This window comes from Oncorhynchus gorbuscha, linkage group LG26, assembly GCF_021184085.1.
Source record: "Oncorhynchus gorbuscha isolate QuinsamMale2020 ecotype Even-year linkage group LG26, OgorEven_v1.0, whole genome shotgun sequence".
NCBI lineage: Eukaryota > Metazoa > Chordata > Actinopteri > Salmoniformes > Salmonidae > Oncorhynchus > Oncorhynchus gorbuscha.
In genome coordinates, this window is record NC_060198.1 from 28,043,349 (window position 1) to 28,314,417 (window position 271,069).

A 271,069-nucleotide genomic window follows, 5' to 3' on the forward strand; every position below is an offset into this window, starting at 1 on the left:
CATTGATGTGTCTTTGAATTGAAGGAGTGTGAACTAGGATAGAGTGTGCATGTTTGTGTGTGTGTGTGTGTTCTTCCTTCCTGTAAACTTAAATGAGGGCAGAGGCATACATCCTGCGGCTGCCTCATCCGTCTTACACCAGTCAATCTGCCAGTCAGCCAGCCAGCTAGTCAGCCAGTCAGCCAGCCAGCCAGCGGGTCAGTCTATACTCATTGACCAGAAACTACTTCTCAATGTGAATTATTTATACACAGCTGATTCTTCTAGAACACAGTAGTTCAGATGCTGGGCTAGAGAGAGAGAGAGAGAGAGAGAGAGAGAGAGAGAGAGAGAGAGAGAGAGAGAGAGAGAGAGAGAGAGAGAGAGAGAGAGAGAGAGAGAGAGAGAGAGAGAGAGAGAGAGAGAGAGAGAGAGAGGGAGAGCAGTAGAGAGTGAGAGAGCAGTAGAGAGAGAGAGAACAGTATAGAGCGAGAGAGCAGTAGAGAGAGAGAGAACAGTAGAGAGAGAGAACAGTAGAGAGAGAGAACAGTAGAGAGAGAGAGAACAGTATAGAGCGAGAGAGCGGTAGAGAGAGAGAGAACAGTAGAGAGAGAGAACAGTAGAGAGAGAGAACAGTAGAGAGAGAGAGAACAGTATAGAGCGAGAGAGCAGTAGAGAGAGAGAGAGAACAGTAGAGAGAGAGAACAGTAGAGAGAGAGAACAGTAGAGTGAGAGAGAACAGTATAGAGCGAGAGAGCAGTAGAGAGAGAGAGAGAACAGTAGAGAGAGAGAGAGAGAGAGCAGTAGAGAGAGAGAGAGAACAGTAGAGAGAGAGAGAGAGAGAACAGTAGAGAGAGAGAGAACAGTAGAGAGAGAGAGAGAGAGAGAGAACAGTAGAGAGAGAGAACAGTAGAGAGAGAGAGAGAGAGAGAACAGTAGAGAGAGAGAACAGTAGAGAGAGAGAGAACAGTAGAGAGAGAGAGAGAGAGAGCAGTAGAGAGAGAGAGAGAACAGTAGAGAGAGAGAGAGAGAGAACAGTAGAGAGAGAGAACAGTAGAGAGAGAGAGCAGTAGAGAGAGAGAGAGCAGTAGAGAGAGAGAGAACAGTAGAGAGAGAGAGCAGTAGAGAGAGAGAGAGCAGTAGAGAGAGAGAGAACAGTAGAGAGAGAGAGCAGTAGAGAGAGAGAGAGCAGTAGAGAGAGAGAGAACAGTAGAGAGAGAGAACAGTAGAGAGAGAGAACAGTAGAGAGAGAGAACAGTAGAGAGAGAGAACAGTAGAGAGCGAGAGAGCAGTAGAGAGAGAGAACAGTAGAGAGAGAGAACAGTATAGAGCGAGAGAGCAGTAGAGAGAGAGAGAGAACAGTAGAGAGAGAGAGAGAACAGTATAGAGCGAGAGAGCAGTAGAGAGAGAGAGAGAACAGTAGAGAGAGAGAGAACAGTATAGAGCGAGAGAGCAGTAGAGAGAGAGAGAACAGTAGAGAGAGAGAACAGTAGAGAGAGAGAGAACAGTAGAGAGAGAGAACAGTAGAGAGAGAGAGAACAGTAGAGAGAGAGAACAGTAGAGAGAGAGAACAGTAGAGAGAGAGAGAACAGTAGAGAGAGAGAACAGTAGAGAGAGAGAGAACAGTAGAGAGAGAGAACAGTAGAGAGAGAGAAATGTTGGTGGAATGAACACATTGGGGAGGAAAATAAAGAACAATGGGGTGGATGGAAAGATCGAGGAAAGGTGAGAAGACGAGACCGAGGTGAGGGATACTACTGATGAGAAAAATAAGTCAAGAAGGAAGGCAAGAGGTCGGGGGTGAGGTAGTCTCTCTCTCTCTCTCTCTCTCTCTCTCTCTCTCTCTCTCTCTCTCTCTCTCTCTCTCTCTCTCTCACTCACTCTGATTCATGCATTATGCATCTTCAGAAATAATTCAGAATAAGTCCTGCTTTTAAAAGTCCTGCTCCAAGCATTCCAGCCAGGCTGTCTCACTTTAATGTTCAAATCCCTTTGGCTCCCAAGACTCAAACAGGGAGAGAATAAAAGAGAAAGATCCACAGAAAAGGAAATGGAAAAGCAGTTGCTGCATTGTTTTCCATTTGACCATCATGCCACTAACAATTCAATCACACCCTGGATGATTACCATGGAAGTTGCTCGTAGCTTCCTGTGACAGGAAGTGAGCCGAAGTTGTGCTGTCTCCCTTCCCCCCACCCTCCCCCTTTGTGAACCACAGACATATGAAGGGATAGCCATCCATACACCCCCCCCCCCCTTAACCCTGATCCCTCGAGGCCCTTTCCAGGAGACGCCAGATGATTTTAGATTGTATCCATCACAGCTGATGAAAGGCCCTTTGACTGCTGGGTAATCTGACTGTGCAGGTCCCACAGGGTTTTTGTCCTGGAGGTTGAAGTTTATAGGAAGTTCTTTTTGTTGTACATGTATGACCCGGCCACATCTTGTATTTAAGACATTTGACCACAGACGTTAAGACCCTCTTACCTCATTCAGGCATGGTGAGAATTATTATGTATCAGTACAGGAAATCAACTCTGGGAACTCTGACACCAGATGAGGCTGAATAATCCCCAAAAGTGTCATTTGTTTTTTTAGTGAAGTGAGCTGAGACTCCCCACGGCAGGGGGTCTGAGGGCATTCCTCCCAGAGCATAACCACCACACTTTTTGTTTCTCTTACACATCACTTCCTGTGCTCACTCACATGACCTCTGTGGAGGGAGGAAATGAAACTCGTTCCTTAAACACCCTCCGTGTCAACACTCTTTACTTATCAATCAGAGCAGGGCTGTGGTTTTATGTCCCGTCCTACAGCGACTGTGTCTGTGCCCTTTCTGCCTGGACTGAACCTTCCACTGGCGCCCCTAATTACTGGAGTTGATACAGAGATTCATTTGTATGAATAGACTAGTACCATGGTAATTTGTGCCATTTTGCATCCTAATTATCTGATGAAAGATGTTTCCCGGGGAGAACGTCAAACCCGTGAATAAATATTCACATTTCTGACCTGTAGGAGAGACTGAGGTTTATTGAGCTGGGATGATGATATATGAACCTAACAGAAGGGCTCATTTTAAAAAGTACCTCTGTCATGGTTTTTCTATTCCTGTTAAAACATGTTAATCACGTGACCTGTCCCACATGCATCCTATGCATACTGCTGACTGGCATTGTGCTTTGTTTCGTCGTTCATTTCCATTCCCCGTGTTATTGCAGAGTGCAGGAATCGCATTGGGCACTGAGGACATCTAGTGGTCACAGGGTAGAACGAGAGGACGGATCCCATCTACTCCATTGAAAAAGCGGTTCATTTCAGTCCTGTGCAGCGAGGCTATACATAGCTGCTGGTGGGTGCCAGACTTGCAACTCTCCCAGAGCCTTTTATCTTGAGTATATACAATCCAATGTCCAGTAAGATATGGCTGTGAATATCTTATAATACTATATTTATGTAGTATACCTTATTATACTACAGTATATAATATTCTACTGTAATAACCCCACACATTCACCCTCTGATTCAGAGGGGTTGGGTTAAATGCGGAAGACACATTTCAGTTGAATGCATTCAGTTATACAACTGACTAGGTATCCCCTTTCCCTTTCTTTTCCCTCAATGCTCTAACCATTTCCTTTGCTGGAAAAAAAAACCTGACACATCTCGCCTTACTGCTGTGTTACATTGAATTTTATTCTCTGTCCAACGCTTAAAGCTATTAAAGCCATTGTTTTGAATATTGAACAGTTACCAAGCAACCACGTGCAGTTTCGTATCCAAGCAACAGTCGCTCTCTGACCTCCAGACATGTCCGATGTTTTAAACATGGAAAACAATTAATTAGAATATAGTAAATGTGATTGAGTTATTTGTTGAGAAGGCAAACAGTGGGTCTTGGATCTGTCTGTTCCATAGGAAATTGACAATCATAATATATTTTATAGTAATCAATGGGGTCATAGTCGATTGCAGTTCATGCATTAGGTTAATTACATTGTCTAATCACTTTTCCATGTCCCCTTGGCCCTGAGTGACAGGTGAGAAAAGCCCCTCTGGCATTAAAGGGACAGTACATACCAGTCCAGTACTGTGTCTCAGAGACTATTTGTGTTCCTGCCACAAGATGGCAGATGTGAGTTGCCACTGGACAAGCGATCACATAAACCAATGTTATAGCGGTACTATGATGCCCACACCCAGTCCGAAGGCTGTTGAAAGGCTAGTCAGGGTTTGGGTCTATTCCTTTTCAATTCAGAAAGTACTCTAAATTCAATGCTTCAATGCTCAATGAGAAGAAATTAGAATTGGAATTTGAGTTTACATTCTGAATTGACTCTATTGAAATGGTCTCATGTACAGTATCGGTAAGGTGCAGTTCAGACTGACATGGAATGTGAACAAACAAACCATTACATTTATTCAGTCACAACTTATTTTTCATTATACATGTTAGGGTTGAAATTACTTATAAAACTTTTTTTTTTTCAATTGCAGTTTTCCTTGCAACACATCCAAAGTGCTAAAACCAAACCACAAATGTGGAACTAACACAGAACAGAACACAGCCTCATATACAGCTTCCCGAGTACATAGACTAACTTTTTTTAAAGGAAACATCACAAGAATTCCCATGTAGCTTTTACTCTTCAAAAAATATCAGTAAAATCAAGAAATACAAAGAAGAAATACAAGCTGTTTTGAAAAATGAAAGAAACAAAGATGGGAAAAGACTAAATAATGTCGGCAGGACAAACACAAAAGCAACATTCTTCTGATTCCTGTTTGCAATATGGCTCTTTTCAGATACTTCAGATGAAACCTAAGGGGTTTGCAGTGGCTGCCATGTTCTACGGACAACCTCCTCAGGTCATGCAAGGGGGTTTACATTCAGAGGGGCGTGCCACAGACGTACAGTATACAACCTCCTCAGGTCATGCAATGGGGTTACATTCAGAGGGGCGTGCCACAGACGTACAGTATACTGTAATAAAATAGAATTACGGTACAGAAAATAAATTAATATATGCTGTATATAGATAGCAGAGGAGGCTGGTGGGAGGAGCTATAGGAGGACGGGCTCACTGTAATGGCTGTAATGGAATCAACTGGAACTGTATCAAACACATCGAACATATGGAAACCACATGTTTGACTCTGTTGCATTTATTCCATTCCAGCCATTACAATGAGCCCATCCTCCCATATCTCCTCCCACCAGCCTCCACTAATAGACAGAGACTCTATTGGTCTTTTTTCCATTTTATGATACATCAAACAAGCATAGAGCTTCATTCCTGAGTGGGCAGAGCTTATGAGTAGAGGCAATGGGTTGTGTGTGTGTGTGTGTGTGTGTGTGTGTGTGTGTGTGTGTGTGTGTGTGTGTGTGTGTGTGTGTGTGTGTGTGTGTGTGTGTGTGTGTGTGTGTGTGTGTGTGTGTGTGTGTGTGTGTGTGTGTGTGTGTGTGTGTGTGTGTGTGTGTGTGTGTGTGTGTGTGTGTGTGTAATATGACTGTGGGGGTTGTGTGGGGCTATTGCCCAATGGTTCAGAAGTGTGTGTGTGTTTGTGTATGTGCGGTGGGGGGTGAACAGAGTAGCCACGGCAACAGGTGGATCTATCGTTACATGCTTTGTTAAACTGCGGTAGCTAAGGTGTACTATGGCAGACTAATCCTGCTGGGAGTATATGGAGAAAGACCCACTACAACATATTGGCTGAAAGACAGGGAGTGAGCCAGTGCTAAAATATCCCAAACTTTATGGTAGCAACGGCCTTCATGCTCAGGACTGATGAGTCAAGTGTTCAAGCGCTTCGTATTGTCTGCACACTTAGCTATATATCTGTACCTCAGGTTGTCAGTTGATGTTTTATGTTATATCACACAGAGACAGACATGCACATGCAGACTTAGTAACAGTGACCAGTAATAACAGCAAACAGGAGACAAGCTTACAGACAGAGATAGACAGAGAGAGAAAAAACAGACAGACAGACAGACAGACAGACAGACAGACAGACAGACAGACAGACAGACAGACAGACAGACAGACAGACAGACAGACAGACAGACAGACAGACAGACAGACAGACAGACAGACAGACAGACAGACAGACAGACAGACAGACAGACAGACAGGAGTACCATCAGGGCTGGCTCCAAGCATAAGCGACATAAGCGGTCGCTTAGGGCCCGGGTCAGTTTTTTTTGGAACTCAGTTGGGGTCTAAATGTCTGTTGAAAGTTAGAAGATGAAGGTTCGAAATGTGGTTGTGAATCAGCAGGTTTTTCTCCTGTTTTGTCAGTGACAGTCACTTCGCCATGTCAGCTAACAGCTGACTAGTCTAGCTAACTAGTCTAGCTAGTCACACTCACTCAGATATTATTAACATGACATAAGTAATGGCAAAATGTGTAGAATTACAGGGAATTTGCTTTAAAACTGCAAAAATGTATCTCCACCCCATGGCAAAACTGGTAGCATTGCAGGGAATTAGCTTTAAAACTCCAAAACATGTATCTCTGCCCCATGGTAAAATGAGTAGAATTGCATGAAATGTGTTTTGTTTTTTTAAACTCCGCCCCATGGAAAATGTGTAGAACTGCAGAAAACTTGCTTTAAATGGCAAAAATGTATCTCTGCCCCATGGTAAAACTGGTATCTCTGCCCCATGGTAAAACTGGTATCTCTGCCCCATGGTAAAACTGGTATCTCGGCCCCATGGTAAAATGAGTAGAATTAGATCTCCACTAGTTATCTCAGGCTATGGATTGAGTAGTTAGTGTACTTCAGCAGATGAACAATACTAAGCCAATAAGGACCCAGTATAGAGGCTCTTCATCCATCAGACCTAGTAATGGACTTTCCTACAGATCTCCCAACTAAACCCCGACCTCCACACACACCCCCGTGGCCTCAGCTCCTCTACACACATCCCAACAGCTCCCCAAATAGATTGTCAACACTAGACGTCACAACCAATAACAAGACATGACCAAATGAGCTGTTTTTAAACACCAGGCAGACAGACAGAGTGGTAATGAGAGGTAGTGTTAATGGCACATGCATCATTTACAGGGGTAAGGAGGTAGATAGACGACTCATCTTTTTATCTGTGCCATTAAAGTGTCTGTGTGACAAGCATGGGCAGCACCGTTGAGGTACTACAGTAGTAAATGTCATTCTTCTCCATTGGCTGATTGCTCCCAACTCGTAGGAATCCCCACCCAGTTGACAACTTTCAATTGGTGGAAGAGCTCAATGGCAATGGCCATGTTAAAATGGGTTATATTAATGATGAGTCCTCTATCTATCTCTATGGGCTGTCCAGAGACCTGCCTGGCCATGCTGGATACATGCTTGTATTTACATTACATCTGTGTGCAAATACAGGAAATTAATATATCCTTGTGAGTGAAGAGGGAGTCCAAATTCCCCAAGTTTCAGCTGGAGCTGATGTACACTGCTCAAAAAAATAAAGGGAACACTTAAACAACACAATGTAACTCCAAGTCAATCACACTTCTGTGAAATCAAACTGTCCACTTAGGAAGCAACACTGATTGACAATAAATTCCACATGCTGTTGTGCAAATGGAATAGACAACAGGTGGAAATTATAGGCAATTAGCAAGACACCCCCAATAAAGGAGTGGTTCTGCACGTGGTGACCACAGACCTCTTCTCAGTTCCTATGCTTCCTGGCTGATGTTTCGGTCACTTTTGAATCCTGGCGGTGCTTTCACTCTAGTGGTATTATGAGACGGAGTCTACAACCTACACAAGTGACTCAGGTAGTGCAGCTCATCCAGGATGGCACATCAATGCGAGCTGTGGCAAGAAGGTTTGCTGTGTCGGTCAGCGTAGTGTCCAGCGCATGGAGGCGCTACCAGGAGACAGGCCAGTACATCAGGAGGCGTGGATGAGGCCGTAGGAGGGCAACAACCCAGCAGCAGGACCGCTACCTCCGCCTTTGTTCAAGGAGGAGCTGGAGGAGCACTGCCAGAGCCTTGCAAAATGACCTCCAGCAGGCCACAAATGGGCATGTGTCTGCTTAAACGGTCAGAAACAGACTCCATGAGGGTGGTATGAGGGCCCGACGTCCACAGGTGGGGGTTGTGCAGGACGTTTGGCATTTGCCAGAGAACACCAAGATTGGCAAATTCGCCACTGGCTCCCTGTGCTCTTCACAGATGAAAGCAGGTTCACACTGAGCACGTGACAGACGTGACAGAGTCTTGAGACAACGTGGAGAACGTTCTGCTGCCTGCAACATCCTCCAGCATGACCGGTTTAGCGGTGGGTCAGTCATGGTGTGGGGTGGCATTTCTTTGGGGGGCCGCACAGCCCTCCATGTGCGCGCCAGAGATAGCCTGACTGCCATTAGGTACCGAGATGAGATCCTCAGACCCCTTGTGAGACCATATGCTGGTGCGGTTGGCCCTGGGTTCCTCCTAATGCAAGACATTGCTAGACCTCATGTGACTGGAGTGTGTCAGCAGTTCCTGCAAGAGGAAGGCATTGATGCTATGGACCGGCCCGCCCGTTCCCCAGACCTGAATCCAATTGAGCATATCTGCGACATCATGTCTCGTTCCATCCACCAACGTGGCGTTGCACCACAGACTGTCCAGGAGTTAGTCTAGGTCTGGGAGGAGATCCCTCAGGAGACCATCCGCCACCTCATCAGGAGCATGCCCAGGCGTTGTAGGGAGGTCATACAGGCACGTGGAGGCCACACACACTACTGAACCTCATTTTGACTCATTTTGGATCAGCCTATAGTGTGGTTTTTCACTCCAAATCCAGACCTCCATGGGTTGATAAATTTGATTTCCATTGATCATTTTTGGGTGATTTTGTTGTCAGCACATTCAACATTCAACATTCATTCAGATCTAGGATGTGTTATTTTAGTGTTCCCTTTATTTTTTTGAGCAGTGTATATTATGCAACCGTGTGTGTGTGTGTGTGTGTGTGTGTGCGTGTGCGTGCGTGTGTGTGTGACATAGATACTCAGTGTGCTCTGAGAATGAAATGAGAGCCATTCTGCTTGGAGTTTAGTGTGTAAAGATTCAGAATTATTAGAGTACTGATTGAAACTTCCCGTAGCAACAAATCCAATGATATTGTCAATAACAACAACAAATTATTCATTGAAGTCTTTCTCTTATTTGGCAGAGGGCGGATTCAATAAACAACAAACTTTGTTGATAAACCATTTACAATAATAAAATAACTAAACAAAAATAAAAACAGTACAACTGTTTAAATGACTTCATACCGGTTGTGGAGAGTGTTCTTCATATATCTTTGTTAGAATTATGACCAAATTAAAATACATTGCGTGATTTGATTTTTTTTTCATACAATACTGTAACATTGTGTGTTGTTTTTGCATTTCTACCAAGTCTGTTTTACAGATACGCACGGAGACAAACTGAAATCAGGTCACTGACGTGCAGCTTGCATGCTGAGGGGAAAAAACAAAAAAACAATCACAACCATTATTAACATGTCACATTATAGCTGAAACAGAACAGGAGGAAAGGAATGGAATTAAACCATCAGAAATGTCAAAAGGTGCGACACACACACCTCACAACACAGGAACCAGTTAGTAACACAGGGTATCAGACATACACACCTCACAACACAGGGTTCTTTTGTTGGTGTCAGGGGTTAGAGGTTGAGGGTCACGACTGCTGGCCGCTCCATTGGTTCTCCATCGGTCGCCGCAGCAGCTCCTCAACGTGTCGCGCCACGTCCATGGTGTCATCCAGGTCAAAGTCACCGTCAGCATCTAACATGGAGTCACTCCTGCCACAACACAGGGACCAGTTAGTAACACAGGGTATCAGACACACACACCTCACAACACAGGGACCAGTTAGTAACACAGGGTATCAGACACACACACCTCACAACACAGGGACCAGTTAGTAACACAGGGTATCAGACACACACACCTCACAACACAGGGACCAGTTAGTAACACAGGGTATCAGACACACACACCTCACAACACAGGGACCAGTTAGTAACACAGGGTATCAGACACACACACCTCACAACACAGGAACCAGTTAGTAACACAGGGTATCAGACACACACACCTCACAACACAGGGACCAGTTAGTAACACAGGGTATCAGACACACACAACTCACAACACAGGGACCAGTTAGTAACACAGGGTATCAGACACACACACCTCACAACACAGGGACCAGTTAGTAACACAGGGTATCAGACACACACACCTCACAACACAGGAACCAGTTAGTAACACAGGGTATCAGACACACACACCTCACAACACAGGGACCAGTTAGTAACACAGGGTTAGTAACACAGGGTATCAGACACACACAACTCACAACACAGGGACCAGTTAGTAACACAGGGTATCAGACACACACACCTCACACACAGGAACACTCACAACACAGGAACCAGTTAGTAACACAGGGTATCAGACACACACACCTCACAACACAGGGACCAGTTAGTAACACAGGGTATCAGACACACACCTCACAACACAGGGACCAGTTAGTAACACAGGGTATCAGACACAGTTAGTAACACAGGGTATCAGACACGCACACCTCACAACACAGGGACCAGTTAGTAACACAGGGTATCAGACACACACACCTCACAACACAGGAACCAGTTAGTAACACAGGGTATCAGACATACACACTTCACAACACAGGGACCAGTTAGTAACACAGGGTATCAGACACACACACTTCACAACACAGGAACCAGTTAGTAACACAGGGTATCAGACATACATACTTCACAACACAGGGACCAGTTAGTAACACAGGGTATCAGACACACACCTCACAACACAGGGACCAGTTAGTAACACAGGGTATCAGACACACACCTCACAACACAGGAACCAGTTGGTAACACAGGGTATCAGACACACACCTCACAACACAGGGACCAGTTAGTAACACAGGGTATCAGACACACACCTCACAACACAGGGACCAGTTAGTAACACAGGGTATCAGACACACACCTCACAACACAGGGACCAGTTAGTAACACAGGGTATCAGACACACACCTCACAACACAGGAACCAGTTAGTAACACAGGGTATCAGACACACACCTCACAACACAGGAACCAGTTAGTAACACAGGGTATCAGACACACACCTCACAACACAGGGACCAGTTAGTAACACAGGGTATCAGACACACACCTCACAACACAGGAACCAGTTAGTAACACAGGGTATCAGACACACACCTCACAACACAGGGACCAGTTAGTAGCACAGGCCATCAGACACACACCTCACAACACAGGGACCAGTTAGTAGCACAGGCCACACACACCTCACAACACAGGAACCAGTTCGTAACACAGGACACACACACCTCACAACACAGGGACCAGTTAGTAGCACAGGCCATCAGACACACACACCTCACATTCCCACATGCACGCACACATATGTAATCTCCTCACATAGGCTGGTATATGCCGTAGTTTGGAGGGTGACTGACAACAGGGGAGGCTCCGTGATCCATGTAGGTGGGGTTTGCTGCTGGGTCAGGATTGGTCGTGGTGAACCTGCAGGTTCAGACAAACAGACAGACACCACGAGCACGAGTCAGAGAACGTCAATCCGACTGCAAGCTTTGTCGGTTACCACGGCAACCTTCATCACCATCCCTTCACCACCACCACCCCCTCCTCCTGCTCCTCCTGCTCCTCCTCTGCTTCATGAATTACCAGTCCCTTTGAGCAGCAGGATCAGGTTAGGCAGGGTGCTGGGCAGCAGCCCCTGGAGTCCTCCCATTGAGAGGCCCACAGCCCCATGGTAACAATAGGGACCCTGCAAACTCATTACCCAGACTGACATTACTAAGTGCAGTGATGAGAGGGACAGAGGCGCCCTCAGGCCCGCGGATGCTGGGCTCTAATTGGTTCCTCCATCTGGAGTGAAGACCTAATGGTTGATCTGCATTCAGGCCACATTGTTAGGTGATTAAATCAGCCCTATCGCCACAGAGAGCGAGAAGGAGAGAGAGAGAGATCGAGACTTACTCTGGTACCACTTGTTTGATCTGCGGTTTCACGTATCCATCCACTGCTTTGGCTGTAAGAGAGAAAGGCAAGGGAAGGAGAGACAGGGAGAATCGCTATATTCAGACTGCAGATACGGTCCACATTCACAGGTTCCTCAGTGTGGCTGTTATAAGCCTCTATCTGACCACATTGCAACAGATATAGAGAATAGACACTACAGTATAATTATATGTCACCATGTATTTGTATAGGGATGAATAGAGGTAAGGTACATACACAGGGGCGGCGTGTAGTATTTGGAGAAGACCTCATCCTTGGGTCTGTCTGGGTAGAGGAACAGGAGGTGGTTGAGGTCACTGATGCGGTCAGCCAGAGAGCGGATGGAGAAGTCTTTGGTTGTGTAGGGCATGAGGTTCCACACCATCCTCTCCCCTGGAAACATAGACACACGTGTTATAGTTTCACTTGGCTATTTTTACAGACCTTTCTCCGGCAAAGATGAATGTGTTGACTAATTGAATAACTGACAAAATCATGAATTGATTGATCGCTTGATTGGTTGGTTGTCAGGACCTGGTTTGTTGGGATTCTCAGCCACCCAGGCGATAGTGATCCCTCCGATCTCAGAGTCGCTGAAGCGGAGCAGGAAGGTCCCGTTGGGTTTGGACATCAACATGTCCTGGGCCTGCTGCTTGTTCACAAATCCCAGGATCGCCCTGTACATAGAGAACGGAGGAAGGAAGAGAGAGAGAGAGAGAGAGAGAGAGAGAGAGAGAGAGAGAGAGAGAGAGAGAGAGAGAGAGAGAGAGAGAGAGAGAAGGGGAGAGACAGCAAGAGGGAGATACGGAGAGAGGGAAAATGTATAGAGAATATGGAGGAGGGCATAAGGAGGACATGAGGAGGACAGAAGGAGGACAGGAGGAAAACATAAGGAGGACATGAGGAGGACAGGAGGAGAACATAAGGAGGACAGGAGGAGAACATGAGGAGAACATGAGGAGGACAGGAGGATAAGATAAGGAGGACAGAAGGAGGACAGGAGGAAAACATAAGGAGGACAGGAGGAGAACATAGGGAGGACAGGAGGAGAACATGAGGAGGACATGAGGAGGACAGAAGAAGGACAGGAGGAGAACATAAGGAGGACATGAGGAGGACAGGAGGAGAACATAAGGAGGACATGAGGAGAACATGAGGAGGACCGAAGGAGGACAGGAGGAGGACAGGAGGGGGACATAAGGAGAACATGAGGAGAACATAAGGAGGACATGAGGAGGACAGGAGGAGAACATAAGGAGAACATGAGGAGGACAGAAGGAGGACAGGAGGGGGACATAAGGAGAACATGAGGAGGACATGAGGAGGACAGAAGAAGGACAGGAGGAGAACATAAGGAGGACATGAGGAGGACAGGAGGAGAACATAAGGAGGACATGAGGAGGACAGAAGGAGGACAGGAGGAGAACATAAGGAGGACATGAGGAGGACCGAAGGAGGACAGGAGGAGGACAGGAGGGGGACATAAGGAGAACATGAGGAGAACATAAGGAGGACATGAGGAGGACAGGAGGAGAACATAAGGAGAACATGAGGAGGACAGAAGGAGGACAGGAGGGGGACATAAGGAGAACATGAGGAGAACATAAGGAGGACATGAGGAGGACAGGAGGAGAACATAAGGAGAACATGAGGAGGACAGAAGGAGGACAGGAGGGGGACATAAGGAGGACATGAGGAGGACAGGAGGAGAACATAAGGAGAACATGAGGGGGACAGAAGGAGGACAGGAGGAGGACAGGAGGGGGACATAAGAAGAACATGAGGAGAACAGAAGGAGGACAGGAGGAGGACATGAGGAGGACCGAAGGAGGACAGGAGGAGGACAGGAGGGGGACATAAGGAGAACATGAGGAGGACAGAAGGAGGACAGGAGGGGGACATGAGGAGGACAGAAGGAGGACAGGAGGGGGACATAAGGAGGACATGAGGAGGACAGGAGGAGAACATAAGGAGAACATGAGGGGGACAGAAGGAGGACAGGAGGAGAACATAAGGAGAACATGAGGGGGACAGAAGGAGAGACATGAGGGGGAGGAGGAGGACAGGACAGGAGGGGGACATAAGAAGAACATGAGGAGAACAGAAGGAGACAGGAGGAGGACATGAGGAGGACCGAAGGAGGACAGGAGGAGGACAGGAGGGGGACATAAGGAGAACATGAGGAGAACATAAGGAGGACATGAGGAGGACAGGAGGAGAACATAAGGAGAACATGAGGAGGACAGAAGGAGGACAGGAGGAGGACAGGAAGAGAACATAAGGAGAACATGAGGAGGACAGAAGGAGGACAGGAGGGGGACATAAGGAGAACATGAGGAGAACATAAGGAGGACATGAGGAGGACAGGAGGAGAACATAAGGAGAACATGAGGAGGACAGAAGGAGGACAGGAGGGGGACATAAGGAGGACATGAGGAGGACAGGAGGAGAACATAAGGAGAACATGAGGGGGACAGAAGGAGGACAGGAGGAGGACAGGAGGGGGACATAAGAAGAACATGAGGAGAATAGAAGGAGGACATGAGGAGGACAGGAGGAGGACATGAGGAGGACAGAAGGAGGACAGGAGGGGGACATAAGGAGGACATGAGGAGGACAGGAGGAGAACATAAGGAGAACATGAGGAGGACAGAAGGAGGACAGCAGGGGGACATAAGGACAGAGATAGACAAAGATACATTGTTACATACATTGTCATGCCTCCCCCTGCCCCTACAATAATTGTATCCTTTTGACCCATTACATGTAGGGATAAATATCTCTGTGGTTGCTATGGTAAAGCCGTGTCCATTGTGGGGAGGGCCTTTTGGTAGAGGCTCGCTGAGATTAAAAAAGCAATCAAAATGTGAGGCTGTAACAGCAGGGGGGCTTAAGAGGAAAAAACACCAAGTGCATTCTATCAAGAAGACTCACTAAAGAAAGCACATTACAGCTGCCATTCAAACGACAACAAAACGAGGCCTTTAGTTTAGTTAGAGTCATTTTCTCTGTCCATTTCCCTGTCTACTTGGGCAGTGTGTGCACCTGCAGGCATCTCATGTTACACTAACACACAATCCAAGTCAAACCTCATTTCCACAGGTTATTCTGGAGTAGAGGTTCTAGGAATTTAGACATTCAAAAAAGTATTCTTACCCATCATTCCAGTGTGGTTTGAGATGTTTTTTTGTGAGTTCCATGACCCCATCAAACCACTGCCAGAACGTGAAATTCCTGCCAGGCAGACTCTCCTGCAGGTTAGAGGGATTGGGACATTGGGTTTGATACAGTCGATAAACCATTTGTTGTTTACTTCCCCTCACACATACAGAGTAGAGTAGAGTAGAGTAGAGTAGAGTAGAGTAGAGTAGAGTAGAGTAGAGTAGAGTAGAGTAGAGTAGAGTAGAGTAGAGTAGCAATTACAATAGACAGTCAGTCACTGAGAGATATTTCCCAGAGTTCAGCTGACCCCCTTACATCCATCCATCCAGTTCAGATCAGTTCAGACTGTTGCAGCAATGCAGAGTCCACAGGGTTATTGTGTTTGTGGGGAGAGAGAGTTTATAAGTATGCGTGTGTGTGCGTGTGTGTGCGTGTGTGTGCGTGTGTGTGCGTGTGTGTGTGCTGTGCTGTTGTGTGCGTGTGCATACACGTGTGTATCAGTGAGTGAGTTGCATGTTCATGTTCCTGTCTCTAGGCCCTCTCTCTCTCTCTCTCTCTAATGAGGCTGATGCTCTAAGGTGAATGAGGTCTGAATGTGAGTGTGCTCTCTGTCATCAGTGGCTGGTTAGAGGGAGCCAATGAGGACTGGGGCGGAATTAGTCCTTCCTGTCTGGACAAACAGGCCCATTAACCAGACCTGAGGACCTCACAGCCAGCCAACTAGAGCTCATCAGATTAAATAGCACCCTATTCCCTACCTAGTGCACTACCTTTGACCAGGGCCCAGTGAACTATGTAGGGAATATGGTACCATTAAGGACACACCTTAGAGAGAAACACATTAGAGACTCGCTCAGCCCAAGGAGAGCAGATTCAAATGTATTTTTTATTTAACCAGGCAAGTCAGTTTAGAACAAATTGACGGCCTTGGAACAGTGGGTTAACTGCCTTGTTCAGGGGCAGAACGACACATTTCTACCTTGTCAGCTCGGGGATTCCATCTAGCAACCTTTCTGTTACTGGCCCAACGCTCTAACCACTAGACTACCTGTCGCCCCCAATGCAGATATAGGGGAATCATTACTCTGAACAGGGGAAGGAACACCATCGAGGTAAACGGTGTCTGCAGTGGCACATACTCACATCTAAATGAAATATACACCAGCCAGGTATGGTAAAAACAATAGGTTGCCTCTGAGTATCAAAGAGATGATATCACCCCTCTACAACAACTTGTTCCTAATGCAGAGGTCAGGTCTTATAGTCCACTGGTCAGTAGTCATGGTCTGTGTCCCACATGGCACCCTACTCACTACAAAGTGCACTGCTTTTGATCAGTGCCCATAGGGTTCTTGTCAAAAGATGGGCCCTGGTCAAAAGTAGTGCACCACATAGGAAACATGGTGCCATTTGAGGCCCACCCTGGTCTTACCCTGTTGAACTGGGACCAGGTCATGGTCATGCCGCGGTAGTCGTCAGGGTTGATGCTGGAGCTACTGAATGCTTTCTGGGCCAGGAAGACCAGGTTCTCCTCTGAGAGGCCACGGTTACTCTGCACCTCCGCCTTGTACTTCATGTTGAGGGCCTCACACAGCTGGGGCCACAGCACCTTATCAGGCACTATGAAGGGCACCCGACCCTGGGGAGGAGGAGTGGAGAGATGGTTAAGGCCCCTAAACCAGGGCAACGTAAAGTGTTAAAGACATCATCACACACGCACATACACACAACATGATGATCACACTGAACTTACGGGTTCGGCAAAAGCGTTGTCCCACAGCACTGTTGCCGTGGCGTTATTGTCTTGGCTACCGTGGACGATCACCACCACAGGAAGTGATAACGTCTGAGGGGAGAGAGAGAGAGAGAGAGAGAGAGAGAGAGAGAGAGAGAGAGAGAGAGAGAGAGAGAGAGAGAGAGAGAGAGAGGGAAGGAAGGAAGGAAGGAAGGAAGGAAGGAAGGAAGGAAGGAAGGAAGGAAGGAAGGAAGGAAGGAAGGAAGGAAGGAAGGAAGGAAGGAAGGAAGGAAGGAAGGAAGGAAGGAAGGAAGGAAGGAAGGAAGGAAGGAAGGAAGGAAGGAAGGAAGGAAGGAAGGAAGGAAGGAAGGAAGGAAAAGTTCAGGGGTCATTACAAACACAATGATGTATATGTGTATCAAATACAGTATATATAAGGCAACTCATGTAAAACATGTTTTTTAACCTACCGTTTAGCACTTTCTGTTCCAACCAAAAAATCCATATAATTCAGAGAAATACATGAACAAATGTGTTAAGGGACTAGGGGAGCATATATGTTCCCTGTAGCATTGACAATGTGAAGGTCATTTTTCTTGTGTGACATAGCTTTGACAATGATTACTACTTCTAATACGGTCACTGAAGGAGCAGGGTAAGGAACATGGTGCATTGACGGAGCCACCCTCTGCGCGTCGACGACAACTGGATGCGTCTGGTGTTCAGGGGGAAAGGAAAGAGAGCCTGTGACGTGACTTCCTCTTTTGGACGTTAACACAGGCGACACTCCGTCTTAGCTCCTCCTCCACATTTACCGGATTGGTTGAACAGTGGAGAAGAGAACCTCCCCCGACAGTTTTTTCTTCTCGTCAGGACCAGAAAGAAAGAAAGGCTGCTGAGGCGCTATAGGTTAGACTAGAGTCAACAGCTCACCTTGGGCTAGTCCACCACTCTGCTCATCCCTTCCTGTGTGTGCTCTATTGATAAGAGTTGGCAAAACAGCACAAACAGATCTGGGACCAGGTTATCAGTTCTTACCTTCACCTGAAAGACCAGCTCATTACCCCCGACGCTGAACTGAGACTCAAACAGAATGGTAAACTTCTCCTCTGTCACAGACTCCGCCCCTCGCCGGTCCGAGCGCTTGATCCTCTTCAAAGACTACATGAGAGAGGAGGCGGGGTCAGAGAGGAGGATCATGAGAGGACAGCAGCACAGCACACAAACATCTTCTAGACTATTCACTTTGAGGAGCAGTTCTCTGATCAAACACACACATACATGATTCCCTTTCATTTCAGCAGATTTGAGTGGATACTTCGGAATTTTGGCAATGAGGCCCTTTGTCTACTTCCGCAGAGTCAGAGGAAGTCATGGGTACCATCTTTATGTCCCTGTGTCCAGTATGTAGCAAGTTAGGGGTAGTTTCGCAAGCCATTGCATATTCACTAGCATTCTGCCTTTAACTTCCTTTCTTCTGGAAATAGAGACATAAAAATGGTATCCACAAGTGCATTGCCAAAATCCCGAAGTATCCATTTAAGCCCGAGTTTACATGTAAATGATTCATGGAGGACCCTAGGGAACTCAAAACAGCATGTGGGCTGAGTAACATGCGATCTGTATGAGTATGAACACAGAATGAGAATGCAGAATCTCCAAAAGCCTCTTGGATTCCAGTTTAGCTGGGGTTTGTCTCTGAAGAGAATCTTCTCTAGGTGTGGTATTACAGTCTGAGACTCCCTGGTCCCGTCCATCCTCACCATGTTCCTGAAGTTGGCGCTGAGTGTTCCTGTGGCCTGGTGGTACTCCATCACACAGTTGTTGTTAAGGATCTCTCCACTGCTGTCACTGGGGGAGGGGGAAGGAAGATGGAGGAGGAAGAGGAGAGGTAGATGCTTCAGCAGATGTATTAATCATAGAGTCATGAAACCTCCACAGAACATGAAGGGGAATGACTCATTTCAATTTAGGTGAGACAAGTTTTTTTCAGGATGCCAATGCTGACAATCTTGCAAAATGCTACCCAAATTTAGGCTAACACGGCTATTCTTTTAGTACTAGGAAGGAAAATGTATAGACAAACTACTTTAGGGTTCTATTAGGTGTGTAGAACGTGGGATGTGGATGTCTAAATGTGGAATCTCCACTTGCTCCATAGATTCCACTGTGACAGTAGATATCAGTGATGAGGGGGCTCTATGCTGTGACTTACTTCCTGGTGTTCTCATTCTTGAGCAAGGCCTTCGCCTGCTGTTCACTGATGATGGTGGCCTTGACCTGCGGGGGGTTCATGTGCACATTGAGCTTTCCACCCACTAGGAGGCGCACTGTGGCGGCAAACTTGGTCTGGGTCTTCAGCACCTGGGGAGGCTGCTTCTCTATGATAAAGGTGCTAGAGAGAGAGAGAGAGAGAGAGAGAGAGAGAGAGAGAGAGAGAGAGAGAGAGAGAGAGAGAGAGAGACAGAGAGACAGAGAGACAGAGAGACAGAGAGACAGAGAGACAGAGAGTGAGAAAAAACAGACAGACAGACAGACAGACAGACAGACAGACAGACAGACAGACAGACAGACAGACAGACAGACAGACAGACAGACAGACAGACAGACAGACAGACAGACAGACAGACAGACAGACAGACAGACAGACAGACAGACAGACAGACAGACAGACAGACAGACAGACAGACAGACTAGAGTCAGAGGAAAGTGTAGAGGGTTGCTTTAAAGGGATAATGCAACATTTTAGCTTGAACTCATGTATACTATTTGCATGTCTTTGCATGCAGTTTGAAGGAAGATGCTGGAGCAAAGTCTACAGGAACAACTAGCTTGCTAGTTAGCAATGGCCCCAGAAACTTCAACTTCCTTTAAACTGCACACAGAGTCATACAGATGGTTTCCATGAGTTCACCTGACTCTTGGTTAGTAGAAAAAGGGCTTGATTGAAAACATTTAGCACTATCTCTTTAACTGACAGATCACCACAGGGATCATCACACACTGCTGCCTATTACGTCTATTTGACCTGCTTTTGAAAGTTACACAGTACGCAAGCTGTCAGCTCTCGATGCTCCCACACGTAAACACACACAGACAGACAAACGCTACACACAGGCAGCATGATGCTCATTCATTCAGGCAGCTAGGGCTTTTTAGTAGGGTACGCTGTTTGTGTTTTAGGCTTGGCTAACCATACTCAATATTCTCATCTCTGTGAGCAGGCAGTGATGAGATACCCTCCCTCCCTCCCTAGCCTCCCTCCCAGGCGCCTGCTAGAGGTTTAGGGGGAACAGTAGAGAGGATGTGGGTGTGGTTTCACTGGAGAGCAGGAAAGAGCGAATTAAGAGGAGAGGAAACACCAGTGCGGTAGTATGGACTTTAAAATAATTGTTTTTACGCTCTCAATGCCTCCCTGTCTGCGGCCTAACGGACATTGTTCTGACAATGACACAGCTTCTCAGTGCATTATGGGTCTCTGTGGGGACCACAGCTGGAATGGGGAGAGAGCAGAGGGTTCTGGGAGCACTCAGAAGACTTCCTGATCCAGTCAGTGAGGCTGGCGGACTGATACGGGCTGACAGACAGTGTCCCCAGGGCTACAACACTCTACCATGGAACTCAAGCTAACTTTCGGAGCCTGTTAGCCTTCCTCCCCACCTCACCATCATTGTAGACTCTAACATCTCTAGTATCAAACACTATTTTTGTCTCTTTAGCTCTCGAATCGACCCTCTTTCTTTCACTTTATATCTTTGAAACTCTGTTCACTCCTCCTCTTCCTCATACTTTATCTTCATCTCCTTTTCTACACCGTTCACTCTCCCTCCTGTTTTCTTTTTCCTCTCGGATCGATAGCAGGCCTCCCACTCTCCTCCCCCCATCTCTCCCTCCTTGTAGCGTTGAGGGTAAATGCAGGCTGACTGGGTTGTGTTTGTGTGTTCATTGACAGGTTCAGCAAGGGTTGAGAGCAGAGCTGGGCTGGACTGCTGGAGGAACTATCAGCAGCTTGCTCCCCCTGCCTCGGAACAACCCAGCTTGGGCTCAGCACAGAGTCAAAACACACACACACACGATTTGCTGCTCCACAGAGTCACATAACCAGGCTCCCATGATGTGCGATGCTGAGTCATTTCTAATGTAATTCTGGTAATAAATGTAATCTCACACTCTATTGGCCACATAAGGAGTCAGGGGTTATGTCAGTAGGATAGGGTTTGTATAAGGGTTCACACTGAGTGTAGTATATGGTAAGTAGCACAGTTCAGTTGTTCTCCATTTAGTCCCATCACACAGAGGAGATGGAGGGGGGGGATAAACATGACTGTAGAGTAGCATACACACTGAAGATAAGTGTGTCTATAAGAAGCTCACATTTAAACACACCCACTTTCCAGCTCAAGGCCACTCGCACACAGTCCAACACACTACAACCTATTCTCACTATACCTTGCACTTTGATACTGAACAATAACAACAACTTTACACACACACACGCACACTTGCACACGCACACACACACCTGGTGACCAGTGCTGAGATGATGTCTGTGATGGTGCTGTTGAGGTCGTTCAGTAGCTCCTCGATGGGCCCGGGGATGGGAAGCTGTTGTCTCAGGTGTTCTGCTCTCCTGATCTGCTGCCTGTTCTGCCAGATCGTCTCTGCCAACTTCTCACACCTGAATAATACACACACACACACACACACACACACACACACACACACACACACACACACACACACACACACACACACACACACACACACACACACACACACACACACACACACACACACACACACACACAGACGCACACACACACACAGACACACACACACACACAGACGCACACACACACACAGACGCACACACACACACAGACGCACACACACACACACACACACACACACACACACACACACACACACACACACACACACACACACACACACACACACACACACACACACACACATACACACACACACACACAGACACACACACACACAACACACATTATAATAAGGTTCTCAAAATGGGCAAATTAAGATCACTCAACTCAAAGTTCAGACTCTTACAAGCTCAGACAACCAGACAGAATATAGTCTAGTTCAAAATATACAGTTTAAGACAAGGTAATAATTCCATGCTGGAGCACAAATAAACACATTCATTGGACCGTTGCTGATTCTATAGCATCGGAAACGTGACCAGAGTTCGGAAAATCAAGTAATAAAGTGGTGGTAGATCATGAGAAAATGTTTAGATGAATAGAATGACAGGAAAACAGTCATTCCATGTGTTTGCTGAGTAGTTTGCTGAAATTCACAACGATTGTGTTTATTTTCCGCTTTGATGGCAAACTTTCTGTACTGCTAACATTCACATGTTCATATTCATATGTTTCTTGTTTGTCTATCTTATTTATGTCTTTGTCTACGTGTGTATATATGTTTACAACAAGCAAAGGGAAGATATCAGACTAGGGGCATATTGGGGAATAATAACATATTGCATGGAATACATTTGTACTGTCGTGAAGCCGTCTCTAGAGTAATGCAAAGTGTCTTTCATGATCATGTGAAACGTCAATTGCTATGGAAATGCTGGGATGTGTTTTCAATGATGTTGCAGGTAATTATGATGCAACTATGACGGTGATACGATATGGATTACAATTATCATCATGAATATTAAGGCTATACGCACTACATGTTACACACATAGATCCTCAACCATGCAAATTGGCGGAGTTATTCTTTATTTGGATAGCAAACATTATAGCCTTGCTCTTATACAGACATCATACACACTCTCACTAAATCACATCCAATATCATACACATCAACCTACTCAGATTTACTACACATAATATCATGTCTCAATTTTCTAACATTTGTGGCATTGGCTCACAGGCAAGGGAACAAAACAAATATTGCAGGAACCTATTTCTTGAATTCTAAATATCAGACATTTCAAAGCTCTAATTTTGACCGTCATATTACCTCTGATGGCAGTAACTTTACAAGCACTAATTATGGTCAATTCTGACTGAGAAGAGTATCTAGTTATGGTAAGGGGTGAAATGAGTATAGCCAGTTATTATTGTAATGGTTTGGCAGATTATAAAGAAGATCAGTCTTTACGTGGCTAAAAGAAAAGGAATATAACATATATTGTTTACAGGAAACTCACTCTACATCCTTAGATGAAGTTGCGTGGAAAAAGGAACGGGTTGGTGAAATAATCTTCTGTCATGGACAAAGGAACTCAAAGGGTGTGATGATATTAAGTAACAAAAATGTCGATCTGAATGTGCAAACAGTCAGGAATGATTCACAAGGAATGTGGATCCTTTTGAATATGAAAGTGGACGAAAAAGAGATTTGGCTCATGAATCTATATGGTCCAAATCAGGATGATCCACACTTCTTCAAAAACATTTATACCAATTTATTGAACTTACAGGCATCAAATGATCAAATCATAATGGTAGGATATTAGAACACAATGCTAAGTACCTTAATGGACTGTATAGGAAATCACTATACAAACTATCAACACTATGCCCTTAAGGAAATCACACATATTATGGAGACATTAGAAATAGTGGCTATTTGGAGACTAAAAAACCCCGACGTAGTGAGATATACATGGAAGAGACTTAATCAAACTATTCGTCCTGACTACTTTCTTGTCTCTTTCTCTCTTGCATCAAAGGTTAAAAAAGTTTTAATAGGAGACAGAATGCGATCGATTCATCATCTAATTGGCCTTCAAATAACTCTTATAGAATTTCTACTTGGATGGGATTATTGGAAATGTAATCGAAGTTTACTGGAGGGCAACTCATTTTTAACAAAATAATTTATAACTGAATTCTTCCAATAAAATAGAAGTTCAGCAAATCCCCTTATTGTTTGGGATACCTTTAAATGTACCTTCAGAGGTCATTCAATTCAATATTCATCAATAATAAAAAGGCAGTTTCTGGCTAAAGAGACAAGACTAACAAGGGAAATCCATGAACTAATTGTACAGGTAGATAACAATACAAACGATACTACAGAGATACAAAATAAGTTAGAGGAAAAACAAAAAGAACTTGAGGAACTTATTCAAGAACTATCTAATGTATCAATTACAAAAATAAAGCAAACTGGATGGAATATGGAGAAAAATGCACAAAACTATTCCTGAATCTCCAATACAGGAACACTAACAAAAATAATTTCCAGAAACTTGTTCCTGAAGACGGAGTCATTTATGATTTTCCAAATTATATTTTAAAAGAGAATATTTTAGGCAGATGTTCTCTTTTCCGTCTCATCCTCTCCCACTGAATGAAGATTACGGTAAGGAATTCTTTCCAAATAATAAAAAAATGGAAAATTAACAAATGTACAGAAAAATCAGTGCGAAGGCCAATTTACAGAGGAAGAACTATTTTAGGCTATTAAAATCCTTTCAGTCTGGAAAAACCCCAGGGCTTGAAGGCATACCGGTAGAGGTATATCAATACTTTTTTGATATATTAAAAGCTCCATTGTTAGATTGATTTAACTACTCAGATAGAAATAGCCATCTGTCAGGTACTCAGCAGTAAGGTCTGATTTCTCTATCATTAAAACAAGACCCAGATGGCAAATATCAAGATCCAGTCTATCTAAAAAACTGGAGGCCCCTTACACTTCAATGTTGTGATGCAAAAATACTAGCGAAATGCATAGCACTTAAATTTAAAGGGTTTTACCAGGTATTGTTCATCCTGATCAGGCAGTTTTTTTTACATGGGTGAAACATTGGAAATAATATATGACAACTACTAGAAATAGGCCAGGCCAGGCCTGGTCTTTATAGCAGATTTTGAAAAGGCATTTGATAAAGTAAGACTGGATTTTATTTATAAATGTATTTATCAATTCTGGTGATTCTCTTATAAAATGGGTAAAAGTAATGTATAGCAACCCCAGGTGTAAAATAGTAATTAACAGCTACTTCTCAGAGAGTTTTGAATTTTCAAGAGGAGTTAAACAAGGGTGTCCGCTGTCACCATATCTATTCGTGATGGTCATCAAAAATGTTAGCTATTAAAATCAGATCCAATAACAACATTAGAGGATTAGAAATCCAAGGCTTAAAAACAAAGGTGTCCATGTATGCCGATGACTCAAGTTTTATATTAAGTCCACAAGCTAGATCCCTGCAATGTCTCCTTGAAGATCTAGATAACTTTCCTGTACACTCTGGATTAAAACATATTTATGATAAGTGTACAATATTATATATTGGATCTTTAAAAATACAACTTTTACATTACCCTGCAGTTTACCTATCACATGGGCTGATGGTGAAGTAGACATACTCGGTATTCATATCACAAAATATATAAATAAGCTCTCCACAATGAATTTCAATAGATAACGTGTAAAAATAGACAAGATCCTGCAACCATGGAGAGGTAAATACCTGTCTATCGATTGAAGAATTGCTCTGATTAACTTCTTATTCATATCTCAGTTTTCCCACTTACTTATGGCGCTGCCTACTCCTGATGATGAGTTTTTCAAATCATATGAGCAAAAAATATTTTGCTTTATCTGGGATGCTAAACCAGACAAAATAAAGCATGTCTATCTATATAATGAATATGAATTGGGTGGGTTGAGATTAATAAATATAAAAGCACTAAAACACTCTCAAAAAGCTTCACTTATTCAAAAGTTTTACTTGAACACTAAATGGTTCTCAAGTAGATTACTAAGAAAAGCTCATCCATTGTTAAAAATGGCCGTGTTGCCTTTGTGCAGATTGCCTTTTCGATTAATTGAAAATTATACTTTTTTCAAAGTATCTCTCTTTTTCAAACAGGCATTGTAGAGCTGGCTACAATTTCAATTTCATCCCCCTGAAAAAATAAAAAAATATTACAACAAATATTATGGCTGAACTCAAATGTGCTGCTTGATAAAATATCTGTAGATGTTTGAAAATAGTATTTTGATCTTAAATGATTTTGTAAATTGGAATGGTGGAGTTATGTCAACTCACAGATCATTGTACCTGTACATAGCCCATCTGTAAATAGCCCATCCAACTACCTCATCCACATATTGTTATTTCTTTTTTTGCTCCTTTGCACCCCAGTATCTTTACTTGCGCATGCATCTTCTGCACATACACCACTCCAGTGTGTAACTGCTAAATTGTAATTACTTCGCCACTACGGCCTATTTATTGCCTTACCTCCCTAATCTTACCTCATTTGAACACAGTGTTTCTTTTCTATTGTGTTATTGACCGTATGATTGTTTATTCCATGTGTAACTCTGTGTTGTTGTTTGTGTCACACTGCTTTGCTTCATCTTGGCCAGGTCGCAGTTGTAAATGAGAACTTGTTCTCAACTGGCCTACCTGGTTAAATAAAGGTGAAAAAAAATGAAAAAAAAATGTCCTTCATGGAGTAATCAGAATTGTACGGGAAGGTCTGCTTAATCCAAGAGTACAACCAATTGATTACAGCATTACCTCAAAGTGGAGGAGGAAGGTGGTGTCATGCCCTGACCACAGAGAGCCTTTTATTCTCTATTTTGGTTAGTTCGGGGGGTGACTAGAGGAGGTGTTCCTATCTAGGTTGTTTTGTTTCTATGTTGGCCTGGTATGGTTCCCAATCAGAGGCAGCTGTGTATCATTGTCTCTGATTGGGGATCATATTTAGGCAGCCATTTTCCCACTCTGTTTTGTGGGATCTTGTTTTTGTGTTGTTGCTTGTGAGCACTTCATTTTCGTCATGTTTTGTTCATTCTTTATTGTTGTTTTTGCGCGTTTCATTGAATAAACATGTGGAATCCATATGACACTGTGCTTTGGTCTTAGTATGCTTACGACGATAGTGACAGGTGGCAGCGGGAGGAGGTAGGGAACTTGTCTGTCTGCCCAATATAAAGGATCAAAGGTGGTGGAGCAAATAGCATAAATAGTCAAGTATACCAGTTTCATTTGAGGACCAGAATGTTGACAACTATGCAATACAGATTGCAAAATAGTTGGGAAGAGATTTTTGATGTATCGATTCCATGATACAGGGTGTATGAGTTGTTATATAAAATGACTCAAGATTCAAGACTCTGTGCTTTTCAGCTACATTTATTATATAGAATTCTTGCCACCAACAAAATGTTGAATATTTGGGGCATAAAATCATTGACGCTCTGCAGATTTTGTTGTGAGGATACAGAATGGGGGGGGGCAGGGTAGCCTAGTGGTTAGAGCGTTGGACTAGTAACCGAAAGGTTGCAAGTTCGAATCCCCGAGCTGACAAGGTACAAATCTGTCGTGCTGCCCCTGAACAGGCAGTTAACCCACTGTTCCTAGGCCGTCATTGAAAATAAGAATTTGTTCTTAACTGACTTGCCTAGTAAAATAAAGGTTAAAAAAAAAAAAATCAATAGACCATTTATTTTGGTATTGCCCTCAGGTTGTCATGTTTGTCATTTATTATCATGTCTTGTCCCTGTGCTCCCCATTCTATTCGTTTCCCTCTGCTGGTCTTATTTGGTTCTTTCCCTCTTTCTATCCCTCTCTCTCCCCCTCCCTCTCTCACTCTCTCGCTCTCTCTTCTCTCTATCGTTCCGTTCCTGCTCCCAGCTGTTCCTATTCCCCTAATCATCATTTAGTCTTCCCACACCTGTTCCCGATCCTTTCCCCTGATTAGAGTCCCTATTTATTCCTTTGTGTTCCGTTCCTGTCCCGTCGGTTCCTTGTTTAGTATTCACCATGCTGTGATTGCGTATCGCCCTGTCCTGTCGTGTTTTTGCTGTGATTGTGTATCGCCCTGTCCTGTCGTGTTTTTTGCCTTCATCAGATGCTGCGTGTGAGCAGGTGTCTCTGTCAACTACGGCCTGCGCCTACCCGAAGCGACCTGCAGTCTGTGGCCGCTTCTCCTGTTATTCCCCTCTACAGACTAGAGGATTTCTGTTATTCCCTGTTTGGACTTGAATAAACTCTGTTTCTGTTAAGTCGCTTTTGGGTCCTGTTTCACCTGCATGACAGAAGGAACCGACCAAGGAATGGACGCGACCAAGGAATGGACCCAGCGACTTCAGACGCTCGTTACACTGCCGTCGAGATCCAAGGAGCCATGCTCGGCAGACACGAGCAGGAATTGTCTGCTGCTCGCCATGCCGTGGAGAACCTGGCCGCTCAGGTTTCCGACCTCTCTGGACAGTTCCAGAGTCTACGTCTCGTGCCACCTGTTACTTCCTGGCCTGTCGAGCCTCCAGAACCTAGGGTTAATAACCCACCTTGCTACTCCGGGCAGCCCACTGAGTGCCGCTCCTTTCTCACGCAGTGTGAGATTGTGTTCTCTCTCCAACCCAACACATACTCTAGAGAGAGAGCTCGGGTTGCTTACGTCATTTCACTCCTTACTGGCCGGGCTCGAGAATGGGGCACAGCTATCTGGGAGGCAAGGGCTGATTGCTCTAACAAGTTCCAGAACTTTAAAGAGGAGATGATTCGGGTTTTTGACCGTTCAGTTTTTGGTGGGGAGGCTTCTAGGGCCCTGGCTTCCTTATGCCAAGGTGAACGGTCCATAACGGATTATTCTATTGAGTTTCGCACTCTTGCTGCCTCTAGTGAGTGGAACGAGCCGGCGCTGCTCGCTCGTTTTCTGGAGGGACTCCACGCAGTGGTTAAGGATGAGATTCTCTCCCGGGAGGTTCCTTCAGATGTGGACTCTTTGATTGCTCTCGCCATCCGCATAGAACGACGGGTAGATCTTCGTCACCGGGCTCGTGGAAGAGAGCTCGCATCAACGGTGTTTCCCTGCTCCGCATCGCAACCATCTCCCTCCTCTGGCTTCGAGACTGAGCCCATGCAGCTGGGAGGGATTCGCATCTCGACTAAGGAGAGGGAACGGAGGATCACCAACCGCCTGTGCCTCTATTGCGGAGTTGCTGGACATTTTGTTAATTCATGTCCAGTAAAAGCCAGAGCTCATCTGTAAGCGGAGGGCTACAGGTGAGCGCAACGACTCAAGTCTCTCCATCAAAATCCTGTACTACTTTGTCGGTCCATCTACGCTGGACCGGTTCGGGTGCTACATGTAGTGCCTTGATAGACTCTGGGGCTGAGGGTTGTTTCATGGACGAAGCATGGGTTCGGAAACATGACATTCCTTTCAGAGAGTTAGAAAAGCCTACGCCCATGTTCGCCTTAGATGGTAGTCATCTTCCCAGTATCAGATTTGAGACACTACCTTTAACCCTCACAGTATCTGGTAACCACAGTGAGACTATTTCTTTTTTGATTTTCCGTTCACCGTTTACACCTGTTGTTTTGGGTCATCCCTGGCTAGTATGTCATAATCCTTCTATTAATTGGTCTAGTAATTCTATCCTATCCTGGAACGTTTCTTGTCATGTGAAGTGTTTAATGTCTGCCATCCCTCCCGTTTCTTCTGTCCCTACTTCTCAGGAGGAACCTGGCGATTTGACAGGAGTGCCGGAGGAATATCATGATCTGCGCACGGTCTTCAGTCGGTCCCGAGCCAACTCCCTTCCTCCTCACCGGTCGTATGATTGTAGTATTGATCTCCTTCCGGGGACCACTCCTCCTCGAGGTAGACTATACTCTCTGTCGGCTCCCGAACGTAAGGCTCTCGAGGATTATTTGTCTGTGTCTCTTGACGCCGGTACCATAGTGCCTTCTTCTTCTCCGGCCGGGGCGGGGTTCTTTTTGTTAAGAAGAAGGACGGTACTCTGCGCCCCTGCGTGGATTATCGAGGGCTGAATGACATAACGGTTAAGAATCGTTATCCGCTTCCCCTTATGTCATCAGCCTTCGAGATTCTGCAGGGAGCCAGGTGCTTTACTAAGTTGGACCTTCGTAACGCTTACCATCTCGTGCGCATCAGAGAGGGGGACGAGTGGAAAACGGCGTTTAACACTCCGTTAGGGCATTTTGAGTACCGGGTTCTGCCGTTCGGTCTCGCCAATGCGCCAGCTGTTTTTCAGGCATTAGTTAATGATGTTCTGAGAGACATGCTGAACATTTTTGTTTTTGTCTATCTTGACGATATCCTGATTTTTTCTCCGTCACTCGAGATTCATGTTCAGCACGTTCGACGTGTTCTACAGCGCCTTTTAGAGAATTGTCTCTACGTAAAGGCTGAGAAGTGCTCTTTTCATGTCTCCTCCGTTACTTTTCTCGGTTCCGTTATTTCCGCTGAAGGCATTCAGATGGATTCCGCTAAGGTCCAAGCTGTCAGTGATTGGCCCGTTCCAAGGTCACGTGTCGAGTTGCAGCGCTTTTTAGGTTTCGCTAATTTCTATCGGCGTTTCATTCGTAATTTCGGTCAAGTTGCTGCCCCTCTCACAGCTCTTACTTCTGTCAAGACGTGTTTTAAGTGGTCCGGTTCCGCCCAGGAGCTTTTGATCTTCTAAAAGAACGTTTACGTCCGCTCCTATCCTCGTTACTCCTGACGTCACTAGACAATTCATTGTCGAGGTTGACGCTTCAGAGGTAGGCGTGGGAGCCATTCTATCCCAGCGCTTCCAGTCTGACGATAAGGTTCATCCTTGCGCTTATTTTTCTCATCGCCTGTCGCCATCTGAGCGCAACTATGATGTGGGTAACCGTGAACTGCTCGCCATCCGCTTAGCCCTAGGCGAATGGCGACAGTGGTTGGGGGGCGACCGTTCCTTTTGTCGTTTGGACAGACCATAAGAACCTTGAGTACATCCGTTCTGCCAAACGACTTAATGCCCGTCAAGCTCGTTGGGCGTTGTTTTTCGCTCGTTTCGAGTTTGTGATTTCTTACCGTCCGGGTAGCAAGAACACCAAGCCTGATGCCTTATCCCGTCTGTTTAGTTCTTCTGTGGCTTCTACTGATCCCGAGGGGATTCTTCCTTATGGGCGTGTTGTCGGGTTAACAGTCTGGGGAATTGAAAGACAGGTTAAGCAAGCACTCACGCACACTGCGTCGCCGCGCGCTTGTCCTAGTAACCTCCTTTTCGTTCCTGTTTCCACTCGTCTGGCTGTTCTTCAGTGGGCTCACTCTGCCAAGTTAGCTGGTCATCCCGGTGTTCGAGGCACTCTTGCGTCTATTCGCCAGCGCTTTTGGTGGCCGACTCAGGAGCGTGACACGCGCCGTTTCGTGGCTGCTTGTTCGGACTGCGCGCAGACTAAGTCGGGTAACTCTCCTCCTGCCGGTCGTCTCAGACCGCTCCCCATTCCTTCTCGACCATGGTCTCACATTGCCTTAGACTTCATTACCGGTCTGCCTTTGTCTGCGGGGAAGACTGTGATTCTGACGGTTGTCGATAGGTTCTCTAAGGCGGCACATTTCATTCCCCTCGCTAAACTTCCTTCCGCTAAGGAGACGGCACAAATCATTATTGAGAATGTATTCAGAATTCATGGCCTCCCGTTAGACGCCGTTTCAGACAGAGGCCCGCAATTCACGTCACAGTTTTGGAGGGAGTTCTGTCGTTTGATTGGTGCGTCCGTCAGTCTCTCTTCCGGGTTTCATCCCCAGTCTAACGGTCAAGCAGAGAGGGCCAATCAGACGATTGGTCGCATACTACGCAGCCTTTCTTTCAGAAACCCTGCGTCTTGGGCAGAACAGCTCCCCTGGGCAGAATACGCTCACAATTCGCTTCCTTCGTCTGCTACCGGGTTATCTCCGTTTCAGAGTAGTCTGGGTTACCAGCCTCCTCTGTTCTCATCCCAGCTTGCCGAGTCCAGCGTTCCCTCCGCTCAAGCGTTTGTCCAACGTTGTGAGCGCACCTGGAGGAGGGTGAGGTCTGCACTTTGCCGTTACAGGGCACAGACGGTGAGAGCCGCCAATAAACGCAGGATTAAGAGTCCAAGGTATTGTTGCGGCCAGAGAGTGTGGCTTTCCACTCGCAACCTTCCTCTTACGACAGCTTCTCGTAAGTTGACTCCGCGGTTCATTGGTCCGTTCCGTGTCTCCCAGGTCGTCAATCCTGTCGCTGTGCGACTGCTTCTTCCGCGACATCTTCGTCGCGTCCATCCTGTCTTCCATGTCTCCTGTGTTAAGCCCTTTCTTCGCACCCCCGTTCGTCTTCCCTCCCCCCTCCCGTCCTTGTCGAGCGCACCTATTTACAAGGTACATAAGATCATGGACATGCGTTCTCGGGGACGGGGTCACCAATACTTAGTGGATTGGGAGGGTTACGGTCCTGAGGAGAGGAGTTGGGTTCCGTCTCGGGACGTGCTGGACCGTTCACTCATCGATGATTTCCTCCGTTGCCGCCAGGATTCCTCCTCGAGTGCGCCAGGAGGCGCTCGGTGAGTGGGGGGTACTGTCATGTTTGTCATTTATTATCATGTCTTGTCCCTGTGCTCCCCATTCTATTCGTTTCCCTCTGCTGGTCTTATTTGGTTCTTTCCCTCTTTCTATCCCTCTCTCTCCCCCTCCCTCTCTCACTCTCTCGCTCTCTCTTCTCTCTATCGTTCCGTTCCTGCTCCCAGCTGTTCCTATTCCCCTAATCATCATTTAGTCTTCCCACACCTGTTCCCGATCCTTTCCCCTGATTAGAGTCCCTATTTATTCCTTTGTGTTCCGTTCCTGTCCCGTCGGTTCCTTGTTTAGTATTCACCATGCTGTGATTGCGTATCGCCCTGTCCTGTCGTGTTTTTGCTGTGATTGTGTATCGCCCTGTCCTGTCGTGTTTTTTGCCTTCATCAGATGCTGCGTGTGAGCAGGTGTCTCTGTCAACTACGGCCTGCGCCTACCCGAAGCGACCTGCAGTCTGTGGCCGCTTCTCCTGTTATTCCCCTCTACAGACTAGAGGATTTCTGTTATTCCCTGTTTGGACTTGAATAAACTCTGTTTCTGTTAAGTCGCTTTTGGGTCCTGTTTCACCTGCATGACACAGGTAGCCTGTTTCTGGTCTCAGGTTCAGGAATGGCTGAAAATGCATAGCATTAATCTAAAATTGACCTTAGAAATAGTACTGTTAGGAGATCTGGAGAGACCGGGTCAGTCAATTACTAATACTCTTAGTAAAACTATTTATCTTCAACTCGCAATCTGTGGATTCTATTCGATTAGATAGATTGAAATTGTACGTTAAACATCACAGGGTAGTTGAAATATATATGTTCCATAGAATTCCTAAGAGGGTGGCCAGAAGAGATAGGTGGGATGGGCTGAGGGAAGCTGAGGGTTGGGATGTGGAATCAGAGACAAATGGGAGTGGAGTTGCTGTGCAGGAGATAGAATGATGGGCAAAGATAAAAGTCAAAAATAAAGTCAAAATAAAACAGAATAAAAAGTATGTTTGAATGACACTGAGGGGCAGTGTTTTTACAGCTAATGCCGGTTTGCCTGAGGCTGATGCCGTGCAGGTGTTTGTACACATGCATATACACACACTCTCATTCAAATACACACACATACATGTAATAGTGCCAGACATGCACACAAACATATACAGTTGGCATTGCTGTTCTGGTTTTAGTTGTCCTTGATGTCCTTTGTTTTTGTTTTTTCTTGCATTGATGTTTGTTTTCTTTTGTCTTTTTCTTTTTTCTCTTTAGTTAATTGTCTTGGTTGTTGGTGCATTGGGGGGTTCTTGGGGGTGGGGAACTGTTTTTTATTTATTTTTATTCTTGGGGGGGGGGCTGTGGGAAGGGTTTTGGATGGTTGATGTACAGCTATTGGGGAACTGTGGGGGGGGATCTTGGAGGGTTCAGATTCATGTTTTTTGGCCTGGTGGGAGATCTGTCGACATGCCCTTGAGCAGGGCATTGACCCTGGATGCTTCTGTGTGTCGTTCTGAATGGGAATCTGTTGGATGACTGGTATGATGTAGTTGTTGAGCGGCTTCACTGCAAGTATATTGTATGTTTTGGATATTCAATTAATATATATATATATATATATAAATAAATAAAAACATTCACTTCCAGTAATTTTTGCTCGCATTGCTAGTCCCATTGTTTAGAATTCTTCCCCATTGTTGCAAAAAGTTATGGGATATTAGAATCCCGTTGTCTTAACCTTTGTCATCTTCAACCTAGACGACAGTCATCTTCCCAACTACACCCCATATAAACCCAGCAGTATCCAATAGTCAGCTTGTTAACTGGGTGGCCCCTGCCCTTTGATCAATCCTAGACATATGTGATCTCTGTTAGGGGTAGAGGGTGATAGAGGGGGTCTCACCAGGACTGCAGGATGTCCAGCCCCCCCTCCGGAGGACCCCCGTTTCCGGCCAACTGTTGCCTTCTCTTCCAGTGGATCAGCTCGTCATCCAGGATGATGGTCTGCTGCTTCCTCAGCAGCTGCAGGCTCTTCTGGTGCTTCTCTGCCAGGTCCTAGGCACACGCACACACACACGCACGCATGCACACACACACGCACACAGGCACGCACACACACACACACACACACACACACACACACACACACACACACACACACACACACACACACACACACACACACACACACACACACACACACACACACACACACACACACACACACACACACCGATAAGAAGGTGCCAATATACATTCCCAGATTTTATACCCTGAAGGCATGAGATCCCTCCAGAGTTCTGAGCCTACATTTCCTCTCCTGTCTTCATCACCTTAAAAAATGACTTACAGTTTGTAATCATGTAGTGTCAAATCAAATCAAACTGTATTTGTCACATGCGCGAAATACAACCTTACAGTGAAATGCTTACTTGCAAGCCCTTAACCAACAATGCCGTTTTAAGAATATACCAGTGATCTGTGAGCTGCTCTAACAGCTGGTGCTTAAAGTTAGTGAGGGAGATATGAGTCTCCAGCTTCAGTGATTTTTTTCAGTTCGTTTCAGTCATTGGCAGCAGAGAACTGGAAGGAAAGGTGGCCAAAGGAAGAATTGGCTTTGGGGGTGACCAGTGAAATATACCTGCTGGAGCGCGTGCTACGGGTGGGTGCTGCTATGGTGACCAGTGAGCTAAGATAAGGCGGGGCTTTACCTAGCAGAGACTTGTAGATAACCTGGAGCCAGTGGGTTTGGCGATGAGTATGAAGCAAGGGCTAGCCAACGAGAAGTACAGGTTGCAGTGGTGGGTAGTATATGGGGCTTTGGTGACAAAACGGATGGCACTGTGATAGACTGCATACAATTTGTTGAGGTCGAGGATCGGTAGGATGGTCAGTTGTACGAGGGTATGTTTGGCAGCATGAGTGAAGAATGCTCTGTTGTGAAATAGAAAGCCAATTCGAGATTACATGTTTGGATTGGAGATGCTTAATATGAGTCTGGAGGAGAGTTTACAGTCTAAACAGACACCTATGTATTTGTAGTTGTCCACACATATAAGTCAGATCCGTCCAGAGTAGTGATGCTGGACGGGCAGGCAGGTGCGGGCATGCATTTAGTTTAACTTTAATTTAAGAGCAGTTGGAGGCCACGGAAGGAGAGTTGTATGGCATTGACGTCTGGAGGTTAGTTAATACAGTGTCCAAAGAAGGGCCAGAATGATGTCGTCTGCGTAGACATTGATGTATACAGAAAAGAGAGTCGGCCCGAGAATTGAACCCTGTGGCACCGCCATAGAGACTGCCAGATGTCTGGACAACAGGCCCTCCGATTTGACACACTGAACGCTATCAGAGAAGTAGTTGGTGAACCAGGCGAGGCAATCATTTGAAAAACCAAAGCTGTTGAGTCTGCCGATGAGATTGTGGTGATTGACAGGGTCGAAAGCCTTGGCCAGGTCGATGAATACGGCTGCACAGTAATGTCTCTTATTGATAGCGGGTATGATATCTTTTAGGACCTTGAGCGTGGCTGAGGTGCACCCATGACAAGCTCTGAAACCAGATTTCGTAGCGGAGAAGGTACGGTGGGATTCGAAATGGTTGGTAATTTGTTTGTTAACTTGGCTTTCGAAGACCTTAGAAAGGCAGGGTAGGATAGATATAGGTCTGTAGCAGTTTGGGTTCAGTGTCTCCCACTTTGAAGAGGGGGATGACCGCGGCAGTTTTCAATCTTTGGGAATCTCAGACAATAAGAAACAGAGGTTGAACAGGTTAGTGATAGGGGTTGCAACAATTTCGGCAGATAAATTTAGAAAGAGAGGGTCCAGATTATCTAGCCCAGCTGATTTGTAGGGGTCCAGATTTTGCAGCTCTTTCAGAGCATCAGCTATCTGGACTTGGCTGAAGGAGAAATTGGGGAGGCTTGGGCGAGTTGCTGTGGGGAGTGGAGTGCTGTTGATTAGGGTAGGGTTAGTCAAGTGGAAAGCATGGCCAGCCGTAGAAAAATGCTTATTTAAATTCTCAATTATAGTGGGCAGCTGGGAGGAGGTGCTCTTATTCTCCATGGACTTTACAGTGTCCCAGAACCTTTTGGAGTTTGTGCTACAGGATGCAAATATCTGCTTGATAAAAGCTAGCCTTAGCTTTCCTAACTGCCTAAAAAGTTCCTAACTTTTCTCTTAATTTCATGGTATCCAATTGTTAGTAGCTACTATCTTGTCTCATCACTACAACTCCCGTACGGGCTCGGGAGTGAGAAAGGTTGAAAGTTATGCATCCTCCGATATACAACCCAACCAAGCCGCACTGCTTCTTAACACTGGACAACAGGCCCTCCGATTTGACACACTGAACGCTATCAACCAGGAAGCCAGCCGCACCAAAGTGTCAGAGGAAACACCGTGCCCTGCCCACCACAGGAGTCACTGGTGCGCGATGAGACAAGGATATCCCCAACGGCCTCCCTAATCCGGACGACGCTAGGCCAATTGTGTGTCTCCCCACAAATCTCCCGGTTGCGGCCTGTTATGACAGAGCCTGGGCGCGAACCCAGAGTCTCTGGTGGCACAGCTGGCACCCTTAACCACTGCGCCACATGGGAGTCCCCGGAAGGCACTTTTAAAGAATACCCAGGCATCCTCTACTGACGGGATAAGGTCAATATCCTTCCAGGATACCCGGGCCAGGTCGATTAGAAAGGCCTGCTCGCTGAAGTGTTTTAGGGAGCGTTTGACAGTGATGAGGGGTGGTCGTTTGACCGCAGATCCATTACGGATGCAAGCAATGAGGCAGTGATCACTGAGATCTTGGTTGAAAACAGCAGAGAGTAGCAGCAGCATAGAAGAGGGGTGAGGGGGCAATGCAAATAGTCTGGGTAGCCATTTGATTAGATGTTCAGTAGTCTTATGGCTTGGGGGTAGAAGCTGTTTAGAAGCCTCTTGGACCTAGATTTGGCACTCCGGTACCGCTTCCGTGCAGTAGCAGAGAGAACAGTCCATGACTAGGGTGGCTGGAGTCTTTGACAATTTTTAGGGCCTTCCTCTGACACCGCCTGGTATAGAGGTCCTGGATGGCAGGAAGCTTGACCCTGGTGATGTACTGGACAGTACGCACTACCCTCTGTAATGCCTTGCGGTCCGAGGGCGAGCACTTGCCATACCAGGCAATGATGCAACCCATGAGGATGCTCTCGGAGGTGCAGCTGTAAATCCTTTTGAGGATCTGAGGACCCATGCCAAATCTTTTTAGTCTCTTGAGGGGGAATAGGTTTTGTCGTGCCCTTTTCACGACTGTCTTGGTGTGCTTGGGCCATATTATTTGTTGGTGATGTGGACACCAAGGAACTTGAAGCTCTCAACCTGCTCTACTACAGCCCTGTCGATGAGAATGGGGACATGCTCGGCCCTCCTTTTCCTGTAGTCCACAATCATCTCCTTTGTCTTGATCATGTTGAGGGAGAGGCTGTTGTCCTTTTACCACACGGTCAGGTCTCCTATCTTCTCCCTATAGGCTGATGGCCTATAGACTGAGGGGCCACCGTGTTGAGGATCAGCGTGGCGGATGTGTTGTTACCTACTCTTACCACCTGGGGGCGGCCCATGAGGAAGTCCAGGATCCAGTTGCAGAGGGAGTTGTTTAGTCCCAGGGTCCTTAGCTTAGTGATGAGCTTTGAAGGCACTGTGGTGTTGAACGCTGAGCTGTAGTCAATGAATAGTATTCTCACATAGGTTTTACTTTTGTCCAGGTGTGAAAGGGCAGTGTGGAGTGCAATAGAGATTGCATCATCTGTGGATATGTTGGGGCGGTATGCAAATTGTAGTGGTTCTAGGGTTTCTGGGATAATGGTATTGATGTGAGCCATGACCAGCCTTTCAAAGCATTTCATGGCTACAGACGTGAGTGTTACTTTAGTGTTCTTGGGCACAAGGACTATGGTGGTCTGCTTGAAACATGTTGGTATTATAGACTCATACAGGGAGAGGTTGTAAATGTCAGTGAAGACACTTGCCAGTTGGTCAGCGCATGCTCAGAGTACACATCTTGGTAATCTGTCTGGCCCTGCGGCCTTGTGAATGTTGACCTGTTTAAAGGTCTCACTCACATCGGCTGTGGAGAGCGTGATCACACAGTTGTCCGGAACAGCTGATGCTCTCATGCATGTTTCATTGTTACTTGCCTCGAAGCGAGCATAGAAGCTATTTATCTCGTCTGGTAGGCTTGTGTCATTGGGCAGCTCTCGGCTGTACTTCTCTTTGTAGTCTGTAATAGTTTACAAGCCCTGCCACATAAGAAAGTCAGAGCTGGTGTAGTATGATCTTAGTCCTGTACTGATGCTTTGCCTGTTTGATGATTTGTCGGAGGGCATAGCGGGATTTCTTGTAAAAACGGCAGCTCTACCCTTTAGCGCAGTGCGAATGTTACCTGTTACCTGCTTCTGGTTGGGGTATGTACGTACAGTCACTGTGGGGACGACGTCATCAATGCACTTATTGATAAAGCCAGTGACTGATGTGGTGTACTCCTCAATGCCATCGGAAGAATCCAAGAACATACTCCAGTCTGTGCTAGGAAAATAGTCCTGTAGTTTAGCATCTGCTTCATCTGACCACTTTTTTATAGACCAAGTCACTGGTGCTTCCTGCTTTCATTTTTGCTTGTAAGCAGGAATCAGGAGGATAGAATTATGGTCAGATTTGCCAAACGGAGGGCAAGGGAGAGCTTTGTACACGTCTGGGCAAGGGAGAGCTGTGTGGAGTAAAGATGGTCTAGAGTTTTTTCCCTCTGGATTTAACATGCTGATAGAAATGAGGTAAAACTGACTTAAGTTTTCCTGCATTAAAGTCCCCGGCCACTAGGAGCGACACCTCTGGATGAGCATTTTCCTGTTTGCTTATGGAGGTATACAGCTCATTGAGTGCAGTTTCAGTGCCAGTATCGGTCTGTGGTGGTATGTAGACAGCTACGAAAAATATAGATGAAAACTCTCTAGGTAGATAGTGTGGTCAACAGCTAATCAAGAGATACCTCAGGCAAGCAAAACCTTGAGACTTCCTGAGATATTGTGCTTCAGCTGTTGTTTAAAAATATGCCCCCGCCCCGTGTCTTACCAGAGGCTGCTGTTTTATCCTCCCGATAGAGTGTATAACCTGCCAGCTGTATGTTATTAATGTTGTCGTTCAGCCATAACTCAGTGAAACATAAGATATTACAGTTTTTAATGTCCTGTTGGTAGGATATACAAGCTTTCAGTTCGTCCCATTTATTTTCCAGCAATTGAATGTTAGCTAACAGTACTGATGGCAAAGGCAGATAAGCCACTTGTCACCTGATCCTCACAAGATCCCCAATCTCTTTCCGCAAAATCGCAGTTTCTTTCTCCAGTGAATGACGGGGATGAGGGCCTGTTCGGGTGTTTGGAGTATATCCTTCCCGTCCATCTCATTAAAGAAAAATTATTCATCCAATTTGAGGTGAGTAATCGCTGTTCTGATGTCCAGAAGCTCTTTTCGGTCATAAGAGATGGTAGCAGCAACATTATGTACAAAATAAGTTATAAACAATGCTAAAAAAAAATAACAAAATAGCACGGTTGGATAAGAACCAATAAAACGGCAGCCATCCCTTCCGGCGCCTTCATTCCAGTGTGTACATTTGTGTATGCGTGTTTCAGTACATGTGTGTGTGTGTATGCTGTATAAAAAGTAGTGTACCAGTCTGTATTTCTGTAGTGTGTTGGCCTCCCGGGTGAGCCAGGCCTCCACGGTGGCTCTCTTGCTCAGTAATGTGGGCTCCCTCAGCTGTCTGTCAGCAGGGGGCAGTGTGGTCAGGCTGGTCAACTGGGCTGCATGTAGGCGAAGAGAGGGAGAGGGAGAGGGAGAGGGAGAGAGTGATTGAAGAAGGACAGGACAGGAGAGAGGGGGAGGTCAGCAAATCTCACATAAACACACCTGTCTTTTACTTTACAGACACACACACACACACACACACACACACACACACACACACACACACACACACACACACACACACACACACACACACACACACACACACACACACACACACACACACACACACACACACACACACACACACACACACACACACACACACTCACTCACTCACTCACCTACAAACCCACACGTCATTCTGCCCTAAAAAGGTGAGGTCTGCTGGGGTTGACCCAGGGTGTTGTGACTAGGAGGGGGACCAGGGCAAGGCTGACTCACCCTGGATGCGGAGGCTCTCCTGGTACTGGATGATGAAGTACTCCTGGTTGTGCTGGAGCTTTCTCAGGTCGTTCTCTGTGTCCTGGGTCAGCAGGCGCAGCTCCTCAAATGCCTGGTTGATCTGCTGGTACTTCTGGGACATGCTGTCCATCATCCCTCCCACTGGGGAGCTCGACTGCCAATCAGAGAGAGGAGAGAGAGGTGAGAGGGCTGGGCCGGTAAACAACGCTGGCTTTGAGATGATTTGCAGGAACTAGCTAGTGTGGTGTTGAGCATTTCATCATCGTTATATGGAGCAGAAAGACACACAAACTGACAGAACCTGAAATTGCCCTGTGCCTCTTTAACACAACCTCAATGACCCCTGCTTCTGTTATTCCACAGTAATCCCTAACAACCATAACCACCAGTGATCACCACTGACTGAACATGTGAGACCGTGCAGAGGGAAATGCATTTCCTTATCGTGGGCACACAGCCTATTGCTTGTTAAGGCTGGGGACGTGAGCAATGTGAAGACAGTCTGAGTAAACAGGTGGGAATGCAATCCTGTGATAGGAGAAGCCTGGCAGGACTGGAAATCAATTTAACACTGGGTTTATTGATATTCAGATGTTTTATGGACCACCGGCTTTATGGTTTTATAACCCTTGTTATAAAATATCACATTTCTTCACCTCCCCACCAGGCCTACAGCATTGCTGGTTAATGAGGAATTCAAAGTTTATCTTTCAGCGAGACATTTGAGCTGTGTCTGTGCAGGTTTTCTGACTAGGTGTGTGTGTGAAATGCTATGTGTGTGTGTGTGTGTGTGTGTGTGTGTGTGTGTGTGTGTGTGTGTGTGTGTGTGTGTGTGTGTGTGTGTGTGTGTGTGTGTGTGTGTGTGTGTGTGTGTGTGTGTGTGTGTGTGTGTGTGTGTGTGTGTGTACGCTGTGTGTATTTATGTTTTTATGTGGTTGTTAACAGGTTTACGTATGTCTGAGGGAAAATTGAGAGTACACAGCCTTTGATGTTGGCAGAGAGGCAGGAAAGCGACCCCCAATGGCTGGGATTTCCATAAGGTCATTGGCTGTGTTATGTTAAACATCTCTGTGTGGTGTTGATAGAGTTTGGATGTCTGCAAATGTTTATAAAGGGTATGTGGGTATTTACATATGTGTATGTGCGTGTGTGCGTGTGTGCGTGTGTGCGTGTGTGTGTGTGTGTGTGTGTGTGTGTGTGTGTGTGTGTGTGTGTGTGTGTGTGTGTGTGTGTGTGTGTGTGTGTGTGTGTGTGTGTGTGTGTGTGTGTGTGTGTGTGTGTGTGTGTGTGTGTGTGTGTGTGTGTGTGTGTGCATTTTGTGCATACGAGCTGCAGGTATCTGTTATATGCATACCTGTGAAACAAGCTTCCCAGGTAGGTGGGAGTAGGAATGGAAGTTGGAGAGAGTGCTTCATACTCACATTAGAGGCCTCTCGGACTAGCCTCTGCTCCGTGTACAGGATGTGTTTAATGCATCTCACCAGCTCCAGAGGGCAGCGGTCATACGTGCTCTGAAAGACAAGGACCACATGTGCTGTCGTGTTAGGCCTGTTAGCCGCGTTAGCCGCTGACTGGCAGTACGGCCGCGCACACAACACTGACCAATTTAGCCCGCCCCCGAGCCGCGGCATGCTAACGCTCTAAAGCCCACTTCCTGAGCCTAGCTAAACCCAATTAGACTAATGAGATCCTTCTCTCAAGTGCAGACGACTTGGTCTCACATCCACTGGCTACATTTCTCTTCCTTTCTCTATTTTTCTCTCTCTCTTTAAACTCCGGTCCTCAAGTAAACCCAAAAGTACACATTTTGTTGTAGCCCCAGACAAAAACACCTTATTCAACTCATTGAAGGCGCGATCATTAATTGACCAGTTGAATCAGATGTGCTTGTCCGGGGCTGTTGGGGATACTGGAGGACCAGAGTTGGGAAACACTGATCTAAATCCCTCTCTCTCTCACGCACGCACGCATACACACACCAAGGCACCATGCAGGGTTGAAAGTCCCGCATTGTTGGCCTACAGAATGTTGTGTTGACAAGATGCCTCCTACTCCCACCGTGGAAGGTGATAAGAGACAGCTTGTTCTTCTGAACCCTGTCCATAAGGGTGAAGACAAACACACTGAGATCGGTGAGTGAAGCACTCGATCATAAAAGGGAACACTGCCTGGTTACCGTAGCCCAGTGTTGTCCATCTTTTGTTTTTATTCATATAGACACACTGACCAGAGCCGGCTGTTCTCACACACTGTTTCATTTCTAAGTACTTTGGGTTGGGGTTTATGGATATGGGACTGTTGCCAATGAGGCTGTGATAACTAACATTTAGCTGAGTTTGGTATCAGTATAATTGAAATAATAATCTCCACGATTCAGCTGGTATAGTTGGCTGTAAGGTTATCATATCCTTGTGAGTTTATTGGGTTCATACTGGCTTTATTAACACTGTCCAGCTAGCTAGTTAGGTGTGGAGTTTTTTTTGTGAGGGCATTGGCTCTGTGCTCTGCACACGTACACTAGGTATGTGCGCATGGTATCTCTCACCTTCATACTGGTACTGCCCACCTGTCTCACCTTTCTCCAGTTAGCTTTGTGTGGAAATTCGTCTATACTGGTTCAATCTGTCTCACCTTGAGCTGGCTGGCGTAGTGTCCCAGTTTGATCTTGAGCAGGAAGCCGTCCTCTCCCACCTGATGCTCAGCCTTGTTCTGCAGCTCCTGGATCAGGCTGTCCAGCAGACGCTTGGCCTTAAACTCCTCCTGGGGGTTCTCCAGATCGATCACATCCCTGGCACAGAGACATATAGAATGTTTAGAGATATGCTGTATGTACACACATGCAGAACAGAGCAGACATTAATCGCCTATGCATTCCCTAACACACACCACCTTCACTCAAGCACCTATACTGGGACAGTGACTTTACACACTTGCCACTGAACATTGCTCTCAGGTTACTACACCTCCATGGTCCCTGCTACTACTGTGACTGTGATTGAACCAAATGTGAAGGTTACCGGGTGAGGCATGTCTCCCTGTCAGGTAGAGGGGTGTGCTTTGTGCTGCACTCACCAGAGTTGGCCCTCGAGCCACTGGGACAGGTAATGGCGCACCTCAATGGGGAAGTGCTGTCCATAGAGAGACTGCATCTGGTGCAGCGCATCCCCCTGGAGCTGCTGGGCCTGGATCCACACTGCCATCTTACACACCCTGGGTGGAGGCAAGAGGGGGTGAGAGAGAGAGAGAGGGAGAGAGAGAGAGAGAGAGAGAGAGAGAGAGAGAGAGAGAGAGAGAGAGAGAGAGAGAGAGAGAGAGAGAGAGAGAGAGAGAGAGAGAGAGAGAGAGAGAGAGAGAGAGAGATAGAGAGATGGGGAGAGAAGAGAGAGAGAGAGAGAGAGAGAGAGAGAGAGAGAGAGAGAGAGAGAGAGAGAGAGAGAGAGAGAGAGAGAGAGAGAGAGAGAGAGAAGGGGGGAAGAAGGGGGATTGGGGTGGAGCAGATTTGAAGAGAGAGTGAATAAAGAATAATGTGAGAGTAGGGTGAGCAGATTTGAAGTGACATGGAAAATGTACAGAAGGTTTTCAATCAAAGGAGGAGAACATCAGTTGGAGTTGACTAAAAGCGAAAGAAGCTGTGGGCGTATTCGACTGACATGGCCACAGAGCGGTTGGACTGGTTTTGTTTGACAGCTGTAGTTGGGCAGTTTGTTTCGCTCTGGAGGAGCTGAGGGTCTGAACGTTCTGCTCCGTGTTGAGTCAACAGCTGCATGAGGGAACAGATCTGGGTCAAATACACATGTCAAATACCTTCTTCGCTTGGAGCAAAGTCAGCAGACTTCCTTCACTTGGGGTTTGCATTATGTCATTGGTTCAATTGAACAAGACCAAGTAGCCTTAATTATGTGAAGCTCATATATTGGAACATATCGGACATATTTAGGTCAACAATAGACAATACAGGTCCCTTAGCTCTGAGAGAGAGAGTGTCAGTAATGTCTCTGTCTCTGTATGTCTTTGTATACAAGGACACAATGTAGAAGGGAAATTAAAGCTCTTTTCTACATACAAGTGTAGGATCTTAATTTAATCACTATTTTGTTGCTGAGAATTTGAGCTTCAGGATTTGACATAAATTCAAAAACCTGCACTAACACATGGTTATATTAACAGTATTGCACTTTTCATGTAACCTTATTTAGGCCAGGTAATATCCTAACCACTGATCAAGCAATATTGTGGACTAAACGTTCAAATCCTGTTGACGCAGACCTATTTTGCTGCAAAAATACTGGTCAAATTAAGATCCTACATTTGTACGACCAGGAGACGGAGAGAAAGAAACACAACAGAAAGAGTTAGGGGAAGACTTGGTGAGGGACAATAAATGGTTATTTTTAAACGAATGACATGGTACAGTATAGAACATGGCCTTCATCTGAGCAATGAGATAGAGAGAGAGAGAAAGAGAGAAAGAGAGAGAGAAAGAGATATAGAGAGAGATAGAGAGAGAGAGAGAGTTAGAGAGAGAAAGAAAGAGAAAGAGAGAAAGAAAGAGAGAGAGAGAGAGAGAGAGAGAAAGAAAGAGAGAGAGAAAGAAAGAGAGGCAGAGAGAGAGAGAGAGAGAGAAAGAAAGAAAGAAAGAAAGAAAGAGAGTTAGAGAGAAAGAGAGAAAGAGAGAGAGAGAGAGAGAGAGAGAGAGAGAGAGAGAGAGAGAGAGAGAGAGAGAGAGAAAAAAGAGAGAAGAGAGAGAGAGAGAGAGAGAGAGAGAGAGAGAGAGAGAGAGAGAGAGAGAGAGAGAAAGAAAGAAACAGAGAGAGAGAGAAAGAAAGAGAGAGAGAGAGTTAGAGAGAGAGAGAAAGAGAGAAAGAGAGAGAGAGAGAGAAAGAAAGAGAGAGAGTTAGAGAGAGAGAGAAAGAGAGAAAGAGAGAAAGAGAGAGAGAGAGAGAGAGAGAGAGAGAGAGAGAGAGAGAGAGAGAGAGAGAGAGAGAGAGAGAGAGAGCACCAGGTGGACAGAACACAGTGACTCTGTGACCTGGTGGGTGCCTCTGGGCATGACGCTAATATAATCAGCTTACGCTCACACTCAAAATCCACATCCCATTGGCTGCCATGCCGTGGCATGTCCTCCTCTCAACTTTAATCTTTAACCTTTTTCACTCATCCATCCCCCAATCCACTTACGGATACATCACCCACCATTCACTACAACGACAAGCCTTTTAACTGCTTTCAGTGTCTAAGTATTAAATCGGTATGTTGTGGTAAAGATGCAGGATCTAAATGTGATCACTCCTTTGTTGGAAATGTGGAAATGCAGATGAGCTTTGTGATTTACGATTATAAACGGTTATATTAACAGTATTGTACTTTTCATGCAACCTGCTTTTGGCCAGCTGATAGCCTAACCACCGATCAAGCAACATTATGGACTAAACATTCAAATCCTGTTGCTGCAGGATTATTTTGCTGCAACAATAAAGGTCAAATTAAGATCCTACACCTGTAAGGTTGCTAAAGAAAGAAAAAATGATTGTGAGAGCATGACAGATGGTTTAAATGCGTTCTGAGCTGGAGTGGCATAAGCTAGGAGGTGGATTTAAATGTAACAGAATGACCTCCCGTCAGTCATCTCCGTCAGTCATCAGCAGGTGGCTATGAGCAGACTACGAAGAGGAATCATACAGGAAGAGCTGTGAGAATGTTCTACAGTGCTGTACCAGTCTATCCTGACCTGCTCTATACTAGTGTAGGACTGCCAGTCTGTACCAACCCATGCCCGCAACCATACACCCCGACACATAAACCACACAATGACACACTACTGTACACGCACGCACACGCACGCACGCACGCACGCACGCACACACACACGCACACACACACACACACACACACACACACACACACACACACACACACACACACACACACACACACACACACACACACACACACACACACACACACACACACACACACACACACACACACACACACACGCTGTGAGAATGTTCTACAGTGCTGTACCAGTCTATCCTGACCTGCTCTATACTAGTGTAGGACTGCCAGTCTGTACCAACCCATGCCCGCAACCATACACCCCGACACATAAACCACACAATGACACACTACTGTACACACGCACACGCACGCACGCACGCACGCACGCACGCACGCACACACACACACACACACACACACACACACACACACACACACACACACACACACAGGAGCTGCTCTGTATCTGTGTCTGTGGTTGCTGGGAGTTGCCAGTAAGCAAACTCTGTCTAGCGGTGGGTTACTGACAGACAGACAGACTGACAGAATCCATCAGCCTCTGTGACCTTACCAGGCACCCGGGTTCCCACCATTAGCACCTTAGTTGTCAACTCCACCAGAGGGTTAAGATAATTCCCCTCGGTCTAATACTTACCACAACAGCCAAACACAGCGGCACAATGAGATCTGAGGGGAAGTGAAACTTGCTCCCTTTTGCTTTTTTCTTCTTCAGCATTCACACTTTATCATTGAAGTGAATCTTGAGACTCTTTTGTGAGCCACCCACTTATAACGACATTAACTGACACACAACCCCGGATCGCAGATACAGTGCCCATTGACCGTTGACCCAATGAGAGATCTACACAGTGTAAAAAACTGAACGGAGAAGGTCACACTGCTTACCTCGTCTTTAGGTCTTTGCTACCATGTAATAGCAGGATATTATGAAGAGGAGCACCTCAAACCTGAGAGAGAGGGAGAGAGAAAGAGGAAGTGAGTATAACCTTGCTTGCTACTGAGGAAGTCGTTTCTTTTTCAAAAGGACCACAACATTGACAAAATCTGATCACCAAAGCATTTCATGATGCTGTTCACTGGTGGAGAGCTCCCGCAAACCTTAGCACCTCTATGCTCTTTCAAAGCCTCTTATTTTAACCCCAATGTCATTTCAAAAATCAGAGTGGATAGCATACATATTAATTTTATTATGAATTTATAAAGGAGGATGGGAGCTTGTGAATTTAAAAAAATCCTTTTTAGATAAAACTATACTAAAAATAATAACGTCACCAAATAACTGATTAAAACATACTATTTTGCAATGAAGGTCTACAGTAGCCTCAACAGCATTCTTGTAGGGTAGCACCACGGTGTAGCCGGAGGACAGCTAGCTTCCGTCCTCCTCTGGGTACATTGACTTCAATACAAAACCTAGGAGGCACATGGCTTTCACCCCCTTCCATAGACTTACACAGTAATTATGACAACTTCCGGAGGGCGTCCTCCAACCTATCACAGCTCTTTCAGCATGAACTGACATGTTGTCGACCCAATCAAAGGATCAGAAAATGTATCTAGTACTGAAAGCACAATATACAGCTAGCTAGCACTGCAGGGCATAACATGTGGAGAGTGGTTGAATCAAAGAGAGAGACAGACAATAGCTGAACAGTTTTGAACAACTTAATTTCTTCCAAAATTTAGGAGAAGCAAGAGAGAGAGAAAGATTTCATCATTTCTTTCACTAAACTAGCTAACTACCTAGCGAGTTTAGCCTACTCAAACAGAGGGATGCTATGTTAGCTAGCTGGCTATGACTATCCAACACTGGAACTCTTCCAAGTCAAGGTAAGCTTTTGGTTTGACTAATTTATTGCCACCAGGGCCCGCCGGTGTAATTGCTTACTGACTGTACACTGTAACATTACTGCATGATTGTGGTTACTAACGCATTAGTTATATTAGTTATGTTACTTTAGCTAAAATGTTGACAAGAAGTTGTGTTGTGTAGAAGTTATGATATGGAAAGATTTCTTGGCCTGTTGATGTGTTGTGCATTGACATCCACAAGCATAGATGCGAGAAGGAATACAACGTGGCTGTTCTTTTTTTATTTAACCTTTATTTAACTAGGCAAGTCAGTTAAGAACAAATTATTATTTACAATGACGGCTACCCCGGCCAACCCCGGACGACGTTGGGCCAATTGTGCACCGCTTTATAGGACACCCAATCACAACCGGATATGATGCAGCCTGGATTCGAACCAGGTACTGCGGTGATGCCTCTTGCACTGAGATGCAGTGTCTCAGACGACTGCACCACTTGGGATCGCCACTTGAGCAGTGAATGTGAACCGTGTCGATTCTGATTCTTCGCCGATTCTGTTGAAAAACGTTTCTTAAACGGAAACGGGTATAAACATACCAGCATTTGTCCAATAAAAATTCTAATTAGCAACTTTTGGACTAATGATTACCCCCTATCAGCTAGATGCAGGCAAGAGTGTGCAAGGCTTTAATGAATGTGTCGCTGTCTGTCCATGTGTCACTGTGTGTCACCTCAACATTTTCTCTTGACCTGTGTGCACCTACGTTGTAATCCTTCATAGGCTTGGTTGTAGCAACCTTCATGATGGGTATAGGGAAAATTCAAGTATCATGTAGTAGACTAAACCTATCGCTGTTACATTGAACTGGGTGAATGGAATATACATGACAGTCATCCAATATGCTGTGATAGAAAGAAGGCCATGCTCATGAGAAATTAAAATCATTGTCTGTCATCAACGACACTGACAGCCACTGTCCCACACATATTGTCTATCTTGTCAAACACGTTGAATTCATATGCCACCAACAACAGTTAGTAGGCTAATGGTTCATATCAAGCTATCCTGCCCCACATATACCCAGAGACTACTGAGGGGCTGAGGGGTATGGGTAAGGAGGAGCCTGCTGAGGCGATAGGGTTAGGAAGAGCCTGCTGAGGGGTATGGGTTAGGAGGAGCCTGCTGAGGCGATAGGGTTAGGAAGAGCCTTCTGAGGGGTATGGGTTAGGAGGAGCCTGCTGAGGCGATAGGGTTAGGAAGAGCCTGCTGAGGGGTATGGGTTAGGAGGAGCCTGCTGAGGCGATAGGGTTAGGAAGAGCCTTCTGAGGGGTATGGGTAAGGAGGAGCCTGCTGAGGCGATAGGGTTAGGAAGAGCCTTCTGAGGCGATAGGGTTAGGAAGAGCCTTCTGAGGGGTATGGGTTAGGAGGAGCCTGCTGAGGCGATAGGGTTAGGAAGAGCTTTCTGAGGGGTATGGGTTAGGAGGAGCCTGCTGAGGCGATAGGGTTAGGAAGAGCCTTCTGAAGCGATAGGGTTAGGAAGAGCCTTCTGAGGGGTATGGGTTAGGAGGAGCCTGCTGAGGCGATAGGGTTAGGAAGAGCCTGCTGAAGCGATAGGGTTAGGAAGAGCCTTCTGAGGGGTATGGGTTAGGAGGAGCCTGCTGAGGCGATAGGGTTAGGAAGAGCCTGCTGAGGGGTATGGGTTAGGAGGAGCCTGCTGAGGCGATAGGGTTAGGAAGAGCCTTCTGAGGGGTATGGGTTAGGAGGAGCCTGCTGAGGCGATAGGGTTAGGAAGAGCCTTCTGAGGGGTATGGGTAAGGAGGAGCCTGCTGAGGCGATAGGGTTAGGAGGAGCCTGCTGAGGGGTATGGGTTAGGAAGAGCCTTCTGAGGGGTATGGGTTAGGAGGAGCCTGCTGAGGCGATAGGGTTAGGAAGAGCCTGATGAAGCGATAGGGTTAGGAAGAGCCTTCTGAGGGGTATGGGTTAGGAGGAGCCTGCTGAGGCGATAGGGTTAGGAAGAGCTTTCTGAGGGGTATGGGTTAGGAGGAGCCTGCTGAGGCGATAGGGTTAGGAAGAGCCTGCTGAAGCGATAGGGTTAGGAAGAGCCTTCTGAGGGGTATGGGTTAGGAGGAGCCTGCTGAGGCGATAGGGTTAGGAAGAGCCTGCTGAAGCGATAGGGTTAGGAAGAGCCTTCTGAGGGGTATGGGTTAGGAGGAGCCTGCTGAGGCGATAGGGTTAGGAAGAGCCTGCTGAGGGGTATGGGTTAGGAGGAGCCTGCTGAGGCGATAGGGTTAGGAAGAGCCTTCTGAGGGGTATGGGTTAGGAGGAGCCTGCTGAGGCGATAGGGTTAGGAAGAGCCTTCTGAGGGGTATGGGTAAGGAGGAGCCTGCTGAGGCGATAGGGTTAGGAGGAGCCTGCTGAGGGGTATGGGTTAGGAAGAGCCTTCTGAGGGGTATGGGTTAGGAGGAGCCTGCTGAGGCGATAGGGTTAGGAAGAGCCTGCTGAAGCGATAGGGTTAGGAGGAGCCTGCTGAGGGGTATGGGTTAGGAGGAGCCTGCTGAGGCGATAGGGTTAGGAAGAGCCTGCTGAAGCGATAGGGTTAGGAGGAGCCTGCTGAGGGGTATGGGTTAGGAGGAGCCTGCTGAGGCGATAGGGTTAGGAAGAGCCTGCTGAAGCGATAGGGTTAGGAGGAGCCTTCTGAGGGGTATGGGTTAGGAGGAGCCTGCTGAGGCGATAGGGTTAGGAAGAGCCTTCTGAGGGGTATGGGTTAGGAGGAGCCTGCTGAGGCGATAGGGTTAGGAGGAGCCTGCTGAAGCGATAGGGTTAGGAGGAGCCTTCTGAGGGGTATGGGTTAGGAGGAGCCTGCTGAGGCGATAGGGTTAGGAAGAGGCTGCTGAAGCGATAGCGTTAGGAGGAGCCTGCTGAAGCGATAGGGTTAGGAGGAGCCTGCTGAAGCGATAGGGTTAGGAGGAGCCTGCTGAGGGGTATGGGTTAGGAGGAGCCTGCTGAGGCGATAGGGTTAGGAGGAGCCTTCTGAGGGGTATGGGTTAGGAGGAGCCTGCTGAGGCGATAGGGTTAGGAGGAGCCTGCTGAGGGGTATGGGTTAGGAGGAGCCTGCTGAGGCGATAGGGTTAGGAGGAGCCTTCTGAGGGGTATGGGTTAGGAGGAGCCTGCTGAGGGGTATGGGTTAGGAGGAGCCTGCTGAGGGGTATGGGTTAGGAGGAGCCTGCTGAGGCGATAGGGTTAGGAGGAGCCTGCTGAGGGGTATGGGTTAGGAGGAGCCTGCTGAGGGGTATGGGTTAGGAGGAGCCTGCTGAGGGGTATGGGTTAGGAAGAACCTGCTGAGGGGTATGGGTTAGGAGGAGCCTGCTGAAGCGATAGGGTTAGGAGGAGCCTGCTGAGGGGTATGGGTTAGGAGGAGCCTGCTGAAGCGATAGGGTTAGGAGGAGCCTTCTGAGGGGTATGGGTTAGGAGGAGCCTTCTGAGGCGATAGGGTTAGGAAGAGCCTGCTGAAGCGATAGGGTTAGGAGGAGCCTTCTGAGGCGATAGGGTTAGGAAGAGCCTGCTGAAGCGATAGGGTTAGGAGGAGCCTGCTGAAGCGATAGGGTTAGGAGGAGCCTTCTGAGGCGATAGGGTTAGGAAGAGCCTGCTGAAGCGATAGGGTTAGGAGGAGCCTTCTGAGGGGTATGGGTTAGGAGGAGCCTTCTGAGGGGTATGGGTTAGGAGGAGCCTGCTGAAGCGATAGGGTTAGGAGGAGCCTTCTGAGGCGATAGGGTTAGGAAGAGCCTGCTGAAGCGATAGGGTTAGGAGGAGCCTGCTGAAGCGATAGGGTTAGGAAGAGCCTGCTGAAGCGATAGGGTTAGGAGGAGCCTTCTGAGGCGATAGGGTTAGGAAGAGCCTGCTGAAGCGATAGGGTTAGGAGGAGCCTGCTGAAGCGATAGGGTTAGGAGGAGCCTGCTGAGGGGTATGGGTTAGGAGGAGCCTGCTGAGGCGATAGGGTTAGGAGGAGCCTTCTGAGGGGTATGGGTTAGGAGGAGCCTGCTGAGGCGATAGGGTTAGGAAGAGCCTTCTGAGGGGTATGGGTTAGGAGGAGCCTGCTGAGGCGATAGGGTTAGGAAGAGCCTTCTGAGGGGTATGGGTTAGGAGGAGCCTGCTGAGGCGATAGGGTTAGGAAGAGCCTTCTGAGGGGTATGGGTTAGGAGGAGCCTGCTGAGGCGATAGGGTTAGGAAGAGCCTGCTGAAGCGATAGGGTTAGGAGGAGCCTTCTGAGGGGTATGGGTTAGGAAGAGCCTGCTGAAGCGATAGGGTTAGGAAGAGCCTGCTGAGGGGTATGGGTTAGGAGGAGCCTGCTGAGGCGATAGGGTTAGGAGGAGCCTTCTGAGGGGTATGGGTTAGGAGGAGCCTGCTGAGGCGATAGGGTTAGGAAGAGCCTTCTGAGGGGTATGGGTTAGGAGGAGCCTGCTGAGGCGATAGGGTTAGGAGGAGCCTGCTGAAGCGATAGGGTTAGGAAGAGCCTGCTGAAGCGATAGGGTTAGGAGGAGCCTGCTGAGGGGTATGGGTTAGGAGGAGCCTGCTGAGGCGATAGGGTTAGGAGGAGCCTGCTGAGGCGATAGGGTTAGGAAGAGCCTTCTGAGGGGTATGGGTTAGGAGGAGCCTGCTGAGGCGATAGGGTTAGGAAGAGCCTTCTGAGGGGTATGGGTTAGGAGGAGCCTGCTGAGGCGATAGGGTTAGGAAGAGCCTGCTGAAGCGATAGGGTTAGGAGGAGCCTTCTGAGGGGTATGGGTTAGGAAGAGCCTGCTGAAGCGATAGGGTTAGGAAGAGCCTGCTGAGGGGTATGGGTTAGGAGGAGCCTGCTGAGGCGATAGCGTTAGGAGGAGCCTTCTGAGGGGTATGGGTTAGGAGGAGCCTGCTGAGGCGATAGGGTTAGGAGGAGCCTGCTGAAGCGATAGGGTTAGGAAGAGCCTGCTGAAGCGATAGGGTTAGGAGGAGCCTGCTGAGGGGTATGGGTTAGGAGGAGCCTGCTGAGGCGATAGGGTTAGGAGGAGCCTGCTGAGGTGATAGGGTTAGGAGGAGCCTGGGGGGGCGATAGGGTTAGGAGGAGCCTGCTGAGGCGATAGGGTTAGGAGGAGCCTGCTGAGGGGTATGGGTTAGGAGGAGCCTGCTGAGGCGATAGGGTTAGGAGGAGCCTGCTGAGGTGATAGGGTTAGGAGGAGCCTGGGGGGGCGATAGGGTTAGGAGGAGCCTGCTGAGGCGATAGGGCCAGGAGGAGCCTGCTGAAGCGATAGGGTTAGGAGGAGCCTGCTGAGGGGTATGGGTTAGGAGGAGCCTGCTGAGGCATTAGGGATAGGAGAAGAGGAGCAGAGGGTCAGACCATGATTGATTAGGGAGACAACTCTTTCCTCTGGTTGGACCAGGAACAAGCAGAACATCAGGACACCACATGCTGTTGCTGTCCAGAGGCTCCAAACAAAACATTATTATTATCTTGATTTCTGTCTGGATCTCCTTCCACAGTCTCACACTCTCCCTCAAGTCTCCCTCCTTGTGTCTGCTCTCTAACTCCTCCTCTCTCTCCCTACAAATGGCAGCCTGATGATTTCACCAGTCGTCCTCCCACTGCCCCCATCTCCCCCAAACAGACACACAACAACTGAGTCCAACAACATCCCGAACTCGTCTAGAATCAGTCAAGGTCCTGTGTTTAGTGCCTGGCGGACGTGGTGCTGGAGGAAGGCTGCAAAAATACAGACAAACAGACATGTGACCACCATAACCTACACTGCCCCGTAACCTATTTCAGGCTCACTGCACTGACTCAGGCCTGCTGTGCTCTGTTGTGCACGTACTGCAGCCACACTGTGTCAGTCCACCACCTGTCAGTCCACCGCCTAAGTACCTTTCCTTTCTCCTGACCACAACACTACCCTGGCAGACTGTCTCATGACTCCAATTTAACCGGATAGAATGGAGGAGGAGAGAGAAAAAGAGAGTGAAGGACAGAAAGGGCAATACATCAGCCAAATGGTCAATGAGGCGTGAAACAAGCTACATCCGGGTTCTTCACCTGTGACACATGACCCATGTGTCAGTCGGGGGTAAGACAGAAGTGACACCAAGGGAACCTACGTCGTTGGTCTGTTCAACACACACATACAGTATATACGACGCCTATCATATATGAGCTCAAAACATGACATATTAAGGATGTCAAATGTACAGTGACTGTACCTTCACATTCTTTAGGTTCAATTAACCAGTCCAGGAGCCATAAATGAATAATGCTCAAATATGTACAAGACTGGAGGTCTTTCCATCAAGTTCATGTTGTTATGGTGCAACAAGCCACCTGGTCTCAGAGAAAGATGTATAATACTATATACATCCTCGAAGATGTATAATACGTTGTGTCATCCAATTGGTATGGTATTGTACGACCAGGTAAGACGTATGATACTATATGTCCACTAATTCGCATGATATTGTATGACAGCTATTCCATTCATAATATAACCTAACATAAAGTGACATATAGTAAATGGAATGTCACAGATTTGCGTATAAAATAATATGAATTGTCCTGAGACCACGTTGATCAAGAGCAACTATTAGCCTTTTACTGCAGTGGGCTAAATCAGGCTCACAGAGTTTCTTGGTAGTCTTAAACAAATCTACTTTGAAATAGAAGTATACACCTCACACACATGGTTATGAGCTTAAACAAAGAAGACACCTGTACCATGTCAGATAAAGAGTTGAAATGTATTAAATATTGAGTTTGCGTCCCAATAATACACTTTGTATGCAGCATCACAGAAGACTGAAATATAACAAAACAGTTTGACATAGAAACACCCATTTCTTTCCCCCAATAATGTTTATTAATTATGAAATTATGAAAAATACGAACAACATTCCAACCATGAGGCCACTAGAGGGTGATTTGGTCATTTGACTGCAGGACTCCGACAATAGGAAGCACTGATCATGGAGGTGAAATATAGCGTGATGATGATGCATCATAGGTCAACCAATGTGAACTCACTTAATGGCCCCGAAAAGACCTCCATCTAATCTCAAACAGTACAATATTATCCTCTGTTAGTCAAGAAAATACATTACTGTCTGACAGAATAGACACATTGAGAGATATTACTGATATCAGACAATGTGTCCAGTTAGCAAAGGCTGACCAACCCAGATGTTTATCTGCAGCACAGACACAGGGCCACATACACACACTTCCACAATCAACACGTACGCCCACAAACACACGCAGTAGCAGCCCTATGCTTTAGTCAAGTACAGGCCTCGGTTGTCTCATCTTTACCTTGGCCTTCCCTTCAAAGACCGCCAGACCGCAACCCTCATGTTTCATCTTTATTACTCCTAAAGATGAAAAAGACATCGGCTACTTCACCCAAATCATTCTCACGCACAGACACTCAGCCCAGTGCCATTCTGACTAGATTTATTATACACAGACCGCAGAAGAAATGGAAGTGGTCTGAGAAAAAAAGACACAAATATTTACAGAGACAAGCAGAGACAAATTGCATTTACAGGAAAACGCAATAATATTTTTGTAAGATTTTTTTATTTCACCTTTATATAACCAGGTAGGCCAGCTGAGAACAAGTTCTCATTTACAACTGCGACCTGGCCAAGATAAAGCAAAGCAGTGAGAAAAAAAACAACAACACAGAGTTACACATGGGATAAAAAAACGTACAGTCAATAACACAATAGAAAAATCTGTATACATTGTGAGCAAATTAAGTAAGGAGGTAAGGCAATAAATAGGCCAATAGTGGTGAAGTAATTACAATGTAGCAATTTACACTGGAGTGATACAGTGGGGCAAAAAAGTATTTAGTCAGCCACCAATTGTGCAAGTTCTCCCACTTAAAAAGATGAGAGAGGCCTGTAATTTTCATCATAGGTCCAATTAAACTATGACAGACAAAATGAGATAAAAAATCCAGAAAATAATAAATTCATTAAAAATCCTACAATGTGATTTTCTGGAAATGTTTTTTCTCATTTTGTCTGTCATAGTTGAGAAGTGTACCTATGATGAAAATTATAGGCCTCTCTCATCTTTTTAAGTTGGAGAACTTGCACAATTGGTGGCTGACTAAATACTTTTTTGCACACTATATGTGCAGATGAGGATGTTCAAGTAGAAATACTGGTGTACAAAAGAGCAGAAAAACAAAAACAAATACGGGGATGAGGTAGGTAGTTGGTTGGACGGGCTATTTACAGATGGACTGTGTACAGCTGCAGCGATCGGTAAGCTGCTCTGACAGCTGACGCTTAAAGTTATTGAGGGAGATATAAGTCTCCCAACTTCAGTGATTTTTGTCATTTGTTTCAGTCATTGGCAGCAGAGAACTAAAAGGAAAGGCAGCCAAAGGAGGTGTTGGCTTTGGGGATGACCAGTGAAATATACCTGCTGGAGCGCCTACTACGGGTGGGTGTTGCTGTGGTGACCAGTGAGCTGAGATAAGGCGGAGATGTACCTAGCAAAGACTTATAGATGACCTGGAGCCTGTGGGTTTGGCGATGAATATGAAGCGAGGGCCAGCCAACGAGAGTGTACAGGTCGCAGTGGTGTGTAGTATATGGTGCTTTGGTGACAAAACATGGCACTGTGACAGACTGCATCCAATTTGCTGAGTAGAGGGTTGGAGGCTATTTTGTAAATTACATCGCCAAAGTCAAGGATCGGTAGGATTTTACGAGGGTATGCTTGGCAGCATGAGTGAAGGAGGCTTTGTTGCGAAATAGGAAGCCGATTCTAGATTTAACGTTTGATTGGAGAAGGAGAGTTTACAGTTTATTGTTGTCCACATATTCAGAACCGTTCAGAGTAGTGATGCAAGTCAGGCGGGCAGCGATCGGTTGAAGAGCATGCATTTCGTTTTACTAGCATTTAAGAGCAGTTGGAGGCCACAAAGGAGTGTTGTATGGCATTGAAGCTCCTTTGGAGGTTTGTTAACACAGTGTCCAAAAAAGGGCCTCCACCCAGCCGGATGTGTTCCTTCACAACTAAGAGTCCCGCCAGCCTTGGTTGGGTTTGTGTGTTGTATTGTCAGTGTACTATATGGTAGAGCTGAGAGTAGGAACATAGAGAGTTTACTTTCATACTGTTCATTGTGTAAAACATGTCCAGGAACCAGACATTTGTACCTGAGAAAGACTTTGGATAGAAGCACCTTGGAGACATGGAGGGGGAAGGAAGTGCCCCCAGGTCCATGTCTGTCTCACAGCTCTTTGGCTTCCAGTTCCTATACGAGGAGATCATGTCCTTTCTGTTTGTGATATTCCAAGCTGTCCTCCCAGTGATTGCTACAGAGGAAATCAATTCACAGTAAATTAGGAAGTCAAGGCAGCTGGATTAGAAAAAAATATTTCCTGTTCAAAGCCAACAGAGAATGAGAACGGAGAGTAATCAGTCAGTCAGTCAGTCAGTCAGTCAGTCAGTCAGTCAGTCAGTCAGTCAGGGAGATGAAACATCTGTCCCTTACTTTACTACTTTACGAAACAGATGCAGAGACAAGGTGTTACAATACTGGCCCTATTTACTGTCAATTTGCTTAGTGACCCCCCACTCACACAGAGAATCATCTCCATTCATAACTAAATAGAACTCTGAGATAGAAAACTAAAAGACATGGTGGCTGATGGTCCAGTTGCTGCACAACAAAGCATATCCTCTCTTTCTTGTGTGGACTCTAAATCTACAGCATTTCACTGATAAACCAGCACCTGGTAATTCCTGCTGCTATTTTTAAATGCTAACAGCCAGTCAGCCAGCCAGACTGAGCTTTAAAAAAAATGGAATACAGAAAAAAAAAGAAAGCCAGGCTTCTCACTCAACTGCTACGTCTCAGATGGGTCAAAGTGCCTCTGGGGAGAAGAGGCGGGAAAAAGTCTCACTGAGAACAAGTGACCATCAGGGAGTCAGCAAAAGGCAGAAAACATCATGGGTATTTGACATACAACGGGATTACACACTTTCCTTTTCTTTGATGGCAGACACTGTGTGTCTTGAATCCTGTCAGTGAGAAAAGGAGAGGAAAGCACACAGTGCGAAGCATCAACCATCACTCTCCCGAGCTCAGTCTCAGTGACTCCACTGGAACCACTATGTCCCTGTGGTTCGTTATGTATGGCCCTCTACCACCACAGGTGATAGAACCGCAGTGGGTGGGCCTATTATCCTCTACAGTCTACAGCAGTGTGTTACTGTGTCTGTCTACAACCTTATAGTGATAGGATTATTAACAGAGAGAGAGTAAGTCTAGGCTACAATTAAGAGTCAGTCCTTAACCTTGAGGGGTCGCTCTACTCCACTCTCTCCACTGGACACTGTGTGTGTGTGCGTGTGTGTGTGTGTGTGTGTGTGTGTGTGTGTGTGTGTGTGTGTGTGTGTGTGTGTGTGTGTGTGTGTGTGTGTGTGTGTGTGTGTGTGTGTGTGTGTGTGTGTGTGTGTGTGTGTGTGTGTGTGTGTGTGTGTGTGTGTGTGTGTGTGTGTGTGTGTGCCCTTGTGCATCTCCAAATTGCGACTCCAGGATGTCGAACAAGATCTCCAGTAAATCTATTAATATCTCCAATCATGTTACACATTGTATAGAATGAAAGTGTTGGGGCTCTTTTTACAAGAAGTCTATGTCACCCACTCTTTCCTCTTAGGAGAAACAGCATTTCACTTACACAAGTACTTCCTGTTAGGTACTTATATGGCAAACTGCCGCACCACCAACCATGTGAAACTCACAGCTTGTTAGATTGTGATGACACCTACCACCCAACTAAAAAACACACAAATTAACCCATGGTGGACTTGTCATTATAACATATGTTGACAAAGAACATTATAAATTCAAGTGAGTCATGTGACTGCAAATAGAAGCACATTTACTCTACTACAGAAAGCAGAAGACACATCAATGATTTACCTCAAATATCCAGGTTCTCCAACCTAAATCAACTTTACTACAGTGCAAAAAATCCAAATGACAACTTCCCCATTAGCATATTTAACATGCAAACTGATTGCAGCATTACCTGACACTGACATTTAAGGTTATACAGAGACAGGGGAAATGCATGTGACAACTCAGCACTGTACAAAGGCCAGGTATAGGGAGAGAACAAGTTCTCATTTACAAATGCGACCTGTTCAAGATGAAGCAAAGCAGTGCGACACAAACAACACAGAGTTACACATGGGATAAACAAACGCACAGTCAATAACGCATTAGAAAGATCTATATAATGTGTGCAAATGTAGTAAGATTAGGGAGGTAAGGAAATAAATAGATGTGCAGAAGATGAATGTGGAAGTAGAGATACTGGGGTGCAAAGAAGCAAAAACATAAATAACAATATGGGGATGAGGTAGTTGGGTGGGCTGTGTACAGGTGCAATGATTGGTAAGCTGCTCTGACAGCTGATGCTTAAAGTTAGTGAGGGAGATATAAGACTCCAGCTTCAGTGATTTTTGCAATTCGTTCCAGTCATTGGCAGCAGAGAACTGGAAGGAAAGGTGGCCTTGGGGGACGACCAATGAAATATACCTGCTGGCTGCTGGTGGGTTCTGGTATGGTGACCAGTGAGCTGAGATAAGGTGGGGGCTTTACCTAGCAAAGACTTATAGATGACCTGGTGACAGTGGGTTTGGCGATGAATATGAAGCGAGGGCCAGCCAATGAGAGCATATAGGTCGCAGTGGTGGGTAGTATATGGGGCTTTGGTGAGAAAACAAATGGCACTGTGATAGACAACATCCAATTTGCTGATTAGAGTGTTGGATGCTATTTTGTAAATGACATCGCCGAAGTCAAGGATCGGTAGGATAGTCAGTTTTACGAGGGTATGTTTGGCAGCATGAGTAGATGCTTTGTTGCGAAATAGGAAGCCGATTCTAGATATAATTTGGACTCTGGAAGGAGAGTTTAAAGTCTAACGAGACACCTAAGGTATTTGTTGTGGTCCACATATTCTAAGTCAGAACCGTCCAGAGTAGTGATGCTAGTCGGGCGGGCGGGTGCGGTCAGCGATCTGTTGAAGAGCATGCATTTAATTTTACTTGCATTTAAGAGCCGTTGGAGGCCACGGAAGGAGTGTTGTATGGCATTGAAACTCATCTTGAGGTTTGTTAACACAATGTCCACAAAAGGGCCAGAAGTATACAGAATGGTGTCATCTGCATAGAGGTGGTTCAGAGAATCGCCAGCAGCAAGAGCGACATCATTGATGTATACAGAAAAGAGTCGGCCCAAGAATTGAACCCTGTGGCACCCCCATAGAGACTGCCAGAGGTCCGGTCAACAGGCCCTCCGATTTGACACACTGAACTCTATCTGAGAAGTAGTTGGTGAACCAGGCGACGCAGTCATTTGAGAAACCAAGGCTGTTGAGTCTGTCGATAAGAATGCAGTGATTGACAGAGTCGTAAGCCTTGGCCAGGTCGATGAAGATGGCTGCACAGTATTGTATTTTATCAATGGCGGTTATGATATCGTTTAGGACTTTCACGTGGCTGAGGTGCACCCATGACCAGCTCGGAATCCAGATTGCATAGCGGAGAAGGTACGCTGGGATTCAAAATGGTCTGGGATCTGTTTGTTAACTTGGCTTTAGAAGACTTTAGAAAGGCAGGTCAGGATAGATATAGGTCTTTAACAGTTTGGGTCTAGAGTGTCTCCCCCTTTGAAGAGATGGATGACCACGGCAGCTTTCCAATCTTTAGGGATCTCAGATGATAAGAAAGAGAGGTTGAACAGTCTAGTAATAAGGGTTCCAACAATTCCGGCAGATCATTTTAGAAAGAGAGGGTCCAGATTGTCTAGCCCAGCTGATTTGTAGGGGTCCAGATTTTGCAACTCTTTCAGAACATCAGTTATCTGGATTTGGGTGAAGGAGAAATGAGGGAGGCTTGGGCGAGTTGCTGTGGGGAGTGGAGGGCTGTTGATCGGGGTAGGTGTAGCCAGGTGGAAAGCATGGCCAGCCGTAGAAAAATGCTTATTGAAGTTTAAATTCTCAATAATTGTAGATTTATCAGTGGTGACAGTGTTTCCTAGCCTCAGTGAAGTGGGCAGCTGGGATTTGACTTTACACTGCATTTCTCCATTTCTCCATTTGACTTTACACTGTCCCTTTTTGGAGTTTGTGCTACAGGATGCAAATGTCTGTTTGAAAAAGCTAGCCTTTGCCTGTGTATATTGGTTCCTAACTTCCCTGAAAAGTTGCATATCGCGGGGGCTATTCGATGCTAATGCAGTACGCCACAGGATTTTTTTGTGCTGGTCAAGGGCAGTCAAGTCTGAAGTGAACCAAGGGCTATATCTGTTCTTAGTTCTACATTTTTTGAATGGGGCATGCTTATTTAAGATGGTGAGGAAAGCTCTTTTAAAGAATAACCAGGCATCCTCTACTGATGGAATCAGGTCAATATCCTTCCAGGATACCCAGGCCAGGCCTGCTTGCTGAAGTGTTTTAGGGAGCGTTTGACATGGATTTAGGGTTGTACCTGGTATGTTCCTTGATAATTTGTGTGAGATTGAGGAAACCTAGTTTAGGTTGTAGGACGGCCGGGGTGTTAAGCATATCCCAGTTTAGGTCACCTAACAGTACAAACCCTGAAGATAAATGGGGGGGGGGCAATTAATTCACATATGGTGTTCAGGGCACAGCTGGGGCCTGATGGGGGTCTATAACAAGCGGAAACAGTGAGATACTTATTTCTGGAAAGGTGGACTTTTAAAAGTTGAAGCTCAAACTGTTTGGGCACAGACCTGGATAGCATGACAGATCTCTGTGGTAGATTGCAACTCCACCCCCTTTGGCAGTTCTATCTTGGCAGAATATATTGTAGTTGGGGATGGACATTTCAGAATTTTTGGTGGCCTTCCTAAGCCAGGATTCAGACACGGCTAGGACATTAGGGTTGGCGTAGTGTGCTAAGGCAGTGAATTAAACAAACTTAGGGAGGAGGCTTCTGATGTGAACATGCATGAAACCAAGGCTTTTACAGTTACAGAAGTCAACAAATGATAGCACCTGGGGAATAGGAGTGGAACTGGGGGCTACAGGGCCTGGGTTAACCTCTACATCACCATAGGAACAGAAGAGGAGTAGGATAAGGATACGGCTAAAGGCTATAAGAACTGGTCGTCTAGTGTGTTGGAGATAAAGAATAAAAAGAGCAGATTTCTGGGCGTGGTAGAATAGATTCAGGGCATAATGTACAGACAATGGTATGGTAGGATGTGAGTACAGTGGAGGTAAACCTAGGCGTAGAGTGATGATGTGAGAAGTTTCGTCTCTGGAGGCACCAGTTAAGCCAGGTGAGGTCTCCGCATGTGTGTGGGGTGGGACAAAAGAGCTATCGAAGGCATGTTGAGAGGGACTGGGGGCTCTGCAGTGAAATAAAACAATAAGAACTAGCCGAGACAGCAGTAGACAAGGCATATTGACATAGAGAGAGGCATAAAGCAATCACAGGTGTTGATCAGGAGACCTAAGACAACAATGGGTAAATGGCGATGAATGGGCAGAGCGGGTCAGTTAGGTACATACAGGACCTGAGTTCGAGGCTGGGGCCGATAGGTAAACAAAATGAGGTACCTGTTATTGAACCAGTCCAGGTGGCATCAGCTGTGTAGCCAAGTGATCAAAGGGTCAAAAGAGCAGCAATATGGGGAACTCCTAAAGATAAATGGTATACAGATATCGGATCTTAATTTGACCAGTGTCTCACTGCAGGAAAATAATCCTGCAGCAACAGGAAATGTAAACTACTGTGTGGATTATAGATAATGGACATTTTTGTAGGATCTGATACATTTCAGTTAGGGAAAATCAAGTCTGTAATTTTATGTGGGAATTACAATCTTTATAAGCCTTTTTAAACCTTGAACACGCTTGTATTAAAATGTCCTGCAACAACAGGGTGATCACATTAATATCCTACACCTGTAGGGACTTACTGTTCTTATTGACTGACTGCATGGACTGACTGCACACACCACACAGGCTGGCAGGCTGTTAGGCAAATCTTCATGAACATCAAACAAGCAGTAGGACTGCGACAACACTGCCCTCCCTGCCTGCCTCTGCACTGCGGCTGGCTGTGTCAACCCCTTACCTCCCCCACCACTCACACACATACACTCTCTCTCTCTCTCTCTCTCTCTCTCTCTCTCTCTCTCTCTCTCTCTCTCTCTCTCTCTCTCTCTCTCTCTCTCTCTCTCTCTCTCTCTCTCTCTCTCTCTCTCTCTCTCTCTCTCTCTCTCTCTCTCTCTCTCTCTCTCTCTCTCTCTCTCTCTGTCTTCTCTCTCTCTTTTCTCTCTCTCTCTCTCTCTCTTCTCACTCTCTCAATTCAATTCTCTCCCTTTTCCCTCTCTCACAGTCTTTCTCACCTCGTCCACTCCCCCCACTCTCTTTCTCCTCCCCCACTCAATTAAATTCAAAGGGCTTTATTGGCATGAGAAACAAACTCAGCAAAAAAAGAAACGTCCTCTCACTGTCAACTGCGTTTATTTTCAGAAAACTTAACATGTGTAAATATTTGTATGAACATAAGATTCAACAACTGTGATTTACACTGAACAAGTTCCACAGACATGTGACTAACAGAAATGGAATAATGTGTCCCTCCACCTCCAAATCGATCCCGCTCCAGAGTACAGGCCTTAGTGTAACGCTCATTCCTTCGACGATAAACGTGACTCCGACCATCACCCCTGGTGAGACAAAACCGCGACTCGTCAGTCCTGTCTGGTCCAGCGACGGTGGGTTTGTGCCCAAAGGCAATGTTGTTGACGGTAATATCTGGTGAGGACCTTCCTTACAACAGACCTACAAGCCCTCAGTTCAGCCTCCCTCAGCCTATTGCGGACAGTCTGAGCACTTATGGAGGGATTGTGTGTTCCTGGTGTAACTCGGGCAGTTGTTGTTGCCATCCTGTACCTGTCCTGCAGCTGTGATGTTCGGATGTACCGATCCTGTGCAGGTGTTGTTACACGTGGCCTGTCACTGCAAGGACTATCTGCTGTCCATCCTGTCTCCCTGTAGCGCTGTCTTAGGCATCTCACAGTACAGACATTGCAATTTATTGTCCTGGCCACATCCGAAGTCCTCATGCCTCCTTGTGACCTTAATTGCCTACCGTCTGTAAAATGTTAGTGTCTTGACAACCGCTCCACAGATGCAGGTTCATGAATTGTTTATGGTTCATTGAACAAGCATGGGAAACAGTGTTTAAACCCTTTACAATGAAGATTTCTTTTTTTGCTGAGTTTATGTTTACATTGCCAAAGCAAGTGAAATAGATAATAAACAAAAAGTGAAATAAACAACAGAAAATGAACAGTAAACATTACACTCCAAAGGAATAGAGACATTACAAATGTCATATTTTGACTATATACCGTGTTGTAAACGATGTGAAAATAGTTTAAGTACAAAAGGGAAAATTAATAAATATAAATATGAGTTGTATTTACAATGGTGCTTGTTCTTCACTGCTTGCCCTTTTCTTGGGGCATCAGGTCCCAATAAATGCTACTGTGATGGCACACTTTAGTATTACACCTAATAAATATAGGAGTTTATCAAAATTGGATTTCTTTTCAAATTCTTTGTGGGTCTGTGTAATCTCTCTCTCTCCCTTACTCTCTCTCTCTCCCCCTCCACTCTCTCTCCGCAACTTTCACGGCACCATGGCTGGCTCTGTGCATAGTCACACTGTCAACCTGCCAAGGTTTATAAATAACTTCTGAAGTAACAGCTGAGTGTAAAATTAAGAGCTTAACCTACATCCAGCGTGTCCAGCCCACATAGCGGCATCTCTCTCTCTCCCCCTACCCAACCCAACCCCCAGATAGATCCAGACTAAGAGGGCATCTGTCTCTCTCCCCCTACCCAACCCAACCCCCAGATGGATTCAGACTAAGAGGGCATCTGTCTCTCTCCCCCTACCCAACCCAACCCCCAGATGGATTCAGACTAAGAGGGCATCTGTCTCTCTCCCCCTACCCAACCCAACCCCCAGATAGATCCAGACTAAGAGGGCATCTGTCTCTCTACCCAACCCAACCCCCCCCCTACCCAACCCAACCCCCAGATGGATTCAGACTAAGAGGGCATCTGTCTCTCTCCCCTACCCAACCCAACCCCCAGATGGATACAGACTAAGAGGGCATCTGTCTCTCCCCCTACCCAACCCAACCCCCAGATGGATACAGACTAAGAGGGCATCTGTCTCTCTCCCCTACCCAACCCAACCCCCAGATGGATCCAGACTAAGAGGGCATCTGTCTCTCTCCCCCTACCCAACCCAACCCCCAGATGGATCCAGACTAAGAGGGCATCTGTCTCTCTCCCCTACCCAACCCAACCCCAGATGGATCCAGACTAAGAGGGCATCTGTCTCTCTCCCCCTACCCAACCCAACCCCCAGATGGATCCAGACTAAGAGGGCATCTGTCTCTCTCCCCCTACCCAACCCAACCCCCAGATGGATACAGACTAAGAGGGGGGAGCCCTGCAGACCAAAGGGCACATTTTCAAACAGACGCAGCAGTTCCAGGTGAGTCTGTGATAGCCAGGACCCTGAGGAATGGGAGTGGGGGGCGGTAGCTTCATGATTTACAGGTGGGGTGTTAAGGGAGTGTCCCAGGCAGATATAGGCAACTGAGAAACCTTGGACTGTCAAGAGAGTGCAATGGTTAGGATATAACACCGTAGAAATGTTGTGTTGACCTCCACTGTAACCCCTCACATCATGTCATCACAGCAGACCACTCGGTCTAGTAGAGTCCTGCCTGGCTGGCTGCAAACATTAGGCATGGACAAAGTGCAGCTTGCTTGTCAACAAATCAACTTGCCAGTATAGGAAGCCAAACACAGAATGTGAAACTCCCATTAAAGACCAGACCAGCGAGGATGGATTCCAGCCAAGGCCGTCCAGCGGACTGGACAGAGAGACTAGCCTCCATAGAGACTGTGAACAGGCTCATGTCAGGGACACTGCATTGGACTTTACGGGTTGTATTGTGTTAGCTACAGTAGAAGATCCGATGATCATCTCTGCTGTACCCCAGAGGACAACACATGACTGGGTCTGTGAGGTGTCGACAGGGAAAGAGGAGGGAGGCGTCAGGAGACAGAGACAAAATAAGCCCTTTGTGCCTCCTAGTTCCAGCCCAGAGGGGTTGACACTACAGGCGTGACAGGAATAGCATGCTTCCATCAACCCAACCCTACCTCCCACCACCATATTTACTGTATACAGTAGACTCAACATGACACGGCTCATCGGTTCTCTACCAAGGTCATGTAGGTAATACTTTAGGTGGGTTCTGGCGATGGTTGTTCCTGGGGATAATGTGCATGTGTGTGCGTTCACACGTGCTCATCCCTCCATGTGCACATTTGCTTCCAGCTGTGGGTTGTGGGAGATTTAGATTTGAATGAATAATACGGGCAGAAAAATCCCCGCTGGGAGTCCAACATGTAGCAGGACATCACATCATGGTCTGGTCTCTCTGCCCTATGGTTTATCCCTCCTCTCCCAGCAGCACCACTGTCTGCCTGTCTGCCAATTCCTGTCTGCCAGTTCCTGTGTGTTCTTCACAGCCCCACTGCACAGCAGGACCGTCCACTAACACATCCACACAACACATCCTACGGGTAGGAACATCAATGTTGCTGCCGTGCTATGTTGTTGTCTTAGGTCTCTCTGTATGTAGTATTGTGGTGTCTCTCTTGTCGTGATGTGTGTTTTGTCCTGTATATTTCTTTTATTTAGTATTTTTAATCCCAGCCCCTGTCCCCCCAGGAGGCCTTTTGCCTCTTGGTAGGCCGTCATTGTAAATAAGAATGTGTTCTTAACTGACTTGCCTAGTTAAATAAAGGTCAAATAAAACCATTAAACAGTTGATGGCGATTGGCTACTGAATAATTGTTACATTTACATTTGTTTGTGTGTGTGTGTGTGTGTGTGTGTGTGTGTGTGTGTGTGTGTGTGTGTGTGTGTGTGTGTGTGTGTGTGTGTGTGTGTGTGTGTGTGTGTGTGTGTGTGTGTGTGTGTGTGTGTGTGTGTGTGTGTGTGTGTGTGTGTGTGTGTGTGTGTGTGTGTGTGTGTTTGTATACTGACTGCTGCCATTGACACTGGTAGTGTTGGCATAGGGTAGATGTTGTCTGCAGAGGACATTAGTATTCTAAACAGCTGGATAGATAGTGACATGACATCACTCATGTTTGTTTCTCTGACAAACTCCCTCCAGCAGGCCCAGGGCTGGGCCTTGAAGAACAATCTGGCAGCGTGTGTTCGCCAGCGGAGTGCAACAGGTTCACTTGAACATAACAACAGCTCTTCATAGCAACGTGTGTAACCATCAAATGACTTGTCACCATCTGATGGGGCAGTGGTAGTGGGAGTCTGAGTAAACCCATGTGCAGAGTTACACTGCCTTTTATAAGAGGGGCCACATTTTATTCCTTAGTTCCCCTTTTCATCTCAGAAGGTTATAACGTTTGGAGAAGGGGGGCCATAAACCAGTCATCCTGGAGGGCAAGGGCTTTGATCATGAGTTATCCAAGGGAGATGGATGGGGAGCTTCTAAGAGGACCCTCGTGAACCCCATGGCGGTTCACGAAGGGTCCGGATTGCAGGATGACTGGTTTATGCATCCCCATCCATCTAACCTTTGAGATGAAAAGGTCTCATGATCAAAGGCTGTGTCCCTCCATTGTTCCTGCTCCCAACAGCATAATGATTCTATCAGGCCCCGCCGTAAGGGCCCAGAGACAGGCCTTGGAACCGCCCAGATTGAATACACTTCGTTACTGAGATTCATTAGCGTGTCAACATGTGGCTGTCCCTCTTTACAGAGCACTGCCCTCTCTCCTGCTTTACTCAGCAGCCCTCACTATCCCTGCTCCCATCAGATGGTGACAAGTCATTTGATGGACACAGACACACAGACACACAGACACACAGACACACACACACACACACACACACACATGAAGAGCTGTTGTTATGTTCAGTATGAATAACAGACACAGACACAGACACAGACACAGACACACAGACCACCCTACCACTCTGTTCTTCACACAAGCCCAGCCCTGGGCACACACAGAGGTCACAAGACACAGACACAGACACAGTTAATGACAAACATGTGACCACGATGACCCTTTTAGCCATGCTCAGACCAATGTCCTCTGCAGACAGACAGACTGTGCCAACATAGCCTTAGTTCCACTATCACCAGTCTGTATACTTAGACATACCCCACACACACACACACACACACACACACACACACACACACACACACACACACACACACACACACACACACACAGACACAGACACAGACACAGACACAGACACAGACACAGACACAGACAGACACAGACACACAGACACAGACACAGACACACACAAACACACAGACACAGACACACACACACACACACACACAACACACACACACAACACACACACAGACACACACACACACACACACACACACACACACACACACACACACACACACACACACACACACACACACACACACACACACACACACACACACACACACACACACACACACAGTCTTGACCCATGGACAGATCCCATTGTATTGTTGTAAAATGGGGAAAATGATACCCCCCCCTCCCCTCCAACTGTGCTAGTCAGTACAGCCTTGGAAATGAGAACACTATGACCTGCTAGCTGTGATTATGGGGTGCAGAGAAAGGAGGAAAGACATAGGGACATTACGCACACTCACACACAGCAAACACACACAGAGTAGACAGGCTCTCACTGTGAATAAGCCTCATTTTGACTGACATTTTCACACAGCAGCCAGAGACTCAAAATGTGTGGTATTATTTGGATCCTGAGAACCAGGTAGGCCAGAGAGCACTCCGCCTCTTTCTTTACCCACACCCCCTTTTACATCCCCTCAGTGGGATACAGAGAGAAGAGGGTGTCTTGGATATTTTCACAAAAGGAAGAGCACACTTACAAAAGAAACACACGCCCTAAATGTCCACCATACTGCATGTCAATATTGATGACAGTCAAAACGAGACACTGTGAAATGCTCATGGGGTGTTACTTGTGTGTGTCAAAATGACTGCTATCTATTGTAGGCTACAGGACTGTCAGTCTATCTCGCTCCGCCTGAGAGTCTAGCAGCAATAATGTCCTCCTGCCTGGTTCTATAGGGAAAGGGGGGATACCTAGGCAGCTGTACAACTGAACGCATTCAACTGAAATGTGTCTTCCGCATTTAACCCAACCTGGGAATACTGAGTGGAGGGAAATGCCTGAGCGTTGCTCTATCTGGGAAATTGAGCTCCTTCTAAATAAGTTGGGCATTGTGGCTAAGCCCAAAGACCAACCCACACTGCGTGGAGGAGACGAGAGGAATATCAATCTGAGAAAAAGGTGGTTGCTTGGGTATTACTTTGATTAGTTAACTAAAAAGCATCTTAACCTCAGCACACATTCTTGACAACCCAACTTTCTGTTTCTGGTTCTACATTCGTTACTGACTGGGAAATAGATGTAAACAGCTAAACCTGGGCTGCCAATCCCAACCAGAAGTGAAGCCAGAACCCGACATAGCTCATTGGCAGCACTTCTATTTAAAAACCAAAAGGACCTATTTCTATACTGTAACTCGGTAGCGGGCGTAACGGGAGCGGCGCGCATACATGGCAATCGAAAGGCATTCTCTGACTACACAGATCCATGGACAGCCTCAGACTACGCGTCTCGACGCAACGCAGAGGCCTCAGCTCTCTAAAAGAATATAAGCCTCTGTGTGTGTGTGTGTGTGTGTGTGTGTGTGTGTGTGTGTGTGTGTGTGTGTGTGTGTGTGTGTGTGTGTGTGTGTGTGTGTGTGTGTGTGTGTGTGTGTGTGTGTGTGTGTGTGTGTGTGTGTGTGTGTGTGTGTGTGTGTGTGTGTGTGTGTGTGTGTGTGCCCTTCTCCTCCCCACCTCTTATAGAGCACCAGAGGCTGGAAAGCTGTTACTTCCATGTCAGTGGCTGGAACATTCGGAGACTGCAGAGTGATGGAAGGGGAGGGCAGGGCAACAAGTAGAAAGCAGAATCAATCAAAGCACACAGCTTCTAGCCTGTATGGGAAAAGACTGTGGCCGCATATATGGGTGATCAAACACAGTCCGCCATTGACAACTGCTCAATGCAGTCATGCTGATGTGGTGACCTGCTTGGGCTTCATTTACACAAGCAGCCCAATTCAGATATGTTGCCCAAAATCAGAATTGGGCTGCCTGTGTAAACGCAGCCATAATGGCAAGAATAATTCAGAATTGTGGATTGTCTTTGAGATGCAAGAACACAACACAGCATAAGAGCTAGTCATACACAGCTGTCGTAATAAATGTTGCTTCTGCAAGACTATGTTCTAGAAGAGGTATTCCTGTACCCCCAGGGGTACGCGCAATGTCGTTGGGGGTATGGCAAATAAAAATGGGATTCATATTTTTTTTAAATTAATATATACATTTTTCTTTTTTCTTCACATTTTCAAACAGTCCATTTATATATTGTTTTACCCCCCTCGCCTGAGTAGCCTCGTTTCACTGACAAAAATGAAATCACACCATCCAGTGTCCAGAGAAAAAGCAACACAATTGTCACGCCCTGACGCCCGGGGGTGTTCTAGTTCAATATTTCTATGTTGGTGTTTTGTATGGTTCCCAATTAGAGGCAGCTGGTAATCGTTGCCTCAAATTGGGGATCATATTTAGGTAGCCATTTTTCCCACCTGTGTTTGTGGGATATTGTTTTGTGTTTGTGCATGTGCACCACTACTTTCACGTTTCGTTGTCGGTTTATTGTTTGTGTTTAAAGTTTCACCGTAATAATCACGCTGCGCCTTGGTCCGTCTCTCCTCCTCACGATCGTGACAGAATATCCCACCAAGCAAGGACCAAGCAGCGTGTGATGGAGGTAAAGGAGTTTTGGACCTGGGAAGAAATGATGGGAGGTTGTGAGACCCTTCCTTGGAAGGAGACACCATGGAAGGTGGAAGGACAGAGAAGACGCCGGGGACCGCGGCCACAGAAACCACAAGATTTATTTGGGGGGAGGCACAAGGGGTGGTCGGCGGAGCAGCGGAGCGTGGAAGAACGGGTCATCAGTCCGGGGCCATCTGTGCCAGCGCCCCGTACTCACCTAGAAGAGCCAGAGACCGTCAGGGAGGAGATGGAGAAGTTGGGAGAGAGAGAGATGAGAGAAATGTGTGGTGTGCACGGCATCCGACCTGAAGAGCCTGTCAGCAGTCCGGTATGTCCTGTGCCAGCTCTCCGCACCCTTCCTGAAGTGCATGTCACCAGTCCGGTGCCACCTGTGCCGGCTCCACGCACCTGGCCTCCAGTGTGCCTCCCCAGTCTGGTACGTCCTGTGCCAGCTCCCCACACCCGTCCTGAAGTGCATGTCACCAGTCCGGTGCCACCTGTGCTGGCTCCAATCATCAGGCCTCAAGTGCGCCTTCCTCTGTGCCGGTGTCCAGTCCAGGCACGGTGTCCAGTCCCGCTACAAGGCCGGAGCCTTCCTCTGCGCCGGTGCCCAGTCCAGGCACAGTGTCCAGTCCAGCTCTTCCTCTGCGCCGGTGTCCAGTCCAGGCACGGTGTCCAGTCCCGCTCCATGGCAGGAGCCTTCCTCTGCGCCGATGCCCAGTCCAGACACGGTGTCCAGTCCCGCCCCAAGGCCGGAGCCTTCCTCTGCGCCGGTGCCCAGTCCAGGCACGGTGTCCAGTCCAGCTCTTCCTCCGCGCCGGTGTCCAGTCCAGGCACGATGTCCAGTCCCACTCCATGGCAGGAGCCTTCCTCTGCGCCGATGCCCAGTCCAGACACGGTGTCCAGTCCCGCTCCAAGGCCGGAGCCGTCCTTTGCGCTGATGCCCAGTCCAGGCATGGTGTCCAGTCCAGCTCCAAGGTCAGAGCCTTCCTCTGCGCCGGTGTCCAGTCTAGGCACGGTGTCCAGTCCCGCTCCATGGCAGGAGCCTTCCTCTGCGCCGATGCCCAATTCAGGCACGGCGGCCAGCCCAACTCCATGGCTGGAGCCTTCTTCTGTGCCGGTGCCCAGTCCAGGCACGGCGTTCAGCCCGGCGCCATGGCCGGAGCCTTTGTCTGCACCGGTGCCCAGTCCGGGCGCGGAGTCTAGCCCAGCTCCAAGGCCGGAGCCTTCCTCTGCACCGATGCCCAGTCCAGGCACGGCGTTCAGCCCGGCGCCATGGCCGGAGCCCTCTGCGCCGGTGCCCAGTCCGGGCACGGAGTCTAGCCCAGCTCCAAGGCCAGAGCCTTCCTCTGCACCGATGCCCAGTCCAGGCACGGCGTTCAGCCCGGCGCCATGGCCGGAGCCTTTCTCTGCACTGGTGCTCAGTCCAGGCACGGCGTCCAGCCCGGCGCCGTGGCCGGAGCCCTCTGTGCCGGTGCCCAGTCCGGGCGCGGAGTCTAGCCCAGCTCCAGGGCCGGAGCCTTCCTCTGCGCCGGTGCCCGGACCGGAGCCGCCACCGACACTAGTCACCCCCCTAACCCCCCATTTGGTTTCAGGTTTTGCGGCCGGAGTCCACACCTTTTTAAGGGGGTACTGTCACGCCCTGACCATAGAGAGCCATTGGTATATGTCCGTTACGTTTATGGGGGGTGAATTAAGGAAGACATCCTCTTTTGCAAACCACTGAAAACCAGGACAACAGGAGAGGATATTTTTAAAGTACTGGACAGCTTTGTGACATCAAATGGACTTAGTTGGTCAAGATGTGTTGGTATCTGTACTGATGGCGCAAAAGCCTTGACATGGAGACATAGTGGAGTGGTAACGTGCGTGCAAGCAGTTGCTCCCAACGCCACTTGGGTACACTGCAGCATCCACCGAGAGGCTCTTGCTGCCAAGGGAATGCCTGGCAGCTTGAAATACGTTTTGGACACTACAGTGAAAATGGTTAACTTTGTTAAAGCAAGGACCCTGAACTCTCATGTATTTTCTGCACTATGCAATGATATGGGCAGCGACCATGCAACGCTTTTACAACATATAGAAGAAGTGCGCTGGTTATCAAGGGGCAAAGTATTGAAACTTTTTTTTAAATTGAGAGACCTGCTTAAAGTTTTCTTTACTGACCATAATTTTCACTTGTCTGACCGCTTGTATGATGACGAGTTTCTCACACGGCCTGTCTGGGTGATGTTTCTTCTCGTCTGAATGATCCGAATCTAGGATTAGAGGGACTCTTTCCGCAACTATATTCAATGTACGGGACAAAATTGAGGCTATGATTAAAAGACACAGGTTTTTCCATCATTGTATGATTTTCTGTGTGCAAATGATCTCAAGCTTATGGACTATTTCAAATGTGACATAGCGAAGCACCTGAGTGAGTTGGGTGCGCAATTACACAGGTACTAGCATGAAAACTAAATACAAGCACAGACTGTGTGTGGAAAATGACTTAAGACTGAGACTCTCTCCAATACAACCCAACACTGCAGAGTTATGTGCATCCTTTCAAGCACACCCATCTCATTAACCTGTGGTGAGTTATTCACAATTTTCGATGAACATATGAAGCGAAACTATTGATTGCTATTATATTACTATTTGTTCCCTGGTCCTATAAGAGCTCTATGTCACTTCTCACAAGCCGGGTTGTGACAAAAACTCACATTCATTCTTATAATAATAATAATATATGCCATTTAGCAGACGCTTTTATCCAAAGCGACTTACAGTCATGTGTGCATACATTCTAATATGTTTAATAAATGTATCGTATAGTGTGTGTGTGGCAGGCTTACAATGATGGCAAAAAAAACACATTTGAGAGTGCTCTGACCCTGATGCTAGAGGGGGTATGCAACTGGAGGTTAAATGTTTGAAGGGGTATGGGGACTATAAAAAGTTTGGAAACCACTGTTCTAGAAGAATATTGCACCATAAACATGTCATTGCCGTAGCTCTACGGCTTTGTCCGATGAATGACGCTTTAGTTCACAGTGAGTCTTTGCAGCACAGGAGCCATAGTTCACTGGTGATGACATAGAGAGAACAAGGCTGGCCTTTTGCAACACTGTGGAGGGGTAGGTCAAGTATTTAAAGGGAAGGGAAGAGTGGAAAAGTGGAGGGAGGGAGGGAGGGAGGGAGGGAGGGAGGGAGGGAGGGGGAGGGAGGGAGGGAGGGAGGGAGGGGGTTAGCTTGAAAAGCATGCTGGAGAAGCATGTAACATCGGGGATCTGCCAATGAGAGCCAAGGTAATGTAGCTAGGACAAAAAGAAGAGCAAAGAGCAGGACATTTGGCAAAGACCAAATGTCTGTCTGTAGAGTGAAGTGTAGTTGTATAACAATCGTTTAAGTTTTTATCAATAGTTAGTTCAGGTCACGTAGTCAGGAAAGACACCTGACCTTAACGAATAAAGCAGACTTACTGGAATAGCGAGTGTTTGCAATGTATAACCGCATTACATCTTACGCCACCGTTGGTTATGTCTGTTCATGTGTCCCTCTTTGGAACCCATTAAGGTAAGTGTCCAAGTAGACACTAGAGACTTCAGGTGAGTCATAGTGGCTTCCTGTTTCTCTGAAGTAGACTTGGCCAAAATCCTGTTACTCTCACCATTTTGTGGGGAAGAACATTGGATCAGGCAGGCTGATGTTTACTGGGATACGTCTTGTTCTGGAAGCAGCACTGAGTGATTTCCTCTAGATGGGCCAGCCGCAAAGTCACAATAGGCTATATTGTAAAAACCATGAAAACAAACATTTGCTTTTTAGTCGTAGCCCTTTACACTCGTAGCCATATACTTGTTGAAAATAGATTTGGGCACCGATAAGCACCTAAATTGGAACACAGTAGCTGTACAGTAACCTGCTAAAAATGACGTCAGAACTCAAGCTTCACAGTGCTGGATGGATTTTGACTGACAGCCGGGCTGAACGTGCTGAACTTGAGCACCGCGCACGACAAGGACTTGCCCCCCCCCCCCCCGCTGATTAGATAACTTTTGCAAACGTCTTGTTGTCTGAGTGAGGGAAGTGCTGAAAATGAAGAGAACTTTGAAGGATGAGATGTTGAGGATTATAATTAAATACCGCTTTGATGTCATACAAGCAAGACAGACACCGTGAGTCCAAATGTGCCACTTCACATTTCCATAATCATAAAACTCATGTCGTATGCAGTGTGGAGGTGTATGATCACTATGTTTGATGTACAGTCACAAGATGACATGGTGTCAAAGACTCGGGTTGTTTCCGAACAGAGTGAGCCTATGTTTGACCATTGTGAAGAGAATTTGCCACGGAACACACAGCTGAATGCACTCGTGACTCCGTTCCAAAATTACAATCCGTTTCTCCGAATTCGCCATGTGAAAGCCTAACACTGTCAGATCGTATTTCAGAACTTAGCTAGTCATGTTGGCAGTCGAACAAGCTTTCAAATCGTGCCCCCCCCCTGACTCGTTTTTGGATCGCGTAAACAACAAACAGTAATTGTGTGATCGCGGGGATGCAGGGTTGTGTTCCAACCAAAACCACGACAAGTGTGCTCTAGTTCCTCAACGGCACAGCTAGGAGAGCTTGAAAAAAGCACCTTGTAGTTGAAGACTCCTCTTTGAGTCATAAAGTGCATTGAAAAACTGAACACGTTGGAGAGGTGTTAGGCCACTCGCAGACACCAGCTAGTCCTCTCACTCAAACCCATGTTATTTTTATTGCACCTACCCCACATTTTCCAGGAATATTCTTATCATGTTACTGAATGCATCCAGAGTATTTTCAGATTTCGTTATCAACAAATGCTGGGAGAAAAGTATAGAAAATGTAATATGCTAAATACATTAACTGTGTAATGTTTGGAATCACTCATGTCAGGTGTCAGGTCTAATAATTTCCCCATAATCTCCAAACTGTACCCTTTCAATTGCTACAATGCTCATTCCTTTCATTTAAATGTAGCCCTATCCCTATTGGCCAATTTGCACGAGTGTATAGGGTTAAGGTCAGGGTTAGGCAATAGGGTGGTTAAGGTTAGTGTTAAGGTTAGGTTTCAAATCAGATTTCAATGAAATTGTGGCTTTGCCAGCTAGTGACCACTCTGCAGAGCTGCCTTCAGAACAACATTCATGGCGAAAAACGCTAACCTGCCTTGAAACAGTGGAACACTTGTGCTCTGTCAGACACACTGGAATCTCTCAGAAGGCATGGGTCACACTATTTGAGTGGTTTTGAATGATCTTGAGGGGATTCAATTTAAATGAAAGCACAACTCTTATACTATATATACAAAGGTATGTGGCTATTTCAGCCACACCCATTGCTGACTAGTGTATAAAATCATGCACACAGCCATGCAATCTCCATAGACAAACATTTTAGTAGAATGGCCTCACTGAAGAGTCCAGTGACTTTCAACATGGCACCGTCATAGGATGCCACTTTTCCAACAAGTCAGTTTGTCAATTTCTGTCCTACTAGAGCTGCCCTGGTCAACTGTAGGTGCTGTTATTGTGAAGTGGAAACGTCTAGGAGCAACAACGGCTCAGACACGAAGTGATAGGCCACACAAGCTCACAGAATGGGACCGCTGAGTGCTGAAGCGCGTAAGGTGTAAAAATGGTCTGTCCTTCGGTTGCAACACTCACTACTGAGTACCAAACTGTAACTGTAAGCAACGTCAGCACAATAACTGTTTGTCAGGAGCTTCAAATGGATTTCCATGGCTGAGCAGTCACACACAAGTCTAAGATCACCATGCGCAACGCCAAGCGTCGGCTGGAGTGGTGTAAAACTTGCCGCCATTGGATTCTGGAGCAGTGGAAATGCGTTCTCTGGAGTGATGAATCACGATTCACCATCTGGCAGTGCACGAATCTGGGCTTTGGTGGACACCAGCAAAATGCTACCTACCCGAATGCATAGTGCCAACAGTAAAGTTTGGTGGAGAAGGAGTAATGGTCTGGGGCTGTTTTTTATGGTTCTGGCCCCTTAGTTCCAATGAAGGGAAATCTTAATGCTACAGTATACAATGACATTCTAGATGATTCTGTGCTTCCAACTTTGTTGCAACAGTTTGGGGAAGGCCCTTTCCTGTTTCAGCATGACAATGCCCACGTGCACAAAGCGAGGTGGTTTGTCGAGATCGGTGTGGAAGAACTTGACTGGCCTGCACAGAGCCCATCTTTGGGATGAATTGGAACGCAGACTGTGAGCCAGGCCTAATCACCTACAACAGTACCTGACCTCACCAATGCTCGTGTCTGAATGGAAGCAAGTCCCCACAGTAATGTTTTCACATCTAGTGGAAAGCCTTCCCAGAAGAGAGGCTGTTATGGCACCAAAAGGGGGGACCAACTCCATATTAACGCCCATGATTTTGGAATGAGATGTTCGACGAGCAGGTGTCCACATACTTTTGGTCATGTAGTGTATGTTGAAATAGACAATGCTACAAGTATGTTGTGTGATGCGCCCGTCTAGGAGCCACTGTAAACATGTGTTCAGTTTATTGTGCTAGTTAAGTCCACTAGCAGACTTGTTTTGGTGCATTGAAGGGATGTTGAGTGAGATAACAGTAGACTGTAGATTAAACAGCATGGAGCACCAAAGAGAATTGATTTAGATTTCTCTGCTCTCCACCAGTGTGTGAGGAGAATGGACACACACACACACACACACACACACACACACACACACACACACACACACACACACACACACACACACACACACACACACACACACACACACAGCAGAGATGCTGTTCTTCCTGTCGTCTTCAGAAGCTTGTCCGTGAGAGGGAGGTAGAGAGACAGGTGCTGATAGAGCCAAGCGCTCAGTTCTGATCTGTGCTTACCCTCTCTGTCTGTCTGTCTGTCTGTCTGTCTGTCTGTCTGTCTGTCTGTCTGTCTGTCTGTCTGTCTGTCTGTCTGTCTGTCTGTCTGTCTGTCTGTCTGTCTGTCTGTCTGTCTGTCTGTCTGTCTGTCTGTCTGTCTGTCTGTCTGTCTGTCTGTCTGTCTGTCTGTCTGTCTGTCTGTCTGTCTATGTCTGTCTGTCACACGCTCCTCTGACACCACTAACCCTTAAACAGGTCCGACTTGGAGAATGCTCCCCACTTAACTTTAAAGACAACCAGTGTGACCAGCCTGAGGTCCACTGTAGTGGGTACACAAGACTGGTTTGCTAGATCTGGATGAAGAAATGTCCTGTTTGACATAAAAGATTGACTCGATTGGATGAAAGTCAAGTCAGTTTATAATAGAAATGTAGGCAAGGTAGGCAAGTTCTGATCTGTGCTTACCCTCTCTGTCTGTCTGTCTGTCTGTCTGTCTGTCTGTCTGTCTGTCTGTCTGTCTGTCTGTCTGTCTGTCTGTCTGTCTGTCTGTCTGTCTGTCTGTCTGTCTGTCTGTCTGTCTGTCTGTCTGTCTGTCTGTCTGTCTGTCTGTCTGTCTGTCTGTCTGTCTGTCTGTCTGTCTGTCTGTCTGTCTGTCTGTCTGTCTGTCTGTCTGTCTGTCTGTCTGTCTGTCTGTCTGTCTGTCTGTCTGTCTGTCTGTCTGTCTGTAGACAAGTTCTGGTAGGCAAGTTCTGATCTGTGCTTACCCTCTGTCCGTCTGTCTGTCTCTGTCTGACAATGTGGGGCCTTGCTCTGACCTCGTTGTGCTCACTAGGCATGCTAGGCTCTGTAAATCTCTCTCTCCTCTCCCCACCCACAGCCTGCTGTCTCTATGCTCTGTGTTGGCTCATTCTCTCCAGCCATCTGGATAGGGTATGGTCCTGAGACATAAGCTGCTGAACTAAAGGGGCCTGTGCCCTACACAAACAGAGACACAGAGCATCGTATGTGGTCCATTGCAGAATCGGAGCCACAGAACTACACAGAAAACGATGCTCCGTCGCAGCGTTTGTGTAAAGTGGCCTTCATTTTTTTATTGAACCAGGCAAGTCAGTTAAGAACACATTTCTTATTAAGAGTGACGGCCTAGCCTGGCCAAACACGGACGACGCTGGGCCAACTGTGCGCCGTCCTATGCGACTCCCAATCATTGACGGATGTGATACAGCCTGGTTTCGAGCCAGGTACTGTAGTGACGTCTTTTGCACTGCGATGCGGTGCCTTAGACCGCTGCGCCACTCAGGAGATGAGTAACTGCCTTGACTGGTTGGCTTGCTGACTGACTGTGGGTATCAGCAGCACATTGCCCTGCACACCGAGTGTCCACAGCGTCCACCTCTAGGAAATTATTTGGACACGTTACGTGGATGTTTGGCACTAAGAGCCTGGTTCTCATGTCATGTCCCCTAATCCCAAATCCAGGACCGCGGGGACCGCAGGGTCACACAGGTTCCAATCTACGGGAGACGCTCCAGAGGCAGTAAGATGCATGCATCCGCAACTCCATACCTTCAGTAGTATTTGGGCTGGTGTGTGTGTGTGCGAGAGTTTCTGGTTTTGTTGTTTATAGCAGAGTACCAGGTGTGACAGGGTGGTTATTACTGCATAGCCTTGGAGGCTTCACTTAGTCTGTAATACACCTCTCGCACATACCAAATGTAACAGTTCATTCTGATTACATCAAATAAGAAGAAGTTGAACTTGCTCTGCACGTCCAGGTCTGTAGAGGGGTTTGGGTCCGTCAGAGCAGGGCTGCACAACTCCAGTCCTGGAGGGCCGCAAAGTCGGCTGCTTTTCATTCCTGCATTTTTAAATCAGTGACTGACTCAGACCTGAGTGAAAGCAGTGACAGTGATGATCTGTTAGGAAGAAGAAAAAGGTCCAGCAGAACTATGACCCTGAAGGACTGGAGTTGAGCACTGCTGGTTGAGAGGGAACGCAGTGCCAAGTGGAGAGAGTGGCCTGTGTGTGTGTGTGTGTGTGTGTGTGTGTGTGTGTGTGTGTGTGTGTGTGTGTGTGTGTGTGTGTGTGTGTGTGTGTGTGTGTGTGTGTGTGTGTGTGTGTGCGTGTGCGTGCGTGGATCCTGATAAAGTGAGCAGACTGGGCAGGGAGGGGAGCAGTGTTTTGAGAAATGTTACCGTACCAGACCTCATCCTCTTCCTCTTTTTTTTATCCACCCATGTCCTCAAGTAAACCTTAATGTTCAGACAGGGGGAAAGGAAGAGAGGAACAGAGAGATTAAAGTAGAGAGGGATAAGATAGCAAATAAATAGTTGAAATGCGAAAGGAAGTTTAGGCATATTAATGAAAAGCGAAGGTGGTGATTACTGTGAGTCGTGCTTATCTGTGTCAGCAGAAACCACAACCGGCTAAGGCTGTGGGTTCACTTGTATGTTTACTGGTCATATGTGTGTGTGTGTGTGTGTGTGTGTGTGTGTGTGTGTGTGTGTGTGTGTGTGTGTGTGTGTGTGTGTGTGTGTGTGTGTGTGTGTGTGTGTGTGTGTGTGTGTACAAGTTTGTCTCTCCGTGTGTGTGAGTGTGTGTGTGAGTGTATAAGTTTGTCTCTTTGTGTGTGTGTGTGTGTGTGTGTGTGTGTGTGTGTGTGTGTGTGTGTGTGTGTGTGTGTGTCAGAAAGTCGTATAATCATGGGGGGATGACATAAAGCTGGGGTCAGCAGGAGGATTGCCAGCTGGCAGGAGAGATGCCAGACCACAGAGATGCCAGTTCCCTGCAGCCTCCTCAGTGGGTGGGGAGAGAGAATCAGGAGGGAAGAAGGACCACTAGCTGATGTCAGGCAGTCCACACCATTCCTCAGATGTTAACACCCCTAGCACCATATCGTTCATGTCCCTTACAACACAACGACGAGTAGAAGATCAGGTCCCACTGTCCCAATTTCCTAAAAGAATCAGCCATCACCAAGAAGCTTAACCTACAAATGGATCAAAACAAGATGGCAGATGAAATGACCCACTGAAAGACCCATCACTAGTGCCTGTCACAAACACTTAATTGCACTAATCTGTCAGTCAAGAACATGGACCTATGACTAAGGCATGGCTGTTAAGCCCCTACTGCTATGGCATTTGCACGTGTGTGTGCGGATGTGCATGTGTGTGTACATGGTCTATTGGCAAAGACAAGGCTCACAACACAAACAGAGAGTGTAGCAGATCAATTTGGACCAATAATGTTTGGGTCTCATTATCCAGCTCTAATTTGGCCTAAAAACCTTGGCCTGAGCACATGGGGCAGAACTAACACAGCCGACCACATGGAATGGCTGCATTGTTCAGCCTCAGCCCCAGTTACTGGAGACTGGAGCCCCTGCCTCCATAGCAGTGAATTCCCTTCCCTCCAGCAGCAGAGCCCAGACCTCGGGCCCCATGGAGAAGACCTGACCACATTAACGCCTGGCCACTGCCCACACCCTCGTCAGAGACTTCAGCAATCCACTGACAACCAGCAGTTCTGCTTGCTCTCTCTGCAGTAAAGTGAACGTGTGAGAAGGCAGCGTCTCCACTTGTCCAACAGGGTTGTTATGCGACAGCAGTTACAACACAGCGAGAGAGAGAGAGACAACCAAATGCTCTACTTTATTGTCCAGAACAGTATGTGTATAACATCCTAATCACATCAGTGAACAATTCAATCACAGAAAACCAAGGCTCCCTCCCAGCTCTGGTAGATACTTTGTTACCGTGAATTGGCCTTCCGTGAGACTGGTCCAGGGCAAATCGCTGCCATCTGTCCAGGAGCCAAGGTCCACCAGAGGCCTGATCCCCGCTCACAGACAGCCTGTGCTACTTCGGTATCTGGTTCTGTACCAGAGGAACCACCACTAGCCAGGCTCTCTGACAGTTAAAACCTCACATAACACAAGCCAACCTTATCCCTGTGGGGCTGCATTATAACCTCAAGAGATGTTGCTGAGCGGCGCAGACCGGCCACCTCCAGGATTAGAGGTATTTGCTGATGACACAACAGCCTTCTCCATGCGAACAGACAAACCATTGTCTCTGTCAGTAGGGTCATGGGGGAGTGGATCAGACAGGCCAGGCAGCCCGGTGTGGTGAGGTGCTGCTGCCTCAGACGGCTGGCTGCAGTAAAGCAGCTTTAGAGGAGGGATGAAGGGAGAGAAAGAGGAGATTAAGAGGCTGAGATTGACAGCTGGAGATGGTGTAATGAGGCCCCTCAACACAAGGCCTAGGAAGACAAGTGTGAGGGGGGACCATATTTACACATCCCTTAGAGGGTTGCTGATAGGGCCTCAAGAGAGAGCCTCCTGGGAGAGGAATTTCAGGGGCCACCATCCCAGCCCAAGTCCCAGCCCTGCCCCAGTACCAGCCCTGCCCCAGTCCCAGCCCTGCCTCAGTACCAGTCCTACCGCAGTCCTGCCTCAGTCCCAGCCCTGCCCCAGTCCCAGTCCCAGTCCCAGTCCCAGTCCCAGCCCTGCCCCAGTCCCAGTCCTGCCCCAGTTCCAGCCCTGCCCCAGTCCTGCCTCAGTCCCAGTCCTGCCTCAGTCCCAGTCCTGCCTCAGTCCCAGTCCTGCCCCAGTCCCAGCCCTGCCCCAGTCCCAGCCCTGCCCCAGTCCCAGTCTTGCCTCAGTCCCAGCCCTGCCCCAGTCCCAGCCCTGCCCCAGTCCCAGTCCTGCCTCAGTCCCAGTCCTGCCCCAGTCCCAGTCCTGCCCCAGTCCTGCCCCAGTCCCAGTCCTGCCTCAGTCCCAGCCCTGCTCCAGTCCCAGCCCTGCTCCAGTCCCAGCCCTGCTCCAGTCCCAGCCCTGCTCCAGTCCCAGCCCTGCTCCAGTCCCAGCCCTGCCCCTGTCCCAACCCTGCCCCAGGAGGACTTGAGGTAAGTAGAGGAAATTGCTACTGCTCAAATCTCATTAAATGTCTCTCTCTCTCCCAAGGCTTGAAGGAGGAGACTTGCAGTAGACATGCCCACAAGGCATGTCTATTCAAACAGCTTAGGCATCGAGGCATCAGTGCAGGCAGAGTTGACCCTATAAAAAAGGGTCCTAGGAGCCCCATAGTTAATTAAAGGCCAGCACTCACTAGAAGAAAAAGAAGCCAGCTCTCACTCGAAGAAAAAGAAGCCAGCTCTCACTAGAAGAAAAAGAAGCCAGCTCTCACTAGAAGAAAAAGAAGACAGCTCTCACTAGAAGAAAAAGAAGACAGCTCTCACTAGAAGAAAAAGAAGACAGCTCTCACTAGAAGAAAAAGAAGACAGCTCTCACTGGAAGAAAAAGAGGCCAGCTCTCACTAGAAGAAAAAGAAGACAACTCTCACTAGAAGAAAAAGAAGCCAGCTCTCACTAGAAGAAAAAGACAGCTCTCACTAGAAGAAAAAGAAGACAGCTCTCACTAGAAGAAAAAGAAGACAGCTCTCACTAGAAGAAAAAGAAGACAGCTCTCACTAGAAGAAAAAGAAGACAGCTCTCACTAGAAGAAAAAGAAGACAGCTCTCACTGGAAGAAAAAGAGGCCAGCTCTCACTAGAAGAAAAAGAAGACAACTCTCACTAGAAGAAAAAGAAGCCAGCTCTCACTAGAAGAAAAAGAAGCCAGCTCTCACTAGAAGAAAAAGAAGACAGCTCTCACTAGAAGAAAAAGAAGCCAGCTCTCACTAGAAGAAAAAGAAGCCAGCTCTCACTAGAAGAAAAAGAAGCCAGCTCTCACTAGAAGAAAAAGAAGCCAGCTCTCACTAGAAGAAAAAGAAGACAGCTCTCACTAGAAGAAAAAGAAGACAGCTCTCACTAGAAGAAAAAGAAGACAGCTCTCACTAGATGTAGATGCAGATCCTTAGCGTTTTAATCTTTTCAGAGAGGCAACATGTCCTAATAGTCAATGTCCTCATGTAGAATAGTCATGCTAGAGTCGAGCCAGACTAGTGGAGGTCCCTACTGTATAGCATTTCCACTATGATGACGATGACTGTTAAAACAGCGAGCCATTGAGACAACTATGTTTTATTGTCACACACACCAGGTAGGTGTAGTGAAATGTGGTGTTTTACAGAGTCAGCAATAGTAGGATGGTGTCCCTGGAGCAAATTAGGGTTAAGTGCTCGACACATTTTCCATCTTGTCGGCTCGGGTATACGCTCTAAACGCTAGGGTACCTGTCGCCCTAATAGCGTAGCCTACCAATCTGCTGACACAAGAAGAAAGAACGTCTGTATGCTGACACTGGACAATATAATAAATACGTACATTTTTTAAATATTCTTATTATATATATTTTTATTTTACCCCCTTTTTACAGTCTTGTCCCATCGCTGCAACTCCCGTACGGACTCTGGAGAGGCGAAGGTCGAGAGCCATGCGGCCTCCGAAACACAACACGCCGTGTTGCATGGCTTTTTGACACACTGCTCACTCGGAGAAAACACCGTCCAACCGCCGCCCGTGTCAGGGCAGCGTGCACTGTGCCTGGCCCGCCACAGGAGTCGCTAGAGTGCGATTGGACAAGGACATCCCGGGCCGGCCAACCCCTCCCCTAACCCGGACGTTGCTGGGCCAATTGTGCGCCACCTCGTGGGTCTCCTGGACGCGGCTGGATGAGACACAGCCTGGGATCAAACCCGGGTCTGTCGTGATGCCTCTAGCACTGCGATGCAGAGCCTTAGACCACTGTGCCACTCAGGTGACAACACTGAATTAATAATGACCAGCATACAGAGTGTGATCATCACAGTCCAATTTAGAGGAGAGAGAAAGGGAGAAGTCCCAGAGAACCAGTCGGGGGGGGAAAGAAAGGGGCAAAAGTCAAGAGATAATAGGAGTGAACCATTTCCTGCAGGGAAACTAGCTCGCTAATAGGCTTAAACCAGTCACAATGATCACACATTCACATCAATCACTTAAACCAAAAAAATCCACTCAAACCATAACATGACTGCTTTGCTGGTGGTGTCTGTGTGTTTGGGACTGGGAGACAGACAACCACAGCTGGTTTCCATTGGTTGGAGAGGTTGACGAAGGCCATTAGTGGATTTGTCAATAGGTGGTGTGAACGACAACACTTCAGAACCCACTTCCAGTTCACATCACAATGACCCATTAACAGCAGTGAGATGATGAACTCCCTGTCTGTGGTCTCCAGCTCTCCGGGTTGCCTCCCGCAATATTCAAATGTTCTGGCTTAACACCTCTGTATGTGACTGAAGTTCAGTTTGATAATGAGCAACTACGTAATTGCCTACGTCACTACCTTACATGCTTGAATAAAATACAACAGGGTAGTGAGCAAGATGGAGATCGCAGAGGTTATTTTGTAATTAGTGCATTTCACAATTGGCTAGTTTGCATTAACGATCTTCAATAAAACCACTGCAAAGGGTAGTTGGGTTTTTGAGACCTTGTCTGGTCTCTGTGTGTGGCAGACTGACTTGAAGCGCGGGGGGGGGGGGGCAAGCAACCTGAGCCTGCACCTCATCCAACTGAGGCATTTCATTTCTATTGCAGGCCCCTATCATCAAGACTGTGTTTATTGAATAATTCACTGATACCTCAGCCTCCTCTGTCTGTGAGAAGTCAACCTGATTAGGAAGACGAAGAAAGAACATCAGATATTTTACTATAATACTGTCTGATGTTAAAGGTGTTACTATAATACTGTCTGATGTTAGAGGTGTTACTATAATACTGTCTGATGTTAGAGGTGTTACTATCCTACTGTCTGATGTTAAAGGTGTTACTATAATACTGTCTGATGTTAGAGGTGTTACTTTCCTACTGTCTGGTCTGAAGGAGAATGATGAGATGCTAAACTGTATAAGTTATGGTTTTATATGGCCTGTTTGTGTACAGGGTCACAGGTGTGATTGCAGGCTGCAGTGAAAAGGTTACGAGCTCCAACATGCAGGACTAAGTGAAATAAAACAATGAAAATTAGCAGGAAAAAAACAAATAATAATGGGCCTACAGTTTCCTGCAAAATCATCCTGTTATCCCGCATGTTGGTATTTTGTGGTCACCCTGTAGTTCTGTAGTGGAGAGTAACCTTCCCCCTCAGGAGCAAACCATCTGACCCTATTAGGCTTTTTCCAATACAGCAACATTTTGACACCCAGTAAGGCTAGTTGCTGATCCTGTGACTCCACTTCCTGGATATGCTCCAGTGTAGCCAATCAGATCACATCAGACCTGCAGGCTTTTATGCAAGTTCCCTGTAACATTAACCTAACACAGCAGGCGGAGAATAAATGCCTGAAACTAGACCCCCTAAATATTGCTCTTGACAAGAAGAAGAAAAACGTGTTGGGGGAGGTTCTCTTCTCCAATGATCAACCAATCCAATTAAATGTGGAGGAGATGTTAAGATGGAGTCTCCTTGTTTAACATCCAAAAGAGGAAGTCGTGTCACAGGCTCTCTTTCCATTTCTCCTGAAAAACGAAAACCTCCGTTTGTTGGGGACTCGGCAGAGGCTACTACAACATGTAAACTCCACCTACCTGGCAACGGCAAGAACTCCTCAGAAGTTCTTGTACACACACACACACACACACACACACACACACACACACACACACACACACACACACACACACACACACACACACACACACACACACACACACACACACACACACACACACACACACACACACACACACACACACACACACACACACACACAGTAGTCCAAAAGTGGAAGGTAAACGAAGATGCTCCAATGGGAAGGAGGTAATAAAAGAGAAGAGGATTTACCTTGCAAACAGAACAACAAACTGAACACCAAAAGAACAGACATTCAATGTCATTTGTATGTGTGTTTGTTTTTCTATTTTTGAATGACAAACATGTTGGTGACATATGCAGTGGCAGTCAAGAGTTTGGACACACCTACTCATTCCAGGGTTTTAATTCATTTAAAAAAAAACTATTTTCTACATGGTAGAATAATAGTGAAGACATCTAAACTATGAAATAACACAAATCATGTAGTAACCAGAAAAGTGTTTAAACAAATCAAAATATGTATTTATATTTGAGATTCTTCAAAGTAGCCACCTTGATGCCACCTTGATGACAGCTTTCACACTCTTGGCATTCTCTCAACCAGCTTCATGAGGTAGTCACCTGGAATAAATTTCAATTAACAGGTGTGCCTTGTTAAAAGTTAATTTGTGGATTATTTCCCCCTTCTTAATGCGTTTGAGCCAATCAGTTGTGTTGTGACAAGGTAGGGTTGGTATACAGAAGATAGACCTATTTGCTAAAAGACCAAGTCCATATTATGGCAAGAACAGCTCAAATAAGCAAAGAGAAATGACAGCCCATCATTACTTTAAGGCATGAAGGTATGTCCAAACTTTTGACTGGTACTGTCTCGGCTCACCTTCACTTTTACTTCTACATACTACGGGCGTACGCAGACAGACGCACACACACATGCTAACACACACGCCTGAGTAAACACCTCAGGCAAGAGGTAAAGGTCAGTTTGAAGGTTGAATGAGGGATAAAGTATTGTTCGAACTTACTCAACCGGGTCAGACTGCATTAGTATCAATGTAGCATGTGCAGTAATAACCAAACGGATTGTTGTAGCCTCCAGTAAACTGCTCTTATTGCTTTATTATACACTCTTAGAAAAAAGGGTTATTTGGCAGTCCCCATAGGAGAACCCTTTATGGTTCCAGGTATAATAACCCTTTATGGTTCCAGGTATAATAACCCTTTATGGTTCCAGGTATAATAACCCTTTATGGTTCCAGGTATAATAACCCTTTATGGTTCCAGGTATAATAACCCTTTATGGTTCCAGGTATAATAACCCTTTATGGTTCCAGGTATAATAACCCTTTATGGTTCCAGGTATAATAACCCTTTATGGTTCCAGGTATAATAACCCTTTATGGTTCCAGGTATAATAACCCTTTATGGTTCCAGGTATAATAACCCTTTATGGTTCCAGGTATAACAACCCTTTATGGTTCCAGGTATAATAACCCTTTATGTTTCCAGGTATAATAACCCTTTATGGTTCCAGGTATAATAACCCTTTATGGTTCCAGGTATAATAACCCTTTATGGTTCCAGGTATAATAACCCTTTATGGTTCCAGGTATAACCCTTTTGGGTTCCAGGTAAAAACCCTTTTGGATTCCATGTAGACCTCTGTAGAAAGGTTTCTATATGGAACCCAAAAGGGTTCTATCTAGAACCAAAAGGGTTCTACCTACAACCAAAACGGGTTCTTCAAAGGGTTATCCTATGGGGACAGCCGAAGAGCATTTCAAGGTTCTAGATAGTACAGTCTTAGGGGAAAAAAGGTGCGAAGTGTTTTGTGTTGTGACCCAGTCTGTCTGAATGTTGTTCACATGGATGGATCTTATTGTCTACTTCTCCTATACAAGGTTAGTCTTTTGTCCAGCTTTTGTCCCCCTCATCATTGATTTCTATTTGAAAGCCCACTTCTTACATGCATCTAATGCCACTCTATCGCTCTGCACTCGTCTCCCATTCGCTGTACTGTGCCTTCCCCCACACTCTTCTAACTCTCTTTTCCCTTGGTACATTTCTGCCCCGCTCTCTCTTGCTCCACATCCACACCCCTGTAAACACCAAGGCAGGCAGCTTTTGAGAACCCTGTCCTTTGACCTTTCCAGCTTGTCATGTGTCAGAGTTCAGATAGCTGCAGTTTCTCACACGCGGTGTCTAATGTGGTCACCAGAGCCAAGCCCCCCCCCCCTTCTCACTACTCCTCTAGCATCCCACCCCGCTCTTTCTCCTTCATGTGCACTTCGTAAAGGTCACTCTCTACCCCACCTCACCCGCCCTCCCCTCAAATCCTAGTGGTCTGCTTAACCTTCACCTATGCTGGGGTTTTATTGCACTATAAAAACAACAGTGACTCACACCCTCCTTCCCAAATGGCACCCTAGTGCAGTAATCTGGTCAAAAGTAGTGCGCTACAAAGGGAAAGGGGTGCGAGATTAAAGTAGATTAAAGTCCACACCTGTTTTACTTGGCACATGTGACTAATAACATTTGGTTTGACTTGAGACGCAGTCCTGGTCTCGGGGCAGAGTGGACCTGGGAGCTGTGCCACCTAGGGTAGAGGAGACCATGACTCAGAACCTAGCTACAGTATGGAACAACAGGAGGCGGCAGTGGTACACAGTGGTACACAGCTGGGGCAGTCATATTGGAATGGATGTGCGCTACTGTATCGTGCCAAGTGGTGCTTGCTGCTGCCTGGGACTCTAACATCCAGCTGTCCTTCTTGCATGAGCTGATTTGAAGTGGAGACTATGCTACTGCTAAAATCATTCGGAAGAATAACAAAAAACACCACTCAACTATAGCTATGTCTATTGAAGCATAATGGAAATAACAGAAAGCCCTGTTGCCATGGCGTTTCCGAGCGAAAGTAGTTGCTTTGACCTTGCAGACCCACTGGGTTGTGACACGTTTCATAAGAGCCCCACAAGTACTACAAGGACGTGCCTCCTGCGGCTGCATGTGACGCTCTGACATTCATAACAAGATATCCCTGAATCATGGTTGCCACTTTGAATTTGTGCTTTGATTGCATTTCAGTTGAATGACGTTGCCACTGTGAGTAGCGCGGGGTTCCCCCTAAGGCTGTGGGCTTTCTGCCTCATATGACCTGCTAATAGTATAATGGGCAACACACATTGTCCTTTCACTGGGAAACCTTTTAGCTGAGACCTGAGGGACTCCAAATGTCACACTGTTGCTAGGCTTGTGGCAGAGGAGCAACCCACTGGCGAGCAGAGCAAAGCAGAGCGAACATCCAGCCACAGCCAAGTGGGACGAGAGGAGCAAAGGTGTGGGGCTGAGGCTGGTACAGGCAGTGGTGCTGGGACTGAGGCTGGGACAGGAAGTGGTGCTGGGACTGAGGCTGGGACATGAAGTGGTGCTGGGACCAAGGCTGGGATGGGAAGTGGTGCTGGGACTGCGGCTGGGACGGGAAGTGGTGCTGGGACAGAGGCTGGTACAGGCAGTGGTGCTGGGACTGAGGCTGGGACGGGAAGTGGTGCTGGGCGTGAGGCTGGGACGGGAAGTGGTGCTGGGACTGAGGCTGGGACGGGAAGCAGTGCTGGGACAGAGGCTGGGACAGGAAGCAGTGCTGGGACTGAGGCTGGTACGGGAAGTGGTGCTGGGTCTGAGGCTGGTACAGGTAGTGGTGCTGGGCGTGAGGCTGGGATGGGCAGTGGTGCTGGGACTGAGGCTGGTACGGGCAGTGGTGCTGGGACTGAGGCTGGGACGGGAAGTGGTGCTGGGCGTGAGGCTGGGACGGGCAGTGGTGCTGGGACTGAGGCTGGTACAGGCAGTGGTGCTGGGACTGAGGCTGGTACAGGAAGTGGTGCTGGGACTGAGGCTGGTACGGGCAGTGGTGCTGGGCGTGAGACTGGGACGGGCAGTGGTGCTGGGTCTGAGGCTGGTACAGGTAGTGGTGCTGGGGCTGAGGCTGGTACGGGCAGTGGTGCTGGGACTGAGGCTGGTACGGGCAGTGGTGCTGGGACTGAGGCTGGTACAGGCAGTGGTGCTGGGACTGAGGCTGGTACGGGCAGTGGTGCTGGAACTGAGGCTGGTACAGGCAGTGGTGCTGGAACTGAGGCTGGTACGGGCAGTGGTGCTGGAACTGAGGCTGGTACGGGCAGTGGTGCTGGAACTGAGGCTGGTACAGGCAGTGGTGCTGGAACTGAGGCTGGTACAGGCAGTGGTGCTGGAACTGAGGCTGGTACGGGCAGTGGTGCTGGGACTGAGGCTGGTACAGGCAGTGGTGCTGGGACTGAGGCTGGTACAGGCAGTGGTGCTGGGACTGAAACTGGCAGTGGTGCTGGGACTGAGGCTGGTACAGGCAGTGGTGCTGGGACTGAGGCTGGGACGGGCAGTGGTGCTGGGACTGAGGCTGGTACAGGCAGTGGTGCTGGGACTGAGGCTGGTACAGGCAGTGGTGCTGGGACTGAGGCTGGTACAGGCAGTGGTGCTGGGACTGAGGCTGGGGTGGGCAGTGGTGCTGGGGAAGGCGCTGGCCTTGCAACTGAGCTGTGGTGGTGGAGGTCCTTTTGGATCATCAGACACCTCCATAACCCTCCCAGGAAAAACAAAGGACTTGACCTGATTTTCTCTGGGACATTTCCTGGCACTGTACATAGTCCCTCAGTCTCACTGGGATAATCCAGATCAACTGAAAGGGCAATGAGTCATGGCAGTTACTCCCCCCGGAGAGAGGCTTTCCTAAATAACACCTCAGATCACCATTACCGTGTTGGTGTTTCCCTGTGTACTGTCCACCATGTCCACACAGACCATGCTAATACAGGGAGGAGATGTTTCAAATCCACAGCATCATTTGACACCCTGAAATAACTGTTCTGAATATAAATCCCTCTACTCTTCTTCTCTTCCTCCTCCCCCTTCTTCTCTTCCTCCTCCTCCCCAGCCCGGACAGCGTTGTCCCATTGGGCGCTGTAAAACTCACCCAGAGAGTAGTTCTTGCAGTTTGTGCAGCAGCCCTGTCCTGTCACCAGTCTATATTGACAGGGTAAAAGGCTCCTATTGACTTTGCCACTGCACCGAACAGGCATGAGAAGGCAGGAGGGAAGTCCTCCGAGACAGGCTCCATTGAGGCCAGGATACTGTGAACAAAACCAGTACACACACACAGTGTAACACACACAGTACACTGATCTTGAACACACCACGCTTTCAATTTCTGTATTAGCCAATAATGCATTTGCAAGGCTATGTTCTCTCTGACATCCATTCATTCACTCGTTCGTTATCTTCGTGGATACGTCGCCTCTCTTATCTCGTCATTTGCGTTTATGAGAGTTCATTCATGGGCATTTTAGTTTGCATGTCCACATATTTTCCATAATCTACGCCGCACAACAACACAATGGCATCGTTTTACAGTTCAACGCAGACAGCCACAATAATATAACGAAAACTACCATGGGATAAAAGGCCATGATGGGCCATGGACATATCCAATCCTATATCCTATTCATGTACAGAGCAAATCCACTCAGTCCATGTTGTGCGAGGCACAGGGGTCTGGTGACGCCATGGATGATCGGGGAAGAATGTGAGGCTGGAGAAAGTACCTCATGAGGACCATGCATCGTGGTAATACCGCATGTTACACTGAGTATTTACACTCTCTGTTCTCTCTCGCATTCTCTGCCCCCCCCCCCCCCCCATCTCTCTCTCTCTCCCTCCCTCTCCCCCCTCGCTTTCTGCATATATTTAACGGCACATGAGATCAATTCGTACGGTTGAACGCTTCCCAGAGAAAGCGTGGGATCCTGTGCAACAGAAGGGGACTACACTGTACAGTACAACAGTCCCACAGATTTACTTCACTGGTGCAACTTTGAGAACGGTGAGAACTGGGAAGAAAAAACACTGGTGTTTTAAAAGTGCAAGGTTGCACTTATACAGTAAGTGTGATATGAACAAGGGTTCTGTTTGTTTATCAAACGTTGCATTCTGACCCCACACAGACCCCGCACACACACACACAGTACAGACAGATTCCCCCTGCACATGGAGTCCTTGTCTCCACCGGCCTGGGATATCAGATACTTTTCTGTGTTTAATCATTGATATGTCCCAGGCTGTGCACAGAGGCAGCCGCTAGTGTGGGGTAAAACCATACTCTATTCATTTTAATGAGACTACTCCAGTCAATATTTAATTTTCTCCTTCAACTACACTTTGGAGATGTTATATGAGGTTCCTCCAGTGCAAGCTGAGCAGCAGGGTTGAGAGAGAGAGAGAGAGAGAGAGAGGAGAGAGAGAGAGATGAGAGAGAGAGAGAGAGAGAGAGAGAGAGAGAGAGAGAGAGAGATGTCGTGCAGCAGCGAGCCACGCTGGAGAGGAGAAGAGCCGCCGAGGGCAATGACGAACTAATTGGATCAATAGAACCACAGGTCCACAATCTGACCGTCCACATTACACTAGATAGAGATAGATGGAGAGGGATGAGAAGAAGAACAGAGAGCCCAGCACAGAGGGGAAGACAGGGCCCAGAAATGAGACAATACTTCCTTGTTCATTAGGATATTTATTTATTTTAAATTTAAATGGAAATCAAGAGAGGGAGAGAGGTGGTAGAGGAGAGAGAGAGAGAGAGAGAGAGAGAGAGAGAGAGAGAGAGAGAGAGATGTGTGATTAAGACTGTCAGAACAACAGATCCTACTGAGATGGAAAGAGAGTGACAGGAAGGGCCTGAGGTTTGACACCAGGCAGACAGACAGACAGACAGACAGACAGACAGACAGACAGACAGACAGACAGACAGACAGACAGACAGACAGACAGACAGACAGCCTGACCGACCGACCAACCAACAGACATGGCTTTAGACTTGCTCAATCAGGGTTGACAGCCTGATCCTGTCAAACAACAGATTATAAAACACAACACCACTAAAGCAGCAACATTCATTTTGACAAAAGGCCCTGTCCGTTCTGGATCAACATCATCATCATCGTCATCATCACCATCATCCGCTTCATCTTGTCTTAATCTGCTAAAGACATTTGGCCCATTCCCCAGAGGGAGCACAGACATGACCTACATTTGATTTTTTTAACATCCTGGGACTAAAGCGGGTCGGAAATAATGGCAACATGACGTGTGTGTTGCATGTTATTTCCTTCCCCTTTTTCTGTCTCACTCCTTCCCTTCTCGGTTCTCCGCCCCCCACGTGCGTCATCAGTCAGGGTTCTATGTGTAATGAGGCTCTTCTGCTGTTACGTAACCAGTAGTAGGTTTGAACGTGGACTTGGCGATCGACTACCGGTTCGGCCTCATCCTGCTTGAAGTTACACTACATTTAACAGGCAGATTCTCAGACTCCATTGAAACAGAGGGCTTGACCCTTTTACTCTCTGCCAGGATCTTTAACCAAGAAGAAATGCCTCAGAAAGCCAAAAGGATACAGTTGAGGTAGAATTACCTGTAGAATTATACTCCACAACCAGCCAGTGTCCAAACAAAACTACCTGCTGGAAAATACAGCCAATTCAAACCCCCAAAAAACAGCCAATAAAATCCTCCACAAAACCAAAACCAGGAAAGACGAGGCAAAATATAAACCAAACGCCAGACCAAAATGACCCGATAGGTTTAGAAACAGAAATCATCAGTGGAGGACCGTAAGAGTTTAGATGACTTCACCACTAGAGCACATAATAATCTTCAGAGTAGCAGCCAGCCATTGGTCGAGTCATGGGTGAGTTTATTAGGCTCGACCTTTCTGTGAACTACTGCAAGGCTGATGCCAGGCTGATTTATGGCAATAATGGCAGAGCAGATGACCCCTGACCTCTAGTGCATTACTGGAGCCACTAGATTAGTCTCTCCTCCAGGTTATCTGGGGAGATATCACTGCCTTATCCACTGAACAACAGGAACACTGGTCACACAGATGCATACAACATACTGTAGATAGTATAGCTCGCTACAGATGTAGGATTTTAAATTAGATCACCCTATTGTAGGAGAAAATCTCCAATCATTATAATCCGCATAATAATTCACATTTCCTGTTGCTGCAGGATTATTTTCGTGATATAGCAAACTGGCTCAAATTAAGATCCGACATCTGTCCACTTATCCAGTCCATTCTGTTAAATCTTTCTCTTCATTTACAAATCTATGATCGGTGCCTGTCTTGACAGGACAGTGTAGCCAGAAGTTTAAAGAGTGCAGGGTGAGAAAGTCTGTGGCACCTGAAGGCTAGGTGAGAATGTGTCGGATTGGTGGGTATCAAGAAAGATTTTTAGGCTTGTGGCAATTTTTTGTTGATGCAAACTAAAGTTTAGGAACCACTGATGTGGAATCAAGTGATCGGCTGGGGATTAACCCTTAGTAGGCTGTACTGGTCTCTATCTCCAACGGACAGGTACATGTTTTCAACATCAGAGCCCAAAGTGGTTAGCATGGTAGCTATGTCTTGCTCTGAGCGGCATGTAAGTGGTATTGACATTTGCTACCATATGAACGAATTCTGCCGTCCAGCATAACGTGACCTGCAGCAAATTGGACCTCCTGTAGAGTCGATCAAACATCACAGTTCAAACGCCTTCTTTCATACCCCCCGGTGCCAACCCTGAATGAGGTGAGCATGCCTTACGAAGATTGGGTAGCTTTCGATTCATTACTTTGAAAACAATATGTTGGGCTGGACGAAATGGTATCACAGTCATATGATATCACAATAATTGAAACGATTACAATATACTGTAAATAGGGCTTCCTGAGTGGCGCAGCGGTCTAGGACTCTGCATCACAGTGCTTGAGGCATCACTACAGACCCGGGTTCAATCCCAGGCTGTGTCGCAGCCGGCCGCGACCGGGAGACCCATGAGGTGGCGCACAATTGGCAGTGCGTCGTCCGGGTTAGGGGAGGGTTTGGCTGGCTGGGTTGTCCTTTGTCTCATCGTGCTCTAGTTACTCCTTGCTGTGGGCCGGGCACATGCAGGCTGGCTTTGGTCGCCAGCTGTACGGTGTTTCCTCTGACACGTTGGTGCGGCTGGCTTCCAGGTTAAGCAGGCAGGGTGTCAAAAAGCAGAGCGGCTTGGCAGGTTCGTGTTTCAGAGGAGACATGGCTCTCGGCCTTCACCTCTCCCAAGTCCGTACGGGAGTTGCAACGATGGGACAAGACTGTAACTATCAATTGGATATCATGAAAAAGGGGTAAAAAGAACCCCAAAAATAAATTAATAATATACTGTAAATGCTATGGGAATGCAAATGAGCATTGGTTCAATGTGGAAATGCCTGCTCCTGTTTAGAGTCTATTGAATGTAACTCTGGTGAAGTGGTTGTAGCTTTTTACGCATGTGTGTTTACTTTACAGCAAAGAACTGAGAATAGGTTGAAATTCTGGTTTCGATTTGCATACAATTTGCGTATTGCAACAAGGATAGATAACACCAGTTATCCCCCAACCCCAGTAAAATACCAAAGGACATTTAAGAGGGAATTAACCAGAAATAAAAGTTAATTAAGTAAGGTACATCGAAAGACCATCACATTTAACAAATACATATCACATTTAACCCAGTCAGCTTAACTCAGTCAGAAACGCGGAATCACAGCGAAACAACAACATCCACAGGCGACATTTGAGGAAAAACGTGATGCTCACAGCCACACCTCCCTAATTTGCATGCTACCTTCCCATGGCTGGCTGAGAGCGATGGCTGAGAGGGACCTTCTTCGAGAGCGCTGGTCATTTCTTGTGTGCATTAAAAGATCATATCCGGAGGCCTTATCACGCGTCTCAGTGTCTGGTGCGCAACACAGAGGAAGGGAGAAATACAGTGAATGAGAGAGAGCAAAAGTCAGAGGTAGAGAGAGAGAGAGAGACACAGAGATACGTTGTCCTGACACATCCAGACCAGCAGGAGTGATTCAACTCCATGGGTGTTGAGGACATTGTGGACCATTTTAACCATTTTAAAAAGGATGGATTTTAGTTGGATGATATAACCTCTTGTTAACAATGTAGCCCATTTAGTGTTACTAGATATAAACTTCAGAGTAATGTGATGTAGCTGTCAACCGTGACCCAGGCTACATGATGTATTTGACAGACCGATCAGTCCTGCCTAGGCATGGCTGAGAGCTCTGGAGGTCATGTGACGATAGGATTAGTTTGAGCCCAACTGAAAGGGGCGGGGTTGGTGGTGGTAGGGGTTATTGGGGTTAGCGTGAGCCTTGCTTTCACCACCACATGCTTTCTCATAGACCCCGGGACTCCTCCCCTACTACAGTATCTCTTTCTCTCTTCCTCCCTTCCTCCTCTCTCTGCTTGAAAACATTTTCGACCCGTTTCACGCTCACCCTAGTGAGGTTTGATCTCTGCTTGGACTGGACAACACACTGTTACTCAGCTGAAGGCAGAGAGGAGAGAAGAGAGAGAATGTAAAAAGAAAACAATCAACACCGTGGCCATGCCACGCACCGAGGTACTCAATGGCTGTCATTAACACCGCGATGCATCATGGGTAAATAGTGACTGACTGATCTACAACTAAGATTGAGTCGTTTTTTTAGATGCACAGAGATTTGTCGATCAGTCAGTCTCGACTCGCCTTTAAAGTCGGCTTCAATGTTGAAGGCGCCCACTTCCTTGTAGCCTACATGACACCGCACTCTGATTGGGCAACACTTCCTCCTGCTCAAATTGGAACCCCCTCTTAGTCCTAATCTAACATTTGATTATCCTACACCAATAACAGCCTTTACGATATTCAATGGTCAAACATGGAGAATTTCAACCTCCTATCAACACCTCCTCCCCTTTTATTCCTCCTTCCTTCCCTCCCTCCTCCAGTGGCGTGTATTCATGGACGCCAAGAGATGCCACCCCCCCCCCTCTTTGTGTTTCAGCATGTTCCTTCAATATGTGTAGGCCATCTATCTGATGCTGTCTGGTTTAAAAGAGTATGACATTGTTGCCGCCCATAGAATTGAAAGCAAGGGAAGCCAGCGAGCATTTGGCTTCCCTTGACAAAGAATAAAATAATAATAGCCAATCGGCATTGAGATAAACTGAGTGAGATCAACTGTGAATGGTCCTGGCGCGCCAAAAAAAAGTGTCAAGCGTGGGAAGCAAGTTGGGATTTAGCTCCACACGAATCACATTACATCCAAAGCAACATGTAATTTACAGTAAAACAAATCTTATTGTCATTGTCCTCTGGTGGCTAGCTAGCTAAAATAGTCCCTTTGCTAAATTAGCCAAGGATGGAGATAGGGATTTGGACTTGTGGTTTGACTTAATTCTCCGTACTGGACAATGACTATAACAGCGAGTCTGATCTAACGATACATTGTGCCCCTGGACTGAGAGGATGAAAGTTCAATTCGTAGCTAGATGTAGTACGCTAATGTAAACTAGCTGGCCTGGTGCATCGTTGGCCATGAAAGGAAGTTAGGCGAGCAAGCAAGCATTTTAGCCAGGTAGACTAGGACAACAAAAACTAAAAGCGTGTACTGTATGATAGAGTCATGAAAGAGAGGAGGATGGCATTGGTTGTTTCTCTACAAGTAGGGCGAGTCGACATGTTTTTTCTACTTGCACGCACAAACGCATGCACACACACACACACACACACACACACACACACACACACACACACACACACACACACACACACACACACACACACACACACACACACACACACACACACACACACACACACACACACACACACACACACGGAAATCAGAACCATGGACAGCCACATCTCATTTGGCTTTCATTTAACTAAATTATTTTTGGTTAATACTGTCTGTATTAGACTGAGCAGAGGTGATTTGATGATGTTGAAATGTTGAAGTTGAAATGGTGCTGGAGTAGTGGAGGCAGCTCCTGTTTTCTTGAAGTAACTCTCCATGGTTCTAAATCAATAGTTGTTTCGTAGTTTGAAAATGTCAGAAACATTACCTTGATTGACCATGGTGTAGGTCATGTTACTGTTTGTTACATGCAATATGCTTTGTGGACTTCACAGGACAGATGTTGCTCTCCGGTTTTGTGATGAAACAAAGGTGCGGTTGAATTTATTCTGCCACTCTGTCTTCTCATTGTCTCGACCTTAGGCCTATATATCACAGTGGCAAGGTGTATGAACTAACAGGTTATAGAGCAAACAATGTAATTATCACAACACACAGGTTGTAAAAATGTATTATTCACCTGGCTTGGATGGCTTCCTCTCCTCAACTGTATGTGATAATCTGTGACTGTGTGACTCCTGACTCAAGGCATTCTGACAGGCCAAGGGATTAATGACTGATAACCAAGCCAGGAACTTTTCCCAAATACAGTTTACACCATTAATATTACGATTAAGATTATGAATAACAATAATCTTCATAATAAGAACAGATTGTATTTGTATAGTGCTTTTCATTACAGCAATGACAGGTGCTGTTAGATTACAATATCATTTTTTTCTGACGGTTTGGAAGTGTAAACAACACTGAATAAATTATAAGTCTGTTCTAACAAAACTAAAATGTAAAGCCTTCATTACAGCATAGAAGAGATCAAAAAGCGGAATCTGGGAATTTGCTTCAGCTGACATTTTGCCGTTGCATGAGGCTTGGTGCTCACGGAATTAGTAGGCTATTAAACAAACACTCAAACAGGCTAACAGAAGCTAAATCTGTCTTATTTCTGTAGATATACTGTTCCTTCAGAAAGTATTCAGACTCCTTGACTTTTCCACGTTACGTCACAGCCTTATTCAGAAATGTATTTAAAAAAAAATATATATATATATCTGAAAATCTATACACAAGACCCCATAGTGAAAAAATAAATAAAAAGTGTTTTAGAAATGTTTGCTAATTAATTGGAACACCTGGATTTAGGGAATTTCTCCCATTCTTCCCTGCCGACCTCTAAAGTTCTGTCAGGTTGGATGGGGAGTGTTGCTGAACAGCTATTTTCAGGTCTCTCCAGAGATGTTTGATCGGGTTCAAATACGGGCTCTGGCTGGGCCACTCAAGGTCATTCTGAGACATGTCCCAAAGCCACTCCAGTGTTGTCTTGGCTGTGTGCTTAGGGTTGTTGTCCTGTTGGAAGGTGAACCTTCACCCCAGTCTGAGATTCTGAGAGCTCTGGAGCAGGTTTTCATCAAGGATCTCTCTGTACTTTGCTCCGTTCATCTTTGCCTCGATCCTGACTAGTCTCCCAGTCCCTGCCCCTGAAAATTATGCCAGGTTTCCTCCAGACGTGACACTTGGCATTCAGGCCAAAGAGTTCAATCTTGGTTTCATCAGACCAGAAAATATTGTTTCTCATGGTCTGAGAGTCCTTTAGGTGCTTTTTGGCAAACTCCAAGCGGACTGTCATAAAGGCCTGATTGGTGGAGTGCTGCAGACAATGTTGTCCTTCTGAAAGGTTCTCCCATCTCCACAGGGGAACTCTAGAGCTCTGTCAGAGTGATCATCATGTTCTTGGTCACCTCTCTGACCAAGGCCCTTCTCCCCCGATTGCTCAGTTTGGCCCGGCGGCCGACTCTGGGAGTCTTGGTGGCCACTGTGTTCTAGGGGACCATCAATGCGGCAGAATGTTTTTGTACCCTTCCCCAGATCTGTGCCTCGACACAATCCTGTCTTGGAGCTCTACAGACAATTCCTTCGAACTTATGGCTTGGTTTTTGCTCTGACATGCACTGTCAGAGCAGGTGTGTGCCTTTCCAAATCATGTCCAATCAATTGAATTTACTACTGGTGGACTCCAATGAAGTTGTGGAAACATCTCCAGAATGATCGATGGAAACAGGATGCACCTGAGCTCAATTTCAAGTCTCATAGCAAAGGGTCTGAATATTTATGCAAATAAGGTATTTCTGTTTGAATTTTCCTAAAAACCTGTTTTCGCTTTGTCATTATGGGATATTGTGTGTAGATTGCTTAGGGGAAAAAATATTGAATCCGTTTTAGAACCAGGCTGTAACCTAACAGAATGCTGAAAAAGTCAAGGGGTCTGAATACTTTCCCAAGGCACTGTATATGGATGCTTTACACATTTAAGTTTGGCTATTGATTATAGACCAAATGAAGTTGGGATTTCCTCGCTACTCAATTTTCTTTGACAATTAGGCGAAGGCAAGGGCCGTTTCCTTGTCTCTGCTGCTGCTGCCTCCACCACATTGTTCTCAATCCCAATATGCTGGTTAACTTTGCTATTATGCACATAGCAACCGTACCCAACATTTGTTATGAAATAATATTAGATATATTAGTGTTGCACCATTATTTTTGACATAATACAAGCATATACAATATCAGTATCACATGTCTTAGAGTGATGGACTGTGCCCTCCCTGTGGCCTCCGCATTGGATTAGTCCACTGAGACAGGCGCGAATCAGACAGGTGTCTTGTGCACCTGCTCGGCTCAAGAAATATCAGCCGACCAACAGCCTATTGACCAAACAATCGAGCAGTCGACTAAATGAGTCTAACCCTAAAATATGTACAATATGTACAGAGCTCTCTGCCTGTGCGACCTCACAGCGCCATGGAAACCACAAAATTATAATGTGTTACATCCATTAATTCATCACAGGCATGAATGGAATACTTCAACTAACCATCCCTTTTCACCAGCGTCAGAGCAACCCGCCCATGCCCCAAAACATGCCCCAAAACAACCCGCCCATGCCCCAAAACATGCCCCAAAACAACCCGCCCATGCCCCAAAACATGCCCCAAAACAACCCACCCATGCCCCAAAACAACCCGCCCATGCCCCAAAACATGCCCCAAAACAACCCGCCCATGCCCCAAAACATGCCCCAAAACAACCCGCCCATGCCCCAAAACATGCCCCAAAACAACCCGCCCATGCCCCAAAACAACCCGCCCATGCCCCAAAACATGCCCCAAAACAACCCGCCCATGCCCCAAAACATGCCCCAAAACAACCCGCCCATGCCCCAAAACAACCCGCCCATGCCCCAAAACATGCCCCAAAACATGCCCCAAAACAACCCGCCCATGCCCCAAAACATGCCCCAAAACAACCCGCCCATGCCCCAAAACAACCCGCCCATGCCCCAAAACATGCCGCAAAACAACCCGCCCATGCCCCAAAACAACCTGCCCATGCCCCAAAACATGCCCCAAAACAACCCGCCCATGCCCCAAAACAACCCGCCCATGCCCCAAAACATGCCCCAAAACAACCCGCCCATGCCCCATAACAACCCGCACATGCCCCAAAACAACCCGCCCATGCCCCAAAACATGCCCCAAAACAACCTGCCCGTGCCCCAAAACCTCTCATCTTCCTCTTTCCTCCAGCCCTTCCAGTAAAGACCCATCAGGTCAGTATCCCTGCCATGGCTTGCCTGGTAGCAGGGAAGGAGATAAAGTGGGGGAACTCTGGCTAAGCACACGGGCATGCTGTGACCACATGGCCTGCCCTGCCTGTTGAGAGACGGGATCCTTAAGCATAGGGTTTCCCCTGTTCCCCTGCTGTTTCTGGAGCTGTCTCTCTGTGTCTGTTTCAGCTCCCTCCCTGCCTAGGACAGGTTGTGCCGTCCAACTCATGTGTGCCCGGCATGCCAACTGTCCGCGCTAGCCAGACCCAACACGACCTCTGAAACTTTGTCTTGGCAGTGGAAATGGCCAGTTACATAGTCCAGTTGAATTAACTGTGTGGGCTCCCCAGGCAGCGCTTCACATAATGTCAAGTGGGTCAGGGTTAAGTGGTGCAAACAATCCTTGATGGTTTACCATAAGGGTTTTTATTGATGTCTGACCAAGTGCTTATTTATTTTAGCGAGGGAAAACACATCCCAAATTGTGCAGATGAAGCTGGGCAGACGAAAATCTACAGGACCCAGTACCACAAATACTTTACAGGCATCAGGACAGAAAGCCCAATACAGTGATACAGCAGAACTTAAAAGCAGCCAAAGAGCAAATGGAACAGAGCCAGAAACATTTCAAAAATCCAATCTAAGCAATAAAACATATATAGAGCCAAAGTCAACACTCTTTTTTCAAAAGTCCTCATCTGCTAAAGGGCATGCAGCCCCACGGAGAAGTAGTAGATAGCAGTGAACATGGTATGACAGGAGCACTCGGGTCAGGAACATCAATACTGCAAGCATCCTTCTTTCAATCTCTACCTCAAACCAAACAGCCAAGATGACCTGATGTTGAGTACCCAACTAGTCAGAGAGCCCTGGGTGGTGAAAGGGTGGTAGTGGAATAGGGAGTGGTTGTGGGTGGTGGAGGAATAAGGAGTGGGTTTGGGTGGTGGAGGAATACGGAGTGGTTGTGGGTGGTGGATGAATAAGGAGTGGGTTTGGGTGGTGGAGGAATATGGAGTGGTTGTGGGTGGTGGAGGAATAAGGAGTGGGTTTGGGTCGTGGAGGAATATGGAGTGGTTGTGGGTGGTGGAGGAATAAGGAGTGGTTGTGGGTGGTATAGGAATAGGGAGTGGTTGTGGGTGGTGGAGGAATAAGGAGTGGTTGTTGGTGGTATAGGAATAGGGAGTGGTTGTGGGTGGTGTAGGAATAAGGAGTGGTTGTGGGTGGTATAGGAATGGGGAGTGGCTGTGGGTGGTGGAGGAATAAGGAGTGGTTGTGGGTGGTATAGGAATGGGGAGTGGTTGTGGGTGGTGGGGGAATAAGGAGTGGTTGTGGGTGGTATAGGAATATGGAGTGGTTGTGGGTGGTGGGGAATAGGGAGTGGTTGTGGGTGGTGGGGGAATAAGGAGTGGTTGTGGGTGGTATAGGAATATGGAGTGGTTGTGGGTGGTGGAGGAATAGGGAGTGGTTGTGGGTGGTGGAGGAATGAGGAGTGGTTGTGGATGGTGGAGGAATATGGAGTGGTTGTGGGTGGTGGAGGAATAATGGAGTGGTTGTGGGTGGTGGAGGAATAAGGAGTGGTTGTGGGTGGTGGAGGAATAAGGAGTGGTTGTGGGTAATGGAGGAATAAGGAGTGGTTGTGGGTGGTGGAAGAATAAGGAGTGGTTGTTGGTAATGGAGGAATAAGGAGTGGTTGTTGGTAATGGAGGAATAAGGAGTGGTTGTTGGTAATGGAGGAATAAGGAGTGGTTGTGGGTGGTGAAGGAATATGGAGTGGTTGTGGGTAATGGAGGAATAAGGAGTGGTTGTGGGTGGTGGAGGAATAAGGAGTGGTTGTGGGTGGTGAGGGAGGAATAAGGAGTGGTTGTGGGTGGTATAGGAATATGGAGTGGTTGTGGGTGGTGGAGGAATATGGAGTGGTTGTGGGTGGTGGAGGAATAAGGAGTGGTTGTGGGTGGTGGAGGAATAAGGAGTGGTTGTGGGTGGTGGAGGAATAAGGAGTGGTTGTTGGTAATGGAGGAATAAGGAGTGGTTGTTGGTAATGGAGGAATAAGGAGTGGTTGTGGGTGGTGGAGGAATATGGAGTGGTTGTTGGTAATGGAGGAATAAGGAGTGGTTGTGGGTGGTGGGGGAATAAGGGAGTGGATGTGGGTGGTATAGGAATATGGAGTGGTTGTGGGTGGTGGAGGAATATGGAGTGGTTGTGGGTGGTGGAGGAATAAGGAGTGGTTGTGGGTGGTGGAGGAATAAGGACTGGTTGTGGGTGGTGGAGGAATATGGAATGGTTGTGGGTGGTATAGGAATAGGGAGTGGTTGTGGGTGGTGGAGGAATAAGGAATGGTTGTGGGTGGTGGATGAATAAGGAGTGGTTGTGGGTGGTAAAGGAATAAGGAGTGGTTGTTGGTAATGGAGGAATAAGGAGTGGTTGTGGGTGGTGGGGGGAGGAATAAGGAGTGGTTGTGGGTGGTGGGGGGAGGAATAAGGAGTGGTTGTGGGTGGTGAATTGTGAGGGGAAGGTACATGCTGTGGAGGAGATATGGGTCAGAGAATTCAGCTAGATCAGGGGTATTCAACTGGGGATCCTTCTTTTAATGAATATTACAAATGACCATCACAAGCAACAACAGAATAAACAAATGTTTATGTCAACTTGATTTCTGAACTCCTAATATTTAGCAAATCACAGTAATTGGAGCTAATTACACTCACTGGTGTATCTGACAAAGACTGAAAAAAGCAGGTAAGGCTGCTGGTAAGCATTCTTGACTTGGACATTAGTTTTTGCCAACACATATGACTAACCTTTGTTTAACCAGCTAAACAGCTTCTACTAGCAAAAATGTGTTTGGAGATACCTTTCCAGCTAATAGGCTATGTTAGAGTTTACACTTCCTCTTCCAATTCTAACTAGCCTGACTACCCATCCACATCACTTCGGCCAAACACCCCACCCACTACCATTTCTTCTCCACCATGAATGTATGGAGCGATTGATAGAGCAGCAGAGTTCAATTCAGAATGAGTCATCAGGCAAAACTATAACTGCAGGAGGCCAGAAAAATACAAACATCTACCAAATCAATTCATTTTCAAGGGGTGGTGGGCAGGGTCAAGGAAGTCTGGTAGTGCACCTGACTGTTACCCCCAGTTAGCAAAACACTCATCAAAGCATCCTGACCTGTGCTGCTATCAGTTGGTGTGTGTATAATGTCATTACAACATGAAAGAGGTAGGATACACAGGGACAAGGTGGGGTGCAATCAAACTGCATCGCAGGAAGTAATGACTTTCTTTATCTGAGTTTCTTTAAACAAACATCGTCTATACTCGGTGTGGTTGTAACACACACACGCGGACACACACGAGGACACACACACACACACACACACACACACACACACACACACACACACACACACACACACACACACACACACACACACACACACACACACACACACACACACACACACACACACACACACACACACACACACACACACACACAAACACACTAATCTTATCACCACTCAAAGCTTGCAGTGGCATTGACATTTTAGTCATCAACACATCAACAATTTAGGGGTATTTTCTTTATACAGAGACCTGTCAGTGCTTGTACGGTTGAGCTATATGACAGTCTAGTCATACACTATAACGTCAATGTACGTGGTGACATTTCAGCTAAACACCAACAACTAAGTTTCCAATTGCATACCTTTGCATGTGAGTCACACAGTGTACTAATATGGGACATGTCCATCTCTTCAGTGACAACAACCACAACCACTGCTTTCAGTGGCATTTTAATGCCAACACAGTGGCTTCAGTGACATTCATTCGGGAAAGTTAAAGGGGACACCTGGTCAGTTGCACAACTGAATGTATCCCACCGAAATATGCCTTCCGCATTTAACCGACGTCCACGTCATCGATACTGTGATGGTGCTTCTTCTAACCCCAAGAGCAACCAACAGTTGTGAACGAAACAAGTGAATGAGCCCCCTTGATAACACAAGTGTGAATCAATTCATCTCAGGTTGGTTGAAGCCCATTGCGTACAAAATGTGTTGAGCTCGTTTCTCACAAGAGGGGAATAAGAAAGCAAACAGAGTGATAGTTTTGGTTCTAAAGGGCCAACAATACTAATTAAATGTGATTTGATTCACCCGCTCAGAGCGATTACTCATACAGCATGTGTTTGTTATTTGTTTTCATGTTTGTTTTCATTGTTATGACAACTGACCACATTTTACACAGCATCCTGTGTGGCCATTTTGTTATAAAAACAAGGAAAACACTAACTGACACATATCAATGAGGGATTGGGAGACTATTAGAACAACTAGATGATGTGGCTTGTTTTATTCCAGATTTAATAAGGAATCATTGACATAAAGCGTGTTAAATTAAATCCATTGTTTGTGTTCCTAAACACCCACAAAAACTGGCATAAAGCACTCAAATAAACAGGAGCAGAGAGAATGTCACACCAGCCAGGCTGCCTTGCTCTCCAGATGCAATACGATAAACATTGGGCTACTTTACCAGCATGTCAATGTAACAGTACAACTTTAGACCGTCCCCTCGCCCATACCCGTCACATCAACACCAAATAAATAGTCTGCCACCAATATGGCCTACAGTAGCAATTGTGTCATTGTGCACCGTTGTGTATTATCACATGGCTGTTAACATTTTGTCAAAGTATTCCTTAATTTCAAATCGGTTCGCGACCATTTTTACCAGCAAACTTGGACAAAATAAAAAAACATCTCCGAAAAAATATTCTGCCAAATAATCCACTGTAAAGTGTTTGTGCCATCTCCACAAACACTTTACAGTGGATTACTACTCAGTTTCTTTGTTGCACTGATCCTGTATTTATCTAGTTCTTATCTCAATTCGAAAGTTACCTAACTAACACAGATGTGCAATAGAAGTTGAACTTTCACCTGTTAGGCTACAACACAAATTCTTGAGAGTATTTCCACGCGCACATTCATAATACCATGATATGCGCCTCGCGCTGGCTAACGGTTTGATATAATAAACTCACATTCCAATTTGTGTTTGACCTTGGCTACAAGCTATTTCAATGATCCGCAATAACATGTGTTATAGCCTACATGCAAATGATGTTAATAATTTAGCCTTCAAGACGTTCTGTTAAAAACATTGTGTAATGTTGAAGAAAATAAATGATCTAGCGTATTCGAGTTCTCGCTTGACTCCCAGGAGGGGGTTGGACTCAGCCTGTTGATTCAATATATATATATATATATATATATATATATCAACAAACACCAATAACAAAGTAAATAGTATATTAAGAATATAGTCAATTAATATTGCAAAGTGGAAAAATATATATTTGTAGGTTCACATGTGGTATTGTCGGTAACATTATAACCACGTTCGGCTAACGTAACAGATGGCAGAGCCGCACAACTCGAACCATAGTTTGTTTACAAAGCATTGTCAGAACATTCTTTCGTAATAGACACCGTCTGCACGAAATATGCTTGTCCAAAATATTCTCGAAGCTGACATAGTTAACAAACCTACCTTGACGGGACGATCAATTTAGTTGTCTTTTTTGCATAAAAGTAAGGGAAAGCTCCGCAACGTACGTACGACCCAGAGAATGAACCTCTCCGGTCTCTTTCTAACTGTTTGCTACGCAGTTTTTTTCTCTCTCTCTCTCTCTCTCTCTCTCTCTCTCGTGTCTTTCGCTTGCTCTCCCCTCTAGGATCGGTCAGTGCTATTTGGGATCCTTGGGACGTCCATATCCTAAACCCTAACCTTTACACATACTAACTACCCTTACCCTAAGGGGGTAGTACGACTTCCCAAGGATCCCAGATAGCAGGGATCGTCTATGTTCTCTCCCTCTCTTACCGCCCATTTCCGGCGTTCTGTTTGACAGACGAATATTGTCACATGAAAACATGAACATGTGCAATATATTGTCCCCACTTCAGTAAGTTAATATACCAGCATAATATAGCCTAACCTTACAAATGTAAGGCAATTACATTATCAAATTATCTAATTCTGTATTGATGATGAAATAACAACAATAATAATAATAGATGAAGGAGAAATAGTTTGTTATTATTTTCCTACATATTATCATGTTATATGCTATTGTTATAATCATCATTAGAAGTCGTCTTGTAGTAACTGAAGTAGCCTTTGTAAGAATGTGATTTATTTCTAAATAACACAACAGTACATGTGTAGTCAGTACATAGCCTATTGAAGAACCACATTGAATCACATAACAGGTGTTCACAAGAATCGGCCAACATTTGCACATTTCCTTCAATGTGTCGCAATGGAAAGAAAGTGGTGAAAACCAATGGGAAGTTGAAGAGATGGAGAAGCCCAGCTCTAGGAAGCAGCAAGGCCAAGAGTGAGAAACTTTTCTCATATTTGTAGGCCTTTGTACCCTATTTGTTCTGCTATGCACTCATATAGCCACAGACAGACAGACAGACAGACAGACAGACAGACAGACAGACAGACAGACAGACAGACAGACAGACAGACAGACAGACAGACAGACAGACAGACAGACAGACAGACAGACAGCTAAGGGTCTGTCAGGTCAGATGGAAAATAGCATCCATTTTTATAAGTATTTTGTTTGTGAACAAAATAGGCAGTGGCTTTTGTCTCATTTGACTAAAAGCAGAGCACTTTCTAGTCAAATGCAAGGTGGAGTGAATGAAAGATTGGATGAAAGTGATTCATCTTTTGCTATGTCCTTGCAGGCAGCAGATTTAAGCACAGCATCCTTCTCCCTTCACATGAATATAATGTTTTGGCTGCAGACCGCACCAGAGCCTGAGAGGTGTTAGCAGAGAGAGGCTGTGTGTCACTTCCCAGAGGGAGTCTTTTTCTCAGCCCTTTCCAACTGTAAATACGTTTAAATGGTCAAATCTGTGCTACACGCAATTCACACAGATTTACACAGATCCACACAGCAACTGCAAAAAATAATCCTGTATGGTAGATTACAAAAAATTGACTGTAAAACATCCCATTGTTAATAGTCCTCAAAGTGATCATGTATGAATGTGATCCTAATGGAAACTCAAACTTTCAAATGCTGTGCATTGTAATATTGGCATATTCTCTAGCTGGAGGCGCATAGTGACATCTGGTGGTAGAGGAATAGACAGGGATAGTGGATATGTTTTGGATATCATTTAGGATTCCAGATTTTTCTTAACAGAGTAATAGTTGGCCCTAAAACTTCATCCAGCAATCTCTCATTGGGCATACAATGAGTGCTGGCAGTGACATCATCTTGCAGAACAACCAAAGCTGGGGGGAAAAAACGATTTAAAGAAAATGTTTGAGAGCACACATGCGTGTGCTTTTCTAATAGAGATAGAGAGAATGAGAGAGAGAGAGAGAGAGAGAAAGAGGTGAAACTGAGTTAATTGGGAGAGGGCCAGCAGCAGCCGTCTACCAGCTTTACAAACAGACTGAACAAAACAACCACAGAATGGTTCCCACCAAGGGAGATGCATAGTAAGACTGACAGGGAGTAGAAGAGAGACAGATCTGTGTATGCCTCAGGCCCTGGTAACCTTTACACACATAAGCAGGTTTTGGTAGTTATGTGCGTGTATGTTTGTACAAAGCTAAGTATATGGCTGGAGACAAAAAAAAAACAATCAGAAAATATGAATCTCATTGAATAACCTCCATTACCGATAGAAAGGCCTACATGCACCCAATCCCAGCAGTGTTGGTCCCTAGAGACTGAACAGTAAATGACATGTTAACTTGTGTGATTGATACTGCATGAACATATAAAAATGATTCAGATGCTAATGACTAATTTATGAAGCAGAATTTGGTCCACAGTCCATTTTCCTCCTCTGTAGGTGTCATTTGGTACGCTGCTAGGCATTGTAAACATGAGAGTTCAGACTTAATGACCGTCACTTGGCCAAAGGCAGCAGCTGGAAGTGGAAGTGCTATGGGAATTGCCAACCAACATTTCTCAAGACAAATAAGGCAAAAGTATGAACACATTTTTATTATTTCTAACTTCCGTTTCACATACAAAAAAAACGTTAAGGAAACAACAGAAAACACACTCCACTAGGCCCTCTGTGTGTGTGTGTGTGTGTACACAAACCCCCAGCCATACATCAGGCCATTTCACAGCACACCGTTAAAATGGAATCGATTCTCCAAACGGATTGGCTGCTGGCTAGGCAGGCTGGAGGGGTGACATCTTGCTTTCAGAAACTGCTGAGTCAGCAGCTGCTGATGTTAATTAAAAGGCAACGCTCTCAGTCTCCCTCTCCACGCGTAGCAGGATAGGGGGAAGGCTCCTTCCTATCAGAGACAAATAAGAGAGACATCGACAGACAGAAATAAAGTATGTGAGGAGACTAAGAATGATACGAAAAATACTATATTTCACATCTGCCATTTCAGACCAGTTTACACCAAGGAGTGACTCAACGGGACAACTACAGACAATGTAACGTTAAATAAGTGAAACAACGGTGGAAACCCCAGACCAGACCTGTGTGCATACAGTATGCTACCATGCAGTGAATGTGAGATACCGCAGCAGATGGGTTTCCTCAGGGTAGTGAAGCAGCAAGCACATGTTCAACGTGCCGTCATATTACGGGATTTCCAGTTTCACCACGTACAGAAAGGCAATGGAAGACCACTCGGTATCGTTTTGAAAGAGTCAAAACTCCAGAAGAATTGACATAACATTCCAAAGCATTTACATTTTATGCAGAATTTCCATTTTATGCAGAATTTCTATCCCATAGACAAAGTCAGTCATTTTGTATTTGTTTTGTGTGTCTGAGATGTTGCTAGTCTCACAGCTATAGATTAAAGCCCAGGGTAAAGGCACTGGTAAATTAAGGCAGAGCGGCAGACATCCCTGATGAATTGCCTATTGATCCAACATACTATCACTCATACAAATGTTTTCTGATCAGCTCAGGCGTTAGCATGCTTCAGTTCGAACGAGTGCACTCGCATGCTCCCTTAATAAAATACATTCGCATGAGAAACGAGAAACTTGTCCATTTTGAGACGCTGGAGCCACTTCCCCAAAATAGTCAGAATTTATCTAAGGCAATTCAACAAATGCCATTAAAGGTTAACGTTTTTAATGTCGAGATCTTAGTAGCTACATTTGACATTATCTGCATATTTCCGTTAGGGAACGCCTACTTTGAAGTGCGCGTGTGCAGAACTCAATTCGCCCTTGCACGCTTCCTAAATAATGCGACTTTTTAAAACGTATGCAAAATGGTAAAAAGTCTACAAACCGTAGTCCACTGAAAACAGATTATAGTTTTAGTAACATTAAACTGTATTGAGATCAAATGTTTAATCGATGAGAAAATGTGCAGAATTTCGCCCAAAATCCATCTCCTACACTGCCCGCCAGTGGGCTTCGTCTCACTACCATATTCGACACATGTTCGACAGATGTAAAGATACATTTAAGCTATGCAACTGGCTCACCGGTAAAAATATAAAAAGAACTCAAACATGGAGAATCGCATAACAAGATAGGCAAACATGAGTCCATGAGAGATACATGTTTTTTTTTTCTTTTTATGATTTTTAAACAAATAGAAGATTAGTTGCAGCATAATTTACAGATAGCTTTTTTCAAATAACATCTACAGAGTGAACTCAATTACCTATTCAACTGAGCACTTAACTCAGGAAGTGATGGACAAGTGTTGTGTTGTTTATGATGTGGCATCACATGATACCCATATACAGTCAAACAGAATAGTGAAATATCATTAGAAATTGATACTAACAATATGCAAATTACAAAAAAAACAAGGTCAACACATACAAGTGCTTAAAATAAATCATTAATACGGTATGAGATAGGCACTACATTAACCATTTAAGCACAGACTAGTGCAGTACTGTTGCAATGATCATCTGATGTTTGATGGTTTAATGAAAACAAGAGGTATTCACATTATGACAAACTATGAAGGACGGAGGGGGTGTGTATGAATTCAAAACACCAAAAAAGAATGTACATTTCTATCTACAATAGCAGGTTGGCAATTCATTGTCATCAATCTTGTCCTGGAGGCAGCTCTGCAGTGGTCACTAGCTGGCACAGCCACAGTGATAACATCAGATTTTAAACCCAAACCTAACCATAATGCCTAACCCTAACCTTAATTAAAGGGAAAAAAAGTACATTTTTACATTGCCAATTTTAAATGTGCAGCTGGTCCAGCTAGTGGAAATTGCTCAGGGCAAGATTCATGACAAACATCAAAGTGCTCCACAATCCAGGGAAGGAATCAGTATCTTCAACTGAGACATGCTGCCTGCCAGCTGAGAGCGGGGTTGAGCCCAGGCTGAGAGGAGGCCAGAGAAATATCCTGTCATCATCAATGCCATTTCAGACACCTAAAACAAAAACCAGCGCCACTCACATAAATTACCTATATGAATGAATGTTCAATTAACAAACTCACCTGTGACCTTTGGTTCTCATCTCCTTGGTTTGTATAAACACATCATATTATTGACTCATTGTCACAGTGAGATTCTAGATACATGTTTTTTGTAATAAGGAATAAGATACAACGGGAAAGATTGGAACAAGGAAATTTCTCAATCAAATAAAAATAAAGATACAGGTGTCCCCTTGAATAGAGAATGACACGGGACAAACAGAAAAGGTTATAGAATAGGTCATTGAGAACTATGACGCTAACAAATAATAACTTATTATCTTTGAAAAGTGAGACTGCAATCTTCCTCTTTAGGCATTCTTATAAAAACAAAAGCGCTGGTTCATAAATGAAGGTTAAGATCAAAACCATTTTAAAAAGGAAGTCAAGGAAACAAAAATATACTTTTGTATAAAACATTTTTTTTATACAAATTAAATAAGGTACTTTGTGAAACACCCACAGGGAGTGAGACACGGATTTTCAAAAACATTGACACCAACGCCTCGATCACACCGATAGCGTAATTGCATTTTGGTACACCAAAAGAACATTAATTTCCAATGGAACGCTGCATTTGCCTTTATCTAAAGTAGGCATTAAACTGTATGCGTCGATGGCTTGACAGAAATGGTAGCAGAAGGTGAAAGTTGAACTTTTGTTGCACACATATCCAGATGCTGCTGCGTACCATTTAGCACAATGACGCTGTAGGTGTGTTTGAGGCGTAAAGGTGAAAGGTAAAGAATGTCATGTATCTTGTTCCCTTTCAACATATGTGACAGAGGTAACTGTGGAATATATTTTTTTTAAGAAAACGGGGAGTTAAAAGATTTAAAAATTAGTCTGGTTCATTCGTCTCTTCACATGGGTGACGCCACGTCAGAGCTCAACTCCATGTCCAGAGTGAGGGAGTCTGGGAAGACAGAAAGCAAGAGGGCTGCCATTAAAACAAGTTAAACCTTGCTTCACACGCAAGCACAGTACGAGTATGTGCATGTGTGTGTGCGCGCGCGTGTGTGTGTATTAGTATCTGTCAGGACTTACCCAGCGGGCCAGGGTTGGCCTCAGCCTCGTTGTGCATCAGAGAGTCCAGGGTGCGAGGGGACATGGGAAACAGATCACTGGTGTTACCAGAGTTGGTGCTGCAACAAGACAATACAGGAGAAGAGGGAGAAAACATGTTAACACACATACAGACGTCATAGTGATTAGATCTCTAGGTCCTTCTCACCACATCATCACTGCCGTTACGCCGCCATAGACGAGGACAACACTCCACATTATTACATGTACACACAGTATTACAGGGTTAAATGCATCAGTCAAGCAGTTCGGTGTTGACTGGGTCGGATTAGTGACAGGCCGGGACCGTTCAGCCACTATGTGTCCATGTGCTTCCTTTTGACCAGCGTATGACTGAAGTTAGACGACAGTAGCAGAAAGAAAGGGGGAAAGGAGAGCAGTGCGTTAGTGGGAATGTTAATGACAAGTATTCTAGACTATCTAGCTTGTTAAGCGCAGGCAGGCCAGTGGGCAGAAACACACCAAAACCCTCTACAGCCCTGACAGACATTCTGTTCTAAAAAAGTGCATGACGTCTCACAACAACCTACTACTATATAGTCGTAGGTGGAGAACAGTGTAGACTGCGGAGGGGAGGGCGGCTCATAATAACGGCCGGAACGGCGCGAACGGGATGGCGTCAAACCATGCGTTTGATGTATTTAATACCATTCCTCTGATTCCGCTCCAGCCGTTACCACAAGCCCGTCCTCCCCAATTAAGGTGCCACCAACCTCCCGCGGTGGAGAACTAAAGGAAGGACCAACGTTTGGCCACTTCTAATGAGCCCTTCAGTCTACAGCCTTTCAATCCACAGCCTCTTCTCCCCTCCTGCTGTTCTAGCCCGTTCATAATGGACTGAAGTGGGGACCGTTTTCATACCATTATCAAGCTGTAAACTAAACGTGGCCAGCGTGGACTGATTTTAATGGGAGTGGTCATGACACCAGTATGTAGACTTAACAGGGAGTGTGAAAGGTGAATGATCTACTGAGGATGTGATTGGGAAAGGGAGGCCATCTTCAAGTAGGATGAACCCAACTCAAAATGGCTGAATACAATATGACTGGAAGCTGCTCTGCTGTTAGAACCAAGGAGAGTGGCAGTGAGTTAGAAACAAAACAGTGGGGGTCTAAATGAGGAGGCTGAGACACTTATTACTCCATTCCCTGTCTGAGTCTCACCCACACATACGTAGAGAAACACACACACACAGCCCTACATGCCCACTGCCTACCCAGGGAATATCCCGTTCCCAAGCAGCTCGCTGTCCGGAAAGTCCATGAACACGGAAGGGCACCTACGGAGACAGGTCAGGATCTCACTGAGCAATCCTCTCCAACACCCCCCTCCACCCAAACAGACACCTCTACCTATGTAGTACACATACTCATCTAATCCTACAGAGACAGGTCAAGTTCTCACTGAGCAAACCTCTCCCAACTCTGCTACACACCCTGAAAACAGTACCTCCGCCCCTGGGTTAGCCAGTATACACACCCTTCTGATCCCTCTGCTAAACTCATACACACCCACTCCGTCCCAGAATAGAGAGCACTGCATGGGCTACAGAACACCTCACACACACTCTTTCTGTTCCCCTAGAAGTGCAAGGAAAGATTTCTCTTTGGTTCTACTAGTGGTGTTAAACTAGTGGTGTTAAAGTAATCTGTATGCTTGTCTGGGGATCGTTACTTGCTTCCTCCACTCTGCTTTGTCTAGAGAGATGTGTACACTTTGCCTGCCTACAGTTCTGTGCTCCCTGTTCCACTGTCCCCAGGCCAGACCAACGACTGTATAAATAAGGGAAAGACACTGACTAATAGTGAATCCGTCTGTCAGTTTGTTGGTGATGACTATATAGGAACGATCTGGGAACCACTCTTCCAGGGTAAAACTCCCACCCGCCCCATCCTTACAGGAAGCCAACGAGGGGATGTTGGCGGAGGACACTCAAATATTTCGTAGAAGAAAAATAAAAGTTGAACATTTTGCAACATTATTTCCCAGTTTCCATTACACAACCTAGTGTGAAGTCACTTAGGAGCATTAATTCCTTTGAGGGAACTGAGCACTAACAGCTCTCAAGGAAAGTGGATACTTACGGGGTTACACAGATGAACTTTGTCTTTAAGTATGGTTGAATGGCTGCGGGAGAAAACCAGAACACGTTTTAACGTACACACAGATCAAAATATTCCCCACCTCACAAAGCACCAACCTCCAGAACGGTAAAGTAGTATTAATTATGGAGGTACGTCCAGGTCTTCTTCCATTAACTCATCCCGCAGTTTCCATGACAATACGTTAAAACCTCCTGATTGACTCACTACTACACGGGTCTCCGAGCTCAGCCTCTGGAGCAGCTTCCGGTCGGCAGTACTTCCCGAAGGCGTCCTCCTTGGGGATCTCTGGGAAGAGGTAGACCAGCGGAGACACCAGGATGTTGGTGGCGTCCATGATCTTGTATCCCATAATGATCTCCGCAAAGGACATGCTGTTGAGCTGCTGCTTGGTGTAAGGCTCCACCGACTGGATCTGAGTCTTCCCTACAGACACACAGAGAGCGAGAGAGATCTGAAACCATGTCACAAGGGCAATAATGAGATTCAACTAAATAACGTGCAACATGGACAAAGACCAAATTGACATGCACAATAGAAAACGAGAAAGACAGACAGAGCGCCAGACAGCCCAACACGCTGTCCTCTTACCACTGATGTCCTTCTCCACCCAGGTGAAGGTGATGCCTCCCTCCTTACTGCTCTCACTGAAGCGCAGCAGGAAGGTACCAGGAGGCTTAGGGCTCAGGATGGCCCTCTCCCTCTCCTTACTGATGAAACCCAGAATATACCTGCACAGACCGAAAGAGAGCAGAGAGAAAAATGCGCCGTTTTTATTTTATGGTCACCTACACCGGATAGGACAGAGGAAGACTGAAAGGGAGACAATTTAACTCCGTTACACTTGACACTTTACACTTGTGCATTTAAGCCTAACACCTGTACTCCTCCTCAATCCAGTTTCCCGCTATCTAGGGTTCAACGGCTCAGTATTACAGTTCCCAGCAGTGCCCATATGAACTCAATGTGATGAACTCCACTCCTTCCAACTTGGATTTTGCCCAGCTGTTCCAGTAACAAGTCAGTAAACAAACAGAAGCGACCTCTCACCCTTCATTCCACAAAGCCAGGATGTACTTCTTGACCAGGTCAATGATGTTGTCCAGCCATACCCAGAAAGAGAAGCCTTTACCCACCATGTTCTCCTGAGGACAAAGGAGGAACTAATCAATTCAAACTGTGAAGCTGTTTACGCCAGATAGATGGCTAAAACAACACATCAATAGAGACTGATTGGGCCGAGGACATACTTTGCAGAACTTGGCCCAGGTGATCTGGCATCCAGAGTAGTTCACACACGGCCCTAGACAAACAACACAAACATATTTAGTAGGCATCGACGCCGTACAGACCATCCATAGAAATACATTTTCTAGGGTGGACACTCATTCCGACTCTCATTCAATGTTCTGTGATAGACATCATTCTATTGCTTTGGAGCCATCCAATGCAGATGAAGGTAGAGTTGCAGACAGAAAGGTTCCTCGCCTAGTAGTTTCTCAGCCAGGGTGGTGAGCTGCTCGATGGTCAGGCCTCTCTTAGTGGTGGAGGAGAACTGCCAGCTCAGCACCTCCGCTACCTGATCCCACGTCCCCACCGGAGGCTTGGTGAAGAAGTTCACATTCTATAGGACACGACAACAGGAAGAGGAGGTCAAGGTGGATTTCGCACCCAACCCTCTCCAAGGCGGACGCCAATGCCAAGAAGGTATGACACAGTAAAGATGACATCAGTAAGACTGTATTTGGGGGGGGGCAGAAGTTACAGGACAGCGGTCGAACTCGAGGTGGCACCAGCAGTCTTACCTTGGGGTGGTTGGTCAGCATGTTGTACCACAGGATGGAGGCCCAGGCGTTGGGCATCTGGCAGATGTTGGAGATGACCACCACTGGTAGAGAATGGGTCTAATGGACCATAGAGAAAACGCATGAAGAATGGTTAACAGGGACGTAGTCTCAATTAAGATACACACGTATGGTGCAGTAGCACCTTTTTGCCAGGCTTTCAAAACTAACCGAGGTTGTTCGGTCATTCTATTCAAGTCTGACATGAAAAGCCATTTAACACAATCCTTTAATTCTATTCTTCTTTGGATTGCTGTGACAAAGTGGTCGGCCGTACGGGAGGAAAAGCTGTCGGTGTCCTGAGTGACATGGCAGAGACATGGAGTGCTTAGTCCCTCACTGAGAATTAAGTCTTAAAATCACACAGCAGCACCCCTCGCCTTGCTAAATGGTGTCGTATATAGACGACGGAGTGTTGTGATCAATCATTTCACAACGTGCGTGTGCCAAACCCCCTCTCACACACCCACACTAATTTCCCCCCATTTCTCAATGCTAATGTGTTAATTATCCCGGCTAATGCATTTTCACACTGCTGTGTTCAGGGAGGGGGGGGGGAGCATCACCGCAGTGTTGAGCTCAACACAAAGCCCTGCAGGACATAACCATTAGATGAATGATTCCGGTGTCCCAGCAGGGGGCTTGGACCAGCTACGGTGATATCAGAAGGTGATAAGGAAGGTGTAGAGCAGGTCAGAGACGGATTACCCCTGAACTCGCTACACCGGCCGGGGGTGGATGGGATGGATGATGGGGCGAGGAGCAGCAACAGTAGGGAAGCACGGAGAACAAGTATGATTACTGAATCAGCTCATTGGTATTCGGTGCATGGGGAGAGCAGAGCCAGGCCCCTGGAAGCCTAGGGCACCATCAAGCTAATGATAATGACTATTTTGTCTATTGGCTCGCGTGTGTGGCAGACCTGACTCGTGGCCTTAAATATCTCATCTCCATGTAATTGCTGCTGACGTAGGATTAAGGTGGAGTCAGGGGACGACATGCGGAGTGTTTGGTGTTGCCACAATGAGACTTGACAAAGAACACCTTGGAGTCAGGAAGCACAACAGCAACTCCCCCAAGCCGCCTGTGTGCACACAGGTAGAGAGCGGAGCTAGGTCTCACCTCCAGGTCGATCTTCAAGCCCTGGTGGTAGACCTCTGTCTCAAAGGTGATGAGGTGGAGCTCCTCTGTAACGATCAGGGAGGCCTGGGGAGGAACAGGACAGTCAGGGTTAAAGGTCGATTGATGCTACCGCTACTATTAATACTGATGACAATAGTACTATAAACTCCTAAAATGATAAGTTTAAGTTAACAGTATAGCTACAACAGTCACCATAAGAAAAGGAGCATTCGAGAATTGCGTGTGGGACTCACATCACTGTTGGTCCTGCCACCATTGCCACACCTCTGTTCCCTCAGGGTCTGAAAGAGAAGGGCAGTTACCAGTCAAGCAACATACTGTACAGTACCACACTAGACTCACCACTATACTGACTAACAGACATACACTCACCAGGTGTTTGAACTCTGCTGACAGACAGACATACACTCACCAGGTGTTTGAACTCTGCTGACAGACAGACATACACTCACCAGGTGTTTGAACTCTGTTGACAGACAGACATACACTCACCAGGTGTTTGAACTCTGCTGACAGACAGACATACACTCACCAGGTGTTTGAACTCTGCTGACAGACTGCCATTGTTGGACTCCTCCATGTTCATCACCTTGGTGTTGGTACCTAGGATGTTGAACTTTCGGGACCTGGGAGAAGCATGGTAGAGCAGGTAGGGTAGGTTATTCACAGGCTCCATGGCAAAAGGGACATTCTAAGATTGATAGGTTAGGAGACAAAGGGTTTCAACATCACATGAAAGTCACTTACCCTCGAATGGCAGCCACGTCCCCAGATTCCCTGAGAAACAAACAGAGGTCAATTCACCTTCCCTGGGACTGAGTCGAGTCGATCGTCGTGTTCCACGCAAATAAGACATGATTGTGGGAGTGATGGACGCAAGTCATGCAAAACTCACTTGTCAATAATAACTTTGATCTTCAGCTGGTAATTCAATTCTGGAAACTTCACCAGTAATCTGAAAAGAGAGAACATTTTTGGAAAATAACATTTGGTGAGAGCACATAAAGCAAACGCCAAAGACATCAAATAAGGCCGTTTTGTATTCAACATAGGCATCCACTGGTGGCACGGAGTTGAAACATGGAGTCCCGCAGCCCCTCTTACCTGACTTTGTTGGTGAACTGCACACCTGTCTTGATGACCAGTGGTCTGTCTGGATGCATGGGCATACAAGGCTGCCTCTCCACCACGAACGCACTGCAACACAATGGCCAGATAAGAGGCGGTGCATTAGGGTACAATGGTGGAAGTCTGTGATAAACAAAACTCTGAAGCCTCATCCAATGCCCATCATAATAAAATGTAAAAATATCTCCATATTTGCCAAAGGCTATGGCATGTATCCAAAACATCTGAATATTATGCAAATTCGATCCGCTAAAAAATACCCAAACGATCTGGAGAAGCTCCCCACCTCTTCATGAGGTTCCTGAACAAGTCCACTATCTTCTCCTCCAGAGCGGGCCGGTGCTGGATGATGGGGTCTCCCTTATAAGACACCTTCTGCTGGAGCTCCTCCAGCTTCTTGATCTGCTGGCGGATCTGCAGCTGAGACTCAGCCAGGGAAGTAATCCTAGAGGTCAAAGGTTAATCTAGGTCCGTCATTATGGCAGTGCTACCCTGTTTATTAAACAAATTTGGAACTACAATTTCATCTTATGGTGTCTTGGCATTGACTACAAATAACAGCAACTTCTCCTTCTTCGCCTCTGACGTTTACTCTACGTGAGTGTTGGGGGGGGGTAGATAGTGTACGGTCATGGGGGAGGGCACAGGAAAGGATTTTAACGTGGAAAGTAAAGGCTACAAATGGTAACTGACCATGTCTCCAAGCGGTCCAGGCAAATGTTGGGTGGTCCCCCGATGCAGGCAATCTGCTGCCTCCTCTTCCAGTCAGCCAGCTCGTCATCTGTCAGGTTCTTCTGGACAAAGTCCATGGCTGACAGCAGCCCTGCCATCTCAGTCACGATTTGCTACAACAGAGAGGGACAACAACACATCCTTCAGACACTGATGTAACCAGTGTTAAAGTGACATTCAGGGGGCTCTGGAATTACTTTTAAGATATATTTTATTAATCCACACGAGATGGACATCAGCCGCAGTGCAGCGCCCAATGAGCAGTTTAGGGGGTTAAGTTCCTTGCACCTGCGATATTGATGCCAGCAACCCTCCGGTTGCCAGCTCACTCCCCGCCAGCACTAGGATTCGAACAGACAACCCTCCGGTTGCCAGCTCACTCCCCGCCAGCACTAGGATTCGAACCGACAACCCTCCGGTTGCCAGCTCACTCCCCGCCAGCACTAGGATTCGAACCGACAACCCTCCGGTTGCCAGCTCACTCCCCACCAGCACTAGGATTCGAACCGACAACCCTCCGGTTGCCAGCTCACTCCCCGCCAGCACTAGGATTCGAACCGGCAACCCTCCGGTTGCCAGCTCACTCCCTGCCAGCACTAGGATTCGAACCGACAACCCTCCGGTTGCTGGCCCACTTCTTGAACATCGAGGGTACGATTAGATCTCTAGCCCCACATTCTCCAAAATTTGACAGCTAATTACCACCCTCCTCATCTCGCTCATAAATATCTAGCGCCTGACAGCAGCATGAATATTAATTTAACTCAATTGAAAATGAATGATCGAGCACACATACAGATCTCTGCATGTGTAGTGAAAGGTGCTGCTGCTGAGTACAAATGTTTGTCGGGGCCGCCACGCCCCCCTGCTTGGGCCAGACAGTTTCAGCTTGCTGCTGAGAATTAGAGAATGACTAACCCAATTCGACAGCTTACTATTCAACAACATGTAAAATGCATTGTTTATGTCATTTATTGCACACACGTACGAGGTTCGAGCAGAATGTCAACTAGCCTCTCCTACTTATCGCAGAAATTCTGACTATACTGATTCAGGGTATTAGGACCCTCGAAGAAAGGGTGTACGATGTAGGGTCAGATGGACACTAAGGAGGGGTGTACAAGGGCCCTACCCTCCTGAGCTGGTCCAGAGCACTCAGCATCTGTTCCAGCTGAGACATCTTCTGTCGGGTGGCTGCCGCCTGGCTGTTCCCATTCATGTCCTGGGTCAACTCTGAGCAAATAGGAGAGGAGTTGGGTGGGTTATCTGTAGATTTAAGAGTCAGTGATATTTGGTAGTATTTGATGGCGGTCCAGAGTTTCAAAACAAGAACAAGCAAAATCAATAGTAGTAGTAGTAGTAGTAGTAGAGTATAAAATTAGAGCCTCTAACAGATTCATGTCCTATCCATAAATTCCAATAAAATTCTATAAAGAATTTTAATATTAAAAGTGAAACTTACCACCCTGACTTTTAAGGGTCTTGTAGTTGAAGTCAAAATCATCCTGGAGATTCTCAAGCATCTTCATCTTCTGTTCCATATCCTATAGCAAAGTAAAAAAACGCAAAGCATGTAAATCAAACGAGGTATTCAACAACGCGCCTGTGTAAAACCACATATTCTTTGGACCAAACGTGCAGTCTCACCTGCACCCTCTTCCTGATGTCCTGCAGGTTGTGCTCCAGGATCTGTTGCTTCTCCGTCACCACAGTGCCAGACGGGTGAGACGCCGTTCCGTCCTGTGCGGCGGTGGTGGCGGTCTGCAGCAGCCTCTGCTCTTCCCAGAGGCAGCGGGCTACAATGCGGGCGATCTCCATGGGTTTCTCCAGGTACTTGGACTGCAGGTGCTGCTTAATGCGCCGCAGGTTGTGCTGGTAGAGCACGTTGTTCTCCTGCAGGAAGCGGCTGTACTGCTGGTCAATCTCCCCCAGCAGGTTGTGGAACACCAGCGTGGCGTGGGACTCCTTGTTCGCTGCGTACGCCCTGCATAGCACATTTTCTTGTATTATCTTGATTTAATTAACCAGGTAGGGTATTGAGAACAACCTATAGTAACAACCTAGCCTCTAATAAATGTTCATCTCTAGTTATTACTCAAACGCATTGTAAAAAAACAAAATCCACAGATAAGATATGATATGCTTTCCGAACGCAGTGTGTTCAGACCACTTGTCTTTTTCCACATCGCTACGTTACAGCCGTATTCTAAAATGGATTCAGTTGTCCCCCCCCCCACCAATCAATCTACACACAATAGCCCATAACGACAAAGCAAAAACAGGTTTTTAGAAAGGTTTGCAAAAGTATATATTTTTACCGGAATATCACATTTACATAAGTATTCAGACCCTTTACTCAGTACTTTGTTGAAGCACCTTTGGCTGTGATTACAGCCTTGAGTCTTCTTGGGTATGACGCTACAAGCTTGGCACACCTGTATTTGGGGAGTTTCTCCCATTCTTCTCTGCAGATCCGCAAGCTCTGTCAGGTTCAATGGGGATCATCGCTGCACAGTTATTTTCAGGTCTCTCCAGAGATGTTTGTTAGGGTTCAAGTCCGGGCTCTGGCTGGGCCACTCAAGGACATTCAGAGACATGTCCCGAATCCACTCCTGCGTTGTCTTGGCTGTGTGCTTAGGGTCGTTGTCCTGTTGGAAGGTGAAACTTCGCCCCAGTCTGAGGTCCTGAGCAGGTTATCAAGGATCTCACTGTACTTTGCTCCGCTCATGTTTCCCTCGATCCGGCGTAGTCTCTCAGTCCCTGAAAAACATACCCACAGCATGATGCTGCCACCACCATGCTTCACTGTTGGGATGGTGCCTGTTTTTTCCCCTCAGATGTGACACTTGGCATTCAGTCCAAAGATTTGAATCTTGGTTTCATCAGACCAGAGAAACTTGTTTCTTATGGTCTGAGAGTCCTTTAGATTCCTTTTGGCAAACTCCAAGCGGGCTGTCATGTGCCTTTTACAGAGGAGTGGCTTCCATCTGGCCACTGTACCACAAAGACCTGATTGGTGGAGTGCTGCATTGATGGTTGTCCTTTTGGAAGGTTCTCCCATCTCCACAGAGAAACTCTGGAGCTCTGTCAGAGTGAACATCAGGTTCTTGGTCACCTCCCAGACCAAGGCTCTTCTTCATCGATTGTTCAGTTTGGCCGGGTGGCCAGCTCCAGGAAGAGTTGGTGGTTCCAAACCTCGTCGATTTAAGAATAATGGAGGACACCGTATCCTTGGGGACCATCAATGCTCCAGACATTTTTTTTGTATACTTCCCCAGATCTGTGCGGCAACACAATCCTTTCTCGGAGTTCTACGGACAATTCCTTTGACCTCATAGCTTGGTTTTTGCTCTGACATGCACTGTCAATTTTGAGTCTCATAGCAAAGGGTCTGAATACTAATGTTAAGGCATTTCAGTTTTTTTAATCATTATAAAAAGCAACAACTTCTAAAAACCTGCGTTTGTCATTATGAGGTATTGTGTGTAGATTGATGATGAAATGTTTTCATTGAATCCATTTTAGAATAAGGCTGTAAGGTAACAAAATATGGACAAAGGCAGCAGACTTTTACGGTAACAAGGACGTTTGGGAACTGAAATAGCTTTTAGGTAAATCCATTTGAAGTCACTTTTTGACAGCATCACATTTGCTGAAAACAAAACTGTCCATACATGTCTGCTAATGGAAGAAGTGGTCAAAGTGACTTTTTGGACCCGAATGCCAAAACAATGACATAACATGGCAGTCAAAGTGACTTTTTGGACCCGAATGCCAAAACAATGCCATAACATGGTGGTCAGAAAGTGACTTTTTGGACTCGAATGCCAAAACAATGCCAAAATATGCTCAAAGCTGAACCATTTGGCATGCGCCAGCACACTATGAGACATCCATGTCTTCATCACTGGAAAATATCAACAGTTGAGTTTGATATAAATTAAAAAGTGTTGACAAATGATTGTTTTTATTAATAAAATAATATACAATATTTTTTTTATTAATAAAATAAACAATATTTTTTTAATCTTTAACATCAATTACCTAAAAAACGTGTGAACACTGATTCTTTTCATCTTCGCATTCGTTGCAGCTTAGAACCTACTTTAGATCCTCTGAGGTGTTTGTGTTGCGTCGCCGTCGGTTGAGACACAACATGTTGTTGATTACAGGGTGGGTGTCATTTCAATCCTAGAAATAGAATTCATAGAATGGCCTGAAACTCTATGCAAAGGAGATGTGTCGCGCTGCATGAGGTAAATGCTGGTCACATCAAATACTGACTGGTTTTCTGATCCACACCCCTAGCTTTCTTTGAAATTGTTGCATGTTGCGTTTATATTTTTGTTCAGTGTAATTACTACCACAAAGATGACTGCCGGTCCACCCACCAACGAATGTCAACTTAAAAATGGTCATGTCTATTCTATGATGTATATTTCAATAGGTTTCTAATGGATGATTGACAGTATAATTGAAAACATATCCCAATTAAGTCAAGAGTCTCTGACGTGTGGACCGACAAACATCATTGTGGTACCATTTGAAAGTTTCTCATTTGAGCACATTTAAAATGAGCCAAAACATGACACCCACCTGTATTCAAGAACATGTGTCTCAACCAGTGGCGGGGCGGGCACAAAAACCTTAGATTATGTCAAATCGGTTCTTAGCCAAAACATACGAGAGTATGAAAAAAATAGTTTGACAACCCTGTTCGTAAGCTTTTAAATTCAATCTCAGCCGTTTATCTTTTCCAGTGATGAGGAAATGTCTCGGGGAATGCAAAATAGGTCAACTTTGAGAACCTTGACCCCTTGAAGGTTTTGGCATTCAGGTCCAAAAAGTCACTTATTGAACACTTCCACAATGGGCAAATGTGTATGACGTGTTCCCTGCTAACAGTCTCGCTGTAATGTTGTTGATGCTACTTCAAAATAAATCAAAACGATTGTAGAGGAAAATCAATGCCACAATGAGTGTGAGCTGATGACATAATTCTTTCCCCACTACTAACAGAATGAGCAAGCACAACAATGAGCCATGTCATCCTGCCGTATGTTGCCAGCAGCAGTGGTGTTCGTGAACCGTAAAAACTAGGTACCCATTCTGTAGTGGTGTTGTGAACCACAGGAACTAGGAAAGTACCCACCAGTCCTGGCTTTCGATCCAGGGGGCGAGGAACTGCCGGAGCTCCATGGGGAAGCTGTCGCTGTACAGGTGGTACAGCTGCTCCAGGTACCTGGTCTCCAGCTGCTGCAACTGGTTCCACTGGGCCATGCTGCCAGCTGCCTCCACAACCCTGTATAGGACACACATGAGGAAACAGTTCGAGGGAGAAACGGAAAGCAGGGAAGACACAAGGAAGCTAGATACTAATGAGGGGAACAGATGTGATCTCGAGACAATGATCGGCTCTTGACAGCTAGCCAATGCGGGACGAAACCGTGAGGCCACCGTACAGTATGTCTCTACACTGAAACATTTCCAATACCTTGATCATTTGTTTTAACTCTGATTGTCTTGAATCTGATGAGAGAATGTATAGACACACGTCATATTCGCCCTGACAGGAAAACCTCAGAAACCGAAGACAAAAGTATCTGATGGTAACCTCAGCCAGCTTCCTATAAACACAGAGAACATCCTGTTCAACTCAACGCACAGCCTTCACCGAGAAACATAAACCAAAATAAACCCTGGCCTTTGGCCTCCCCGTTGGGCAAGGTGAGCCAGATAGAAACCCTTTGGCCTCCCCGTTGGGCAAGGTGAGCCAGATAGAAACCCTTTGGCCTCCCCGTTGGGCAAGGTGAGCCAGATGGAAACCCTTTGGCCTCCCCGTTGGGCAAGGTGAGCCAGATGGAAACCCTTTGGCCTCCCCGTTGGGCAAGGTGAGCCAGATGGAAACCCTTTGGTCTCCCTCCAGCCCAGGTCTCATGCGAGCAGATTTATTCAGCATTACTCGAAAACTATTCAGACTTCAAAGTAAACAGGAACCACATCGTTGATATTCATTCCCAGTTGAATAGAATGTCACTGTTGTCATCGTCAGCAAACCATTGAATTATGTAGGTCATGTAATGCAGATGACACTGTCTGCATGTTAGCACAAAACGGTTTCTGCTCCACATTCCTTCCATAACAGTGTAATTATATTATCAAAGTGAAAGTGATTTTCCATAAACAGCAGTCATGATTTCAGCGAGTTATTTGAGCAGCCATGCTAACCCAGGCCTGGTATTTTTCCTACATTACAGTGTACTTCCTAAAAGCCTTGACAAAAATCCTAATTACAACCAGTGAAAAAGGTAGAACTACAGAGCATCCCCCAGCCCTGAGAGATCACACAGTCATCTGCCACCCTTCTCATTTTACTGGACACAGGAAGGAACACAATGTTCTCCTAGTAGCTCAATTGCACAATAACTTTCAAGGTGGTGGTTAGGCTACACCGGTCCTGATAACAAGTCCCTATACAGTAGCAAGATCATTTGATTTACTGCAGGCTAAATGTAAGGAAGTTGAGAAAAGATAAAGAGGAGCAAACTGTACAGTTAGGGTAACATTTTAAATCATGGGATTTGATATTTCTTCCATTCTTTGCGTCCTCATATCTGATATGCTCCATTGACAGATTCAGATAACAGAACTTATCCAATCACAAAGACTCAATTCCTTGGATGACAGGTGAACAAACATGCTCCAACCGCATCTGGCTTTGCAGAGAAACCTAGGGTTGCGTCCTAAATGGAAAGATTTTCTTGTGCTTTGGTCAAAAGAAGTACACTATAGAGAATAGGTTGCCATTTGGGACGAATCCTCATTTATAAAAATGTCACTTCCTCTTGTCCAACGCAGGTGAAACAATGAGTTGAAATTGCCTGTGACCTTTACTGCTTGTATTGGCAATTGGTAGATTTGATTGCAATCCTGGTTTACTTCGCCTCTACTTTCCTTACCCTGTCCACTTCCTATCAGACTGGAATAAGGCCAATAAATAACATTTTATAATTCCAGTCGATTCCACAAATATGATGAAAAGTCAGTCAAATCATGTGACTAATGCAAGCAGAGGTTGAGCCACAAGATCACACAAAAAAAAAGCTTGTGATGATGTACACTGAAGAGCACCAGTGACAAATTGCAAATGTTTGCCATTGTTTGTTATGCTGCTAGCATGAACAAGCATATACCTTTTGCTAAAGCTTTTTTGTTGTGTTCTATTTTACCCCCTTCTTCTCCCCAAATTTGATCTCGTCGTTGTTTATCCTGCGTTACATATAATCGATGCGGTGCCTGTTAATTTCTCATCGAATCACAGCCTACTTCGCCAAACGGGTGATGATTTAACAAGCGCATTCGCGAAAAAAAAGCACCAATGTGTCGTTGCCCCAATGTACCTAACCATAAACATCATTCCTTTCTTTAAAATCAATACACAAGTATAGATTTTTAAACTTGCATATTTAGTTAATATTGCCTGCTAACATTAATTTATTTTAACTAGGGAAATTGTGTCACTTCTCTTGCGTTCCGTGTAAGCAGTCAGGGTATATGCAGCAGTTTGGGGCGCCTGGCTCGTTGCGAACTGTGTGAAGACCATTTATTCCTAACAAAGACCGTAAATAATTTGCCAGAATTTTACATAATTATGATATAACATTGTACAACCTTCAATGTAACAGCAATATTTAGACTTAGGGATGCCACCCGTTAGATAAAATACATAACGGTTCCATAATTCACTGAAAGAATAAATGTTTTGTTTTCGAAATTATAGTTTCCGGATTTGACCATATTAATGACCTAAGGCTCGTATTTCTGTGTGTTATTATGTTATAATTAAGTATATGATTTGATAGAGCAGTCTGAGTCTGGCTGGCTCATAAGCATTCATTCAAACAGCACTTTTGTGTGTTTGCCAGCCGCTCTACACTGTGCTTCAAGCATTGAGCTGTTTATGACTCCAAGCCTATCAACTCCCAAGACTAGGCTGGTGTAACCGATGTGAAATGGCTAGCACGCTAATATCGTTTCAATCGGTGACATCACTCGCTCAGACCTTGAAGTAGTTGTTCCCCTTGCTCTGCAAGGGCTGCGGCTTTTGTGGAACGATGCTTCGAGGGTGGCTGTTGTCGATGTGTTCCTGGTTCAAGCCCAGGTAGGGGCGAGGACAGGGACGGAAGCTATTACTGCTACACTGGCAATACTAAAGTGCCTATAAGAACATCCAATTAAATACAAAATGGTAGAAAGAGAAATAGTCCTATAATAACTACAACCTAAAACATCTTACCTGGGAATATAGAAGACTCATGTTAAAAGGAACCACCAGCTTTCATATGTTCTCATGTTCTGAACAAGGAACTCAAACGTTAGCTTTTTTACATGGCACATATTGCACTTTTACTTTCTTCTCCAACACTTTGTTTTTGCATTATTTAAACCAAATTGAACATGTTTCATTATTTATTTGAGGCTAAATTTATTTTATCGATGTATTAAGTTAAAATAAAAGTGTTCATTCAGTATTGTTGTAATTGTCATTATTACAAATAAATAAATCAAATTACTTTATTTTTTTATTAAATAAATAAATAAAAAACATTTTAAATAGGCTTTTTTTGGGCGTTGAAAAACCATAATCGGTCGACTTCTATTGAAGATTGCTAAAAAGCAACACATTTTAAGTTTTGAAATGGCCTAATCCAGACCTAATCCCCTATTGAGATGTGGCAGGACTTGAAACGAGCAGTTCATGCATGAAAACCAACAAATGCCACTATTGCATGCAGTTCTGCATGGAAGAGTGGGCCAGAATTCCTCCACAGCAACGTGAGAGACTGATCAACAACTACAGGAAGTGTTCGGTTGGAGTCATTGCAGTTAAAAAGGTGGCACAGCCAGTTATTGAGTGTAAGGGGGCAATTACATTTTCACACGGGAGCATTGGGTATTGCACAACTTTTTTAAATAAAATAAATTAAACATGTAATTGTTGTGTTATTTGTTTACTAAGGTTCCCTTTATTTAATATTAGGTTTTGGTTGAAGATCTGACAACATTCAGTATCAAAAATATGCGTTCTCACCGCCGCGGGTTCAGACTAGTGCATCCGGGTCGGTCACGTCTGCATATGTACCTAGCAGGTTTGCATGCTCAGTAATTAGTATGTTATGTTGAGGGGCGTTACCCTAATATCGCTATTCGTTGACTCTGTGATAAATATGTCATGATATGTTCAAATGTATTATGTATTGGCCATTGATGTTTAAACTATTGAGATGTATTGATTATGGAGTGACATTCATATTGGTTAAATACCTGCTCCAGGGTTCGTTCAGGTGCTCATTTCGAGAGAGCTTAGGCTAGAGTGACATGTTGTCCCAGGGCTCTACTAAACTCTGCTGTGAGGGTCCACTACATTACAAGGTTATTTGAGAAAAGGAAAGTGAGGAAAATTAGAGGGCACCCCTACTCATTTCACATGTTAGACATGTCACCTTTCCTCATTCCTCTTTCACTACACTGACGGAAACAGGTGCATCATCCTGCCTGGGGTGTATTCATTACACTGAGTCGGTTGAAAAATCTTTTGGTTTGGTTTGCTTCCGTTTGGTTCTTAAAAACGGTAAATGGTTGCCATTGCAAGGCGTAATGAATACACCCCTGGAGTGAGATTGTATGTAGCACAAAAACTAGACTCAAACCACAACACAGAGCAGCCGAGCTGACTCATCATCATGTGTCAAAACTAACTGTCACCTTCCCATTCAATTACTTGTTTTCTTTCAACTTCCTCAAGTCATACAAAGTGCATGGGCTTAAATGGATCCCATGTTAGTTAATCAACAGCTAAACTTGTAATTTACAGGAGCTCAAAACAGCCAACTCTTTGGCAACAGGTGACAACCCATAAAATATAGATGACAAGATCGATGAACTACTAAAAAGCAGAAACTTCCTTTGTTCAACCTGACCCTGAATCTTTGGGTAGCTTCTGGTCATTTGGGGGGGGGGGGGGATTTCTCATGTCTTACTCATTGGTAGGAAGAAGTTTGGTCCAAATCAGATGCTGGGTACTATATGACTATTATCTGAATCTTGTTTTTTTTTTAAATGTAAAAGGCCAATTTGGGTGCAATCAATGATCTTAATTTCTCAGACATCAAATTATAATTTAATTTAGAAAAGCTAAACTATCTTTTACTAACTAAAGATTGGATTTCAGAACAATACTCAAGTCACACTCAGAGAATGAAAAGGAACCTATGGCAACACCACTCCATTCGGATCATATCCAAAATGGGCATTTACCAGTGCCTATAAAGACTGCTGGCTTCACTCTAGTTCTCCATAGACAACTGAGGAAGAGAAGAGCTTTTGTCTGAGCAGCACTTGTCCCATCATTGCCATTACAAAGTGGGGTGGAATGCACAGGCAAGACGACCGAGAGCCACAGAAACACAGAGCTCCACCAGGGTTAACAACACAGCTGTGTGAACAGTGGCACTACACCAGACAGGCCTGGGGACCTCTACAGCCTTGGCCTACAGAAGCACGTCAACATGAACTGACTTTCACTGAGCCGGTGTTGAGAGAACTGTAGGTCTCAAGAACAGGAAACATTCCCATACTGCAGCAAGGCACCACTCATTTCATCACCAGTATCTCTCTGCAGCCACTATGGGTAGGCTACACCATAAAAACATGTGTTGCATGTCTAAGCACTGTTTGTCTAAAAAACAAAAACAAAAAGGTGGTGTACTGCAGGCCTGTCTGGTGTTGTGCCACTGTTCACACAGCTGTTTTGTTAACCATGGTGGAGCTGTACATTGTACAGTACGGCAGGTGGAATCAGCCTTTCAAGGAATCTAGTCTGCATTGTTCAGCTAAAGATACAAATTTGACTAGAAAGCGTCAGTCATGAGGGCCATGAAAAGCAGCCACATCCTTTGCCCTGTCCGTAACTAGGCATGGGCCTAGTACTGTACTGTATCTTACTTTCTAAAAACTAGCATTGCCATGCGGTGAACTGTTAAACCCCATATTTCTCTAACTCAGGCAGAGAGAAGGTATAACAGTTCTCTACACCTCACTACAGTATCAAAGCCTGACTCGATGCAGTAAGCAGTTGCTTCTCTTTTAAGTCACCAGGGACCAGTTTTTCCAGATCAAAATCATCCCGTGTTTTGCTCCCCCTTCCGATGTGGTCCGTCCTCATTTTTGGATGTAGTTTAAAGACAAAATGAAAGCACATCTCTAACCGCATCAATATGCTACAACACAGATCAAGTTATATGATACGATAACATTTGTTTGAAATATTGTCTTTGTGTCTTCTTAAAAACAGCAAAAAAATTGAAAATGGGGAAATTTGACACAACACAGGATCATTTTGTTCTGGATTAAATGTTTAGATAAACTGGGCCCAGGTTTTAAAATAAATGTAAAAAACCCCAGCAATTTAAAACAATGATATTTAGATATAATATTCAGAAAACAACAAGAGAAAAACACCTTTTGGTTGTCATAAAAGCACCCTCAAAAGCACCACAAAAGCTAAACGAGAACATTGAACAAAGGAAACACTATTTGAGGAAGAGATTCCAGGAAAATGCATTACTTGATTCCGGTAAGTGTTTCCTGATGCAGTGTCATTATACCATTGGACAAGATAAGGAACAATATCAGCGACAACCTTACAGTTTTACATTCACTCGCCAATGCTATGTAAACAACTTAATGATGACAAATAGGACGATTGTATGTATGTAGGGACTTTTTCCCCACTAAGCCGTACTACAATTCATATGCCTTGCGACCCTGATATGTAAAGTACCAGTCAAAAGTTGACACCTACTCATTCCAAGGCTTTTCTCTATTTGGACTATTTTCTACATTGTATAATTATAGTGAAGACATCAAAACTATGAAATAACACATATAGAATCATGTAGTAACCCCCCCAAAAAAGTGTGAAACAAATCAAAATATATTTTATATTTAGATTCTTCAAAGTAGCAACCCTTTGCCTTGATGACAGCTTTGCAAACTCTTGGCATTCTCTCAACCAGCTTCATGAGGAATGCTTTTCCAACAGTCTTGAATAAGTTCCCACAAATGCTGAGCACTTGTTGGCTGCTTTTCCTTCACTCTGCGGTCCAAATTATCCGAAACCATCTCAGTACCAGAGGCATCCCTACAGACCCTGGTTTGATCCCGGGCTGTATCACAACCGGTCGTGATCGGGAGTTGCATGGGCCGGCGCACAATTGACTCAGACATGTCCGGGTTAAGGGAGGGTTTGGCCGGGGTAAGCCGTCATTGTAAATAATAATTTGATCTTAACTGATTTGCCAAGTTAAATAAAAGGTCAAATACATCTCAATTAGGTTGAAGTCAGGTGATTGTGGAGGCCAGGTAATTTGATGCAGCCTGCCATCACTCTCCTTCTTGGTCAAATATCCCTTACACAGCCTAGAGGTGTGATTTGGGTCATTGTCCTGTTACAAAATGATAGTGGGACTAAGTGCAAACCAGATGGGATGGCGTATCGCTGCAGAATGCTGTGGTAGCCATGCTGGTTAAGTGTGCCTTGAATTCTAAATAAATCACTGACAGTGTCACCAGCAAAGCACCATCACACCACCTCCTCCATGCTCCACGGTGGGAACCACACACGCTGAGATCATCCGCTCACCTACTCTGTGCCTCACAAAGACACAGCAGTTGGAACCAAAAGTCTCAAATTTGGACTCATCAGACCAAAGGACAGATTTCCACCGGTCTAATGTCCATTGCTCGTGTTTCTTGGCCCAAGCAAGTCTCTTCTTATTATTGGTGTCCTTTAGTAGTGGTTTCTTTGCAGCAATTAGACCATGAAAGCCTGATCAACAGTCTCCTCTGAACAGTTGATGTTGAGATGCGTCTGTACTTCAACTCTGAGGTGCAGTTAATTGCCGATTTCTGAGGCTGGTAACTCTAATGAACTTATCCTCTGCAGCAGTGGCAACTCTCTGTCTTCCTTTCCTGTGGCTGTCCTCACGAGAGCCAGTTTCATCATAGCGCTTGATGGTTTTTGCGACTGCACTTGAAGAAACTTTCCGGACTGACTGACATTCATGTCTTAAAGTAATGATGGACTGTCATTTATCTTTTCTTATTTGAGATGTTCTTGCCATAATATAGACTTGGTCTTTTACCAAATAGGGTTATCTTGTCACTACACAACCGTTGGCTCAAATGCATTATGGAAAGAAATTCCACAAATTAACTTTTAACTACTTCACGAAGACTGGTTGAGAGAATGCCAAGAGTGTGCAACGCTGTCATCAAGGCAAAGGATGACTACTTTGAAAAATCTAGGGCAGCAGGGTAGCCTAGTGGTTAGAGCGTTGGATTAGTAACCGAAAGGTTGCAAGTTCAAATCCCTGAGCTGACAAGGTACAAATATGTTGTTCTGCCCCTGAACAGGCAGCTAACCCACTGTTCCTTGGCCGTCATTGAAAATAATGATTTGCTCTTAACCAGAGTTACCGCAAGTCACAAAGAAAACAGGAGCTGCCTCTACTATTCCAGCACCATTTCAACATCAGTGACAACTAAAAGATACCAAAAAACAATTTAGTTAAATTAAAGTAAGCTGTCCATGGTTCTAATTACTCTGTGTGTGTGTACACCTTCGTGCAAGTAGAAAAACATGTTGACTCCTTGTAACGAAAGGAGGTGCGCCAGGACCATTCACAGTTGGAACTCAACGCTGATTGCTTATACTTTTTTGTCAAGTGAGGCCAGACGCTGTTTTGATCGCTCTGATGCTTTCTTCCTAATAGATTCAATTCACAAGAGGCCGAATGTAGGAAAATGATGTAACAGAGACGAAATCAGTGTTGTTTTATTTTTATCGGTCATTGTTGGCCTTCCCTTGGCATCCATTAACACATGTCACTGGCTGTGTGTGTTTGTAATCCCTCAAACTATATACTGGTTGTTGCAAACCTGGAGGCATGCATATGGTTGACGTGATGACTTCCCCAAGCACCGTTTGATGGATCAAATGGCCGTGACATGCCCACATGAGAGTGGCCATTACAACCTGCACCACTGGATGTGGCTTTGACCGAACTCAGCATCCCAACATGGTTGCACATGCAACTTCATAAAAATGTGCAATATCATCCTTGAAGAAATGGCCAGCACATCAACACAAGAATTAGGCATAAACGGTCGGCGTATGCTATCCTTTGAAAGCAAACGTATAACCAACAACAGCTGCAACGACTGGTAGGCCTAATCTTTTTGCGAAACAGTGTGATTAAACTTTTGGCGATTTATGTAATAGCATGGAGGACGTAGCTCCAGTTACTTTGCGTTGAGTGAGATTCTCAATCTGATAATACATTGACGCTGCTCGCCCACCACACACGACTATAATGTGTTTTTTAAAACTTTACTCTCATGGCCCAACCATAATAGAATGTAGAAATGATACAAAGCAAAGGGGTCTGCGACCGCCTACTTACCCTGCTGTCCACGGGAAAGTGTCAGAAAAATGATCCCGTCAAATCGTAGCCAGCCACCACCCTTAAACCACCAGAACGAAATGTCTTATTGTACAGGACAATCAAGAACTTTTAACCAAACTGTATTTCTAACAATCGCAACTACAGTAACTTTAGCCTACTTCAATGTCGCAGTATTGTACACACAGACCCTTAGTTTTCCAATTCCAACCTGAGTGCAGACAAACGTCAAGAAAGCGTTGATTGACATAACTAGGATGCAACAGAAGACGAGAACGCAATTTCGTCCAATCTTTGTGTAGGATATTGCAATAAGGCGGGATTAAAGCTAAAGGGAGGTTGTGAGTGTAGTGTTCATTGCGCGCGACACGGAGGCTGTTCCATGTAATCACACACCCTCCGTGTGTATGGAAAATTGCATTTGCAAGCATGACCTTGCAGCGGGAGAAGAAATAACCAACAGAACAGCTGATCTGGAAGTCATCTGAATTACTGGCAGTCTCTACGTCATCACAAGTGTAATAAGAAGAAATGTGAACAGCGTTGATATTTATGTTTTACCCAAATCAATATATATTCGCCATCGAAAAATACACAAACTAAGGCGTGAAAGTTTTATTTGAAATATGACATATGCATTATTCGTTGAGAAAAATTTGGGGATATGGTTTAGTCTTCATCATTGTCATCTATGTAGGCTATAGCACAAACAGTTCAGCAATAATTCAATATTTGATCAACATGTTTACATGGTTTCATGGGACCTAAGAATTACAGGGTTCTATGCTCCTGAGCTTTCAAGTTTTTCTTGTGCGGCATTGCCCATCAATCTGAGCATGGTCTTCTCAAAGGTAGCTGACATCGGCCTAGGTCTTTATAGTGCATTGTGAGACCAATAGCATAATTTAAGTGTCCCTTTTCAGCAGGGGAATAACAAGAGTAGAAACATTACTGAGGTTATGATAATCATAGCAAGTCAGGTCACATGCTGTGAAAACCAAATGAATTTGTAAGTCGCTCTGGATAAGAGTGTCTGCTAAATGACTTAAATGTAAATGAATATGACCGGTTTCCCGAGATTAGGACTAAACCTCCACTAAAACGCACGCTCAATGGAGTTGCTTTCACTGTAGCTAGAACTCTGGATCCTCTACCACTCCCAGATTCCCCGTTGTTTGTTGTAATCTACTGGAGGCAAAGCAAAGCAACACGGTTGACAATGTTTACTTTCATTACAAACTCACTCACATATTGAAGCAGCATGACTCAAATCTCTATCCCTAATGACCAAAAGCTCAAGCACTCTTCTCTTTACTTTACAGTGTTTTGCATCATTAGCCGGTGCTTATCATGGAGTAACATTGGCTTTTATGGAGCAATATTATTATGTGTAGGTTTTCAAGGTTTTCAAGGAAAAGTGAACATGTTGTTTTCTTCTTTGTGATGCACATTCATTCAAAGAAAATGAATGGCCTCTGTTTATCCCGGATGACTAATCTGAGTAATGTCTATAATAGGTCTATAATACAGCTGTACTGGCGGCACTTCACATAGCATTGGGTTGAACTTTGACATGTTCAATCATCACAGTGGTTAAAGGCTGGTGTAAATCATGTAGCGTTTATTGATATATAAGTGGTTAGACAAAAATAGTCGTTTAATTCAACAGACAAAGCAAGCTTCGTTATTACATCAGTCGGAGATATTATCATCTCAGTTCAGTTGAAAATGGCAGTGCTCAGGATACGTACAGTATCCCGCAGGCTTGAGGTCAGTTGCATTTCAATTCCAGATAATTCAGGAAGCACACTGAAATTCCAATGATCTTAAATGCTTTTCAGTCAGGAACATTTGGAATTGGAATTTGGTTTACTTTCTGAATTTACTGGAATTTAAATGGAATTGGCTCCAACCCTGGTAACCTGCGGTAGTTTGTCTGATCATTTGACAAAAAAACTGCATATTGACTGACAATGCTGTGAGACTACACTACATGGCAAATAAATGAAGAAACAGTTGAAAGATGAGCGGTCACTGTTTGTATCTCCACTCTCTCCTGAAGATGGTAGAAAATGCTATGTATCTCCTTGGGGGAGATGAGGGTTGTTTAGCGATGGTGGTAAACTTAGCTCATGTTTGACAAAAACTTGGTCAATTTGTAATGTATCTGTGTGTTCAGTATTGGCCTTGGCATTTATGTAATGAGAATCCATTTCAGCCTTGTAAAAACATTAAGTAAACACAAAATGTGAACTGCACAAAGACCTACAGATTTTTTGAGGATCATCTTTGGTTTCTTTTTGACTGCACCATCTCTCCTTCTCTCTGCACTGACCACTCCCTCCACCTGATCACCCTGTCCCCCCTCTCTCTCACCCTCTGTCTCTCTCTATCTCCCTCTCACCCTCTCACCCCCCCCCACACACACACGTCCTCTCTCTGTGTTCCATCTCACTCTCCCCAGAGAAAGCACTTTCCTTAATCAGATTCCTGCCTCATTGATTATCCTAATGGTGTTCCACAGAGACCTCCCCTCTCTACCCCGGCCCCTTCGTCAAGGTCGGTCAGACACAGAGAGCTATGGAGACACGTAGAAAAGCCTTCTATAGCGCTGTCTTGGAGCCCGGCCCTGTGTCCTTTCAGTCCTTCACTACTTTGTTCTCCAGAGGCATGTCTTGTAGGTAGAGAAAGAACACGAGACAACAGCTTTTAGCTTGTATTCCATTTACTGGTCTCACTTCACGTCAAACTCAAATCATCTCTTCTAATCACCATCGTCTCCCTATATCAGACCCTTGCCAGACCACACAGGCACAAACAAGCTGACAAGTAATTCAAATAGACAGAGACTGAGGTCCAGGAACGGACATTACTTTTTTTCTTTCACCTTTGTAACTGCCATGTCATTATTCACAATCCCTTGTAATTTGTTGCCGGCACAAACAAAATTGGATAGCACTTACATTTCTATACGTCACTTATAGACTTTCATTTAACTGTCACCTGGTACATTGACATATGCTGGAGGTGTTCCTACAAGATTCTCTCCTTTTTCCCCCCACAATTAGAGCACCCAGTGCAGTCCAGGTGAAATGCTGGATATATCCTGTCGTTAGCTGTGGCCATGGGGATAGATTCAATAAGCAAGGCTCTGTCAATCTCAGACAGACTCCTCTTTCAGGAGAGAAGTCTATGGAGTAACAGTGACGTGGCAGGTTAACACAGGTATGTCTGTGCTTATTATAGCATATATGTACAGTACATGTATGATTCTTGTAGCACTGTGAGCATACATGCATACATTTGTACAATGTGTGTCAGTACAATTACATGTTTTTTTTTAAATGAACATTATCATGTAAGCACAGTGAGAGAAAAAAAACAGTGGAAAAAGTGAACTTCTACAGAACGATGGCACTAGGAAACTTTGATTAAACGATGGCTCAAAATGTCATTATCCTGTCATCAGTGACAAGCCCTAGTGACAACCAGGTAGTTTGGTGGTTACACTGGTAACTAAAAACTGAGAGAAGGAGAACTATTTTCCAGATATCACAATATAGTACAACTTAGAAACTTAATGAAAATTTTTTTTTTAAAGGAAGGTAAAACTATGCAACTAAATTCACATCTCTTTCGAGTCGTCACTAATCCTTCATCCTTCTCATTCCTCATTTCAAAACAAAACAAATAGGATCTGTTGCGATCCTGTTTTTTTATGTGAAAAACTTTAGAAACAATTACTTTACACGTCTGGCATCCATCAACCCCATGACATCATTTAAAGATACACTAGTTTTTCCCTGTTTGGCTCAAGATTGCGGCTGAAACATTACACATGCACAAAAATAGTTCCATTTATGCCAATCAGTGAGTCTCTTCCTCTTCTTTTTTAATATGGCATTTGCCGTGACCCTCCCTCTCGGTCCTCCAAAATGAAAACAATCAACCAATAGGGCCACACTGTTGATCAGAAATTAAAGCTTCATAGTGCTCCTCTAAGAAAAGTGAGAACTATCTTAATCTTCATCATTATCTTATCTATCTCGTCCTTTCAGAACCTTGACATGTTGACAGAGATTGTATGCCCACACTTACAGTAGAAAGTTGGCTGCTCAAAATGGCTGTGAGCATTTGTTTAACCGATCTGTAAACTCTTCAGTCAAGGGAAAGACGGTCCCCAGTGTCTCTCCCCATGCACGTTGAAACCATCTTTAGGTGTTTCCAGTGTGTGCTCTTACTCTTCATTTGTCAAAACGTAATTTCTCTGACCTGCACATCACATGACCACCAACCATCAAATCAGAAAATCTCAAGATACCACCACAACTGGGCACACACTGGCTGAATCAACTTTGTTTCCACGTCATTTGAATGAAATGACGTTGAACCAACGTGGAATAGATGTTGAATTGACGTCTGTGGACAGTGGGGGATATTTCCATATACATTGTTATGTACTGTTTATCCTACGTTAGCAATTATTGTACATCAAATCACAATAGCAACTACTATTTATTCCCTTAGCATTGTGGTCATTCTATTTCAAAAACAACAACAAAAAAAATATATCAACAAGCAATATCCCAGACTAGACCAATCAGAGTCATTCACAAACTAAAAGGCAATAAAATATGTAAGGAAGAAACAAAACTGCCGGGTTAAATGTTTTGTTGTTGTTGTTGTCTAGAACAGCACATACTACATTGAAAGTAATTCCTGATGCGTCATTTTATTTCTTCTCAAACAAGATGTATGTAGGCACGTATGACTGTAAGTTGCGTTGGATAAAAGCGTCTGCTAAATGGCATATTGTGTTATTATAATTTGTATTATAAGATGAGTAGATTGTGAACACTGTCCCGACAGTCCTTATCATGCATGCTGTGTCACTGTCATCCAAATGTAGGATGTTACTCTCCTCTTCTTTACTCTCCCCCTCTCTCCTCTCCCCTATCTCCTCATCCCTCTATCGTATCATTCTTCCAATCCTGCTGGGCCCTGTAGACAGAGTTATTTGCTGGTTGTCTTCATGCTTGTTTTCACCACAGGGACCTTACTCCCCAGCCTGATCAGATGCTCTGCCACCTGGTCCTCAGCCACCTCCAGGAAAGCTGCCATCTCTGGGGTGTCTACTCTCACCAGCTCCTCCTCCTCTTCATCCAACTCCAGGACAGCACTCATCTCTGGGGTGTCTACTACTCTCACCAGCTCCTCCACCTCCACGTCTCCCTCTCCCGCCTGCAGGGCCTCATTCTCGGCCACCTCCTCCATCTCTGTGCCCTCTGTGTGCACCACTTCCACGTCTCCATCCCGGAACTTCTTCACGTGGAAGGTGAAGGGCGGCACGCGGTACACGGTCGTCTTGGAGCGGGCGTAGACGGTGTGGTCGGGGGTCAGAGACTTCTTCAACATCTCCTTGGAGCCCTTTAGCTTCTCCTTCCGCTCCATGTTGGGGGTCATCTTGTTGCCCAGCTTGCCCATCTTCTTCTCCAGGCTATGCTTGGTCTTCTCCAGCTTGTCGTGAGTCTTCTGCCGGGTCTTCTCCAGGTTATCCCTGGTCTTCTGCTTGGTCTTTTCCAGGTTGTCCTTGGTCTTCTGCGCTCTCTTCTCCCTCTGCTCTTTGGAGAAGGCCTTCTTGATGTTGTCCACGCGCGCCTTGCTGGAGCGTTTTATCTTCTCCGCCCGGGACTCTTCGATGATCTCCTCAATCTCCACCTCCTCGTCTGAGTTGAGGCCAGTGAGCGCCGCCTCGCCCCCCTCCTCAGGGATCTGCTCCAGCCCCCCTTCCACAGAGCAGCCCTCAGCTACATTCTCTGCCACCCTGGACGACTTTAGAGAGGCTTTAGCGGCCTTATTCTCATCCTGTGAAGACACAAAGGAGAGAGTGGATGAGGTTAGACAACAGGAAGAGTCAACATACAAGTAAGTCGCTCTGGATAAGAGCGTCTGCTAAATGACTTAAATGTAAATGTAAGATAAGTATGAACGTTTATGTTTAAGGCTCCAGTTAGAGTAATAAAAACAGCAGCAGATCCAGTTTTGCAGCCAGCTGATAGACTAGGACAGTATTACATTTTTTAAATTTTTTATTCTGTTTTATCATTTACATTTTATTCGCTGTCAAGCATGAGTTTGCAAAGACAGTATTAAATCTACCTCATTACATATCAGTACTCTGAGTGAGATAAGATGTTCCTATTCTATTTTGTTCATTCATAGGGAACAATGTGTTCACCGTGTGGGATTTGTCCAATATATATGCACACATTTTCAAATTGACTGCATGATTATGGAGGTTATATTGAAGTGTTGCGTAAAAGCCTGAGGCGGAAAAAAGAAATGAATATCAATTCAAATGTATGTGGGCTCTGAGATGGAAATGAAATTTGACATTTATGTGTATGATAAATTATTAATCTTCATGGCTTGCCTCAGACACGTAACTTTACATTTATCAGTCGCATAAAAAAATATATGAAACATGCCTGCTACTGTTGGCCAACCCCATCTAGTGGTCATACAATACAAACTGACCAAGACTCCAAAATCAGCACAGACAATGAAATACTGTCCAGCCAATAGCACAGACTTTCCATATGTACTCTACTAGACACCAGTGTCAGGGTATTTTCAGCCAAACTACTTGGTGAATGTTCAGCACACAGAATAAGTATAATCCCCAACAGCTTGTGAAAGACATGTCATGCAAGTTTGTATGGTGTCTAATAATGAAACTAGCATACTGAGCCAACTAGACCCAAAAGCATTTCCTGCTATTGGTAAACTACTTTACTGCACACTCCCACCTCACTGAATCATTGTGATAACTGTGGTAAATGTTCTCCTGGTCTACCTCATGCGTACATAGTCTCTCTCTCGCTCTCTGTCTCTCTTTCTCTCTAATAGGCTGTTCAGTCTTAGTGAGTGTAAGGATGGAGACCGACAACCTTTCATGTGTCAATGTCACTGGTTGTCCTGTCTCCTCACAGCTCATCTCAGTAAGCGTATTGCATAACCTATAGCCCTTTGATGTGGTTATCACACAACCGGTAGGGAGACACATAACTAGGCTTTTGACTCGACCATGAAACGTATTTTCCCACCACCCGCCGCTTCCAAAGTGTGACTATCAATCTGACTAAAGTGTCTCACTCTTAAATGTTACATGCGACACAGTCTGCTGGTTCGCATACAAACAGAGGTTTCAGGCAGACTTGATTTCAAGTATCATAGTCATCCATCTAGTATAACCAAAATAACTGCAAATGTTCTCAGGATTTCCAATGGACTTGGATCATGCGGTCTTGCACTCCATCTAGGGGACAAGGAAGTTCTAGCAGCCGGTAAAGGGACGCCCCATCAGATAAGACATTGTCTGTTCGTAAAACCAGTACTTCACACTGACATTCACAAATACTCACACACCTAGCCCACCTGTCCAAAACATCCCTTGACACCTATGCTTCTCTGACAGCTGCCAGTCACTCGGCGTCCCAGTGATGATGTTTTCACAACGTGAGAGAAATGTTGTATGACTGAATGTCTACTGAGGGAGACCAGGAATATGCCGAGGATGTTATCCCTCAAATCAAATCGTATTGGTCACATACACATGGTACATGTGAGTGTGGCGAAATGCTTGTGCTTCTAGTTCCGACCGTGCAGTAATATCTAACAAGTAATCTAACAATTTCACAACTACCTTTTACACACAAGTGTAAAGGAATGAATAAGAATATGTACATTTAAATATATGGATGAGCGATGGCCGAACGGCATGGGCAAGATGCAGTAGATGGTATAGAGTATAGTATATACATATGAGATGAGTAATGTAGGGTATGTAAACATTATATAAAGTGGCATTGTTTAAATTGACTAGTGATACATCCATTTTTTTATTATTAAAGTGGCTAGAGATTTGAGTCAGTATGTTGGCAGCAGCAGAAGGATGATAGCGGGGTGAACAGGCAGTGGTTCGGGTGGTTGTTGTCCTTGATGATCTTTTTGGCCTTCCTGTGACAACGGGTGGTGTAGGTGTCCTGGAGGGCAGGTAGTTTGCCACCAGGTGATGCGTTGTGCAGACCTCACTACCCTCTGGAGAGCCTTGAGATTGTAGGCGGAGCAATTGCCGTACCAGGTGGTTATATAGCCCGACAGGATGCTCTCGGATTGTGCAACTGTAAAAGTTTGTGAGAGTTTTTGGTGACAAGCCAAATTTCTTCAGGCTCTTGAGGTTGAAGAGGCACTGTTGAGCCTTCTTCCCCACACTGTCTGTGTGGGTGGGCCATTTCAGTTTGTCCGTGATGTGTACGCTGAGGAACTTAAAACTGTCCACCTTCTCCACTGCTGTTCCTTCGATGTGGATAGGGGGGTGCTCCCTCTGCTGTTTCCTGAAGTCCACGATCATCTCCTTTGTTCTGTTGACGTTGAGTGTGAGGTTATTTTCCTGACACCACACTCTGAGGGCCCTCACCTCCTCCCTGTCGGCCATCTCGTCGTTGTTGGGAATCAAGCCTACGACTGTAGTGTCGTCTGCAAACATGATGATTGATTTGGAGGTGTACTAGAGGTGTACAGGACCCCGTTGCACAGGGTTGGGGTCGAGATCCAGGGTCTCGAGCTTGATGATGAGTTTGGAGGGTACTATGGTGTTGAATGCTGAGCTGAAGTCGATGAACATTAACATTACATTTACATTTAAGTCATTTAGCAGACACTCTTATCCAGAGCGACTTACATTCTTACATAGGTATTCCTCTTGTCCAGATGGGTTAGGGCAGTGTGCACTGTTATTGTGATTGCATCGTCTGTGGACCTATTGAGGCGGTAAGCAAATTGGAGTGGGTCTATGGTGTCAGGTAGGGTGGAGGTGAAATGATCCTTGACTAGTCTCTCAAAGCACTTCATGATGACGGAAGGGAGTGCTACGAGGCGATAGTCATTTAGCTCAGTTACCTTAGCCTTCTTAGGAACAGGAACAATGGTGGCCCTCTTGAAGCATGTGGGAACAGCAGACTGGGATAGGGATTGATTGAATATGTCCATACACCAGCCAGCTGGTCTGTGCATGCTCTGAGGACACAGCTAGGGATGCTGTCTGGGCCGGCAGCCCTGCGAGGGTTAACACGTTTAAATGTTTTACTCACGTTGGCTGCAGTGAAGGAGAGCCGACAGGTTTTGGTAGCGGGCCGTTTTGGTGTCACTGTATTGTCCTCAAACCGACCTCCCAATGCCCTATGCTAAATCTAGCATGCCCTTGCATCCCATAGAGATACCTATGTCTTTGTTGTTACTGCCCTGCCCTGTCCCATCATAGCACTGCGCACATCACACATCACACATAACATTTTGCACTGACTCTATGCACACTCATAAGACTATATATACACTCACACATACACACACTACACTACACTACACTACAGACACACACACACGCACAACCTTTAACACTCAACATACAGTATGCTGCTGCTACTCTGTTCTTTCATTTAGTCTTGTTATTATCTATCCCGATGCTTAGTCACTTTACCCTGCCTTCATGTACATACAGTTGAAGTCGGAAGTTTACATACACTTAGGTTGGAGTCATTAAAACTTGATTTTCAACCACTCTACAGATTTCTTGTTAACAAACTATAGTTTTAGCCAGTCGGTTAAGGACATCTACTTTGTGCATGACACAAGTAATTTTTCCAACAATTGTTTAAAGACAGATTATTTCACTTAGAATTCACTGTATCACAATTCCAGTGGGTCAGAAGTTTACATACACTAAGTTGACTGTGCCTTTAAACAGGCCTACCTTCAAACTCAGTGCCTCTTTGCTTGACATCATGGGAAATTCAAAAGAAATCAGCCAAGACCTCAGAAAACAAGTAGACCTCCACAAGTCTGGTTCATCCTTGGGAGCGATTTCCAAATGTCTGAAGGTACCACGGTCTTCTGTACAACCAATAGTACGCAAGTATAAACACCATGGGACCACGCAGCCATCATACCGCTCAGTAGGAGACGCTTTCTGTCTCCTAGAGATGAGCGTACTTTGGTGCGAAAAGTGCAAATCAATCCCAGAACAACAGCAAAGGACCTTGTGAAGATGCTGGAGGAAATAGGTACAAAAGTAACTATATCCACAGTAAAACGAGTCCTATATCAACATAACCTGAAAGGCTGCTCAGCAAGGAAGAAGCCACTGCTCCAAAACCGCCATAAAAAAGCCAGACTATGGTTTGCAACTGCACATGGGGACAAAGATCATACTTTTTGGAGAAATGTCCTCTGGTCTGATGACAAAAAAAAAGTGTTTGGCCATAATGCCAATCGTTATGTTTGGAGGAAAAAGGGGGAGACTTGCAAGCCAAAGAACACCATGAAACACTGGGGTGGCAGCATCATGTTGTGGGGGTGCTTTGCTGCAGGAGGGACTGGTGCACTTCACAAAATAGATGGCTTCATAAGGAAGGAAAATTATGTGGATATATTGAAGTAACATTTCAAGAGATCAGTCAGGACGTTAAATCTTGGTCACAAATGGGTCTTCCAAATGGAAGACCCATTTACACCAGCTCTGTCAGGAGGAATGGGCCAAAATTCTTGTGGAAGGCTAGCTGAAATGTTTGACCCAAGTTAAACAATTTAAAGGCAATGCTACCAAATACTAATTGAGTGTATGTAAACGTCTGACCCACTGGAAATGTGATGAAAGAAATCAAAGCTGAAATAAATCATTCTCTCTACTATTATTCTGACATTTCACATTCTTAAAATAAAGTGGTGATCCTAACTGACCTAAGACAGTGAATTTTTTACCAGGATTAAGTCTCAGGAATTGTGAAAAACTGATTTTAAATACATTTGGCTAAGGTGTATGTAAACTTACGACTTCAACTGTATTTACCTCAATTACCTTTTTGATCTGGTACTGGTTCTCCCTCTATATAGCTCCATTCTTGTGTATTTTATGTTACTGTTCCTCATGTTACCATTTGACTTATAAAATTGTATTTAAATTTGACTTTCACGCATTCTGAAAAATTATATAGTATCACTTATCCTGTCAAATGTCTCTTGCTTCTCTCTCGCTCTCTCTCTGTCTCTCTCTCTCTCTAAACTCTTTCACCTTATCTCTCTCAACAATCTCTCTGTCTCTCTCTCTCTAAACTCTTTCACCCTGTCTCTCTCAACAATCTCTCTGTCTCTGTACACACTGTCCAGATTTAATGTTGAGAAACTGGCCCAGTCCTGAGTGTCTGCGCTGAGTCACTTTTACCTCCCCCCTGCCGTGTGTGTGGGTGTGTGTGATCTCACATTGAGAGCATTGTGGGGGAATGTGAATAGGTCGGCTTGTAATCAGGGAGCGAAACAATCACAACTGAGTCTGTGTTATGACACTGAGGGTTGGTGAGCTCGTGTGGTTTTATGAGGACATCCCTTCCGGCCAAACCCTACCCTAACCCAAACCCTCCCCAAACCCAAACCCTCCCCTAACCCAAACCCTCCCCTAACCCAGACGACGCTGGGCTAATTGTGCACCATGGGTCTCCTGGTCGTGGCCAGCTGTGAGGTCTTTGCTTTGTTTTTTATTTAGAAAAATATTAACTATTGGTAGTTACAGTCTTGTCTCATCGCTGCAACAATGGACTCGGGAGAGGCGTATGGACTCGGGGAGGTCGAGAGCCGTGCGTCTTCCGAAACACAACCCAGCCAAGCCGCACTGCTTCTTGACACAATGCCCACTTAACCCGGAAGCCAGCCGCACCCATATGTTGGAGGAAACACCGTACACTGCGCCCGGCCCGCCACAGGAGTCGCTAGTGCGCAATAGGACAAGGACATCCCTTCCGGCGAAACCCTCCCTAACCCAGACGACGCTGGGCCAATTATGCACCGCCCCATGGGTCTCGTGGTTGTGGCCGGCTGCGACAGAGCCTGGACTAGAACCCAGAATCTCTAGTGGCACAGCTAGCACTACGATGCAGTGCCTTATACCACTGCACCACTTGGGCGGGCCCATGTTTGGTTTGTCCATTTCTCTTCCTCTGCCTAAAATAAAACACTCATCTCCACTGTCTTTCCCCTTTCCCTGTCTACTTTGCAATGTGTTGCAGAATCACACTGCTTATTGATTCCTGAGGCGATGGCTGGGGGAGATAATCCATCCGTTAGCTGGGTTTGACCTGTTGACAGAGTTGGGCATAATTTGAGGCACTGCGATGGAACAGATCTGTATCGCTTTATTTGAACTAAGTCAGGAACTGCCGATGTAAAAACAATGCCATGGCAACCCGTCACAGTAATAAGGTTAAAGGTGGAGTTTTGCATCATTGTGACACATTAAAGCAGGTTTGTAATGTTTCTTAACATCTCATTGAATGTGTACTCATTCTCCTCTCCACCCTGGTGTTACCTCATATTAAATCGTTCTTTATCATGTGTTCCTTCTTGTGTAGGTGTACTCCCATAGCATCTAGCCCTCCTCCTCCTCCTCCTCCTCCTCAATTAGTACCACTTTCCTTTCTTCCCTTGTTATCGTCAAGGCAACAATCCCTTGACACTTTCTATTTGTTTCATCATAGTTCAAACAAGCGGCTCGGGTTGACAGCTCATGCAAAGCCTTTTTATGATGGCTTTCATTGCTCTTGTACTGGGGGAGATGTGAGTGTTTTGTTTTTGCAATGATGAAATACATTTAAAAAGTAGTTGACTGGAGCAGCGTGCACTGTTAAACAGGATGATGTGACATCCAAGCCTGAAACATTATGTCCTGGGAAAAATCATTTGTGATTTTGAATTCCGTACTTTGGTGTATTCTGACATACTGAACATCATACCTCATCACTGCCAGGCAGATAGTATGTTCATACGTTTCATATACTGTATTTTTGCATCGGCATTAACCAATACCACACCCTTCCCCTTATTAATCTTTGTGCTGGTCTGACGTTCACAATGGTACTAGTGGAACCTATCATAAAATGACCATCGCTTCCTTATCTGGTGCTGTGTCCCGCAGTGTGTGTGTTTATTTCGGGCTCGCCTTTCCCTCTCTCCGGATTCCATCCACCATTCCCTGGCTACTAGCCACTGTAACATTCTGCCCCCTCCCCTCCTAGCCTCTCCTCCCAGTCCTCAACAGGGCAACAGATAAACATAGGATCATGTCACCACGGCAACAACCATTGTGGAACATCACCCCTGGTGGGGTGTGAAGCTAAGCCTGATAAATGACTACGGAGGATGATGAACCCCCCCCCCCAGCGACACCATCAGAGGAACTACTGTACTAACACGCTACTGTTCTATGGGACAGATTAGATTCAGAACATAACTGTCATCATCATACTAATATCAACAGTCTTGCTACAGCTAAACTGTACATTACATGACCCCTAAGCAGCATGTCGGCCCGGCCTGCCACTGATTCCATTGGGGTGAACGTAATAATATGATGGGTGCCTCGCCCACCTCGGAAGTCATACAACAAGTCATACAGCCTTTCCCAGAATGCCCGGCTGAACAGTCAATGATGTTACATCATTGAGGGCATCGCCATCTCCTGTGTCGGGGTGGCGCCCTGATGCAGCCTGATTAAAATCATGTAGGAAAGGAAATGCACGTCTTCGCGGCCATCAGTAGCTCTCCCTGTATGTGATTAATGAGAGAGAGAGGGAACAGACCGAGGGAAAGAGTGAGGACGGAGATGGAAACTCCATGAGTGTCCCTGTGTTACCCTCCTCTCTCCTCCCACTCTAGCCATGGAAAAGTCTGGTCTACATGTGAGTGTGTATGCTACTATGCTTGAAGGAGTGCCTGTGGAGAATGTGGTTGGTTGAGTGTGTGTGCGTCTTCACAGAAAGAAAGAGGGAGCTCTGTTTGTTAGTGTCTCTGTCTTTGCATCGTGGCCTGGGGGGGGCTGCGCATGGAAAAGCTGGCAGATGGAGGAGATTTAGCACTGGTTACACTGTGTGTGTGTGTGTGTGTGTGTGTGTGTGTGTGTGTGTGTGTGTGTGTGTGTGTGTGTGTGTGTGTGTGCGTGTGTGCGTGCGTGCGTGCGTGCGTGCGTGCGTGCGGAACAAGAGTGTCTGTAAATCTCTATATGCAATACTGTGTGTGTTTGTGTAAAGTGTGTGTTGGCTATGAGAGTGTATCCTATGCAGGGTGCTGAGTCCAGGCAGTCGACGTCTGTCTATTGCTCATGAGTCGTCTCTCTGAGGGAAACACTCCCTAGGAGGTGTTCTGAAAATACACAAACCAGCCTGAGGCCCAGAGAACACAGTAAACAAGTGTCTCAGCCTCCAGTATTTATGCTGCAGAAGTTTATGTGTTGGGGGGCAAGGGTCAGTTTGTTATATCTGGAGTACTTCTCCTGTCCTATTCGGTGTCCTGTGTGAATCTAAGTGTGTGTTCTCTAATTCTCTCCTTCTCTCTTTCTTTCTCTCTCTCGGAGGACCTGAGCCCTAGGACCATGCCCCAGGACTACCTGACATGATGACTCCTTGCTGTTCCCAGTCCACCTGACCGTGCTGCTGCTCCAGTTTCAACTGTTCTGCCTTATTATTATTCGACCATGCTGGTCATTTGTGAACATTTGAACATCTTGGCCATGTTCTGTTATAATCTCCACCCGGCACAGCCAGAAGAGGACTGGCCACCCCACATAGCCTGGTTCGTCTCTAGGTCTTCCTAGGTTTTGGCCTTTCTAGGGGGTTTTTCCTAGCCACCGTGCTTCTACACCTGCATTGCTTGCTGTTTGGGGTTTTAGGCTGGGTTTCTGTACAGCACTTTGAGATATCAGCTGATGTATGAAGGGCTATATAAATTTGATTTGATTTGATTGGACAAGTCATACATTCTACTAACTGAGAATGAAATAACAGAGAGAGAGAATGTGTATGTGTGAGAGAGAGAATGAGAGAGAGAGAGAGTGTGTGTATGTATTGGAGTAAGAGTGAGAGTGAGAGAGAGAGAGAGAATGTATGTATTGGAGTGAGAGTGAGAGTGAGAGTGTGTATGTATTATAGTGAGAGTGAGAGAGAGAGGTATGAGAAGAATAGTAGAAGGTACAGTGGTAAACAGGCCTCTTAACATTTAAAGTCTTGCAGTCCCATCGATGCTACATGAGGCCTATCCTGTTTTGGCATCTGAATGCAGCGTTTTACTATTAAAACCTAAAAAGGCTTTCCAGTTTGGTTATTTTTCTCTGAGGGTGAGTGTTCTGCCTCTGACTCATAGGCACTGGGGATCATTCTTAACCACACACCAGTTGCCATGGATGACGACAGAGCAAACAGTTGTCCAAACCACAGCTAAAAACTACAGCAGCTATGGCTATAAGGGCACTCTTCCGTCTCCTAGCCAGCCCAGGGCCCCTTTTCTGCAACACAAAGCCACACTCTCAGACTCTCTCTACTTGGATATCAATCAAAGTCCTATGACATCAGCATTTTGTAACGTCAACTAAACAAACATAATATACAGTGCCTTGCAAAAGTATTTGGCCCCCTTGAACTGTGCAAACTTTTGCCACATTTCAGGCTTCAAACATAAAGATATAAAACTGTATTTTTTTGTGAAGAATCAACAACAAGTGGGACACAATCATGAAGTGGAACGACATTTATTGGATATTTCAAACTTTTTTAACAAATCAAAAACTGAATCCTGACATTTTAAAATGAAAATTACAAGCCTTTTGAAAACCTTGAATATACTACAAGTTTGCATTTCATGCTGCGCAGGAAAACTCTCAGTAACAAAAGAGCGTTCAAATTAAGATCCTACATCTGTATAAATGACCTCTACTCCCAACTTAATCAGATGCCCGTGACCTCCCGCCATCCCGCCATCATTCCTCCTGGGGCAGATGAGATGAGATGAGAGGCATGCCTTGTGAGTCACCCTGGCAGCTGTCTGATCCTGTCTAGCCCCAATCTGCAGTATGCAGCTGTGCCTTCAGTTTTCACAATGACCCATCTGGGCCCCTTCTGGGACAGGAGCAGAGGGTGGAGGCCCCCTGGCAGTTATAAACATGGTGCTAGCAGCTGATGTACTACAGGCTACTGTACATTTCCAATGCTTAAGCCTCTTTCTAAAGGCATAGTTTTTTGGGGGGGCTCAACACATTTAACACACAACTATAATGAGAATATTTATTTACAATAAGCTACTACAGAAGGGTGTTGGGAAATAGTCTTTGCATCCCAGCTCACTCTTTTAGTTCAGTCAGACACAGCCAAGGCACAGAGATCGGGTTCTCGTTCCATCTACCTCAAGCATCCTGGGGAATCATCATGACCACCATCCCGACGCAGCAGAGGAGTACAAAGGGAATTCTATGTAGTGACCCACGGCACCTCTGATGTCACCATCCCACGATGGCAAACAATGTAACATAGCCCAACTGGGATGGCTTCACATGAAATGAAGCAGTGGAAATACATTCTGTTTGACACCGGAAGGGAGTTCCTTGGGGTTTCTTTCAGAGCGATGTGTGACCTCACCACACAGGAGTCTGGCGGGGATATATCCCTTTCCAGGGCTCAGCCAATCCACTCAACCTCTCGCTATGACTACAGCCACTGGAATGTCTACAACTACAACCACTGTCAACATGGCATCACCAGCCATCATGGAACCTTTGCCTTTCCACACGTTTCTCTGTAGGACTGGCACGTCTAACTCTCTAACGTAGTGATTCTGTAACGTCTGTACCGAGATCTGCTCCCAATGTCTAACATTAACGCCAGGTTGACAGTTCAGATATAAAGCCTGTATCAAATCGCATCGGGCTGATGATGATGATTAATGATTAGTGGAGCCATCATCCCTGCCCAATAACATAAGACACACTTCAAGCCATTAATCCCATGTTGCGTCAGTCTGCCTTTTGTTCTGACTGTGTCCACTGTGGAACTGATTCTGCTTTGACTAAAGGGCACATCCCTGGGGGAGGGAGGGGGATGTTTTTATGGAAAAAGTTTGACATTAGAGAAAGAGATTTTGTTCTCGCTCTTGGTCTGCTCGTCAGGTGTGCAGCAGCCTCTGTTTTGGTTTACACTATCAGACCATCCCTGGAGGTTATGGGGACCAACACCATCCAACGTGTTCTCCTTCCCCTCGTCCACCTCTGGTGGAGGTTTAAGCCACCTGAGACGACTGATCAATGTCCTATTATGAGATATGCCAGAATTGTCAGAATCTCTACCGCTGAAGTTCATACCTCATAGTTGACATCAACCTAATAACAACTAAAGCCAGTGTCAAACCCTCCATCCACCCATGAAAGCTCCTTGATAAGAAACCATTTTAAAAGCTTGATCAGCCTAATGCCCGCTGTGTGGAGTCTGCTCGGTTAATAATCAGAGTTATGAGTGGCCATAACCCACCCAGTGCCTTGCCTAGATCTCAGTGACTGGATATAACTCACAGGCCAGTGCCAGGAACACACAGTCCGAGCAGCAGGCATCAGTATTGGCGACATGTCACCATCTAACACAGCTGCACCTGGAACTGCAGGACACACTGTCTGAATACAAATATGCCATGCACTGGGTTTAGATGTTGACATCTGAACAGCCACACACAATCGCAAAGACACCGGTGTGCACACACAGAGATACAGAAACACAGAGACACATCCACACACACACACACCCACATACACTGACACCATCATTCTGTGCTGCTGCCGGTGGCTAAATCCAGTCTCACTCTATGAAACAGGACCCGCCGCCATTCCATTCCATTCCATTCCACATCGTTGCAAGAGTATTTATAAACAAAGCACCAGAGCAGATTTTCATTTGCACGGTTTCTGGAAAGAATTTGGCCGAGTTATTACGATCTTGGTAGTGGCCTTCTGAAGTAACGGCTAGAGCGTAGGCTACAACGTACAGCAAGTAACATGTTGCTCCAGCTCCCACAATTCTGTGGACTGGAATTGGAACAAAATATCTGTAGACCAACCCAGGAACGTTGAGTGGCGGATGGACAGGTGCCCTGACCTTTAGCTTGCCTGGCAAATCATCGTCTTCTGTTGTGGGAGCGAGGCCTGTAAGCCAAGAGGGCAGTGTGCGGTTGAGACCCGTGCAGACGTCTGGGTCATACGAGTAGTTCATGATTGTATCTCTTAATAAGTGCAGCTCACAGTGACTTCGTCTGGTCCCCTTAATAATTCGGTCCTCAAGTGCAAGAGTAGGCTTTGACCCACACACACGCACAAAAGTACACACACATGCACTCATTGACAGGATGTGAGCTGAATTAGCTAATGGGTAGCAGGAAACAACAGTATTGTGGGTCTGCGAGTCAGACGACACAACAAGTGATGCTGTTTCCCAACAGGACCCCACCTCTCGCCCCCAACAGCGTCAAAATGAGCCCAGCGTGAACGATGCACATTGTTAACAATGCTGTAAAGTCTACTGCTAATATATAAATAGGCATGGACAAAGAGACACACACTACAGTCGGGGACTCTTACGGTAGAGGGAGGTGTAAAGAAAGACAGAAGAGAGGCGGATAGAACCACCGCCGCTGGGGGGCGTATGTAGTCGGGTTTTAGCGGCACGCGCACTACCACCAGACCAGACCACTGCAAAGCCCTCCTAGATCTGACACAACTGTGTAAGCAATATGGCTGAAAGTCTACCAAGCTCTCTGAGTTATTAGGTGGAGCGAAATGATTGAACCTATCCAGTCACGTCTTTGTATATCTGTTTCTATATCCGTGTCTTGTGTTAGGGGCCAGGGGTTGATTTGAAATCAGGCATACATTGCATTCTTTAGGACATCAATTCTATGAATATTGTGACAAGAGAACATAAAGACCTGAAAATAACTATTCTGTGATCTTGAAACATGAAGCTACAGGACAAAAAGCACGAAGAACCATAACAAAGGAAGGCGTACGCCCCTTTTGTCAAGAGTGGAACCACATTGTTAAAATAATACACAATCCTTTTGCGCAAGTTAGATCAAAGGCAGAGAGAATCCTTTCAAGCCAGGGAATGATACTGTGATGTGAAACCTATGCAAGTGCACTTTTCACAGCGCTTTTTGATCTTTCCCAAGTATAAAAAGGAAAGAAAAACCAAATTAATTGGCTGAACTCCTCCGAAAGCCAGAACAGATATGAGAGAAGAGGGAGATAATCAGTAGAGGACCACAGACTGCTGCACTGTGCCAATAGATACAGGCCATGTAGCTAGCTGGCCCCAGGCTGTTCCAGTCTGATCCTGGGCCATGATAAAGATGGTGATGATGGGAGGGAGAGCCAACAGAAAGAGCCTGTGGTTTGGAGGGGACTCAGGATGTTCCAGTCTGATCCTGGGCCATGATAAAGATGGTGATGATGGGAGGGAGAGCCAACAGAAAGAGCCTGTGGTTTGGAGGGAACTCAGGATGTTCCAGTCTGATCCTGGGCCATGATAAAGATGGTGATGATGGGAGTGAGAGCCAACAGAAAGAGCCTGTGGTTTGGAGGGAACTCAGGATGTTCCAGTCTGATCCTGGGCCATGATAAAGATGGTGATGATGGGAGTGAGAGCCAACAGAAAGAGCCTGTGGTTTGGATCAGGATGTTCCAGTCTGATCCTGGGCCATGATAAAGATGGTGATGATGGGAGGGAGAGCCAACAGAAAGAGCCTGTGGTTTGGAGTGGACTCAGGATGTTCCAGTCTGATCCTGGGCCATGATAAAGATGGTGATGATGGGAGTGAGAGCCAACAGAAAGAGCCTGTGGTTTGGAGGGGACTCCGGATGTTCCAGTCTGATCCTGGGCCATGATAAAGATGGTGATGATGGGAGGGAGAGCCAACAGAAAGAGCCTGTGGTTTGGAGTGGACTCAGGATGTTCAAGGAAACTAAACACATCGGAGGAAAGAAGAGGAACATTTTATTTGACGCAAACCTACAAGAATGTAGGATCTCCTTGCCAAAACGAGGGGCTTTCCCCTTTTTCCTGGCATATTATGGCTGTGGTCTTCCTTCTGATCTGTCCATACAACTTTTATGATCCCCTGAATACTCAGGCAGACATCTTAGATCAAAAATAACAATCAAGTGAATGCAATTAAGGTGAAAGGGCATGAAGGGATACACTTCAAATAAACTGTACATGAACGGCTTACCAAAACCGATATAATACAACTTCTGAATTTGCACTCAACATAGAACATAACACCATGTCAGTGTGTCATTCTGAAATGTGAACAGTGAGGGAGAGGGGCAGTGAACTGACTTTGCACACACACAAACACTCATGCACCCTAGTATTGAATCTCTCGGCCAGTGTTCTACAGAAGAGCTGACACGCAACAGTGAAATGTAGAGCCTGCCAGACATCTCTCCACAAGCTGCAGGTACCGGAGGGTGGGGAGTGGAGGGGAGGGGGGGTGTAGGAGTATGGATGACAGGAGAGGTTGACCCAGAGGGCGGTGAGAGACGGAGAGTGAGTGAGGTAGAGTGGGAGAATCCAAGGGGATGAATCATCGTACAAATTTGGTGCTGCTGTCTATCTCTTCGTTCCTCTCTCTCTCCACCCTACTGTACGCCATCATCACATCCCTCCCCGGTTTCCCCACAGTGATCACAGTGAGTCTGACTAGACCATAGAGAGGTCACAAGCTTGAGGTAATTGGTTCTGAAGTGCTGCCAGGTTTGCCTGGGGTTAGGGACAGAGACTGAGGGAGACAAGCTGTAACTGAGAAGTTGGATGTCCCCTGTGATAAAGTCAGAGCAGTACAGGGATGCTGAAGAGGCTCGTCCATCATAGACACACAGATCCTGAGTTTTCAATAACAGATGAATGAGTGGACTGACAGCCCGTACCACACCCTCAATGCAATGATCAGATGGGCGGGAGGTCTTGGTCCACAGACACCTCTGAAGCATCAGTGGAGGAGGGGAGGAGGAGGAGAGAGGATGATTGAAGATGGGTCAAGGGACATTTGTAGTTGATGGGCCGATGAGATGTAGCTTTGCCCTAGGCCTGACACAACACTGTCAGCTGCTGCTGGGACTCTGGGACCCTCAGAGACTCTTCCTCCCTCGCACTCTCCTCCTCACACTCTCCTCCTCACACTCTCTCACAAGGACAGAGTGTTTGAGTGGCATGTGTTTCTCTCCAGGGAAAAACCTAAATAGGTTATAGCATAGGTTATGCACTACATGGGAGAGGCCATTTATGTGATTTGTTATGATTTCCTCTTCTATAACAAATGGGAGATATGTCTTTGGGTATATTCTTTGGGTGCCGGTGTCCAATAGTATGGCCACACCCTGCTGTTGCAAGGGGATCGTGTGTTCTCCCGTCGTTCCAGGTTTAATTATAAAGCATCACTGTCAGAGTGTTTCCCTGATTCTAGCCACATGAAAGGATGTGGCTATTCTCAGAGAGCACTCCCAGGAGAGAAGAACAGCTGTGGTTGACGCCAGCACAAGCTCACACACGCAAACACGGAACACGCACGAACGGAACATGGAACATGCACAAACAGAACATGGAACACGGGAACATGCACAAACGGAACATGGAACACGGGAACATGCACAAACGGAACATGGAACACGGGAACATGCACAAACGGAACATGGAACACGGGAACATGCACAAATGGAACATGGAACACGGGAACATGCACAAACGGAACATGGAACACGGGAACATGCACAAATGGAAAACACACTCGCAGTGGATCACGAGTGCATCCACCTATGCAAACATACTCAGCTAATCCTCTGATTTACAGTAACTCGTACTGTAACCCCCACTTGACTTGACACTTGACACTATCAGCAGTTGAAAACATAGGGTTATTTGCCTAACCCCAGCTCTATGATAATGGACATGAGATGTTTCACATGTGGGGTTTGCTAGGACCGCCTACTCTCTCGAAAATACCTATCAGATGCGTCTGTTGGGGACAGACGGGTAGAGTGGAGAATGTGGTGAGAGACCATAAAAGCAGCCAGTCTCCCACCATCTGGTTATTCTCATAATTGTCTTCCTCACACTCTCGCGAGCAGGGGAAATGCAATGATATAGTCACACAACTGCTCCACGACAAAAACACACCAACTGTAAAAACATAGAGCGTGCATAAGTAGCTGGCAGGCCTGTTTTGTCTTCTCTCTCACTGGCTAGGCCTCTCTCTCCAAGTGAGGATGGATCATTTCTATGCTACGCTTAGCCAACTGTGTACCACCATACCACCCTTCTGAAGCTAAGCAGGGTTGGTCCTGGTCAGTCCCTGGATGGGAGACCAGATGTTGCTGGAAGTGGTGTTGGAAGGCCAGTAGGAGGCACCCTTTCCTCTGGTCTAAAATTCCCCAGTGATTGGTGACATTACCCTGTGTTGGGTGCTGTATTTTGGATGGGACATTAAACAGGTGTCCTGACTCTCTGTGGGCACTTATTGTAAGAGTGTTAACCCTGGTGCCCTGGCTAAATTCCCATCTGACACTCATGCCATCTAATCATCCCCAGCTTACAATTGGCTCATTCATCCCCCTCCCTCTCCCCTGTAACTATTCATTGCTGTAAATGAGAATGTGTTTTCAGTCAATTTACCAGGTTAAATAAACACATTTAAAAAAAGCCCTGCATGACGATAGCTGCCAGGACTAGTCATAAGCAGGATTGTAACTGCCGACTGTAAAAATCACTGGTCATCAGGGGCCTCGAAGATGAGGAGGGAAAGGATTGGTGTCGCTCGGGCATCCCGGGGGTCCACTTTTTCTTTGCCTGTTAAGTTGGATATTCTCAGGCAAAGTGTCATTTCTCCCACCACCACTAGGCTCATGGTACAACCACATCCTTGGCTGACACTACCGGAAGCACGGATGCTATGGTCAGTAATCATACAGATCTCCTCCCAATCTGGGTCTAGGGTCTCCAAGTTCGAGTTCAGTTTCTTCCTCACCTCCACCAGTAACTCAGCCAGATATTACTCAACAGTAAAGAGGTCCCGTTGAGAACTCTAAATGCTTGGGCCAAGACCATGTTCGTTTTCTGAAAAACAGAGGCAGTGAGGCGCTGGTATCGTTAATAACACAGCACATGGGGCTGGTGTGGTGAGCCAGTGACAGCTGCACCATTGGAGAGTTGCCAAAACTATATTGTGTATGTCCAGACTTGGGGTACCCTTAGCAAAAATCCTGCTAGTGAGGGTTTTTTCCCACAAGTCCTTAGCTTCCCTGAGGCAAGCTGTGTCGCATAGTTTCCTTGACGGGCCCTGAGCCCGCTTGCAGATACTGTATGAAGGAGCCCAAACTCCATTGGAGGAGGGTCAGCTCCACTACTCTCGGGCCGTCAGGTCAGCTGACCTGAGAGGGTGGGAGAACGTGGTCGTAATCTCGAGGATCTCCGTGAGATGAATCCCGTCGTCATCCTCATCATCCCCTAACTCAACCTCCCCCAACACTACGTCGTCGGACAGTGAGAGGAGGGAGTCAAGGCTATCCACCATGACCTCGCCCCAACTGGGCTTAGTTGCGGAGAGCTGAGCCTCAAGCTATCGCTGTTGACTCGAAGGCAGTCTGTCAGGGTCCTGTGAGCACTGGGCATGTTCCTACCCAAGCAATTGATGCATAGAGGATGGGAATCTTCCTTGCTTGACCTCTCACACACACACACACACACACACACACACACACACACACACACACACACACACACACACACACACACACACACACACGCACACACACACACACACACACACACACACACACACACACACACACACACACACACACACACACACACACACACACACACACCAACGAGCTAAGAGCGTTTGCCACAGAGACTGTGGAAAGAGGTGAAACCTGACTCAGAGCCTGTTGTTTCTCCCTTTGCTGACACTCTGGCCAAGCTCCTCCGATATCATTTAACGCGACACCGTGCAGTCGCTGGCAATAAATAGAGCTGGGACTGAACCGTGTAGGACTACGGCAACATGAAGGCCACAGTTCATACGACTGACTACTGGTAGAGTCACAGTTCAGACAGTAACAGTGGTGTGGAGTGGAGTCACAGTTGACAGTTCAGACAGTAACAGTGGTGTGGAGTGGAGTCACAGTTGACAGTTCAGACAGTAACAGTGGTGTGGAGTGGAGTCACAGTTAACAGTTCAGACAGTAACAGTGGTGTGGAGTGCAGTCACAGTTGACAGTTCAGACAGTAACAGTGGTGTGGAGTGGAGTCACAGTTAACAGTTCAGACAGTAACAGTGGTGTGGAGTGGAGTCACAGTTGACAGTTCAGACAGTAACAGTGGTGTGGAGTGGAGTCAGAGTTGACAGTTCAGACAGTAGCAGCAGTGGCATTCAGTCAGTCACCATTCTGAAAGTCAGTAAGTACATTCAGTAACACAGGGGTCAAAGTTCATAGAGTAATATGGGAGTCAAGGTTAACACAGTCACAGTTCAACGGTAAGTATTAGCTGTCTTGAATGGAAAAGCACAGGTGATGGAGAGGATGAGGAACTAAATGTGATAGGAATTTTCAGCTCCATCCATGGCTTTGTTGGAACTTGATTAAGCATGAATTTGGGGGAATGACAAGGCATCAGTAAACAGAGAAACCAAAAAGTGTTGTAATACTTTTCACTTCACATTAGGTTGCTCCCACGCACACAGATTGTAAAAGAAGTCAGAATGCCTCAGACAGAATCCGGGACTGGGCGATAGGAGCAGTGTGTCAAACAGCAGGGGGCCCCTCCTTTACTGAGGTAATTTATTAAGACCGGCCGTCTCCGATTGGGTTCCTGCTAAATGCCAATAGTGTAACCAATAGTGTAACCTAGTGCCACAGTGGACATTCCAGGAAGAGGATCTGAAAACAAGACCGCAAACCAATGCAGACACTCTAGAATAAACTGATCAAGATGGCCTCCAACAGCCAGCAACCAGATATTGACGTACCTTTAACTCTCTTCTAGTTAATTATGTTCAGAAAAAGCAGACCGTGTGAACATATGTCAATGTTTTATAAGGCATTATATTGACCTCCTCTATAGGCATTTCTAAAGATTAAAAGACAAAATATATAATTTAGGCATTAGGCAAAAATAGATTTTCTAAATAGGTCCTTCCTCTGCTTTCTTCTCCTCTGGTTGATATACTGTACTGTAATCATGCCAGCTAATAAGAGCAGAACTGGGTTCAAATACAATTTAAAATGTCTCAATTACTTTCACATACATTCAAAGTAAGTATTCAGCTATAGTGTGGTCCTTCTGTAGAGCATGGCAGTTGGTAGAGCATGGTGCTTGTAACGCCAGGGTAGTGGGTTTGATCCCCGGGATCACCCATACGTAGAATGTATGCACACATGACTGGATAAAAGCGTCTGCTAAATGGCATATATTATATTTATTATTATATTATATTATTTAATTGAAAAGACAAGAAATGTAATACTTTTATGCATTTGGAAATGTACTTGGAAAGTATTTGAAATACTGAAAAACACTCACTCAAAAACACTCCCATGCAATTAACACAGATATTTGAAAATAGTATTTGAGTGTATTTGAAAATGCTGTGAAATATAATTATTTATACTATTTTTATTATTCTTTTTATTTTTTATTTTTTACAAATAACCATTAAAATACTCAAATAAATGTACTTGTGTATCGGAAAATACTCAAATACACAAAAAAAAGTATTTTAAATACCAGATACTGAAATAGCACATGTATTTGTACACAGGTCTGAATAGGAGACAAGACATCACAGAACTTGCCCCCAGCCAGGTTGCAAACTACCCAAAGTCTCGCCCTGTCATGAGGCTGCCAGCTGCAAGCCATTAGACAGACATTGCAGCACGCAAGGCTAAAAAAACACCAGCCCATGGAGTAGCAGGCTGCCACAGAGAGATGGACTGTTCAGACTCCCTTCCCTTTCCCTCACTCATCATAACGGAATCCCTCTGCTTGACTAGGACATTATGTATGTACACTGGAGTGGTGTGACTGGGAGGTATACAGCCGGGTACTATGTAATTAGGCTACTCTGTATTGAGACACAGGGAAAGGTACCCCCGCTTGTTGCTATGGAGAAGGCAATACAAAGAGACAGCCATCCAGTTGAAGTAGAAAGTTTACATACACCTTAGACAAATACATTTAAACTTTTTTCCACAATTCCTGATATTGAATCCTAGTAAACAAAATCCCAGTCTTAGGTCAGTTAGGATCACCACTTTATTTTAAGAATGTGAAATGTCAGAATAATATAGTCCACTGGCTTCCAGTTGAAGATGTACAAGACCATGGTGCGCCCTGACATTGGTACCTCCAGGCTCTGATCATACACCCAAATAAGGGCCTGTTTATTCTCTATATTTTGGTTATGGTGGTCAGGGTCCGGAGTGATTAAGGGTAGGATAAAGTACTCTTAAAATATTTAGATGCACTATTTTTTGTTCCACATCTGAATGGTTTTCTGGATTTTTCTTAAATGTAAAAAAAAGATGTTGTTGGCCTAGTATTGGTTCCCAATGGTTTTCTTTTTCTTTGTTCAGAGGTTCCCAATCAGAGGCAGCTGTCTATCGTTGTCATACTTAAGCAGCCCTTTTTTCCACCTTCAGTTGTTGGATCTTGTCTTTGTTTGGTTGCATGTATTTTTGCGCGATGAAGCGTTTCATTCATTGTATTACATTTTTTGGGGGCTGGTTCACATTTTTAATAAAATATGATGAACTTCAATCACGCCTACCCTTAACGACGAACATTACAAGATAATTATTTCTTTCAGCATGTATTTCTTTCATCACATTCCCAGTGGGACGTTTGCATACACTCAATTAGTATTTGGTAGCATTACCTTTAAATTGTTTAACTTGGGTCAAATGTTTCAGGTAGCCTTCCACAAGCTTCCCACAATAAATTGGGTGAATTTTGGCCCATTCCTCCTGACAGAGCTGGTGTAACGGAGTCAGGTTTGTAAGGCCTCCTTGCTTGCACACGCTTTTTCAGTTCTGCCCACAAATTTTCTATAGGATTGAGGTCAGGGCTTTGTGATGGCCACTCCAATACCTTGATTTTGTTGTCCTTAGGCCATTTTGCTACAACTTGGAGTATGCTTGGAGTCATTGTCCATTTGGAAGACCCATTTGCGACCAAGCTTTAACTTCTGACTGACTGATGTCTTGAGATGTTGCTTCAATATATCCACGTAATTGTCCTTCCTCATGTTGCCATCTATTTTGTGAAGTGCACCAGTCCCTCCTGCAGCAAAGCACCTCCACATCATGATGCTGCCACCCCAGTGCTTCACAGTTGGGATGGTGTTCTTCGGCTTGCAAGCCTCCCCCTTTTTCCTCCAAACATAACGATGGTCATTATGGCCAAACAGTTCTATTTTTGTTTCATCAGACCAGAGGACATTTCTCCAAAAAGTAAGATCTTTGTCCCCATGTGCAGTTGCAAACTGTAGTCTGGCTTTTTTTAATGGCGGTTTTGGAGCAGTGGCTTCTTCCTTGCTGGGCGGCCTTTCAGGTTATGTCAATATAGGACTTGTTTTACTGTGGATATAGATACTTTTGTACCTGTTTTCTCCAGCATCTTCACAAGGTCCTTTGCTGTTGTTCTGGGATTGATTTGCACTTTTCAAACTGAAGTACGTTCATCTCTAGGAGACAGAACACGTCTCCTACCTGAGCGGTATGGCGGCTGCGTGGTCCCATGGTGTTTATACTTGCATACTATTGTTTGTACAGATGAACGTGGTACCTTCAACTTCACCCAAGGATGAACCAGACTTGTGGAGGTCAACTATTTTTTTCTGAAGTCTTGGCTGATTTCTTTAGATTTTCCCATGATGTCAAGCAAAGAGGCACTGAGTTTGAAGCTAGGCCTTGAAACATATCCACAGGTCCCCCTCCAATTGACTGAAATTATGTCAATTAGCCTATCAGAAGTTTCTAAAGCCATGACATCATTTTATGGAATTTTCCAAGCTTTTTAAAGGCACAGTCAACTTAGTGTATGTAAACTTCTGACCCACTGGAATTGTGATACAGTGAATTGTACATTAAATATTCTGTCTGTAAACAATTTTTGGAAAAATGACTTGTGTCATGCACAAAGTAGATGTTCTAACCGACTTGCCAAAACTATCGTTTGTTAACAAGACATTTGTGGAGTAGTTGAAAAACAAGTTTTAATGATTCCAACCTAAGTGTGTGTAAACATCTGACTTCAACTGTACATGTAAGGGAGGAATGTAGGAATACATGCCAGGGCATAAGCAAGTTATTATTTGAGCATGAAACAATATAAGTACTGTATCTTCACTCACTGTATACGCTCAAGTAAAAAGAAGATAAATACCCCCAAGCGCATACTGTAAACAAATAAATTGTAACTCTGGAAATCAATGGTAATGCAGAAAGTGAGTACAAAAATACACGGAATTAAAAGAAACGCTTTGACAGCAGCTTGGTTAGCCTTGCGAAGAGCATATAGTTGGAGGCTACAACTACTTATAGTAGAGTAGAGTTGACTCTTTCCACAGTTCTATATTCACACAGCGTTATTGTGGGTTTTCCAGCCAGTTAGGCCATGATGAATTGACAGCATGGCACCGCTTCAGGACTAAAATTACGTCTTCATCTCACACTGTGTTGAGGCTTTCAACTATCTGTCACAGTCAGTCGTCATAGGTCGGGCGTTGGCTTAATCACATGTGGACCACCGGTACTACTGTGTTTATGGTGTCATATTATGATTTGGGCCCACAGGTCTGGCTTTATATAGCATTAGCCGCATTGGTCAACCATGAGACACTATGGTCTGGGAAAGGTCAATGAACTCACTCCATTTGTCATTCTTCATTCAAACTACAGCACCAGGCAGACGTCAATTCAACATGTGTTCCACGTTGGTTCAACGTAATTACATTGAAACGATGTGGAAACAATGTTGATTCAACCAGTATGTGTCCAGTGGGGCTAAGATGAGTATCACTACTAACTAACACACTTAACATAGATAGCCAATATGTGCAATATAATTTCCTGTTGATAGACAGTGTTTGGAGCTTTTCCAGAAAGGGCTGAATCCTAAGTTGGGACACATGCACGTAACTCCAATGTTGAAATCTTTGACATTATGTTTTACAAGAAAGTATACGTTACACACACATCTCAAATGATAAATTACACCATCGCATCAGCATTCGGCTCTCAAGAATTAGCTTCCTCTCCTGTAGTCTAAATCAGTGTTTCTCCATTCCAGTCCTCGGGTACCCCCTTACACATTTGTATTGTGGCCCCCGGACAAGCACACCTGATTCAACTTGTCAACTAATCATCAAGCCCTCTAATGAGTTGAATCAGGTGTTTTTGTCCGGGCCTACATTTACATTACATTACATTTAAGTCATTTAGCAGACGCTCTTATCCAGAGCGACTTACAAAAATCTGTACGGTTAGGGGTCCTCGGGGTCCTGAGCTGAAAAACACTGGTCTAAGTATCTCACTGGTCTAAATACCTCACTGTTCTAAATACCTCAGTGGTCTAAATACCTCACAGGTCTAGATACCTCACTGGTCTAAATACCTCACTGGTCTAAATACCTCACTGGTCTAAATAACTCACTGGTCTAAATAACTCATTGGTTTAAGAAACTCACTGGTCTAAGTAACTCACTGGTCTAAATAACTCACTGGCCTAACTACCTCAATGTTCTAAATAACTCACTGGTCTAAGTAACTCACTGGTCTAAGTAACTCACTGGTCTAAGTAACTCATTGGTCTAAATATCTCACTGGTCTAAATACCTCACTGGTCTAAATAACTCACTGGTCTAAGTAACTCACTGGTCTAAATACCTCACTGGTCTAAATAACTCACTGGTCTAAATACCTCACTGGTCTAAATAACTCAATGTTCTAAATAACTCACTGGTCTAAGTAACTCACTGGTCTAAGTAACTCACTGGTCTAAGTAACTCATTGGTCTAAATATCTCACTGGTCTAAATACCTCACTGGTCTAAATAACTCACTGGTCTAAGTAACTCACTGGTCTAAAATACCTCACTGGTCTAAATAACTCACTGGTCTAAATACCTCACTGGTCTAAGTAACTCACTGGTCTAAATAACTCACTGGTCTAAATACCTCACTGGTCTAAATAACTCAATGTTCTAAATAACTCACTGGTCTAAGTAACTCACTGGTCTAAGTAACTCACTGGTCTAAGTAACTCATTGGTCTAAATATCTCACTGGTCTAAATACCTCACTGGTCTAAATAACTCACTGGTCTAAGTAACTCACTGGTCTAAATACCTCACTGGTCTAAATAACTCACTGGTCTAAATACCTCACTGGTCTAAGTAACTCACTGGTCTAAATACCTCACTGGTCTAAATAACTCACTGGTCTAAGTAACTCACTGGTCTAAATAACTCACTGGTCTAAATAACTCACTGGTCTAAGTAACTCACTGGTCTAAATACCTCACTGGTCTAAATAACTCACTGGTCTAAGTAACTCACTGGTCTAAATACCTCACTGGTCTAAATAACTCACTGGTCTAAATACCTCACTGGTCTAAATACCTCACTGGTCTAAATACCTCACTGGTCTAAGTAACTCACTGGTCTAAGTAACTCATTGGTCTAAATATCTCACTGGTCTAAATACCTCACTGGTCTAAATAACTCACTGGTCTAAGTAACTCACTGGTCTAAATACCTCACTGGTCTAAATAACTCACTGGTCTAAATACCTCACTGGTCTAAATAACTCACTGGTCTAAATACCTCACTGGTCTAAGTAACTCACTGGTCTAAATACCTCACTGGTCTAAATAACTCACTGGTCTAAGTAACTCACTGGTCTAAATAACTCACTGGTCTAAATAACTCACTGGTCTAAATAACTCACTGGTCTAAATACCTCACTGGTCTAAATAACTCACTGGTCTAAATAACTCACTGGTCTAAATACCTCACTGGTCTAAATAACTCACTGGTCTAAATACCTCACTGGTCTAAATAACTCACTGGTCTAAATACTTCACTGGTCCTAAATAACTCACCGGTCATGGAAAGCCTGAGGCCGAATAGCTTTGGCCAAGTATACCAGCTAGAGCAGTACCAGTTTAGGGTAAACTCACCCCTGAGTGAGGAGCCACTCCCTCTGGTGAGAGAACGTTAAAACAGTTGCTGTAACGTTATAATAAAGTTCAGAGTGTATTTCGCACCGGCTCATGATTTCCCCATGCATCATGGAGAATTCACCCAACCCTGTGGTGGAATCTAGTGGTCTTGTACAAGGTTTCTCCACCTCACATCTGAAGCAGCCTACCGCAAACCACTGCTACAATCTACCATACACAAGTGGCTGTGTATCCATCTTTTGATCCACTCAAACACTGATACACTGCTAACACTTTCTAATAACTTTCATGGATAAGCATTACTAAACTACATATATGCTACCTTCATTTTATCACTCTGTTGCTGCAGAGAATTTTCCTGCGCAGCAGGAAATGAAAATTGTATTGTATTCAAGGTTTACATTACATTTAAGTCATTTAGCAGACGCTCTTATCCAGAGCGACTTACAAAAAGGCTTCTAAAGTTTGTCATTTCCACTTAAGAAATGTCAGACTTGATTTATCCTAACTAAAAATGTATCAACCCCTCCAAAAAATGTCCATGAATTCTAATCCATTTACTATTTCACATTTCCTGTTCCAGCAGGATTACTTTCCTGCTGTAGCAAACTGGTCAAATACAGATAGCACACCTGTATTCAGCCTGTCCTCAGAGCCTGTTGGTAAACATGTATGAACACACACCCCTCTGTTTCCCACTCACCTGGTAGATGAGAACCTTGAAGTGCCGTCTCTTGAGCAGCTCGTTCTCGTTGCTCTCCAGCTTCTTGATCTGGCCCGCCTGCTTCTCCAGGTTGGTGCGGACCGTCTTCACGTTGACGCTGACCTTGCGTACCTTGCCCAGCATCTTGTTGACGGTGTTGGCCGTGTCAGTGTGGCTCTTGGACAGCTTGGCCAGCTCTCCCTGGATGCAAGAGACAGACTTCTCCATGTCCTGCTGTCTGGCCTCCAGCCCGTTCTGGGTCTGCTGAATCTGGTCCACCACCCCGATGATCTTGTCTAGCAGGGTCAGCACCATGACCCCGTTGACCTGCGCCTCACTCTTGGTGCCCGAGCTCGTGGCCAGCACCAGGTCCACTTCTTCTGAAATGTCGTCTTCATCGCTGTCGGTGGCGGGCTGGACCGCTGCGGCTACCAGGGACACCTCCTCATCATCGTCAGACACCTCGGTCAGAGCCACTCGCTCCTGCTGCAAGCCTGCTGGATCCGCCATGGCTGTCAAGTCCAAACACACACCGCTCAGCTCTCACGCTCACTGAGGATAAAAATAGACTACCGGGAGAACAAACTTTAAGGGGCCACCCTGACCAAAAGTCAAATACAAATACTTTTCCTTTCTATGAAGGGACACTTACTCTTCCACTTCTTTGGAGCTTTTCCTCTTCCCACTTTCTAGTCTACTTGTCTTCTTGCTGTCTTTCTTTTCCCCCTTTTTCTCTTATTCTCAGTCCTCTCAGTCTCTCTCTCTCTCTCTCTCTCTCTCTGTCTTTGCGTCTACCCTGGGATGCTGGCCAATCAACGGGAGTGGAGCCTCTCACTGCTGAGGCATGTGTGCCCTGACTCAAATGACGGGACTCCCTGTCATACCACCCAGTCAAACTTTTCCTTTCCTACACCCGGCCCCCACTATGCCCCACCCCACCCGCCACCCTGCTCCTGGGGCTCCACCCCCTTCCCCTGCCCAGCCTGAGGGTATAACAACCACAAGCCCCTGTCTCCACCCCTAGTGGTTGGGCAGAGCCTGGCAGACCCCGCCCCCATGGTAGGGACTTCCAGAGGGGAGGCAGGGGAAGGAGCCAAACATGCACACAATGGCACAAACCGGCACAGATTAAGTGCAAAGTGTAAAGCTCCAGTCACTTGCGTAATTCATTTAATCAAATCTGTCATTTCAAATATCATACCACATGGTTTAGTCAGAATAGAGTTTTGGCTAGAAATGTTCTATAACTGGGAATAGAGCCCGACAGTGGAGGTGTCATAATACCCATAAAACCTAGCGGTCAAACAGGGAAATGGTTCCAATTGTTTTTCCACCATACACTTTTCCCATAGGGAATTTGAGAAACATTTAAAATAAGGGCTGTGTTTTGTATAGGCATACCCTGGCTTGACGTTTTGATAGCCATATAAATCTCTTGGACAAGGTGTATGTATCAATATATTGTATTTACTCTCAGATTTGAAAATGGTAATTAGTGTCAAAGTGGACATCATGCAAGACTACAAATCCCTGCAAGCTCCTGGACGTCATCTCTAGCAGACCTCTTTGCTAACAGGTATGGTGCCAATTTAAAACGTGCACAAGACAGTTCACAGAATTGTCAATATAAACACATTTTGCCAATTTATTAATTTTTAAAATGCATCGTTGGTTAGGGGCTTGTATGTAAGCATTTCACTGTGAGGTCTACACCTGTTGTAATTCGGCACATGTGACTGAAACTATTTGATTTGATTCGATTTTATCTGCTATATTTGTCCAAGTGTCATTTACGTTTCTGCTGTAGGCGGTGGTAGACACATCAAACCGACCTCACCTGAATATCGTATCCTTATAGAAATCTATTTGTAAAGCAATGTGGACTCTCTTTTTTTGGGATGCTACATGTCTTGCATAAAGAGGAAGATGCATGGTGATTTATGCTTCTTTTTTTTTGATCGCCAGCAGAGGGCATATTGTCTTCATGGGCCCTCCACATTGTGTAGTTGTACAATGTCATTTTTCAGCAATCAATTCCAATGACAGTAAGCTAGTCAGTCACTCAACTCTACATTCATGGCCATTCCTGTTTCCAAATATACATTTTCTTCATTACAGGATCCGTAGGACATTTTCTGACCAGTCACACTTAGGCAGGCCAGCAATCTCCCATGTACGGGCACACCGGAGACCAGCTTACTCACACAGGACAGGCCCATCTGCACACTCTAGCAACAAGCTGTTGAAAGAGAAAAGGAAATATGTGAGTATCTAGTCTTGTAAGTGCACTTATTCAATTGAGGGCCACATCACAATCACAGACACTACTAGGTGTTGGTATAGTTGCCCCCCAGAGCTATATATTTAGAATAAACACATAGCTCTGTTTGCCCCAAACCTCTGCTTCATGGTCAGACACAGTGCCTTCAGAAATTATTCACACCCCTTGACTTTTTCCACATTATGTTGTATTACAACCTGAATATAAAATGTGTTAAATTTAGATATTTTTTTGGTCACTGGCCTACACACGATACCGCATAATGCAGGATGATGTTTTTAGAAATGTCTACAAATGAATGAAAAATGAAAAGCTGGAATGTCTTGAGTCAATAAGTATTCAACCCCTTTAAGTAAAAATGTGCTTAACAAGTGACATAATAAGTTGCATGGACTCACTCTGTGTGCAATAATAGGGTTTACACGATTTCTGAAGGACTACCTCATCATCTCTGAACCCCACACGTACAAGTAGCTGTAAGGTCCCTCAGCCAAGCATTGAATATCAAACATAGATTCAACCACAAAGACCAGGGAAATTGTCCAATGCTTTGCAAAGAAGGCACATATTGGTAGATGGGTAAAAGAAAGCAGACATTGAATATCCCTTTGAGCATGGTGAAGTTATTAATGACACTTTGGATGGTGTATCAATACACCCAGTCACTACGCAAATACAGGCATCTCTCCTAACTCAGAGATTTCACCATGAGACCGATGGTGACTTTCAAACAGTTACAGAGTTTAATGGCTGTGACAGGAGAAAACTGAGGATGGATCAACAACATTGTAGTTACTCCACAATACTAACCTAATATTCCAAAACGTGCATCCTGTTTGCAATATGGCACTAAAGTAAAATTGGAAAACACATTTCTAAAAAAATACAAATTTTGTCCTGAATACAAAGTGTTATATTTGGGGCAAATCCAACACCTTACTGAGTACCATTCTCCAAATTTTCAAGCATAGTGGTGGCTGCATCATGTTATGTGTATGCTTGTAATCGTTAAGGACTGGGGAGTTTTTCAGGATAAAAAATAAATGGAATGGAATTAAGCACAAGAAAATCCTAGAGGAAAACCTGTTTCAGTCTGTTTTCCACCAGACACTGGGAGATTAATTCACCTTTCAGCAGGACAATAAGCTAAAACACAAATATACACAGGAGTTGCTTACCAAGAGTCAGTGAATCTTAGTGGTTGAGTTACAATTTTGACTTAAATCTACTTGAAAATCTATGGCAAGACCTGAAAATGGTTGTCAAGCAATGATCAACAACCAATTTGACAGAGCTTGACTAAAACAATTTAAAGAAAAATACTGTAATTGCTGCCAAAGGTACATTGACTCAGGGGTGTTCATACTTATGTAAATGAGATATTTCTGTATTCCATTTCCAAGAAATTAGCAAAAATATCTAAAAACATTTGTCATTATGGGTTGTGTGTGTAGATGGGGGAGAAAATGTGTGAGAAAATAAGGCAGAGGGGGGGTGGGGTATGGATACTTTCTGAAGTTAGTGTTATGTTTTGTCCTTCCAATTTGGAGTTGACGAGTCTGCACCCAGATCTATGGCTTGGGCAATTTTAATAGGCAGGTAGCATAGCGGTTTTAACAGAGTCGGGCCAGTAACCAAGGTCGGTAGTTTGAATCCTCGAGCCAACTAAGTGAAACATCTGTCATTGTGGCCTTGATCAGGGCACTTAACTCGAATTGCTCCTGTAAGTCGCACTGGATAAGAGCGTCTGCTAAATAACACTTTTTTAAAATGTGAATGCCAACAACTAGATTGTATCTTCATATGAGTTGAGGGGTGAATCATCATGATCATCAATATTATGCAAAGGTGACGTGACGCGCATTAGCCAAGCCTCTGATCAGCTGATATTTCGTTGAGGGCGGTGTGTGGAACAGCGTTGAAAACTGGGAGCCGGGAGCGGAAGACTCGTTGCTAGCTACAACAATAGTAAGAAATTGATGGTTTGGTGACAGTATTCGCTGTTCAATACCAGCATTGTTTCCAAAATGTGTTTTTCCCCACCCGCTGTAACTAGTAAATCAAACGTTACGAATGATTCGGTAACATCCACCTCACTGTGTAGCTCGCTAAAGTTATCCGGTTACCGTAGCTAGGTTTTAATTTGCTACGATTTAAGATGAGCTAGATTTCTGTCAAATAATCTCGAGTGTTAGTCGAGGAAAAACGTTAGCTAGTCACTTTGTACTGTAATATAACGTTGCTGTTTTTGTTGGAACAACGTTAGCCAGCGTACGTTACCAGAAAGTTTGAGGTCCAACAAGTGCTTCTCCTGCGCCCTGGCTAACTAGCTCGCTTGCTAGTAAGGTTTGTTAGCTAGTTAGCTAAATTAGCCAGTGTTGGAATTAATTGTCAGTTCATATCGGCTTTGCATCGATATACGCGGACAATTAATTGTACCGCTGGCTTCCGAAATGACATTTTGAACGAACTGCCTTGTTCTTATGTAACGTTAACGAGTAACTAACGTTAGTGTTTGTGTGTTTTGACAGCTAATCAGACTCACTGCCTAACTCGAGGTGTCGAGGATGCGGACAAAAAAAATGGTCACGCAGATATGCTGAACAAGCAGTGACCCTACTAAAGAGATCCCCTTGCATGGACTTTAACGATATAGTTTGCTAAATGTATCCCCACTTGTTCGACCGTTGTAGTTGGCGTTAATATTGAAGATTTAATCCTGTTTGACTGTTAAATCAGATCACATGATGCGGCTTAATCCATAGCTAGCTAGCTAAACCTGTTATGGCACTCGAGGCATTTGCACTTCAAGAACATATGAATATGTGTGTTGAACTTACATCTAATGAATATAGTGTGAACCTGTTGTCTGTCCTGAGACAGTTTGCACCCTAGACTAAGAAACTCAAAGGCTTGGCTAGAAATGCTGTAATTGATTGTACAAGATGAGCCTATTGTGAGATGACACTAAATGAGGATTGTACTGGCACATGTGATGGTACTTTGACATGTATTACGGTTCTTGAAGAGTGTCTCCCCAAAGTAATGACTAATGTGCCAAACTGAATTCCTTCAACGATTATTGGGGCTAGATGTCAGATTCTTTCAGTCTCATGCCTGCTTCTGGCTCAAGTATAAACTATCACACCACTAATACAGAATGTTCATTACTGCTGTACAATTAGGGTCATCCTTACAACACGCACATTAGAAGAGGGTGCAGGCCTATGCCAATATCTTTTTTTTTCTCTGAACTTACACTTGAAATAAAGAAGGTAAGGCTATTGTAGTGTGAAAGGAAACAACAGGGAACTCTGTATAGTCAATGTAGGCCTATGTATTCTCAGTTGGCTGTCTTTTTGACAACATTGGAGGCTCATCCCTTCTGGTGGAACTCAGTTTCTCCTGTTTACTGTGCAGGTGACGTTTTCAATCATTTTGTCCCTAGCTAGATATCCAGGAGGATCCCATTGATCGCTGTGCTGAGCAGGTGCACTACACTACGCCATCATGGGGGAACTCTTCAGAAGTGAGGAGATGACCCTGGCCCAGCTCTACCTCCAATCAGAGTCTGCCTACTGCTGCGTCAGCGAATTGGGAGAGATCGGAATGGTGCAATTCCGTGATGTGAGTCGTCCAGGCTTCTCTTCTTCCATTCCTCGTGATGCTCTCTCTAGAGCTAGACCCTGTGGTTATTCTCTCCTTTCCTATTTTGAGTGCTATTCTGTCTGTCAATCCATGTTCAGGCTATGTAGGTCTAGAACAGTGTAATGTATGGCTCTTAACAAAGGACAAACTCAGGAAGGAGGTAGATGAATATGGCAGTCTGTTGTAGTAACATCGATTCAGTCAGAAGGTTGTGAAAGCACATGCCTTGGCGTCTGCAACATTTTCATCATGTGCACATAGCTGACCCTTTAGGCTGTGCATGGGAAAGCTCACACTTGACATCCCTTCAGGGATCATATGGTGTGAGGGGAAACTAAGGCAGTGTTTCCCGTATTCGTTTAGTAGTTGCGGGCCGCCGCTGCTAAATCGTTGCCTCTCCATTTTATTATTATACATTTTTGGGATTGCATAATATTTTAATTTTGAATATGAATGACTGAAACCTGAAGTATGTAGGAAATACAATGGACCTAAACATTTATTTTTATAAGATCATCTTTGAGAACTAACAATCACCAAAATAAAAATGACAGTTGGAGAATTTCCAAGAAGAGAAGAAAAAAGCCATGGGGCCCCCATTGATTTAGTTTTTGAATCACTCAGATAGCATAAGAACACTGCAAAATGTGTAGAATTGCAGGAACACTTTTTTTTAGCCAAGAGGGCCTCAAATGTTCTGTTGGAGATCGCGCTATTGACCACGTCCATACTCGCCACCTAAGCCCCATTTTGTTCCAGAAAAAAACCCTGAAGTTACAATGTACACAGAGTGTACAAAACATTAGGAACACCTTCCTAGTATTGAGTTGCGCCCCATTTTGCCCTCTGAACAGCCTCAATTTGTTGGGGGCATGGACTCTACACAGTGTCAAGTGTTCCACAGTTGTGGGAATTTGGCTGGATGTCCTTTGGGTGGTGGACCATACACGGCGCTTACTACCATACCCCGTTCAAAGGCACTTCAATCTTTTGTCATGCCAATTCAACTTCTGAATTGCGCACATAGTCAATTGTCCCTACTTTAGCCTGTCTCCTCCACTTCATCTCTACACTGATTGAAGTGGGTTTAACAAGTGGCATCAATAAGGGATCATAGCTTTCACCTGGTCAGTCTGTTATGGAAAGAGCAGGTGATCCTAATGTTTTGTACACTCAGTGTATATTTGACTCATTGGGTCTTTGGTGTTTTTCAATGAGGTAAATACAGATGGGCAATGCCATGTTTCAGCCAATCTATTTGAAGCTGCTATACTGCGTCAGTTAGGCTATATTGCTATTAAAGGGAACATTATATTTCAGATCGTGTTAACATAATTTAACTTTAATGCATTTTGCCGTAGAATGTTTTATTTTTTAAAGTCACCAGAAGTGAATTTCTCAGTCGTTCTCCCTCAAACTCACTGGTGTGCAGTCCCCCCAGACTGCCCCAGCATAAGGACATTCTCCCCATCCCCCACACCAACTTTGCCACACGTTCTGAAAAAGATCCCAGGGGAAACACTGAAAGAGACTAGCTGTTGTACCCAGTATGATGTTATTATACCCTTTATTTGGTTGTATTGCCTCATCATTCATAAGACCAAATGATGGCTAACTGGTGTCCTCACTGTTTTCAGAAGATATTAGTAGTGCTGTTTACGCTCTGAGCTTTCTGGATACGTTATTGCATTTTTATAGAAGTAGCCTAAGCTACAATTTCTTTAAATGCATCTTAGTGTTACAAGACAGTGTTTGTCTCTAATTGTATATGACAGATAATGGCAAATGGATTGAAGGCATTTTTATCCCTGCGATGGCAAAGGTTTTGAATAGTTTACATGTTTGCATTTCAGTTGAACCCAGACGTGAACGTGTTTCAGCGCAAGTTTGTCAACGAAGTGCGTCGATGCGAGGAGATGGACCGCAAGCTTCGTGAGTGGGCTCAAGCGTTTAACCCATTGCTTCACTCATTATACTCCCCCATATTTACAACAGTATCACTGCTATTAGTTATCCCGACTCAGACCCAGTCACCTCGCTCTCTCACAGGGTTTGTGGAGAAGGAGATCAAGAAAGCCAACATTCCAATGGTGGATACGGGAGAGAACCCAGAGGTCCCCCTCCCTAGGGACATGATTGACCTGGAGGTAACTTCTCTCCGTTCTCTCTAAGATTCCACTCTGGTTACAAAGTGCTCAACTCACCATGTCCCCAGCTCACTAACTCCCCCATCATCCTCTGTCTCTATAGGCCACTTTTGAGAAGCTGGAGAATGAGCTGAAGGAGATCAACACCAACCAGGAGGCCCTGAAGAAGAACTTCTTAGAGTTGACGGAGCTCAAGCACATCCTGCGCCGCACCCAGCAATTCTTCGACGAGGTCAACTCCACTGTACACAAACCAATTCAATATATATTCACAGCGTTTCTGTGCCTGCCTTATTGACTAGGCCCATTGAGGACTTCATAATTGATCATAGGATTATGTTAATTTAGTATGGGTCAGATGTCTGCATCCTGTGTACAGTATATGGTAGCATAAGGCTTGTGTATTTATAACGGCTAGGTAATTACATCCCCAACCCCAGACCAGTTATTCAAGTTTAATGATGCAACTAGGTTACATAGCAGAGTGATACGCCATACACAGATAGTCATTCGCATATGACGGAGACGAGACTACCTGCTGTCTGTACTTTTGACCTGCATCAAACTCCACTGAGTTTGGAAGCAAAGCTACTTGAACTTAGAATGTTATCGCCTATTTTACAAGCGCTTATGAGGTTGTATGGGGTAAATCATTCAGCTGAATGTGTAGCCTTTTTTGCCAATCATTTACTGTTCATATAAACCCCAGCTTGCTGTTTACTATGTTTTATGAAGAGCCTGGCCTGTGTTCAATATCATGCTCCTGCCCAGAGCTCAAGCCACTGATCTGTCACACCTTCCCAGGGTGTAAATAGTTCCCCCAACAAAGCAAGCCAGTTGCTCCTGAAAACAGGGATGCAATTTCTGAATGTGCTATCATATGTCTAATTGGCTGGAAATGTCTTGGTCTACATGTAATGGTTGTCGTTCTCTCCACCCCGCTGCAGATGGAGGACCCCAACCTGCTGGAGGAGTCGTCTACCCTGATGGATCCCACTGAAGCAGGGACCCGCGCTCCTCTCAGACTAGGGTGAGTCTGAGTCCTTGGTCCACTCTATTAAGGATGGGTTAGCCATCTCCTCAAGACTTAAAGGTCAATGAAAAGACTGTCATTACGTTAAACCATCGGTTCTTCCTGGAGGTGGAGTCGGGTCAGTGTAACACCTAACTGGTTTGGCTCAGACTGTCAGATTAGTCGGACCACTGAGGTCACTTGACAGTGTGTGCGGCGGTGCTCTGTGTCTCTGCGTATTCAGTCCCTAAGCTGACAGCCCACGTGCTCTGTCAGTATCGGTGGACAATTGTTTCCTAATTACTTTTAATGGTTGGTAAGAGGCCAGTACTGCTACTACTACAGGTGCTACTACTACAGGTGCTACCACTCTCGCCTGTTGCCTGGCAGTAAGTCTGTTTATCAGGGTTCTGTCTTCAGTAGTGGAAAGAGTGAGCAGATAGGCAAATCACAGACTGATGATAAGCAGTTCACAGAGCATGCAGGTTGTAATCCATTTGCAGACAGAGACAAAGAAAAGAGATTTGATTAAATGTCATAATGAGTTAGCAAATCGGGGACAATTTCAACAGAAAATGGGGTGAAAAAATCACTCGGAAAACCGTAACTAAAATAGCTCAATACTGTGGATGTGGCAAAGCTTAGTGCTCATTTGGTAATGGATTGCTTTGTACGGATGCAGTGCCCCAAGACCCTAGGGCTTCCCATCTGATGTCTGTTTGATGCTCCTCCGTGGCTTTTGCAGCGTTTGAGCAACATGTGAGCTGTGATCCATGCCCTCAGCTCCCATTCCTATGTCCACCCCTATCCAGAGAGGATGCTTTCATCAGCAGTGTGAACAAACAAAATCAATGACCTCTGTCCTTATGTGCCCGGGTTTCATTCTGTAATGCCATTACATTACGGACTGATCTTGGACCAGCTCCAACTTGAGCTGCCATTTAGGGACCTAACTCATTGCAAATATCAAACACTTTATTTTGAGGTGAGGGATATACATTTGGTAGCTATTCTGCTGTAAAGGCTGATCCGTGCCTTATCGTCTTCCTGTAGGTTTGTTGCCGGGGTGATAAGCAGGGAGCGCATTCCTACGTTTGAGAGGATGCTGTGGAGGGTTTGCCGTGGCAACGTGTTCCTGAGGCAGGCAGACATTGAAGACTCACTGGAGGACCCTGCCACGGTCAGTAACTATTCACTGATACTAGTATAATCATCTGGAGGACTTAGGGGAACAAAAACTGTGCAGGATGTTGTGACCTATCCAGTGGAGTACTGTTGTACCATGACCGCTTGGTGGCATTGTGTGATTGTCATATGAGTGGCATTGATGTCCTTATTCATGCTACCTCATCCATACACTTTATGAAGTATCACTATCAGGCAAGGTTTTGTCTCTTCACTTAACTCATGTTGATATGTTTCCCCTACAGGGTGACCAGGTCTATAAGTCTGTCTTCATCATATTCTTCCAAGGAGATCAGCTGAAGACTCGGGTTAAGAAGATATGTGAAGGGTAAGGGGCTATGATTGGTTGAGAAATTCAAGAAAACACTAATCTAGACAGAGGAATGTTGTAATTGGTTTTCTGTTCCGCTCCAGGCACTCTGGGTTGATCAACCCCTCTCTCCTTCACCTCTCAGGTTCCGAGCGTCACTCTACCCCTGTCCAGAGACCCCTCAGGAGAGGAAGGAGATGGCTGCAGGGGTGGCCACCCGTATCGATGACCTGCAGATGGTACGACCTGCCTGGCCTATTGTAACACAGACAGGGGATTAAATTTGACAGATCCTTACATTTTTTCAAGCGAATTAGCCTTTCAATATTTCATCTGTTTTCATTGTGAACTTGATCTGGGCTCTATCATGGCTTCTGATCAACGTTCTGTTTTCCCTGCAACTGTATACTCAGCTGCCAGAGGCTGTGGTGGACAGGAGTGGTAGGTAACCACATGAGGTATGTGGCTAGCTCAAATGCGCTTTTAGTCATTTGTTTGAGGAACGAAATCTTTCTATTGTTCAACATGACATTAGTCATCTTTTGATGTGGTTTTTGGATGGACCTTCACTTAACTAACGTTCGACTTTTTGCTGATGCAATGTCCGCGGAAGTTGCAGTTCCTCTTTCTGCCATTTCCTTTGTACTGAGCTTGTCAAAGCCCTCCACCAAATTATGATGAAGTGGAGGGAAAGACTGATACCAGATTAGTTCCCCCAGCAGTGTTGCCGTAATAGATAAAATATCTATCACACAAGACCACAGGAGATGTTTGTTGATCACATTAGGGAGGTCTTCAAATTGAGTTAACTTCTGTCTGTTTGCAGTGTTCATATCTCAAATGTTCTGGCTTCAGTTTCTGACTCACTCAACCTCTTCGGCGGTAGTGGGCGTCAGCATCACTGGGCTGGGTGTGAAAAAGCTACAGGGAGAGGTCCATAACGGTTGTCACTCGTGCCGTGCCAGGCCCATGAGGTGGCTGATCTGCCTCTGCCAGTGGATATACTCTCCTGCCTACACACACACTGGCCTGGCTTTGGGAGAGGACCTCTAAACCTGGCACAGTGACTCACTGCTCAAAAACAGGGCAAAAACAGGCACGGGACAGGGAGGCCAACACAAACAAACACACACAACACACCACCTCTTTGGTATTATAATCCAGGGTCTAACACCCTGTCTCCTTGTGCCAACTGTGTCTGGTGACCCAGAAACAAAGCCTGTCTCAGTGTTTTCTGTTTTTTTGTGGCTGTTGAGCAACATGTGAGCTGTGGTCTTTAGAAGTCCAGCCCACACAGACAGAACTTCAGTTTAGCCTTCCGTGGAACAGCAGCAGTGTATGGTGCAACACCTTCCCTATACTAAGAGAAACCCAATACTCCCCCTGGGAATACCCACTTGTTGTTGTTGTTCTGCTCCAAAGCCCTACGTAGTCTGGTGGCGCAGATGGTTTGCACTTGGATGGACAGGAGGCATCCTTTCCTTGTTTGGCTAGGAGGAACCCTCACTCGCCTCTCATATAGGAAACCAGCTGATCATCAGGGTGGCTTACACTGAGTTCAGCCAATTAGGCACGAGTTAGCCACCCACACTCCCATAGTGACCACATTTACTACTCACATTTGCAGGAATGGGCTTAGCTTAAAGTTTTAAAAAAATAGTCACTGTGTGTGTTTCAGGGTGTGTGTTGAGAGTCTGTGGTTCAGGATCAGTTACATCCCCCAGTGTGGACGGAGAGCGCAAGAGACTATGAATTACGTTTGTCAGGCCGCCTGTCTGCCAGAAATGTTAACATCCTCTCATTGCCAGTAAGTGCCTGGGAATGCTTGCCTCGCTGATTGAGGGGCCACTGTTATGCCCGTCGCTACGGGGGCGAGATAGTCGTTGTCAGGAGAGAAGGGCGAGGGTGAAAGGGAAATGCCCGGCCCGCTAGTTTGGGAGTGAACAGTGTGTGTTTGTGGGCGTGAGGTCTCGACAACGTGGGCAGGAGTGGGTGTAGGGTAGCGGCATGTTAGCAATCCGCTGATCATAAGACATTAACTTGATATGAGTCAGTGCTGTATACCTGAGAACGCCTCCGCCGGCTCTTACGGGAAACCCTGCTACGCTGGGTCTGATATAATCCCTTATCAAACTTGAGTGCACACTGTCCAGCAAAGCCTTCTATTAATGTGAACCACCTCCACAAATAAGAAGGGGAACCTGATTCATTGTAACAGCACATGCTGTTCTGGACATGTAGGGAAGGCACACTATGGAGACAGTTCAATGCCACTCCCCACACTATTCTAGCGTTGAGTGGAAACTACTAGGGGATTGTCCTGATGCCACAGTCTCCGGCCCTGGCCTGCATCTGTTAGTTTTCCATCTGAGGTCGGTTTAGTTAGGCATATACCTCTTCTTTTTTTATTTGAATAAATGCGGAGTGCGAGGGTGTTAATTGAGAACTGCCTGCAAACTTTGTTCATGTGTCTGACAGACTAGACTGTCTGGGACTGAGCACCTGAGCTAGTTATACACAGCTGGATATGTTCTGTACCCAGCCACGCAAGGTTTCAACTACAGTCGCATCTTGTCTTCATGTCTCAAACCCTGATCTCCCTCCCCGCTGCAGGTGCTGAACCAGACGGAGGACCACAGACAGCGGGTCCTGCAGGCTGCAGCCAAGAACGTCAGGGTGTGGTTCATCAAGGTGAGGAAGATGAAGGCCGTCTACCACACCCTGAACCTGTGCAACATCGATGTCACCCAGAAGTGTCTGATCGCCGAGGTGTGGTGCCCCGTGTCAGACATGGACTCAATCCAGTTCGCCCTGCGGAGAGGCACGGTGAGTCGAGAGGACACCCGTCTCGACTAGAGGCATGGGGGAGGTACAGGAAGTTTTAAGTTGCGTCCCAAATAGCACCCTATTACCTTTTTTAGAGTCCATAGAGCTCTGGTTGAAAATAGTGGGAATAGATTCATTCCATATCTATATAATGGGACATTTCTATCATACTGTTTAGGTCAAGTTCATTGATGGAAGACACCGTAGCATTAAGAACCAGTGAGCTTCATAGGCACCAGTTAACCCAGCTTTGAGGCCATTATGCCTGGACTCTGCTAGGCCGTTAAGTCATAACAGACCCAAACTGAGAGACAGTGCTAACAGGGCGTGGAGAGGCACTGCGTGAGTGCTGGGTATGTGTGGATTTTACGCATATCATGCGGCTCGATTCCAGCGGTATCAGGACGTCATTCTGTTCTGTAGTCCTGTTCTGTAGTCCTGTTCTGTAGTCCTGTTCTGTAGTCCTGTTCTGTAGTCCTGTTCTGTAGTCCTGTTCTGTAGTCCTGTTCTGTAGTCCTGTTCATGCCAGTAAGGGCTTAACCCTGTCACGCACAGCATTCAGTCTCCATGCTTCATTTATCCCACCAGGCTATTTTTACCCCACATGTCTCGTTGAGAAACACAGGGACATACTGCCCTCAATACACACAAGGAGTCTGCTTCCATCTCAGCCATGGAACCATCCCTTGGACAAGCTGTTGTCCTTCACACACAGCAGGGAGATCAGATGATGCGTGTAGTATGATAGATTCCTCTCCAAACCAGCTGTGCAAATGAATGTCATATTAATCTGATTTATTGAAGACTCTGTTGCGGATCTTTGTGAGTGATGGAGGTATGTATGGAAGGTCCCACTGCCCAGTCTACAGACTAATGGGGAAAGCAGGAGGATTCCTCTCATTCCTGAGTGCTGAGGAGATCCCAGGCCAGCTGACAGTCACTCTGGCTGGAACAACACAACATCCCTTTGTTAGACACATTTATGGGAGATTGAGCTTGCAGGGCAACTCCTGCTGTCCTCAATGCCTTGTAGGGCTGAATACCTCAACTCCCTGTAGAGGTTAACTGAGTGGTATTGTTGTGTCCTCCTGACCATCCTCTGAGCGTGTTTCTCTGGCCGTCTTTCTGTCTTGGTCTCCAGGAGAAGAGTGGTTCCACCGTCCCCTCCATCCTCAACAGGATGCAGACCAAGCAGACCCCGCCCACCTTCAACAAGACCAACAAGTTCACCTCTGGCTTCCAGAACATTGTAGACGCCTACGGTATCGGCAACTACCGCGAGATGAACCCAGGTAACCCCATCTGACACCACCAACCTCGTCTCTCTCTGTGTCTGTCGCTCTCTCCATCATTCAACTACCTATTGTTCAAATGATAGGCATTGTTGTTTCATGTACCTCACTAGGCAGCAGACTTTTATTTTGTAGGGATCTCATAACTCACATAATGTCTATGTATCCAGCTGGCTAGATCACTGAGCCAAAGCAGGTGATAAATGTTCACCCCTGGTGCCAAGTCTATTTCCCCCATTATCACCCCATCACTGTCAATCATGCTGTATTGTGTATCACTGGTACGTGTGTCTGTGTGAGCTTGGGTTGGATCACTCTCCCATTCCTCAATGTGTACGCTCATGAGTCCTCCCTGTCCCCAGCCCCATACACCATCATCACCTTCCCCTTCCTATTCGCTGTCATGTTTGGGGACCTGGGCCACGGGGTGCTCATGACCTGCGCTGCCCTCTACCTGGTCCTGAGAGAGAGCCGCCTGGTCGCCCAGAAGAACGACAACGAGGTAGGGACATCACTACCCCTGCCATCAGCCCATCAGCTCCACCACCCCTCACACCTTATCCAGCCTCTAGCTGCATTACTGGGGACTAAACAGGGCTTGGTTGCCTCTCTGCTTTAGACAGAATCTATGGCCCTAACACTGTAGTGGCATCATGATGGCCAGTTTAACTTTCAAGTTGGTGCTTTTTGAGTGTGAATAAATAACCAAATCCTCTGGCTAAAACAAAATGTAACTGAGACCAGATTCTAACAGTGTAACGTATCACTTCTGGTCTGTGTGGCTGTTTGATGTGGTGCGCGTTCAGCAGGACGCAATATTTTGGAACGTTCAGAACAGACATGTAGAATAAGGAATCACTTCGGCTCTATTCGTGTTCGTGTTCTGTCTGCAACGTTCTACGGTGTTTGGCAACTGAATGTGGCCATAGTTTGAATGTGTCACTTCCTGTCTGCGGGTGTAGATGTTCAACATGGTGTTAGATTCAAACCGTGTCACTTCCTGTCTGTGTGTAGATGTTCAGCATGGTGTTTGCTGGGCGCTACATCATCCTACTGATGGGCGTCTTCTCGATTTACACCGGCATCATCTACAACGACTGCTTCTCCAAGTCCCTCAACCTGTTTGGCTCTGGCTGGAGCGTCAGGCCCATGTTCGACCCCCGCGCTAACAACCTCACCTGGTCGTAAGTATCCCTCTCTATCGGTCTCGTACTGTCTGTGGATTAGATTAGTTTACTTCCTGTACCTTGTTGGCAGTGCCCTCTGAAGTGATGATTCATGCCATGTTTGATGTTCTCAGGTTTCAGACACTGGATGAAAACAAGGTTTTACAGTTGGACCCCGCAGTAAGAGGAGTCTTCAATGGACCTTACCCCATTGGCATTGACCCAGTGAGTACTCCGTCTCTGTGACAACAAGCTGAAGTCCCCTTACAATAAAGATGGAATGTGAGCTAAAAAAAAAAGGTGTTATTTTGATAAATGAAATGTGTTACATTTCTATCATCCTGATTTCATTGTCTTTTGACTGTGTTCTTCAGATCTGGAACATCGCCACCAACAAGCTGACCTTCCTCAACTCCTTCAAGATGAAGATGTCAGTGATCCTGGGGGTCATCCACATGCTGTTTGGAGTGTCTCTCAGTCTCTTCAACCACCTGTGAGTCACGCTTAAGCTACAGTCCTTGTATATAGAGCACTGTATGAATTTGAAAGGGTTTATATTTCCTTATCCCTCTGCTGTCTACCAAAATAAGTGGTGGGGCGATTTAATTTTTTAAAACATTTTTTTATCTCAGACCAACTTTAAGCAACCATGACAGTTTGTTTCCTGTCTGTACAAGACTGGTTTATCCGATGGTAAACATGTCTTGTTTTCTGAAGGTATTTCAAGAAACCCCTGAACATCTACCTGGGCTTCATCCCAGAGATTGTGTTCATGGCCAGTCTGTTTGGCTACCTGGTCATCCTGGTCTTCTATAAGTGGTTGGCCTACGACGCTCACACCTCCAGAAATGCTCCCAGTCTTCTCATCGCCTTCATCAACATGTTCCTGTTCAACTATAACGACCCCACCAACCAACCCCTCTACAGAGGACAGGTGATCATTCCATCCATCCTTTCATCTGTCACTCTGTCCTTTTTAAAAATATTTCTTTCTTGTGCGAGCCATTTTCTGGTGGGATAATGTGTGACGCCTCATACGCATCTAACATCCCTCGTTCTCTCGTCCTTCCCCTCCACAGATGGTTATTCAGACGCTGCTGGTGTTGATAGCCCTGGCGTGTGTTCCCTGTATGTTGATAGTGAAAACCCTGGTTCTGCGGCGACAGTACCTCTGGAAGAAGAACTTGGTACTGTAGTAACATCTACACACACACACACACACACACATTTGTTCCATGGGGGTCTGGAGTGTAGAGTTTGTGACCCCAGCAATAACCCCTGTCGTCCTCTTTGTCTGTTCCTCCAGGGCACCCAGAACTTTGGGGGGATCCGGGTGGGAAACGGCCCCACGGAGGACGAGGCTGAGATCATCCAGCATGACCAGCTCTCCCAGCACTCGGAGAACGACGAGCATGAGGTGAGACCAGGATGCCCCCAGCCTCTACTCTGTTAGCCTAGCGTATACGACGTATGTGACCAGAGTAGTCTATTATAATGTTGGCCCAAGACTTAATAGCGGATCCCATTGGACACTGCTGTTGGCAATATGATCCAGACCTAGTCCAGATGGAATGACCATGAATAATGAAGCCATCAGCCACACATAGAAACCCAACCCATTTACTTTACATTACCAGAGCTCTCATATTCCCTGCTTCACTAACAGCAGCATAGAATACGTATTCATTATAGAAGTGGGATCTGGCAGGAGCAAATGAAACTGACCACAAAGCTAATCCAGCAGCTCTTATTACTCAACATGTGCGTAATTGTAATACCTACAAAAATGACATTTTTACATTTTTAGAGTTGATTCAGTGGGACCACCTTGCCTTTTCAGGAGTTTCTGATTAACATATGAACTGATACAACAGGCTCCTATGAACCTCAAACCAGACAAGCTGTCAGTTTGTTTCTGTAGCTCTCAGGAATCGGTTATGGCTGTTTACAGACAGTTTGCTCTTTTATGGTTCCAGGACCCAGGATTTATAGAGCAGCTTTCAAAGCGCCTCACACAGATTCCTACCCTCTCTCATTGTTGACCTTTTGAAGTGGAGAGGAATTTGATTTGATTGGAGGTTACTTTATTTAGCAATGTTAGTCTCTACAGTCCGTGCCACTAAGCTTTTTGGCCTTGGACAAGAAGAGATCTCAACGTGATTCAGTGGACGGGGCTGTGCTGGAGAAGTCTTTTAATTCTAGTATGTTGTATTCATTTCCAAGACATTTTAGAGCCGTGTCACATCGCATGTTGATAATGTGAGCTCTGGCTCATGTATCACCATGCAATCCGCTTCGAGCCATTTTTATTAATGGCATAGTGTTTTAGAGTTGTGCAGCTCCTCCCTCTGGCCAGCAGGTGTTCAGGCAGGCAGGGTGCTAAGTAACTAACAGTAAATATAGCATTTCTGTTTTAACATGGAGGAACTCATTTTAACAGGCCACCTTTACAGATTTATTGCTTATAAACTACTCGGGTCATCTGGTCAAGTATCCAAATCCGGCTAACTGTGTTAATCCTCAGCGACAGAACTGAATTAATTTGTGTTCAATTGGGAAGTACCGCCTTTGGCCTTCGTTATGGTAAATGGCTGTACTACCGTTAACTAGGCTAAAGCTTTAGTTAGCTTTCTCCTAACCAGCCTCTCTGAATGGCTGAGCAGGGTGTAACCCAAACAGACCACTCCCACCTGCTGCCACTGTCAGAAGTGGGTCACCAACCCCATTGGTCACCACATTCCCCATCACCGTCTCCCCTAGCAACCACAGACACAAACACAAGAACGATATGCCAAAGATATATCTGGAAATGTCACAGTAGAATGTTGTCACAGTACTAGGCATGTACAAATGCATGCTTTTGGAGGAATGGTTATGCATCCCCTAGATACCAGTGCCATAATGTTTTTATGCAGCCCCTTAAGGAACTCTGTCAGTAGTTTTGATCCAGTGCCTGTGACGACTGCAACACCTAATTACCTTCTGTATATTATACATCTCCATTTCCCATGTTTTACTGTCATTGTTTTCTCCTGTTTCTCTCACCACTGTGTTCTGTTGTCCTGTCACCTGTCACTAACAAATCTAACTTGTCAATTGCTTTCAAGGCCCCTGAGGAGGAAGTGGTAAGCCAGGCACTCATGCCCCCATCCCCTTACCCAAAGCGCATGTCTTGCTAGTCTGTCTTTGAGCCTCCTGTGTGATAGTGTGTGTCTCTGTCCTGCATGTGTGTTCTGTCCCCTGAGGCTGTGTGGTCTGAGTTTTTGCTGTCTCTGGGTGTTCAAGGGATTCTTCTAACGCGTAGCCGCACACTGAGACTAGTACTTCTTCCTGTCTGCACCGATCATGAGGTGGTACTACCATTACCAGCATGGCATATCCTGCACAGCTCCTCATTTGTCTGCTTCTTGGGAGACCTCTGCTATAGAGGTCTGACTAGTGGGTCAGGCTGCTGTTTCTGGAGCTGTTTTTAATCTGGTGAATGTCTTCCTCAATGTGGTACCGTTTAGCCATGAACTTCACTGTCGTTAGAGATTGCCCCAGACCTCATTTGGACCGGTCTCCCGGTCCCTGTACTGTTGTGTCCTTGTCACCAAGGGGTTTATACTGGATGTGTGTTCTCTCTCTCCCCCTCCTCCAGTTTAATTTTGGGGATGTGGCTGTGCACCAGGCCATCCACACCATAGAGTACTGTCTGGGTTGCATCTCCAACACCGCTTCCTACCTACGCCTATGGGCCCTCAGCCTGGCCCACGCACGTGAGTACACAAACCTCATGTTCTCCCCTCTCGCTGCCTCTCTACCCTTTTTTTGGTTTCTCTTTGAAAGGGTACAGTAAAACAGTTGATTTCCTTCTGTGATCCGACAGAGCTGTCAGAGGTTCTGTGGACCATGGTGATGCACCTTGGCCTGTCCTCCAGGAGCTTTGGGGGTTTCGTTGCCTTGTCCATCATCTTCGGCGCCTTCGCCGTCCTCACGGTCTGCATCCTGCTCATCATGGAGGGCCTGTCTGCCTTCCTGCACGCACTGCGCCTGCACTGGTGAGCGAGACACTGCTCTCTTGCACATAGACGACATGTTTGTTCAGTCTGTAGAGCCTCAAACCAAGATCTCTAGTACCTTCCCTGCACTTAACAGCTGTTGGGCTGTTAGGGCCTCCATCTTCTGCTAGTCTGGATTCCTCATTGACTTGGGTCAAATCCCATTTTATTGGTCACATACACATGGTTAGCAGATATTGTGAGTGTAGCGAAATGCTTATGCTTCTAGATCTGACAGTGCAGCAGAATCTAACAGGTAATATCTAACAACTCCACAACAAAACCTAATACACACAATCTAGTATAGAAATGGGATAAGAATATATAAATATATGGATGATCAGTGACAGAGCGGCTGAGATGCAGTAGATAGAATAGTGTAGTATACAGTATATACATATGAGATGTAATGTGAGATATGTAAACGTTCTTAGTGGCATTATTAAAGTGACTAGTGCTCCAGTTATTAAAGTGGCCAATGATATCAAGTCTGTATGTAGGCAGCAGCCTCTCTGTGTTAGTGATGATGGCTGTTTAACAATCTGATGGCCTTGAGATAGAAGCTGTTTTTCAGTCTCTTGGTCCCAGCTTTGATGCACCTGTACTGACCTCGCCTTCTGGATGATAGCGGGGTGAACAGGCAGTGGCTCGGTTGGTTGTTGTCCTCGAAGATTTCTTTTGGCCTTCCTGTGACATTGGGTGCTGTGTCCTGAAGGGCAGGTAGTTTGCCCCCGGTGATGCGTTGTGCAGACCTCACTACCCTCTGGGGAGCTCTGTGGTTGTGGGCGGTGCCGTTGCCGTACCAGGCGGTGGGTGATGCAGCCCGACAGGATGCTCTCGATTGTGCATCTGTAATAGTTAGTGAGGGTTTTTGGTGACAAACTACTTTTTTCCCCCCTCCAGCCTCCTGAGGTTGAAGAGGCGCTGTTGCACCTTCACCACGCTGTCTGCGTAAGTGGACCATTTCAGTTTGTCTGTGATGAGTCCACCGAGGAACTTATAACTTTCCACCTTCTCTGCTGTCTCATCGATGAGGATAGGGGGGTGCTCCCTCTGCTGTTTCCTGAAGTCCACGATCATCTTTTGTTTTGCTGACATTGAGAGGTTATTTTCCTGACACCACACTCCGAGGGCCCTCACCCTCGTCCCTGTAGGCCATGTCGTTGTTGGGAATCAAGCCTACCACTGTAGTGTCGTCTCCAATCATGATGATTGCGTTGGAGGCGTGCATGGCCACGCAGTCATGGGTGAACAGGGAGTAAATGATGGGGTTGAGAACGCACTCTTGTGGGGCCCCAGTGTTGAGGATCAGCGAAGTGGAGCTGTTGTTTCCTACCTTCACCAACTGGGGGCGGCCCATCAGGAAGTCCAGGACCCCGTTGCACAGGGTTGGGGTCGAGACCCAGGGACTCTAGCTTAATGATGAGTTTGGAGGGTACTATGGTGTTTAATGCTGAGCTGTAGTCAATTAACAGCATTCTTACATAGATATTCCTCTTGTCCAGATGGGATAGGACAGTGTGCAGAGTGATGGCGAGTGCAATCATCTGTGGACCTATTGCATCGGTAAGCAAATTGGAGTGGGTCTAGGGTGTCAGGTAGGGTGGAGGTGATATGATCTTTGACTAGTCTCTCAAAGCACTTCATAATGACAGAAGTGAATTGCTACGGGGCGATAGTCATGTAGTTCAGTTACTTTTGCTTTCTTGGTAACAGGAACAAGGGTGGCCATCTTGAAACATGTGGGGACAACAGACTGTGATAGGGAGAGATTGAATATGTCCGTAAACGCCAGCCAACTGGTCTGCGCATTCTCTGAGGACATGCCTAGGGATGCCGGCCGGGCTTTGTGTTGGCCACGGAGAAGGAGAGCCCACGCTCCTTGGTAGCGGGCCACATTCTCTGAGGACACGGCTAGGGATGCCGGCCGGGTGTTGACCACAGAGGAGGAGAGCCCACGGTCCTTCGTAGCGGGCCACGTCGGTGGCACCTGTGTCCTCTCAAAGCGCACTAAGAAGATTTGATTTGTTTGGAAGCAAGACGCCCGCGACGGGGCTGGTTTTGTTTCTGTAATCCGCGATTGTCTGTAGACTCTGTAAATGAAGGAGCATGTCTTCAATAGTTTCCTCCTCTGTCAGGAGGCATGGAGGTGTGGCACAGCTCTGTAGCTCTCCCTGCTGGTGAAACTATGGTAACGGACGTTTTAGCTCTAGTTCCTCGGGGCCTCGTCTGAGCACTCAACCGTGTGTGTGTGTGTCTCAATGGAAACAGGGCGTGTCTCTCCGTCCCACTGGTATTAAGCAGACCGGTGCTACTGGGAGCTGTGGTTTTCCAGATCTCACCTCCAGATCTTTCCTGGCCAGTAACCTGAAATCCCATAAAGCAGTGGATGATTGTGTGAGATGCAGGCCATCATGGAGAAACTTCTGGTGTCTCAGAACAGCCCTGTTGACCTGGAAGTGATCATCCACTGGCACCCTCTCACAGCACTGACGGAGACCCTCATCACTGTATTTACCCAGCACATTGGAATCTAATGCTCCACTCTCACTGAAAGGCCCTTAGGACATGAGGCCTTCTAAATAACATTTAATTTATTTATGTATTTATTAACTTATTTTGCTTAGTGGCTGCTATCTAACACAGTAGTAAATGTGATTTTTGAACTGCCAAAGTAATGTCAGGCGTCTGTAAAATGTATAGCAGTAGTAAATGTTGATCTAGCTGTGGCCAACATGCATACGTACTCTCTCCTATTCCAAAACCATCATTTGATCCAGCCAGAGAGATTCCTCCAGTAGCTGAGGGAGGAGTCATCCCTTAAACACTTCTTGGTCTATTTTTAGATTCTGACATTTTAACTTTGAACAAATACTGCCTCTGGATTTGAAAGGACACAACGACTGAAGTTAAAGTGCAAACTGTTAATTTAAGTGTATTTTCATCCATATTAGGTGAAACGTTTTAGAAATGACAGTAATTCTTGTATACTGTCCCCCCCCCCCCCCCCCCCCCCCCCCCCCCCCCAAGCTTGTGACTCTCCAAACTTGTTGGATGCATTTGCTGTTTGTTTTTGGTTGTTTCAGATTATTTTCTGCCCAATAGAAATTAATGGTAAATATTGTTTTGTCATTTTGGAGTCGCATTTATTGTAAATAAGAACAGAATATGTTTCTAAACACTTCTACATTAATGTGGATGCTACCATGATTACAGATAATCGTGAATAATGATGATTGCGAAAGTTAGACTCTCAAATATCATACCCCGCCTCTCACCATTACAATAACGGGGTGAGGTTAGCATTTTGTGGAGGGTATGACATTTGTGTGCATCATTGCACACCAGCATTTTGGATTTGAAGACTCAAAACATTTGTCACTATCCCAATACTATTGGAGCTTGCTGTAAATCAGTTTTCAGCCCAGGGAGTAATTACCGTCTCAGATTCATAGAAACGCAAAGCCTGTCACTTTTCCTTTGTTGCCTTAAATGTTCTGAAGGACAGCAGTGCTAGTTGACCACATCAAATATAATATGCCACGAGGTTTGACCGTTTCTTTGTGAGTGTATTCTAGTGAGATATTCTAGAGCCCCAGCCTACCCAGATGAACATCTACCTCCAGACGTAGGGAGGAATGACGAGCATGTCTGCTTCCTCCATTGAAAGGTTATCCAGCCGTTAGTTTGCAGGGAGGTTTTATAAATGGGGAGATGGAAAGAGGGTTGTGTTTCGCTTCTGATGACCAGGCCTAGATCCTACCGCGGGTGTGTTAAAGTGGGTTACACAGGGAGGTTGTGGAATGGAGACCAGGGGTCATCTCATCTTGCCATCTCTCTCTGGCTTTGGCTTGATACAACCATTAAGGGCTATCTATATTGCACCTCAAAGACACTCCAGTTTAAAGGGACTCCTCAGACTTACTTTCAAAAGATTGTTGTAATTATGTCTGTGTAGCGTTGATTCTTATTGCAATATGCCTGACGTTAACTGTCGCCTCTCTTGTTCTCTCTAGGGTGGAATTCCAGAATAAGTTCTACGTAGGCCAGGGCTTCAAGTTCCTCCCGTTCACCTTTGAAAGCATTCTGGAGGGAAGGTTTGAGGACTGAACACTGTCCTGACCACTGCTCCTATAACCTCACTCTGTTCCTCTTGACAGCCAATGTGATGCTGGTGTAAGGTAGACTCCACCCACCCTAGGTGTTGCCATAGGTACACATGTGATTAACTCTGAGCTCACTGGTCAGGATTTTGGGTAAAATAGCTCTTTCTGAAAACCTGAAGTTAATGACATCGGTATTTTACATCCTGGTGCCGTGATTGTTTTGTTTGTTCGATTAAATTATTGAATGTGTTTTTTGTTTGTTGTGAAACCTGTCCAATGATGTGTTTGAACCTCTCTGTGAGAATTGCACTTCTGATCATTGTAAACGAGGACTAGCTTTCCGGTAGTTTAAATTGAGTTAATCTACAGATTGTCATTGATACATTGATAAAGTCCATGGAAAATGAGAGAAAATGGCACCAGGCTCAGATCCAGTAAAGGAGATTACTGGAGGTCTTTAAGTGTGTTTGTTAGTTGTCACATCGCTGCTCATATTAATACACAAAACACATAGAAAAAATGTTCACCCACACATTCTCTGAAGCAGGTAAAAATCAGACTGACCTCTACTGTAAAAACAAGTCTAAAGGGAATGAATTCTACCATACTACAACCATTCTACTCATGTTAGTAGTTTCTTCTCTATGTGATGCAGTGAATTGAATCTCTTATGTATGAGAGGTAGATCTTGACACGCGTCCTGTAATTTTCTGCTGTTTTTGACCTGATGTGTTCTATACTGACGGCACTGTTTTGGACTACATATCTGTGATGTGCAGTGAACTATGGGTAACCTGTCTGTCACCTGTCATATTAATGTGGAGTATTTCAGAAGTGTAGAATGTAGCTGGGTTTTTCTGTGATAATCCGTGACCTATGAGATTATTGGTCATTGTGTATTGATTTTGTTTTTGTTCCACGCCTGTTGAAGGAATTATTCACACTGTGACTGTAGGTCTGTGTGCGGGGAGAGGGAAGGACAGACCACACAACAGGAATATGTAAAGGAGATCCGTGTATTGTCATAAATATGAGACACCAACTAAATCTGTATAGGACGCTAGTTGCATTGAGAATCTGTCTGTATGTGTTTGTCAATAAACGTGAAAGAGCTGGTTAAACAAACGGCTTATTACAATTCTTCTGGCTGGGATTGGTGGAGGGTCATGTTTCATGTGAGCAGTTAATGTGTTGAGTGTTTAAGGTGGTAAGATGCCATTACGTGGATAATAGTTAACTGAATGCTAGCACCACTTTTTTAAAACATTCTATTTCAACACTTGGGGGGGGGGGGGGGGGATTATGGTTAATGCATGTGGCATGCTTTCATACTCCATTCACAAACATCAAGGTCTACGCCTGTGCTAAAACTGTAACTTTGGCTATATGAATACAGGGATGACACAAGCCAAGGGCACTTTCTGGTGGTTCCTGAGTGTAGTGCAGGTATGGTTTTTCAGTATCTGTAGTTTCTCAGCAGTCCCCATGAGGGAGCTATTGGACTGGAGTGATCACTGGTTAATCAGCCAAACTCATTCTCACTGCAAACGCTTATTCACTTGAATCATTCTAGTAAGGTAAATGTTATTCAGTAGACGTGCTCTGTTCTTCAGAACTAGGAAAGAAACTGTATTTGCTCCGTAAGAAACCTTTTCCTTGGCTGTCCTACCAGAATCCGATATGTGTAAAAAGGTCTTAATAACATCAGCTAAAATGTCTCCGTGACACATCAATTATTTGAATGACCTGCTCTACATGTGTACTTTGTGGCTGGAATGGGATATCTTAAAGCTCCCTGCTAACCTGAATGAAATGAGTTCAGAAACGGCTGAGCACTTACTGTAGCACATCAAGGTACACTCATCCGCTCTCACATAATGGGTCTTTCTTATAGTAAAACTACTTTTCATTGCATAATGGATTGACCTGATTTAAGACTTCATGGCAGGGGATTGTGTTATGATATTATTACTCCGAACATCTTAAGTGCACACTAGATATTTCTCCTGCTGCACAGCTAGCTCAGAGTCACGTTGACCCTCTTATCCGGTGGAAGACTGCTTGAGAAGGCTCCCCCGCATCCCATAATTAAACCTGACCTGGTTTATCTCGAGGAATGACAACACAAGGGAAGGCATGTCGAGGGGCTCCTCAATTGATGTCTATGGGGTCTCTGTCTACATGGTGTGGCCCTGAGGGCTAGTGTGGTTCTGATCCATGTGTTATTGTAAAAGTGCCCTGTTAAACAGTAGTCCTCAGACATTGGGAGAAAGAGGGAACACTGTGTTCTTCTCCAGACAATATTGATTTTCTAGGGCCCTCAACCATCTGCCATAACGGCACAAAGTAATAATAGTTTATTTATCCTACTTTTTATTTTATTTTACAACTTTTATTGCCCGGCATGGATAAGCAGCAGTAAGAGCTGGCTTGTGAAAGAGGCCTAGAATCCCCACTGTGTTTACATTACCCGCCCCCCCCTCCCGTCCCCCCGCCCCCCCCCGTTGGTCATGTTTCAAAGCAGAAAGTACGAATGAGTTTATTTTGCTCCTTTACCTAATTAAAATATAGTGTTCTTTAGCTGACCACAATTAATCTCCTTTGGAATGTTCTTTTTCTAGTATGGTTGCAAGAGATTTCCCCTGGGTCAAAATAGGATTTTACAGCTGTTGTAATTGAACTGGCTCCGATTCTCAAATCTCTTCACGTCCGTTGATCCAGGTACAGTAAGATATAGAGGCTTACCTGCTCAAGAGGTGATATTAATCAATTAGGTACAAATATGTGCACAGTCACAGCTCTGTGGTGGGGGGGTGTGTGATACCTATTTCAAAGCCCAATCCTTATCCATTGACAGTATTTTGTTGAATAACCGTATTTGCATAGTCTATTTGTATACATTAGTGTGTACTGTACACTCCCTGTCTGTGTGTGGCCTGTGTGTACTGTACACAGGTCTATAGGGATGGCAGTGTACTCCAGCATGGAATTGGAACATTGTACCTTGCTAAACTCATTAGCCTGATTCGAACACCCCTTTGACATCCTCTTGACAGGCTTACGGAAGCTTCTTTTTTTTCCGTTTTCCACAATCTGTGACTCGCAATTCGATCGATCATATGCTTTTCTTTAGGTTGGCACATTTTTTCCCCCCCCTCCCAATGGCCAATGAACCTTGGATGTGACAACGCCAGTGCTCAGCCAACCACAAGGCTCTTAGAGGTGACAAACTGGCGGCACACGTATCCAATCATTTCTGGCCCCAGTTATTGTTTCAGTTATTCCAATGTGCATCTGCTTCTACTGTCTGAGTTGAAATGATGGAGAAATCCTATTCCAGCTTTAATCCAAGGCGCCGCTATAAACCACAGCCATTACTCAGTAACGGGAGTAAAATGATCTGTGAATTACAGGATCATTAATGACCCCGACTGTGGAACAAGGCCTATAACCATAGCATGTTGCCCATTTTGACCAGGATGACTGACCCGGTCTCAGAGGATGTATCCTTCAAGTAATACATCTGACTTAAAAACAGAAATCAACTTTGAATGAAAAAAAAAAATCAAGTCTCTCCTGTTTGTTTGCCATTGAATAACAGAGGAGGAAAGACGAGACCATTTGTCCTGGGAATTGTAGGACTTGTTACCTCTTGACATTCCTCTGAAGGCCCCTCTCTTTCCCCACAGCGGTAGCTACCTCTTAAGCTTAAATGATGTACCATCTGTCAGTTTATCCCGAAACAGGTTAAAGAAAAACTCCTTAAACTTAAAATGGCACAGCTGACGGATAGTGTAAGAAGGTAGTCAGAGAGAGATGATTTAGACACTTGCGTGACAGGTACATTAGGTATGTTAAACGCCCAGGTGAGGCCGGGACAGAGAAACCCCCTATTCTGAGGGCTAGGGGCTTTTCCTCGCGATAGTGTTATTACTGCTAAGAGCTCTGATAACATTGTTACAGAAACACTTTTCCACGACCTGTCTGGCCTCGCCATTGTTTTCAGCGGGGTTTGTTGTGCTCAGCGATATGGCCGATTACATCGGGAAGTTTCTCACAATATGAACATCTGACTCTAATGACGGCATTACACACACATGCACAAACACACCTCTGTGGGAGTGAGTTACATCACACCAAGGAGGGAAGGAGGAGGAGTGGAGGAGGAAGTAGCTGCAGACACACAAATGAAACGATGACAGCCTTTCTTCTCATTAAAGTGGCCTGTGCTCCCCCGAGCAACCTTGAAAGTAATCTTAGTTCTTCCATTGTATCCTGATAAATCAGCTAGTCCTAAACTGAAAGAACACAAATGTATTGGTTTCCCTGCCTCCTCATCTACACACCCGCCAGAACAGAACCAGTAATACCAGCTGCCATGGCCATCATCGCACAGCACGACGTTGTCACCATTCTCCTTCACACACACAAAATGACAGTTATGTCACCAAACCAGAACCAAAAACAGTCCATGCCAGCCACCAGCTGAAACCATCATGGTAAATAGTCTTTGATCCTCAACTCACATGGGCACACCAAGTGGCAGTTATGTCGCGTCACTGAAGAATCGCAAGTCATAGCTTGCAATTAAATCCAGGAGGCCAGAGTATTATTGTTCCCTTCCTATTTGATAACTACAAGCGTGGCAGAGTAGAAGACACAGGGTAGAGCGGTATTGAGAAAGATAGTTGGAGCATGAGATAGGCCGGGAGAGGAGGGAAAGACCAACAGTATCAGCCTATAGCAGCTAGAGAGCGTGTTGTGTACTTGACTGTTCCCCGACCCCAGAGCTGAAGTGAACAGTGTACATGTTGTGATTGGGATGGAAATGACTAAGAGCTCTGAATGATCCAGACCACTAGATTCAGTTCTGTTCCCCCTCACTCTGAAACACTGGACTCCCTTACGTGCTAGTAGAGTCACAATGAGCCCACAGAGTTCACTCTGTGTGTGTGTGTGTGTGTGTGTGTGTGTGTGTGTGTGTGTGTGTGTGTGTGTGTGTGTGTGTGTGTGTGTGTGTGTGTGTGTGTGTGTGTGTGTGTGTGTGTGTGTGTGTGTGTGTGGTCTGTCTCTGTGTGTGTGTGTGGTCTGTCTCTGTGTGTGTGTGTGGTCTGTCTCTGTGTGTGTGTGTGGTCTGTCTCTGTGTGTGTGTGTGGTCTGTCTCTGTGTGTGTGTGTGTGGTCTGTCTCTCTGTGTGTGTGTGTGTGTGTGTGTGTGTGTGTGTGTGTGTGTGTGTGTGTGTGTGTGTGTGTGTGTGTGTGTGTGTGTGTGTGTGTGTGTGTGTGTGTGTGTGTGTGTGTGTGTGTGTGTGTGTGTGTGTGGTCTGTCTCTATCTGTGTGTGTGTGTGGTCTGTCTCTATCTGTGTGTGTGTGTGGTCTGTCTCTATCTGTGTGTGTGTGTGGTCTGTCTCTCTCTGTGTGTGTGTGGTCTGTCTCTGTGTGTGTGTGTGTGTGTGTGTGTGTGGTCTGTCTCTCTCTGTGTGTGTGTGGTCTGTCTCTCTGTGTGTGTGTGTGTGTGGTCTGTCTCTCTCTCTCTGTGTGTGTGTGTGTGTGTGTGTGTGTGTGTGTGTGTGTGTGTGTGTGTGTGTGTGTGTGTGTGTGTGTGTGTGTGTGTGTGTGTGTGTGTGTGTGTGTGTGTGTGTGTGTGTGTGTGTGTGTGTGTGTGTGTGTGTGTGTGTGTGTGTGTGTGTGTGTGTGTGTGGTCTGTCTCTCTGTGTGTGTGTGTGTGTGTGGTCTGTCTCTCTGTGTGTGTGTGGTCTGTCTCTCTCTGTGTGTGTGGTCTGTCTCTCTCTGTGTGTGTGGTCTGTCTCTCTGTGTGTGTGTGTGGTCTGTCTCTCTCTGTGTGTGTGTGTGTGTGTGCGGTCTGTCTGTGTGTGTGTGTGTGGTCTGTCTCTGTGTGTGTGTGTGTGGTCTGTCTCTCTGTGTGTGTGTGTGTGTGTGGTCTGTCTCTCGGTGTGTGTGTGTGTGTGTGTGTGTGTGTGTGTGTGTGTGTGTGTGTGTGTGTGTGTGTGTGTGTGTGTGTGTGTGTGTGTGTGTGTGTGTGTGTGTGTGTGTGTGTGTGTGTGTGTGTGTGTGTGTGTGTGTGTGTGTGTGTGTGTTGTCTGTCTCTCTGTGTGTGTGTACAGTACTCTAGTCCAAACAACTGTATTTGGCAGGATTTTTATTGCTGTCCGTGATCTTACCCACCACACAGAAAATGAACCCTATAAGGACTGGCTTAGCTGTGCCTCTTGTTTTGATTGGGGCCTTTTCAAAGGTCTTGAGTTGAAGTTGAGAGGTTCACCCTGAGTTGAGTATCACCAAGTTCAATAATATCATTCCTGTCAATGCTGCCTGCCTCTTCCATGTTGTGGCAGGAGACAGTTGCCACAGACGGAGAAAAAACAGACATCAGCCATCTGACCTGGCAACTTTTAGTTTAGAATGCTTTTGTGTTCTTAAGATTTTTCCAGGGGAAAAAATAAATAGCTGTGCTTAACCACAGGCAGTCAATGTCATGGCTGAGAATGCCTCGCCATGAGAAACATATTACCCGTGGTTAGGATATGGCTTTGTGCTCTCTGAACATTTCATTTTTTTCTCTCTTCAAAGCGTGACTTACTTGTGACAATTGTCTCTTCATTTGGTCTTAGTTGATATCTACAGAGGACACAAGCAGAACGTCGCTGCACAGTAGAGGAACAGTATTTGCATGTGCCATGGTTGGTCTTATCAATAGGAAACACTACTGGCCATGACACAAAGATATGAACCTCTGGGTCTTTTCTCATTGAGTCTTCTCTCAGTCTCCTGTGAACTGCACTTGATGACATGAGATACTTGAGGTCAATGCTGGAATGTAACACAACAAGTAAAGTCATTGGAGAGGGCCAGACAAACAGGCACATACCAGATGAATTGGTATGTCAAGGAACTGTCAATGTTGTAGGCTACACTTGCACTACTAGAGGGCAACTAGAGTCATTTGCTGGAACGCAGTTGGATCATTTGCCTGGGCCTGGGGAATGGAATGCCCTGTGATGTGACGAGGGGTTGATAGATTGACAGGCTTGTTCACTGGAATCTAATTGCTGTACCATTATTAACAATGCCATAATAATTGTTCACATGCAAAGCTTGTCAAACTGAAACAAGTTCTGATGTTTAAAATGTGTGCAGGTCCGGAGAGAGAGGAGAGTAAAGGGGGTGGGGTGGAAAGAGGGAGTATCCTAAGGCAGCCCAGCATCCAACCCCCCCCAAGCCCCTGAGCAGGGATTGTTTAGTGATCCCCCTCTTGACAACTCAGACATCCACATGATCACACCATGATGAAACTTGAATCAGGAACATAAGCATCCAATAATTTCCCCATTTTGTAAGGTGTGAGGGAGCAGCTTCTAGGAAAGACTGACTGAGAGATCTAGAGATGGAAGAGAACGGGGTGAATGGAAAGATGAAAGACTGACAGAGATCTAGAGATGGAAGAGAACGGGGCGAATGAAAGATGAAAGACTGACAGAGATCTAGAGATTGAAGAGAACGGGGTGAATGAAAGATGAAAGACTGACTGAGAGATCTAGAGATGGAAGAGAACGGGGCGAATGAAAGATGAAAGACTGACAGAGATCTACAGAAGGAAGAGAACAGGGCGAATGAAAGATGAGACTGACAGAGATGATCTAGAGATGGAAGAGAATGGGGCGAATGAAAGATGAAAGACTGACTGAGAGATCTAGAGATTGAAGAGAACGGGGCGAATGAAAGATGAAAGACTGACAGAGATCTAGAGATTGAAGAGAACGGGGCGAATGAAAGATGAAAGACTGACAGAGATCTAGAGATTGAAGAGAACGGGGTGAATGAAAGATGAAAGACTGACTGAGAGATCTAGAGATTGAAGAGAACGGGGGAATGGAAGATGAAAGACTGACAGAGATCTAGAGATTGAAGAGAACGGGGGAATGGAAGATGAAAGACTGACTGAGATCTAGAGATTGAAGAGAACGGGGGAATGGAAGATGAAAGACTGACAGAGATCTGGAGATTGAAGAGAACGGGGGAATGGAAGATGAAAGACTGACAGAGATCTGGAGATTGAAGAGAACGGGGCGAATGAAAGATGAAAGACTGACAGAGATCTAGAGATTGAAGAGAACGGGGGAATGGAAGATGAAAGACTGACTGAGAGATCTAGAGATTGAAGAGAACGGGGAATGGAAGATGAAAGACTGACAGAGATCTAGAGATTGAAGAGAACGGGGGAATGGAAGATGAAAGACTGACAGAGATCTAGAGATTGAAGAGAACGGGGGAATGGAAGATGAAAGACTGACTGAGAGATCTAGAGATTGAAGAGAACGGGGGAATGGAAGATGAAAGACTGACTGAGAGATCTAGAGATTGAAGAGAACGGGGGAATGGAAGATGAAAGACTGACAGAGATCTAGAGATTGAAGAGAACGGGGAATGGAAGATGAAAGACTGACAGAGATCTGGAGATTGAAGAGAACGGGGCGAATGAAAGATGAAAGACTGACAGAGATCTAGAGATGGAAGAGAACAGGGCGAATGAAAGATGAAAGACTGACAGAGATCTAGAGATTGAAGAGAACGGGGCGAATGAGAGATGAAAGACTGACAGAGATCTAGAGATTGAAGAGAACGGGGTGAATGAGAGATGAAAGACTGACAGAGATCTAGAGATTGAAGAGAACGGGGTGAATGAGAGATGAAAGACTGACAGAGATCTAGAGATTGAAGAGAACGGGGCGATGTAACGTCGTTCGTCTGTTGAATGAAGAGAGTCAGACCGAAATGCAGCGTGTAGGTTACTCATGACTTTAATGAAAATAATCATGGTACATGAAATAACTGAATAAATGCAAAAACAACAAACGGAACGTGAAACCTATTACAGCCTATCTGGTGACTACAACACAAAGACAGGGACAAACACCCACAAAATACAACGCCAAAGTCAGGCTGTCTAAATACGGTTCTCAATCAGAGACAACGACAAGCACCTGACTCTGATTGAGAATCGCCCCAGTCAGCCAAGCCTAACTAGACACACCCCTAATCATACACAATCCCAATTACTACAAACCCCAATACGAAACACAACATATAAACCCATGTCACACCCTGGCTTACCCAAACATATACCAAAAACACAAAATATAATGACCAAGGCGTGACAGGCGAATGAAAGATGAAAGACTGACTGAGAGATCTAGAGATGGAAGAGAACGGGGCGAATGAAAGATGAGACTGACTGAGAGATCTAGAGATTGAAGAGAACGGGGCGAATGAAAGATGAAAGACTGACTGAGAGATCTAGAGATGAAAGACTGACTGAGAGATCTAGAGATGGAAGAGAACGGGGTGAATGAAAGATGAGACTGACTGAGAGATCTAGAAATGGAAGAGAACGGGGCGAATGAAAGATGAAAGACTGACTGAGAGATCTAGAGATGGAAGAGAACGGGGGAATGGAAGATGAAAGACTGACAGAGATCTAGAGATCGAAGATAACGGGGCGAATGAAAGATAAGACTGACTGAGAGATCTAGAGATTGAAGAGAACAGGGCAAATGAAAGATGAAAGACTGACAGAGATCTAGAGATTGAAGAGAACGGGGCGAATGAAAGATGAAAGACTGACTGAGAGATCTAGAGATGGAAGAGAACGGGGGAATGGAAGATGAAAGACTGACAGAGATCTAGAGATCGAAGATAACGGGGCGAATGAAAGATGAAAGACTGACTGAGAGATCTAGAGATTGAAGAGAACGGGGCGAATGAAAGATGAGACTGACTGAGAGATCTAGAGATTGAAGAGAACAGGGCGAATGAAATATGAAAGACTGACAGAGATCTAGAGATTGAAGAGAACGTGGCGAATGAAAGATGAAAGACTGACTGAGATCTAGAGATTGAAGAGAACGGGGTGAATGAAAGATGAAAGACTGACAGAGATCTAGAGATTGAAGAGAACGGGGCGAATGAGAGATGAAAGACTGACTGTGAGATATAGAGATGGAAGAGAACGGGGCGAATGAAAGATGAAAGACTGACTGAGAGATCTAGAGATGGAAGAGAACGAGGGAATGGAAGATGAAAGACTGACTGAGAGATCTAGAGATGGAAGAGAACGGGGCGAATGAAAGATGAAAGACTGACTGAGAGATCTAGAGATTGAAGAGAACAGGGCAAATGAAAGATGAGACTGACAGAGATCTAGAGATTGAAGAGAACGGGGCGAATGAAAGATGAAAGACTGACAGAGATCTAGAGATTGAAGAGAACGGGGTGAATGAAAGATGAAAGACTGACAGAGATCTAGAGATTGAAGAGAACGGGGCGAATGAGAGATGAAAGACTGACTGTGAGATATAGAGGTCGAAGAGAACGTGGCGAATGAAAGATGAAAGACTGACTGAGAGATCTGGAGATTGAAGAGAACTGGGGAATGGAAGATGAAAGACTGACAGAGATCTAGAGATTGAAGAGAACGGGGGAATGGAAGATGAAAGACTGACTGAGAGATCTAGAGATTGAAGAGAACGGGGGAATGGAAGATGAAAGACTGACAGAGATCTAGAGATTGAAGAGAACGGGGGAATGGAAGATGAAAGACTGACAGAGATCTAGAGATTGAAGAGAACGGGGGAATGGAAGATGAAAGACTGACTGAGAGATCTAGAGATTGAAGAGAACGGGGGAATGGAAGATGAAAGACTGACAGAGATCTAGAGATTGAAGAGAACGGGGGAATGGAAGATGAAAGACTGACAGAGATCTGGAGATTGAAGAGAACGGGGCGAATGAAAGATGAAAGACTGACAGAGATCTAGAGATGGAAGAGAACAGGGCGAATGAAAGATGAAAGACTGACAGAGATCTAGAGATTGAAGAGAACGGGGCGAATGAGAGATGAAAGACTGACAGAGATCTAGAGATTGAAGAGAACGGGGTGAATGAGAGATGAAAGACTGACAGAGATCTAGAGATTGAAGAGAACGGGGTGAATGAGAGATGAAAGACTGACAGAGATCTAGAGATTGAAGAGAACGGGGCGATGTAACGTCGTTCGTCTGTTGAATGAAGAGAGTCAGACCGAAATGCAGCGTGTAGGTTACTCATGACTTTAATGAAAATAATCATGGTACATGAAATAACTGAATAAATGCAAAAACAACAAACGGAACGTGAAACCTATTACAGCCTATCTGGTGACTACAACACAAAGACAGGGACAAACACCCACAAAATACAACGCCAAAGTCAGGCTGTCTAAATACGGTTCTCAATCAGAGACAACGACAAGCACCTGACTCTGATTGAGAATCGCCCCAGTCAGCCAAGCCTAACTAGACACACCCCTAATCATACACAATCCCAATTACTACAAACCCCAATACGAAACACAACATATAAACCCATGTCACACCCAAACATTACAAAAACACAAAAATAATATACCGAATGAAAGATGAAAAACACAAAATATAATGACCAAGATCTAGCGTGACAGGCGAATGAAAGATGAAAGACTGATGAGAGAAAGATGAAAGACTGACTGAGAGATCTAGAGATGGAAGAGAACGGGGCGAATGAAAGATGAGACTGACTGAGAGATCTAGAAATGGAAGAGAACGGGGCGAATGAAAGATGAAAGACTGACTGAGAGATCTAGAGATGGAAGAGAACGGGGGAATGGAAGATGAAAGACTGACAGAGATCTAGAGATCGAAGATAACGGGGCGAATGAAAGATGAAAGACTGACTGAGAGATCTAGAGATTGAAGAGAACGGGGCGAATGAAAGATAAGACTGACTGAGAGATCTAGAGATTGAAGAGAACAGGGCAAATGAAAGATGAAAGACTGACTGAGAGATCTAGAGATGGAAGAGAACGGGGCGAATGAAAGATGAAAGACTGACTGAGAGATCTAGAGATTGAAGAGAACAGGGCGAATGAAAGATGAGACTGACAGAGATCTAGAGATTGAAGAGAACGGGGCGAATGAAAGATGAAAGACTGACAGAGATCTAGAGATTGAAGAGAACGGGGTGAATGAAAGATGAAAGACTGACAGAGATCTAGAGATGGAAGAGAACGGGGCGAATGAAAGATGAAAGACTGACTGAGAGATCTAGAGATTGAAGAGAACGGGGCGAATGAAAGATGAAAGACTGACAGAGATCTAGAGATTGAAGAGAACGGGGTGAATGAAAGATGAAAGACTGACAGAGATCTAGAGATTGAAGAGAACGGGGCGAATGAAAGATGAAAGACTGACTGAGAGATCTAGAGATTGAAGAGAACGGGGCGAATGAAAGATGAGACTGACAGAGATCTAGGGATTGAAGAGAACAGGGCGAATGAAAGATGAAAGACTGACAGAGATCTAGAGATTGAAGAGAATGGGGCGAATGAAAGATGAAAGACTGACAGAGATCTAGAGATTGAAGAGAACGGGGCGAATGAGAGATGAAAGACTGACTGACAGATCTAGAGGTCGAAGAGAACGTGGCGAATGAAAGAGCACCAGAGAAACGTGACGGATAAAGACAAACAAAAAGAGAGAAAAGTGAGAGAACAAAATAAGCAGGCAGGGGTATAAAAGAAACGTCCCTGGTGTCAGCTGCTAAATGTCCGTAAGTATTGAAATAGAGCATGGTAACTGCCGTGTGTTGGCTTGGTCTTTCATACAAACAGCCTTCACAGTAATCTCATAAGATCTCTCATGACTTCATATCAATATGATCTTATGGAAACAAACTCCAACATTCTATTTGCATAGTATTTGCCCTATGCTCAAACAATTCAAATGAACACCGATGCAGTGATCCATATTCAAACATAGTCAATCTTGGTTTTGTAACGGGATGTTGAGTTCAATCAATGGAGTCTATATGGGAGGACAAAAGACTCCTCTTCCCCACGTTCTGTTTTTCTGATTCCCTGTTACATTTTCAACACGGGGATCAAGGTTGTAACAACTTCCGCTCATTTAGGACGCTTGGTTACCAGGGAACAGAAAGCTCGCCGGCTGCTTTAAGCAGGAACGGATTTAGAATCCAGATGTCTGACATTTTCAAACAGAACGGCCACATTTAGTTTTGTACATCAGCAACACAGTTCACACAGAGTACCGCTAACATCATGGCTGGAGATGGGAGGGCGAAGGTCAATGGAGAGTTAGATGCTGTAACAGATCATTGAATCAATTTGATATGGCCAGGACTGATAAACCAGAGGAAACCCTTTGCATCTCCTCCAGAGAGCAGGTTATCTTGGTGTCTATGGAAGCTTCTCTTTGTTCTTTCCATTTGGATTGGTCCTGTGGTTTTGAGCTGGAGTTCTTCCGTGAAGGCTTTGGTCTTGATAGAACTACACCCGAATTCATTTTTAAAATTCCTCACAATGGCTGTCTTCCAGATATCGGGACAAAATGTTCCCGCAACTGTGAGAAACGCAGCCACATAGTCATAGCCGATCATCTCTGTCATGTTTTGCATAATGTGCGCGTGCCAAGGGTGTGAATGTGTATGGGGTTGGTAGGTGTGAAAATATAGCCATGGTGCAAAACAGAGCCACTCCTGCTGAGAAAGCAAAAGGCTATATTAACAAGGGTGAATAAAGGGAGAGGGAAAGTTACTAACATTTCTTCCATTCCGAAGGTCAAAGGAGCAGGATATTCAAGGGAAACAGTCACTCCAGGCAGGGCCCGTCTGTCCAGAGCTCAACATAGCCTGAGTGGAGCTAGCTGGACTGGGCCCAGTGCCGACCCGCAGCGGAAGAGCACATTAAAGCAAGAATCCAGAACATTGGCACGCAGGGACATTGTTCAACCTGCTGCAAGTAAACAAGGGAGAACGAGTGTGTGTGTACACACCAGTTTAGAAAGCATCACAGCATGTCCCTTTTCAAGTGACTGGTATTTCCTGTGAAGTGTGGCTAAGATATTTCTGGAAATCCATCAGTTCTTCTTGCTACATTTAACTTGTTTCCCCCAATGTACCAAAAACAGGAAAGACTGACACTTGGGAAATGGTCTTAAGTGTAAACTAAAGATACTGTAGTTTGGAGGAATGTCTTTCCAAGTGAAGAGACCATAATATTTCAGCACACAAGAGGAGAATAAATGTTAATTTGGGTCACAATAGTTCCCCGGGTCCTTTGTACAAGGAACTACATTCTGCCCAGACTAAAGCTTTGTGGTTTGAGGGAACCAGACAAGGCAGGGGTTGTTCCATGCCTTAAAAACAGACCACACAATGAAGTAAATTCATCAAGATGAATAGTTTAATACAAAATGTACATTTATTGTTCTTCGATAAATTTTTGCGAGGCATGCCATCAACATTTATTCATTTCAATGTAACGTCCACCTGGACACAAGTGCAAACCTGCCTGAAATTCCATGAGCAGTAACCAGGAATGAAAGTCATAAGTACAGAGTCAAGATAAAAAAATAAACAAAAAAGGAGGCATACAATAATTATTAAAATGTTCACACATTATGGATATTAAAATATTTTACAGATTATTCTTACACTATCAAACAATATACACTTCAGTACTTTTTGAGAAGCCCTCAAGAGAAAGTGATCTTCACTCAAACACCACATATCCAAAAGGAGCTTTCTTCAAAGCCTTTCAAATGGTTGCAAATCATTGAATCCTAGTCACTTCCTCTTCAAAAAAAAGACATTGGGTTCACAAAGCCTGAAGAAAGGGAAATATATTGTGACATATCCAACATGGCAAACTGATATTTCAAACATGAGTACATGGAAATTGTGCAACAATAGCAAAAAAAATTTATCTCACAAGAATAAACAGAAACACAACAGGTGAACTATATGGCACTTGGTGGAAACGAGTGATGCAAATATATTAAACAACAGATGGTGGGAAGTGGCCATGTACATTTGTGTCTTAATTAATCATTCAACTAAACTGTGTTTTTTGAGCCATTTCATCAAGACTTTGGTTATTACTTTCTGACCATGTGTGTAGTTCATTCTTACAATTAAAAAAAGTGCTTTAAATTGACATCAAGATTGTCCTTACCACTTAACCCCAATTTGTAAGTCGCTCTGGATAAGAGCGTCTGCTAAATGACTTAAATGTAAATGTATGTAAACAAAGGATGTGATTTAATTAGATTGGTGATTGAGATGGCTTTCCATGTTTTTGGGGGCCTGAAGTAGTCATATGAACAAACAAAATCAGAGGACTATTTAACCCTTCTGACTGGTTTCTGTGAGGACACTCCCCGAACACAGTCCCTCAGTTAGGCTTCCTTTGCTGCGTAGGCAGCATCTCATCTAGGGACATCAGTCTAACCACATAGGCATCCTTCATAATCAACATCATCATGAAAGGCATTTTAAGGCTCAGACCTCAACAAAAGCAAAGTGGTTCCAACTTCCTGTTGGCCAACGTCATTTCCTCTCAGGGTGAGCAGTTACATCCTCACAAAGGAGAGGAGAAGTACAGGTTTAAAGGTCAGTTAGGGAGTGGAACGTGAAGGGCAGCTAAGGTGAGAGCCAGGTTGAGGGCCAACGTGGGATCAACCCAAGCCTGGGACAAAGTAGGAGTCACAGAGAGCAGACCAGACCAAGTGATGGATGAAGTCAGTCCCACTGTTCTAGTCTTCATAGCCGAGCACAAAGAACTGGCCCACTCCTTCCATTCACAGCACTCATACAGCTACAGTACCCTCGCTGCAGATGCATTAAAGTGTGTCAGTGTGGCCCATTACCAGACACCACGCATCAGCACACTAATCAGCACAGGGTAACATGCATCAAACACGCATGGATTTACTGCACACAGTCAGCTGAGCTCAGACAGATATCACACATCCATCGCAGTAGTAGCAGCAGCACACATACAGAGTCTAACAGAGCTGGAGGCCCTGCGTAGGACCAGACCAGGTCTCACTGGCTTCCAGACAGTGTCCATTCTGTGACAGCAGTCCAGTCAGTCACTACACACAGTGTCTAGTGGAGCCCTTCCTCAGCAGATGAGCTCCTGTTGGATCTCTGGCAGTGCGGGGAAGGGCTCAGAAGTGAAGGAAAAGGCATTGCGGCCCGTCTTCAGGTCTACCTGACCGGGGCACATCAGATACGAACCCATGCTCTCCAGCTCTGGGGAGGGTGCCGGGCTCTCAGGCTCAGACTCTGACTGGCTGGTCTCAGGCTCGTCCAATGAGGGTAGAGAGCTGGCATGGAGCTGGGTGTAAAGGTCAGCTGGTCCATTCAGCCAGGGGTGGTTAAGGCACTCTGCTGCAGTGGCTCTCTTCCTGTGGACACAGAGAGAGGATGCGTGTCAGAACTCAAATCAATCAATGTCTAGGCAGCAAGGACTTTAATTAAAGCTTCTGTTCATCCGTTTTGAAAGTAAAACTGAAATAGCTAAGGTGAATATATGTAAAGGAAAGCCAATGGTAAAAAGGTGACAAATATGCAGTTATACAACTTCCTGTCCCTCCCCCAGACACTCTTCTTTCCCTGACAGTCTGTTTGAAAAACCACCAAAGCCCACTTTTTCATCCCAGCCTTTTCCCCTCTTTGGGATTACTCAGACACACAGGAATCTTTTCCACGTTTTTTTTAAAAATACCGCCGATAATCTACAGCAATTAAATTATATTGAGTGAAGATTACGGCCCTGGATCACAGCGATAGACTACTGCTGTTTGTCATTGAGACATGATGGTGACATACAGTATGTAGCCCATCTGTGCTGGACCACTTGGCCAAATAGTGACAGTGGCGACACAGAATGTGTTAATAGACGAAACGTAACAAGGACCAGTACCCTTATATTAAAATGGTTCATATACGAGGCTGTGCTGCAAGCAGCAGTATGAATGACGTCGCTCACGTGTTAATTAGCGTTGAACTCAATACGGGACATGTGGGAGAACATCCATCTGTCGGGCTGTGGCACTGAACTAATAGAGTGTTGATTCTTGAACCTATCCTGTTCCTCACCTGGGGTTTTTGAGCAGCAGGGTCTTGATGAAGTCAATGGCGAGGGAGGAGACGCCCTCGAAGGCATCCTGGGTGTAGTCCACGTTGATCTGGGAGATGTTCAGGAAGGTCTCCTGCTTGTTGTCCCCCAGGAACGGAGACTCGCCCGTCAGCATGACGTAGGTCAGGACCCCTATGGACCTGAGAGGAGGAGGAGGAGGAGGGAAAGGTGTCAGACCACAAGACATGAGTATTGTTTCTCAGATTTCCACTGTGGAGATGGCTGGCGATAACAATATTTTATGGACACTAGCTGATATCTGCTTGACGCAGTCCATTTGGCTCATACTCACCACATGTCTGTCGCTATGCTGATGGGTTCATAGTTCAGGATCTCTGGAGCTGGAATAGCATAGACAACGCCAATTAGTCCTGATAAACATTTGTACAGTACTGAAGTTAAGAATTGCTTATCCATCTTCCTTATTGATATAGACCGACTGCAGAAGCCAGGAGGCAGGACTCACTCACCCACATACTCCGGGGTGCCCAGGATCTCTCGGACTTCTGTCACACTGTCCATGCGTCTGGACAGGCCAAAGTCCACGATGCGGATATCACCCAGTGGGATGGCACTGGTCAGCAGGATGTTCTGGGGCTGAGGGGCGAGACCGAGATGAGACAGATGAGACCAAATCCAAAGAGGGCGTGGTAAAGTGAAGAGGTCACATACCATGCTTGAAAGATTGGGAATCAGTAGAGTAGTCGTCGAGACTCAAGGCCTCCCACTATAAAGAGTCTAATCTACCTCTACACGAATAAGCCAAACCCACAGAGTGTACAGCCCCAGAGGGATTCAATTTGGCGACAACAATATCACTAAACCAGGTTCACCCTCTTAGCCTATTAGATGATTCCAAGGAAAGGTGGGATGTCTTGGAGGGCCTATCAGATTAGATGGCTCCTATATCATGTATGATGCTTAACCTCTGGATCATACTGGCTAGATTCCTGGCCTGGGGCCTCTGGCCAGGACATCTTGGAGGACCAAGTGGCGCAGTGGTCTAAGGCCACCACTACAGACCCAGGTTCGATCCTGGGCTGTATCACAACCAGCTATGATCGGGAGTCCCATAGGGTGGCGCACAATTGGCCCAGCGTTGTCCGGGTAAGGGGAGGATTTGGTGGGGTAGCCGTCATTGTAAATAACTTGTTCTTAACCGACTTGCATAGTTAAATAAAAGGTCAAATACATTTTAAAAAGCTAGGATAAATGAAGGAGCAAGAGACACAGACCAGAGCCTGAGACAGCCAGTGACATTTCACCAGGAATAGATTTAATACTGTCTATCACTGGGGGAGGAGAAAAAGAAAATGGGGAGCCAATAAAATATAGTCTGGGGACAGATTCGGTTCAGTCCCCCTCACTCAAAAATCCTGCTCATAAACCCCTCTGGAACAGAGGAGGGTTTCTTCATATATATATATATATATATATAAAACCTGCCTGCCAAGTTCTAACACGCTCCAAAACAGTGTTTTTTTTAGTCATTATCAACAACAAATGTTTTTGACATCACTGGGAAGACAAAACAAACCTATAAAGACGTACAGCTTTTGTTCTGTGTCACAACCCCGCAGTATTTTACAAAATAAGTTCTACAGAGAGAGAGAGAGAGAGAGAGAGAGAGATGGGGAGAGAAGAGAGAGAGAGAGAGAGAGAGAGAGAGAGAGAGAGAGAGAGAGAGAAACCAGACCCTGACAGGGTTCATTTGTAAGAGCGGGAACTCCGGGGACGAAAACTATGCAGCATTCACATAAAAACAGTTGTCACTCGTTAAAAGCTAACAGAGTAACTCAGATGGGCGTCTTGATTTGCTAGACAAGTCCCGTGTACAGGGAGAGTTATTGCTCTGCCACATTAAGGGGTTCTCATTGCTTAACGGGAGCAATATGGCAGTTGAGAAACAGTCGACCATTCCAGGGGTGCCCTGTTTTTTTTTTTGTGTGTTTAAAAATAAAAAAGTCTCTCGCATTGACAGCCGTTACTAGTAGCCGATTTGGTTCTGGGTGACGAGATGAGCTTTCTACTGACCTTCAGGTCCAAGTGGACCACGTTGTTGCGGTGCAGACAGGCCACGCCGGTGAGGATCTGTCTGGCCAACCGGATCACATCCTTCTCTGTGAAGGCCTCGTCGTTCTCCGCCACACACTGGTTGAAGATCTCTCCACCGGCAGCACTGGAAAACAGAGGCAAATGGAGGTTCAAAATAGACCCATTGTGATGAGACGAACAAACAGTACATGCTAATTAGATCTGTACTTTGTTACATGGGCTGCCGTAATTGATTGCTGATGATGCATTGTAAAGCATTTACACTCATGTGTAGTATGAACTGTATACATTGTAAATCACTGTATTTGTACCACTATCAAATCAAAACATGACGACAATGCCAGCCACACCCCTGTCCCGTTATATCACACAGTGAAGTGTGGCGAGCCCTAGCCTGTGATTTTTTATTTTTAAAGTTACGCCACTGGCCCGGTGGTTCTTGTACTTTGGGCTTGGGAACAGGGTCAGTGCTCCACATCCACACACAAAGCATGTGACCCCTGTCTGTGGCACTCTGACGTTCCCGCACGGAAATCAGAAGAAAAATGGTGCCTGCCTCCCTGACCTCAGCTGACTCGAGATACGAGGACCATATCAGTCAGTGCCAGTCCCGGATAAGGCTTTCCAGAGTTACACAAATTCCAGATCAGTTAAATCACAAACAAAAAACGAAGGGGAAAGAATTTCAACTATCAAACTCTAGATTCCTGTCGTATAAGAAAGAGTTACCTAAGACTTAAGACCGTGACAGCACACTGAAACGAACCCATAGTTTTAGAGTGGTGGATAGGACACTAAATTGCAGGGATTACCACCACACTCCCCAAAATTGGGGGGGGGTTGTCCTATTTTTTTTTGGATCCACTTAGAAAATAGAAAGGCTAATTACCAAACTAAAATGGCGACTTCTCAGTTTTGTTAAGGCAAAATCCTGGTTTGTCAATCCTTGTGTAAAAATGGTAAGCAGTGTCGTCTGGGACACGGCACGTTTGTGTTGGATGTTTCTCCAAAGCAGATGAAAAGCCTAGAGGGGGGACGCTTGCCAAATAGCACAGCCGCGTGTGGGGGATTTAGTCAGCACACATGGTTTTTATCTGGAGAGGAAATCTGCGACCATAGCCCGGGCATAACTGTTACATAACCATACCATCCAATCCCTGGGTAGCCTCGCACATTCACCTTTACCATCCTCAGCTGCGAAAATATCAGGTTCTGTTTGTCTGGATATCAATCATTGGGCCATATAAATCCCCTTTCGTTTGGGGCTCCACACATTTATTGCTGGCAGTCTCTTCTGACCCCCCCTACAGTACCCATGTATACCAAATGTGCATAGCAGGCCTAGTTTACCAGTTTTGGGGGGGTAGAGAGGAAATGAGAGACATCAGTCTGTCGTTGGAAGCATGGCTTTGATTTATGCTTGCTGACAACTGCATGATTATTTTTTACATTTTTTTTAAGCTAACTGATCATGTCACTCATTGTTCATCTGTTCCATGTGCTGAGTCTCAATTTAATACAATTGACTCAAATAGGTCTAATTATCCCACCCCTTCTTTTCCCCCCGTTTGAACTAATTACCAATAGGCGGAAACAAAGGTACCCTCCAAAATACTTCAATAATAAACTCATCTAGGAGGAGACAAGGCTTTTAGTACGAACAAGAGCCATCCTGTAGAAATGACATGGACTGAGGACATACAAACATGATGGCGGGAGATGCATGGTCTCATTTCTCCCTCTATGCCTCAGTGGACCAGTCTCCCCACTGTCAGTCAGCAGACAGGCGACATGGAATGGTTTCCCATCCACTTAAGACAGAAGAACAGCGCAGAGTCCCATCAAAGAGGCTCACAGTAGCAGTCACCCGGAGAACCTCAGGATTGGGCAGAGGGCAGGCAAAGAGCTACTTGAGAACGAGCTGAAGACAGATGAGCCATGAGTTCTCAATGAGAGGAGAACGATATTGGTTAAGTCTGCACTTAAGATCTCCAGGAATAGGCATTATGCTCTTGCTGGCCAGCTACCAAACAGAGAGAAGCTCAAAGCCTACTACTGATCACTTCTCACAAGGCCTGTGTGTTGACTGCATTGTGTTCTCGGTACAGTACATAGACTCTGGTTTCAGAGTTGTCATCATTTAGATGGGATTATGCTGTGACAACTCATCCTCCGTTACAGGAGACTTGATGTGTCAAACCTTATTAGAATGAAGAGAATTTCGAAAATTGGAATACAATTCATTAGACCGCCCTCATCCTCAAAAACACTTTTACTAGTTCCACAAAAGATCTTCTGAAGACGTTATTGCAGTTTTAGATTAAAGCCATCCCATGCCAGACAGTGGAGATGTGTAACAAAGACTCTTACATAATCCATTGACTGCATACATTTGAAGTGACAAAGATAAAATGTCTGACATGGACTGGAGGGGAGGGTTTCAATACCCACGTAAAAACATTGGATACCATTACACTTCAGGATGAAAGCAGCATTAAGAGGACAGGGGGGGGGGAGAAGAAAACACCACCCTCTTTCCCAATTAGAGGGGCTGAAAAACTGTTGTAGAAAAGAATTACCTCAGGAATGATTCCATCAGCGCTGAAAGATCAAGCTCGAGTGAATCAAAGTGATACATTTTCATAAACATACCCGTGTAAAGCTTTAAAGCTGCTCTAGGGTTATGATTGGCCGGGCAATCTGTGGACCGGACTGCCATTCCCAAGACTATCCGATTGCCTGTAATTGGTTAGGATTTTGAGTTCCTCTTATCTGAAGTTACCTCAGTTTACAACAGTGTCATGAGTTCAAGGCCTCTGAGGTGAAACAGCTGAGTACAGTATTCACAACACTTGTATCTTGTATTGTTTGCCAGATGATAAGCAAATATGTAGTGACTGAGGGTTGGACCAAACCTTAGTTTTTCCAAGGTCACAGTGTACGCACAGCTAATTTTCCCACATATAATGTAGACCTCTAGAAATGCACCTGCACAATACTGTATTTAAAATAAATAGAAATGTTTACCCCCCTTTTCGTGGTATCCAATAGTTACCATCTTGTCTCATCGTCACAACTCCCGTACGGGCTCGGAAGAGACGAAGGTCGAAAAGCCATGCGTCCTCCGAAACACAACCAAGCCGCACTGCTTCTGAACACAGCGCCCATCCAACCCGGAAGCCAGCCACACCAATGTGTCGGAGGAAACACCGTGCACCTGGCGACCTGGTTAGCGTGCGGCCCGCCACAGGAGTCGCTAGTGCGTGATGAGACAAGGATTTGCAGTGCCCTAGACCACTGCGCCACCCGGGAGGCCCGCACCATACTGTATTTGTCAATATGACCAAAATATAAGAGGTTTGGTCTCATCCTAGAGGGTTGTTTGATCTCTGGTAACACCATGGGTTTTCCTTGACAAGACATGTAGAGAGTTGGGAACACACAGATGACAAGCGAAGGTTTGTTGGAGAACCGTTGAAGAAATGTATTTCGTGCAACTATTCACCACCATCAGAAGCAGGCCTTGGACTATGCCTCGAGTACGGAGAACCATTATGTTTAAACCGTCAGAATGCGTTCTAAGCAGAGATGACACAGGTTCATTTCTCATTAAAAAGTGGCATTTTCGTTTAGACTAGTCGTTATGTGTGGCGTTTGTGGTGCTCGCGCAGACTGGTTTTAAAAACTTACCGATGAGAAAAATGTAGTTTGTCGTTTCCATTGCTCATAAGTTGCGTGCGGATGTGGTTGTGGCTATGTGCAGACCAATGTGTGCCAATGTGTGAGTATGAGTATGCTACTTTGTGTGTGTGCTACTTTTGGGAGCGTCACTAACGGCTTCTATGTAAACCCACAGGAAATGGAACATTATTCTCTGGTTTGCAGCAAAGCTAGCCCACGCTGAGGTCAGAGAGCCCTTTAACAGGGTTAAAAAGTTCACAGTCATACAGGCTGCAACAGCATCTCAATGGCTGCAGATTGCCAAGTTAGTAGGGGATTTCACCAGGAACCATAACCTACATTGGGATCTGGATGAACATAGGCCTAGAAGAATCTCTCAAACTTTCAGATAGACAAAGGACGACAGCACAAGGAAGCGCAAAGTTATCTGGCAGCTAGTGCAGGGCTATGGACCAGTGCCTGCCCCTGCAGAGCTGACCCACTGAAGGCATGAATTAGTGGCTCTGCTTCCACTTTTCACACTGGGGTCCAAGATAAAGCACATACACACCCACCCCAGTGTGAAAAGAAGAAGCAGAGCCACTATTTTCAGCTGGTAAAAAGCATGACGAAATAATTTGACTGACGCTAGCTTTCCTTAAAAATGTATCACGTGACAAATACTTATTCTCAAGAACCTTCTAGATTGAGTCCTTTGGCCCATCTTCGTCCATCTGTTTACAGGAACACTGACACAATCAGTCAGACAAGGGTAACGAGAATCGGGAATGTGGCTATGAGCGCAGCGACCAACCACAGGGGATTAATCATTTCCTTATAAGGTTACAAGGTTCAAGCAGGCCTGCGCGTGTTTGGTGTGCGTGCACACGCAGCTGTTTTTAAAGGTGACAAACTCTTGAGTGACACGCAGCTGCATCCTCAGAAGACAGCAAAAACACAGGAAGTCGGCGTGTGAGGGTTAGACTGGAGAGATGTAATCTACCATTTCTCAAGAAACCCAACGCTCTGACATTCACGTCACTCAACATCCTGTCTACGCAAGATCTCATGCGGTTTTGATTTTTTCTTGTAATTTTTTTTAAAAATCACGTTTAAAAAAATCCCATGTTTTATATAAGCAGAATACATTTTGACTCAGGCGACCACATCAAATCAAAACCCCTCGAAACTACGCAGAAATAGAAAAACCTGCAGAGACGGAAAGTTCTTTCAGCAAATGGCGCATAATGGTTTCTCATTTCCCCCCCTCATTAGAAACCTTATCATTTCATCCCATTTTTTCCTGGCAGTGCTGCATTGTGGTGGAGCATCAACATATACGGAGTTTAAAAGGTCTTCTAGATTACCATCACCAGCATTTTCTCCCATCACTGGCAACATGAACTAAGGGCGGTGCAGAGTTCCAAACACACACTCACATACTGTACACACCACCTTTTTCCATGGTCTTTGCGTTTTGATGCATTACGAGCTCACTCACCACTCGAGGATGAGGATGATCTCAGAGTTGGTCTCGTAGACCTCATGCAGCGCCACCACATAAGGGTTAGCCTTGGCGGACTCCAGAACAGCGATCTCGTTGAGGATGTCCATGCGGCAGTCCTCGCCCTTCCGACGCTTCCTCAAGAACTTGGCAGCGTGCTCCTTCCCTGTCGCCTTTTCAATGCACTTCTTCACCACAGCAAACTTTCCCCTGGGAAGAGAAAAATAGTGGGGGAAAGGGATATGTTGAATAATCAGAAACACAATTAACAGTTTCATTTACAGGAGGCTTACACGTTTGATTTAGTTGTCTTCAATGTCTTATCGGTAAATCTGATTGACTCTGGCCATGAACCTGCAGGGAGTAATCATGGGTGAGAAACAGCAATTGCAGCACTGAGCGTTCCAAACAATTGACACCAATAAAGCAAAACATTTTTTATTTTTTTTGCAGTGCAGCGAAACAGATTACAATAGGTAGGCTGCACAGGTCACTGAAAGACCACCAAGGAAAATGAAGAGGTGGACTGAGTGGTATTACAAAACAGAGGGATACACATGGAGTCATCTACCATTGTTATGCAATATAGGACTGATGAGGAGCACCAAGTGATAGGCTCCCTCATCAGTGTAGTAAGATATCCCTCTCTCCTCTTCCACAGCGGAGGGCTTGACAGGCAGGAGATAGGGGCGACGGTGGGCCTGAGTGGCTGTATGGACAGGCGGCGGGGGGGCGGGGTGATAAGATTAATAGCACTCTTTAAAGGTCAACATAAAGAAAGGAGCGCAGCAGCTGGGCTTGTTGTCTGTCCGCAAGCCCCACGCCCAGAGAAAAGAAAAAAGAGGAATGTACAATCACAATTCTAGAATACCATCTGAGCATTCCATTTGCTGCTGCATTACATTGATGGATTCAACAGAGGCGTTTTGGGCCAGGCTGCGGGTGTGGGCAGGAAATCCGATGTGTAGAATCACCCCACTGTGTCCAGCCTTCTACAAAACACCATCCAAGGACGATAAAGGAGCCTTGTACACTTCCCATTCTTACAGCGGCAGGGGACAAACGCAATTCCCAAACGCCTCCACCCAGACCTTGCATCTCCTCGGACAGCCACACAAAGGCCTGTGCAGGATGACCAGCAAACACAAAGGCCTGTGCAGGATGACCAGCAAACATGGCAGCTCCTGCACTAGGACCACCCACTTCCCTGGGGCTGGACTATGGGAGATGGGGTCTCCAGGAGGCCACAGCGGAGTCCACCCAACCCCTCGATTTTAAAAGATTTTACATTTAAAGGCCGCCACAACGTCACTTAGCAAATCATTTGGCAACCCTGTTAGTGAATTTCGGCCTTCCCTCACTTTCCTGATTCAACTGACAACTATTTCTGCCATGTTACTTGACAAACACTGCTTTGGAGTCAGATGTCTCAGCCAGACTGAGCCTGGCAGTGAAAGGTAACCATTCATAGAAACTGCACAGGTAGACATACGGTTCTGCTATTAAAAGCCGTGCCTGTATGGAGAGGGAATGTCAGCTTGGTGCCGGTCGTTTTCTAACATCTTTCCTCCAGGCTGGCGGTGCTGTAAACCAACGCCTGCCACTCCTCCTGGATATGTTAGCTGGCACAAGGCCATTCCCTGTGGGCTGTTCCTCCTTCCCCTTTCATCACTCTCACTGGTTTCCCAGCCCTAGTGAGGATTGCTAGGGCACATTGTTCCAAATCAAAAGAACCAAACCATTCAAAGTCAAAGCCTTTGTCCTTTAATTAGCCAATTCCCCAAGTTCAGAGCAGCTACCTCTGTGCTGGGAACTGCCGATGAAATTAAAAGAAACCCCAGGCGATGCGGAGGAGCAACAGGAGGCCTTTTAAGATGGTGACAACAGGTCAAAGGTTGCTAAACTAGGCCATCATTACCCTGCTGTTTTCACACTGTCTGTAGTAACACACCAGAGACAAGAGCACAGGGGTTATAGGTGGATACAGACATACAATTCAACATGCTTCAATGTCTGACCCACCAGAGGACATTACTGCCAGCCTTCTCCTCGAGCAGGAAGCTGCTTCCAAAAGACACTCGGACAGAAACCACGTCTGCCGCTTGAAGGTTGTCTTTAACATTCTGTGTAAATCCCAAATCCCACAGAAAAGGCAATTATGCATAACACACCAACACCTGATTTGCAGATCCATCATGATGCAGCCTCACGTCAAGCATGTCTGCATGTATGTGGTGTGGCAATCTTCAAAATCAACAGGGGACCATAAAAGGACGTTCATTCAGTACGCATAGACACCAACCCAGAGACTTGTGGTGGTTAATGGCACTAATCTAACTGAGAAACTGGTTTCCCCCCCCTGGGGGTCTGTCTCTCAAAAGGGGAGTGACTCATGTCTGGAGAGCACAGACAGCTGATCGCCTTCAGCTGCCTCGCTCACACAAACTCTCCTCAAAACACAAAAACCCCACACATTGTTGTTAATGACAACCCCTTTGCCATCCTTCAAAAATCATAGTGAAGATGTCCTCTGATATTTAGTGAAAATCTAGGCTAACTATTTGACCTAGAAACAGGGACCTGTTCCAACCAGCTCAACGTCAATACCTTTCATGTTAACTTGCCCTCAAAGTCAAAACTCTTCTACTTTATCAAGATGCCTGATTTGTGTGAACATATTTACAGGGGGGGGGGTCATTGAAGGGAAGCAATCAGGGGCAGATATCAGAAGCCATCAAAGGTGTTATTGCGGAAACCGCTCCAGCAGGGGCCACAATGTCTCACACATAGTGGAGAGGGGGGGGGGGGGGGGTCCATGCCTCCTCTTCTACTGGCCATCTAATGTTGACAAGTTGCTCTCCTGGCATCCAACACAGCTCACATTCCTGCACTTAATGGGATTTATGAGGCCAGATCAGGATGTTGTGGGGGCGAGGAAGTAATGGGAGGAGGATGAGGAGGAGAGAGAGATGGGGGTAGAAGGAGTGCCAGGAGGACGATGGGCGCTCTCAGAGCTCAAACAGCCCCCCCAGGTCCTGGCTGCTGGCCCAGGATGTCCCATGGTGTCTGACAGGGAAATCTGGCTGCTACCAACTGGCAAAGTGAATGAGTCTTTATTGAGCACCCGACTGCATACTATCAAGAAAAGAGAGAAATTAAATACCTCCCCATCTCCCTATGAAGTTATAAAGGACAGTTGCATGGGGTATTGGTACAATATCACCCGAGACAGAAGCAATGTGATGACCCAAGTCCAGATGATACAATAACCCCAGTCAACAGGTTCCAGATAAAACATTCTCCATGTGTATTGGACCTGGGGAGTTTAAAAATCTGAGACCTCCCCATTCAACTCCCTTGGAATGCACACATGTTAGTGTCTGGGTTCAAATGCATGGTACGTCACACTCGCTGATCTGTAGCGAACAACAGGGGGCCGGAGCAGGGCGGTGATGGTAATTACACGTTATCCCGCACCCTGACCCCCAGGACAAAACAGGGCTGATTGGCAGGGAAATAGTCCACTGTAACAGACCCAAACAAACAGCCATGGGCGAGGCTGTAGGCATGGTCTGGATCCTGGAAAAAATACTAAGAATAATAGCAAACATCTCTTCCTGTGTTAACTTGTGTGTGCCAGAGATTCCTTGGTGGAGGTAGAGATCGGGAGCTACTGAGTCCAGGGATGGCACATGTAGGTCAGACCATATTTCATGCTAATAAATCTGGGGCTGGTAAAATGCATCGCATATTCACCCGTCTACCGACGGCCCCCACAGCAGTAGCAGTTAAAGAGGGGAGATATGAGGATTTAGGGTAAAGTTCTCCTCTGACATCTCAATTCAGTTTATAGGGGACAGAAAGTGCCACAATTGAAGGAGGATCAAGCATTTCGCTACACTCGCATTAACATCTGCTAACCATGTGTATGTGACAAATAAAATTGGATTTGATTTGACATGCGATTGCTCGAGGCTGGGATGAATTCCAAATGAAGGACATTTTTGTTGTGCTAGTGTTGATACTGTATGTGTATCATGGGCAGAAAGATGGTCCCGTTTTAGAATTAAGTAACATTCATATCATCTGCCCCAAAATAAATCACCACAGAAAAACAAGGTTAAATTAGCATCGCATTTATCAACTCCTTACTCAGCCATGAAAAAAAGTAGCCTACAAACCAAAACCAGTTCTCAGACCACAAGGGGCATAATTATGATGCTCTTTATTGTGATTGAAAATATGTGACTGCGCAGTTGTCAGGTGGACTCCCAAGAACACCTACAAGATCATGAACAGAGACAGAAGAGGGAGTGAGACACCCAACTCGCTGTTTTTTTCTGGTTCAATGAAAGTAAATGAACAACTAAGTAGACCAGACCCAGCTGCTAGTGCATGTGTGTGTCTATGGGAGACATACCCAGTTAAGTAGACCGAACTGACCATTTTTTTGTCAATGGTAAACGTGTGAGTGAATTATCATAATTTATCCACCATCTTTGTCATGAACACCTTTCAGAAAGATCTACCCAGGGAATTGTGCATTAGGTTTTATCATAATTCAACAGAGCTCGTAATACCAACTTTTTTTATACCAATTTCGCATTATTATGTAGGTAAATCCTACCACTCCATATGATAGGATTCATATAGTATGTATTCATTTGTGGCTGTCCATCATCCATTTAGTATGATATGTTACGAACTGCAATTCATACAGTATGTTACAAATTTGCAAAAAGTTTGATATTTTATGAATTCCAATTTGTTGTTGCTAACGTTAGCTAGCTGCTAATGTTCACTAGGCTAGGAGTTAGGGTTATGAGTCATTGGTGGAAAAGTACTCACTTGTCATACCTGAGTAAAAGTAAAACTTACTTAATAGAAAACTCAAGTGATAGTCACCCAATAAAATACTACTTGAGTAAAAGTATTTCGTTTTAAAATGTACTAAAGTAACATTTTTTTTAAATAAATCATTTCAAATTCCTCCTATTAAGCAGAAGGATTGGCTAACATGCTAGGTCGTTGCAAAGTAGCTAAAAGGTTAAAGTTGTTTGTGATGACAATCCAACACGCATGCTAGACGTTCACGTTATACGCCTGGCCAACCAACCTTTTTTTGTTGCCATAAGTAACCATACCAAAAGTAACATATCATACTAATTTAAGTGTCTCAGAATTACGTGTACTATGTTACGTCTAGTCTTTGAGACCAGGCTGGTTATACTTAAAGAAATATCAGGGCTCACACAAAGAACAAATCCCACAGATTTCCCTTACAACAAAAAATGCCAACCACACAAAACAATTCAATGGGCGCAGATCGAGAGTTCTCCATGGCAGTGCCAGCGCCACTCATCCGGATTGGGCCGACAAGGTAAAATGTTCACTTACTCCCGTTTGCACGTGCAGAGAGAAAATGACAAACATTTCAAATGTGTAATTCCTCACTTGAAATAATTAACAGTGCGTTTACCCCGGCCTCCCCTGTGTTTATTTCGCACTGCAGCACGCATTGACATATATTCTATCTCATCATTTCATGATCTGGACAGGGTCATTTATTAAACATTTCACCCGACTTACCTGCCCAATTCTCTGCCAAGCAACTCATAATTGCTCGTGAAAGGATCGGTCCTAATTCTCGTGTGAATCTTCGTCACCATCCCGTTCTTGTTCATCATAGTTATTGCAGTCCGATTGGAGAGAGATAAAATATATTTCCTTGACAGAAGTTATATTAGCTGTTCAATAAGTTCAAGTTAATTTCATGACAACAAAAAAAATATAGAGAAAGCTAAATAAACAGGAAAATAAGTTGTAATGAAACTTCAGAACAGCAAACGTCTCAGCACCAAAACAATCCCCGGGTTAATTCTGTGACCCTCAGGAATAGACAGATGAATCATTAAAGTATGAAGGAGCTACTAATACACCGCAGCTGTAATCAAGCCAAGCGCTGTATGTTAGTTTGCGTGTAGATAGACAGTCCCAAAAATTAGCTCTATCGCAGAGCCAGCCTTTCTCAGTGACGCTGTGCCATGAAAGCCAATCGTAATTTGGCTTTGTTAAGGGGAGGGTTAAAGTCAGTGCGCATACTACGACACGGCTGATAGACAGGCACTAGCCTACTTGGGGTGGCATTCAACAGATTGCCTACTCTTACTGCCTCAGTAGATGTCTTTAAAATAAATGGACACAGCTACACCTCTAATGCAGGTAGTAAGTAACCAAACTTTAGCGCCTACTGCTTAGATTTTGCAACACACACACCTAAAAACAATAAGAGTTTGATGTAACAGAAACATGCTGTAGGCAAGTGAGCAATCAAATGTGTCAATCATTACTTTGGGAAAGATTTTACCAATCAAGGCATGCATCTCTCCCACATATACTGCAATCATGACAGTCAGTCAGACTGACCATGGGACATGATGCTAAGAACTGCTCTTCTCTCATCCTGAACATGTGTCCTTCACCTCTGCACTGGGAGTGGCACATTTTATGTCAGTGCCCCTGCCCTGCTGCCTGTATCTGGCAAGAATGCACAACAGGTCCCCATCCATTGGCAGCTTATTCATGGAAGACAGATGCAGACAAAGAACACACAAAGTAGAAACTACCATGGCCTGAAATATCATGGCCCGTAACAATGTTAAAGTCCAAAATAACTTGAAAAGTAGGGCAGTCGTCAAGGATCACAGTTTTCACTTTATCTTATAATTACATAATTTAATCAGGACCCAAAATAAGAAGAAAGCATCCCTCCCTCCCTGGGCTGCCACAGTGGAGACCCAGTATATTGGGCAGCCACAGAGGAGACCCAGTAAATTGGGCAGCCACAGTGGAGACTCAGTAAATTGGGCAGCCACAGTGGAGACCCAGTAAATTGGGCAGCCACAGAGGAGACCCAGTAAATTGGGCAGCCACAGAGGAGACCCAGTATATTGGGCAGCCACAGTGGAGACCCAGTATATTGGGCAGCCACAGTGGAGACCCAGTATATTGGGCAGCAACAGTGGGACCCAGTAAATTGGGCAGCCACAGGAGACCCAGTGGAGACCCAGTATATTGGGCAGCCACAGTGGAGACCCAGTATATTGGGCAGCCACAGTGGAGACCCAGTATATTGGGCAGCCACAGTGGAGACCCAGTATATTGGGCAGCCACAGTGGAGACCCAGTATATTGGGCAGCCACAGTGGAGACCCAGTATATTGGGCAGCCACAGAGGAGACCCAGTAAATTGGGCAGCCACAGTGGAGACCCAGTATATTGCCAGCCACAGTGGATACCCAGTAAATTGGGCAGCCACAGAGGAGACCCATAATATTGGGCAGCCACAGTGGAGACCCAGTATATTGGGCAGCCACAGTGGAGACCCAGTATATTGGGCAGCCACAATGGAGTCCCAGAAAATTGGGCAACATGCATGGCAGGAATTCAGGCATCCTCATTAAGTAATTTCTGTTTACAACTGGCAGTAGAGCAGAACAGAGTGAGTTGGCCCACGATGCAGCAGCACCAGACCTGGGCTAGGCTCTGTCCCCTAGGAAATTTGTCACCTAAGCGCCAGAGGCTTGCTGACGTCACGGCTGGCCTGGGCCGAGGATGTTCAATGTTATAGGGCTGAAGGCCCCTGTGTTGGGGTGGATTGCCCCATGGACAAACAGAGCTGGTCATTCTGTATGGGGATAGTTTTCCTACACAGCTGAGACACATCCCAGACAATAAAGGAGTGTGGTGGGGGGGGGGCTGAGGTTATGACCTCACTTTACAAATGGTGTAGAGTGGGAAGACCACATGTGGCAAGGTGCAATGTTGATCTTTATCAAGCCATTCATTCACAGGACCAGTCAGCTTAGTGGGTATTGCTGTAGCAGGATGCAAATGTACTGCTGCTGCTGATGTTGAATATCAATCAATGGTGTCATAATGGTAGGAAACATAATTATCTTGAAACTGGGTGAGGCTTTGTTTTTGGACATGATAGCCCAATCCTCATTCTCTGTGTTTATACTAAAGGAGAGAGATATGTGAGCAGCTAAGAGAGAAATAACAGGAATGCATAAATAATGAAACAACAAAAGACAAATGGAAATAACCCAAATCTAAAATATAGCTGTCTAGTTATGGTTGTCAGGTGGAAAATCACCACTGGTCTGGTGCACAGTATTTAAGTAAACAAAATAGTATTTACTCTACTTTTTACTTTTACTCGTTCAGTACTTTTTCCACCACTGTATTCAAGTACATTGTAAACCATATACTTTTAGACTTTTACTCAAGTAGTATTTTACTGGGTGACTTCCACTTTTACTTGAGTCATTTTCTATTAAGGTATCTTTACTTTAACTCAAGTATGACAATTTAGTACTTCTTCCAGCACAGCACAGCACAGCACAGCACAGCACAGCACAGCACAGCACAGCACAGCACAGCACAGCACAGCACAGACAAAGGATTTGTTTAAGGTTACAATACCAAACCTAATTTGTGTTGCCACAAATAGAGCTGTGAAAAGAGAGACTTTTTGAGAATTGGACATTCCAAAGGGCCTGTGAAGTCATTAAGGACCGGCGACTATGGGTTACATAACCCTGTAATGTTGCTGCCTGCCTCCTCAAATTGTTACCTTAAGTCTGGGCTGGGTGCGTTCCAAAGCCTTGACCCCCATCGCTAAACTGGGGTCAGAGTCCAGACAGGCAACGTTAGTGAGTGGGCTCTACTCGGCCCCTGAGACCTAATGAAAACATACCATTCAATTAGCCTACCAGTCTGCAGTTCAACTCACATACATACGAGATGTTCAGCTGTGACCTGGGGACCGTGAGTACTTTCAGAGGGACTGGAACCAATCGGTCTGGACTGCTGTCGGTTTAAAAAAAGAAAACCTTTTTCTTTAACAAAAACCCAGTTTATGTGTAAGATTTGGATCGGAGCTGACAGATAAAGTGTCAAAGTTATGTACCTGATGTTCTTCAATGGGCATTTGAATGGTTCTGTATATCAGGGGAAAACCTGAACTCTTAGCTATGTACGTACCTAAGCTAAATGGTTCCATTCAGTAAAAGAGTAGCATAAACTTGTGTGCAAGTCTTACAATGACCATACACAAGCGCAAGTGAAAAAGAAACAAACAAGCACAGAGGTGTGGCTGGGCAAGTTGTCTCAGTCACAACATTGCAAATCCAATGACATCCAATAGCACTGAGAGACCAGCTGGAGTCACAGAAAAACATGTCAAGGCAAAGGGCCCTCTAAGTGAATCTTTCCTCACAAGACGGAGATCATGTGACACACAATCCTTCCTCACGTGAGGTGTCTGCCATCATCCGTGTGGAGGGAGAAAGGGATGAGTGTAATGTACCGGGGGAATTGGGAACTTAAAGATCAAGAGGAATGTGCGCTGCCAAGCACCCTTAGTTACAACTGCCTTTAAGTTAGTGAAACAGATCTTTTGTCCAAGTAATCAATATGAATATTTCTCTACTTTTCTCTTTTTTGTAGAGCCACTAGGGTCTGTTAATGGGGATATTTGTTATAGAAGTGTTTTTCTCCATAGGCCTAGACCCTGTCACATGCTGGTAGATAGGCATCTGCTGCTATTCCTGTATGAGGCTCCTCAGAAACCTTCGTGGAGTAGTTAAGTGGAGATCTTCTGCTTTGATAAACTACTGTGACTTTCATTTTCTGTCTGAGGGAAGGAACACCATGACCTTTTCTCTCTGTTTTGGTTGTTTTTTGACAGCGAGGGCGTTAGGGTGGCTGAGGCAGCATGTCCTGGACAGGCACCAGCAGGCAGGCAGACAGGCGGTCTGAGGAGGGTGTGCCGTCTCCACACACGCCATGTGTGGTATCAACGATGAGAGGCATCGCATTTCAAAGCCCTATCTGACACACACTGAACATGTCTCTGCACTCTTAGAAGAAGAAAACAGGTTCCAAAAGAGTTCTTCAGCTGTCCCCACAGGATAGAGCCCTTTTTTGTTTCCAATTAGAGCCCTTTTTGCTTCCACGTAGAACCCCTTTGTGTTCCAGTTAGAACCATCTGTGGCTCCTAAAAGGGTTTTTACCTGGAACCAAAAGGGTTCTTCCTGGAACAAAAAAAAGGGTTATTCAAAGGGTTCTGCTATGGGGTCAGCTGAAAAACCCACGTGGGTTCCTGATAGCACCTTTGTATCTAAAAGTGTCGAATTGACAGAGTGACGATGGAGTTTCTGGCACACTTATGTCTTTAGTTTGTAAGTATCTTTTTCAGTGGTAACAGACAGAAGACATTGAGCTAGTGATGACTTGATGCAACCAACCACAGGGCTGTTGTTTGAAATGAACATGGGGGGGCTTTCTTGACTAGTTATAGAATTAATATAATGTTCACAAAGACAGAGTCCTTGATTTATCCCTATGAAGAAATGTGCCATGTTGAAAGGGGTGAACGACTTCAGTTGCAGACTTACACCATGTTCAATCCCCATGGAGGATGATTGCTGGTTGTCTACCTGCTGTGTTTATGGTTCTTAGGTATAAACTGTTGCTTACACACAATGGGATCTTCAGTAATGAACGGGTGATGACCTGAAAGGTTACTTTAGTTCATCTCTGCCTAAATCCATCTTGGATGAATGAGCTGCATTGCCTGTCATTGCTTGTTTACAGTAGAATACCATACCTGCACATTCCGTGCTTTCAGAATGTATTAACACCCCTTGACTTTTTCCACATTTTGTTGTGTTACAGTGTGATTCGAATTGATATCTACACAAAACCCTCTGTAATGTTAAAGTGGAAGAATAATTACATATATTTTTTGTACTTAATATACATTTAAAACACTAATATATTGATTGGCGGCAATTACAGCTGTGAGTCTTTCTGGGTAAATCTTTAAGAGCTTTCCACACCTGGATTATACAATATTTGCCCATTATTCATTTTTTAATTCTTCAAGCTCTGTCAAGTTGGTTGTTGATCATTGCTAGACAGCCTCTTTCAAGTCTTGCCATAGATTTTCAAGATTATTTAAGTCAAAATTGTAACTAGGCCACTCTGGAAAATTCAATGTTATCTTGGTAAGCAACTCCAGTGTATATTTGGCCTTGTGTTTTAGATAATTTTCCTGCTGAAAGGTGAATTTGTCTCCAAGTGTCTTTTAGAAGCAGACTGAACCAGGTTTTCCTCTAGGATTTTGCCTGTGCTTAGCTCTATTCCGTTTCTTTTTATCCTAAAAACTCCCTAATCCTTGTCAATGACAAGCATATCCATAACATGATGCAGCCACCACTATGGTTGAAAATATGAAGAGTGGTACTCAATGATGCGTTGTGTTAGATTTGTCCCAAGCATAACGCTCTGTGTTCAGGACAATGTTGTTGATCCATCCTCAGTTATCTCTTATCACAGCCATTAAACTCTGCAATGGTTTTAAAATCACCATTGGCCTCATGGTAAAATCCCTGAGCGGTTTCCTTCCTTTCAGTCAACTATATTTTTGTAGTGACAAAATGTATTGATACACCATCCAAAGTCTAATTATTAACTGCACCATGCTTAAAGGGATATTCAATGTAATTTTCTTTACCCAACTACCAATACCATAGGTTCCCCTTCTTTGCAAACCATTGGAAAGCCTCCCTGGTCTTTGTGGTTGAATCTGTGCTTGAAATCCACTGCTTGACCGAGGGACCTTACATATAATTATATGTGTGGGTTACAGAGATGAGGTATTTTTTTTTAAAAAAAATCATGTTATTAAACACTATTATTGCACACAGAGTGAGTGTAAATTGAGTCTCAATTTAATCCATTTGGAACATTTGGAACACAACAAAATGTGGAAAAAGTCAAGAAAAAAAAGTCAAGAGTGAATACTTTCTGAAGGCATTGTATGTCCTTCTGGCCTCTCAGTATTTGGGAACCAAAGCCATCTGTTGTCCAGGGGTGCTTGAAACCCTTGGCAGATGGGACTAGAAACAATATCTAAATGTTGTTAGCCTTGCAAGGTTTGTAGGTTTGGTACCCAAAGCCCAGTACAAGTGCAGAATGATTGGGCCAGTTGACAGTAGGTCATCTTGGATGATGTCATTCCAGAGTCACTATGGTGACACTTCTGTGACACTGGAGCGATGAGGTAATGAGGGTGGGCCCAGGTCACACACTGTTGCTATCTCCTCTGTGTTTGTTCTGACCTCAGTGTGAAGATGCCTTGAAGGAGCAGGAAGGTCTCACACCACATAAAACCACATAGGGTTGATTTAGATCCTTACCACACACACACCTCTCATGTCTTACCCCCCAGCCCCTCTTTGTCCAACTGGTGGTATTTGTGGCACATCTATTGTGGCTAACAAAAGGAACAAATGTCCCCTCCATCGGGCTGGCGGGGAGCCGTTGTACTGTCCTGATCACTCGCCGGCCACACAATGGTGCTGTGCGTCACTCGCCACAACAGAGCTTGCTGACGTACCGTGGTGACGTTCAAGTGATAGAAAAGGCACAAAAAGACGGACTCCAAATACCGTTGGCAGCCGAGGGTAGAGAATAAAACAACAAAGGGAAGGAGCAAATTAAGGAGGTGAATGTCAAAGTGATATCATTCACTCATTGGTAATCGGAGGAACAAAGAGCAGTCAGGTTCAAAAGTAGTGGGGTTTCATCAATGTGTATTTACCAGAAGAGGCTGGTGGGAGGAGCTATAGGAGGATGGGCTCAGTGTAGTGGCTGGGATTGATTCAATGGAACGGAGTCAAACATGTGGTTTCCGTATGTTTGATCTGTTTGATACCGTTCCATTACACCATTCCAGCCATTACAACGAGCCTGTCCTCCTACAGCTCCCACCAGCCCCCACTGGTATTTACTCATGTTAGTTAGAGTGGCTTTGAAGTCACTTCTTCATGGAGACAAACATACAGTATAAGCTATAGGAACTTAGAATTGGTGATGACAAAGGGTAGGGTTGCTAAATTAAGATTTAGATAAAGCTGTCAAAGTGAGATCCCTGATAGGATTACTCACCACTATCTGAGGAGGTGACTGATACTGAGAAATATTGACTTAGCCTGTTGAACAGCAAATGACTCTTGACATGCAGGCCATCAACTTTATCCTAAAACTGCTTTCATGCCCAACCATCTTGTTGTGGACGATAACAGTCAAACCATTGTTGTTGCATTTTGATCAGTGAGTTCCCATAAGATTGCTCACATGCTTCGTAAACAACAGGTGTAGACTAACAGTGAAAGGCTTTTACTTACGGGTCTTTTTCCAACAAGGCAGAGTTAAAGAGAAGATGCTAAATAAAAATAGAAATAGTGACGCAAGGAATAAATACACAGTGAATAACAAATAACAATAATGAGTCAAAATCACATGGCTATAGACAGTGAGTACCAATACTGAGTTGACGTGCAGGGACACGAGGTAGTTAAAGTAGCTATGTACATATAGTATGGGTAAAGTGACTAGGCAGCAGGATAGATAATAGACAATAACAGCTTATGTGGTGAGTGCGAACGTTTTTGTGTGTGTGTGTGTGCATGCGTGCGTGCGTGTGTGCGTGCGTGTGTGCGTGCGTATGTGTGTGTGTGTGTGAGAGAGAGAGAGAGAGAGAGAGAGAGAGAGAGAGAGAGAGAGAGAGAGAGAGAGAGAGAGAGAGAGTGGCATCAGTATGCATGTGTGTGGGCGTATTTAGTGTGTATGTGTGTGTTGGGGTGTTAGTGTAAGTATGTGTTAGTGTGTGGGTAGTGTCCGGTGTTTGTGCATAGAGTCACTGCAAGAGAGTTAGTGCAAAAATGGGTTAATGCAGGTAATCCGGGTAGCCATTTGATTAGCTATTTAGCAGTCTTGTTAGCAGTAGTATAGCTTGTGGGTAGAAACTGTTCAGGGTCATATTGGTCCCAGACTTGGTGCACTGGTACCGCTTGCCGTGTGGTAGCAGAGACAGTCTATGGCTTGGGTGGCTGGAGTCTTTGCCAATTTTTTGGGCCTTCCCCTGACACCGCCTGTTGCATAGTTCTTGAATGGCAGGGAGCTCACCGCCCTCTGTAGCTCCTTGCGGCCGGGTGCCTTTGCAGTTGCCTTGCCAAGCGGGGATGCAGCCAGTCAAGATGCTCTCAATGGTGCAGCCGTATAACTTTTTGAGGATCTAAGGACCCAGCCTCCTGAGGGGGAAGAGGTGCTGTCATGCTCTCTTCACAAGTGTGTGGGTGTGTGTGTGGACCATGGTAATTCCTTAGTGATGTGAACACCAAGGAACTTGAAGCTCTCGACCCACTCCACTATAGCCCCATCAACATTGGTTCAGCGCGCTCTCCCTTCTGCTTCCTGTAGTCCACGATCAGATCCTTTGTCTTGCTGACGTTGAGGGAGAGGTTGTATTCAGGCACCACACTGCCAGGTCTCTGACCTCCTTCTTATAGGCTGATTCATTGTTATCGGTGATCAGTCCTTCCAGCATTGTATCTTAAGCAAACTTCATGATGATGGTGATGGAATTGTGAGCATCCACGCAGTCGTGGGTGAACATGGAGTAGACGAGGGGACTAAGCACACGGCTCTGAGGACCCCCTTGTTGATGGTCAGCGTCGGGGATGTTTTGTTGCCTACCCTCAACGCCTGGGGATGGCCCTTCAGGAAGTCCAGGATACAGTTGCAGAGGGATGTTTTCAATCCCAGGGTCCTGAGCTTGGTGATGAGCTTGAAGGGGTCTATGGTGTTGAATGTTGTGCTGTGTAGAAGACTGGATTAACTTTTTCAATGCAATTTAAGGAGACTATAGGCCTAGTTATCACGTTTCATGTTGGATTTATTAACTACAAAAACGTAAGACGTATTTTTTATTCTGGTGCCGCTCTGCACACACAAGCCTGCTATCTTGCTAGAGCAAGCTAGCTAGCACAAAGGGCATTCAAAGTTACTTCATAGAAGCCACTCCTCCTAGGTATAATTCTGTGGACCTAATTCAGATAATGCATCTCATAACAAGATGCCTAGGGGTTCAAACCTGCTCCTCAATCCTCTCTTGCTCTCTCCCCACCCATAAGGGGAGGCTACACTTGTCTGTCCAGCGTGCATGTAAACAACTAGCTTGCCTGCTCCAACCGCACTGATTGGTGAAGTAATTTAATGAGCTAAATGTTTTTTTTTACGTGATTTCACTGGTTAAAAAAATTCAGAAAAGGAACTATGTAAACCGTAACTTTTTTGTTGTTGGTTCAAACTTGTTCAGAACTTTATTTTGCTGGTCGGTACAATGTAACTGAAAAAATGGTGGTTCTGTTCAGAAAGAAACAATTGGAAAATAATTTTGGTTCCAACCCCTGGTGAAGACATGCCAGATTTTCAGTATATGCCCTGTGTTCGTGTCCTGGTATTACGCCTGGCCCCACACGCTTGTGAATGTTAACCTGTTTAAGCCTCTGCTGGACCCTCTTACCCTCTGCAGGACGTGCCAGGTCTTCTCGACGGGCCCTCCAGCCAGAACTAATTGGGGCTGATTGAGGCTGGTGCTTAATCAAGGGGTTGATTGCTCACCAACCATACGAGTCCCATAAAGCTGCCAGAAGGGCATCACACAGGGTTTTTTTGGGGAGAGATGTTGCGCCCTTATAGTCGTCCTAACAGTGTTAGAAATGAAGGGGCTCTGTTTTTCCCCCCAAAGGAGACCCCGGAGCTTAGAAGAAGGTTACCCGGAGAAGGTCTCCTATTCTTTTATTTTTCTTTATTGTTTTATTAAATACCTTTGAAACCAAGCTATCATACTTGTGTCTGTGTCTGATCTGTGTAAACGTTTTGATCAAACCCCCTGGTCTACCACAGGTGGTGGAGAATGCGGGCATTTGACAACGTGGTCGGATCAAGGTTGACGTTTACTCAGCATCCGCATGAACGAGTTGATAGCTTAGTTTATTTCGGGCCCAACAAGCGCAACAGGCGGTTCAGGAATGAACAGCGCCTACAAAATGTCCGCCTGGTTGAGGAAATTAATAAGCTACTGGGAGGAACGCCTACCAAATCGCATCCAAACTAGTCTTTAATAAAGTTAGTGGAGGCTGGCGACATCAAAACCTACCTCTGCACGTATGAACGGACAGCATTTCCGTGGCCAAATGCAAGGTGGGCTAGCCTGCTATGGTCTCAAATGGAAGATACTCAGCAGCCACGCGTACAGCCTGGCTCATCGGGCCCAACTGGTCCACGACTGAAGGTTCATGGCCAACGCCCCCCCCGAGCCCAAATGAGCAACCTACTATGCATCACTAGGGCATGGCTCCTAACCAACTTATTCACCCTCTCCATCATAGACAAAGTGGTCATGGATCACTTCTTATGGGTGCTACCCCATGACATGAAGAGGGAGATGAGTCTACGCACATCCCAGACCTTGGAGGACCTCCTGGTGGATGGAGACCAAAGGAGGCGTTTTGAGTGTGGCGCCCTGGATACCTCGCATGGAATTGCCCGGATTGAGAGGAGTCGGTGCCATCAGCAAGCCCTGGAGATGAGACAGGCTATGTAGTAAACTACGTCACCTCATGTTGGGCCCACCGCGAACCACCGGCACCCATGGTCCCAGTGAAAGTCGACGGACACGACACCCGAGCTCTGTTGGACTCCGGGAGTATGGTTACGCTCGGAAACACGCACTTGCTGGCCAAGTAGACCGAACGTAGCGAGGAGATGTCCATCTCTTGTGTCCACGGCGACACCAAGTGTTATCTGACTGTGCAGGCCAACATTGTGACGGCACAAGGGAACTGCTGGATGATGGTGGGTGTCGTACCCAAATTGCCGGGATCCCTCCTTGTGGGATGAGATTTTCCTCTGTTCGCAGCACTGCGGAGGCACGAACTGGGAAAAAAGGTACGATCCGGCAGGAGGCAAGAGCGGGGATAGCCCGTCGCCTGCGTGGCCCGGAACCAAGCGGTTGTCAAACCCGCATCTACGGGTTTTTAGTCCAAGTCCGAGGGGGTACTGGAACCAATCTCCCCCAGTGAACAACCAGAAGAGGAGCTCATTCTCACCCTCATCAATTTTGAGGGACCAGCCGAGATACCTGCCATGGGCCATCTGAGGGGACAGTTCGGAACCACCCAGTGGGAGTACCCGAACTTGAAAGCCGCCAGGGCCCATGTGATAGTGATGGATGGCCAGCTACTTCCGGGGGTGAGTGACTGGCGATATCATATCATACCATTTCAAAATCAAGAATAACCTTTTGTATCAGGTGTCACACCAACATGGGGAACTTTGAGAGGTGCTGTTGTTGCCCCAACGATTCGTGGGAACTGTTTTCCAGCTGGCCCACACCCATCTGCACACCTGGTCCTTCTGTAGCTCAGTTGGTAGAGCATGGCGCTTGTAACGCCAGGGTAGTGGGTTCGATCCCCGGGACCACCCATACGTAGAATGTATGCACACATGGGCGTCTGCTAAATGGCATATTTTTTTTTTTTTTTTTTTTTTTTAGAAGACCCGGGAAAGAATTGTCGCCTGGTTCCACTGGCCTGGGATGAGGTGGGTCGTGGAAGACTATTGCCATAGCTGCCCGGAGTGTCAAATCCCTGACCCAAAAGCACACTTCCGAAACCCGCTGGTCCCCGTACCAATTATCGGGTGCAATTTCAACACTTTGCCATGGACATAGTGGGGTAAAAAATGTAAAAATGGCCCTTTAATCTCCGGTACATCCTGGTAAAAGTAGATTATGCCACCCGATATCCCGAGGCCATTTCCCTACGGGAGGCGGTCTGCAAGGGAATCACCTGGGAGCTAGTCCCATGAAGCTGCCAGAATAGGTTTGTTGGGGAGAGAGGTTACTCCCATATAGTCGTCTGCTAGAACCAAGGAGGATCCATTTCTCCCCCCAAAGGAGACAGAAATACACCAGAGCCCAGAAGACAGTAACCCAGAAGAGGTCTCCTGGAGAAGAGCTATTATTTTCTTTTCTTTATTGATTTAATAAACACCCTTGAAACTGAGCTATCACACTTGTGTCCATGTCTGATCAGTGTAAACATTTTGATCAAACCTCCTGTTGTCACATTCTGACCTTAGTTCCTTTTTTTATGTCTTTGTGTTAGGTTGGTCAGGGAGTGTGTTGGGGTGGGTAGTCTATGTCCTTTTTCTATGTTGGTATATTTCTATGTGTTTGGCCGAGCATGGTTCTCAATCAGAGGCAGGTGTCGTTCGTTGTCTCTGATTGAGAATCATACTTAGGTAGCCTGTTTTCCCCATTTTGGTTGTGGGTGTTTGTTTTCTGTTTTGTGTCTGCACCAGACAGAACTGTTTCGGTTTCATTTTGGTCTCTTGTTATTTTGTCATTCAGTGTTTGTGTTCTATTAAATAATCATGAACACTTACCACGCTGCACTTTGGTCCTCACCTTCTCCACCAACGACAACCGTCACACCTGTTCTGCCACAGCACTTATTAATGAAGCCGGTGACTGATGTGGTAAACTCCTCAATGTTATCAGATGAATCCCGGAACATATTCCAGTCTGTGCTAGCAAAACAGTGTTGTAGCTTAACATCTACTTCATCGTACCACTTCCATATTGAGCGTGTCACAGGTACTTCCTGTTTCAGTTTTTGCTCGTAAGTAGGAAGCAGGAGGATGGAGTTATGGTCTGATTTGCCAAATGGAGGGCAAGGGAGGGACTTGTTTGCATTTCTGTGTGTTCCCATTTAGATTCTCATGCTAGGTGAGAGCTGATACATTCACAATGCAATCTGATGGATGTGACATTTACAACTTCCAAATTGAACTGGGTTTGGTTTCTGTTTTGTATCACTTCAGTATCACTTCATTTAAAAAAAATCACCAGCTGATAATGTAATGTTTTCACTTGAGTTTCCATGGAAAAACTCACATGCGTTCCAACTGCCTCACAAACTTACAAATATACATAGGTACTTTATAATATTTATGCACTGAGCTTACACATAGATACCAACTTGTTTTTGATTGGCATCTAACCTTAGGCCTGGAGAGTTCCTGTTTTGCTTCAAGGTAAAATATGTTTAATGAATTACTTTGGTCATTAACTGCTAAAAGTACTCTCTTTGTTCCAGTCTAATTCACTTTTCCTTGGTGACCAAAAAGGGGGAACTCCTTCAGCTATCATGGTAGACTACTGTTTGGGTTGAATTAGTGCAAACCCCACACCCCTCTGTCTAAATGGGGTGAAACTATTTATTTTCCTCCGGCAGACCCAAATAGCCTCATCTATCAAGCCTTTTCCCCAGGGCGTATATACACTCTTAATTGCTAGCATCTCTCCGAGTTGAACCCCAGCCAAAGCTAACACCCCCTGTTTGCCAGCCTGGGAGTGGCATCCATAAGCGGGAATAATGTTAGTCATTTCTTCACACCTACAATAGTATACCAACAGGAGAAACAGGCCGACTCGATGGATCATCACTGTTACAGTTTTTCTCAATTGCTAAAACACTAAAACCCATTGGCTGAACAAAGTTCTCAGTTGCCTGGACTCATTTAGCTAATTATGCAGTCTGTTGTCAATACCTTAAACCATTTCACATGGTAAAACACAATTTGCAGGTCTCACTAATACACATGTCATCCATACTGGTAAACACAAGTGGCAACAATCAAATACAAATAGAGAACATATGTCATTGATTGAACACAACCACTCAAAATGGATTTAACCTGTTTCAAATGATGCGACACCACCAATAAGCCAGTTCAGAGAGCAAACAGGTTGTTGAAGGTGGGAAGGAGAAAGTCTGAGAATGGATAGAAGAAACAATGTGAGAGGACGAGGACGAGTGCGTATGTGTCACGTTCTGACCTTAGTTCTTTTATTATGTCTTTGTTTTAGTATGGTTAGGGCGTGAGTTGGGTGGGTTGTCTATGTTCCTTTTTCTATGTTTTGGGATTTCTGTGTTTGGCCTGTTATGGTTCTCAATCAGAGGCAGCTGTCATTCGTTGTCCCTGATTGAGAACCATACTTAGGTAGCCTGGTTGTCCCTGATTGAGAACCATACTTAGGTAGCCTGGTTGTCCCTGATTGAGAACCATACTTAGGTAGCCTGGTTTCACTTTTGAGTTGTGGGTGATTATTTTCCGTGTTAGTGTTTGTTACCACACTGGACCGTTTTGTTTGTTTCACTTTGTTATTTTGTATTTTTGTAGTGTTCAGTTTGTCTTATTAAAATTAACACTTACCACGCTGCAAATTGGTCCGACCTCTCTTACTCCTCATCAGAGGAAGACGACAAACGTTACAGTATGCGAGGTGGGCGACGAGGAGGAAGAGGAGGAGGAGGGCAAGAAAGAGGAAGATGAGGACGAAGAGGAAGACAAAGAGTGTAAATATCTGATGAAATTCGAGCAACAGTTATAGACCATGTTCTTGTCCATGGACTGACAATGAGGGAAGCAGGATTTAGAGTGCAACCCAATTTGAGCCGATTTTCTGTGTTCACCATAGTAAGGACAATCAGAGAAGTGAACAGGTACAGGATACTACTGTATTTTTGTAATTGCAAATTTACTGTACTACACTATATGTAGCTGTTTCAATAGACATTTGTAAAGTTAATCACTGAATGTATTGTACTGCATGAATATGTTTTGTAACTGCACAACTACTTTTTGTAGAATTGCAAGGCTGCCACATGCAGGTGGAAGGACAGCTATATTCACTCGGGAGCAAGAGGCCGTTATAGTTGGCATGGTCCTTCAAGATAATGCAATACGACTCAGAGAAATCCAGGAACGAGTGATACAAGAAAACACACACTTCCAGGGAATCGACAGTGGGAGCATTTCCACAATTGACTGTGTCCTCCATCATAACAGGATGCGAATGAAACAAGTATACAGAGTACCTTTTGAGCGCAACTCACCAAGGGTGAAAGAACTGCGAGCTCAGTATGTGCAAGTAAGTGTACATTCACTGTAAACATTTACTGTAATCCAGATTGTCTACAGTACTAACACATACTATGTGAATGACATTACTCTTCAGTACATACAATGTATGTGAAACAGAAGCCTAATTGTACTCTACAGTATAGCACTGTCTCTGTACGACTTACAAAATCCAACATACAGTATATTGTATTTCTACACAGACAATATTTGACTTGGATTCCTTGAACAGAACCCATGAGTTCATCTTTGTCAATGCAGCAGGCTTCAATCTAACAAAGAGGAGAAGGAGAGGCTGAAACATGATTGGACAGTGGGCCATTGTTGAAGTCCCTGGTCAACGAGGTGGCAATGTCACAATCTGTGCTGCTATCAGCAACCATGGTGTTCTACATCACCATGTTTCACTCGGGCCATATAACACCCAGCACCTTCTAAGATTTATTGCCAATCTAAGAGATATTTTATTTGAGCAGCAGGTTCAAAAGCAGCAGGGTCAAGAGCTAAATGAGTATCCCATTCCTACCTATGTGATAGTGTGGGACAATGTCAGTTTCCACCGAGCTGCTCGGGTAAGGGAATGGTTTAACAGCAATGGGCAGTTTATGAACTTGTACCTCCCTCCATACTCGCCTTTCCTGAATCCGATTGAGGAGTTTTTCTCTGACCCACCCAAAGACAAGAAGAAGCACTCCTTTGATTTTTGTCCCTTTTAGTATTGTATACTGTAGTACAGTGCATTGTAGGTTGTATACTGTACAATGGACAAATTGTATGGCCCTGAACATTGTGCTTTCCATTTATTAACAGTACTGACTGATCAATAGATTTTGACTGGTTGCAGGTTCATATAATCAAAGAACAAGAATTACAGTATCACAGAGACAAAGGACAAGTTTGTGAGATGCAGGGTACAGTACTGTAAAAATAGGGGTACAAGGAGGGGGAAGAACAAAAAACAAAATTGCAAAGAGCAAAGCAGAGTAGTAATTTCTGATAAATTTTGAGCTACTATGATCGAACATGTTTTCGTTCATCAAAAGACAATGACGGAAAAATATGAATATTTTTTTAGATAAAAATGTACTTCTCCCTGAGAATTGTATGTTTTGAACAATGTGTTTTCTATTTTTCGGTGTATTGTTAACTGAATGCTTGAGAATGTATATCATTTTGATCACTTTGTTTATGATTTGAGAATAGTGTTTGATTTTGAACACAGGTAAAACTGTTTTGAGGCGAATGTTTCATTTTGCAAGAGGAGTCAGAGGTTATGTAAATAGTGCTTGAAGATGAGGTTTTGTGTTTAATGTTTTCAGGAATCGGAGCAAGGTTTCAGATATTGTGTTTTAGCAATTGAGAAAAACTGTAATCAAACTAGAATGGCTGGTCCCAGGTGAGTCAATGATGAGAGACAGATTGAGGCACGCTAGGAGTATGAAGCTCAGCGGCCTGTCTCTCCCACACACACTGCTTGGCTGGTTGGCTGGTCCCAGTTCAGCTCTCCTATCCTGAACACTGTCTAATATGGAAGGAATGATGGGACAGAGAGAGAGAGAGAGAGAGGTGAGTCAATGATGAGGGACAGATTGAGGCACGCTAGGAGTATGAAGCTCAGCGGCCTGTCTCTCCCACACACACTGCTTCATTAACAGTACATTACAGTGTTCTGGCAGCAGAATGTGTTTATCACTGAAACAGGTCTGAATCGGTTGGGAAGACAGAGATAGAGCTATCGCTCACCAGAATGTACACACGGTGGGCTACAGTAGCTCTGTAGATGCACGGCAGGATGACCAGTGCTGATGTTTCAATCATCTTTTCAACAGACTTACATTTTTCCAGAGGACAGGATGTTTTCTCTCTCTGAGCTCAAGCTGCGTGGGTTGTTGCAAGGCAGACACAAGAAGAGAGAGAAAGAAAGTGAGGAGGGAAAGAGAGTAAAAAAGCGAAGACGAAAGCCGTTCTCGGGTAAGGACAGCAGAGATGTTCAGCCACATCCTGCCGCGCTCCATCGCTCCGTGTGACCTCTCTGACTGGAGGAAGATGAAAACGATAACTCTACTGCACTGCACATGGTTATCAGACACACACTGCACATGGTTATCAGACACACACTGCGCATGGTTATCAGACACACACTGCACATGGTTATCAGACACACACTGCGCATGGTTATCAGACACACACTGCACATGGTTATCAGACACACACTGCACATGGTTATCAGACACACACTGCACATGGTTATCAGACACACACTGCACATGGTTATCAGACACACACTGCACATGGTTATCAGACACACACTGCACATGGTTATCAGACACACACTGCACATGGTTATCAGACACACACTGCACGTGTCTTCATGTGTTGAGGTGTGTCTATAGCAGATAGTTTGAAATAGGCAATATATACATGTATGGACTGATATTACTTGTAAAATGTGACAAAAAAATCAGATTAGGGTAGAGATACAGTATGAGCAACCTTGATTCCATGCTATTGAAATATATTGGTTGGGCTACACTGAGATTCAGGGAACGTCTCTGCAAAAAGGAGAAGCCAAACCTGTGAGTTACTGAAAACCATATACAGTAAGCACTGCTAGCTAAACCAGACAAACATACAATAGTTTCAGCTTTGTCAAGCTAACGCCACAAATGGTCACATGAGCAGAGGCTTTCAAAAGCATGTTACAGTTTACCCAGATCAGTTTCAGTGGTCACAAACTACATGCAGCTATTACACCATCATAAAGACATCTAGGGTCTGCATGGCTCTAGCAGATGCAGCCTTGCCCTGCCCCAGATAGACAGGAAGACAGACAGACAGAGCGTTCTCAGCTGTTCCTTTAGGCAGCCAAGTGTCTCCAGACTCCATCCCCTTCACAGCCGGCACATTGTCTCCCTAATCCAATACAAGGCAACACGAGACCTAGAAATGACACGGGCCAGATTTACTGTACATACCGTTGGCTATACCTCATCCTGAAGTTTACATGTCAGATGTGATCAAGCATAAGAGCAGAGGATTGTGTTGGGCAACCGCGATGTTGCACCCGTGGCCATCCATCAACAGCATGCCTGTGTCAGGGTTTAGTTGTAACCAAAACAAGCTACTATTGTCTCTTCCTGGCTGTCTGATGATGTGGAAAAAATAGAACGAATAATTGCAGAGAGAAAGCAAGAGAAACAGATGATCTCCCAAAACAAACATACAAGCCCTGGTATTTGTCTCCACCATCTCGAGATGGCCAGCATAACATCCTGCTAAACCGTGGGAGAGGAGCCTTTCTCAATGGGAAGGGTTCAGCTGCTGAGCCGTATGCCTACGCTTCCTATGTATGGGCTTCTGTATGACTGGTGGATAAATGGGGGGAAAGTAATAGGAGACGGTTATAGCACAAGGCTTGACCTAGACAGTCACGACCAAATCAAACGCAGAGGGAAAGACTATAGAGGAAGAAAGGAAGTGAAGAGGGAGGAAAGAAGCTGCATGAGGACGAATATTAAAAACACAAGGACGGAGGATGTGGAAGAGGTGGCGGAAGAAGGGAGGAAGATGGAGAGCGGAAAGGAGGAGGTGGAGAGATAGGAGTCAAGTTAGAACACCTGACTCAAGGTCCAAAGATGGTCAAATATGTTTGATTTGGCTTTCGTGGTGTGCAGAGAGAGAGAGAGAGAGAACACTAGTCTGGCAGGCGGAAATACCATGGAGCAGCTGGAGACACGACACAACACTCACTCCCACCACTTCAAAACAAAAAACCCGTGTAAGACACTAGATTCCAAAACAGAGCATTGTAAACTTATACCAATACACTGCACACACAGTCACAGACCGTCGTCTGAGAATAACAGATATTATGATACATTAATTTGCCTTCATTTTAGAGGCTTTTGGTTGTGTCTTCCACCAATTAAGAAATCATTTGAATGTTTAATGAGGGAGAAACAAAAGTCACTTCACTGCTGTCGCCTTGTGCAGTCAGGCGTAACAAACACACTTCCAGAAAACAAAAACAAAAGGTCCTAGAATAATATGGTAACGTCTCTACTTCAAAATGGAAAACAGAGAGATGGTGCTGCAGAGGGCTCTACCAGCAACACCACCTAACCTCAAACAACATGCCCTCCTTCCCTCCTCCCCCCTGCCAACTGCAGCACCCACTAAAGGCGTTAGTAGGCTTCAGTTCGGCTGGCACCTAGCAACGGCTAGACGAACCAAACAAGCGTTTTTGCATACTCCCTGAAAAGACCTTCCTTGAAAGCGGCAATAGTACTGTTTGTCCATTTTGAGATGCCGTAGCCAAATCAAATCAAATCAAATTGTATTTGTCACATGCGCGGAATACAACAACTTTGCCGCGAAATACTTTCGTACAAGTCCTTAACCAACGATGCTGTTCAATGCTGTATAACAAAATATTTACTGAATAAACAAAAGTTTAAAAAAGTTACACAATAAAATTACATATCAATAACGATGCTTTATACAGTGGCTACCAGTACCGAGTCAATGTGCGGGGGTACAGGTTAGTCAAGGTAGATAGTATGTGTAGGTTGGTGTAAAGTGACTATGCATAGATAATAAACAGTGAGTAGCAGCAGTGTAAAAACAAAGGGGTTGGGGGTTCAATGTAAATAGTCCTGGTGGCCATTTGATTAATTGTTCAGCAGTCTAATGGCTTGGGGATAGCAGCTGTTAAGGAGTCTTTTGAACCTAGACTTAGTGCTGCTTGCTGTGCGGTAGCAGAGAGAACAGTCTATGACCTGGGTAACTAGAGTCTTTGAAACATTTTTGGGCCTTCCTCTGACACCGCCTAGTATATAGGTCCTGGATGGCAGGAAGCTTGGCCCCAGTGATGTATTGGGCTGTGCGCACTACCCTCTGTAGCGCACTACCCTCTTATGGTCGGACGTCGAGCAGTTGCCATACCAGGCGGAGATGCAACAGGTCAGTATGCTCTAGATGATGCAGCTGTCAAACTTTTTGAGGATCTGGGGACCCATGCAAAATCTTTTCAGCCTTCTGAGGGGGAAAGGGTGATGTTGTGCCCTCTTCACGACTGTCTTGGTGTGTTTGGACCATGATAGTCTGTTGGTGATGTGGACACCAAGGAACTTGAAACTCTCGACACGCTCCACTACAACTCTGCCTATGTTAATGGAGTCCTGCTCGGCCCTCCTTTTCCTGAAGTCCAACTCGTTTTCAAGCAGTACACACTTTCCCAAAATAGTCCGAATTAATCTAAGATAACTCAAGAAATCTGTCATTAATTTTAACGTTTTTGCAGGAAAGATCTTAGTCTCACAATTTTACATCTTAACAAGATGTTTGATGCAGTATTTCTCAATGAGAAAATGTGCATGAAAATGAGTTATCTCTCGTTGAATGACAACAAAGACTTTATTGAAGAATCCATACTGTTCACCGACGAAGGGGCGTGGACTTCGGCTACTGACTTGAGCTTGCCTTGAGATTTTTTTTTGGTGTGCTCGGACAGTCGAAAAAAAACCTTAATGAAGACCAAAAATAAATAAAAATGTCACAAAATGTTATCATACTATACCCACAAACTCTTCCAAACTGTTTCATCTGAGAAGCATGCAAACGCCTCTAAAAGTACTAAGTACCATGGATCATTTAGCTATTTGATTTTGACATTTTAAGAAACCTTTTAGGTATCAAAAAATAATATTTATTGAGTTTGGCCTTTACTACTATATCTCATAGAAAAGCATGGAATAGAACATTCATAAATGGCAAAAATAAATAAATCATTAGGAATAAGGTTGTAAAGTGTCTGTCCTATATCTAGGAGATATAAGAAAGCTCACAAAATATTTGTGTGTTTTTTTGGACACATATTTAACCCCTTATTTTTGTTGCCACAGAACTACCTCCATACTTCCATTAATTTGTTTGGGTTACCTTCAGACGAGACCCTGACACCTGTGAGTCTCATCTTTCCATAGAGGGGTCATATTAGTTTTGTAGGCCAAACCGTTCAGACGCTACAGACGTTTCTGTGAGAAGGACGATTTCCGGGATGTCTCCTGGTCGGACAAACACCGCTGTACCTCGGCCACCTTCCACCGCAGATGTGGAAGACCTACATAGGTGGGCTGCAGCCCATGCGATAAACTGACGGATTTTGATGGGTATTTTTTATTATGTAACTTAGATTATAGCACGGGTGCGTTTATAGACTCTTAAGGATTAAGGCCTCTGTATACTCACTGTCCACAATTTGTTGGATGGAATGTGGGTTATTATCAGCTCTAACACTCTGACACAGGACTCTGGTAAACAACACTTACCATGAAACATGTTCAGACAGTGTGCACTACTACAAAAGTACAAAAAACAAATATATCAGAGGATACACAAATCAAAATCCTCAACAACCTCCTTCTTGGTTACAGAATCTAATGAGGAATTGAAAAAGCTCCAGCACTGTTTTTCCCAGAGAATAAATGAGTGTGGGAGGAAGAAGTTGCTTTAAACGCCAGCCAACAAGATCTTTAAGAGGTTGCCATGGACCTTGTATCCATCGCACCACAGAGCCAGACTGACAGGGAGAGTTTTGTGGTTTGGGTCAGGGGGAATGTCCCAACAGCAAATGCATTGAAAGTAGAGTCAAAAATCATAATTTACCTCATAAAATATACAACAGTTAAAATTTGTGAGGCGTAGTCCACATACCGTGGGTCTCACGGGTAACTCAGAGCACAGGCGGATTAATACCCAAGTTCTGAATGACATACTCTATATACCTTTTACTCAGCATTATGTTCTACATCAGGGGTCAGCAGCAGGTGATTTTCTTTGGTCAAAAATAAGAAAATCACCAGGAATTCAGCTAACAATGGGTTTCATTTAGGAAATCTGTTCACCAAGTATTCCCACAAATAAATAATAAATACATATGTGATCATGTGAAATTATATTAAATTATAGTTATTTTCAAATACAATCTCTTTTTGGGCTGAGGTAGGGGTCACAGGTCAGAGGAGGTGGATAAACTTCCTCTTTCTCTCTGCAACTGTCAACCTCCTCTTCTTTTTCTTCCATAAACTAGACAGATGGCACATTTCCCACATTTCCCAATACTCTCAACTCTTACGTCTTAGGGTATTGGTATTATAAATAGTAAGCGTTCTTACTTCTAAAAATAATCAATATCCTGTGCTTTATTCTCCTGCTTTGTGCTGATTTGTGTTTACAGTTATTGTATTACAGTATTGAGTAGGGGAGAGAGGGGTACATTCAGCATCACCACAACAAGGTATTCTTTTTTAACAAATATATCTACATACATTACCAGTCAAAAGTTTGGATACACCTACTCATTCCAGGGTTTTTCTTTATTTTTACTATTTTCTACATTATAGAATAATAGTGAAAACATCACAACTATGAAATAACACATATGGAATCATGTAGCAACCAAAAAGGTCTTAAACAAATCAAAATATATTTTATGTTTGAGACTCTTTAAAGTAGCCACCATTTGCCTTGAAGACAGCTTTGCACACTCTTGGAATTTCAATAAACAGATGTGCCTTGTTAAATTTGTTGATTTTCATTCCTTCCTAATGCATTTGAGCCAATCAGTTGTGTTGTGACAAGGTAGGGTTGGTATACAGCAGATAGCCGTATTTGGTAAAAAGACTAAGTCCACATTATGGCAAGAACAACAACTCAAATAAGCAAAGAGAAACAACAGTCCATCATTACTTTAAGATATGAAGATCAGTCAATCTGGAAAATTTCAAGAACGTTGAAAGTTTCTTGCAGTCGCAAAAACCATCTAGGATGAAATTGGCTCTCATCAGGACCGCCACAGGAAAGGAAGACCCAGAGTTTACCTCTGCTGCAGAGGATATGTTCATTAGAGTTAACTCTAGCTCAGATTGCAGCCCAAGTAAATGCTTCACAGAGTTCAAGTAACAGTGTCACACCCTGACCATAGTTTGCTTTGTATGTTTCTATGTTTTGTTTGGTCAGGGTGTGATCTGAGTGGGCATTCTGTGTTACATGTCTAGTTTGTCTATTTCTATGTTTGGCCTGATATGGTTCTCAATCAGAGGCAGGTGTTAGTCATTGTCTCTGATTGGGAACCATAGTTAGGTAGCCTGTTTGGTGTTGGGTATTGTGGGTGATTGTTCTTGTCTCTGTGTTCGTTTGCACCAGAGAGGCTGTTTAGGTTTTTTCACGTTTATTGTTTTTGTATACTGTTCGTGGTTTCATCTTTATTAAAGATGTATACAAGTAACCACGCTGCATTTTGGTCCGCCTCTCCACATCTCAACATCAACTGTTCAGAGGAGACTGCGTGAATCAGGCCTTCATGGTCGAATTGCTGCAAAGAAACCACTACCAAAGGACACCAATAATAAGAAGAGACTTGCTTGGGCCAAGAAACACGAGCAATGGACATTGGACCGGTGGAAATTTGTCCTTTGGCCCAAATTTGAGATTTTTGGTTCCAACTGCCGTGTCTTTGTGAGATGCAGAGTAGATGAGCGGATAATCTCCGCGTATGTGGTTCCCACCGTGAAGCATGGAGGAGAAGGTATGATTGTGTGGGGTGCTTTGCTGGTGACACTGTCTGTGATTTATTTAGAATTTAAGGCACACTTAACCAGCATGGCTACCACAGCATTCTGCAGTGATGCGCCATCCTATCTGGTTTGCGCCTCCAGGCTGTGTAAGGGCTATTTTACCAAGAAGGAGAGTGATGGAGTGCTGCATCAGATGACCTGGCCTCCGCAATCACCCGACAACCCAATTGAGATGGTTTGGGATGAGTTGGACCGCAGAGTGAACGAAAAGAAGCCTTCAAGTGCTCAGCATATGTGAGAACTTATTCAAGACTGTTGGAAAAGCATTCCACATGAAGCTGGTTGAGAAAATGCCAAGAGTGTGTAAAGCTGTCATCAAGGTGAAGTGTGGCTACTTTTAAGAATCGCAAATCCCAAATATATTTGGATTTGTTTTTTAAAAAATGGACTGGTACTGTATATGTCAGAATCTTGTGTATCCCTGGAAATAATCAAAATTCATGTAAACATAACAATTTTGAAAACATAGCTTGTCCAAAAAAAGTGGTCTCTTGCCACAATTTATGGGGTACATTGACAGAGTAAGGTTAGCCATCTTGGGGTGATGTCCTGTGAGAGTGGGTGATGGTGCTGGAAGGTCAAAGTTTCATTCATGGAATGGGGGTGTGGTATATTGTAAATCTTAAATGTACTACATTCAAATATAGGTCTCTCTGTTCAATGCCACCTACCCTTCCATTTCTTGACCTGTTGTCTGGGACGGGGATGTTGTTTCGATGTGCCAATTCATAGGCAATTTCTCTGCATTTGAGGCTACTAGCTAACCCACGAAACTGGTCTGCAAGATTTGTGATATGTTTCGCAAGCTCAGACTCCACATCATCAGATAAGACCTTGCGTGCCTCTGCAACTCTAGCATAGCCTCTCTTTCACACAGGTACGTTTGTTTTATTATTTGTCAGTGTACTTCTTCAGTGTAATTCGGTACATTTCTTTAGCACTTGCTGCTGCTCGAATGGCCTTTTTCCCTTCTCCCACTCCCTTGGATGCTCTCTCAAGGACATCAAAGGGGGCTAGATCCATGCTTGTTTTACATTTGTATACACGGGGCATGAGGATTCATCTCTGAAATAATACAAATGCATTATCTTGAGCTCATGCAGAGGGCTGTGGCGGTGATTGTCAAGCAAATAACTGTTGGTCTCACAGAAATCGACCCTTAATGAACATAAACACATTTAGCATGTCCTGGCTTCCCCACACAGCCTACAGCCAAAGTATAATAAATCCATGTAATATAGCCTACACCTTCACAATAAATCCATGTAATATAGCCTACACCTTCACAATAAATCCATGTAATATAGCCTACACCTTCACAATAAATCCATTATTACATTTAGACAGGTCTAAAGAAGCATGATATGAAGAAGATGTGGTCTTTTTCAGAAGAAATGAAAAGCATACTCTGAGTTGTCCTTATGTTAGGTCTGATGTGGCTTTGCCAAATGGCTGTGGGCGACAGTAGTTAATTTAGCAGACAGGATTTGCTCATAATTACGTGGCATTATTTTATATTATTTCATAGTATGAAGAATAAAATTGAACAAAGCTGAATAGAATATAAATGTTTTCTCCAAACGATTTGAGGGAGTGTACACATGCAGTTATTCTGTGTTGAATGGTTAACAAAGAAACATGCACTCCTATATGATTAATTTACAGTTATTAATGTATCTTTAGTTGTTCTACAAACATCGGGCTATATGTTTTGATTTTTAAGACATTGTAAGGCTGCATGATGAGACTCTAATGATGATTTGAAAATAGTTGTTTGAAAGGCATGAGCTTTGTTTAGTTTTTTTGCGCAGGCTGTACACACTACATCAGTCTCTCATTCACAATTTGACAAGCACTTGATAATGCCTCGGATTTTACAGCCTCATCCCTTTTGTGGCCATAATGCACCCCCCAAAAATGATGCTGGGCATCATTCACAAGTGATAATATATAATTCACAAGTGATAGGCTGTTATTTTAACCCATCAGACTATTCTTGATTTAATCTTGTCTATACATGTACTAAATAATATATGTGTGACATTTGTTTTGATTTGGAATGGACCATTATCATGCACCTGTATCGAAACAGGGGCAGCTGTAAAATATATGTAATCTATGCACTTAAATAACGAATGGAGGACATTTTTCCCCATGGTTTATTTTCATGCCAGCCAGGTAGCTATACTCCTTCTGTACATATAAGCAATGTGCTTAATATTAGGAAAGTTGAAAAATAAATATAGTAGGCCTAGCCTATAGAAAGCTGAACCTCCTCTTTTTATTAGAGGTCATCACTGTTTTCTCCCGCAATTGGATAGCCTATAAAAATGTTGCGCAATATGAGTTCATGGGCTCTCATGAAGTGTTTGATTAGATTTTCGAATACATTTGCATTGATGTCAGAGTGATTAGAGGGACAATAGAGTAATGAGTACGAGGCAGTTATCAAGTTTTGTAGGCTACTAATGACCAGAAGCAGCATGAGAGCTTGGAGAACCCTAATTACCGTGACTAAACGGTCAGGCAGAATTTGACTGCCTTCATGACTTGTGACTGCCGGTGTGGCGTAAACCCTATGACAGCATGACACATTTCAAAAATACTATGCATATTATATATAAAACTGACTAAATGTAATTATAATTTGTATGGGTTATGGTGGCTATTGGCTCAATTTACCCCATGGCTATTGGTTCAACTTAACCCAAGGCAAACATTTTGAGTATATTAACCCACACAGCTACAAGGATGCACTTTCATGCTAGATTTAGGATCTCATATTGTAGCTCATAGAGACTCCATGTATATGATGTATAACACAATCTTAAAACATCTACCTTGGTTTAGATACAAGCATCATGAAACCAAATTACATGTGGACCCAACTTGCTTACCACCTTTTCCATGTGGTTTCTTCCTTCACAGACTCCATGAACTTATGACTCTCCCTCCCCTCTCCCTCTCCCCTACAAATACATGGAAAATATAAAAAGTGGCCTGTTTCACTGATTTACTTCTTCAATATGAGTAATCCAGACGCTATACATAATGTTACAATATTGATAGCTCACTCATACTCTGGCATTACAGCAAAAGTATGACCATTGGCGTCTGGAGTCCAAACTACCTCTGCATGGGGCAATTCTTTTAATCTTAATATTGGGCCTTGGAATGTAGTCTACCTCATACTCAACATCAGCCAGAATAATCATACAAGCACCACAACAATGCCATGAGCAACGTCTTCATCACCACTGAGTGTACATGATCCTTACACTATAGTTGCTACAGTTCCCACAGACACTAGATGACAGCGAGCGTTTCCTAACCTGAACCTCCCCCTGTGGAACACTGGACTGGACCACAGATCCGTTCGGAATTTCCTGGATTTCCTGCGGTACCTCAAAGTGGCTGGATGAAAGGGGGGCGTTGGACCAGATCCAGCTCACAGCTGGCTTCAGTGAGGGGTCGTAGCGTGTATGAAGAGATGAGGTCAGGAGGGCAGAGCTGATGGGTCCTTGAAAACTCTTGAGGGAGGGGGCATCACAAGCAGCCCATTGCAGAATCTGACGAAAGAAGGAAGAAGGGCTGGGGGGTACTTCTCTCTCTCCACGCTCTAGTTCTTTGATTCCGTCCGTGTGAGCTGATCATGCACAGTCCTGCTCGTCTGTCTGGTGAACTCATTCAGATTCACCCCATTAAATGGTGAGGAGCAGTACTGGCGCTTGCCCAGCTGCCTCTGCTTGTGCTTCCTGTGTTTTGTTCACTTCCACACAAACAGATCACTTCCTGTAGATCCTAAATCCCAAGTTAGAGATTTTTTTAGGATCCCTAGATGAGGGTGTAGCTCTCTCCTCTCCCATAAACCCACTCTTTGGGTTCTTTTAGTAGTCCTTCACCCCTTGGCCTATCAGACACCTCAGGGCGACCTCACCTCTTGAGAGTGTCAGTGTTTCCTCCAGCTTGAGAACCCAACATATATGAGTTATAGCACATGTCAGCAGCCAGTTAATCATGTGTCCCTCATGAACCCGGTGATAAAACGACCTACCATACAACTCCCCATTCTCCCTCTGCTTTTCAACACGTTACTCCCTTAACCGGACCATCAACGCTCAGCACCAATTCCCTCACACACTGCCTTCTAAGTTTCAGATGACCAGATTTTCCACCAGAAAGATTGACAAAGCCAGGCTTCACGTTTTACAGTACTCCAGGTACAAATGTGTAAGATGATGAAAGGTGAAAGTTTGGTGAAATATGGCCTCCGCCAAAATATACTATCAGGATCTCAGAGGGTGTCAGATTTTTACTCGTCTGGTGTGTTGCACCTTGCAAAGACCTCTCCGTGTTGTAAATGTTGTAAATGTGGCCATACAACACACTGGCTGTGATTCAGCCACCCTGTCCCTTGTACTGACATCCAGAGGGAGTGGCCTGTCTAGAATAGATGTCCCACCACTGTTGCACCATAGACGGATACACCTCTGGTTGTGGGAGGGGTCCGGGGGGGGGACACTCCTCCTCCAAAATGCCCATTGAGGGAGTGGTGAAGGGGGGCAGCACACCATCTGTTCGCTTAAACAGCCTCTTCATCATCAATATCAGTGGTGTGTTACGATCTGAGATTACTACATGGTGTTGGTGGTGGTGGTGGAGCTTGTGGGTGGAGATTCTCCAGATGTTTTTTTTCTCCCATCCCGATGAGATCAAAGTCCTGCTGTTGTGTTTTTGAAGTCGGGTAACTTAAGCTGACCACACTTCCTTTTCATACATAGAGCAGAATTGAGCATTTTGATGGCTCTTGTATTGAGAAATGTTGAATTGCACCATTGTCCCGTCTCCTCGCCTGAGGAGGGGCTGTTAGGGGGTTGAGGGGTGCTGATGAAGAGGGAGCGCTCTTCACTGTAGGCTGAGGTTATTTGGGTGTGGGCCACTTTTCGCCTGCCGGACCATAACTCTGACCTCAGTGTGCATGTTTCTCACACCCCTGCCTCTCCTCAGCTGCAGCACAGGCCCTGCTTGTGTCTCTGTGTGCAGCGGGGCCACTGTGCTGGCGCGTGAGTGTGGGGATGGCAACACGTGGGGACCGGGAGGAATGCAACTCACAGACAAAGAGCCCAGAGGAATCCCCCTGCTGACGCAAGGCTGGAGCAACAAGAATCTGCTGCCACTCCAGTGTTAAACTCAGAGACAGGCCTGAGACTGTCTGTGGACCAACTCTGAGAGCAGATCAACACTGGGGCAGTCAGAGAGCATTTCACACACATCACCAACCCTACTGTCACATGCCATGAATCACTCCCTCTACTCTCAATAGACAATGACATGATCAAAATACTTATACCACATGCCGTGGATGACATATTCTACGACATTACTGTGATGTGTCTGAAAATCTTTCACACGCTTTGCACATTATCAAAGTTCTAGCGAATTCAAGCCCGGTTGGGCTTATCCTGTCAGTTCAGTGTTTTCCCAGTTCCTTTGAAGCTGTCTCGTTCTTGTGGTCAGAGTGACCTTGCTGACGACCACAATATCTGTCCACTGTGGTGTACAACACCACAGTGGGCACTGATCAAAGAGACAGACACATAACAACAGTCACGTGATCTCACTCAGTCAGGCATGAGAGCGAGACGGACCTGGGTCGGAAATATACAACCCGACCGCTCAGCAGAGGACTCCGGTCATGACAAGTGTCCTCTATGATTACATGTTTAACACTATGTTCTAGGTAAGCCTTAGAGTACTGGTCAGGGTGCTGTTCACAGGGTGCTGTTCACAGGATGGGGGATGACACCTAGAAAGGAGAATAGGAAGTACCCTTCTGAATGACTGGAACTCGTAAAGGAGAGTTAACTTGAATTGGAAACTCTGCTCTGTCTTAATCTGGGTGGAGTTGGCGTTCCTCTCAAACGTCAATAGAATACTCTAATGGAAATACTCCCAGAGCTAAACTTGAATTGCCACAGGACAGGTTTGACATGATTTTGCATGGCCAGGCTGCTTATGAACGCTATTTTGTTCAGTCCTTACATAATCAACGTTACTTACTGTCCAAACCAATAAATCATGTTTATTAAAACACATAACTATAAAATCACTGTAAGTATGACCGATTTCTGGTAAACAGAGAACAGAACAAATCAGGGTCAAGTGTAGCTGAGGAATCAGTTGTTGGTGGAGGAATTTAAAGACACTTCCGGGGAGACGTGCAGCACATCATGTTCCTGAGAGACGGTCATCGACCTTGGTCGAATCACCCCATATCCACTCCAAGACAGTAAGTAGACCAGGTCAATGTACTGGGTCAGACAAAATGGCATAGACCCATACATTTGTCAAGATAATGTCACTTAATTAACAATGCACTTAAAATATCACTTAACAATGCAAGTTGCAATGTATCATTGCTGCCAATGAACTGACAGATGCATAGAACAGGTCAAGTGAGGCCCGGGGTCCTGGGACAAGGTAAACAAACAGGCAGTGGCGATGTCTGATAGGCACGTACAGCCTTTTAAAAACACTCACACAATTCAGAACTTGGCTCCATTTCTCCATGGTCTCCCTGGTTTTCATGAGAAGGAAGTGATGCTGTGAAACGATAAGAGACAGATGGGCCTGTGGAATGTTTCTGAGTACACTGAATGTGCATCCACAGCCTCCCAAACAGTAGGGGGGGACTGGGGGGGGGGGTCTATATAGAACAAATAAATTCACGGGATTAATGGGATTTCTGGAAAATGGCCATGATATAATGAATCATCCCAACTCGCTGCTATCCTTTCCTAATGTTGAGGGGGCCAACAATGTGTCTGGAGAGTGAATTTGAGAGGTATATTATCCTTGTTTTGCTTTGTGATTGTTACTTAAGTTTTGATTCAGTTGGTAGAGCATGGCGCTTGTAACGCCAGGGTAGTGGGTTCGATCCCCCGGGACCACCCATACGTAGAATGTATGCACACATGACTGTAAGTCGCTTTGGATAAAAGCGTCTGCTAAATGGCATATATTATTATATTATTATTATATTATTATTGGCCCTGGTTCATGAAATGAATCATGGGATTTTAGAGTTAAATGCCCTTAAAATACCAAACTCAGTCTGACCTGGATGTCTTTACCATTCTCTCACTCGTACTTCTGTTTCCCCAAACTTTCCCAGCTTGGGAGAGACTTAGGGGAGAAGTGTCTTTCAATTATTCCCCCATGTCAAAGTGAGGCACCAGAATAATATGCAGACTTGCAATGCCTCCTGTGTTGACAGGCTATCTAAGTTTGGTGGTGACACATTATTCCCCCCAGTGGAAACAAAAATCCCAGAAGGCAAGCCCTGGTGTGGACACCAGTCAAAATGGGTGAGGCTCCTGCTGGGCCTGTCTTTCAAATGAACCTAGCCAGCTGATTTCCCCCAGTGAGATTTCAGAGGGTTAGTTTAGCCATTAAATGGCCGTAGTGCCTCTCCATCGAAGACAGGCTCATATCACCACTAGAAAAATCGCAAAGATCAATCTGAAGTCTATAAGAACATTCTGAAAGAATAGAACAGTGAGAAGGAAAGGAAAATAAACATCTATGTGCGGTGCCGATGCACACCTGTCTCTCCACTGATGCCTATATATAGTCATCCAACCTAAAACAACTATCTGTGGTGATTCATGGTATGGCAGATCTAGGCCATACAAGCATAGTTCTGGTAAACCACACCCATCCAGATACTACATGTCTAGAAACTGCTGAACAATGACGAAACAATCAATAAGAATCAACAAGGTCTCAGAGCAATGACTCACTATGACAGGAATGCTCAAAATGAAGACCAGTGACATTTCTTTCTTATGAGGTCTCAGCCCTATTCAGAGAGGAGGAACAGTTGATTTAATTGTGAGGATTAGTTTCACTGTGAAAACAAGGTAGCTAGGCTGGGCTACTGGGCGAGTACAGGGAGTAGGTAGCTAGCTAGGTGAAAATACATTCTTATCAGGAAATATAATCATCTAATAGCATGAATTAGAGCAGTGAAGAAAAACATTTCAGGTGATCTCCCTAGTGTTGTTTGCATACCTGGGTTGTGAAACTGCAATGACATTATAACATTGTGTTCCCTTGGCCCTATGTTCCCTCAACCTATGTCCCCTAGACCCCATGTTCCCTGAACCTCATGTTCCCTGGATCCTATGTTCCCTGGACCCTATGTTCCCTGGACCCTATGTTCCCTGGGCCCTATGTTCCCTGGACCCTATGTTCCCTGGACCCTATGTTCCCTGGATCTTATGTTCCCTGGACCATATGTTCCCTGGATCCTATGTTCCCTGGATCCTATGTTCCCTAGACCCTATGTTCCCTGGATCCTATGTTCCCTGGATCCTATGTTCCCTAGACCCTATGTTCCCTGGATCCTATGTTCCCTGGATCCTATGTTCCCTAGACCCTATGTTCCCTGGATCCTATGTTCCCTGGATCCTATGTTCCCTAGACCCTATGTTCCCTAGACCCTATGTTCCCTGGATCCTATGTTCCCTGGATCCTATGTTCCCTAGACCCTATGTTCCCTGGATCCTATGTTCCCTGGATCCTATGTTCCCTAGACCCTATGTTCCCTGGATCCTATGTTCCCTGGATCCTATGTTCCCTGGACCCTATGTTCCCTGGACCCTATGTTCCCTGGATCCTATGTTCCCTGGACCCTATGTTCCCTGGACCCTATGTTCCCTGGGCCCTATGTTCCCTGGACCCTATGTTCCCTGGGCCCTATGTTCCCTGGACCCTATGTTCCCTGGACCCTATGTTCCCTGGACCATATGTTCCCTCAACCTATGTTCCCTGGACCCTATGTTCCCTGGATCCTATGTTCCCTGGACCCTATGTTCCCTGGATCCTATGTTCCCTGGACCCTATGTTCCCTGGACCCTATGTTCCCTGGATCCTATGTTCCCTGGACCCTATGTTCCCTGGACCCTATGTTCCCTGGACCATATGTTCCCTGGACCCTATGTTCCCTGGATCCTATGTTCCCTGGACCCTATGTTCCCTGGACCATATGTTCCCTGGACCATATGTTCCCTGGATCCTATGTTCCCTGGACCATATGTTCCCTGGACCCTATGTTCCCTGGACCCTATGTTCCCTGGACCCTATGTTCCCTGGACCATATGTTCCCTGGGCCCTATTTTCCCTGGACCCCATGTTCCCTGGACCATATGTTCCCTGGGCCCTATGTTCCCTGGACCCTATGTTTCCTAGACCCCATGTTCCCTGGACCCCATGCTCCCTGGACCCTATGTTCCCTGGACCCCATGTTCCCATGTTTTTTTAAGTAATTAAAAAAACAAGGAAATCGTGTCGTCTGGTTTGCTTAATATAAGGAATTTTAAATGATTTATACTTTTACTTTTGATACTTAAGTACATTTAAAACCAAATACTTTTAGACTTTTGCTCAAGTAGTATTTACTAGGTGATTTTTACTTTCACTTGAGTCATTTTCTTTGAATGTATCTTTACTTTTACTCAAGTATGAAAATGCGATACTTTTTCCACCACTGCCCTTACATAACGTGTTCATATGTGTGTTATTGTAGTTAGGTTTCTCAGGTAACAATATACTTATAGTGTGGCTGGCAGACCAATCAGTGCAAAGCTTCCCTTCAATAACAAGCTCTGGGTGGAGCACCCTCTCTAGAAAAATACCTGAAATGCCAGATTTGGCAATGTCAGAGTCTGGACCACCAGGTCAGAGATGGTCATAATGTTAAATGTTGGAAATGTGCTGGCCTGGGCCATAAAGCAAAATACTGTACTGAAGAAGCTTCTTTCAATGTCCAGTGGCCTACGCGGGCATGGTAAGAACAGATGCAGCCTCTAATCCCAGGCCTGACTAGGAGGGAGAGAGAGAAAGTGAGCCCGCAGCATCTGACCCAGCACCCCAGACAGTCAGCAAGACTACCGCTCACGCTGTGGCAGTGTGTGCAGTTACAGCTGCTGGTCCAGGTGACAGAGCCCAGGAGAGAGATAGCCAAGACAGCAGAAGAAGAAAATAATGGACCCAGTAAAGTCCCTATCCTTCTTCCCATCCCTTCCTGTTTCCCTCCCCACGTCCCCTCCTCCCCTACCTCCCAATGATGGCCCAACCAGCAGCACTCACATCATCCCGGAAGGTCTGAAAAGACAGCGGGTCTCTCTGGAGAAGGGATGAGAAAAGAAGAAAAGAAGGAAAAACAAGTAACTTAAGCTTATTTACTACAAACTACAGACAATGTCCCTATTCAAAGACAAGAGATTTAAGATATCATTTAAATATCTCTATATAGGCCTATCTGTTATTTTGTGGTTTATATAAATATTGGCACTTGATTAATATATATATATATATTCTGGACTTCATAATTTCCCACAGGTCAGTTTTTGTTAATATTTCAATTTCACATATTTTCTGTGTTTCAAATTTCAATTAATTTATCATATCTTTGTTTTCCAGACATTTCACATGAAGTTTTCAAAATCTTTTGGGGTACTTTTTAATCATAGTAATTACTGACTGAACAAAAAGGATAACAAATGTATAGTCCCTCATGGATTAATCACCTCTCTTTGATCCCAAACAACCAGCGAAATATAACCACCCCCCCCCCCAAAAAAAAAACATATACAGGGCTTTGAAAAGTATTCAGACCCCTTGACTTCTTCCACATTTTGTTACAGTCTTATTCTAAAATTGATTGAATATTTTTTTCCCTCCTAATGACAAAGCAAAACAGTTTTTTAAATTGATCTAACCCTAATCCTAAAATAAAAATACTGAAATGTACATTTACATAAGTATTCAGACCCTTTATTCAGTACTTTGTTGAAGCACCTTCGGCAGCAATGACAGCCTCGAGTCCTCTTGGGTATGATGCTACACACCTGTATTTTGGGAGTTTCTCCAATTCTTCTCTTCAGATCCTCATAGTCATGGCTGAACAAGGACATGGATAATGTACATCTAGCTGGTTTTCTATGAATCGGCTGGACAGAACGGCAGAGTCCAGTAAGATCGGGGGGAGGTGTGTGTCTTTTTATACAACAGCTCCAATATTAAGGAAGTCTCAAGTTTCTGCTCACCTGAGTTAGAATGCCTCATGACATGCCATAGACCATACTATTTACCGAGAGAGTTTTCATCTGTATTTTCCGTAGCTGTCTATTTACCACCTCAAACCGATGCTGGCACTAAGACCGCACTCAACGAGCTGCATAGGGTCATAAGCAAATAAGAAAATGTTCATCCAGAGGCAGCGCTCCTAGTGGCAAGTGATTTTAATGCAGGAAAACTCAAATGTGTTTAATCTCATTTCTACCAGCATGTAACCTGTGCAACTAGGTGGGAAAAAACTCTAGATCATCTTTACTCCACACACAGAGACGCGTACAAAGCTCTCCCTTGTTTTCCATTTGGCAAATCTGACCATAACGTTATCCTCCTGATTCCTGTTTACAAGCAAAAACGTAAACAGGAAATACCAGTGACACGCTCAATATGGAAGTGGTCTGATGAAGCATATGCTAAGCTACAGGATTGTTTTCTAGCACAAACTGGAATACGTTCCGAGATTCATCCGATGGCATTGAGGAGTTTATCACATCAGTCACCAGCTTCAATAATAAGTGTATCGACGACAATATCCCCACATTTACCATATGTACATATCCCAACCAGAAGCCTTGGATTAGGCAACATGCCTATTGAACTAAAGACTAAAGCTGCAGTTTTCAAGGAAAGGGACACTAAGCTGCGCTTATAAGAAACCCTGCCACGCCCTATGATGAACCATCAAACAGGCAAAGTGTCAATAGAGGACTAAGTTCAAATCCTACTACACTGGCTTTGATGCTCGTGGCAGGGCTTGCAAACTATCACAGATTATAAAAGGTAACCCGGCCGAGAGCTGCCCAGTGATGCGAACCTACCAGACGAGCTAAATGCCTTCTATGCTCGCTTTGAGTCAAGCGAGCATAGAAGAACACCAGCTGTTCCGGATGACTGTATAATCATGCTCTCTGTAGCCGATGTGGGTAAGACCTTTAAACAGATTAACATTCACAATTCCGCAGGGCCAGACAGATTGTGCCCAAGAATGCCAAGGGAACCCGTTTAAATGACTCCCGCCCTGTAGCAATCACATCTGCAGCCATGAAATGCTTTGAAAGGCTGGTCATGACTCACATCATCCCAGAAACACTGGACACCATCATCCCAGAAACACTGGACCCACTCTAATTAGCATACCGCCCCAACAGATCCACAGATGACACAATCTCTACCAGGTAAATGTGGTTCATAGATACCTGGTTCCTCATCAAAAGGCGGGAGATTGTCAGGTAGGCTGAAGGATGCTACATTGGCAAAGGTGTCATCGTTCTCCTCAATGGCCTGCTTTATTTCGGACAGCCGTATGTCAATCCTGGCCCTCACCATTTCCACCACTGCCCACTCCTTCTGGTCAGGCAGCACACGGCCACCACCATGGGGTCTTCTGTCAATTCTGAGGGTAATACAGCGTACACTGTCAATAGATACATTTACATTTACATTTAAGTCATTTAGCAGACGCTCTTATCCAGAGCGACTTAGATCATACTATAAGAATACTGTAACAAGTTTGGCATTACAATATGTTGTTTACTGTAAATGTAATGGTAAAGAACAGTGTACTGTATAAGAGCTAACTGGTTTTATTGGCAAACTGTTCTCATGATCTATTTGACAGTTGATTTTTTTCAGATTGGGGTAAACTAATCTGTCAGCCTCTGTCATGGTAAGGCCGCTGTAACCACACGGTGATCGATGATGGGCCGGACTACATTAGACACAACAGTTCCCTGCCGTCTGCCTCCCTCTCTCTGATGTCCACCTCTTTCACAGGGCCCTTGGCCACCTCTTTGACCACATGTCATTTAGACTACTTTCAAACACACATTTTTAGTTCTGTACTTTCAAAATCCACATAAAGTAGACAAACCGGTTTATAATCTCTAGGTTTACCTAACGGTTAAGTGATCAACCCATTATATCTATAGGTTTACCTAACGGTTAAGTGATCAACCCATTATATCTCTAGGTTTACCTAACGGTTAAGTGATCAACCCATTATATCTCTAGGTTTACCTAACGGTTAAGTGATCAACCCATTATATCTATAGGTTTACCTAACGGTTAAGTGATCAACCCATTATATCTCTAGGTTTACCTAACGGTTAAGTGATCAACCCATTATATCTATAGGTTTACCTAACGGTTAAGTGATCAACCCATTATATCTATAGGTTTACCTAACGGTTAAGTGATCAACCCATTATATCTCTAGGTTTACCTAACGGTTAAGTGATCAACCCATTATATCTATAGGTTTACCTAACGGTTAAGTGATCAACCCATTATATCTATAGGTTTACCTAACGGTTAAGTGATCAACCCATTAAATATATAGGTTTACCTAACGGTTAAGTGATCAACCCATTATATCTATAGGTTTACCTAACGGTTAAGTGATCAACCCATTATATCTATAGGTTTACCTAACGGTTAAGTGATCAACCCATTATATCTATAGGTTTACCTAACGGTTAAGTGATCAACCCATTATATCTCTAGGTTTACCTAACGGTTATGATCAACCCATTATATCTATAGGTTTACCTAACGGTTAAGTGATCAACCCATTATATCTATAGGTTTACCTAACGGTTAAGTGATCAACCCATTAAATATATAGGTTTACCTAACGGTTAAGTGATTAACCCATTATATATAGGTTTACCTAACGGTTAAGCGATTAACCCATTAAATCTATAGGTTTACCTAACGGTTAAGCGATTAACCCATTATATCTATAGGTTTATCAAACTGTTAAGTTATTAACCCATTAAATCTATAGGTTTACCAAACTGTTAAGTGATCAACCCATTAAATCTATAGGTTTACCTAACGGTTAAGTGATCAACCCATTAAATCTATAGGTTTATCAAACTGTTAAGTGATTGACCCATTAAATCTATAGGTTTACCTAACGGTTAAGTGATTAACCCATTAAATCTATAGGTTTATCAAACTGTTAAGTGATCAACCCATTAAATCTATAGGTTCACCTAACGGTTAAGTGATTAACCCATTAAATCTATAGGTTTATCAAACTGTTAAGTGATCAACCCATTAAATCTATAGGTTTACCTAACGGTTAAGTGATCAACCCATTAAATCTATAGGTTTATCAAACTGTTAAGTGATTGACCCATTAAATCTATAGGTTTACCTAACGGTTAAGTGATCAACCCATTAAATCTATAGGTTTATCAAACTGTTAAGTGATTGACCCATTAAATCTATAGGTTTACCTAACGGTTAAGTGATTAACCCATTAAATCTGTCATGCAGGTGAATGAGGACCCAAAAGCGACTTGGCGAAAACAGAGTATTTAATCCAGTAATAAACTTTACAAAACAAAAAGCATAATACTACTCGTAAAGACGAGAACAGACTGGAGACTTGATCGAGAACTGCAGGTTGCCTCGGGAAGGCACTTGAACCTAGCAGACTCAGACACCTGCTCACCACGCAGCATCTGAGGGAAACACGACACGACAGGGCAAAACATAGACACAGCACGGTGAATTATAGATGAGGATCCGACAGGGCAGGTACGGAAAACAAGAAGAGAAATAGGGACTCTAATCAGGGAAAAGGATCGGGAACAGGTGTGGGAAGACTAAATGATGATTAGGGGAATAGGAACAGCTGGGAGCAGGAACGGAACGATAGAGAGAAGAGAGAGCGAGAGAGTGAGAGAGGGAGGGGGAGAGAGAGGGATAGAAAGAGGGAAAGAACCTAATAAGACCAGCAGAGGGAAACGAATAGAATGGGAAGCACAGGGACAAGACATGATAATTAATGACAAAACATGACAGTACCCCCCCACTCACCGAGCGCCTCCTGGCGCACTCGAGGAGGAATCCTGGCGGCAACGGAGGAAATCATCAATGAGTGAACGGTCCAGCACGTCCCGAGACGGAACCCAACTCCTCTCCTCAGGACCGTAACCCTCCCAATCCACTAAGTATTGGTGACCCCGTCCCCGAGAACGCATGTCCATGATCTTATGTACCTTGTAAATAGGTGCGCTCTCGACAAGGACGGGAGGGGGAGGGAAGACGAACGGGGGTGCGAAGAAAGGGCTTAACACAGGAGACATGGAAGACAGGATGGACGCGACGAAGATGTCGCGGAAGAAGCAGTCGCACAGCGACAGGATTGACGACCTGGGAGACACGGAACGGACCAATGAACCGCGGAGTCAACTTACGAGAAGCTGTCGTAAGAGGAAGGTTGCGAGTGGAAAGCCACACTCTCTGGCCGCAACAATACCTAGGACTCTTAATCCTGCGTTTATTGGCGGCTCTCACAGTCTGTGCCCTGTAGCGGCAAAGTGCAGACCTCACCCTCCTCCAGGTGCGCTCACAACGTTGGACAAACGCTTGAGCGGAGGGAACGCTGGACTCGGCAAGCTGGGAAGAGAATAGAGGAGGCTGGTAACCCAGACTACTCTGAAACGGAGATAACCCGGTAGCAGACGAAGGAAGCGAGTTGTGAGCGTATTCTGCCCAGGGGAGCTGTTCTGCCCAAGACGCAGGGTTTCTGAAAGAAAGGCTGCGTAGTATGCGACCAATCGTCTGATTGGCCCTCTCTGCTTGACCGTTAGACTGGGGATGAAACCCGGAAGAGAGACTGACGGACGCACCAATCAAACGACAGAACTCCCTCCAAAACTGTGACGTGAATTGCGGGCCTCTGTCTGAAACGGCGTCTAACGGGAGGCCATGAATTCTGAACACATTCTCGATAATGATTTGTGCCGTCTCCTTAGCGGAAGGAAGTTTAGCGAGGGGAATGAAATGTGCCGCCTTAGAGAACCTATCGACAACCGTAAGAATCACAGTCTTCCCCGCAGACAAAGGCAGACCGGTAATGAAGTCTAGGGCGATGTGAGACCATGGTCGAGAAGGAATGGGGAGCGGTCTGAGACGACCGGCAGGAGGAGAGTTACCCGACTTAGTCTGCGCGCAGTCCGAACAAGCAGCCACGAAACGGCGCGTGTCACGCTCCTGAGTCGGCCACCAAAAGCGCTGGCGAATAGACGCAAGAGTGCCTCGAACACCGGGATGACCAGCTAACTTGGCAGAGTGAGCCCACTGAAGAACAGCCAGACGAGTGGAAACAGGAACGAAAAGGAGGTTACTAGGACAAGCGCGCGGCGACGCAGTGTGCGTGAGTGCTTGCTTAACCTGTCTTTCAATTCCCCAGACTGTCAACCCGACAACACGCCCATAAGGAAGAATCCCCTCGGGATCAGTAGAAGCCACAGAAGAACTAAACAGACGGGATAAGGCATCAGGCTTGGTGTTCTTGCTACCCGGACGGTAAGAAATCACAAACTCGAAACGAGCGAAAAACAACGCCCAACGAGCTTGACGGGCATTAAGTCGTTTGGCAGAACGGATGTACTCAAGGTTCTTATGGTCTGTCCAAACGACAAAAGGAACGGTCGCCCCCTCCAACCACTGTCGCCATTCGCCTAGGGCTAAGCGGATGGCGAGCAGTTCACGGTTACCCACATCATAGTTGCGCTCAGATGGCGACAGGCGATGAGAAAAATAAGCGCAAGGATGAACCTTATCGTCAGACTGGAAGCGCTGGGATAGAATGGCTCCCACGCCTACCTCTGAAGCGTCAACCTCGACAATGAATTGTCTAGTGACGTCAGGAGTAACGAGGATAGGAGCGGACGTAAAACGTTCTTTTAGAAGATCAAAAGCTCCCTGGGCGGAACCGGACCACTTAAAACACGTCTTGACAGAAGTAAGAGCTGTGAGAGGGGCAGCAACTTGACCGAAATTACGAATGAAACGCCGATAGAAATTAGCGAAACCTAAAAAGCGCTGCAACTCGACACGTGACCTTGGAACGGGCCAATCACTGACAGCTTGGACCTTAGCGGAATCCATCTGAATGCCTTCAGCGGAAATAACGGAACCGAGAAAAGTAACGGAGGAGACATGAAAAGAGCACTTCTCAGCCTTTACGTAGAGACAATTCTCTAAAAGGCGCTGTAGAACACGTCGAACGTGCTGAACATGAATCTCGAGTGACGGTGAAAAAATCAGGATATCGTCAAGATAGACAAAAACAAAGATGTTCAGCATGTCTCTCAGAACATCATTAACTAATGCCTGAAAAACAGCTGGCGCATTGGCGAGACCAAACGGCAGAACCCGGTACTCAAAATGCCCTAACGGAGTGTTAAATGCCGTTTTCCACTCGTCCCCCTCTCTGATGCGCACGAGATGGTAAGCGTTACGAAGGTCCAACTTAGTAAAGCACCTGGCTCCCTGCAGAATCTCGAAGGCTGATGACATAAGGGGAAGCGGATAACGATTCTTAACCGTTATGTCATTCAGCCCTCGATAATCCACGCAGGGGCGCAGAGTACCGTCCTTCTTCTTAACAAAAAAGAACCCCGCCCCGGCCGGAGAGGAAGAAGGCACTATGGTACCGGCGTCAAGAGACACAGATAAATAATCCTCGAGAGCCTTACGTTCGGGAGCCGACAGAGAGTATAGTCTACCCCGAGGAGGAGTGGTCCCCGGAAGGAGATCAATACTACAATCATACGACCGGTGAGGAGGAAGGGAGTTGGCTCGGGACCGACTGAAGACCGTGCGCAGATCATTATATTCCTCCGGCACTCCTGTCAAATCGCCAGGTTCCTCCTGAGAAGTGGGGACAGAAGAAATGGGAGGGATGGCAGACATTAAGCACTTCACATGACAAGATACGTTCCAGGATAGGATAGAATTACAAGACCAATTAATAGAAGGATTATGACATACTAGCCAGGGATGACCCAAAACAACAGGTGTGAAAGGTGAACGAAAAATCAAAAAAGAAATAGTCTCACTGTGGTTACCAGATACTGTGAGAGTTAAAGGTAGTGTCTCAAATCTGATACTGGGAAGATGACTACCATCTAAGGCAAACATGGGCGTAGGCTTGTCTAACTGTCTGAAAGGAATGTTATGTTTCCGAACCCATGCTTCGTCCATGAAACAACCCTCAGCCCCAGAGTCAATCAAGGCACTGCATGTAGCACCCGAACCGGTCCAGCGTAGATGGACCGACATAGTAGTACAGGATCTAGATGAAGAGACCTGAGTAGTAGCGCTCACCAGTAGCCCTCCGCTTACTGATGGGCTCTGGCCTCTTACTGGACATGAATTAACAAAATGTCCATCAAATCCGCAATAGAGGCACAGGCGGTTGGTGATCCTCCGTTCCCTCTCCTTAGTCGAGATGCGAATCCCTCCCAGCTGCATGGGCTCAGTCTCAGAGCCAGAGGAGGGAGATGGTTGCGATGCGGAGCAGGGAAACACCGTTGATGCGAGCTCTCTTCCACGAGCCTGGTGACGAAGATCTACCCGTCGTTCTATGCGGATGGCGAGAGCAATCAAAGAGTCCACACTGGAAGGAACCTCCCGAGAGAGAATCTCATCTTTGACCACTGTGTGGAGTCCCTCCAGAAAACGAGCGAGCAGCGCCGGCTCGTTCCAGTCACTAGAGGCAGCAAGAGTACGAAACTCTATAGAGTAATCCGTTATGGATCGATCACCTTGGCATAGGGAAGCCAGGACCCTAGAAGCCTCCCCACCAAAAACTGAACGGTCAAAAACCCGAATCATCTCCTCTTTAAAGTTCTGGTAATTGTTAGAACAATCAGCCCTTGCCTCCCAGATAGCTGTGCCCCACTCTCGGGCCCGGCCAGTAAGGAGTGAAATGACGTAAGCAACCCGAGCTCTCTCTCTAGAGTATGTGTTGGGTTGGAGAGAGAACACAATCTCACACTGGGTGAGAAAGGAGCGGCACTCAGTTTGCTGCCCGGAGTAGCAAGGTGGGTTATTAACCCTAGGTTCTGGAGGCTCGGCAGGCCAGGAAGTAACAGGTGGCACGAGACGAAGACTCTGGAACTGTCGAGAGAGGTCGGAAACCTGAGCGGCCAGGTTCTCCACGGCATGGCGAGCAGCAGACAATTCCTGCTCGTGTCTGCCGAGCATGGCTCCTTGGATCTCGACGGCAGTGTTACGAGCGTCTGTAGTCGCTGGGTCCATTCCTCGGTCGGATCCTTCTGTCATGCAGGTGAATGAGGACCCAAAAGCGACTTGGCGAAAACAGAGTATTTAATCCAGTAATAAACTTTACAAAACAAAAAGCATAATACTACTCGTAAAGACGAGAACAGACTGGAGACTTGATCGAGAACTGCAGGTTGCCTCGGGAAGGCACTTGAACCTAGCAGACTCAGACACCTGCTCACCACGCAGCATCTGAGGGAAACACGACACGACAGGGCAAAACATAGACACAGCACGGTGAATTATAGATGAGGATCCGACAGGGCAGGTACGGAAAACAAGAAGAGAAATAGGGACTCTAATCAGGGAAAAGGATCGGGAACAGGTGTGGGAAGACTAAATGATGATTAGGGGAATAGGAACAGCTGGGAGCAGGAACGGAACGATAGAGAGAAGAGAGAGCGAGAGAGTGAGAGAGGGAGGGGGAGAGAGAGGGATAGAAAGAGGGAAAGAACCTAATAAGACCAGCAGAGGGAAACGAATAGAATGGGAAGCACAGGGACAAGACATGATAATTAATGACAAAACATGACAAAATCTATAGGTTTACCAAACTGTTAAGTTATTAGCCCATTAAATCTATAGGTTTACCAAACTGTTAAGTTATTAGCCCATTAAATCTATAGGTTTACCAAACTGTTAAGTTATTAGCCCATTAAATCTATAGGTTTACCAAACTGTTAAGTTATTAGCCCATTAAATCTATAGGTTTACCAAACTGTTAAGTTATTAGCCCATTAAATCTATAGGTTTACCTAACGGTTAAGTTATTAACCCATTAAATCTATAGGTTTACCTAACTGTTAAGTTATTAGCCCATTAAATCTATAGGTTTACCAAACTGTTAAGTTATTAGCCCATTAAATCTATAGGTTTACCAAACTGTTAAGTTATTAACCCATTAAATCTATAGGTTTACCAAACTGTTAAGTTATTAGCCCATTAAATCTATAGGTTTACCAAACTGTTAAGTTATTAACCCATTAAATCTATAGGTTTACCTAACTGTTAAGTTATTAGCCCATTAAATATATAGGTTTACCAAACTGTTAAGTTATTAACCCATTAAATCTATAGGTTTACCTAACTGTTAAGTTATTAGCCCATTAAATCTATAGGTTTACCAAACTGTTAAGTTATTAGCCCATTAAATCTATAGGTTTACCAAACTGTTAAGTTATTAACCCATTAAATCTATAGGTTTACCAAACTGTTAAGTTATTAACCCATTAAATCTATAGGTTTACCAAACTGTTAAGTTATTAGCCCATTAAATCTATAGGTTTACCAAACTGTTAAGTTATTAGCCCATTAAGCGCAGTTGGATTAAGTGATGGTCAAATGTATTTAAATGAGAAGAAAATCATATGAAAAGTATTGTGAGCATTGCATTGGGAAAGGCAATGACTTTATATGATTAATGTGCTTCATATTTTGGGAAAACTGGCTTTTTGATGATCTGTTTTGAGTTTTGAACTAAAGGTTGTGAAATTATACCACATACTTGTGAAAATAGTACCAAAGCAACAGAAAAAAAAACTGTATTTAGGTCAACTTTTTACCTCTGCATTGTTGGGAACAGGCTCGTAAGTAAGCATTTCACTGTAAAGTCTACACCTGTTGTGTTCAGCGCATATGACCAATAGACAAATTGTATTTTGAAATGTGGAATAAAGATAATATATACTTTTAACAAAATTTTTAAAAAGAAGCAACAAAACAAGAGATGATGCAAAAAAACGGTCTGTAACTCATGAAAGACAAAAGTAACAGAGAGATATGAACAGAAGCTGATCTTGTTTAAAAAAAAGCAATGGTGGGCAAACCTGACAAAATTGTAGTATTGTAGTATTGTACAGAGCCAAAGCCCAATCACAAGCATATTTCATTGTAGAATGATGTGGTGTTTGTTTTCTGTTCTGTGTCCTGTCTTAGAGTGGCTGAGGAAGTGGGTCTTAGCAACCAGCACACAAAATGTTGCATCTCACTGAGAGAGAACACAGGAAAAAGCCTCAGACAAGAGAAGGCAGAAACACGTTTTGCTAAAACGTGCAAAAGTAATGTGTTTGTGTGTGTGTGTCAGGGCCCATGTTACCTTTACCTCTACAGGCACTCTGTTGTCCTTCAGATAGTGGCAACCACCTCCACAACCCACTTCACCATGCCAACACACTGAGTCAGCTGAAAACAGAGAGGGACGGAGGGTGGTGAGAGAGCACACCACTGCCCTTGGGTCCACACAGCTCATCAGCTCTTTCTATAGATGAGAGAGCACAGACAATCACGCCAGGCAGCAGGCAGCTATACTGAAACCATGAGGGGGCGGATCGAGAGAGACGGAGTGTGTCAGAGTGAGAGATGGAGAGATCGATAGCGAGTGTGTGGGAGCGAGAGTGGAAACGGAGGAAGGATCAAAAATATTTTCCAGAAGGACATATACAGTACTATAGGAAGAGAAAGAAGAAAAGAAAGAGAGAGAACGAGAATAGAGACAGGAAGAGGCTGTAGCAGGTTGAGAAAGCACTGGTTGAGGGAGTATAGCGAGTATAGCGTGTGAACCTATCTGAGCGCTGGGCAGTGGGGTGGAAATGTGTCTGGTTAAACTGCAGGGAACAATTAGGTGCATATCTGTATGGTTGACTCACCTGCTGTGCCTGCATTCCCCCTGTCACTATAGCTTCCCTCATCATAGGTGAGCAGGCAGAGCGCTCCCTGGCAGTCTCACCCAGCAGCACCTGGGGCTAGGTACACTGTGCCAGAGAGGAAAAGATCAAGCGCTCTGGAATTTAGTTTACTGGCACACTAACTGGAATTTCTGATACTGTTCAACAAATGTTCCAATTAGCTTCTGAGTATGGAGCCAGGGTCCTCTTATTGCTAACTTGTTTTCACGGTTGACATACATGTCTCATGCACTCAAACAACAATGGTTTCAATTATGTCATACTTGTAAAGTTATGTTAAATGTATGGGGTTTACTTGATCTGACCTGTGATGAATCTATGCCGAAAGAAAAAATGGCTTGTTGTTCCTATGTATAACATCCAGCATGACAGATCTCACTGTACTGAATGAACAGGGAAGATACGTATTAGCCCTGTTAATGTTGACATTTATTTTTTATGCCTGTCAATCTGACAGACTCATTCGTCAGAAAAGCGACCATGATGCTTCAGCTGCATAGCCAGGTCACGTATCCCCACTAGCTCTGTCATCCACTGACCCAGACCTTGACTTAGTCAACTGCCAAGACCTCAGGGCTGAAAACAGGCTTGCCCTGGGCCTAGAGCAAACTCAAGAGCTGCCGGACTAAAAGAGAAACCGGGAACAGGATGTCCCCAACATAACTGAAAATAAAGAATGGCTGGCCGTCTATTCAAGTAGATGGGGGAAATTTCCCACGAAACAATTCCCGGCATGTCCTGGAATGCTGGGACTCAAAACAGAAACTGGACTAGTGGAATGCCAAACTTCCGGGTGCTGTGGTGGCCCTGAGGGTTAAAACTGACGCACTGAGACTCTGGTCCCGTAAAGGACACTTCCATACCCACCATTGCCCCATACATCACTCTGCAGACCTGCACCAAGGCTCCCTGGGAAAATACACATTCATAATATATGACCCTCTGCTCCATGGCCGTGACAGGATTTGAGTGACCTTTAACTTTATCCTGTGGCATATGATTGGCCTGTGGCTTCCCTGGGGATTATTGCTGGAGCCATTGGATGTCGAATATGTTTTTCCTGGGAATGTTGTTGCAATGAGCTGTACGATGTATCATTTATCTGTCCAGTTCTCAGATTATTGATATTAGCAGTGCCACGGCACGGCTTCAAATACCGATAAGATTATCAATGTTCTGAAAGCGTATTTCATTACGAAGTATTTATTATCATGCGTTATCACTTCAGTATGGCATGCTCCCCCAACCATTTTTATTGTTTTGTCAAGTGAGTCATTTAGAAAATATGTGAACTGAACTAATTCCATTTCATCTCATGTGAAAAGTGCACGGTATAAAAGTGCTGATTGTGCTTCGAGGTGAGTCTGTTAGCTCAGAGCGATCCATTCTTTCCACCCTTCCTCTTGTGTTTGGGCCTTGATGACTTTACCAGAGAGGAGTGAAAGCTGCTCCCTCCGTGCCAGCTTGTGAAAAATGTGCTGTGCATTTCTCAGGCTCTCTCTTCTCTCTCTGCCTCTGTAAACCTGCCATCTACTCCATGGTAGCAAGAATGGAACTATTCCTACTCTCCACGTTTCCCATCTGTTTGTGGTTTAGAAGCCCTAAGCAGGCATATAAAGTTATAGCTCCTTGGTTTTTACCATTTTGGATAAAGTTCTCTCAAAGGGGGGAATTCTTTAAATCTCCCACCACTGTCCCTGCAGACCTGATGAGTTCCACAGAATGGAGAAATACCTTTCATCTTTACCATATATCCCACCAAAATCTACAGTATGCGACCGACCGCCTCGATTCAGTCTTATGTAGCAAAATTAGAAATGGTGTTTTTTACATTGGATAACAGTAGAGACTAGAAAATGGTATATCATACGCTGCAGTTGAAAAACAGTGGGAAAGTAATTCTGCTTTGAAAGTTAAACTTTTAACCCCACTTTTGAGAAAATGGCCCTTGAATATTTTGGTACACCTCCTGGAGAGCTCTTCTTTATCTACACCCATTCAGCATCATTCACACCCTCTTAAGCCTTAGCCCCACCCATCTCTTTAAGGATTCACATGTGAGGATTCACAAATGCATAGTGGCAATATCAAAAAGGTAAAGTGTCCAGATAAAATATTGTATACATTCTTTATCATTATTAGCTGACGCTTACCCGAAACACTTGTCTAAATTGATGGGTCATGTGAAGGAAATGCTATAACCACCTGCAGGTAGCTTAAGCTAACAAACTAGGTTAATGTTAGCTAGCTAACATTAGGCTATAACTAGCAATGCAAATGGGCTTCTGATTCGAATGATATTATTACACAGATCATACAGTACATGTAACATTAGCTAGCGAGCCAGCAAGCTAACGTTTGCTAGCTAACTAAAAGTACGCTATAAGGTGCAATGAAAACAACTTTCTGACAAAATTTGAAATTTATATCTGAAAATGTAGATAGAATCTTATCCGTATGCATGAATGCACACTTCATGGAAGACTGGAAGCATTGAACTCGTTTTGTATGTAGCTACATCTTGTTTGGCCAGTGTTGTCACTCCGGTTCACACGGACCGTGATGTGTGCAGAAAGTAGCCCATCACTTTTTCCAACTGAACAGTCGATAGCGCCTGTTAAATGCAGGCCATCAATGGTGTTGAGAAAGTAGCAAAACGTTTGTAGTTTTCAATGGCTAACGTTATGTATTTCAAAAACGACGTGGTAGAAAGGTCTATCAACACATGTTATAGACAGAAGCATGCTACATGGCAGACCAATCCAAACTTATCTCCCGGCACGTCCAGCCTATCCATTATCTCAGCCAATCATGGCTAGCGGGAAGGCTCCTGGCTTTTTCCGTGGCATAACCAACTAGGCTCGTAATTTAACAATTGTATTTGTATTTATGGATGGAATACAAGTTTGTTATTAAGGCACATGAAAGTGCACATGTTCCAAAAGGCATTTCTGCCAAAAAAACGCATTTTGATGAAAAATGTATGTTTACGTTCAAATCCTGTGAAGTAGTGACATGCGACATATGCCTAGTTTCCTGAAATGAGTCACATATCGTATCTCTCATCAGCTCTCTATCAACTCTCTATCAGTCACACGGCAAGGCCACTAGCCTCATTCACAAACTGTAAGGGAAACACCTACCAGTAATCATCATCGTTGTCATTAGGGATGTCATTATTCTATAATAATAAACACTTTTATTTCTATGATGTGGTTACATTCCCTGTGTAAGAAAACAGCATAGACCAGCATAGATTTCAAGCTGGTTAGTGCTGGTTGGTCAAGCTGGTCTGGTTATCCTGGCATACCAGCTTTAGTTGTTTTTCACTGGTGATCACTAGTGATCAGCCTTCGGTGTGTATACACTGGTGACCATCTTTCGTTGTGTTTTCACTGGTGATCACTAGTGATCATCCTTCGGTGTGTATACACTGGTGACCAGCTTTCGTTGTGTTTTCACTGGTGATCACTAGTGATCAGCCTTCGTTGTGTATACACTGGTGATCACTAGTGATCAGCCTTTGTTGTGTATACACTGGTGATCAGCTTTCGTTGTGTATACACTGGTGATCACTAGTGATCAGCCTTCGTTGTGTGTACACTGGTGATCACTAGTGATCAGCCTTCGTTGTGTATACACTGGTGATCACTAGTGATCAGCCTTCGTTGTGTATACACTGGTGATCAGCTTTCGTTGTGTATACACTGGTGATCAGCTTTCGTTGTGTATACACTGGTGATCAGCTTTCGTTGTGTATACAACGAAAGCTGGACTAGGACACAATCCAAGTGTGGAGTGTTTGTATGGTCTGTGGAGCCCCTTCCCCCTTCTGATGACCAGGTGGCGAATCGCATCTCTGCATGTCTGGCAGACATATCAGTGTGGATGACAGATCACCACCTCAAGCTGAACCTCGGCAAGACGGAGCTGCTCTTCCTCCCGGGGAAGGACTGCCCGTTCCATGATCTCGCCACCATCCATTGTGTCCTCCTCCCAGAGCGCTAAGAACCTTGGCGTGATCCAGGACAACAAACTGTCGTTCTCAACTAACATCAAGGCGGTGGCCCGTTCCTGTAGGTTCATGCTGTACAACATCCGCAGAGTACGACCCTGCCTCACACAGGAAGCGGCGCAGGTCCTAATCCAGGCACTTGTCATCTCCCGTCTGGATTACTGCAACTCGCTGTTGGCTGGGCTCCCTGCCTGTGCCATTAAACCCCTACAACTCATCCAGAACGCCGCAGCCCGTCTGGTGTTCAACCTTCCCAAGTTCTCTCACGTCACCCCGCTCCTCCGCTCTCTCCACTGGCTTCCAGTTGAAGCTCGCATCCGCTACAAGACCATGGTGCTTGCCTACGGAGCTGTGAGGGGAACGGCACCTCAGTACCTCCAGGCTCTGATCAGGCCCTACACCCAAACAAGGGGACTGCGTTCATCCACCTCTGGCCTGCTCGCCTCCCTACCACTGAGGAAGTACAGTTCCCGCTCAGCCCAGTCAAAACTG

General features: G+C 45.2%; 5 protein-coding genes across 18 annotated transcripts; 1 reads left to right on the plus strand and 4 right to left on the minus strand.

Annotated features, from left to right (window-relative positions):
• Positions 1-9,368: 9,368 nt before the first annotated feature.
• LOC124015283 (signal transducer and activator of transcription 5B-like) lies at positions 9,369-107,650 on the minus strand. Of its 3 annotated transcripts, none has more exons than XM_046330415.1 (22): positions 107,500-107,650; positions 57,321-57,479; positions 47,204-47,265; positions 43,592-43,729; positions 43,151-43,307; positions 41,941-42,030; positions 40,499-40,673; positions 39,980-40,110; positions 34,174-34,325; positions 21,498-21,653; positions 19,191-19,370; positions 18,739-18,826; positions 18,014-18,136; positions 16,994-17,086; positions 16,673-16,879; positions 15,235-15,329; positions 12,613-12,755; positions 12,316-12,471; positions 12,058-12,109; positions 11,476-11,580; positions 9,635-9,796; positions 9,369-9,564 (listed from the first exon to the last, which is right to left on the minus strand). In XM_046330415.1, exons 4-21 carry the CDS (start codon positions 43,717-43,719, stop codon positions 9,673-9,675), a joined length of 2,355 nt encoding a protein of 784 aa, XP_046186371.1. In that variant the 5' UTR covers positions 43,720-43,729; positions 47,204-47,265; positions 57,321-57,479; positions 107,500-107,650; the 3' UTR covers positions 9,369-9,564; positions 9,635-9,672. The 3 variants fall into 3 exon arrangements, with proteins under 3 accessions (XP_046186371.1, XP_046186370.1, XP_046186369.1); XM_046330414.1 differs by lacking the exon at positions 57,321-57,479 and adding an exon at positions 91,549-91,705; XM_046330413.1 differs by lacking the exon at positions 57,321-57,479.
• Positions 107,651-111,521: 3,871 nt separating this feature from the next.
• LOC124015282 (signal transducer and activator of transcription 3) lies at positions 111,522-135,220 on the minus strand. Of its 7 annotated transcripts, XM_046330405.1 has the most exons (24): positions 135,152-135,220; positions 134,991-135,051; positions 125,618-125,767; positions 122,113-122,449; positions 121,928-122,009; positions 121,598-121,731; positions 120,427-120,578; positions 120,020-120,178; positions 119,710-119,802; positions 119,501-119,560; positions 119,353-119,382; positions 119,138-119,231; positions 118,839-118,886; positions 118,585-118,668; positions 117,424-117,522; positions 117,107-117,242; positions 116,869-116,921; positions 116,669-116,763; positions 116,210-116,349; positions 115,826-116,044; positions 115,601-115,643; positions 114,733-114,795; positions 113,478-113,575; positions 111,522-113,370 (listed from the first exon to the last, which is right to left on the minus strand). In XM_046330405.1, the coding sequence occupies exons 3-24, from the start codon at positions 125,743-125,745 to the stop codon at positions 113,294-113,296; spliced, it is 2,424 nt and encodes an 807-aa protein (XP_046186361.1). In that variant the 5' UTR covers positions 125,746-125,767; positions 134,991-135,051; positions 135,152-135,220; the 3' UTR covers positions 111,522-113,293. The 7 variants fall into 7 exon arrangements, with proteins under 7 accessions (XP_046186361.1, XP_046186365.1, XP_046186363.1 ...); XM_046330409.1 differs by having other exon boundaries at positions 111,522-113,346; positions 121,598-121,698; positions 134,991-135,219; XM_046330407.1 differs by having other exon boundaries at positions 121,598-121,698; positions 134,991-135,219.
• Positions 135,221-136,596: 1,376 nt separating this feature from the next.
• Positions 136,597-167,711, minus strand: LOC124016030 (caveolae-associated protein 1-like). 2 transcript variants are annotated; one of them, XM_046331549.1, is made up of 3 exons: positions 167,495-167,711; positions 166,843-167,354; positions 136,597-140,855 (listed from the first exon to the last, which is right to left on the minus strand). In XM_046331549.1, the coding sequence occupies exons 2-3, from the start codon at positions 167,350-167,352 to the stop codon at positions 140,004-140,006; spliced, it is 1,362 nt and encodes a 453-aa protein (XP_046187505.1). In that variant the 5' UTR covers positions 167,353-167,354; positions 167,495-167,711; the 3' UTR covers positions 136,597-140,003. The 2 variants fall into 2 exon arrangements, with proteins under 2 accessions (XP_046187505.1, XP_046187504.1); XM_046331548.1 differs by having other exon boundaries at positions 166,843-167,411; positions 167,495-167,710.
• A 3,222-nt stretch (positions 167,712-170,933) lies between these two features.
• On the plus strand, positions 170,934-191,980 carry LOC124015470 (V-type proton ATPase 116 kDa subunit a1-like). 5 transcript variants are annotated; one of them, XM_046330668.1, is made up of 22 exons: positions 170,934-171,091; positions 172,572-172,750; positions 174,625-174,703; positions 174,821-174,918; positions 175,022-175,162; positions 175,866-175,948; positions 176,984-177,110; positions 177,361-177,443; positions 177,571-177,664; positions 180,039-180,251; positions 181,393-181,543; positions 181,906-182,045; positions 182,558-182,727; positions 182,844-182,934; positions 183,084-183,202; positions 183,427-183,643; positions 183,789-183,896; positions 184,016-184,126; positions 185,817-185,834; positions 186,350-186,467; positions 186,578-186,749; positions 190,766-191,980. In XM_046330668.1, the coding sequence occupies exons 2-22, from the start codon at positions 172,634-172,636 to the stop codon at positions 190,857-190,859; spliced, it is 2,544 nt and encodes an 847-aa protein (XP_046186624.1). In that variant the 5' UTR covers positions 170,934-171,091; positions 172,572-172,633; the 3' UTR covers positions 190,860-191,980. The 5 variants fall into 5 exon arrangements, with proteins under 5 accessions (XP_046186624.1, XP_046186626.1, XP_046186627.1 ...); XM_046330670.1 differs by having other exon boundaries at positions 175,022-175,150; XM_046330669.1 differs by having other exon boundaries at positions 170,938-171,091; positions 172,576-172,750.
• A 13,146-nt stretch (positions 191,981-205,126) lies between these two features.
• LOC124015647 (serine/threonine-protein kinase 17A-like) lies at positions 205,127-221,097 on the minus strand. The gene is made up of 7 exons (XM_046331021.1): positions 220,699-221,097; positions 215,107-215,319; positions 209,925-210,069; positions 208,361-208,487; positions 208,183-208,231; positions 207,851-208,030; positions 205,127-207,156 (listed from the first exon to the last, which is right to left on the minus strand). The coding sequence occupies exons 1-7, from the start codon at positions 220,794-220,796 to the stop codon at positions 206,871-206,873; spliced, it is 1,098 nt and encodes a 365-aa protein (XP_046186977.1). The 5' UTR covers positions 220,797-221,097; the 3' UTR covers positions 205,127-206,870.
• Positions 221,098-271,069: the final 49,972 nt, after the last annotated feature.

Excerpts from the sequence above, each read along its gene's own strand:
- LOC124015283 (XM_046330413.1), bottom strand. The coding sequence starts at position 43,719 with ATGGCAGTGTGGATCCAGGCCCAGCAGCTCCAGGGGGATGCGCTGCAC. Across the intron at positions 34,326-39,979 it reads CACTACAGAAATACAGACTG|GACCTGGCAGAGAAGCACCA; the intron begins GTACACTACTTT and ends GCGTGTGCCTAG. Across the intron at positions 9,797-11,475 it reads TACGGCATATACCAGCCTAT|GAGTGACTCCATGTTAGATG; the intron begins GTGAGGAGATTA and ends GTGTTGTGGCAG.
- LOC124015647 (XM_046331021.1), bottom strand. The coding sequence starts at position 220,796 with ATGATGAACAAGAACGGGATGGTGACGAAGATTCACACGAGAATTAGG. Across the intron at positions 208,488-209,924 it reads TGGTCCACTTGGACCTGAAG|CCCCAGAACATCCTGCTGAC; the intron begins GTCAGTAGAAAG and ends CTCGCCCCTCAG. Across the intron at positions 208,232-208,360 it reads GGGCACCCCGGAGTATGTGG|CTCCAGAGATCCTGAACTAT; the intron begins GTGAGTGAGTCC and ends ATGCTATTCCAG.
- LOC124015470 (XM_046330668.1), top strand. The coding sequence starts at position 172,634 with ATGGGGGAACTCTTCAGAAGTGAGGAGATGACCCTGGCCCAGCTCTAC. Across the intron at positions 183,644-183,788 it reads AACCCCTCTACAGAGGACAG|ATGGTTATTCAGACGCTGCT; the intron begins GTGATCATTCCA and ends TCCCCTCCACAG. Across the intron at positions 186,750-190,765 it reads CACGCACTGCGCCTGCACTG|GGTGGAATTCCAGAATAAGT; the intron begins GTGAGCGAGACA and ends TGTTCTCTCTAG.
- LOC124016030 (XM_046331549.1), bottom strand. The coding sequence starts at position 167,352 with ATGGCGGATCCAGCAGGCTTGCAGCAGGAGCGAGTGGCTCTGACCGAG. Across the intron at positions 140,856-166,842 it reads TCAAGGTTCTCATCTACCAG|GATGAGAATAAGGCCGCTAA; the intron begins GTGAGTGGGAAA and ends GTGTCTTCACAG.
- LOC124015282 (XM_046330405.1), bottom strand. The coding sequence starts at position 125,745 with ATGGCCCAGTGGAACCAGTTGCAGCAGCTGGAGACCAGGTACCTGGAG. Across the intron at positions 120,179-120,426 it reads CTGGACCGCTTGGAGACATG|GATTACTTCCCTGGCTGAGT; the intron begins GTCAGTTACCAT and ends TTTGACCTCTAG. Across the intron at positions 116,922-117,106 it reads CCTGGCTGAGAAACTACTAG|GGCCGTGTGTGAACTACTCT; the intron begins GCGAGGAACCTT and ends TTGTTTGTCTAG.